Raw genomic sequence first — 243,793 nt, 5'->3', positions numbered from 1 at the left:
CATGAAAGCGCAGGTGATATACACTTGCGTTTTGTAGCAATCATTTTGAAGCTCGTGTGAAAGAGGCCCTAAACTGAGCAAGAAGATGCTCAGTGAGCTGAAACAGAATAAGTAGCGACAACTGAGTGACTTCTCTGACTGCCCTGTCCAGGTTCATGTATACACGGGTCAATAGTTGCCTGAAATGGCTTATTTCAGTGACTATTCAGGGGACTAGCTACTCGTGTAAAGGTACCACTAGCCGAGCAGTAAAGCCCCATACAGCGGTGCTCTGAAAACTGTAATTGGCCTAATTAGGATAATAGTGTCTCTTTGAATTGCCAATTTAGCCATGATACAGCATTGCACATTATACATTACCCGATAGCTAGGGAGAAATCCAACAATGATTATGACTCGATGCACCAACTAGAAGGCCAGGCATGCTTCTGCATTAAATAGAATGGTTGTCTCAATAAGTCTAAAACTAAAGGCTTTGGGAACACCTTTGTACTTAGTTTTTTATTCACTGTGTTCTTGGAAATTAGGATTTGTTTTGGAATTAGTTAAGAACTTCTGATTGATTTCTATGCTAGGGTTATTTCCCAGGCAGTGCTGACTGGGGGACTGCAACCTTAGCAAAGTCTGTCATTGGCTAACTGCACAAAGGGAAGTGGGATATTGGGCCGAGAACCTCAGGCCACTATCTCGCTTGGGAATGTTTTTTACCTGCAGATACGAGGGGATTTTCAGGCAAAAATGAGAGCCATGCAATGTATTTAATACAACTATGAGAGCGCTACATGTCAAATTAGTAGTCATCAGAGGAGATCTATCAAACATCACTGCTTATGCCAGGAATAGAGAATCAGTGCCGCTTATCTCTGTGTAACCATCGGATTGTGGCTTCAGATCAGAAAAATATTTGCAAAGAGGTTCATGTACATATTTTTTTTTATTGATGTGTAAACTATAAGGTCAGTGCAGAATCTAACAGAAGTCTATACAGCTGCATGCATAATAAAGCAGGCCTTTACAGCATCCACGAGGTCAGGCTTGGCTTAATACGGACACCATAGTGTGAATGTAAGAAGTAGTCCAGTAGACCAAGAAGAGATAATCCGATAAGAAGCCACAGGAAGCTTGCACTGATGTACATTGGTCTCAGCCTGGGGAGAGACAAGAGTAGAGGAATGATGCGTGGGAAACTGCTGCATCTCCAGCGTGAGCTCATATGAAACATTACAAAGTCTTCTTATTTATAGAAAGCTCTACAGGTCTCTTGCCCCAAGTCAATAATGGGGAATGAGTGTTCGATCACGCAATCATCGCTCTGAGTGAAGGTGCTGCTGATCCGGCGACAAACGGGCAAACACTTGTTTATCAGGTGGTCGGCTCCTTATTGCATCGCCAAAATTCACCGCTTTGTCAGCAGCGCATCACCAGTAAATCAGGACTGGCTGCCAACAGCAATAAAATGGTGCGCCCGAACGATCCTACTAACGATTGGTCAGGCACATGCAGTCGTGCTGATTGCTCCATGTAGTTAGAGCGGAGTGAGCCCCGATCAAACATCTGGTGGTGCCCATTCCTGACCTGTTACTTGCAAGTGTAATAAGCTGTTTATTTTAGTCTCTTGAAATCTCCGGAATTGGGGGTGAATAGACCTAGTCACCAGTATTCACTCTACATCAGTGTTTCCCAACTCCGGTCCCCCATGGGTCATGTTTTCTGGATATCCTATAGTAAGAACAGCTTTGGTAATGTCTGAGGCAGCGACAATAATTACATCACCTGTGCAATACTGAGAAGATCCAGAAAACACGACCCGTGGGGGGGTCTGTGAGGGGTGGGGGTGCTTAAAGTATAAGCCCTACCCCAAAAATAAGCCCTAGCTATACTACATTAAAAGGAAAAAAAAAAGCAATACATTACCTAGCGGGTGCCATCCGGGTCCCTCGGGATGGTCTCTGGAATTCCAGCACTCTTGCTTCATTCCCCAGCCGCGGACAGCTGATCGCTTGCTGGTAACAGGGTTGGTAATCCACACCTCCAGCAAGCAATGGCTCTGACTGGGTCTCGAGCGCCGCGGCTCAGCATATCAATGTAGCGCTCGATGAACCAAACCGATGGCTGTAATTAATCACCGCATTGTTTCTCCCTGTGTTATCTAATTTTAGCTCAGTATTAATAAATCTGCCCCATTTACTCTTTTTTTTTTTTTGCCATTATGGAAGGAAATGCATCTGATGGAACTGATAAGGATCTGCCCATGTAAAAAGCAGAGACAACCGAGTCTACACAATGTAGACTTTCCTTGCCAACGCAGCATGTATTGTGTGTAACACAAAATCTGTATGTATTACATGTGACTTTGTCCTGGTGCTTCCTGCGAGTGGAAGTGAGGAAAGACATGGTAAAAATTGGCAGCATAAAATGACATGCTACAAATTTCCAATCTGCACCACGGATCGCTGTACATTTCTTCTGCGGCATGTGGATGAGATTTTTTGCTTGCACTGTATTGCCCTTTTCCATCTAAAAATGTGCAGCATGTATATGGGTTCTATTTTATTTTATATACTCTTCTGTCCCACATATGTATACACTCACCTTCCCTGAGCAGATTCTGCATAACCTTGGAAATATTTGTAGCGGGCAAACAGATAGAGTAGACCACAGAACGCAGCAAATCCTGGAAAAGTGAGAACAGAAGTTGTTAAACACTAAGTACATGAGCTAGATACTCTCTCACTTCAAATACTTCACTATCTATAGAACATAACTGAGAAGTCTCCCAAACCCATCAATTTTGGCACAAGCAGCTGACTATCTTATGTGTATGTGAGCCGCCTCATCCTTTTGTCTTCAGGGGAGATAAGCTGTCACCAGTGGAATGTGGCCACACCTTATCCCCACCATTCAGAACACATGCACGCTCAGTCCAGTTGAGCATGCATGTGTATGGGGAGCTTGGCAGTCTGTGCGCACCTTAAGAACCCCCCCCCCCCCCCCCAAGTGTGTTTATTTTGAAGGTACAGTATCTATCTTCTGAAAGCAAAACCAGCTAGCCACCCACTCCTGCAAGAGATCCGATGCACAGGCTCATTTCAGCAAAGTGTGGTGATCACAGGATGAAAGTCCTTAGTCCAGCACATGGATGATGAAAATAATGAAAACTTTATTTCCAAACATATTGAAAAGCCAGGTAATCCCAAAACTGGAGAAAAAACACGCACACCCACTGACGCGCTTCAAACTTAACCTAAATCCTTTGTAGTAGCACATGCGTCTCTCCTGCAAATCAACATCTGGAATACAAGTATAACCAATGTGATTACTCCACACCAGAAATATTTGCATATTCATAAAACCACGTATTACTCGTTTATAATGCAAATAAATACAAATGCAATAACTTGTTGGAATTCAATGGGAATAAAAACATTACAAAAATTCTAAAACTAGTGGACACAATCAATACTGCAACATAATTTGTAACGTTTCTAGCGTTTGGAGATGCCTCTCTTAAATAATGTAGATCTCACATCCCCAGCTCATTTAGATTTCTTAACCCGTTCTATCCCCATTACTTTTAGCGACTGGGTGGGTCCACTATGTTCCATAATAAGATGTCAGGCTGTATAGCCTACCTAGGCTTGATTGCAATTCAAGAGACATAATCATATAAACTACAGGTTGCGTATTACAGCTTATATAGTCTTTAACTCGCAACACATTATTCCCTTGCTTATCCAAAAAAGTTTTATTGGGAAACAAAGAAACAAGTCCTGCAAACTCTATCTGCCTCCACATCTATAAAATCCCTTTTGTTTTAACCATGTAGTGTGCGGATGATTAGTACACAATGAACTCATCTATACCCTACCCTACATCTATTGGATAAGATATAATGCAAAATGTCATGTTTATATTGGAACGGTATATATTTATATGTACTTTCCCTAATCTGATGGAATTGAATGCTGCATTGTAATACTACAGGAAATTTATCATTTGTAGTGTCTTTCTGAAAATTACCGTATTTTTCGCTTTATAAGACGCACTTTTTCCGCCTCCAAAGCAGGGGGGAAAGTTCCTGCGTCTTATAAAGCAAATGTGGCGAAAATTTGTTCTGATTGCCATTTTTAGCACGATCGCGAATTTAATGCGCGGACGCGATTTATTTAGCGCGAATGCGCGTTAAATTCGCGATCGCATGAACAAATGTGCGATCAGTTAGAAGATTTCTCTCCTCCTGTCAAAAAAAAAAAAATTAGTACTCACCTCCCCCGGCGTTCTTGACTAACACACGCCGTCAGCCAATCACAGCCATTCAATGACATCATTGAATGGCTGTGATTGGCTAACACACGTGCGCCTTCAGCCAATCACAGTATTAGCTTTCCAGAAAGCAATGCTCTGCCGGGGACCAGGAGGGAGCGACAGTCTACAGCAGCGCCGCAGAACGCCGGGGGAGGTGAGTACTGATTTTTTTCCCCCTATTTTCCCGCTCTAAAACGGGGGTGCGTCTTATAGACCGGTGTGTCTTATAAGGTGAAAAATACGGTAGTTAATAAATTTACTTAAAGGGGTTGTCCCGTGCCGAAATGTTTTTTTTTTTTTTTTCAATAGCCCCCCTGTTCGGCGCGAGACAAACCCGATGCAGGGATAAAAAAAAAAAAACGGGTAGTACTTACCCGAATCCCCGCGCTCCGGTGACTTCTTACTTACCTTGTGAAGATGGCCGCCGGGATCACCCAGCAATGGACCGCAGGTCTTCTGTGCGGTCCATTGCCGATTCCAGCCTCCTGATTGGCTGGAATCGGCACACGTGACGGGGCGGAGCTACGAGGAGCCGCTCTCTGGCACGAGCGGCCCCATTCAGAAGGGAGAAGACCGGACTGCGCAAGCGCGTCTAATCGGGCGATTAGACGCTGAAGATTAGACGGCACCATGGAGACGGGGACGCCAGCAACGGAACAGGTAAGTGAATAACTTCTGTATGGCTCATAATTAATGCACAATGTACATTACAAAGTGCATTAATATGGCCATACAGAAGTGTATAACCCCACTTTGTTTCGCGGGACAACCCCTTTAAGACTTCCTAGAAACTGTACATTAGTTGTCTTCAACATCCATGTAGGGTGGCCATGGCATTTTAGTCTGTCACTAATATTCTTGACTTCATTTTTGAATCTTCAAGATTCATTGCAATTGAGTCTTGCCCTAATCATCTTTCCTGTAGGCATCACCTTAATGGTACACTTAGGATGAGCTTGCATCTTAATATTGTATTTCCAGCCGTATCCCTATGAAATGTAGATGTCCGTATAATTTCATCACAACCACCCTTTCAAATAGCAAACCTAAAAAAGGTATCCTAGACTGGATTCTTACTAATTATCTCTTGTTCCACTCCCCCTTCTTTCTTTTACCCATCATGTGATATGTGCCTGGTCAGATCACGATGATGTTCTTTTCTCCATATCCCATACTCCTGGAGACCTAATGAAGGCCTTCTCACAAACCCCACACATGTCGCTACTACTCCACGCAAACTAGATGAATACTTGCAGTGTAATGATTCTGCTTCTACATAAGCCGACATTCGTTGGCTGGCACATAAAGCTGTAATCTAAGGAACTATTATCCTCCTGGCTTCAAGGGCTAAGAAGGAAAGAACTCGTGCACACCTAGACCTAGAACTCAAAATTATCAGGCTTGAAATGGCCTACTCTCGACATTCTTCTTTATTCTTGCGTAAAGCCATTAAACATTCTAGATTGGAGCTCGATGCCCTCCTTACTCACAAAACAGAGAGCTTGAGCCTGGACACCAGCTACCTACTTCCATTACACAAACAAACCTGACCCAACTCTTTGCTCGCAAAGTTACAGCACAGCAAACTCTCGACTCGATCCATAAAATTCAGATTAGACCAGGCCACTACTGCACGAATAAAGATGAAATTTACAGCACACTATAATAATACTATCACAAGCTTTATACAGCTCCTCACTCGGATACCAAATCTTCGGAACTTGATTTCTTCTCATCAATTAATCTTCTGTGTATATTGAGTTCTACCTTAATAAACCTTAATTCAGATATAAACACACTAGATGTAGACTGGGCAATGAAACGTCTCAAAAGGGGCAAAGCCCGCCGGCCAGGATGGTCTGACGGGCATGTACTATAAAAAATTTGCCCCAACCTTGCAACCCTACTTAGTCAACCTATTTAACTATATCCTGCATAATGGATGTGTACATCATAACTTCCTACATACCCTTATCACAACTAAAATGTGGAAAAGACCACATCCTGCCCTATAATTACAGGCCAATCACTCTACTTAATGTTGACCTCAAACTCTTCACGGCTGCAATTGCTGTGAGTTAATAAACTATTGCCCTGACTGGTCGACTGTGACCAAGTAGGCTTCATTCCAGGTAGGCAAGCGCTGGACAATATACGAAAAATCCTAAATCTAATCCATGTTGCAAATGTCTCCAGGACACCGCTATCAGTTATTACCTTTGATATTGAGTAAGCATTTGACTCACTATCATGGTCTTATTTGCAATTGACACTTCAACAAATGGGGTTCAGTGGTCCCTTCATGAACATTTCAGCGCTTCATTCTAACCCTTTCGCATACCTTAAAATACTTTCTACTCAACAAACCGCAATACATATCCTAAGAGGCACCCGACAGGGATGCCATCTCTCACCAGCATTATTTGCACTCGCAGTGGAGCCATTGGCTATTGCCATCCGTGATAATCCCAATGTATTTGCCATCCCCATTGACAATAATAGTATCAAACTCAGCCTTTTTGTGGATGATCTTTTTTTAACCCTTACCAAACCTCATACATGTTCAAAAGCTTATTGAGATCAATTTCCATTTTAAGACCAACACCCATTATCTCCACTACCTAGGGATTAGATTTACTAACTCTATTGATACACTTTATAAATGGAACTACGAACCACTATTTCACTAGCTCAACCTGGAATAGGCAAGGTGGGAGTGCTCTTACCTTTCCTGGTTTGGTCAAATACACAGTATAAAAATGGCACTCCTACTGCGACTCCTCTATCTCTTTAGATCACTCCCCATTCCTGTTCCCACATCAGCTTTACAAATAATGCAAAAATGAGTCTTATCCTTTATTTGGTCCCATAAACACCCCTGGATAAATAACACACTAGAGATGAGCGAGCATACTCGGTAAGGCGATTTACTAGAGAGAGAGAGAGAGAGAGAGAGAGCATCGCCTTTTTCGAGTACCTGCTGGCTCGTCCCTGAAGATTCGGGGAGGCCGCGGGGGAATCGGGGAGGAGTGTGAGAGAGATCTCTCTCTCCCTCTCGATCCCCTTCACAACCACCCGCTCATCCCCGTGGCCCCCCCGAATCTTCAGGGACGAGCGAGCAGGTACTCGAAAAAGGCGATGCTCTGTCGAGTAAATCGCCTTACCGAGTATGCTCGCTCATTTCTATAACACAGTATATTTACATAAACAATTTGGAGGTCTCTCTATGCCTAATCTTTTTAAATATTATAGGGCACCACGTCTCACCCAGACCCCCCTCCTTCCTATATATGCGGGTTCTCAATCCCCCTTATGGGTCTCCATAAAAGACACCCAATTACATCCTCATACCTGGTCCTCCCGTCTTTGGACTAGAACGCCATTTCCAACAAATTTTCCAGCCACTGCCCCTTTCTCATTCTAATTTATACTACTATGGCGTCAAGTGCGATTCAAAATATTCCCTCGCTTAGGCCCATCTCCACTTATTCCCTTCCTTTCTAATCCAGCGTTTCCCCCAGGATTATATGCCCCCTAATTTGCATGGTGGCAAACACAAACAAACAAACTTACTACCCTATATGACTTTTTAATAAGGGGTAAACTAATATCAGTGTCCTATTTTAATAACCAATTTCAACCTCCTTTGGAGTAAAAACCCAAATCTTCCACTTTTAGTCATCCCTCATTTCACCCTCAACCAAAATAGAACTGGTTCCTCTCGAAGCCATATGTAAATATCCCCCATGTATCCTGGTATTCTTTCACAACTTTATTACATCTTGAATAGAACATTACAAATTAATGAATTACCATATATATTCCAATGGCAAAAAGACCCAAACTCCACTCTGATGCTGGAGAGATGGCATTATTGTTGTGAAACAGTAAGCAAGAATAGTTGGCAAGTTACCCTAACAGAATCTTGACTGAAAATATTGCATAGAGCATAACTTGTTCCAACCCGAGTCCATGCCATTCATCCTGAAGTCTCTAAGTTTCGGAAGCTGTGAAAGTGTTGGATCACAACTCCACATTTGGAGGTCCTACCCAGTGGCACAAAGATTCTGGGAAAAGGTAGCTTGCCTCATCGCTTTGGTAGTGGACACCTCCCAAGGACTAAACCCCTTTATCCTGTTACTGGGTAATAAAGCTACAGGTATTTACAATGCTCCTTTCAAACTCCTACAATATATCACCATGGCCGCCTGTATTTATATAGCACAGCAGTGGAAAAAAATTCCAACTCCCTTTTGAGCCACTCACTCAGTGAATGTATCAATAAGATACTTGACATGACAAAATGACGGCTATATGTCTTGACAAGCTGATCCAGTTAAAAAAATATGGGATCCATGGCTAATATGGGATCTGCATCTACCATAATGAACTATCTCATTGATCCAGAACCATACCTCAGCAACCAACTTCTGCGAAATCCTTGAGATCTAGTGGTATATAATACTCTCTACAATGTGACCTTTAGTGTTGTGTTCTTTTCAGTGTTTTATATTGCAATATACAAATGCCCTTTACTATGTCAATAACCATATGCTCCTGCGTGGGCTCTTTAAGGCAGTTTGTTGCCATAGTTTTCTATTTAAAATTCAATAAATATGTTGGAAACATAAAAAAATGTATTCTGTTCGGATACATGCAATGTGCAAATTTGAGATTAAACTAATTATTAATCATATAATCAAGAAATACTAGTATGGCAGATACAGTGCCCTCCAATATAAGTAGCAGGTCATCAATGTATCTGAGCAATATAGAAATCTTTATCCATTGTATTGGATGCTATTTTCTCCAGCAGGTTCTGAGGTATTCTGTAGCATGGAATGCGCACGCCTTGCAATAACCAGTCAGACACAAGCTATAGGTCTCGGGTCTAAAACTGGATCTGGGCGTACAATGCTCAGAGCCTCAGGTTTATTGAAACACATAATACCTGCCCTTTATGGGCGTATAACATATTACATCGATAACATATATAGGTTTTCATTTGTTGGGCCATATAAAATCCCCCGCCCCTCCCCACACCCCTCTCAGGTCCAGTGTACAAGTCAGCCTTTGTCTCCTTAACATGTGGTCAGGCAAAAACTAGCTTCTTTGTCTCAGAAGTTGAGGGTGGGGGAGGGCTGGGAAAATGCCCAAAGTGGATATAGTTCTTCAGTCTTACAGTATAGCAATGTGACTTCAACCCTTAAGAGGCTGCAAAGGAGCTTTACATTAGGCTAACGTTATAGCACACATCCTTCACCATGTCATTGTCCAGCAATTACCATAATGAAATTATGCGGCTATTAGCCTCTACAGAGTTAAATCACTACAGCTGAGTAATACATCTAGTTTATACAAATCAATAGACATTTTACGCTAATTAATCATCATGTCTACTACACCATAACCACTATGCTGCCACCTTTATTAGCCATTTTTACAACCAGATTGTCCATCTCTCTAAGCCTTGAGTGCCCTTATTTGTGTATTGTATGGAATCTATGGACAAATTCCAAGATCTAGTGGGAAAAGATTAAATATGCTTATTTGATGCCTCTAAATTGCGATCTACTGGAAATAAATATAATGTAAACAGCAAACATAGAGGGGCAGGGCAATCAAGGAGCTTAGAGAGATGGACAATCTAGTCATATAAAATGGCCATATAAGTCACATAGTGCTTAAATCTATGTGTCTGTCACTATAACTGCAGAGCCTATAGCCAGGACACCATTAGTCATCCGACAGGTTCCCTTTAAAATGCACATGGCAAAGTTGTGTGCATACAACTCCAGATGGAGCACACTGTTTGGATTTTAACAATACTTGTCACAAAATTATGAAATCAGAGGCAAATAAAGGTCCCCTTATACTTTTTTGGCCCTATTACAGTTCCATACAAAACAGAGCCGTAATATAACCCAAGGCTGCTCTCACACACACTTTCATAAAATGCAGCTCAAAATCACAGCATTTTACAGCAATTTCGTTTTTAACAACGCTTTTTAACACACCCAATGATTATGATGGCTGATGAAGTACATTAAAAAGACGCAGTAAAAGAGTTATATATAGCAGGTTAGGATCAGTACCACTTTGTACTTCCGCAGAGGCATAGCTGGTGGGGTATGTGTGCCAGGTTGGGCTCCAGGGTATTTAGATAAGGGCTAGAATATACATCTCAACCTCACCATTATTCCCATAATTGTCCTGCAGAACAGACCTCAAAGGGTGCAGGATGTATGCAAATGTGCCTCAAAATGGTTGTTTGTGGAAGATTTTGTGAGTATTTCTGGTCTGATCATAGGTGGGGCTTAGAGGGGGTTGTACCAGGATCACAAGTTATCCCCCATTCCACCACTGAGACCCCCACCAAACCTTGTTTCCCCACACTCCTCACTAAGGACGTATTGCACCCCCTATAGTGAAGAGCAGATTGAATGAAATGCTAATCACACTAGTGCACTGCTGCTCCATTCACTTTCAATGGGACTGCCGGAGATAGCCAAGTGCTATGGTGGCTAGAGAATAACTTGTGATCCTGGTAGAAACCCTTTAACATTGGGAAATATTCCATGTTCGCATTCTGAAACTTTCCCCCATTGAAGGCAACCTAGCCGTCACTCTTGCCTTCCCGTATATATGCGGTCCTGTTATGTAACACCGGGGACTATGGTGCAGGTTCTGGTTTTGATGTAACATTCTGTAGTAAATTTAAAAACTATTCAAATCAATATTAGCAGTCTATGCAATGTTCATAAAACGGAATTGGATTTACTTACCTTGGTGGAAAAATATTCCTGCTACCCATAGAGCAGAGAGGAACAGCGGGAAATATTCACTGCAGTTTAGCCTATAGAGAAAGCAAAGAAACCTTCAGGAAACACAAGCAGATTTACTAATATTAATGGTTAGACAGTGCAAATGGAAACTAAAGATTCAACAGATTTAGCATTAAGCAGAGTTTGGGAGCTTTTTTTTGGGAGCAGAGAGGGACCTGAGAACATCTGGTCATGCCCACTCCCATACAGTTTGGGAGCTTTTTCTGGGTGGTTAAGGTTTACACAGACCTTCCGAGGAGGACAAGGTAGGAGAAACGAGCACAACATTGAGCTCACCTGCCTGCACAGCTGCTCCAGCCCCCATCACAGCGGAACATGCAGAGCACAGCCCTGATAGGGAGCCGCCAGCAGCACCAGCAGAGAGACAGGGAGACTGACCCACAGCCCTGAGCTCCTCAGAAGCACTCCAACCCCCAGCCAGCATACAGGCACCAAAGAAAGGGGGGACTCAGGATACAGCAGCACAACCAAGAATACAGTTGTAATAGCCACAGGGAGAAACCGAAGCCCTCAGGGGGAGACAAGGTGGGAACCCCACACAGTGCCTCACAGTAGAAAACAAGAGGGCCCCATGGCCCATAACTCAGAGACCCCTGGGAAGATTCAGGCTCCCATCCCTCACCCAGAAACTGCATATGGGGAAAAGGCGAGAAATACCATACGGCCATCAGACCCCAGAATAACCCCGACGCCAGATGCAGGGTACACGGCAGAACCACTGCTAGATGACTCCCAAACCCTCCACGCGCTCTGGCTAATGGTCCGTGCATTACCCACCAAGAGGGACTTTGAAATGCAAATTCGGTGCATAGAGGAGAAGCATGAAAAAGAGATGGCTGCAGTTAGCCACTCAGTACAATCCTTGACAGAAAGAGTGACCACCCTAGAAGAAAGTACCGATGCCCCGTCTACGGACTTTCAACAATTAACCTCACTAATAGAGAAACAGCAGAAACAACTTCGAGATTTGACCCTGCATTTAGACGATATTGAGAACAGAGGGCGCCGCAACAACCTCAAACTGAGGGGAATTTCAGAAGAGGTCCCGCCGGAAGCCCTACATGACTACGTGACAGGTATCTTTAACAAACTACTACAACACCCAGAGGACAGGATAATAGAACTGGACAGAGTCCACCGCATGCTTGGCGGGAGGACACGAAATCAAAACTTCCCGAGGGATGTCATATGCCGTGTCCACTTCTATAGACAAAAAGAGGACATCCAAAGACTAGCGTGGGAACAAGGCCCAATCAACTATAAAGGCATGAACATTACAATACTACCCGATGTCTCCAGACTAACCCTCAACAACTGAAGGCTGATCCGCCCGCTACTAGACGCAGCGCGCAGAGCTGACGCAACCTATAAATGGGGACACCCCTTTCATCTAATTCTACGCAAAAGGGGACGTCTTTTCACGATCAGAACACCAGAGGACCTAGAAGGGGCGTTCTCATTCCTGGGCATCCCGGCGGTCCACGTCCCGGACTGGATGGCACCAATGGAAACTACCATCGCTAACATGTGATACCCATAGTACTTTCCGAAGACACGCCGATATGCTCCTCAACCCTCCCAGCAGACCTACGAAACCCGACTCTGGTGTTAACACCCTCTAGCCAAAACTCCTCCGCCATTTGACAGACGAGAAGATGAACAGAAATTTTTTCCCCGCCCTAGTTACAAGGTTCTCAACACCTCTTACTCTCCCCGACAATTCTTTCTTAACCAAAGGAATGTCCTCTGCACATGATGAACAATCCATTTGCGGCTAACGGTGCCCCGGAACGACATAGCTGGATCTTGAAGACAACGGACTACCAAAAGAAGATTTAAAACTCTCCGGTTCACACAGCTCCTTTGCTCCCCCAGTGTACGACGGTGTCCTCGCTCACCTAGTGCACTTCCATGTTTCCCCAAATAGGATATCAGAGGCCTTGGTACTACCCTCACTAGATAGGGGACCAGGCCCCCTGATTAACAGTTTGTAGCAGTAGTTGCTAACTCTTACGTTAAGCTAAGTTTCTAGCTCCCTCGGTCTACCCCCCCCCCTTAGTGTGCCTGTTACCCCGTGAGTGTGTCTATCCCCTTCTCTTCCATATTTTACCCCCCCCCCCCCTTTATTTATTTTTTAATTACCTCTTCTTCTCTCCCTCTTCTCCCTCTCTATCCCCTTCTCGTCTCTGCTCATTTCCTCCTCCTCTACCTCACAAGGTCGGTACACCACATCCATTATGCCAACTGTGTCGGCTAAGCTAACGATTGTCTCCATTAACGCGCAGGGTCTGAATATCCCTGAAAAAAGGTCCTCCATCCTCCATCTCCTCTGGAAAAAAAGAGCACAAGTAGCCTTCGTCCAGGAGACCCACTTCCACATGAACACCCATCCCAGATTCTCTAACGCCAGGTTCCCAACCGCATACCACAGCACGAACACTGAAAGCAAGTCCAAAGGTGTCTCAATACTAATCACCAACTCGATCCACTGGGAGCACGAAGAGACGCGCAGTGACCCGGGAGGTAGATATGTTTTCACAAAAGGTAAGCTGGCCAACACACCAGTCACACTTGCAGCAGTCTATTTCCCCAACTCCAACCAGGTGCCCTTTCTAGAAAGGACTCTGGAGGACCTGGAGGAATTTAAGGAAGGCACCCTGATACTGGGCGGGGATTTCAATATAACAATAGACCCAAATGTTGACACCTCCAAAGGAAATGATAGCTTATCACTTTCGGCACACCGTAGGATCAAGAAAAATCTCCATAACCATCAGTTAGTAGACGTATGGAGGGTCTTAAACCCCACTACCAAGGATTATACCTATTTTTCCCCATCACATAATACATACTCTAGAATTGATTACTTCTTACTGCATCACTCATCCTTACCCGCCTTGGTCACAGCAAAAATAGATAATATTACGTTCTCGGATCATGCGTTAATTACCCTAGAGTTAACATTACCCTCTCTACACAAAAAAGAATGGAACTGGTGACTCAATGAATCCCTTCTCCATGACCAAATAACTTCAGACGAAATTCAGAAAGCCCTAAATGAATATTTTGAACATAACAACACCCCGGATATGGACCCACTGATAATATTGGAAGCTCATAAATGTGTCATCAGGGGATTATGCATCAAAATAGGGTCCCGCATTAAAAAAGAACGTGGAGAATACCTCCGGGGGATACTCGAGAAAATACAGGCCCTGGAATTAACCCACAAATCAACCCAGGACAGCCAGGTGGGAGTACAGTTGAAACTGCTTAGGGAAAAGGTCCGTACGACCTGTTTAGGCCACGCAAAGGCGAACCTAGCAAAATGCAGACGCCACTTATACGAATTTGGGAACAAACCTAGCCGCACACTAGCAAGGGCACTCCGCTCAACCAAAGCTAAAGCATATGTCCCTCATATTAACACCCAAAATGGCCAATCTATGCATACTCCTCAACAGATAGCGGAAGCCTTTCGCGATTACTATCAGGCCCTGTATAACCTATCACCACCACAGTCAGAACAAGACAGAGAACGAAAGAGAACCGCCATCAAAGACTACCTTCAAAGATCAAACTTAAGCAGGCTCCCACAGGAAGCGATTGATGCAATGGAGGCCCCTATCACCCAGAATGAACTGACAGAAGCCATCTCAAAATCTCACACAGGGAAAGCCCCAGGCCCTGACAGGTTAACACTCATATATTACAAAAAATACGCAGGGACACTATCTCCACACTTCACGCGAGCATTCAACTCCATAACGAACGGGAACATAATACCCAGAGACACACTGAAAGCCCATATTGCGGTAATCCCAAAGGAGGGGAAGGACCCGGCCCAGTGTCAGAGTTACCGCCCCATCTCCCTATTGAATATAGACCTAAAACTGTTCTCAAAGATCTTAGCAGATAGGATCTCTCCCCTCCTACGATCCATAATCCATAAAGACCAGGTAGGCTTTGTACCGCTCAGAGAGGCTAAAGACAATACGACGAAGGCCATAAACCTAATTCATCACGCACAAAAACAATATTTGCCGGTCTGCCTACTCTCCGCAGACGCGGACAAAGCATTCGACAGGGTAGAGTGGGACTTTCTATTCACTATGATGACTCATATAGGAATAGGTCCTAACATGCTAAAATCGCTGTCAGGACTATACTCGAGCCCGACAGCCTCGGTAAGAGTGAACGGACAGCTCTCAACCCCTTTCCCCATAACAAACGGTACAAGGCAGTGCTGCCCGCTCTCACCCTTGATCTTTATATTATGCCTAGAACCATTACTGAGACACATCCGCTTGAACCCGAATATTCAAGGAATTCCACTTGGAGACACGGAACATAAGATTGCAGCATACGCAGACAACTTACCATTCTTTGTCTCCAACCCAAGAATCACCTTGCCGAATTTGCTGACATAAATAAAAACATACTCCATTTTATCTAACTTCCGGATTAATTACCACAAATCGGCAGCGCTCAATATCTCCATCCCTCAATCCACAGTAAATGAATTTAAAGATGCCTTTCCATTCTCCTGGGCAAGAGACCACATCAAGTACCTCGGTATTAACCTCACACCACACACCGAAAACCTATATTCGGCTAACTTCCCCACACTTCTAAATAAGATTAGACAGGACACAAACGCTTGGACCAAAGGCACTTTCGCATGGTTCGGCAGAGGGGCCATTATGAAAATGAACATACTGCCTAGAGTGCTATATATGTTCCAGGCCCTCCCCATTCAGGTCCCGAGGCAATTCTTTCAAAATCTACACTCGCTCATGATTAAATTTATATGGGCAGGCAAACCTTCTCGTATAGCGAGGAGCACCCTGTCCAAGCCCAAAAAAGAAGGAGGTATGGGACTACCAAACTTCCTGAGATATTACCAAGCGGCACATTTGGTACGAACAGTAGACTGGCACAGACACTCTGACCTTAAGCTATGGGTGGAAATTGAACAATCATTCGTACAAATGCCACTGACAGCCCTCACGTGGACACAGGGACAAGCATCAATGGATTACATGAAACACCCTACAATTGGCCCGACAATGAGCATAATAAACAAAATAAGCACCAACGCAGACATCTTCCCTAAACCATCCCCCATGTACCCAATCCTAGGCAACACGGCGTTTCCGCCAGGGAACGAGAACAAAGCCTTCTGAAACTGGATAGCAGGAGGTAGATCCCAAGCGGAACACTTCCTACAAGAGGGCCAATGGTTATCAGTAGACACGCTGAGAGGAATAACAGAACCAAACTCAATATCACTGTGGCAAACAATCCAACTAAGGCATTTTTTCCTATCACTCCCTAGACCCAACACATTCGCAAGACCAAAAACACAATTTGAAATAATATGTAGCGGAGAGGGCCCGTCTAGACACACCTTGTCCAGGGTTTATAACATACTTAATTCACAAAATGAAAACCAGTCGCTAGGATACATAGAAAGATGGGAAGAGGATCTCAAGGTGACACTGACACAGGAGGAAAAAGAAAAAATATTCACCATTACACACCACTCCTCCATATCAAGTAAAGTACAGGAATCGGGGTATAAAGTCCTCTCTAGATGGTACAGGGTGCCCTCCAAATTACACAAGATATTCCCTGCGGTCTCCCCATTGTGTTGGAGATGCGGAACAGAACAAGGGACCTTGCTGCATATTTTCTGGGAGTGTGTGGAGCTTACCAACTTTTGGTCAGAGGTGTGGCGGATCACTTCCAAGTTTACACACTACCCGCTGCCAAAAACACCAGCTTTCTTCCTCCTGCATCACGGCGATATTCCCCTGACCACATACAAAAAAATCGGTGGTATGCTTCATGGTGGGCGCGGCGAGAGCGTGCATCCCGAGGCTCTGGAGACAAACGACTTCACCCACAATAACAATGTGGCTCAACACAATTGACCAGATTATGGAGATGGAGGACCTTACAGCCTCACTAAAAGGTACACAAGAAAAGTTCCGGAAAACATGGTACCACTGGATACAGTTCCGTGACTCAGATGAATTCAAATCCTTGATTAATCCATAAAGCCTGAGGAATCTCATTGCCCTACGCTACCCCCCCTTTTTTTTTTGTTTGTTATTTCTTCTTCTTTTCTTCCTTTCTCTCTCTTTCTCCCCCGATCTACCCTCTCCTTGCCTCCATCATACCTTACAAGCAGACCAAACAGATGTACGTTTCCCTAATGTGTCTCGTTAGTTAGTAAGAAGAATATGTAGAATTCAGTTAGGACAATAGGTCCACCATGGACTAAAGGAGGGCAGTAGTGTTCTCTCCCCTCATGTCCTTAATTAGAACAGAAAGTTGAATGCTCATTTAAACGTTAATAGACAAGTTACAACAGGAAAATAAGAAAATTATCTCAATGTTATGTTGTTATACCTAATATCGTGTAAACAGTTTACTAAGAAGATAACTCACAAATGTATGATTAACTAAATTGAAGAATTAAAAAAAAATAAAATATCCCATCTCTCAAAAACAGAAAGCTGGGAACTAAATACCAAGTCTAAATCTCCAAAGAGGGAATAGACTTTTCCCACTCAGTTTTCTTATTCCACTGCTGTTTTGCCTCTCTGTTTTTTCCTTAGGCCTTTGGAACATGAATCCATCATGCGGGCAAACTTCCCATGTTCATTGAAAAGATTGTTGCTGTACCCACTATTCCTAAGTATGTGAGTCAATATGTCTCTTAAGTCATCATTAGTGTTTTACATATTTGTATTCTTGCCTTGATCTCAAGATCTCTGCTTCCCTTGCTCCGCGCTGACGCCCTCATGTCCTCCAGACACTTGGTGGCTTTGTAGGGCGATGGGCCACAGGATGGCTTGAAGGGTTTCTCCTTTCTCAAGAGCAGCCCTTTTATGTTTAGCCTGCACATATTATTTTAAGTTTCTAACACATTGCGCTGTTTTAAAGTTTGTGAACCACAGAGACGTTTAATGTGTCAAAGGTATGAAATGTGATTGTTCTCAGTAAGAGAAACCAAGAAATCTTGTAGATATGATACCTTTCAATGGCTAACAAAAATACATCATGTAATAGCGAGCTTTCGAACCTGTCAGGGTTCTTCCTCAGTCTTAATGGAACAAATCTACAGACGTATTCATATTAAAACATATACACGAAAGTAATTCTGATTATATGGGGCACGTTCACCTCCCCCCAACATACACAAGTACGTATATGAGATTTGCATGGTCCAAATCATTCATTCAGCACTTTTTAAATAACACATGCCTATACCACCTACTTAAGTGTTTTAACCATTCTTAATCTACCACACTTGCAGTGGTAAGCTATGTACATAGTTACTTCTTTCATAGGTCTGGTCATCATTATTCAGAAGTAACAATTCGAAGTTTCTCAAATAACAAAACTCCCATATCATCAATGCCATGGCTAACATTAAAGGCACACTTTTTAAAGTCTGGGGTAATACCCCTCAAAAACTAAATAAAATGTTCATCTCACTGAAAAAGCTTTGCTAATCTATATGACTCAAACCAGAATCAAGTAACATGGCTTCTCCACATTTTGAAAAAGTTCATGGATTTCACCGAAGGCCTAATCGTGGCTGGAGGAAACTTTAAATTTTGGTCCTACTTCACACACATCCTAAGTCCCTCAAAAACTTTTACGTAAACCTAAAATTGCCCAATCTGCCTCAGAGACTTCTGGAGAACTATAAATCCAAGAGGTTAGGGACTACACCCACTTTTCACAAGTACACTCCTCTGTACATATAATTAACTGATTATATCAGAGAAACATGTGCAGGCTATCACCGCTGTAGGCTTTTGCTCTACAACAACCGGAACATGGATGCTGTCTTGTTTCAGTAGCTAGTGGTATGTATCATCTATTTTTTAACATTTCTTTCTTATCATGGGTTGATTTTAATTGACTATGTACGTTTATTTATTTATGTTATATGTCTGGTTCTTTAGGCTTGAAAAAGACCTAATAAGGTCGAAACTTTGCCTATTTTAAAACAATAAAGATGTTCCTTTGAATTAAGAATAGGGTGTTGCACCTTTCATGCTGCCACTTCTTCTATGTCTCCAATGAATCGCAAGATGGGTACACATGTCCATGACCCTGAAGTTGGCTTTGCATACTCTAATGAATGAGAGCTTTTGAAAATTGATCTCCTTCCCCGAATGAGAGTAACAGGGGATTAAATGAGTGCTGTGGTGAAATTTTATTTTTCTAAGGGCTCTACAACAATCTAAATGGATGCTCTGGTGTCACTTTCATTTTCCGTTCAAAACCTTCCTGCTAGGGAGGGGAAATGGCGATTAAACAGTACACTGATAGAAGATGATAGACACTTCTCCTCACTTACAGAAAAACATAGAATTTTTCAATCTCAATGATACACCAGAAGTCTCTTGCCCAATGCTTTGGAAGTCCCACAAGGCCTATATTAGAGGGGAGTTAATAGCTTTAGGAGCCAGAGTTAAAAGACAGAGGAAACTGGAAATACATTTTCTCCTGGCTCATTCGGAAAATTTACATAAAAATGCATGAGCGACGACACCCTGGCAGATCTGAGATAAACTGAAAATATCCTGAATATAAAAGCGTCTAAAACTTTCTTCTCCTCCAAATGTAAAATATATACTCATGGAGACAGAAACTCTTAAGGCCACGTCCAAACTTATTAAGAAACAGAAAGAAAAAGCCTTCATTTATAAAATAAATTCTTCCCTTAGAGACACAGTCACATCTACAGTGGACATAGCCGCGGAATTTCAAACTTATTATAAAGGCCTCTACAACTAAACTGAAAATAAACCAATAGACCAGCAGATCACAGCCCCCTCTGCTACTTGCTCCTTTTTAGACTCCTTAATATTACCCAAATTAACTATTGATGAAAAAACTTAATTGCTTCAACCATTCACTAGTTCCAAGGTGGCCAAGACCCTCTCATCTATCCCCAATTGAAATAGCCCAGGCTCAGACAGACCACCCATCTGCTATTATAAAACGTTTTCTGAAATGCTCCTAGCATTTACTAAACTATGCAATTCTTTGTTAACAGAAGCGAAATTTCCCCAACAAACCTTGGAAGCTTTTATCAGCCTAATACCAAAAGAAGGTAAAAGATTCTGAAATATGCAATAACCAACACCCTATTTCTTTACTAATCTCAGACCTCAAAATATGGGCAAAACTCATTGCTAAAAGCATCTCTACCCTTCTAGCTAAATTCATCCACCCAGATCACGTAGGCTTTGTCTCGAATGGAGAAGGACAAATCCATGCAATCCACTATTCCCAAACCAACAAAACTCTGTTTAGTCCTTCTTGGCACGGATGCCGAGAAGGCCTTTTACAGAGTGGACTGGGAATGTATAAGAAACGTGTTAGCAAAATTTGGCTTTCCCCCTCAGTTCATCGCCACCATTTTTACTCTCTATTCACAACCTTCTGCTAGGATCCATATTAATGGAACACCCGCTAAACCCTTCTCAATTAAAAATTCCACTAGACGGGGTTGCCCACTCTTCCCCAACTTGTTTGTCCTAGTGATGGAGACCCTCCTACAAAAAAATGAGGCAATGTGCTGAACTTAAGATGAGCGCTACTACTCATACCACGACAGCATTTCCTTATACTAATGACAAATTTTTCAAAAAAGCCTTCACCTCAATTCTTGAAAACTTTGACCTCTTTGGAAAGTTATCATATTTTAAAATTGTTTATAACAAATATCAGGTCCGGATAGGGCAGTTTCCTCCTTTAACCCCTTAAGGACATGGCCTATTTTGGCGTTGAGGACCAAACGATTTTTGGTATTTTTTTATCTCCATTTTTCAAAAGCCATAACTTTTTTAATTTTTCCGTTGATGCGGCCGTATAAGGGCTTGTTTTTTGCGTGGCGAACTGTAGTTTTTATTGGTTGATATTGGTTTTATATTGGTTTTATTTGATTACATAGACTATATTGTAAAACTTTTATTATTTTTTTTAATGATCGTAAGGAGAGAAAACGCATCAATTCTGCCATAGATTTTTTTTTTAAAGCGTTAATTATGCAGCATAAATGACACACTTTACATTTTTTTCTGCGGGTCGGTACGGTTGCAACGATACCAAAATTCTTATATTTTTTTTTAGGTTTTTCCACTTTTCCACAATAAAAACCCTTTTTTCAGAAATGATCTACTTAGATTGCAGCAGGGAAGGGGTTAACAGCGAGGGGGCGCAGCAGGACGCCAGCTACTAGTGACAGCCGGCTCGCGCTGCAGGATAGCGCGAGATCTGCTATGATCTAGCGCTATCCCTATGACATAAGGGAAGTACCCCGCTCCCATGATGTACCCTTACGTCATAGGGCGGGAAGGGGTTAAACAACTCCCATTTGCATGCCACCCCCCCTCCTCTTCTCCCTCCGGCATTAATTATCCGGGAACCACATTGACTTCCGACCTTTCCTCTTTCTACAGAATTAACTTTGCCCCAAGCCAAACTCCCAGCATCTAAATATACACTATGGTTGGGTCAGAATAATCTGCTTTCTACATATGTTCTGCCTACTATTTTATATAGTCTGAAAACAGTTCCAATAGCTATACCGAAACATTCTTTCACCAAATGACAGCAACCTTTTGGTAAATTTATATGGAACAACCGTAAACCACGCGTAGTCCACCCTTACTTAATAAAAAATTTTTTAAAAACATGAGGCGGCTTTGGTTTACCAAACATTATGCACTACTATAAAGCAATCCACATTTCTAGATGGCTCTCACTGGTGGACCCTACCACAAGCTCCCTCACAATAAACCTTAAAAGATCACAAAATCACAGAAGGGGAGTATTCAAGCGGACAAAAAAGTAACAGAAAGCAGCCATATACTTACTGATAAACTGATGCAAGAGAGCAGGCGTATAAACCATGTAACCCCCAACATGGAGACAGCCAGAATGCTAAATGGAGGAGCAGCTCACACATGTGAAGGACACTGAGGAGGCAGCCACTTACAAGCCCTCCTTATACATAAGGGGGGTGGCTGATTAGTGTTGATTCCTGCACAGAAAAGTAGATACCAGGTGTCAGGCCTCATCGTACATGTAGGGCACCATGCAGGCCTACAACCTAATAATGAGGCCATATTTAAATCCAGTGTGATTTATCAGTTTATCAGTAAGTATATGTCCGCTTTCTGTGACTTTTTTGTCTGTTTGAATATTACCCTTCTGTGACTTTAAGTAATGTTAGAGTAGGGACCCACAATATCCGAGGACCCTTGAAGTGGGTTGTGGGCTCACATATTTTGGCCTAAATATCAGCTAATACCTTGTACTTATTAACATTTATCAACAGCATGCAGTGTGGTTTTGAATGCTAGTGGAGCCCAGGCTGCCAGTGCCAGTGTGGTTCACTTGTGGGGTGCAGGGCAACTCGCTAGATTTAAATATGGCGTCATAAACAGGTTGTAAGCCTGCATGGTGCAGTACATGTACCATGAAGCCTGACACCTGGTATATACTATTCTGCGCAGAAATCAACACTACTTAGCCACCCCCCTGAGTATAAGGAGGGATTGTAAGTGGCTGCCTCATCAGTGTCCAGGACAGGTGTAAGCTTCTACTCCATTTAGCATTCTGGCTGTCTGCAAGTTGATGGTTACATGGTTTATATGCCTGTCCTCTTGCATCAGTTTATCATAAAGTATAGAAGAAAACACTAAAAATATTGCAAATGTGGACAAAACTTAATAGCCTAACAGTTAGCAACATCCTCATGGGGACTAGAATTACTTACCCAGCACAAATCAAACATCTTCTCTTATATACCGCATTTAACTTTATAGACAAACAACAGAGCAGATAAACAAAATTTACTCCACCTCTCTCAATTTATCTCCCAAGGAGGTTCTCCTCTGGAAACCTTCAACTAGCTTCACACCCTTAAACAAAAATCTCCACACATTTCTAATCACTGTGGCAAAACTTCTCATCCCCCTCTTTGTGGCGCAGCACCACCCGCCTTCTTTAGCCCAATGGAGAGAGAGAGTCTGACAGATCTTTTGCTTTAAAGAGATAGCAGTTTAGAAAACAGGGCCGAAAACCACTTTTCTGGCAATATGGAAACCATGGATGGAACACTCAAAAGGACATCCTTGTTATGCATCCATCTCCAATTTAAGAGACCAAGATACCTGCGTAACATTAACTAGACGGCCACCATTGTTTTTCTACTCTGTTTTTCGTGGTTACAAGTTATTGAGTTATTGTGTTGCTACACTACAGTATCAGGGCATTGCAATATCGAACGGTTTTACTTGATAGTGGTTTTATTTAACTAGCAACCTACGAGATCTTCTCATTCATGAGATGAGAAACAGAGACCTGGGAGTCTCTTCTTTTCTGTTATACATTTCTTGTGATACTGTTTACATTATTTTTCGTATCTTGTAAGGCCGGTCTCACACGCACCTTTTTAAATTGCATATAACGCGCATATATATATATATATATATATATATATATATATATATATAAATAAAGACGAAAGCCCTCACTGACTCATTCACTGACTGACTCACTCGCTCACTCACTCACTGACTGACTCACTCACTGACTGACTCACTCACTCACTCACTGACTGACTGACTCACTGACTGACTGACTCACTCACTGACTGACTCACTCACTGACTCACTGACTCACTCACTGACTCACTCACTCACTGACTGACTCACTCACTCACTCACTGACTCACTCACTCACTCACTGACTCACTCACTGACTCGCCAAAAGTTCTCCAACTTCCCGATGTCGTAGAAACATGAAATTTGGTACAACCATAGATTATCTCCAAAATAGGAAAAGTAATTGGGTCCCAACTCGATTATTCAATTCTAGCGCAAAAGAATTGGCGTCGAAATTTAACGTACATAATCTAAATCTCTCACTTCCCAATGTCATAGAGACTTGAAATTTGGCATGCGCATTTATTGTCATAAATAGGAAAAGCTAATGGGTCCCAACTCGATTATTCAATTCTATGCGCAAAAGAATTAGCGTCCAAATTTTACGTACGGAATGTAATTTTCTCACTTTCCGGTGTCATAGAAACGTGAAATTTGGCACGAGCATTGATTATGTCATAAATAGGAAAAGCTAATTGGTCCCAACTCGATTATTCGAATCTATGCGCAAAAGAATTAGCGTCCAAATTTTAAGTACGGAATGCAATTTTCTCACTTTCCGGTGTCATAGAAACGTGAAATTTGGCACGAGCATTGATTGTCATAAATAGGAAAAGCTAATGGGTCCTTACTTAATTATTCAATTTTTTGCGCAAAAGAATTAGCGTCCAAATTTTACGTACGGAATCTAATTCTCTCACTTCCCGATGTCAGAGAAACTTGAAATTTGGCATGAGCATTGATTATGTCATAAATAGGAAAAGTTAATGGGTCCCAACTCGATTGTTCAATTCTAAGCGCAAAAGAATTAGCAGCCAAAATTTACGTACAGAATGTAATTCTCTCACTTCCTGTTGTCGTAGAAACATGAAATTTGCCATGTGCATTGATTATGTCATAAATAGGAAAAGCTAATGGGTCCTTACTTGATTATTCAATTTTTTGCGCAAAAGAATTAGCGTCCAAATTTTACGTACAGAATCTAATTCTCTCACTTCCCGATGTCAGAGAAACTTGAAAATTGGCATGAGCATTGATTATGTCATAAATAGGAAACGTTAATGGGTCCCAACTCGATTGTTCAATTCTAAGCGCAAAAGAATTAGCGCCCAAATTTTACGTACGGAATGTAATTCTCTCACTTCCTGTTGTCGTAGAAACATGAAATTTGCCATGTGCATTGATTATGTCATAAATAGGAAAGGTTAATGGGTCCCAACTCGATTATTAAATTCTAGCGCAAAAGAATCAGCGTCAAAATTTTACGTACATAATCTAAATCTCTCACTTCCCAATGTCATAGAAATATGAAATTTAACATAAGCATTGAATATGTCATAAATAGGAAAAGTTAATGGGTCCCAACTCGATTATTCAATTCTATGTGCAAAAGAATTCGCATCCAAATTTTACGTACGGAATCTAATTCTCTCACTTCCTGATGTCATTTTATATAAATGAAACGTCGCATGGTTACCTCCCGTGGTGTTTCCTGGGTAACGCAAAAAACTATGCAAAATGGTGAACATATGTTTTTTCTCGGTATCTCTAAAGTAACCACGACTTCATAAGATTTTCCGTGTGAACACCAGATAAACACCAGTACCAAATTAACTCGGGTGAAGCCGGGTATATCACCTAGTGTGTGTGTGTGTATATATATATATATATATATATATATATATATATATATATATATATAGACGAAGGCCCTCACTGACTGACTGACTCGCCACTAGTTCTCCAACTTCCCGATGTCGTAGAAACATGAAATTTGCCATGTCCATTGATTATGTCATAAATAGGAAAAGCTAATGGGTCCTTACTTGATTATTCAATTTTTTGCGCAAAAGAATTAGCGTCCAAATTTTACGTACGGAATCTAATTCTCTCACTTCCCAATGTCAGAGAAACTTGAAATTTGGCATGAGCATTAATTATGTCTTAAATAGGAAACGTTAATGGGTCCCAACTCGATTGTTCAATTCTAAGCGCAAAAGAATTAGCATCCAAATTTTACGTACGTAATCTAATTCTCTCACTTCCTGATGCCATAGAAACTTGAAATTTGGCACAAGCATTGATTATGTCATAAATAGGAAAAGTTAATAGGTCCCAACTCGATTATTCAATTCTAAGCGCCAAAGAATTAGCGTCCAAATTTTACATACGGAATCTAATTCTCTCACTTCCTGATGTCATTTTATATAAAGGAAATGTCGCATGGCTACCTTCACATGGTGTTTAGCGAACTCACTAAAGGAGTTTAGGTGGGGCCTGGCCACATTTTTTTATTGTAATATATATATATAATTATATTTATTTTATTTAACATAACCTTACCTCCTTTGTAATGAGGTGCATACACACAAAGGGTGTAGAGGAGGATGTTATAGAGCATGAGTATACGTAAAACAGGTCTTCAATTTCTTACAAGTACTTCATAATTTTTAATGTACATATTGTCCCAATTATTTTGTAACATATTATTCCAGCCCCCAACCCATGGTACTATAACCATAAGAAGATAGCATAGTCTAGCGGGTATTTGATTCTTTTGGATGGAGACTCGCATACAGTAGTTGGCATGCACCCAATTATCTTTTCCTTTCAATTTGGCAGCAGTGGCAGTCGTCAACTGGATCTGGTATGGTTTCATCAAATCTCAGCTCCGAACTTTTTCACATATGTCTTTTTGAGGACAAACCAGTCATCTGAAAACACAACTTTAAGTCTGGATGTGGAATCGAGGAAAACACGTTTATGAGTGACAGTTAACCCTTTTCATAAAGCACACACATGGGAAGTGAGATTCTCATGCCAGGACTTGGGAAAGTATTAGGCCTATTACAGGGGCCCTATCAAACAAAACTTCATAGGGACTCAACTCAGCATTTACTGTCAAAATATGTTTATTCAGAGTTTTTTGAACATACATACTGGCATATAAATAACATATACGTGAGGGTTAACTGAACCTGAAGTCTGGTTGGGATGTACTATAGGCCGGGTGCAAGTGGCAGTTGCGGCGGAGGTGTCTGGTGCCGCATCGAGAGGGTAGTTGAGTGATTAGCTATATCAGCGCGTCAGAGTCTCATAGGTCAATGCCACGTATTAAGATAATTCCAGACTTCAGGGATTAAATCCAACAGTAACTAATATCCAAGGAGAACCTCTTATAATTTGTTAAACCGTGTGTTTTGATTAAGCAAAATATAAACCTTGAAAAGTGTGTGAGAGTCGGGTCTTCTAAGGATGATCCTCGTCTCGATGTAAGTGTGGTGTGTTGGGATATAGAGAAATCGTGTATAGGAGAGCGGAATGTGAAAAGAAATAAGAAAGATAGTGGTTAGGTAGAACCTAGGTTCAACTCAGTATTTAGGCACAAATCTGAGAAAGTAGAGCACTAAGAAAATATGCATCTCTATTATTTTCCATGCCTGGTACACCGTGTGTGTGTATATAATACACACACACACACACACTATATATATATATATATATATATATATATATATATATATATATACACTACCGTTCAAAAGTTTGGGGTCACCCAAACAATTTTGTGTTTTCCATGAAAAGTCACACTTATTCACCACCATGCGTTGTGAAATGAATAGAAAATAGAGTCAAGACATTGACAAGGTTAGAAATAATGATTTGTATTTGAAATAACATTGTTTTTACATCAAACTTTGCTTTCGTCAAAGAATCCTCCTTTTGCAGCAATTACAGCATTGCACACCTTTGACATTCTAGCTGTTAGTTTGTTGAGGTAAGCTTGTGAAATTGCACCCCACGCTTCTAGAAGCATCTCCCACAAGTTGGATTGGTTGGATGGGCACTTCTGGCGTACCATACGGTCAAGCTGCTCCCACAACAGCTCAATGGGGTTCAGATCTGGTGACTGCGCTGGCCACTCCATTACCGATAGAATACCAGCTGCCTGCTTCTGCTGTAAATAGTTCTTGCACAATTTGGAGGTGTGTTTAGGGTCATTGTCCTGTTGTAGGATGAAATTGGTTCCAATCAAGCGCTGTCCACTGGGTATGGCATGGCGTTGCAAAATGGAGTGATAGCCTTCCTTATTCAGAATCCCTTTTACCCTGTACAAATCTCCCACCTTACCAGCACCAAAGCAACCCCAGACCATCACATTACCTCCACCATGCTTAACAGATGGCGTCAGGCATTCTTCCAGCATCTTTTCATTTGTTCTGCGTCTCACAAACGTTCTTCTTTGTGATCCAAACACCTCAAACTTGGATTCATCCGTCCACAACACTTTTTTCCAGTCTTCCTCTGTCCAATGTCTGTGTTCTTTTACCCATCTTAATCTTTTTCTTTTATTGGCCAGTCTCAGATATGGCTTTTTCTTTGCCACTCTGCCCTGAAGCCCAAAATCCCGCAGCCGCCTCTTCACTGTAGATGTTGACACTGGTGTTTTGCGGGTACTATTTAATGAAGATGCCAGTTGGGTACCTGTGAGGCGTCTGTTTCTCAAACTAGAGACTCTAATGTGCTTATCTTCTTGCTTAGTTGTGCAACGCGGCCTCCCACTTCTTTTTCTACTCTGGTTAGAGCCTGTTTGTGCTGTCCTCTGAAGGGAGTAGTGCACACCGTTGTAGGAAATCTTCAATTTCTTAGCAATTTCTCGCATGGAATAGCCTTCATTTCTAAGAACAAGAATAGACTGTCGAGTTTCAGATGAAAGTTCTCTTTTTCTGGCCATTTTGAGCGTTTAATTGACCCCACAAATGTGATGCTCCAGAAACTCAATCTGCTCACAGGAAGGTCAGTTTTGTAGCTTCTGTAACGAGCTAGACTGTTTTCAGATGTGTGAACATGATTGCACAAGGGTTTTCTAATCATCAATTAGCCTTCTGAGCCAATGAGCAAACACAGTGTACCATTAGAACACTGGAGTGATAGTTGCTGGAAATGGGCCTCTATACACCTTTGTAGATATTGCACAAAAAACCAGACATTTGCAGCTAGAATAGTCATTTACCACATTAGCAATGTATAGAGTGCATTTGTTTAAAGTTAGGACTAGTTTAAAGTTATCTTCATTGAAAAGTACAGTGCTTTTCCTTCAAAAATAAGGACATTTCAATGTGACCCCAAACTTTTGAACGGTAGTGTGTATATACACACACACACACACACACACATATACACACACACACACACTCATACTTCAATCTGTAAGCTATAGTTTTGGCGTTGGCATTATTTATTTTGTTTTATTCTACAAGCCAGAAGCCAGGCCTCTAGTTAGTTAAGAAGAGGTCTCTGCAAAAACGCCAAAATACCTACCTTTGGTAGCAGTATGCAGTCATCTGCAGTCTTTGAAGCGGATAGTTTGGCTCGCAGCGAGGAGGTACGTTGACCAATTGGTCTAGATTGTAACAGGCGCATACCATGCAGCCCAGTACAAACCGGGTCACAGCAGTGTTGATCGCCGGGGCAATTCAAACAGAAGACACTATACCACGCAGTACCTCCTTGGATTGATGGGTTAAGCTCATGCCCGGATGCGACATCATGGTGTAGAGCATGCAGGGATACACATTAGAGGATTCTTCCTTCTGACCTTGTCAGTGTGCAATTCACTCTTCTTACTTCTACCTGTCCTCCTTGTCTCACTCAGAGACCTGTTTCTGTAATTTAAGTAATAGAGAGATATCCACACCCAATCTGGGTGAAACCAAGTTAACAGCTGTACCTCAGTTAAGGAGAATCCTTCTACTGTGTCTACTCTCCAGTTCTATAAAGCCATGACAACTGCCTGTGTGGGAAGATCTAAAGGCTTGTACAACAAAGGCAAGGCTTCTGCGTTCTAGATTGGTTTACCCAATGATTCAACAAAAACAACAAAAATTTCCACTGCGCCACAGGGGTGTGAAATCGAATATGATTCCAAAATGTACCTCAAGTCGGTGCTTACCTTCAAGCCATTCCACACATTGCAGCGTGTGCCATCATCTCCAACCTCCTCGGATATGCTGCCTCTCATGCGGGACTCAGGTTGTGATCAAGGCAAGTGGGACCGGAGGCTTCCCAATTTCTGTTTTGATGGTTGCCCATAGCATTTTATGGGACCTGATTACCGGACCCCTTGGACACAAGGGGCCCAATGTTGGCCATTTCCAACAGAAGTGATCCAACACCTTTTAGCGAATATTGCTTACTGCTCCCTGCTGCCACATTCTCCTCACTTCCAGGCACTACTGCACACATTGTTGCACAAGCATCACATGTATGACCAGTGGTCCCGACGGTTAAGACGACCTGGGAGCAGAGTGTACCAAAGGGGGTTGTTTAGTTATAGGCTACTAATGACTCACCCTCAGGATAGGCCAACTGTAGCTGTTCACTGAGCCTCTTCACTCTGTTATTCTACCAGATTGCAATGGCCCATCTTGGGACTACAAGCCAAATTCTCATCAAAATGAAAATTATGCCATCTGGCTCATCAGTTCTTACTTGCGTCCCTACCATTGAGTAACATTATATTACTGGTGTCATTTGATTAAAATAGCTAGCTCTGCAGGGGCGGCACATGCGCAGGAACGGTGCACGGGGGATCGGCCATGACAGAGATGACAGCCGGCGGGCTACAGGGAGCAGGCAGTGGCCGGACTGGAGAAAACACGCCGCCACCGCCCGGCACTGAGGATTCATCTTCCGGTGTGCCGGCATCCATTTGAGATCAGCGTCGGCCGATCAAGCGGTGAGTCACATGTTCAGCGTCTTCATTACTTTTAGCTGGCCCTGCTTCTTAGGCTTACATTATGAGCTGTAAACTTGGAAGTTGTACAGCTCATAATCTAAGCACAAGTGGAAAAGGAACCCTCAGCCTAAGCCAGCAGGACCGGCCACAAGCAATGGAGACGCTGCTAGCACCTTCCAGCTTTAGCCCAAGCTAGGAGTGTGAGAGGGGCGTTCCTCCTGTCAAACCCCTAGCTTCTGGTGGCGTCAAGGTACACTAATACCAGCCATTTGTATGCTCTATCTCTGCGCACAATGTAGATATCTGAAGGCATAACTACAATGGTATTAATCAAGATGCGCATCACCCAATTACTTTGGGCTCTTATTCTTCTGGAATGATCTATACTTCTCTAAAATGAATATGATCTGTCATTCCAGAAATGTCCAATAATTCAGAACTTCGAGGCCCCACCCACAAACCTCCCAAAGCCTATGTAAGTGGATCACAACCTCCATAGGCACTACAATGCCTTCCATTAAACTTGTCACAAACTTCTATTACCCATGAGATCAAGACAACCTGGAAAAAATAGAATAGAATATTAGCAGATACTTTTGTAGATATTTTCTTTAATCATTTTATAGTTCCCTTGTCGCAGCCTCATATCTGCCCGCACTATCATCCTATATGGCCATACCCACTTCTAACAAGCAAATTAACTGTTCACCCACCTCAGAACTGAGGGTTACAATACTGTCAGATGAGAAGTGGAAAATCTGTAGCACATCTAGGAATTGCGTCAGAATCTTATGCGTGAGAGAGACAATTCTGCAACCGTAGTCGATATCTGCCTTAGGAATCGGAGTTTAAACAACAAAACTTTTCCAAAAATCCCTTCTAGTTTCACTGCCACTTATTCCAATTGCTCCTAAAATCTGTTGTGTGAACAAACTTATAGTCTGCAGGTAAATTGAAATCAAATTGGAACATTTGTTGCCTAGTATCAATAGATTATGGCTGGTTGCAGGGGCTCACAACCCGTGCTCTGTGGATCTTTCTAACTAAAAAAAAATTTTCCAATCCCAACTTTTAGTTATTATTAAAATTCTATTGTGTCTTTAAACCAAATGGTCTAAACTCATTTTTTCCTTTCCTGTCAGATTCCCCAAGATAATATAACTATACCCTAACCAACACCCTATTAGGGAGATACGGGTATAGAAGCAATGCTTCCAGGAGAGAGATACTGTCCCATATGAGTGCCTATGACTGTCAGGTGTGGAGTCACACAGCCGCAAGGGTTCATTGCTAAGCTTAATTAGCACACAGATCTATCTACCCCCCCCCCCCTTCCTTTCCAAATTTGTTTACATTTCTTCATTCTATCATTTTCAATTTTCCAAACAATAGCATAAAGAATACACTCTTAGTTTGCCATCACACCACATTTAGAATGACCATTCCCTTGCTTTCCTTGGTTTCTTCTTCCTTTTGCCCTGCTGCTTTGAGTAGCGGAGCAGCAAGATGTAAACCTTGTACTGTAAGGAACCAACCTGTAGCACAGAACTTGATTTCCGTTTGCATAGTGGCATCGAGATAAGACAATCTTAATATAACATCCTACTAAATAACATCAACGCTATTTCCTGTCACTCTGTTTTAAACCAATGGCACAAGAAAGGGAAAAAGGATAATAAAAATGCTCTGCGCTGCAAAGAGCTATCCTTGAAGCTGCACTTGATTTCAGAATCTCTCTGTGAATAACCTACACTCTTCTGCTAAGTGCTGTAAAACGTAACTATATAACTATTATCCATACATAGTATCGTATTGTATTCTCTATAAGGGTGGGTTCACACGAGCGTGCTTTGGTGCGTGCTTACGCACGCACAAAAACACGCTTGTATTTACAACAATGCATTCCCTATGATGTGTGCACATGTCTGTGTTTTACAGGTGCGTGCCTGCAAAGATAGGACATGCGTGCACCATAGGGAATGAACCATCCCCGAATGAATGACAGGTGAGAGCTGCCTGTGATTGGCTGAGCACCTCAGCCAATTACATTCAGCTCTTTTAGCAGCCGGGGATTTTAAATCCCCGGCTGCTGATAGATCAGCACCACAGTGCAGGGGACAGCAGGAGAAGATGCAGCTGTGCCCCAGCAGCTGAAGGGAGGGGAGTATCTATTTTTTTGTTTTTTTAAACCACTCTTACTTGATTTTCAGGGATGGGCTTATATTCAAAGCCCTTCCCTGAAATCAATTGCCGGCAGCAGAATTCTCTACCACAGCTGACATGTGACATGTCCCTCCTCTGCGGGGGACACAGCAGCGGCAGACAGGTAAGTAATTTTTTTTTTTTACACTACTTTTAATTGGCTTTTCAGGGAAGGGCTTATGAAGCCCTTCCCTGAAAAGCCATTGACAGCTGCTGGGGCTCAGCGTTGACTTCTGCCGCTGTCCCCGACTCTGTAGCACTGCTGAGCTATCAGCAGCCAGGGATTTAAATCCCTGCCTGCTGGTAGCTCTGATTGTGATTGGCTGAAGCACTTCAGCTAATCACAGTTAGAGCTATCAGCAGGCAGGAATTTTAAATCCCGGGCTGCTGAGAGCTACAGAGCCGGGAACAGCGGCAGAAGTCAACGCTGAGCCCCAGCAGGTGAGTATTTTTTTTTTTCTTACTATTTTAAAAGGATTTTCAGGGAAGGGCTTATGAAGCCCTTCCCTGAAAAGCCATTGACAGCTGCTGGGGCTCAGCGTTGACTTCTGCCGCTGTCCCCGACTCTGTAGCACTGCTGAGCTATCAGCAGCCAGGGATTTAAATCCCTGCCTGCTGGTAGCTCTGATTGTGGTTGGGCGAAGCACTTCAGCTAATCACAGTTAGAGCTATCAGCAGGCAGGAATTTTAAATCCCGGGCTGCTGAGAGCTACAGAGCCGGGAACAGCGGCAGAAGTCAACGCTGAGCCCCAGCAGGTGAGTATTTTTTTTTTCTTACTATTTTAAAAGGATTTTCAGGGAAGGGCTTATGAAGCCCTTCCCTGCAAAGCCACTGACAGCTGCCGGGGCTCAGCGGGGACTTCTGCCGCTGTCCCCGGCTCTGTAGCGCTGCTGAGCTATCAGCAGCTGGGGATTTAAAAATCCCCGCCTGCTGGTAGCTCTGATTGTGATTGGCTGAAGCACTTCAGCCAACCACAATCAAAGCTACCAGCAGGCAGGGATTTTAAATCCCCGGCTGCTGATAGCTCAGAACTAAAGAACCAGGGACAGCGCCAGAAGTCGCGGCTGAGCCCCGGCAGTTAAAGGGAGGCGAGTATTGTTTTTTTAAAATTTTTTGCACTATTTTAAATGGCTTTTCAGGGAAGGCCTTATGAAACCCTTCGCTGAAAAACCATAGACGGGATGCCAGCAGCAGGATTCTCTACTGCAGCTGTCATGTGTGACAGCTGCAGTGGAGATTTGAAGAATTCCCTTTGCTGCATTTTTTGCAGGATGTCCTGTAGTTTCCGATAGTATCAATTCGGAATACATACGACTTTTTGATTGCTTTTTATTGCGTTTTTATCTGGGAGACATGGTAACTAAAAAAGTGCATTTCTGGTGTTCTTTATTTTTTTTTGATGTTCACCGTGTGGGAAAAATAATGCACTACTTTGATAGATCAGACTTTTACGGACGCGGCGATACCAAATACATATTTTTTTTTCATGATTTAGATTTTTTAATAATAAATATGGGGACTACAATATGCGATGCTTTGATTGCTCCTGCAGTATGACGTAATGCTATAGGATTACGTCATACTTCTGTTTGACAGGCGGTCTATCCAGCCACCCCACGGCGTTGGCTTGATAGGCAGTCTGCTAAGACAGCCCTGGAGCCTTTCAGAAGGCCCCCGGCTGCCATGACACCTGCACGGCTACCCCGATCTCACCGCGGGGGGGCCGTACGGGACCCCCGAACATAGTTTGGGGGATTTAAATGCTGCTGTCAGAATGGACAGCGGCATTTAAAGGGTTAATAGCCACGAACGGCCGATAGCGGCTATTGCCCACGGGTGTCAGCTGTAATAAACAGCTGACACCCGCGCTGTATGAAAAGAGGTCACCACGTGACCTCTCTTCATACATACCCCGATGCTCCATGACGTACCCTTATGTCCTGGAGCGGGAAGGGGTTAACACTGCTTGTAACAGTCCCCACCCTTTTAACTGCATTTTTAACTTTTTTCTCCTTCACAATGGAGAGCATCTCATGAGTGGGGGCTCAACAGGTCCTTCTAATATGCCTCTCTATTCCACAATTGTAACAAATTAAAGTCCTACTGCAGTTTTCTCCTTTAGCCACATGTAACAATTGAGAGGGAGCTGCCATATGACATGTTGGATGACCCATGATAAGCTCCTCCCTCAATGGCTACCTAAACCCGTAAGCTGAAGGAAGCAGATGCTGACCTGAAAGATTATGTTGGTTATACCCTATTGGTAGTCTGGCAAAGAATTTCTCTTCTGTCTTGTCTTTCAGTCATGTCAGAATATGTGCCAGACATATACACTGATAAGGAGACTGAACAGTCCATAAATGATGCTTGCCTGTCCAGTATGGTGCATTGCTAAAAGGTTCTTTTTTTTTTTTTTTAATTATGTTTTATTGAGATTTTCCATAATAAGTAATACACAAAAGTCTCACATCACTAGTCATGAATATACAAAACAGAGTGGGGTATGCATCTGTTGGTAATAAGGCTGATGTATAGTATGAAATGGGGCCTCGAGTGGCTTAGGAGAGGCCCCCAAAAGGTAGTATGTTACATCAGGGCAGGCCCCAGATTTCTTGCGTGTGAGAGAAACATAATAGTGAACCTTAGTAATAAAGTAAGAGGGGGTATACGGGGGTAAAAGGGAGAGGTACGGAAAGGAAAGTGGGGTGGGGGTGGGGGGCGTAAGAATCAGGCAGAATGTCATAGGACATGGTTACCTGACTGCTCCTCCAGTAAGACGGTTCTGTCTCATGGGGTCTTTCTCTGGAGTATGTGTCCCGAGGGTCGTTTCGCCACTTTGATGATTGTAGTCCGAGCCGGGGTGGTCCTCCAACGGCCCGGGTCCGAGTCTCAGGGGTTTGAGTGAGGGGTTAGAGGATTAAGTTAGAGTGGTCAGAGTTGTGTTCCGTGTATGCCACTGAGATTGAGATTGAGATTGAGATTCAAGGGGGGTCTCTGCTGCCGACTCACCCCGTCGGTCAGATGGTGGATGAGATTTAGATGGAGTTGATTTGCCTCCAGGGGTGCCAAGTTTTTATAAATTCCTCGTGCTTTCCGGTATTCCAGCTATGTAGTTCCTCCATATTGTAGATGGAGTCTACTCTTAATTTCCAGGTTGCCAGAGTAGGGGGCACTCTTTAGAGCCAGAGGGAAGAGATTAGGGCTTTAGTGGTGTCAAGGAGAAAAGCCAACAATTTGTCTTTTAAAGGGTAGAAGTTCGCCGAGGGTCTCCAGAGGAACAGTGCTTCCGCTGTGATATGGAAATTGGGTTTAAGGAGGCGCATCACTTCTCCCAATTCTCTCCAGAAAGTGGTCAACTCCCTACACTCCCACCAGATATGACAATATGACCCTGTCTCCGCATTGCATTTCCAATATTTGTCATGGTCAGCTAACTTATGTGTATAGAGCCATTGTGGGGTCTTATACCATCTGACCATGATTTTATAATGACTTTCCTGGAGCAATATGCAGGGTGAAAGTCCAAAAGCAGTTTGCAGAATCAGTTTGATATCCGATGTAGTGAGGGAGATTTTGAGTTCTCTTTCCCAAGAAACTAGGAAGGCTGGTTTATAGAGTACCTCCGGGGTAATGATCCTGTTGTGGATAATAGAGATAGATTTATTTTTTGGATGGTCGCTAGGTAGTATTTTTTCGAATGGGGTTTCTGGTCTGGTAGACTTAGAGGATTTCTGGAACTCCTTGAAAGCTTGGAGTACATGCGCCCTTTGTAAGAAGGAGAGGGAGAGCTGCGGAGCTAAGGTGTTTAGGATCTAATTGCTAAAAGGTTCTGTCAGCATATAGTCAGGATTCTCTCTGTCACAGTTGTCATTAAAACTATATCTTGTCACCTCCTCTGACACCTTTTTCCTTTCCCCTACAATCTGCTTGGTGGTCTTCCAGCCCTGTTCCATGCTATTAGCATACCACTAATAGTGAACCTCAGGTTTCTCTCTCTCTTACAGCTCAGGTCTGGCTTGTCTCCACTCTACACACACAAGCCTTTACAAACCCTTACTTACCACAATTAGTGAAATCCCCTGGAGCTGGTTTCTTTCCACTGCTTACAGCACAGATTTCTATTATAGAAAAGACCCCTTTGCCCTCTCATAACAGTCTGCTGAGCTCACCGTAATTGGGAAAACAACTCAATGCGTGTGCCTTTATGCCGCTCTCTGTAGTAGCATATCACAAGGTACTTCTCTGGGTGGTATACTTAACCAACAAGCTGCTAGGCACTTCTATTGTCTTGCTCCAATGTCAGTCAATACAGAGGGACACACACTTGGGAGAGGAGAGAAAAAGAAAACCCAACACTTCCTCTAAAAGCCTATATGCCAAATTCAATTGATATCTATCATCTACAGTGTTAGATCGTAACAACTGTTTGTAAATTTACAATGTATCACTATATATTATCTAATTCACTGTCTTAGGGCTTATTCTGATGTGGGTTTTCACGCCCGGTCGATATATACTGTCTCTCTCTCCCATTGCAAACATCGGTGAGGGGTGGAGAGGGGGCGGGAGCTCAGTGTACTGCTCCCAGCCCGGCCCACCTCCTCCCCTGCAGAGAGGGACAGCGTATATCGGCTGGGTGTGAAAACCCGGTCGATATACACACGTCAGAATAAGCCCTTAGAGTCCTTCAAGAATGTCAGCCAGAAAGGGCAGAAGGGAGGGGGGGAAACATCAACAAGACCCATGCATTACAAAGAAACCAGGCTTCTTAACAAACTTTTCCTTTCAATCCTGTCCAACTTTTCTAATTATTCACTGTATTATTCACATACAGATTCCAAAATTGCCCCAAAACATACTGGTCTGTCAGGTTCTTAGACATGGATCAAAGCCTGACAGGTGCCCTCCTTGACCGGCGACAGGAGATAATCACAGTGTCAGGGGAAAACAGATTTGTAAGGAATAAAACTTCCTTAAACTTGTATAGCACACTTGTCTGTTTTTACCGGACAAGAGAAAACCACTGCATTCTTCACTGGGTTCTGGAATAGATTTGGCTGTGCCCCACGTTGGGTGTCAAAATGTTAGTGAAAACTTAAAGATTGCTTTCCAAAGTATGTCTTTGGGTTTCAAATTAGGTTGTTTTTAGTTGGGCCCAGAAATAACTTATCAAACCACATGCAACTGCATGTGATCAAAAGTTATCTATTTATTATAACTTTTTTAAGTGACAGGCATCAGTTTTTATAGCGGCACATGCCTCAATTACAATAATTCAAATTTATTATAATTAATTTATTAGCACTGGTTCATAAAACTAAACACAAATCTGAATATGCATCTAAATTGCTGTACAGATTTCTCACAGGCGCAGTAGGATCATATGAGATTAGCTTCTTGGAACACGGGTACAGGAATGTAGAACAATAAAATGTTTAGAATATTTAGAAACATGTGTGAACAGCAAGGAACAAGTCATCTTGACACGCCAGTCAGTCTGGATGCTTCATAGCCATTTTGAGCAACAATTATCAGTAATCAGTCTCATTTTAAAGGAGAAATGGATGTAAATGAGAGGCATACAAGATGGCTACCTGATACAAAATGGCTACGCGTCGGATAAAACATGACATTGTTCGTATTCATTTCACTAACATTCCCTTTAGCCATGTTAATCACAGCAGGCAAAGTGATTTTGTGACAAGAAGATCAGTCAGTCTGAAAGTCTGTGTGGGTCTGAAGCCCTTGTACTCAGCGTCTTCCTGCCGCCATGCTGAGGCCACATTCCCCTGGACACCTTTCTTGAGTGTTACAATAGTGCATGTTAGAGTCTCTAAGTACTCAGAAGGGTTGTTGATCCAGGGATTATTCCAGTTGCCAGCCTTGGAGTTGGGAAGGAATTTTTTCCCTTAAATGAGGAAAATTGGCTTCTACCTTATGTTTTGTTTTTTGCCTTCTTCTGGATCAATATTGGAAGGGAGAAGGGGAAGGGAGGGCAAATAGGCTGAACTAGAGGGGCATAATATGTTAGGATGAAAAAATACCTATGTTACTATGATCATTGTGGCTCTAGTTTCTCTAACCCCCAGTGTTCAGAGGTTATTGCCGGGAGGTGATGTGTCTGGCCAGTCATTTCCCCTGCATCAGCTGCTACAGTGCAAATGCAGTATTACATGGTCGCCATTAAAATGAATGGCTGACGATGTAATGCATGGATGCATCAGATTAGCAGGAGCCGCTGTTGCACACTACTGCAAAGTTAAATATTTGTTTTTCCCGCGAAGTTAAATATTTGTTTTTCCAACTCGACGATGACGCGGGTACCGAAGTCTATCTGCAATGTGAATTGTGGATGGGCTACGGGTTGGACGGCCTCAATAGACTTCAAAAGCAATACCTTTCAGTGCATGCTATTTGCCACAGATCCTCCTTGCAGACGCCGACTGCAATTCAAATCCGCCCATCTAAGACTGGCCTAATATTGATAACCTACTCTTAGATTAGGGCATGAAAATTTCCTTACTAATGGGGCCAACTTACAGCACCAGTGAGCATTGCAACCCTTTCATTGCTTACCAAGGCACAGCACTGCACATTTGGTGATGGCTGTGCAGCACAGACCCATTCACTTGAATCAGACTAAGTTGCAGTACTAGGAAAAGCCACTATCACATGTACTGCGCTGTGCACTGGCAAACAATAAAGGGGATGGGGCGTTTGTTGCGGAACCCTAGCCCTTTCATTCAGCTGCCCAGGGAGGGATCCTCACCAATTGGATAGGTCATCAATATTAAAGTATTAGGCTGCTCTCACACAGGCATCTGTTAAAACGCCACATTTTAAAGAGTTTTCAAACGCATTCAACAGCGTTGTTTTAATGCGCTCAATATTACAATGGGTCATGAGGTGCATTAAAAAGTGCTGAAACGCACTAAAATATAGCAGACAGCGTTAGAAAAAAATCGCAGCATTAGAAATGCTGTTTTCGAACTCTTGTCTGAGAAGCCCCATTTCAATCAATGGAGGAGCTTTACAGCGTTAGCGTGTGTTATCCTCATGACTTGTACTGTCAATGCTGCAGACCATGAGTATCATTTACACTGTTTGAATGTACCATAAAAGGCTTGTCTATATAACCATTCAGAGCATAGGCGCATCATGGGGGGGGGGGGGGCACAACCCCCTTTATCAGCTACAGGGGAAAGCCATTATGTAAGAGCACCTCCCACCCTGATGGCCTTGGCCATGTACTATTACTGGTGCCCATACATTTGAACATCTGGCATGTTAGACTGAATTTCCTTTATAGCTGATAAGACCCCGTTTACACGCAACGATTACCGCTCAAAATTCATTCAGTGTGAAACAAAAATATTGCTCACTTGTCGTTCTCAGTAGGCATCCCGTGTAAAAGGGCCTTAAGGCAGCTTCTTAAAGAAAGGGTTGCACTGACAAGACAACCCACTTTGGCCGGGCTTACACGGCCGTAAGAGTAAAACGCCGCAGGGCTCCCGAAGCATTTTTACAGCTGTGAACCCGGCTGTGACCCTGTGTATGGCGGCAAAATTGTACTGAGCATGACCGCGGACTTATGTAGGCGGTCATGCACAGTACACCTGATTAATTGATTTTTTTCGTTTATATTTCCCGCACCGCAGCTTAGCAATGGCGCTTATGGGCTGCAGGTATATACACGACAATAGAGAACGATGGGCTCTATCTCACGTATATAAGTGGCAAAATAGAACATGCTGCGTTCTATCTTGCACTCACAGATTGCGTAAAATCAGACACGCTAATGTGAGTGGAACTGCGTAAGATAATGTAATTGATTGCCTGTGAGCCACTATGTATCACATGTGCGTACAGAGCCCACGTAACACACAATTCTAATACAGTTGTGTGAGCCCAGCCTTAATGCGTGCGAGATTCTGGCAATTTGGTGAAGCTTTTAATATGTCTTAATTAATGTTTTTGAGGACACAAACAAGAGACATGGGGGACTGCAGTGCACAGAAGGTTATCTAGCTTGGAGAAGTTCATTAACATCATCTGCTAAACACCAGAAAACTGCTTTTAGGTCTTAATTAGGAATTTCTGGCTCCTTATACTTATACCATGCTGCAAACTAGTATCCAAATATCACTGTTCCTGTCAACTACTATCTGATATAACTTGGTAACACACTGGCTTTTTTGAGTCATAGGTACTATATATATATATATATATATATATATATATATATATATATACTGTATATACCGGCGTATAAGGCGACGGGGCGTATAAGACGACCCCCCAACTGTCACCTTATACGCCGGTATTCAGTGGAGAAAAAAAAAAAAATTTTATTACTCACCTCCCCCGGCGTCCTGTCGCGCTCCGGCAGGATGTCGCTCGCTCCGGCAGGCTGTCGCTCGCTCCTCGTCCCCGCCGCAGCATAGCTTTCTGAATGTGGGGCTTGAAATCCCCGCTTCCAGAAAGCTAATACACACGCCGGCAGCCATGACAGCATTGAATGGCTGTGATTGGCTAAAGCACACGTGGCTTCAGCCAATCACACTATTCAATGACATCATTGAATGGGTGTGATTGCTAACACGTGCGCCTTCAGCCAATCACAGCCATTCAATGATGTCATTGAATAGTGTGATTGGCTGAAGCCACGTGTGCTTTAGCCAATCACAGCCATTCAATGCTGTCATGGCTGCCGGCGTGTGTATTAGCTTTCTGGAAGCGGGGATTTCAAGCCCCGCATTCAGAAAGCTATGCTGCGGCGGGGACGAGGAGCGAGCGACAGCCTGCCGGAGCGAGCGACATCCTGCCGGAGCGCGACAGGACGCCGTGGGAGGTGAGTAATAAAATTTTTTTTTTTTACACTTTTTTTTTTTTGTATTACCGGCGCATAAGACGACCCCCGACTGCAGAGCAGATTTTTCGGGGTTCAAAAGTCGTCTTATACGCCGGTATATACGGTATATATATTTATATTCGAGTATAAGCCTAGTTTTTCAGCACATATTTTTGGCTGAAAAAGCCCCCCTCGGCTTATACTCGAATCAGGGAAGGGTTAATAAAAAAAAACAACTCAATACTCACCTCCCAGCCGGCGTCTGTGTCCCCGGCAGTGGTGCGGCACGCTGCTTGAATTCCTCTGTTCCCGGCAGTGATGTGGCAAGCTGCTTGAATTCTCCCGGCTGTCCATTAATGCTGTGATTGGAACAAGCGCCAGCCAATCACAGCCGGCGATCGATCATTCACAGCCAATGAGTGAATGACTGGCGCTTGATCCAATCACAGCGCTTACTTACATAGCGCTGATGGGGGGGATTTGAAAGCTGAGCAGGGAGATGACAACGGGGAGAATTCTAGAGCAGCTTGCCACACAGACGCTCAGTGGGAGGGGAGTATGGAGGGCTTTTTTTTACCCAGTATATACTCGAGTATAGCTCGGCTTATACTTGAGTCAATAGGTTTTACCAGTTTTTTGTAGTAAAACTCATTGTCTCTGCTTATACTCGGGTCGGCTAATACTCGAGTATATATGGTAATTCTATAGAAGAAAAAAAAAATCTGTCGCCAGTTATATTCAATGTGAGCTTTTGTGATAGATGTCAAATATTAGCATGGTTATACTTGGTAGTAATTTATAGTTTTAGTCTCTGAGGGAAACCGCCTCTTCCTTTTTAGATATTTTTGTATTAACCTTCACTCTTCTAGGTTAGAAGTTAGAGGAATTGATATAAAGGAGGTTAACCACTATAAAATATGGAAGCTATTTATGAAATACACAAATTGGCAACAACTCGACCCTAAATCCCCAGCAGCAATGATATGAAGGCCCTCGCCAACATCTCTTTATAACCTTCTGTAGTGACACTTGACTTGTGCCATAAAGAAGTAACTGGTCATAACTCCCAAAGGAGCCTACATGGGCTTATAAGTCTCCTCACTCACCTTCTAGGTGCTCTCCCTAAGGAGAGACAATACCCCTCCCGACTCTGGTCACACTGTATTCATGGCTCCAACAGACTTGGATAGGAGCTGTATAAAGTAATTCCACATCAGACACTATAGAAGTGAATGGTGGGAATGTAACTTCAGTGCTCCATATGAGCCAAGCACAATGTATCAGGTACATGTTGGTTAAGGTCTCTTTGCCTTTTATTATAGCTGGAGTGACGCTTTTTATTTATTTATTTTTTTAATGCATGGGGATTCTGCAGGAGGTCACGGTCCCATTAAGACTCCCTTTGTCCTATGACAGGCTTAGGCCCAGTGTCCATGGGCAGATTTGAATTGCGAAAGATCCGCAGTTCAAGCCGCCGCCCATAGGGAAGCATGGGGCGTCCGCACCATAATTAACACATGTGGATTTGATTTGCAGATGACCCATGCTGGACATAAATCGCAGCATGCTCCATTTCAGCGCGGACACCGTGTGGAGGGACTCCATTAATCTCTATGGAAGTGAGCGATCTGCAATTCAGTTGCGGATTTGTAGGCAGATACCCCTCTGGTTGCTTGGAGAACAACCAGGAAGGTGGGGAGGAGGCAGAAGGCAGTCACTTTAGGCTTGCGATTTTTTTTCCACGCGGACGATCCGCAGTGCATCCACGATTGCCGGCAAGCATTTGAAAGTAATTTCTGCACTGGAAATCCGCGTGTGCCGTGGATATGAGGCCTGAGAATGATTGCGCTAGCCTCAGTTACATCATTAACTTTATATTTTTACAAAGAAGAACCTCATTCCAGATGAAATTTCTAGCAGCTCGATATTATAGGGCAGTGATGGCGAACCTTTTAGAGACCGAGTGCCCAAATTGCAACTCAAAACCCACTAATTTATTGTAAAGTGCCAACATGTCAGGGGGCGGGGCTTATCACAACGTATGATTTTTACTTCCGTCGTTCTTAAAAGGACAAGGCTGTTTCAAAATAGACTGGGTACAGATTTTGACTTCTTTTGGATGCTGAAATGCTGTGGAATTTGCCATGGAAATTTCCGCTGAGGACATTCTGCAGCATTTCCACCTCGTGTAAACATATCCCAGCAGTGATATTGACCCCCCCAGAGCTGCCCCAGCAGTAAGAGTGACAACCCCAGAGAAGCCCCAGCGCCAATAGTGACTACCCCAGAGCGGCTTTTGTGGTTATAGTGACCCCGCACGGCGGCCCCATCGGTAATAGTGACAGCGCACCGTGGCCCCAGTTGTAATAGTGACATCCCACAGTGGCCCCCCAGTAGTAATAGTGACACCACACAGTAGTCTCGGTGGTAATAGTGACATCCCACAGTGGCCCCAGCGGTAATAGTGACACCCCACAGTGGTCCCCAGTAGTAATAGTGACACTTCACAGCGTCCCCGGTAGTAATAGTGACATCTCACAGTAGCCAGTAGTAATAGTGACATCCCACAGTGGCCCCCAGTAGTAATAGCGACATCCCACAGTGGCCCCTGTAGTAAGAGCCCCCCCCCCCCCCCCTCTGAGACCCAAATTCCACCCACCCACCTCCTCTGCTTGGCACTGTTGCTGCAACTGATCCCTGGAGCACACTGTGATGTGCTGCCAGACACCTCCTCCCTTCCCCTGCTCTCGCGGAACCAAGTAGGAGACGTCAGTGAAGGGGGGAGGAGGATCCCGGCTGCACACTGACATCACAGTGTGCGCCGGGATCAGCGCCTCTAGCAGCGCTGCTGAGTGAATACCAGCAGGGGAGCTGCGGCACCCCTGCTGGTATTTACTAATGTGGTGAGCAGCCGACGGCGGCGAGTGCCAGCTGGGAAGGCTCTGAGTGCCGCCTCTGGCACGCGTGCCATAGGTTCGCCACCACTGTTATAGGGCATTCCCACTTGTGACATTTGGGTCCTTATGTAGCAGACCTTTGTCAAACCCTGCAGATAATATGCTGCATGCATGTATGCAAATGACTGCTGCATGCCACAACACAAATACATACAGAATACACAAATCATACAGTCACACAACAGTGGTGCCTATTAGTTATATATGGTTTATCACATGCATACGGTCATCCATAATCGCAAGATGTTGCTTAGGAATACTAACACGAGTGCACACCTCACTTGTATAGGATTAGGCAGAACTGAAAGTTAGTGGAATTGATCCATAATGCATAGTCCACATAAAACAGACTAATAACACAGCATAGACCTAGAGGAATTTGGCGCAGTAAAGAAGGGGATGGGCAGCATATGTAACAAACAGCCAAGTGTATTATGAGCACAGAGTATTAACATAAAATAACTAGATTATATTATGGGGACATTAGCAGATGTAATAAGATGTAGAGGGTAATCCCATAATACTAGATGGTGGAATGGTCGAACCAATATTGGTCACAAGTAAACATGGGACGATATATAGCAACAGGACCCTTATCACATGTACTAGACAATATGGGACAATTCCACTAACTTCGTCCTGGTCAATCTTATATGAGTGAAAGGGGGTATGATGGTAGGACGCCTGAAGAGTACATTCTACATGTCTTCTTGCTAAGACTAGCGGTAGCCTATTCAGCTCGACAGATTAGTTATATTATGTTATTTGAAATAATGTGTCATTGATCCGCAACATACAAACTATCATGAAGCGTGCGCCCACTGGCAAATAAGTACCTCATATATAACCTGTATTAAACCCCTTAAGGACCAAGCATGGTAAATATACAGCGCTTGATCCCGGGCTGCTATCAGGCAGGATCAGGTCGGGTCTTCGGCTGTCAGACATTTAATGTAGATTTTGACTCGAAATCAGTTGTGGATCTGCAGCTAATGTCAGCCTGCCGCTGCTCCTACCTCGCAATTAGCAGCCCCTCACTGCAGCGCCCCTCACATCCCTCATCCAGCAACCACTACTAAGCAGCGTGGACCCCAGTCAGGTGATGCAGACGTGAACGCATCATCTGACTGGTGGTCGCAGTTGCTGGGTGAGGGTCTGCTGATTGTGAGGAGAGAGGAGCGGTGGGTCGAAATCAGCTGCGGATCCGCAATTGATTTTGAGTCAAAATCTGCCCCAATGGTTTTGACGCAGAGATGCTGTGGGTTTTGCTGCAAAATTTTCTGCTGTGGAAAACCTGCATCATTTCTGCCACCTATGAACGATCATAGGTAGGTATAAAACAAAAAGTGCAATGAATCAAAAAGCTAAAAATATCCCAATACATTTCTCTAGCAGTAAGGTTAATATGGGTGTTATATCCCAAATAAACACCAAAACTGTACCAAATATTGGCAACCACATGCACCTACCACAATGAATCAAAAACAGTTCATGTGCATTGATGAGCTAATACACTCACCACTATCAACCAAGCAGATGAACATACCTCCCAAACTTTGAGCAAGGAAAAGAGGAACTGTAGTGGAAATTTTTAAATATAGGCCACACCCCTTTTGACACTATGCCACACCCTCGGATATCCTCCTCACCAAATCTGGAACTGTCCTGCCAAATCTGCAATGGTTGGAACACATGGATAAGTAGTCTAGTGCAGTAAAATTGGATGATCGAATCTTCAAGTCCATTTGAAGGACAAGAACGAAAAGGTAAAGTTTAAATAAAGAAAAATGTGATTATGCAAATACAATTTTTTTGTCTTAAATAATGGCCCCCTTATTATGTCCCAGTGTTTACAAGGCCCTGTTATGCTTCCAGTCTCAATACCCCAACAAAAAAGATTTTACCTGTAGTGGCCCAGAGTTAACGGGGCCCCTCCATAAGTACGAGTGAGTTTGTCTTGTGCATTTGTGTAGTCAGTGTCTTCTATGTGAGTGAATTTGATGTGCATTGCACCTCTGCAGCACTGAATGGGTTACTCTCTGGGTTATGTCCAAAAAATGTATCTTCTTGTGTGTCACGTGATCATGTTTTATATATGTGTATGCTAGGATGCGAGGTGAGGAAAGTTAGTCAGTGGTTCTAGTTGCAAAGGTTAGTCTGCAAGTTGGCTGGAGTCTGAAGAACTGAAAGACTTCTAGTGAGCAAGAGAACTTATGCTTTGTCCTACGAGGAGTCCTAAAATGGAAGAGGCTGAGCGATTGCCTTGTGTGTGCCCTGGGCCCAATTCATCCAGGCCTTCCTGCTGTTGACCTAGAGGACTGAGAGACTGAGAGGAGCTGCCATGCAGCGCTGAGTACCCTACTTTAAACGTGAGTATTGACAGGTAGAGAGTTAGAGAGTGAGAGAAGGAGAGTGGCCAGGAACAGAACCCCACAGATAACTTGGACTGTGGACTCGTCTGTAATTCTGTGATTCCTCTCTGTCACACCACTGTGTTTGCACCAGTGTCCTGATGGCATGTGTATATCAAGTTGTTTGGACAGTTGAACATTAACACCAGTCAACGGTCTCAACCGACCGTTCCCGGTTCTGCTCAGAAAAAGTTACCCCTGTGTGTGGACTCTTTATTTGCAAAGTCAGACTTCACCTCAGAGGAAGGAACGGTGGCATCACGAGTGACAAAAGGACATTAAGGTAAACTACTATTTGGGTTACCCTGTGAAACTCCTCCAGCAGTAACTTGGACGGGTCCCGTTCTACCCCCAGGGGAGGAGATGATAGAGTCCTGTGACAAGGCCCTAATCTACCCCGCTGTCTGCTCAGCTGTGGGCCAGCTCACCTCACGCTTCCCTCTGTTTCGTGCAACTGCGGTCTCTCCTCAATTCCAGAATAACGCAGTCACATGATCAAAATACCAGCGGGAGGAGTGAGAGGTGAGTAAAATCTGTTAGCTGTTTTTTTTTTAATTTAATTTTATGTTCCTTCCGCTACATAGGTCTTGACTCCCATGTCCAGCGCTTGGGAATCCAGGGGCAATCGCCCAGTTTGCTCCCCTTTGCAGCTTTGTGTATAATTGAGAAGGTGGGGAGGCATGGATAAATGTTTCATATGCATTAATAAGTAATCCACTCAAAACAAACACAATCCATATAGGTAAAATATCGATTCACGTGGCGAGCAACTATACAGATAAACATGCAGAGATAAGCCGATAAACAATGTGCACCTAGAGACCAAAGTATCCAAAGTGGACAGATATGGCATCAATCAGTACACATCCACTTAGCTAAAAAGTTGCAGTAATTCTCCTAATCTGTCCATCAAATGACAACTTTTTATTTCAGTGTGTGCAGTATGCTAATCGCATCCCTGGAGTCACTGAGGTGGAGCTGAAGCCTTCTTGAGTCACGGAATCCCTGTTTGGGTGGCGCCCAGTCCTCCTTTACTGACAACCCCCGTGCTTGTGAGGTCAACAGTCGCCCATCCATGATCCCTTGGCTTCTACACTCTGGGCTGTACATTGGGCCTATTAAGCGGAGCTGGATATACCTCAGTTCTCTTTCCCCATGACCGGAGGGTACAAGTGAACAGACATAGAAGTAGTATGGAAGCAGGCTAGCGCTGACATCACAAGCACAAGGGGTTGTCAATCTAGGAGGACTGGGCTCTGCCTCAGTGACTCCAGGCATGTGATTAGCATACTATGCATGCTGCAATAAAAGTAAGTTGGCAAGCTGAACAGGACAGCGACAGTTATAACCAGGGCAGGTATAGAATGCACTTTAAAAGTACAATACCATCATCCCTCCTGTTATTGACTAGAACAACTAGTGACTAAACAAGAAAAATATTTTTGTTTTCTGACATGCAGTATCGATTTGGATGTGTGTCTTCTGTACATTACGATCTGTAGGGTTTGTCAAGGATCTTCTAAATAAGAACCGAAACATGACACGAGTCGTGATTGCCCTATCAAATATCAATAAATATGCAATGGTAGCAGCACTAGAACGTACCTCAGAATTTGAGGGGAGGCTTCATATATCAGGTGAATGATGCTGGCTCATAAAATGGATCTGGATCTGCGATCCACAAAACATGAAGAAAGCTATATCAGGGGTACGAAAAGCACAATACTCACACCTTGACTGGATAAAGACTGCGTGAAGCAGTCGAAACGTTGTCAGTAGAGATGAGCGAGTATACTCGCTAAGACACATTACTCAAGTGAGTAGTGCCTTAGCCGAGTATCTTCCCGCTCGTCTCTAAAGATTCGGGGGGCCGGCGGTGGAGAGCGGGGAGGAACGGAGGGGAGATCTCCCTCTCTCCCACCCGCTCCCCGCCGCAACTCACCTGTCACCTGCGCCGGCCCCAGAATCTTTAGAGACAAGCAGGGAGATACTCGGCTAAGGCACTACTTGCTTGAGTAATGTGCCTTAGCGAGTATACTCGCTCATCTCTAGTTGTCAGCTTATGCACACAATAAAGATGAAACACTTTTAACCCCTTTAGTGGCACGCCTGGAAAATCTCTGGGGCTTGCTGCACTGACCATGCAGTTAAACCCTGTATGATTTCCGTGGATAGCTCTAGTGCTGAAACATGCGGAGCACTGAGTGGGCTGTTATCTGAAATCTTCCGAGGTTTTTATTTTATTGTTGACTCATTTAACAAACCTGCCCTGTGAGGCATGACATGGTAATAAGGGGTTAAGCTGTGAATATTGTGCTTTTGGTACCCCTGATGCGGTTTTCTTCATGAAGTACTGTGCCTATCAAATATCAAGATGAATGAGAAATTTCCTCTGGAGTGCAGAGCTGTTCTTTGTAAAAGTGTTTAGATTGGGATCGCACACTTGCACCCACATTATACAGAGCGCTGTTGGTCTGTGCAAACAATTTTCCATTTCATTCCTGTATAAATGTGTAAAACCATACAAAAACTTACTGTGCGCGGAAAATCCTGTCGAACGTTGGATGCCCTGAAGTGTTTGGAGGCGAAACAGTGTATTTTCTACGTGCCCATATGACTTCCATGGAGAAATATGCTGTAAAAAGAAAAAAAAAATTGCTGATTTGTTTTCTAAGCTCAACTTTACCCAAGTCATTAACATTATACCGTATGTGACTACAAAAGTTTTTAGTGTGGAACCCACACTAAAAATATGCAGTAAATCTTCCCTGTGTGAACATGGCCCAAGTATCCATGTGTTTGGACAATTAGATTTAGTTAAATGAGCCCCCAACCATCCGCTGTAGTGGAATCTGGCAGCAAGTGTTAAATATTCCCGCAGAGAGAAAATGAGGCATTTCACAGCTTTCAACAAAATCAGTGGTGAGCTCTGAATAATAGGAGGGTCCTAATGAGGTGACCACCCAGAGCTGCACTACTTGACCTGTGCTTAGAGTCCCCTAGCAGCTGGGCCCCCTGCTGCAAGCATTCCAGCGTGCCGAAAATCAAAAGCACTGGTTCTCAGAGGTTCGGCGGGTCCAGTGAGAAGCAGCGAGACCCTCCTCTGTGCTCACTAATATGTTAAAACGGCGCTTTATTTCCTGGTATTTACAGAGCTTATCCCATCAAGCCATACAATAAGCATATTACATATACACACATACATAGTAAGCTGTTTGCAAGTAACTCCACTGGTTGGAGTTGGCCTTTCATCCAGATGGCTCAAACTGGGTGAAATGAAAAATCTGCATGTGGTTTTGCTCAGCAGACATAGGTCGTATTCATCGGTGCACTCCATGCATGCTCAGAGCATGGAAAGCATAGAAAGCAGAACTGGGGAGACGCTAACTAGAGCCAGCCAGGAGTGGAAGGGAGAGAGCAGACAAAAACCAGGACTGTAGAACTGGGCTGTGACTGCTACATTTTTCCACACTCCGAGCATGCTCAGAGTGCAATGATGAATATGCAGGACTAGTACTAGGCAGTGACTGCTGTCCACTCTCCCCCCACCCCTGGCTGGTTGTACTCGGCTTCTCCCCTCACATCACTACAACACTCTTCCCCAACCTCACCACCATTCTCAGTCATTTTATCATTCTTAGTCATGTTATCCTGAACATATTACTAAGCTGTCATTGTCCCTTGTACGACTACTAAGGAAGACAAACTGTCTTATGTGATGGCCCCCCAGACCATCACACCAGCAGGGGGCAGTGTGCCGCTCCACAGTAAAGGCAGGATTAAGGTGCTCACCCCTAGGTCTCCAGATGCGAATATGGTCGTCGCCGGCGCCCAAACTAAAGCTGGATTTGTCTCTGAAGACAACCCTGTTACAGTCCGTAGCGTCCAGTTTAATTGTTCATGACACCACTGCAAACAGCGGAAATGGTTATTGGTGGTAAAGGTAGTAAACAATGGACGACATGAGACCCAATGTCCTTCAGCCAAGCGCTTGGAAATGATTCGGACAACAAAACAGTTGGAAATGCTTGTGCTTGTCAGATGATCAAGTGATCTTCTCTACTGCTGGTCTGTCAAAGGCCTCCTGAGCCCGATCACCTTGTGTGCCCTCACACAATCACTGGTCCCAACACCTAACATTCTGGTTAGAACGGCCCAGGTGGCAGCAGTTCATCAGTGTAACCATCCAGATTTTCACATCCCAGTAGTGTGCCCCCTCTCAGACTCTGGTAACTGGGTGAAATCTCTTCTCTGCGTTGTAGAGGCGTCTAGTGGTCAACAAGCTCTACACAAGCGGAAGGAGAGGTTACTGCACACAAGGGGCCTCCGAGAGCCTCTTATAGGCCAAGGGGGGAAACACTTTTAGGGTCTCAGGTGGCAAGACCATTCATCTAATCACACAACTCTCATCATTTACAGATCTGCCTGAGATGGAACCGCATGCCGAGTTTTGCTGCAAAATTTCTTCTTCTGGGGGCTTATTGTTTTTATTAACAGTGAGCGTACATACGCAAACACTCTCCCGAATGCACCATTTGCATGTATTCTACCTAGTTGCAAAATATTCATTCTGTCCAAAAACAACTAGGACGGCCTTCAGGTGTTGTGTATTTTTATATAAATACCCATCACATATAAGCTGTATACTTATATAGTGGCTGAGCTTCTGCAGAAGCTCTTTATGTAGAAGGAATGGAAGTTTCATGCCATTACAAATTGACTGACCTGAAACTGCATCAGAAAAAGTTTTAAAGTACGTACAATCTGCATTTCGTAGTGACTTCATAATACGATATGAAGCTGCTGCAGAACCTCATAATGGGGTAATCCATGCTAATGATTAGCATGAAGTGCTGCCTCACTCTTAAAAATAGCAGCTTTGCATCTGCTGAAATGTTTATTACCAGAAAACATATTTAAAGATTCTAACGAGCTGCCTCGGCTGCCGTCCATTACTGAACTGTAATATTGTCGGACTGTACAATATATATACTCATAGTGTATACTCTGCCTCTTGTAGGGTATCTCAGTTCATCATATTCCAGTAGACCCAGATACAATGGAGCGCAGTCATACAATCTGCATTCCCCATACTGTAGAGCCATGTAACCACATAGATGACATAGGATTACCTTGTTCCAGGACGGCCACTATGGTCACAAAAGCTAGCTGAGCCACCTGTTCTCGCATGTTGTAGGCGCTGCCTGGATCCAAGGTACTCTGGTCGTTTTTGGAGGATTCGAGACACAGACTATTTTCAGACAAGCGGAACCCAGAAGAAAAACATGAAGATTGTTTGTCACAAGATCAAAGCTACGAGGAAAAATGGGCTGTTTGTCTATATGTAAAAATGGTTGATTACAATACAAATAGGTGACAGAGGACCAACTGCTTTACATGATTTACCCCATGCGACTTCCTCTTTTACAAGACTCTGATTAAAGTAAAATGTTCCATTACTAGACAGTGACACGAGCCTTTCATTATTGGTGGCACGGAGAACATAGTGAGCCCCTATGCCCCTGCACAGCTGGTATGTGAGGGGCATCTCTGCCACCACGAAAGCAATTTTCTGTCAGATGGCATGAACTGACCTAATGATAATGGTTCACAGTCACTAGGGGAGTTTAAGAGACATAAAGGGTCTGCTCTATGCTGAGCTATTCCAAAGCAAGGGGCACATATACTTATATAGCATATAGTCTTATATGGGGGTTCTCTGCACCCACCCTTGCCTGGAGTTAAGACCACTGTGATTATTGGTTAAACGAATTATTAAGAATAAATACTGATCTACGCTCAGGACCTCAATGACACAATGTAGAAGGTTCTTGCAAAACACATCACAGCGGTGATACAAGGATCTCATTACTGGCCCACTAATTATAAGCAGAAGGGAATTACAGATCTTCAGGCAAATAAAGTCGACCAAGCTTTTAATCTGTATTCCGAATGTAACACCCGAACCTCATGTACGGCACTATATCCGCAATTACTGTGGTGCTGTAAGTTTTATTCCCTTGATCTACAGGTAGGTCCTTGAGTTGCATTAGGCCACCTGCACACGGGCAGATTTGCATTGTGGAATTCAGATCAGGCGTCTGTGTCCGGATTCCGCAGCAAATACCACCCATAACATGCTATGGAAAAGCGATTCCTCATACAAAATTGTGGTATCCACTTGCGGATAAAAAAAACCACTGCACGCTCCATTTCTGTGCAGGCTCTGCATGGACGGCTTCTATTGAAGTCAGTGGAAGCTGTCCGAACCTGCAGCCTAATGTCAATTCTGGATTGGCCGCAGGTACCTGCATCATCGCCTATTGGCTTGGGAAATTCTGTATTACACATGTGCGACGGCTGGACGATCCACAGTTTAGAAAAAGAAAGATGACGACAGGTACGCGGGGTCACCGGCCACGGTCAGAGTTGGATTCCGCTGTCGGAATCCAGACCTGCCGTGTGCATTCGGCCTTAAGAGGTTTTTGATTCTGCTAAGTGGCAATATATCTGACAGATCCTACAACTTAATTTGGAATGTATGTAATAGAAGGAATTAATGGGGCTTCAAAAATAATACTTGGGTCTTATTAATGAAGAAGATGGTCAAGTTCTGTTTTAGTAAAGACAGCAGCTTTCAAGATGGTATCGGACTTCTAACCCCCTGCAACATGACAGAACGTGAACAGCTGTACTAGGAAGAATGTGACATATCCACTGTGCAAAGCCAGCAGAGACCTACCTACACAGTCACACCATAGCCCGGCCCTCTTACTCCCTTACTTGCCTTTTCGGAGCCAAAAAACGACCATTAATAAAGCCAAATAGCTGCTGTATTCCTCCTAATCGGTGGTAAAGTCTACAGTTTAGCTTATCCCTAATATACCTCGGTAGATAATAGACCTCAATACATTGAATAGAGACATTTGTGTGCTAAAAGGGAGAATAAAACAAATCTCTAACATTTCTGAAACCTCCATATACAAGCTTCAGCTTACAATGTTAATACTTCGTTGTGTCCATTGGGTAGACTCAGACAAGGCAGGAACATACACAGGATTTTGTACAGAGGGGGGTTGAATGGATCTATACTCGGGCATGCACTTTTTAGACGCAGTTGAGTTGCCTCATGATAGGCATAATGCAATGCAAAAATCTCACCACCAATGGAAGCTGTGCCGGTAGTACCAAGCCGGCTGCTGCAATATTGACAGCTCTATCTGCTTCTAGAGCTGCCTACACCAACAAGGGGCCCGGTGAAGAACTGATCAGCAGAAATCCAGAACCGCAGAGCCCTGCCGATCAACTATTGGAGATCCATCATAAGGATAGGTCATCAATAGTAAAACAGACAACCCTTAGGCCTCATGTCCATGGCATAAATTGTTTTTTTTAAATCCACGCGGGTCTCCGGTGCTCATTGGGAATCATTGGGCACCCGCAGGTAATTAAACACCTGCTGATCTAATAATCGCACGCGCGGGAAAACAACCGCAGCATGCTCCATTTTTATGCGGTTTTCCAGCAGAGACCGCTCCTACGGCTTCCATTCAAGCCAATGAAAGCAGTCTGAATCCGCAAAACACACCCTCAGCTTTCACTGCGTCCATGCCGTGGACAGGCAGGAGTTTAAAAACAAAAAAAAAAGAAGGCACGAGCGCATCCACCGTGCAGAAGAAAGAAGATCCGGCCTGTACATAGGAGAGCCCCGCAGCGTTCGGACAGGTGAGAATAATGGCTTTTTTGGCCTCACATCTGCGGGACGGGTGAAATCCGTTGCGGGATTCTGAACAGGAAAACCATGCGGGCGCTGGACATGAGGCCTTAATGCTGCCATATACTGTACACAAATAATGCTGCCAAACAATACATGCAAATGTTTCCATATACTGTACATAGAGATTATCACAGTATATATAAAATTCATCACATCGTACACTTAACTTTATGCCAATGCCACCATATGGGGCACACAAGCAATAGTGTCATATACTGTATGCAAATAGTAGCATATATTGTACCCACAAATAATGCTGCCATATGCAGTAAAGACATCCTGTACTTACTCTGCTCACTCCACGCTACTGTATACACAAATAAGTCTGTCAGACAAAACACATTCATACCACCACCATACTGTAGGGGCACCAAACTCATTTTCACCGAGGGCCACATCAGCCTTATTGCCTTCAATAGGCCGATTGTAAAATTGCACGGTAAAGGCTTATTCACATAAAGCATATCTGCGAACGCAATTCACAGTGAATAGAACCCATTGATTTCAATGGGTTCATTCACATGAGCATATTTTTTCATGCAATCACCTTTAAAAATATACGTGACATGAGCTATTTTGATGCGCATGGCGCACTGCAATAGGCTATTGAAGGGAAAATATGCAGTGAATACGGAGGAAACCTGCATATTTGCATAGCGTTCATGTGAACGAGCATTAATAGTGACCCCCATAGTGACCACAGTAGTAATTGTGCCCCCTCTGGGATGCTTCCCAGCTAGATGCCAGTAGCAACCCCCCTATTGGCCTCTGCCCGGGCATCATAACTACTGGCTTTACACGCGACCTGCGTGCAGCTGCAGTCCAGCGGCAGCCACTGCAGAGTCTGTGGTCGCGGACCTTTCATCTTAGCGCAGACATCCGTAGTCACAGACTCCGCCGGACCCAAACTGCAGGCAGGGGGGAGTAGAATTCCTTTAAAGTTTAGTGCATGGCTGGCGGGCCACATAAAATAAGGTGGCGGGCCTTGTGTTCGACATGTGTGCCATACGACAGGGATTAAAGCGCTGAAACAGAAGACCATGTACAATACAAAATGAAAAGGTTACAGATGTGACCAAGTCATAAATAGGTCGTTTTTACCTGATTTACAGTTACAGTATCCCTGAACCTCTGTAATGATGACGGTCTTTAACACTATTACACCACTTCCCCATCATTCAATAACCCCTAACAGGTAGGTATGGATCACTAGTGAGCAGAAGGTAGGAACAGGACAGCTTTGTCTGCCTGTCTTGACCTGCTCCTTCTTCTCTGGCTGTTGTATTGTACTTACCCCTAAGTTAACAGTAGCAAAACCTGCAAAGAAAGACCCATTCATTAAGCTACATTTTTCAGGCCGTGTGTCATCATGAAAAAAAAAAAAAGTTTCAAAATCACTACATGTTCTTGTGTCCAAAACGTACCTGACGCCTCAGTGTCTGATAGAACTCCAGAAAGTAGATCAATTCAAGCGAAAGTCGTCTTCAAAGCTCTTGAAGGAAATCTGTAAGCACGTTCGCCCTGTGCAGTACCGCATCAAGCTTCTACATGGGTTTAGATGGAACACCCTATAAGTCTGCTCTGGTCTAGATTGCTAGATAACATCCTGCAAGAGACCGACACCACAGAGATGGTGCAGACAAGGTTTTTGATAAAGGGAGAAAAAAAAGAAAAAGAGAAGTATTTACAGCCAAGAATAGGACTTGCAATGTGCAGATGGAGATCAGAGCGCTCATGGACTGCTGTCTGGGTGAGAGGAGAGCTTCAAACAAATCAATGAAAACAAAAATATCATCCAGAACAAACATTCCAATATCAAACAATAAGACCTTGTTTCATCTGACTGGGGCGATCGTCAGTCCACAGGGCACGGAGATCACCTGCAATCGGACCTGTAGGTTTAGGACTTCACCTTAGGCAGGCATGCAGCTCCTAGATCTGGGTGCAGAAGTAAGACTTCTATTAGGAAGGATCGATCACTGCAAGCCTGTCACTCGCTGAGTGTTTACTGTAGGAGTAGCTTCCCCTCCACAATGCTGTAGGTGTGCCTGCCCCAGGCTCACATCAGTGTACTTGGAGGGTTCTGCATCCAGGCTGAAAATATAAGAGGCGCTAAAACTCAGCAGCTCACTCCTGAAAAACACAGAACCTGCATGTTTTTGTGGTATTCTTGATACTATTGTTATCAATGACAAAAAGTAGAGCCATGGCAGCGATGATCTGTCAGTGCCGACTGCTGCTGGAAACTATAGATCCTGCCACCAGGTAAAAAAACGGTATCCTATGGCCTCATATGCACGGCACATGCGGATTTTTCATGCGGTTTTCAAAAGGAGATACACTGCAAGTCATCGTCAAATTGATTTTTTTTTTAATTGGTAGATTGCGGATAGTTTTTTTTTCCATGCCGATGCACTACAAAAAAAAAACAAAAAACCAGCAGCCCCACCTCCCATATTGATTTTAACCTTCAAATGCAGATCTTACAATAATCAGCAGGCTCTATTCTATTGCAGATTTCGTGCAAATTGCCACAGATGTCACCTACTGTTCAGTATATACAGTGGAGGGAAAAGGATTTAGTCAGATACCAATTGTACAAGTTCTCCCACTTAAAAAGATGAGAGGCCTGTAATTGACATCATAGATGGACCTCAACTATGAGAGACAACATGAGAAAACGCATCCAGAAAATCACATTGTCTGATTTTTAACGAATTTATTTGCAAATTATGGTGGAAAATAAAGTATTTGGTCAATAACAAAACTTCATCTCAATACTTTCTTATATATCCTTTATTGGCAATGACAGAGGTCAAACGTTTTCTGCAAGTCCTCACAAGGTTAGCACACACTGTGGCTGGTATTTTGGCCCATTCCTCCATGCAGATCTCCTCAAGAGCAGTGATGTTTTGGGGCTGTCGCTGGGCAACACGGCCTTTCAACTCCATCCAAAGGTTTTCTATAGGGTTGAGATCTGGAGACTGGCTAGGCCACTCCAGGACCTTGAAATGCTTTTTACGAAGCCACTCCTTTGTTGCCCTGGCAGTGTGCTTGGGATCATTGTCATGCTGAAAGACCCAGCCACGTCTCATCTTCCGTGCCCTTGCTGATGGAAGGAGGTTTGCACTCAAAATCTCACGATACATGGCCCCATTCCTTCTTTCATGTATACGGATCAGTCGTCCTGGTCCCTTTACAGAGAAACAGCCCCAAAGCATGATGTTGCCACCCCCATGCTTCGCAGTAGGTATGGTGCTCTTTGGATGCAACTCCGTATTCTTTCTCCTCCAAACACGACGAGTTGCGTTTCTGCCAAACAGTTCTACTTTGATTTCATCTGACCATATGACATTCTCCCAATACTCTTCTGGATCACCCAAATGCTTTCTAGCAAACTTCAGTCGGCCCGGACATGTATTGCCTTAAGCAGGGGGACATGTCTGGCACTGCAGGATCTAAGTCCCTGGCGGCGTAGTGTTACTGATGGTAGCCTTTGTTACATTGGTCCCAGATCTCTGCAGGTCATTCTCTAGGTTTCCCCGTGTGGTTCTGGGATTTTTGCTCACCGTTCTTGTGATCATTTTGACCCCACAGGATGGGATCTTGCGTGGAGCCCCAGATCGAGGGAGATTCAGTGGTCTTGTATCTCTTCCCTTTTCTAATTATTGCTCCCGCAGTTGATTTCTTCACACCAAGCTGCTTGCCTATTTCAGATTCAGTCTTCCCAGTCTGGTGCAGGACTACAATTTTGTTTCTGGTGTCCTTCGACAGCTCTTTGGTCTTCACCATAGTGGAGTTTGGAGTGTGACTGCTTGAGGTTGTGGACAGGTGTCTTTTATACTGATAACAGGTTCAAACAGGTGCCATTACTACAGGTAATGAGTGGAGGACAGAAGAGCCTCTTAATGAAGAACATACAGGTCTGTGAGACCCAGAAATCTTGCTTGTTTGTAGGTTACCAAATACTTATTTTCCACAATCATTTGCAAATAAATTCATTAAAAATCAGAGAATGTGATTTTCTGGATGTGTTTTCTCATGTTGTCTCATAGTTGAGGTCTACCTATGATGTCAATTACAGGCCTCTCATCTTTTTAAGTGGGAGAACTTGTACAATTGGTATCTGACTAAATACTTTTTCCCCCCACTGTAGGTGACATTCACATGAAATCCCCCATATATACAAAGAACATAAAAAAGGCGGCCAAAATAATACATATTAGTCACTGATTTGTAAGCCTAAAACTAATTAATGGCCAGTGCAAGAACATGATCAATATCCATATCCTGCACTACTTGCATTAAAAGGGACTTTCAGCTTTAAAAAATTTTTGATGCGCTACGCATAGCATAAGTCATCAATATCTGATCAGTGGGGTCCCCTGCCTGGGACCCCAGCAAATTATTCACCAATCCAACTGTCACACCATAGGTTTCTACAATGTATAGTGGCCCAGTGTGGTATTGCAGACAGAGCTACCATTGAAGTAAAGCGGAGTTGTGTCTGTAGTACTATTCTGCTTTCTTCTCTATATAGGCTGAAAGTTGGATCGGCAAACAGCTGATTGGTTTTGAGCTCAGGTAGTGAATCACTGCTAATCAGCTATTGATTACCAGTCCACAGGATTAATTCATTCAGACAGTAATTCAACCGTATAATGTTCTACGCAATGCAATCCTAAACATACAACTTCATGCAGGTATAGGTAACCCATCAGATTATTCATCTATTGTGACTCTAAGGTTAAGGCAATCACTTACCCCCCTTCTGGAAGTAGATCCAAGGTCTATATCCCAGTTGTGAAGAAGAAGAATAATGTTCAGGACTGGCATAATGTTGGATGACACAGTAGCCTGTTGATCCTTTTTACTCCCCAATATAGTGCACAGGTCATATGGTGTCAATTTCATGATTGGAGCTTCCCTGTATGGAAATTAGACCTGTGATCCTTGAGCTCATCATAAGATTAAAGGCTCATTTACACACAAAGAATCTTTCAAACGATCATTTTGTATAAAGTACTAATGAAGCACTAATGCCGTTAGCACTTTATCAGCTTCATTTGCATGTAAATGAGCCTCCAGCAGCAGTTTGCAAATCCCAGCATGCGGTCAGTGTTTTTGCATGGATTGTCAGCTAAATACAAATGTAATCAGCTGCTCCCGTGGAGAACACAGCGTGGGGTCCCTGCTATCTCTCCAGCTGAAGGACAGATTTTATGTTCATCTAAAAAAAATCATCGTTCAGCGGGAGTGAAAGATGGAAGAGTTTACACACAATGATTATCGCTCAAAAACCATTGTTTAAATGAATTTTGAGTGATGATCGTTGCGTGTAAATAGGGCTTAAGCAAGAAAGTTTTGCGTGGATCAGTTCCAGTATGAATCTACATTAGAATGGAAAAATTAAGTGATCTGAGTAAATATGAACAAGGACTGTTCAATCAGTGCTAGACTAGCCGGGGCCAGTATTGTATTGCCAACCTTGCGGTGTTTTCTTGCGCAATGGTTTGGAGTGTATACAGAGAATGGTGTGACTGAGGAAGACCACCAAAAGGAATGTTAACTTGTCAATGAAAAAGGACCAGAGGAGGATGTCAGGAATCGTTCTGATGAACAAGCAGTGCACAGCCAAGCAAATTGCAGGGGAACAACGTCGGTGACTCCAGTTGTGGAGTTTGAACACAAAACTGCGCCTTAACACGGACAACAGCAGATGACTAGTTCAAGTGGCATTGGTGTATAAAAGAAACAGAAAGGTAAGACTTCAGGAAGGCAATAAGAGTGCTAAAATTTGATCACTGAGTAGTGAAAAAAATCATTGTACGAAGCAGAGTATCTAACACCACCAGATGAACTACATAAAAGTGGCCTTGTGATGAGAGCATTGAGCCATGTGGGGCTTGACACAGCCAACTGAAGTGGAGTGTGTGTGTGTAGGGGGCGGGGAAATAGTAAAGGTAATTGGGGCATAATCTTTAATCAAAAAGAAATTATAAACTTATTTGATTCCTACTGAAAAATTCACATTGTCAAGGAGAAAGAGCAAAACATTTTTTAAAAAGCAAGTAAAGTCTAAAAGCTTTAAAAGGACCTTTTTTTAGTCTTTACAATCATAAAATGTAACCGTTATAAATTTGGCAGGAACAGTTTTTTCATAGCTCATTTTTATCTGCATTCTTCTTTCTATTCATTACATGAATAACTTTGCAGAATGGAGCAGAGCTTCAACAATTACATTTTTTTCAATTTTATCAAAGTTTTATTTTAAATACATTTAGTAATACAATATAGTTTTTTGTCCTTGTCAGAGATTTAAAGTGTAGAATGTTATATATTGTAGATCGTCCTAAATAAAACTAAAAATCTAAATAAAAGCACCTTGAGAGGTTCATCTCTACAAAAACTTTTGAAGTAGTAAGAATTGACTCAAACTGAACTTCCTCTGAAGCCAATAAGACACAAACACCACGGAAATACTCTAGCAAAATACTTTATTTTTTTGAATGCCAGAACATAAGTGGATTTTCTCTCTTCAGTAAGCCATGATATCTGTGGTACAAGAATAAAGTACTGTTTTAACACATTTTCAAAAGAGAAAAAAGGCCAATGTTCAGAAAGTCATCTCCATTTACAAGCAAGGGAGGGAAAAAAAAAAAAAAAAGTTACATACATTCCCCTAGACACAGGGAAAAATATATATAAAGAATTACAGTTTATTTTAAAATCTATTAAAAAAGTTAAAAAATATACAGTCAGGATCTAATTTTTTTTTATATTTTCATATAAAACTGTAAACGATTATTTACAGAGGAAGTGTATTCAGAGGAGAAACAGAAGTATTGTCGGCCACTAGGAAGCAGTTACCACTTGCTTACTAATCGGCAGGCAATTATTACCTGTGCGCCCGCAGTACTAGTAAGTGTTTTATGCTCCACAGTGATAACGATTCCCTACCCCATTCTGCTTTAGAACCATGCACAACCCCCCTTACAAACATCAGTTATTGCTAAATGTGTATTGGTGCATAAAATCGGGGGAAGAGGATTGAAATGAGTGGAGATACTGGCAGAAACATCGACAAGACAAAACATCAAAAGGTTGACCAACAAAACAAAAAAAATTAAGCTAGTTCAAAAATACTTTTAATTTCATACACAGTCTGTGTACTTCGCTTATTTTACAGACCTCTGAACAAGACCTCTCAGTGCATGAAAATGGCTATAAGTATTCCCACACTGGCAGCCTTGCATATGGGGTTTTGCCCATTTTTTTTTTGAAGCCCACACCAGTGCACCGACAACACATTTTTTAAGAAAACACTAAACTTTGGGACTTTGCCAAGTCATATTATGTCCTGATGCAGATCTACTAGTTAAGTCAGTAGGACGAAAGCAAAAGCCTAGGGAATATGGCCATGTCCTCATGAAACCTACCAGGATTGAGTTACTGTTAATAACTGTTGACCGTTCTTTAGGTTGTAAGCGCCTATGGGCATAGTCCTTTTTCCACCATGTTGGACCTACATGAAGGGTAATTATTGCTACTTGTACTCAAAATCAAAAATAGTCACCATGTTGCAGAACTGAGGGCCTTTTACATGGCAGTTAAAGGCTTTTGAGCCCTTCGCGGTTTTTGAAGGACACTCAACCCCGCCACCTTTAATCGCATATGTTCTTGTGATATTGACCATGACAACATTAAATCTTTGATTGCATAAGACTTTATTATACTATACTTTGCATTACGACTAGTGTCTTGTTCAATAGTGGAACACTTCTCTCCAAAACAAAGTAAACTGAATGATATCCTTCATGATGGGCGGGCAATACAGCTGTACCAGTGATTTACATATTCCCTGGCTATTCTAGAGATTTGGTTGTCTTCTGGACTTTCTGCACAACCAATAGAAACAGCCGTTTTACTATAAACCACCATTTATCACTTATTACTAATATCTCATTATTAAGCCAGTCGATTCACTAATGCCTCCCCATTCAAGCGTTAATGTCTAGTTGGCATATATTGGTACCACCTGGTTGTGAAGTCTCATACATTCCCAGCTGAAGGTGAAGAATTGCTAAATACTGGTGGATATGCATTGGGGTCCTTTTACGCGGGATGACTCGTCAGGTGCTACAGATGCCCAACAGTCACCAAAGCGCTAATCAATCCTGTGCTTTAACACGGGATCGCTCTGAATGGAGGTGGGGCGTACCGCGGATCGCACCGGTCTGCTGGCCTCCATTCACAGTAAAGAGGCAGGTGCTCATAGATGGTTTCCATGGGCCGATCATCGCTCAGTTTGTATGTATGCATAAACTGGATGAACAATTAGAAAATAAATTCTTGTTGGTTTTTGAATCGGTGCCGATCATTCAGATTCCTGATGGATAGCGGAAATCCTAACAATTATCGGCCGTTGTAAAAGGGCCTTTACAGGAATTCTTTTTTCCTATAGATGACAGCCAAAACAACAACAACTGTGGAAATCTACTCACAAGCTGAAATAAGAGTTATCTACAGGAAGAAGCACAGAGCAAAAGCGGAATTAATCCCTTTATCACAGCAGATCACAAAAAAAAAAAAAGTTGCTAAACATTGATGGTTTCGTCACTCCTTCCAGATAAGGCTCAAGAAAAGCCTTGTGTAACGTAGATACGAATACCGCCACGAATACCGCCACTTCTACAGTTTTCTGGCAGCCCAAAAAAAAGTCCTTTCTGACAACTATTTTGCAGTCATGATTCAAAAACATTCATCCCTCATTAGTGTACGTGGAATGGGGATCGGAGTCAACCTTAGTCTCGTTAATGTGGATTCGGATCCACAAAACAGTCTCATCATACGCTCCCCTTTTTAAATGTACATCTCAAAACCGGTTGAAGTTAGCAAGGGGTATGGGATGCTCACAATGGGGACATCAAACCACTCTTCTTGGCTAGAGGGTAAATGCAGTTTCGCTCAGATTATTAGGAATGTTGGAAATGGCCAAGTACTGGATGAATGGGAGGTCTCCAATTTTTAGTTTGGGTTGGCCTATCCTTTTCCACAGATGCCATTGATCTATATCCATCACTGTCTAAACAATGCAAGTGGTATATTAAAATCAGCTGTCACATATACCTTAAAGTTGGATTATTTGTGTAACCCTAAGGCCGCCTGCAGACGAGCGGGTCGGATCCGGCAGCGAGAAATCTCGCCGCGCGATCCGACCCCAGAGCCTGCAGGGGCGAGCGCGTACTCACCCGCGCCTGGCGGCCCCGGCTCTTTGATGTGCCGGCTGCCGCGCAGCCGGCGCATGCGCAGACCGGAGCCGGCGGCCAGGTGAGTGCGTGCTCCGCACAAAATTAGAACATGCCGCGGTTTGTTTGCCGCGCGAGATTTCGCGCGGCCAAACCGCGGCCGTCTGCATAGGAGTGCGTATTGTAATGCACTCCTATGCAGACTTTCAGCGGCGGAAATCCCGCGGGAAATCCCGCGGCGGGATTTCCGCTCGTCTGCAGGCGGCCTAAAAAGGGGATTTCACCGACAGCCATTTTTCTCATCAAGTAACATAAATCTGAGAGTTGGAAAGACGCCCAAACACACTAATCTGTAGTCGACTGCACTAGAATAAGTGAAATTAGCAGAGATTTGTCTAATGTATATGGACACCTTAAAGTCTACCTCCAATTATAACTTTCTACAAATCAATAGAAGCAAAGAAGCCTTGCAATACATCTTAATCCAGAAAACCCCATTTCTCCAGTTACTCATCTCCTCCTCCACTGATGGATTTTAATGGAAATCTGTACACAGGAGTTGCTATACAAGTCAGGTTATCGTTCCTGTCCATAGAAGTCTATGGAGAGTGGAGGAAAAGGGAGCAGCTGCAGAATGATATGCAGACACCGTTGCTTCTATTAAGTTTTCCATCTTAACCCAGTGCCGAATTCACAACTACACTGCTCAGTGATGCTTTATAATGCTGCTGCTTCTATGTGTGAGATATAGGGGGAGCAGCGTTCTGCACTGTGTATGGGAGACCTTACAATAGCTCATCTCCCATCTCAACGCCTCTCCATAGAATTCTGGGCAGCAGCTACATCGAGAGAGACTGAACAACCATCTCCTTTCTGCCTTCTGTGTACTGATCTGATCAGTGAATTGTACTGTTGATTTTTTTGGAAAGTTGCTTATAATTGTAGGAACACTTTAAGCTATCAAGAATCGGTTTACTTGCAAATACTCAGTGCAAAAAGTAAATGAAAATCTCGTATGGCCAGGCTCCAAGACTGTTACTATGGCTGATCTAACTTGCATAATCAATACAGATAATAGGGGGGGGGGAGCAAAAAAATGACTAAAGTAATTTAAAGGGGTTGTCCACTTCTGCAGTACTGATGACCTATGCTCAGAACAGATTATTAATAGTTGATCAGCAAGGTCTACTAATAGCTCACAGCCCCACATACTTGGCAGCTGCCTGGGTTGCTATTGCAGATGCTGTTCCCGCTGAATTCAACGGGAGTCATGCCTGCAATACCAGCCTGTGCAGCTGCAGTGTAAATGGAGCTTTCTGCTTCCAACCGCTGTACAAATGGACAGAACAGCCGATTGCTGGGGATTCCGAATTATTGATGACCCATCCTGATAAGCCCCTAGTTCAGGAGTGAACAACCGCTTTAAGCCCAAACATGAAATCCCCAACATGAAATCCCCATTGTTCATTAGAGGAAAAAAGTAAAAAATTGTGAACTGTAAAACTTTACACATACATTAGTACGAGTCCAGTGACTGAGATCAATATTTAAACAGCTTGTAATAAAGAATTTAAAGGGTCCCAACAAAAACGGTCTTAAAGGGGATATCTCTCCACTTAAAATTGCTTCTCAACTGATCTGCCCTTCCTAGCTGCCGACGAAGACATGCGACTTCTGCAACCAATAGCTGGCACCAGCAGTGACCTTCTACAGCCAATGATTGGCTGGAGCAATCACATGTCCTGGTCAGCTGCAACCAGTAAGGACAAGAATGGTTGTGTAGCAATTTCAAGTGGTGGATAAACCCTTTTAATATTGCATGGTAACCATGAGCTGTAACATTAGGAGTCTTCTTACACAGCTTCAAAAAGGCACAGTGGTGAAGAACCCTGGACTGGTGAGGGGTAAGCAAAATGTGCTGCCACTTAAAGTAAAATAGAAACCTCTGGTTTATTCTAAAGAAATAATAAGCAGGTTTATCTGTCTTCTCCTCCTAGTGTTATGGCATTAACAACTTAAGACAAAGTTCCAACAAGGAAACCAACCATTTGACATCCCCAAAGTAGTCGGGGTGGAGCATTGCCTCCATAATGAATTTTTGTATTAAATTAAATGTTGCCAGTTGAGAAAGCGCTAAACTTAGTAAGATGAGCTTCAGAGGAATAATAAAAAAAAAAAAATTTCATAGAACACTATACCCACTTGTCTCACACTTTTTACACTGACTGTTAAAGCAGTTGTCTCGCGAAAGCAAGTGGGGTTAAGCACTTCTGTATGGCCATATTAATGCACTTTGTAATATACATCGTGCATTAATTATGAGCCATACAGAAGTTATTCACTTACCTTCCCTGCGCTGGCGTCCCCGTCTCCATGACTCCGTCTAATCGCACGATTTGACGCGCTTGCGCAGAAGGGTCTTCTGCCTTCGGGTCTCTCTGGCAGCAGCAGCGTTCTGGCTCCGCCCCCTTCTACATGCCATCGCGTAGCTCCGCCCCGTCACGTGTGCCGATTCCAGCCTCCTGATTGGCTGGAATCGGCACACGTGACAGGGCTACGCTATGACACGTAGAAGGGGGCGGAGCCAGAACGCCACTCGTGCCAGACCGAGCCGAAGGCAGAAGACCCTTCTGCGCAAGCGCGTCAAATCGTGCAATTAGACGCTGAAGTTAGACGGAGCCATGGAGACGGGGACGCCAGCGCAGGGAAGGTAAGTGAATAACTTCTGTATGGCTCATATTTAATGCATGATGTACATTACAAAGTGCATTAATATGGCCATACAGAAGTGCTTAACCCCCCTTGCTTTCGCGAGACCACCCCTTTAACTTCATCTTTTCACTTTTGTTTTACTGCAAGCTCAGTAATTGGCGGGCCAGCACCTTGTTGCACTCAATACAATATGATAGGCTGGACATAATGTGGAAATCTGTTACATTGGATCTTTACAAAATGACGGACATATGAAAGTAGTAAACACTATTGTTGCATAGTTTTGTGTGTGTTTAAAGGGGATATCCAGGAACATTGTATTCTGTAAAACCTTGCTAGGCTTGCAGTAGTAAAATAACAGATTACACTCTCACCCTTCCGTGTTCCCCGCTGCTGCCGTCTCCCCGATCCCTGCTGAACTTCACTTCCGGGAGGGGGCTGATGAAGAACCAACAGTGGCTCATGTGAGCACCATAGCTATTCACCGGCTCAAGGGAGTCGGTGATTAGTTGCAGCGGTCACATGGCGCTTTTGTTGGGGACATCATTGCCGGTCCCTGCACCTGGAAGTGAAGATCAGCTGGGACCAGAGGGTCGGCAAGATGGCAGCAGAGTGCGGAAGAGTTAAGTATGTGGACTGTAATTTTACTACTGCACACTGAGTGAGGTTTTATAGATTATTATGTCCCCAGGCAACCCCTTTAAATGTAAGAAGTGAAAGCAAGATGCAGGTAACTGAGCCCTGGCAATGGATTGCGTGCCCAACTTAGTGCAGAACCCAAAGAGTTGCGCTGGTAATGGGCCAAATCCAATTAAATCACTGCAGTGCATGCAGTCAATAACGTTTTGGACAGACTTCTCCTTCACAATAAATCCCACAGGAGATATTGCCAAAATATTTATTGGGGCTTCTCCCTCATTACACGCACCCTCAGGGCTCCTCAGAAGAATTAGTTGATACATGATTTCTAGCACAACTCAACTTTTGGATTTTGCTCCCTAAAAAGAACCATAGAAAATGTACAATACACACAAATTCCTTCCCCAATGTCTTTCATTTGCAATATGAGAGGATGAGATCAATCAAAACTGTGAGAAGGACATCAAAACATTCAACATATATGTCCCAAATGTTATAAAATGCTCTCCCTGTAGGGCAACTGGCTACAGCCGGAGCCCTCCCCGCACCGCTACAGCCGGAGCCCTCCCCGCCACCGCTACAGCCGGAGCCCTCCCCGCCACCGCTACAGCTGGCCATCTATGAAAGGGATCCAGAGGAAAAAAATATGTCATACTCTGCAAGATTTCACAAAGTCTGAAACAATTGGGGAAGTTTTACTTATGTGTGATTTTTTACGATTCAGTTCCTTTAACTACATTTGGACAGTTGCTCCTTAGCAATAGACTTCAAAACTATCTTTGCAGCAGGTTTTGTTACAAAGAACTTAATAGTTTGCAATATGCAGCTAGGGAGCAACTATTTTAAATGCCATGTAGCAAATCTCAACTCAATCTTATTTTGCAGATGGACATGATGGGAGGGGCAGCAGGCGGCTCTCAGTTTTTGGATGTATTTTTTTTTTTTAAAAAAAAAGAACAATCCTAAACAAATTAATGTTTTTTCCGAGTACTCCCGGAAAGAAGGGGCACACAACTGGAACAACTTTTTGACATTCTGTAATATTATATGGTAAATTCTGCTTTCCCTTGAACGTTAAACATGGCGGAGCGGAGTCCTAACACTAGAACTAAAAGTCAAAGATCATATATTATACAAGACCTACAGCCAGGAGCTCGAGCCGCCCTTCTTCCCTAAAGCCTTCCTTTGCTGACAGTGATCGTTACTTAGGCTATTGCAAAACTAAAAAGGAAAAAAAAAAAAAAAGTCACAGATAAGGATTAAGAAAGACATGAAGCTTCTCTGCCACCCAGTAGAGCTACAGAGCACAACTCTGTGGGGCAATTTCACAGTGGGGGGCAAAGTAAAGCGAATAATGGGGTGCGGTGATGAAGTGGCCTCCGCGAGGGGTAAACACAGTGATGAGATTTAAGCTGTAGCTTACAAACAGCAAAATAGTAGCATTCAATTGGCTCACTGCTACTGAGGACCTACCACTCCCCACAGTGCTCAGGAAATAAGGCATTTGTAGAGATCGGAAGAGGGGCCCTGCCATCAATGACAGAGACAGGCAGTGGTGAGCAGACAGACCCACATATGCTCCAGGCATCTGTGGTCAACGGGGTAGGGAAGGAAGCAGCAGGCCATTTTATTTCCAGCCTCAGGGACAACAGTATCTCAATGGCACAGGTTTTTGGTCCAAAAGAAATTTACATTTTAGTTTTTCATATTTTTTGTTTTATAAAATACACTAAAATGTTCTCAAAACCATTATATATATATAAAATAAAAAAAAGAAAAACCGAGGCTCGGTATCAATGGCTCCCCAAAAACTCATCCAAGTCATTCATCCATTCTTCTGAAGTCCTGTCTTTGAGAAAGGAGTCGAACAAATCTGTTTCTCCCGACAAGTTCTGTAACCCGGCGTTGCCCGATTGCCCACCAAATCCAAATGGCAGGTCCTGACCCGTCGACCTCACCTGGTAGTTTTGATTACAATGGAGTCCGGCTCTGTTGGCCATTTGTTGACCTGGGTTCTGGCTGAATGCGGACATGTCTGGCACTGCTTGGTTCATCACAGGTAGGACCTGCTGATTAGGTGCTGGCTGTTGAGTGGCAGGATTTGTCCTTTGCTGGGAAGCCATATTTGGCATCATCTGACCAGGGACAGAACTGTTCAACGAGTTCATGGATCGACCAGCTCCTAGACCAACCTGCGGCAGGCCTTGGCCAAACGGTTGGTTGGATATCTTGTGGTGATTCTGCTGGAGATGAAACGCAGGGTTGGCAGCACTGAACGCACCCAAGCCGTTATTTCCTTGAGCCTGATTGTTAATGTTTTGCATTTGTTGATGCTGCCAACCTGGATTTTGTGACGCCAAGGTAGCAGGCATTCTTGGCATCTGAGTCTTAGACATAGCAGGGTTCATCCCTGCTTTATTATGCTGTGCTGCCAGAGCGGGATTTGCCATGGGGTTTGGTCCGTAACCAGCGGGAAGCGTGTTTCCTTGCCCCAGGTTTGGCTGCCTCTGTATCTGAGGCTGTCCATTGGGTATGTTACTCTGTGCAGCATGATTTGGAACCATCTGTGGGAGGCCGGATCCCATGTTGTACATTCCGCTGCGCTGCACATTCTGCATATTGGAGTATTGGGAAACTGCTCGCTCTTGAGAATTTGCAACAGAAGACAACGATGGAACCGCTGTGTGCCCCCCACCCATCTGTAGCATAGGCTGGGACTGGGGAAACATGCGTGGACTTCCTGAAGTCTGATGTGCCATACTGTTCACGCCAGGCATAACCGAAGATGAACCTATAATAGAAATAGAAGAATCATAGTAGGGGTTTGGTTTATTTACAGGCATGCTTACCTCCCTTCCACATAGATAGAAGCGACTTAAAGGGGTTCTGTCATAGAAAAAAAGATGAAAATCAATACTTACCTATTCCTCCCCAAGCAGTCTACTTACTGCACCTTCTTCTCGCTGATGACCTCCTCGCTCCTGCCGGCCCCCGGGGCACCTCACCTCCAGTCGTCTGATTATTCGTCTTCCGGTGACGAAGCGTCCATTAGCTGCAGTTTTTTTCCTGCAGGGCAATGTTTGCTATGTCACTAGTGACGTAGTGTTCACTGCCTGGCAGGAAGCGCCGGATGCTGTTCCGGGCTAATGCCGGGCTAATGCCGAGATTGCACATGCGCACTGTCTCGTCGCAAGAGTTCCTGTACTAACGCCGCGAGACAGCGCGCATGCGCAGTCCCGGCAATAGCCTGGCATAGCATCCGCTATCTCCTGCTAGACAGTGAAGAAGATAGCTGCAGCATAACTAAAGAAAGAGGATCCGGCCAGCATGAGGTGAGGTGACCCGGGGACTGCAGGAGCCAGGAGCAGATTGGTGAGTAGAAGATGCAGTAAATAGACTGCCTGGGGAGGAACAGGCAAGTATTGTTTGTTTTTAAATGACAAAACCCTTTAAAACATTTTGATGATGATCATGATAAGAAAAACATGGCTGCTTTCTTCCTAAAACCATGCCACACCTTTTCACAGGTTGTGTGTGGTATTGCAACTTAACCTTTTCCAATCCTATTTTGGATTCAGGGTTTCCTAAAAGGCTCTCTTTTTGCTGTTAAACAACAGTGCCATCTGCTGGCTAAAGCCAATGTGTGCGCGCCAGAGAGGCTCCGACAGCGGAGTGGCTGGCAATAGATGGTAAGAGTACCCTGTCAAACAGTCTTCTGACATTGGAGCTATACAAGAATGTAGGAAGACGTCAGACAGTGGATTGGAAAGGGTTGACCCCATTCAATGCAGCTGCGCTGTAATACCAAATACAACCCTTGGACAGGTGTGGCGCTGTCCTCCTGCATAACCCCTTTAACTCCAAGGGGATTGTTATTAGGCTACATGGTAACAGTGCTCGAGTAACACCTAGCTGCAGAATATAATTGGGGAGCCACATAATGTGGGCTTTGATTAGCGAAACATTTCCCTCACTCTCTGGTTTTCTGAGTAAAGTCTTACAGAAGATCGACACCAAATCAACTACATGGGATTCCTTCTGCGTTCCTCCACATTTTTGTAACGTATTATTCATTGAATATATCGATTTATTCTATTTTCTGTGTGTATCAGCTGTAAACATCGGCTCACAGATTTTCTTTACAACGGACAAGAAATCTCAGTTGGAAACTGACTTATTGACTTCTATGGGAGAGTGTAGTGGGCATGCTCTATGACCTATAGAGAGGGTCAAGGTGCAGAGAGGGGGGGAGGGGATCTGTGACCATCACCTTCTGTTAGTGGTGTGATCCTGTGTTATCTCAAATTTATGCTAACACCTTTAGGAGGCAATCGTGCCTTCTTTACTAAATTACCTTTTCCGCGGGATACTAGTTAAAAATCTTATTGATTGGGGTCTCACCCACCAATCCCATGCCTCTCTTCTTCGCTGTTGGCTTATCGCACCCCCCCCATAGTGGGGAGTAGATTGAATGCAGCAGCAGTGCCGCCACATTCATCTTTAATGGGACTGTCAGAGATAGAGCGTCTGTACCCCGCTATTGCCATCAGCCTCATTGAAATGAATGGAGTTGGACTGTGCAGGTTCCGCAGCCGCTCCATTCAATGTCCTCCTTACTACGGGCGATGCAGAGAGTCCAAGGTGAGGAAAGAGGGCAGGGGACTACTGTTCTCTGGATCGGTAGGGCTGTAGTGGAGAGACACCCCCCCCCCCCCAACCCCCATTGATATGAAAGTGCTTGGTGACCTCACCTGGAAAAGGCCCCACTGCCTGCTGTGGATATGTATTCTGCTGCTGGTCCTGGTACTGCGGGGGCGGTCTGGTAAGGTGCCGCTGTAGTTGCTCCTGTTGGTGTCTTTGCTTCTCCTTTCATGAAAAAAAAAAACAAAAATATAGAAAGTCACACAGTGCCAACACTTACTAGTGCCTGCAGCAGCAAATACCTCTCTTGTCAGAGCACACAAAAATATTTCACACAGAAAAAAAAAAAGGGAAAATATCCAAGCTCCCCCATTGCAGCTCCTGAAAGTGAATGCCCACCCTTGAATACCAAATACGTTTTTGCCTTATCTAAACAGGTTCAAAATTCTGCAAGGATTACATTTCTTACTGGGCCAGTTTTTGGTGTGTTTTGTGTTTTCCCAAGAATTAGGGCTCACTCATACGGGCGCATTGTCACTGCGCTGTGTGCATAATACATATTACTACACACACATTGTTTACGTTGGGCCAACAACATCTGTAGCATATTTAGATGAATATAGAAGTTAATATTAATAAAGCTGTGCTCTCCAACCACCAGCAGGCAGAAATGGTATAGCCCCCTGGCTAATTCTGTGCTGATTAGATACACTCGGAAAAGCACTACTCGCTCGATTAATTTGCTTTATCCGAGTATCGCTGTGCTCGTCCCTGAAGATTCGGGTGCCGGCAGGGAGCGGGGAGCTGCAGGGGAGATCGGGGAGGAACGGAGGGGAGATCTTTCTCTCCCTCTCTCCCGCCCGCTCTCCCCTGCTCCCCGCTGCGACTCACCTGTCAGCCGCAGCGGCACCCGAATCTTCAGGGACGAGCACAGCGATACTCGGATAAAGCAAATTACTCGAGTGAGTAGTGCTTTTCCGAGTACGCTCGCTCATCTCTAGTGGTGATGTATCATGGAATCCCCCCCCCCCCCCCACATACATTTTCATTTTTTCCTTTCCGCCCTTTAATTAAAAAAAAAAACCAAAACATAACAAAGTTATATTTGGACGAGTTATATTTTTCAGTGGTACTAGTTAACGCACTAAAAATTTTTTACAAACTTTTTTAAGTGGAGTGAAATGGGAAAAAACTAAATTCTGTCATCTTTGAGTAGGTTTTGTTTCTATGGCGCACAAACTGCAACAAAAATGGCCAGATGACTTTATTTATTATCTACCATTCACATGCAGTGTGGCTTTAAAACGCCAGTGGGAGTCCAGGGTGGCAGTACCAATGTGGTTCACTGTTTGAAGTGCAGGGCAACCCGCCGAACTATTATGGCGTCATTAATAGGTTGCTGGTCTGCATGGTGAACTACACGTATCAGAAGGTCTGCCACTTTGTATCCACTCTGTGTGGGAGTATACACCAAGCAGCCACCCCCTCTATATTAAGAGGCAGTGTGAGGAGCTGTCTCATTGGTGTCCCTCACAGGTGTAATTGGCTCCCTCATTTAGCAGTCAGCTACCTGCATGTTGAGAGGATGTAGCCATCTGCCATCCTTAGTCAGTACGTATATGGCCATTTTCTGTGATTGTTTTTATGTTTTATATTTTCCCTTCTGTGACGCATTTATTCTATGGGTCGGTACGATTACTAGGATACCATATTTTTGCATTACATCATACCGCGATATGACAGGCATGGCTTGACAGGAAGTCTGCAATGAGAGCCCTGGGGCCTTTTAAAAGGCCCCCGGCTGCCATGACACCCACACGGCAACCTGCTATCTTATCACGGGGCGCAGTGTGAGACTCCCGAACACCTGTCGGAACATTTAAAGACTTACAAGCTTCGATAAGCAGTACGGCTTGTCGGAGCTGTTGAGGGTGGGTGCTGGCTGTTAGAAACTGATGGCACCTGCACTGTATGGAGTGACACCCACCTGCGATCTCCCTTCATACATACCCCGAACCTGCAAGAACTAACTGTACGCCCTATAGCATTAAGGGGTTAACTTCTCTTTATAGCGATTAGATCTTTGTCTCATGCAGAACTCAAAAAGCCCTGAACTTAAAAAGGTAGTAACAGGCTGACTACCTGTCCTCAACACTGGAGGGCGCTTTCTTTCCATACCATTATATAAAATAGCCATCACTAGACGGAGCCTATAGATCACTGTGTCCATGCAGCGGGATAGAAAATAACCGAACCGCAATGAGATACATTAAGGCATAAATCTACGCAGAATGTTGAAACTACAAAAAAGTTGAGATTCACATTAAAAAATTTCTGCTTTCAGAATTTTCACACTCAAAAAGCACAAAATAAACCTCAATTAAAAAAAATAAAATAAAGATAGTATTGTATAAATCCTGAGCATCTTCATACAACTTGGCATCAAAGTATAAAGTTTTGTCAAGAGAAAAATATATATTATATATCTATATATAATCACACATTCCATTCATGTCTGCATCTACAGTCACGTATCCACAATTACCAGAACTAAATAAACGGATGAAAGGTCTCTGATCCAGATGGTATGAGCACCTGCCCTTCAGATGCGACATTAGGAGGATTGGGAAAAGGAGTGGCAACGTGAAGAAACCCCTGCAGCCCCCTCCTGTGACCACTAGAGGCAGTACAGAGGGAGAGAAGACTAGCAATTTTTTGTAAATTTAATGCGAGTTATGAGCGTTCCGCATCGGGAAAATGGTTTGTAATAATCCTGTAAACATCTGTATATTGATATCACATACATTTATATAATAAAACTCTTCATTTCTAGTTTCTCTAAAGACATCCCTCCCTGTAATACCGTGCAGAGGCATCCTCTGAATGCCTAGTGTCTATAGCAAGTTTCTAACCGTATACAGGACAGCACTCAGATGTGTGTTACGGTATACAGCTAGAAACAGTTGTTGGACCTCGCCCAACACTGGAGGTATGTCTATAGGGTCCGACACTGGATTGGAAAGTGTTAAGCCACAGGTAGGGCTTAATAGGGGGAAAAAAAATCATATGACACCCTGCTATCTTGTCACGGAGGGTAGCGGCTCAGGAGACAGAGGGAACCCTCTCTATCGGTCAAGAGATTTAAATGTTGCTGTTGGTATTGACTGTGGCATCTAAATGGTTAACAGCCCGGCGTCCGCTCTCAAGTACGCCCTTGAAAGTGAAATAGCAATTCATTAATCTAATACATTGAGCAAAAACATTCGAGTGTATTCCAATATACTGTTCCAAATGGGAGGAACAGAAATACTACAGATAAGTAGTATATAAAACATTATGAGCTGAGCGAGTGTGCGGGACTGTCTCCTAAAGTGTACGGTGTCCTAAGTGTGTGATTTGGGATTAGGGACCTTGGATTCAGGGATTCTGGAGGAGTCACTTGCAAAAATTCAAATAAACTAATATATGTATTAAATAAATACAGTCTAATCTATGCGTATGATCCCCATTTAGAATGTGCTCCATGATTGACAATGCCGTCCAGTGTACACCTTGTGTCCTGTATGTGGTCCCTCAACAGCCACTCAAGGGTGCATGCTGCTATACGAGATGTGAGCGTGTTACTCATTTGGAAGCCCAGATCCTGGATCTAAATGAGTGGCTGGCAACACCGAGATCCATTCACCACCAGGGGGATGTCTGTTCCAGTAAGAAGGGGGATCAGGAGTGCAGGGCAAGCTAGACAGGTCCTAGTAATGGGAGACTCAATTATTAAGAGGGCAGACAAGGCAATCTGCCACACAGACCGGGATCGTCAGATGGTGTGTAGTCTTCCCGGTGCTCGACTTCGACACATCGTGGAGTGGGTTGACAGATTACTGGGAGGGGCTGGTGAGGATCCAGCAGTCAAGGTACACATTGGCACTAATGACAAAGTTAGAGGTAGGTGGAAGGTCCTTAAAAACTATTTAAGGGAACAAGGATGTAAGCTTAGAGCGAGGACCTTCAAAGTAGTATTTGTTGAAACACTACCTGTACCACAGGCAGGAGAGTAGGCAGCTAAACAAGTGCAGGAAGGAGGTGTTTGGGTTCCCTCGAGATCTGGGCTTACTTTGCTGTTGGCTACAGGTTCTACCGTAGGGATGGGCTGCATCTGAATGGGGAGGGTGCAGCTGTGCGGGGGAAGAATATGGCTAGAACCTGGGTGACCTGGGACTAAAGCTCCATTCAGACGGGACGAATGTCGAGCAAACAATGGCAGACACTTGTCCCTGTGTGTCCTCGTTCCCGTGCTGTTGCACAGGAGCTAGGATCTCTGGTTTGCTCACAAAGCAGCCAGCATGGGGGCGGGGCGGCTGCAGGAGATTACTCTCCTCGCACTCCCCTGCCCTGCTCCACTGACTTAACATAGCTGCCGTTCAGTAATGAATGGCTGCTATTTACACTGCCCGATCAGCTCATTGTCCATCGTTTATGCTACATGGACGATGAGCAGACCCCTGATCACTCAGTGTAAATAGCAGCTGTTTAGTATTGAACAGCCGCTATGTTAAGGGAATGGAGAGGGGCGGGGGAGAAGAGAGAAATCTCCCGCAGCTGCCCCGCTGTGAGCTAGTGATACTCTCTCCTGTGCAGCACACAAGAGCGAGTATGTGCGGGGGCGAGTATTGGGCATAGTTTCCCCGACATTCGTCCCATCTAAAATGGAGCTTAAGTGGTGGGAGGGGTTAGTAAAGTTAACAGTTAAAAGGGGGGATACACTTAGGGGAGGGATAAAAAAAAATAACCAAAACCTTGTAAACTATTTGATGATTAATGCTGGAAGTCTGACCAATAAAGTAGAAGAACTAGAAGTAACAATGTCTGAGAAGAACTACGACATAGTGGGAACAACTGAGACCTGGTTTGATGAAAGCTGTGACTGGGCAGTTACAGTCTGTTCAGAAGGGATCGTAAAAAAAAGAAAGGGGGAGGGGTTTGTCTTTATGTAAAACGCTGTTTAAAGCCCATACTACGTGAAGATATATGGGATGGAGATGAATATGTGGAGTCTCTATGGGTAGAAATACATGGAGGGAAAAATAAAATCCTCAGATTCTCTGTAGATCAGGGGTCCCCAACTCCAGTCCTCAGGGACCACCAACAGGTCATGTTTTCAGGATATCCTATGGTAGGAACACCTGTGGCAATGTCTGAGGCACTGATGATAATTTCCTCACCTGTGCAACACTGAGGAAATCCTGAAAACATGACCTGTTGGCGGTCCCTGAGGACTGGAGTTGGGGGAACACTGCTATAGATCACCAAATCTAACAGAAGCCACTGAAAATCCAACATAGAGACAAATGGATGAAGCAGCAAATCGCAAGGAGGTCATTATTATGGGAGATTTTAATTATCCAGATTATAAACTGAGAAGCCGAAACCTGCGGCTCTCATAAAAGGTAACAAGTTTCTGGCAATAACTAAATATAATTACCTTACCCAATTTGTGCAGGACCCAACTAGAGGGATAGCCATTTTGGACATAATATGAATAGACCTGACAAAATAACAGGGGTGCAGGTGGGGGGGGGGGGGGTGCAGGTGGGAGCAGCTGGGAAATAGTGACCATAATATAATAAAATTTCCACTTCAAAAAGGTAGTTTTATAGGGAAGCTGCGAACATAGGAAAAACTTTAGGAAGGTAAAGTTTAGTCAGCTTAAAGATGCCCTTACCGACTGGGACAATGTCCTCAAAAATAAGAGTGCGGACAGTACATAGGAAAGGTTTAAATACTTTATGTGAGCGGTTCATACCTTACAGGAAAAAAAGGGTTAGGAAAAGAAGAAAAGCAATGTGGCTAAATAATGATGTAAAGGGGGCAACAAGAGCAGAAAAAAGTATTAAAACTACTATAGCAAGAAGACTGTGAAGCTAAAAACCTATAACCTATAGCCACTTCCACGCAGGCAACACGATATGGACTCGAGAAAATGGCAGTGATATTGTGACAGTGGTCTGTGCGATATCGCTGCATTGTCTCGCAGAGATAACAGAATTTTGTGAAGCAACTTTGTTTTTTGGGGCTACTTGAAATATAAGCCCTACCTCGAAAATAAACCCTAGCTGCATAAAACAAACAAAACACACACACACAAGACAAAAACGCATACATCACCTAGAAAGCGCGGTCGGCTCCGGCGCTTCCTCTCCCCAGTCCCTGGCTGTTGTCTTCAGGCATTTCTCCCTGGTCAGGGATTTATAAATCACTGCCTCCAGGAAGAGCTTGATGGACCAATCAGAGGCAGTGCTCCCTGGAGACAGGGATTTACAAATCCATGACCAGTCAGAAGTGTTTGAAGACCACATCCGGGGACCAGAAAGAAGACCTGCCAGAGCTGACAGCGCTTCTTAGGTGATGTATGTATTTATTCTTTTTTTTTTTTTTAAAGGGGAGAAGGGGGCGGGGGGGGGGGGGGTGTTTGATGCAGCTAGGGTTTATTTTAGCGCTTATACAGTAGGATTTTCTACTGCATCGCAAAGCAACACATAGCACGGCTCCATAGGGAAACATGGGCTATAAAAAAAACCCAAAAAAACAAAATCACAGCTGTATAGGGCATGTCACGATTTTGTAGTCTCTCAATAGCACAGGCTGCAAAAGATCGATTGTGTGGAAGAACCCATAGGAAAGCATGGGCTCTACATGTATGCAAATTGTAGCACTGTGGGGTCAGTATTGGGCCCTATTCCTAATATTTTTTATTAATGACCCGGTACAATGATTGCAGAGTAAAATCAATATTTGCAGAGGATACAAATCTATGTAAAGTAATTAACATAATATGGCAGAATACGGTTGTAAATGAATCTGGATAAGTTGGGGCAGAAAAGTGGAAAATAAGGTTTAACATTGAGAAAAGTAAGTTTATGCATATTGGCAGAGGAGATATACATCACCATTACACAATAAGTGGAAACCACTGGAAAAGGACTTGGGGATTTTATTTAACTCGTACAACGAATGCCAGGCAGCTGCTGCCAAGGCAGATCGGATCATGGGGTGCATCAATAGAGGTCTAGGGGCCCATGACGAGAACATCGTTTTTCCTCCTTACAAGTCACTGGTCAGACCACACATGGAATATTGGGGACAGTTTTGGGAATCAGTACTCAAGAAGGACATATCAGACATACCTTTCTTTAGCGATACAACATTATATGTTATAGTCCGTGATGATTTCAGAAGGCTCGGTGATTCGGGGAATATTTCTGATTGGAGTCAGGAAGGAATTTTTCTCTTAAAATAGGTAAAATTGGCATCGACCTCCCTGTTTTTTGTTGCCTGTCTCTGGATGAACTTTACTTTCAAAAACATTTTGACGTTCTAGGGGTATGCCGCTCGTTCTGATTGGTGTGGTGCCTGGGTGTCAAGAACCCCGCCGATCGTTAGAGGGAAGCGGCTGAAGGGCTCAGCTGAACACTGTCTGCTCACTACCTAAAGACCTGCTGATGAGGAAGTCCAAGTCCGTCTTCAGGCAGCGAGCAGACTGTTCATCCGAGTGCTTCCGCTGCTTTGTTCTAGCGATCGGTGGTAGTTTTGTCACCCAAACCCTCACCAATCGTAACTTGTGACTGCACGCCATCTCCTAAAGGATACAAGCCATTGAGTGTGTACTGCGTAATGTGGATTCATGTACGACAAGGACGTACCTGCTCTGCCAGGAGCTGCTGCTGTTGCTGCTGCCGCTGCCCCAGGAGGTACTGCTGCTTCTGCTGCTCCAGAAGTAGCTGCTGCTTCTGCTGTTTCTGCTGCTCCAGGAGAAGCTGCTGCTGCTGCTTGATCAGGGCCTGCTGCTGACTATTCAGGTAAGGTGCATTGCCGTGGTTCCCAGCCATGGACACTGCGGGGGGCTGCGACACCACGCCAGGTCCTCCCACCGACACAGGGACACGAGGCACATTAGGCTGTGGATTCTGGTCCTGAAAAAAGTTTCCAGAAAGTAGTAAGAAAATACATTATAAACGATAAACAGTTCATTATAATCAGGTTTTGAAGGCGAAGCCTTGCGCTAAAAAGTGTTACGATTTCTTCCTGCCGCTGGAATGTAAACATTCTCCTTTATATCCTGAGGCTAAAATTCCCCCACAGTCCTAATGCCCCATTTAGACGGAATGAGAGTTGTCTAAACCAGTGTTCCCCAACTCCAGTCCTCAGGGACCACCAACAGGTCATGTTTTCAGGATTTCCTCAGTGTTGCACAGGTGATGTAATTATTGTAGATGCCTCACACATTGCCACAGGTGTTCTTACCAAAGGATATCCAGAAAACATGACCTGTTGGTGGTCCCTGAGGACTGGAGTTGGGGACCCCTGGTCTAAACGACTGCATCGCTACGGTCATTAGCGCTTGTGCAGAGCATTTAGACAAGCAGACTTCACCGCCGGATCGCGGGCTTATTGCTCAGCACTGCACTTTCTATGTGGAGCGGGAGAATTTACACTCAGCGTGAATCCCGCGATAACAAGAAGTGAGCAAATAGAAAACGATTTTTTTGCATTTACACGGGCCGATTATCGCTCGATTGTTTGGTTGTAAACAGCCCTTAAAAGCAAAAGCACATCAGCCTAGAACCCTGGCATCACAATGGAAATACATTAATACAATGTGGCGAACTCTCAGACAGAAGGCGTGTTAGAATGACAAAGGATTACTTAGTAAGCAGAAGGTAATACACAGATCATACACAATAGATGAACCACAGTGATTGGTCGGATCAGCCAATTATCTAAAGCTGGACGTCTATCGGTCAAAGCCGTCTATTTCCGTGGGAGCGACTAAATAAACTAGTGTGTATGGGGGCCTCCAGATACTCTCGATGCAGATGTCAGGGGAGTGAGGATCTGGCAGTTGGATTTGGCCAAGCCAAACGGGCATGCGGTTGGGAGAGATCGACGCTCGATACCCAGCCGAGCAGCCATAAGTTTCAACTAGAAATGAGCCGCTGCCAGACAACTCAAACAGCAGCTTCTCTCTTGCGAAAACATAGATGTTCAAATGGTTGCCTAGGAAATAAAGCATATTTGGTCGCCGTTCATTTAATGTGTATGGCCGGCTTAAAAGGGGGTTTATCAAGATTTTAAAAGGATTCCCTAGCCACAGAACAGAGAATAACTTGCCAATCGGGAAGGGGGGGGGGGTCTTGGATGACCAGAGCTCCATTTAGTCTTCTCCTCACTGAGGGTGTTGTAGTAACCCTGCACAGTGAGGACGAAGAGGGAACATGGGGCCCCCATTCTCAAGATCGGCATAGTTCTCTGTGTTGTGACCCCCACCGATCAGCAAGTTATCCCCAATCCTTGAAACCTTGGTAAACCCCTTTCAGCCGGCCAAATATGCTACCAGTTGACCATGTAAGTGTTCTAGAGAAGAGAAGCTGCGGCCAGAGTTGATAGGGAATAACTTTAAATCTTGGTACATCCCCTTTAATGACAGATGTCAGGGACAATGAGGATTTGCCCGAAGATAAGTCCCTGAGAGAAACCAGTTGGCTGGACAAGAGTTGGCAGCATTGTACTAGGTCTGCACTGCAGGAAGGTTATTTAATATCTATAGGCAGTTTCCCTTTTATCTGTTATTCGTGTAACACATTTAGACAGAGCAGAAAAACATTTCACGGTACGGACACTTACCTGCCCATGTGATACTACTAATGGCCTATAAGGGATCCCAGCCTTCTGCTTCATTATAAACATTCGGTTCTGTTCCTCAGTCATCGGAGGCAATTGCTGCGACGATTGCTGCTGCCGCAGATATGAGATCATTACATTCTTGTTCTGATTTTGGTTCACAACCCCCGGACCGCAGTCCGCCTCGTAATGTGAGAGGGGGATGGTGTTGCCATAGTCCAGCATGGCATTGGGACCTGCAGACTGGTTGGGGTTTAAATTGTTTGAAGGTTTATGAATGATTATGTTGACGTGGTTGGGCTGCAGGTAGGCGCCTCCGGCACGGGGGGAGTTTTTGTTCATGTTGGGCATCATAAGTTTCTGGTTATTAAACTCTTGCTGGTAAACAGAAGGGCTGGTGGGCTTATCCATGCTATACGGAACACCTAGAGGACTTTGAGAAGATCTTGACTGTGGCCAGTTGGCCATTTGATTGGATTGATGGACCTGCTGAGCTGGTTGCTGGTTTTGCAGCAACTGGTCCCTCTTTTGCTTGGCTGCGATCTGCTGGAGTTGGTGTGCCGAGGACATCTCTTTGGTAGTGCCAGCACCTTGCCCACTCATTAATACATTGGGTAAAGTTCTCTGCACATTTTGCGATTGGCTTGAAGGTTGCATTGTTGTCTGGTTGGATGACTCGGTCACAGCCTGAGAAGACTGCTGGAACACAGTCTGCGGGCCACCTACCACTGGAGATGAACGGCTAGTAGGCACTGAAGGAGCTCCACCAAAAGACCCGCAAGACGACGATCTAACTTGTGGGGATCCAAGGGAATCCTGCTCAAAAGTTGCAGGAGAAAACTCAGTTTTGATATGAATGTCTTGTGTTGATGGGGTTTGTGTAGCAGAATTTGAGGCATCATTGTCCTTTTTGTCCTCAAAGGCTTCGCTGAAGAGATCCTTCATGTCCTCATCGGGAACAGATTTGTTGAGTTCCTCGATGAGTTCTTTCCATTCCTGTTCATTCAGGTTTAGGTCTGAAATCAAGTTACTCTGAGATATGGACCCACCAACTCCAGAGAGCATACATGGCAAGTCATCCATGGGCTCCTGCTTCATTTCTTTACCAATGCAAAGAGAAAAGTCGTCGGCATCCCCGTTACCGTTCATCTGCAGACCGGCATCTGGAAGACACTTCTTATTGACGCCATCGAGTCCAATCGAATGGCCACCGTTTATCTGCAAAGAATCTCCAGTGGGAGGTTTACTGTCCAGCTGATGCAACGGAGAAACCGGAGGCATGCCATTGGACGATCCAATTACCCCGGTCAGTCCGTCGTCATGCCGGTGCTTCTTGGACACCGAGAAGAGGTCTCCATATCCATTTGGTTGATCCCCATTTTGAGGCGAAGCGGCGCTATCCAGTTTTCTTTTAACCGTTTCATGAAGCTGCTGGAAGAAAAGGGAAAAAGAATCAGTCATAGTCAACTCCATGAACAAGAAACAGATTGCTAAAAAGGTTTTGGTTTAGTTTTTTTTCTCTACACACTTGCAAAACTGCTTGCAGTCAGTGAATATCTGGTAGCAGTCAGGGAACCTTCTGGTTTACACTGATAGCCTATGTATAGACTGCATACTTCTCACAGTGGAGGGTTCGCTACTATGTATGCGTTCTAACCAATCCTCTATAGCAAACTGGAAGATTTGCTGCACTTCGCTGACAATGTATCAGGCAGCTGGCTCACAACTACCGTACATGCAAAATGGCAACAAACGTACATTGCTTCACTATGGCTGTGGCTAGTGGAGGCCATAATATACACACCATGGCAACTTCTGATGTGGACAAACCCATCAGATTTCGGACAACAAGCACATCCTGCGTAGCCTATAACATTTGTATCCAAATAAAAGCTGCAATAAAGTCTAGAAAAACCAAATCTTGGTATAAAGAGAACAGTCATCCTTGACCCAGACCGGCTCTGGTTTCAGGCCAAATAGGCCACAAATCCTGTGTTGCTGTAATGATCACAACCATACACCAGGGGGCAGTAAACGTGAAGGTTTCCCCAACTCCAGGCCATAGACTCACAAAACAGAAGCTGCACTCAAAGTGTCAGCCAAATAAATTCCTCTGTGGTTATGGTGACCTTTTCGGATAAACGTGCCGTCCCAGCCGAGCATTCCTCCTGCGAGGGACTTATTAAAACAACTTACTTTGACAACTTCTCTCATACATTTCACAGATTCATCGGCCTTCGTCTCCAGCTGGGTGTTAATAATGCAAATACTTGCAGATTACCGTTCTCTGCCTTTACTACCGGCTCTATACGTCTAGGTATACAGGGATATATTGTTGGCACCTACAGTCATTGTTAAAGGGGCCGTCACAGCTCAAGGGAACGCTAGAAAACTTTATAGAAAATCCTTGATTCAGAGGGCGAACCACCCAGCAGACCCCATCTCACCGCAAGTGTGAGCAGGACCCCAGGGCATTTAATGCTCCCCGCACCGATACACTGTTGCAAACTACCAGCACCAGAGATCTGTGTTGCTGAAGCATTTGGATACTATGTAGAAAACCATCAGTTATTAGAAGTGTTAGGCTGCGCTCACGAACGCATTCGCCGATGTGCTGCGCACCAGATGCGACCAGTACGCAACAACATGCGTACTTGCTGCCAATCCCCATACACTATCTTGGCGTGTGTAATGCGTACCAAGATGGTTCATGCCGCGATTTTTTACGCACACGTATTTCGTTTAGCTTAAGTGAGCGGCAACATAAAAGTCTATGGGATTTTGCACCTGCGTATTAGGCACACAAAAACTGCATGGGTGCAACGCAGCGAGCATACGGGCGTGAGCCCGGCCTCAGGTGTGTTGCCCGAATCACTCCTCCGGAGGGCTGCAGAACTTCTCTGAATTGACCCTCCGATGCAGAGGAGAACCAGCACTCAGCTTTGAAAAGAGGAGGTCTTCAGGACAACCCCTTAAAGTGACCCTACGGTTCTGGAAAAACAGACGGCCACACCGCTTCTCCGACTACCTGATGCACACAGTGTATTGACGTCTGCACCCAAAATCCACTAGATGGATTTGCATTGCGGAATCCGCGATTGGCGTCCGCATCCCGGATCCACAGCAAATACCGTTCGGAACAGGTTAGGCAAAAATCGCTTTGTCAGCACACTTGTGGAAACGAATTGCAATGGAGGGGGAAAAAAATTACAGCATGCTCTATTTTCATGCAGATTCCGCACGGACAGCTTGGAAGCCGTCCGACCCGCAGCCCATCCACAATTGACGTTGTGTATAGGTCATGGATAGCCACGTCACCGCCTAGCGACGGCGCAGGAAAAATACAGATTTAAAAGAAAAAAAATCTGTACTGCCGATGTCTGACGGCGAGCCACCGCGTCCATTCGTGATACAGATGAAGAGGATGAAAGTAGGCAAGTACGCATGAACGCCGTCAGAGCCAGATTCCGCTGCAAGCTCCCCATCCATCTATGGAGACTATTGACAAGGTTGCTTTCCTTTTCCCCTTAGATGCATTGGAAGCACTGGGATAAAAAGAATAGTCAAAACCGATATTTCCATCACTACAGATGCGCCAATGATCCTACAGACCGCCACCATCAGGCATGAGCCGTAAACCAGAACCCTATTCAGAATGTGGTGCAGATGTCCAGCAGATGAGTGACACTAGTAATGTCAGACCGAGAGGTGGCCTTACAAACACAAGGGTGCTGCTGCAGCCGAGGCCTCCAGAATCAGGGGCACGAGGCGAGTCCTGCAGCGGAGGTAGAGGATGTGTCACGCTGCCTCCTGGGTTTGTCCGATCGTCCCTACAATCAGCGCACAACACCCACCCATTATAAGTAATGTGCGCCGGTATCACCTCTATCTGCCTGGGAGAGACGAAGGAGGAGTCGGGTGAGTAAGACTCGCACCCACACGAAACCTGCAGCCGGCGTCTCATATAAAAGTGACTCCCGCTCTCAAGGATGAAGGAGAAAGAGCATTTTCAACCAAAAAACACTAAGAGATCACATACACTGGTTATAAATGCTATCCAAGCATGCCATCATTTCCTGGGAAAGAGGGGTGACAGTGATGGACACCAGACTACCACTGGCCGGCAGGTTCCTCGCTCCCCATTACACCAGACTGCCGGCAGGTTCCTCGCTCCCCATTACACCAGACTGCCGGCAGGTTCCTCGCTCCCCATTACACCAGACTGCCGGCAGGTTCCTCGCTCCCCATTACACCAGACTACCTCTGGCCGGCAAGTTCCTCGCTCCCCTTTACACCAGACTACCTCTGGCCGGCAGGTTCCTCGCTCCCCTTTACACCAGACTACCTCTGGCCGGCAGGTTCCTCGCTCCCCTTTACACCAGACTACCTCTGGCCGGCAGGTTCCTCGCTCCCCTTTACACCAGACTGCCGGCAGGTTCCTCGCTCCCCTTTACACCAGACTGCCGGCAGGTTCCTCGCTCCCCATTACACCAGACTGCCGGCAGGTTCCTCGCTCCCCATTACACCAGACTGCCGGCAGGTTCCTCGCTCCCCATTACACCAGACTGCCGGCAGGTTCCTCGCTCCCCATTACACCAGACTGCCGGCAGGTTCCTCGCTCCCCATTACACCAGACTGCCGGCAGGTTCCTCGCTCCCCATTACACCAGACTGCCGGCAGGTTCCTCGCTCCCCATTACACCAGACTGCCGGCAGGTTCCTCGCTCCCCATTACACCAGACTGCCGGCAGGTTCCTCGCTCCCCATTACACCAGACTGCCGGCAGGTTCCTCGCTCCCCATTACACCAGACTGCCGGCAGGTTCCTCGCTCTCCATTACACCAGACTGCCGGCAGGTTCCTCGCTCCCCATTACACCAGACTGCCGGCAGGTTTCTCGCTCCCCATTACACCAGACTGCCGGCAGGTTCCTCGCTCCCCATTACACCAGACTGCCGGCAGGTTCCTCGCTCCCCATTACACCAGACTGCCGGCAGGTTCCTCGCTCCCCATTACACCAGACTGCCGGCAGGTTCCTCGCTCCCCATTACACCAGACTGCCGGCAGGTTCCTCGCTCCCCATTACACCAGACTGCCGGCAGGTTCCTCGCTCCCCATTACACCAGACTGCCGGCAGGTTCCTCGCTCCCCATTACACCAGACTGCCGGCAGGTTCCTCACTCCCCATTACACCAGACTACCTCTGGCCAGCAAGTTACTCGCACCCCATAACAGACTATTCCTAGCCGGCAGGTTCCTCGCACCCCTTTACACCAGACTACCTCTGGCCAGCAGGTTCCTCGCACCCCATTACACCGGACTACTACTGGCCAGCAGGTTCCTCGCTCCCCATTACTTTGCACCAACTAAGCAAGTCTGCAATTCCCGGCTGTAGGAAAGCCGGGCGACAACCATTGTGGACACTAACAGTCCAGTAGAAATCTCTCGAAACTTTGCAGAAGAGGAGTCTTAATTTGCAGATTATGATTTAAAAGGCAATGTTAATATGGCTGCCGAACTATTCAGGGCACCAGAATGCATCACCGACCAGGCAACGTCCTACTGTTTCGGTCATGGTCACAACTGAGGGGACCAAGCAAGAATTGCTCTCCCTTGTGATAATGGTGTTTGCACTACAGGTGTGAAGCCCAAGTCTATTAATACGCAATATCAATTCTTTTAAAAGGCGAACAAAGAAAAATGTTTTTCAAGCACGATGGCCTTACATTGAAGAATGGGATATTGTGCAAGCATAAAACAGGACAGCCACCATCCTTCCTGTGATGTTACACTGCAAGGTTTCTTACAAATCAAGTTTTACATGCAGTACATGTGTAAGAACCAAACCTGAAAATCCACTGCAGTGCGCAAGAGAACTGCAACTCCCGTAACTATTTGTTTCCCGAGGACAATTACAAGCAAAGCCAAATGCCGTACCGGAATGGTGTAAACGCAGCGGAGATCTGCATGAAGTCCTAAATGTCTCCATGCAGAACCAGCCGTGTGGTCAGCCGTCTCTAGAAGTCCCGATCACTGGATACAGCGACACTGCTGGACACAGGCGACAAGGAAACCCCATCTTCTGTGTGACACAGATCGGCATCGGTTCAGTTTCTCCTTATGGAGACCGCCAAAGAGAAGAGACCTGTAGGCCATGCGGTGCTCCTCTGGGAAATTTGGTATGCAAATGAAAGAATACTATCTCTCTGCTTAACGGAAAGCAGTTTCCCTAAAATGTTCAAACTTTTATCAGGCCTTGCAACATGACTGGGAACATAAGCAGAACCCAGAGGAGAACCATGACTGCTCCAGGGATTTAGTACAATGGGTTTCTGGCTGGAAGGCCTATGATGGGGGTTGGGAGGGGTAGTGTTTCTCTGTTGAATACCACCAAGGGGGTGTGAGGAGGCTTACAGGCCGTGTCCTGTGCACACCGCATCTACTGTACTTCCAATGTCATATGGAGCCCTAATGAGTGGAAGAAGGTAGCAGGGTGGGCAACCGGATACAGCAGTGACAGATTACTACAGAATTGGTTTATAGCTAATGCTGCGTTTGCATCAGAGCGATTATTGATAAGAAATAAATGTAAAAAAAAAAAAAAAAAAAAAAAATTGGGAAAAAAATTATAATATATATCAAATGAGCTAAAGTGAATTATAATCGTTTACTCTAACTGCGAGCCAACGATTGAACGATGAACCACAGTCGTTCACTTCTCTTGTTCAGTACCTCTAATGCGCTATACAGGGCCCGAGTGATTCTTGTTTGAGCGAGGCAACAATGCATTCACCTGTCTAAACCGGCTGCACAAGTCCGCGCGTACCTCTCGTCTTCTTTATCTGTACTGCGGATGGCTGCGGTGAGCCGCCTGTGAACATGCGCAGTAGTTCCCCCCCCCAAAGGCGATGACATGGGTACCTGTAACCTATCGGCAATGCCAATTACGGAAGTGCCGCTGTTCTGATAGCCTCCACTGACTTCAATGGAAGCCGTCCGTTTGGAATCCGCACTAAAATAGAACATACTGCGATTTTTCCTCCACTCGCAGAAGTTGGTTTCCGTTCATGAGCAGGAAGAAGTGCTTTTACTTAGTGTGTTACAAACCGTATTTCTGCGGTGTGGACACAGACCATGGATTCCGCAATTCAAATCCGTTCGTGTGCAGCCGGCCTTAGCGGCAAGGACGCGCGCTCGTTCAAACAAGAATCAGCTCATCTAAAGGGGAAATAAACTTTTTCCTCCTCAGGTCGTCAGAAGCCACAAAGACAATAGAAGCAAAAGTTGTAAAGACTGATCAGTGGAAGACCCGGCGACATAAGATGGTGTCTAGTAAACAGTGACCATGTATAATCGCGCAGAAGACGGAGCGGGAGGGGCCGGGTACGTCTCCCTCAGGCATGTGGAGACTAGTGTCTCATACAAGACAATCCAGCTATTCTGTTACAGCCAATGTTCTCCAATTACAGAGCAAACACAACACAGGCAGCGAAGACTGAAAGCCAGCAGCGGTGGGCAGTCCAGATAGCTGCCGCTAAGTGTCATGGCGACTGATATGCTATAGAGAGCAGATATAGGGATATCTAGTGTGCGGAAGAGTTTCTCAATGCAGACACCAACCAAGGGGCGGACAGCGGGATTTCTTGGAGACATACCCATATTACGCTATTCTGTCCAAAAAAAAACTAGACAAAAACAAAAAAAAGTTTCCTGGGGGGGAGGGGGGAGTTGTGGATACATTTAATGGTCCTATCAGAGACAGCTGTCAAATCACTAATAAGACCGCCCGCTGGACTCACGAATAGAAAAAGCAGGGATTTCAATTAATAAAATACAAGTTTAACTGAATCTTTTCCTGTAAAACCATATACCCCCCTGTTTCCCTCAAAATAACACAGGGTCTTATATTAATTTTTGCTTTTTCTCATGTATATAGCTGCCTGGACACTATTTAAAGTGAATTTTTTAGTTAATGCTTGTTTTTGGAGTAGGGCTTATATTTTGAGCATCCTCAAAAATCCAGAAAAGTCATGCTGGGGCTTATATTCAGGGTAGGTCTTATTTTCAGGTAAAATGGTATCAATCTGTTTACTTCCACCTACACTAAACCAGAGTGCTCACAGATAAGGCTGCATGTACGAGACAGATTCCAACACTGTAGTAAGAGACATTTCACTTGGTAGTAACTTTAGGGTTGTCCTGGACTTGTCCTAACCTGATGATAGGTCATCAACAGTTTAATGTGGGGGTCCACCACTCAGCAGGGACGGCGCTTTTGGTACTGCAACAGCCCAGTTCGATACTGTAGTCAAAGCTCCCAATGAGTTTAATGGGAGCTGCAGTACAAGACTGGGCTGCTGCATTGTTGGGATCTGTTCTGTCTGCACCCACAGCGGGCCTGGCTCCCACCGATCAACCACTGATGACCTATCCTCAGGATGGCTCATCAATAGTAAAAGCCCAGGACAACCCCTTTACTAGAAGTAATAAATAAATATATTCTTCGCCACATATAAAAAGTGCTAAAAAGAAAAAAAAAAAAGAACATTTTTTTCATGACAGTCTAAACTAGGGAGGAAGTCAGGAGGAGCTAAAATCAAAAATAGCAACAATGTATATAGATGTGGCGCACCCCCCAACCCATCATCCATGCCTATACACATCCCTCAGTCTGCCACACTCCGCAAACATGGAAAGGTTTACTTTACATATAGATCTGCCCAGTTTATGGCTGACAAGTACAATATGTGAGGATCGCTGAAAACTCGACCATTCCTGGGGGGAAAAGATAAAACGAAACGTCTGTCCCCGGGGAGCTCTGTCCTGACAGATGTTTGAGTGGTTTTCATTGATGCAATCCCAGCGGACGGCAGCGCGGCCGCAACTGGAAGCCCCTCCGCAAGTACAATATTATACACTTTCTGGCTGCACAACAGGAAGGATCACGCGGGGCGCAGGAGGTTCCCGCTTATGACATACTAAAGCCATTGCCAGCAGCGCCCCATGGCTGAGGCCAAGTGAAGTGCCCATTACACGCACAGAACCGTGTTACTTGCATGCCAATGGTTCAGTTGTGTCTGACACAAGTAGTAAATACTCCGGTTTAATGTCTTATTGGTGAAAAATAAGCCCAATAAAGTCCACGGAAAGTGATACAAATACGTTGGTGCCCGTATACCATCTACAACACGGACCTGTTTGCCAGCAGATACGAGCAGGGAAAGTAAGTGCAGGCCACACATTGATAGAATGCAGATGCCACACACTTGTATTAGGCCTCACCAGGCACACGGGCGGATTTATGCATCTGCCCCCGGATTCCACAGCAATAACCCTCCATAGCATGCCATGGCAAGGCATGCCCATGAGCGGAAATCAACTGCGATTTCTGCTTGCGGAGGAAAAACCGCAGTATGCTCTATTTTGGTGTGGGACCGATGGTTTCCATTGAAGCTGCCATCTGCAGCACATCTACAGAAGTAGTGATACAGGACTGGCCGCGGGGTGGAGTGGACGCAGAATTTCCGTACAGACTTCTGCGATTTTTGTCCCGGGATAAAGCAGCAAAGTAGATGAGATTTGCAAAAATCTCGTCCGCATGCTGTGGTGAAACCATTGCGGCGAAGCCGCGATAAAACTGACATGCCGCCCAGAATTCAAAGCCGCAGCACGTTAATTTTATCACAATCTCCGCAGCGGCCTCTCTATGGGTAGAGATGGCCGCAGCAGAATGCAGGCACCAAAGCAGCTTCAAAACCCATGCTGAACGGCGCGCGTTTTGAAGCTGCATTTCTGCTGTGGAAATCTTGCCATGTGGTCATTCCACGAGATTTATGCGCAACCTTAGGCATCCATAGGCGCGTTACGATACACCCGTGTGATCGCTATAACATGACAAGGTGTCCAGATACAACCTCCTCCGTGTCCGGGAGGGGGCGCGGCACATTAGTGGTGCTGTGAGAAGCCGGCCATTCCTACGTCACGCTGCGCGGCCTACATACATAAATGGCTCCTTCAGACTTCATATAATGAGATTACAACAGGAAGAGAACCTGCAAAATCCTACTGCAATCTGTAAATCGGACAGCTGCCGCAAACAAAATCTGTTGCCCGTAGCAACCAATCACAGCGTAGCTTTCATTTTTTGTACTGCTGAGGTAAAATGAAAGCTGCGCTGTGATTGGTTGCCATGTCTCAGTGCAGCTTTCATTTTACCTCAGCAGTATGTGATTGGTTGCTATGGGCAACAGATTTTCTTTTAGACGCAGCCGACCCTGTCCAATGAATTCCCCATTAACAGAAGAAAACAGAAAAAACAAAAAGCATTCAGTGAAAGTCTCCACCCCCCCCCCCCCCCCCCCCCACAGCGCCTATATTACAGATGCATAGGTGCAGCCATAATAATGTCACCAATGTTCACACAATTTGGGCCAATTCCTCCCTTAATCCAGACAAAATTTACAGTAATTTCTCCGATGTAGTGTTTATGGAATTTTCTAAAATAACGTTACGTTGTGTATAAAATGGGTATATTCCAATTTTTGCTTTTAGGCCTCTCTCACGCCGCTTTTTACTGGGGTTAGCCGGTAAAAAGCCACCATTGATTTCAATGGGGCCTCGCAGACATGCGCTTGAACGCAGCATTTCTAACGCCATGATTTTCAAGTATTGTCCTATTTTTGCGTGTTAAAATGTGCTAAAGCGCATCTCCTCACCCATCACAATGATGGGGTGCGTTAAAAAGCAACGTCAAAAGCGGTGAAGTGCGTTTAGGAACACCGCTCGAAAAGGCGGTAAAAATGCTACAATTTCGAGCGGCGTTTACTGAACACGTGGGACAGTGGCCTCGACTTTTCATAGACCGTGAATACGCTTTACGTACAAGAGCCTATAACAATTGTGACTGCATCCTCTTCCCACATGGTAACGTGTCCAAGGTGGTCTACATGTCCCCATTAGGAGAGACCCCAGCTCATCTAGCTTTCCCCCCACCCCCCATTAACATGATGCGTGACGTAGCCTAAAGCTGGCTCCTCGGAGGCCCCAAGATCTAGCAGACAAGTCACGATGAAAGAGGGGAATGGGGGCATGGAGGGAGGAGTTCCAGTAACAATGGCTGCCGTTATAGCTCAGAGTACCCACACAGACGGGCAGCCATTGACGGGAGCTACGAGCAGGCAGTCCTGTCAGTCGCTGCTATACAGGCTCACCCCAAGAAACCCAATCTTGTCTGCAAACCAGAAGAACTTGTTTCCCCGGTGGGTGAGAAGAACAGATCTGGGATTGGCTCAAGACAGAAATCAGTTAAAGCTGCAATTCACTAGACAGCTGCTTAGAACAATAAGCTTTACGACATCCAATTGTCCACTTCTTGGAAGTCGATGGAAGGGCTTTCTTGTCTTCTAGAACACACCGCCATTTGTGACTTCCTCCCCTTGGGGACATTCAGAGTCATTGGTCAGCCATGGTCTTAGCTAACCAGATGTACAAACCAACGTGATGCGCTTCAAGGTTTGAGAGAGACCAAGGACATTTACCCCTAGAAGGGGTGGGAAGTGCTGTATCTGGGAGGCTGCACGGCAGCGGGGAGTAACCCACCCGGATAAATGTGAGAACGAGCAGGACGGTGGGACACGCCGACGTCACCTGAAGGTTAATACTTTCCAACGGTAACAGCTATGTGCAGAAGGATCACTCCGAAGGGGAAAAAGGCACAGAGCTAACGGGAGCGGCGGCCAATATTACAGGTCAGAAGAGTAAGGCTCTGTTCACACCATCAGAGGTTCAGGTGTCTGCAAGATTAGTATAGTACCCCATCACCAAGATTTGACAAGCCAACACTGAAGCAAGCATTTGGCCTACTCACTGCACTGTATTAGGGCTTGTTCACACTGGTGTCAGTTAATCATTTCCGTTTCTCCTTTCTGTTAGAGGAGTACAGAAATTAAAATAAAAATGGAATTAAACGGTTTCGTTTTGCTCCCCATTCATTTTAAAGGGTTTTCATTAAAAACTGAAATATTGCCATTTCATTCCATCCCATCTCAATTTTTCAAAATGCAACAAATAGCTTAGTCAACTATAAACACATCTGCTTGGCTTCGTATGCACCAAACTACTAGAGACCACATGTATGTATGTATGTATGTATGTATGTATGTATGTATGCGCACGCTTCTCATGCTCCCCCCTGGTGACATCATTGCAGGTCCTACAACATATATAAAACACAGAGCCTTACCGACAGAAGAACAACACAGATAGGGCTCTTGGAAGGGAAGGACAAAAAAAAAAATGAATACAATTACCCTGCTATTATCTCAGACACAACTCAGCGGTCCTAACAGAAGACACTGACCTACCAACACCACAGAGATCCGGTGGGCTGAAGGACCTGCAGCGACGTCATTGCTGTGGCGTTAGTAATCAGGATGCATGAAGTAGAGCTGTGTGTGATGTGTAGAGATCATAATGCATGTACCCCAGCTATGTGGCACATTGCACCACCAGAAACACTGGTACTATAATTTCCTAATTACCAGTCAAAATACTAATCACGACCTGTCTGTCCATGCGTGAGTGAGTTTGTGAGTGACTTACATGCTCCGCCCCATATCACATGACAGTGACATCACCACAGGTCCCAAAGCATAAAACATGCACCATAATTTTCTAATAATTACTAGTATTTCTATGCAGAGAAAGAATACAACTTAGCATGGTGACTGATCCGGCATTCCCACATCATACGCTGTAGAGTCAGGTGGCTTTAGATCAATGGCTGCTCCTACCAAAAAATCCAGGTCCAAAATATTGGTCAGACTTACAATAACCAATCAGGAACAACCATGTATTTAGGGCCAAGAATTGGAAACACCACGGAGTATGTTCTCCTCCCCGTGGTCACAGCGAACTACTTGGAGGAAACCAAGTCTTATAATTAGACTATGAGAATCCCTGGCTATAGGCAACTTATTCCAAAACTAAATGAACGCATTAATGCAATCTGGTCAAAACAAAAGTTCCCTCAATGACATTCAGGGACCCCTCAAGCACTCAATCCGACTGCCACCATCCACAGAGCAGCAGTTACTGTAACGGAGTTGGAACGGGCTCGCCACACCAGGTCACCCCGACAGCCACATTTTGCTTCAGTTAGGTAGTCAAAATGAGCCTGTACTGCCCCCGAAGGAGAAACCTTGCTGAAGTAAGCCATCAGCTAGCCAAAAACTGAAAAGGAACACTGCCGTTGGACAATTATTTCCAAATAAGTGAGATGGAACAATGCCTCTGCAGCGCCACCTATTGGATGGCAGCATTCCTTCAAAGCAATGCTTGACCCTTTGCACAGGTCTGTAGACTAATGAGTGGGAATTCCCAATCATTGCTCTATAGACCTTTATAAAAGGGTCAAGCATTAATTTGCAGGAATGCTGCCATCCAACAGGTGGCGCTGCAGAGGCATTGTTCCATTTCCCTAATTTGCATATTACCCAGAGGAGCATGGGTGGCCTTCTCACTGCTCTCCCTAAGGAGTGATGTTACCTCTCCAGACACCCTGCATTCACATGAAATGGACAGTTGGAAACATTTCTGCAACAAACCCGTCACATGGACCACCGGAGATCCTGGATACATGTCCTCTCACACATTAAGTAAAATGCCCGCTATAACGGTGCGGGCATCAGGTGGTACCAGCGGCACATGTGTACTTGTGCCCACTTTTCCAGCCACTTGGACACAAATACCGAGATGCATGTTGTTTTGTTTCGGTATCAGTGGAAACAGGCAGGAAAACACAGGCGGGCTGCTGCTACATGCTATTTGTTCCAACATGAATGACACTAAGCCTTAATACTCTCTTTTGTCTGTGGGGCTCTGAAGAATGCTGAGCTGTTGCTTTAGCAACGGAGGCCCACATTAACCCCTCCACCGCTGGCACAGACCAGCTGGTCATTCTAGTGGTAAAAGAGGTCAGAGCAGAAATGTGCGCTTACACTGGGGGGGAAGGAAGGGGGAGTGAACATCTGCAGAGGCAGCAGCGCTCACCCCCCTCCACCTCCACACACAGCTTGTCCTTGCAAACTATGTCAGAGTCTAGGAACAGGCTGCTGGGGAACCTTGAGCCACTTCCTACATTAGAACATTTTCATGTGTAATTACTGCAAGATGTTATATTAGCAAAGTGCAAGATATTTATTCTTTACTTCTTCCCAAAGCAAGACTGAATACCAGAAAGCTTACGTAAAACTGCATTACATTCACTAAATAAAACCTTTTTTTGGGACCTGCACGCAACCTAAAAGGAAGAAAATATGGCGCCACTAGAAGGTGGTGGTTGAGGATCTACAGAGGATGTGATCACTAGAAGACTGCCCCTAAAGTGCCCATACCTGCCAGCTGGACTGGTCACTACTGCCCCCTACACATGGAGTTAAGCATGCGTGGTTTTCCGTGGGCCCAGCGGAGTAATCCGCCGCTTGTATCCAGGGAGAACAAAAATAAAAAAAAATTTAAAAAATTACCCACTTTAGGACCAGAGATTTTTTTTTTTAATTTGCGTTTTCGCCCCCACCTTTCAAGAGTCGTAACTTTTTAGGCAGGGTTCACACAGGGCGGATTCCCGTCGGAAATCTCACGGATTGGCCACAGCAAAAACCGTGAGATTTCCGCCGGGAGAACCGCCGCGGTTTAAGTCGCGGCGGCTTTGAAGCGGCCCGGCCGCTTGCTTTTCCGTTGCGGCCGGCGCTCCCATAGAGGAGAGCGCGGCCGCAACGTAAATAAACAAAAAAACGAAAGTAAACAGACATGCTGCTGCTTTTGAAGCTGCGGCTGCCGCAGCCGCGGTTTCAGCCTGACTTACCGCAGCGGATTAGCCATCCCATGTGGACGAGGTTTCTGAGAAACCTCATCCACATGGCTGGCTAATCCCGAGATTAGCGGCCGCGGGTGGTTTTGCTGCGGGCGGATCTGCTGCGGCAGAACCGCGGCAAATCTGCTGCGGCAGAACCGCGGCAAATCCGCCCTGTGTGAATCCAGCCTTAATTTCTTCATTGACATGAAGGCCTGTACGAGGGCTTGTTTTACACGGGACAAGTTGTATTTAATGGTATTACTTAACTTAGCATATACTGTATTGAAAAATACTTAAAACTGAGGCCTAATGAGGCCTAATACTGTGGCAGCAAGTTCAAATCCCCAAAGGGGGCCTAGGGGGAAAAAATGCAGACAAGTAAAAAAAAAAAAAAAGTTTTAAGCCACCTCCCCCTCCTTCCTTCCCCATATGAAATAAATTTTAAAAAAGCATATTTAGCATCCCCGCATTTGTGAAAGTACAAATCAAAAGTAACATTACTTCCCCCCACATGGTCAACTTCACTTTTTTCTTGGAGACACTGCCAAAAATGCACAATTTTTTTGAGATCAAAAAGTTACATGAGCCACCACACAACTTCAAAAGCAACAGCACTTAGTCGTGGGTTTTGGAGTGGCTCGGGCGCACGCTTTTCCGTTGCGGCTGGCGCTCCCATAGAGGAGAGCGTAGCTGCAGCGGGGCAAAAAAAAAAAAAAAAAGAATGAACATACTGCGGCCGGCAAATCCACACTGCAACGCCGGCTTCTGCTGGCATTGCCGCGATGAATTCGCCATCCCATGTGGACGAGTCTTCTGAGAGATCCCGCCCACATGGCTGGCTAATCCTGGGATTAGTGGAAGTGGCAAATCCACCCTGTGTGAACCCAGCCTAAAGCTGCCTGTCCACGGCCATGACCAAATATCGCAAGTGATATTCGCAGCAGAGGGGGGGCTCCCAGCGGAGATTATCGGCAAATTAGCAGCACGCCACGATTTTAATCCCACGAGCGGAGAATTGCTGTAATTCTTGCTCATGGATTTTTGTCTGCGCTTTTTACATAATTAGCCTACGGAAAGCCTTTCATAGCATTATCCACGGGCAATTTATAGCCACGTATTACGCTATGACTATCGCCCGTGGACAGGCAGCCTAAAAATAATACCATTGAAAAAGACAACACAAAAAAACAAGCCCCCAAGTAGCTATATAAAGAAAAATTAATACATTTTTAAAAAGTTATGGTTTTTTGAAAGCAAGGAAGAAAAATGGTGGGGGTGGGGGAAAGGCGGTTAAGGACAAAGAATTAAAAACACTTAAAATCATGACAAAACAAAACCCTGCGTCACTCAGGAGAACAGCCGAACCGATAAATCAGGTCAGTGCAAAAATATAGAAGGAGGAATCAATATATTGTACAATGCGCAGACGCAAGAACAATATTGGCCAAAAAAAAACAAAAAACCAATAACGCGTTACCCAGCGATTACATAATCGTCCATCAAAAGATTCCAAAATCAAAGTAGTAACCAGGTCCGGTTTTACATCGGCGTTGGATCCTGCGGCCGGAAGCTCCGTCAGAGATCATGGAAGGACAAGAGTTGCACGCAGCGTTTTTACTTCCACCCAAAAGCCTGGTGGAAAGCAGATGGACCCCATTCTAGTAAAGGGGGGGGGGGGGGGTTCCATCAGGCGCGGTTTGGTTACATCCACAGATAGAGCTGTGGGGATTCCCCTTTCCTGCTCCCCGAACGCAGATGTAACGCCCTCCTTACAGCGCCAAACCACAGAGTTACAGGGATTCATATCGGAGGGATACTTGAAATCATCTGTCAGGGAAGAGGAGAGGCCTCATATACAGGGGTGCGGGGGAGGGGAAATAAAAAGGACAAGAAGTAGAGCTGCTTTCTTTCCACATGAAGTGACGTACAATGGCCAGAATGACATGAAAGGTGACAGAGGTCTTCCAGCTTACAGATGTTGATGCGGGTGCAGTCGGTGGCACGGCAGATGTCCTGTTGGTATTCTATATCCTCGGTTATCTCCACGGTCGTCTAGCGTCACCAACAGCGCCACATCCAACGTCCGGGAGGAGCTTTACAAACTGGAAGAGTTTTCACATTCTCTTTGAACAAATCAGCTTTACTTTTCCCCTATTTGAGATCAACCTTTCCATGCAGAATAACTTTGCCCAGCAAGGTATATATGTGCCCACACGGTATATTACACAGTGCCCCCTTTATGCCTGTACAACCACCAATCTGCCTGTTCCTGGGGCTGCGCTGTAGTGCGCCAACATGGCCATGCTGTTTCTTAGACTACCCAATGCATACTGCAAGTCCGGAAATTAGAGGGGTTGTCTGGTTATAATCGCTTGATTGCCGATCCTCAGGATAATAGTACATCTATACGCACGGACAGGTGACGACACCGCTAATCTAAGGTTTAGAAAGGGACATCGCTGAGAATCGCTCACTTCTCGCTCAGCGCTTCACCTTCCTATGTAAAACACTGCGCGGGGAGCGGTTACACGCAGCGACAAGTCAGCAAACCAATAATAATTTATCCTGGTTGATACGGAGCAAGAAACGAGAAAGTAAAGGAATAGAGCCCAATAGCTTTGCATTTACACATAACGATTATCGCGCATTTTCATTCATTTGAACGAATTTTGTATGACAAATAATTACGTATAAATGGCCGTTAAGTCAATAATTGATAGGTGGGGGTCCGATGGCTGGAGCGTTGCACCAGGCTAACACACATGTACTGGACAGCTCCGTTCTTACTCTAGTGGCCGGAGACGGTATATCTCATCTTACAAGGGAGCGTGCTAGATGGTACTGCTGTGTCTCAAGCATCGATCTGCACGAGTCCTCCAACGTGTAACTGTACGGGCCAGAAAGCCAACGGCATCTCTTCACCCATCTTTTATAAATACTTCTGCTATATACTGTCCATGTCATCCACAGCCGTGAGTCAGGTAATAGGAGTAGCGCAAGGTTTCATGCAACGGCCCTTTTACACGGGCCAACAGTCGGGTAAACGACTGCATAAGTGCTGAGGTCACCGCTAAGGTCATCACCTTTACACTGAAGGACATCGCTGGCTTCTTGCTCACGCTTCCCCTTTTAAGTAGCGCTGAACGGGGAGAGTTTACATGAAATAAGAAGCCAGCGATTCAGCCATAGTTTTTCGCCAACTCAGGCTGCATCCGCACGGGCTACAAAACATCGCTCATATGAAAGAACCCACTGGAAGCCATGGGCTTCACATTGTAGGTTTTGTAACGAGATGTTGTAGCCCGTGCGGATGAAGCCTGACGCCCGTGGTTTCTAATGGGGTTCTTTCACATAAGAAGTTTTGTAGCCTGAAAAGAACCTATACATGCGTTTTGTAGCAATTATTTTGTAGTCCGTGTGAAAAAGAGGCCTAAAAAAAAATTTAAAAAAAAAAATTTTTTTTAAAAATCAGCAACCACAAACTATTAGTGAGCAATTTGCTTCGCATTTACACTGAACAAATTTTGGGCGGTTATAGTTACGTGTAAATGAGCCATAAAAGGTGGCTGAGAAGATCTGTCTGAGCTGAGAATTGGGCCAACACAGACTCGAGAGGTTTCGGCTTGAACTTGCACAGCTGACGCCTTGTCTTTATCAAACCTGAAGATAGATGGCAAGAGATCTGACCAGCACAGCCGCTATGACTAAACAATGCCATGTGGAAAGCAGTTCTTAAATCTATTCTAGGTACAAAAAGGTCAAAGAAAAAGGAAAGGTTAAAAAAAAAAAATTAAAAAAAAATTACTCCACTCATGAAATCATTAAAACTTGTCTGTTTAACTAAAGGCCCTTTTACACGCAACGATTATAGTTAGAGTTGAGTAAACATACACTGCAGAGCTTGATGCTCGTTCGAGTATTAGCGTACTCGATGGTGCTCGTCACTCGAACGAGCATCAAGCAGTGTTCGACCCCGCACCAGTTTTTGGCTCCTCCCCGCTGTGACGTGCCGCAGTGCGAGAGAGGGAGAGATGGCGTCGCACATACAAAAATGCTCGAGTCTCCCATTGTACTTCACCTAAAATCCATTGTTCAGCTGCTGAAAAACTGAGGAAATATGTTCCATTTGAATGTATTTCGCTCATCTTTCAATAGACTGCAGGATGTTCTCTCCATGGCGTGTTTATACTAGCCGGAGAACAATGTAATCTGCCAGCAGCTGAGAGGTGAACAATGCAATCTGCCAACAGCTGTTTACACAGCTGGACTTATGTTTAAACACACACTGAGCTCTGCAAACAACCCCTGGAGGCCCTTTTACATGCAAATAGAGATGATAAAGTGTTAATGGCCATTAAAACTTTATGCAAATAGATCGCTAAAGCTTTCAATCTTATTCCTTTAAAAAGATCTTTGCATGTAAAAGGACCTTTACCTTGTACCGATTTCGATACACAATATTTTTCCCTATATGTAAAAAGATACATTCCAAATTCTGCTGCTTCCTCGTTAGCGGGGAGCATTGCAATGTAGAAGCTCAGGTGACAATTACACAGCGAGACTTACGTTCTTAGGTGGTCAAAGCTGCACTGGCGTCCGATTCTGAGGGGAATCAGCAGAACTCGATAACTATTATATATGTATATATTATATGCATACATGCACTAAAGCTCCTGAAAAGGGCCTTACAGGGGGTGATCATCATGCCTAATAACTGAAATATCAAATCGCTATCATTGAGTAGTGTAAACACGTCAAGCAAGAAATTATCTGCTAGCCACTGGGTGGGGGTCCGACCACTGGGGTCCCGCCAGTTCTTGCACATCGCAGCTCCATTAATTTCAATGACTGCGTCAGAAATTACCACGTCCGAGCACTGAAAGGACAGACAGACTGCAGCTCATTTACATACCGCCAGCATACAGACTATAACCAGATAGCTTCACTGTCAGGGAAAGGCGAGATACGATCCTGCATATCAGCATACGGGCTCTCACACATGAGCATTTACCAGCACTTACCGCGCACATATCTCCCGCGCAGCAGTGCGCAACACATTACATACCGCTGCATGCTGACAAATCCCCATACACTATATCTTGGAGTGTATGTACGCGTAATATGCGCCAAAATAGCGCATGCTGCACTGAAAGTAATGTAAAGTTTGTTACTGGGTATTTACACGCAATACCTGCAGTAAAACCGCTCGTGCGAGTGTCGTAAAACACCTGCAGACTTCAATCCACCTCTCCAGACCGTGCGGGCCCTAAAGGAAATAAGGGAGATGGAATAAATCCTCCAAAGTGCCACCTACTGAAAGGCAGCATTCCTTCGAGTCAAAGTGGGACTTTTTATACAAGTCTTGTTACAATGACTGGGAATCAAAAGCAAAGCCAGACTCCATGTACATACAGCTGTTTCCGGGTTATTGCCCATCATCAGTGTACAGTAGGAGTCTGGCTTTTGCTAGTGAGAGGCCTGGGACAGGGGTCAGAAACGCTCTTTTCTCCTTAGGGAGAGCAACTATATACTATAAATAAGTGAGGAGACTCAAATGGCCACGCACGCTCCTCTGGGTAATATGCAAATAAGGGAGATGGAATAAATCCTCCACAGTGCCATCTCCCTTATTTGCATATTACCCAGAGGAGCGTGCGTGGCCATTTGAGTCTCCTCACTTATTTATAGTATATAGTTGCTCTCCCTAAGGAGAAAAGAGCGTTTCTGACCCCGGCCCTAAAGGAGCCGCGGCACGGCAGCAGATTGCTCTGATGGGAAGACCACCGTTACATGGAATGCCCACTTTAACAACGGGCTTCCGTGTGATCAAGGTTGGAGAAAGAACAAGCAGCATGGCGAGTGCTAGCGACCCATAAAAACGCAGAAAGACGAGTGTAAGAAATCAAACGATCACGGCGGTTTTACAAGAATTGTGAAGTCACTTGTGAACATGACAAGCGGTCCGACGCCGCCGCTGCAGCAGATTCCCACCACGGATGTTGGAGGTAATCTGTGCGCAGAAGTAACTGTATCCAACTATCTTGGATCTGCCTCCAACACAGAATGTGCTTTTTAGGCAGCACTGGGGAGGGGTGCACAGAAGTGCCAGTTAACCCCTTACCGCCCGCTGTATTAGGTAGGCGGGCCTGCAGCCCAGCAGGATGGTTCACTCTTCAAACAAATTGTTCTGCTCAGTGAAATCTGCTTCTCCCCCACCCACGCAAATACAAAACAATGCATTCCTGCAGCCACACATTAACTTACAGCGCAAGCTTCGGCTCCTCGCTGCTCCCAACTGACCGCCGGCCCTGAAAGCACAAGACTCTACAAAAGAGGGTTTTTTTTTACCTTGAATCAGAAAATAAAGAGAAAAAAAAAATTATATATCCATCTACAGCCAAAACACCTTAAAGTAACTTGAATGGTTTACCAAGTCTCTGAGACCGCTTCTTCCACAAACCCAATAGTGACATCACCGCCAAGAGATACCGGCATGTGGCAACACGAACAGGACCTCATCTGCCTGCTGCTGGAAATACAAGAGGTGGGCTCTGGATATCTGCCACATCCTTTATTGGGTAATATGCTTGGGAGATTCATGACGGGGTTAGCACAGCTCCCCTGCAGAACTAGGGTGCTGGATTCAAAGTCAAATGGGGCAACATCTGCATGAAGTTCGCAGGTTCTGTTCTTGGTGCTTCGGGCAAAGAATGCCACTAAAGACAAAGAAAAAAAGGACCCGGGCATGAGCGTTCCTGAACATAACACCCCACCATGGCGTATACCGTAAAAGGTTTATAAAGACACTGCTGTATAAAAAGAGGTTATAAAATATTATGTGCTGTATGCCAAGTTACCCTGGATGAGGCACGGGGCGGCAGACCTATTATGAAGAGTCAGGCAGTCCAGTTTCCAAACAGACCCCCTGGGTGCTTTACATGACTACCAGCCTCCACCAAAGAGGACGTCCGCTCCATCGCCTTGAGCATGCCCAGTAAGGCAGGTGGTAGCAGCAAGCACTGCACCCAGAAGCAGCGCAGGCGCACGCAGCTTTACCGCTGCAGTTTTTAGTGCAGCAATGGCCCCATCAAAATGCACTTTCTGCAACAACTCCTCATTGCGTTCAAGATCTCCGTTTGCAGTCATTAATAGAAACCTTCTTTGTAACCATCCAGTTGATAGAAATCCGGCCCAGCCATGTGATGGACAAAGAGGCAGGATTCGTTACAGTAGAGTTCTAAAAGTTGCATCTTCTAATGAGCCGTACGCCCGTCACATGGCAAACTTTTATTCACTAGACTGTGGATATTTTCTATTGATATGATCAAATATTGCATGATACGGGCCCCGATGCTTCGTGACCGGCTGCAGCAAAACATTCCATTTTTATAGCCGCCTTGTAGGACAGGCCCAAGGAATAGAGATAAACTACAGAGGAAGATACATTCACATTATATAGTTCAAACGCATATACATAGTTTATATAGATGCCCGATACAGGACAACCTTACAACTCAGCGCTATATATATATTATATATATATATATATATATATATATATATATATATATATATATATATATATATTCCCCACCTTTCTATTTTTCAGTCGGCATAGGTATTATGAGGCTGTTCTTTCATTGAAGGACAAGTTGTAGGTTTTAATAGTAATGCTCCTTTTACACCCAATGAGAATCGCCATCGTTCTTTGGGTTTTCCTTTCATGATGCTCATGGAGTTAAAGGACTTAGTAAATACATATTCTGTGGCAAGCTGTACTTTCCATTGATGTAATTATGGGAGATCTATGCTACTTTGATAATTCTCCCCCCCCCCCCAAAAAAAAAAATTATGGATGTGTCGGTACCCTCTTTTTTTTTTGTTTAGATTTTTGCCATAAAATGAGGAAAAAAGGGTTTCTAACATTTTAGGCTGGTGACACATCAATTTATTTTGGCTGTGATTTTGCTCCCATAATACAGACCTGGGTCCCGGCCTGACCGCGAGGGTTCCCTGACCTGAACTCCAAAAATCATAGGAATGCTTGGAGCTCGGACCAGGAGACCCATGATCAGGCTGACACACAAAAGCCTATCCGAAACACGGTGGGGTGTCACCAGCCTTCATAAAACAAACAAAACTAAAAAGTTATGCTTACAGGTCTCTAAAGGCCCTTTTACACGTAACGATTACCGTTCAAAAAGTCGTTAAACGAGTAAAAAAGAACGAACCGTTCAGTGTAAAGGCAGCCAACGATCAAACGATGAACGATAAATTGTTCGCAGTTCGTTGATTTTATGCAGGCAGAAGAATAATCGTTGGCTCGCTCACTAAAAACAGGCTGCCCGAGTGAACAAGCAAACAAATCGGCAGGTCTTTAAAAAAAAACAAAAAAAAACCCGGACCCCAAGTCTCAGTAGTTGACTTCAAATTTGCAATCCCTTGATCACTTGTAGACTATACTGCAATACTTCAGAGTCTGAAATCAAACCATTTATATCCGGGGCACACAGAGGTAAGTTCCATAATGCCATCATGTTCATGATGCTACACATACATATGAACTCCATACATGTAATTGGGGCACTTTTCACAATCTGTCATTAGTAGTTTGATTGCTTATCACTTCACCCATCACATGCTGTGAAACACAATTCACTGCTAACCAAATTCTTCCAGACTCAGCATTAACGGCGCATTTAGACGAAACAATTAGCGTTCACAAAAACAAATAAAGAATCGCGATTTAAAAAAAAAAAAAGGTTTTCCTGATGTAATTCCTATTGCATGATGCGGTGAAGAGTTATCAGGGATACCCGATAAATTAATGGCCGAGATCATGGATTTGATGTAGAAGTTGACATTATCTTGCTGTATGTGAAGTGAGCCCCTAAACAAATATACACCCCTTACCTAACAGCAGGGGGTGCAGCAAGTGAGGAGAGGGCTGGAGCAGGGGCCATGTTTGCACACCGCTCCTCCATTTATTCTTCAGTTGGGCTGCCGAAGATAGTTGAATACTTCTATTCTGCCATTTCCATCACCTTCCTGAAAAGAATGGAGTGGCAACTCGCACATAAACCTGCCACCTTAATCTCCATGCCACCGCAGGTGGGTGCAGCAAGTTCACACGAGTGTCACGGGACCCCCATTATTGGGTTGGGTGGGGGTTTCAGTGGCAAGGCACCCACCGACCAGACTTATCACCTATCTTATGGATAGGGGAGAGAAATCTAATTTTGGATAACCCCTTTAAACTTGAGGGATATCAATCTGTCCAGCTAGGAAGCTTAGGAGATTGTGAATCCGTTTCACCTGCTTTGGTTCAAAATGAAAGTGACAGTAGGTGTGCTGAGAGGCGACAGCTAGACTACCTCCAAAAAGGGAATTGGTTTGCCAGTGGTGGCCGCAGACAATCCCCTTCCCAATTCTTCTCTAACTCTGTGTTTTTTTTCTAGTGTCCTTGTCACAACTGATAACATAAGGGGGTTACCTGCAGCCAATCAGCGTGCACAGGTAGTAGTTCTCCTCCAGGATGACCTACACTGTACATACATACCATCACAAGACGTTTTGCTGTGCTTCTCAGCAGTCTCAAGGGTGTGGAGCATATACCAGAACACAGGGCCTTAAAAGAAGAGCTCAACAGGGTCGTAAGAGGACATAAACCCAGCATGAGGACCAGTTTATGTTCCTTTGTGCAAGGAGGAAGAGGAGGAGCACTGCCAGAGCCTTACAAAATGACCTCTGGTGGGCTACGGGTCGGGAAGTTTCTGACCAAACCGTCAAACAGATCCCACGAGTGTTGACGTCCTGTAGCTCGATTAGCAGACGCCAGAATTGGCAGGTCCACCATTGGTGCCCCAAGATTATCTTCGCAGGTGAAAGCAGGTTCACATTGAGCACATCTTTGGTTTTTACAATCTGGTGTGTGTTTTAAGAGTTCCTTAACTTTTTTGAGCAGCGCATACATATATAGATACAATTAGCAGCACTCCGTCTCTCGATTCTACCTAAACAACCATTTTCAGCCTCGTCTTCACGTTAATCAAGGTGATGCTCATTGGCGTGATCGCATCCACTCCTACGTTTCCTCCAAGACGTGAGGGATTTCTTAAGCCACCCTGGAAGCAGCGTCCAGCAGCGACGCTCCTCTCCTCCCAGTGACGTCGGGCTTCGCACACAGCCTGGTCACGCACTGCCGACGAGTCTGGAACACAGCTGAATTGAAGATCTGTCTCCAGGCATGCTCTAAGAGGGCGTAGCTACTGATAAACCGCTGCCAGCTTTCTTCACCTTGAACCTTATAGCTCAGAGGTTTAAGTACAGAAAAAAAAAAAAACCAGAATGTCAACAAAGCTAAAAAAAAAAATGTAAGTAAAAACATCCGCATAAAATGTGAAAAACTGAAATCTAAAACTATATACCTGGCACAAATGTGATTACAAACCATTTCTGGGCACAATCTTAAAGTCGAGTCCGGAAGGTATTCTTTGGCAGTCATTTACAGCCCCAAGTAATGGAGTACATAGGGCCCTAAGGTCCGGACATCTGTAGCTCTGGATACACCCCGTGTAGCTCAGACGGTACCATCTGGCAGAGGAGCTGGTGCCACTGTGATCACAGATGACGACCAGCGCCAACTATGTATTTACCAGCACCTCGAAAGCCGTACGGTGAACCCCAGACACACAGCGAAGCCCGAGGGGCCTTCAGACAGAGGCTTTTCTCCAGTTCTTCAATAATAAAAACGGTAACTAGCTACTTATACAGTAATTCTGGATGGCTGCCACAGACAAAAGTGCCAGCATTGTATGCTCCAGTCTGCCGGGTGACTTGAATTTCAATATACAAGTGCTCCCTCTTAACCGCTCGACTCAAACAAAGGCCAAACCTGCCACCGCGGCCGAGACAATGTGCGAAAGTGTGACACGGATCAAACACAGAGCTTTTATGTTAAAAGACCCCTAAAAGTGGGAAAGCAAGAATAAAATAAAGTATTGTGTGCGGCTAGAGGAGCGGGTACATAGTAGCTGGGAAGCGGGCGCGCCACCACCAAGACACAAGATGGTATATCTGCAGAAGAAGGATATACGATGGACTGTGATTTATCACACGGGCCTGATGCTAATGAAACTATTAATGAAGTGCTAATCACCCCGAGGGTTGTGTTATGGCATTCTTGGATTAATAAGAGGGTGGGTGGGAGGTTGGGGGGTCCTCGTTTGCACCAGATAACTAGATTTACGGTAGTCCTGCACCCGCTGTACATGTCATATGCTGCCTACAAGTTATCAGTATAAATGGATTTGATAGGTCACCTAATTAACGGCTATAATTAGTGCACACGTCCCGATGTTGGAATACGCATGATGGTGTAGGCGGTCTTCACACGTACGGCAGTGGACAGATGTTACATTGTTCCCCCACCCATATCCTTCATGTAATGGGGTGAACACTGGTAATATGGAGAAATAGATTTTTCAAATGAAATACTGCAACATGGTTACCCCATAGGGCGGCTGCGGGCGTATTTCGCACAGTGTATGATCGGCAGTATAGGAGCCTATGAGAGACGCGGAGTACGCTGTATCAATACGTTCGTGTGAAGGAGCTTATGGACGAAGTTCTAAAGGAACTGATCCTAAACGGTCGTGCCTACACCTAGGAGCCCTATTAGACAGCTTTATATGGGCAGATGCCAAGCACCAGTAGGCACTCATTTTACCGGGCCTTCACATGGGCCAATTAGGACTGTAGAGGGAACGAATGATCCTTCATCCCCGATACATTTACATAATCGTCGCCCTCGCTTGCACGGGGAGATGCGGCCGACCGCGAGGGTTTTTCTGGCAGTACAAAAGATCCAATCAGCCAATAAATGAGCATTTGCCTGTCTGCTGATTGACTGCTGCCCTGTTTACCCAGGGCAATAACTGGGGAGACGCAAGTTCAATCCCCATCACTGGCCTTTACAGAGTATGTAAGGATGCATATGAATCCGCCTTTCTAGTACTGCATGTGCAGCCATACGATGCCTCCCCTAAGGCCCCCTATACATTTGGGTTTAGTTATTCCAACCTGCTGATAAACTGGGAATGTTGACTTTGAACACCCAATCCTTTTATTCCTGGGAGATAAGCCGGTGTTCGAGCTGTCTGGCTGCGTCTTACCTCCCTAAATTACACAAAAACTCTCAGCCAAGCTGAGAAATAGATGTTGGATGAACTATTGCTGTCTGACAGTCGTTGGAGCTATATGGGTACCTTTACTGCACGCTTTTAGGCCACGTGCACACGGGGGGGGGGGGGGGGTCGGATTCAGAATAAGGGAGCCTGCAGCAGAATCCAACCCCGTGTCAAGCTGGCATCTGTGCTTTCTTCTCTGCACCGCGGATGGTCCACACAGCTCGCTGTCGGATATGCGTAGTACAGTTTAAGTCCTGCTTTTCCCATGGATTTTGTGGCCCATCCACAAGTTGACAATTGCGGGCAAGCAGTGGGTCGGACGGCTTCTATTGACTTCTATGGAGTATGCTGCGATTTTTCATCCACGAGTAGAAACTGCAATTGGCTTCCGCTCGTGTGCATGAAGAATCCCTTTTGCACTGTATGCCATGTGCGGTATTTGCTGCGGAGTCCGGTGGCAGTCGCTCACTCCGAATGCCGTAATTCAAATCCGCCCGTGTGCAGGCGGCCTACGGAGATCAACAAACTGCTAGAAATGGCAAGGCAGCCTTATCAGACATACAATAGTAGCAAAAATAAGGTTAAAAGGTTGATTAAAACTAAAAAAATCTGAATTGATTGGGACTGGAGAGAGAAGCCCCTGTTGTAATATAGGGGGTCATCAATACCATATACCATAGTAATAACGTCTGTTCAGTGCAGAGGATGGTCAGGCAATAATACATCATCGTTTGCAAAAGGAGATGTAATAAAATATATATAACCTGTGACCTGGTACCAGGCACATGGAGACGGGCACTAGGGTGGGTTGTATCCTGCCTGGCACCTGCTGATTCACAATAACCCAACCTCGCTCTATGCACATGGGGAATCTCGGAGAACATGAGAAACTGTTTATGTAATGACTCACGGACATTCCTTAAAGTCGTAAACACATTTAAAGGGGTGGCGCCGAGTGCTGACCTGGTGCAAAATTCTAAGCCTTGACCTTAATTATTTCTGTGACCATAAATTAGCAGCCACCCTTTCGCCACAGAACTGTCGCTACGCCTCTAACTTCTACCAGGCTGGCTTCCTGCCGGTGGGCATGCCCGGTATGACCTAATAAATACAAGACAAGCATTACCACCCAATGAGTCAAATCCTTAGCGGTGCGGGGATATCGAACAGTCGTGGTTGGAGGGCTAGAACAGGTTACAGCAGGGCTATATTTATGGCAAAAGAGACTTTCCGGCACCTGACCAGAAGTAAGAAGTTAGTAGACATCCTCTAAGTAAGCGGACAAATAGTGTTATTAAATAGTCTCAGCAAATACAGCGCTGGTATAAAAGGGACACGAGTCGCACGGAGCTCCGAGTATACCTGGCGGCAGGTGGATCTGTAAAAGCCAACCCAAGGCCCATGGTCACAGTGTGGAGTTACTGCAGGAAGTCTGTCTAAAGTTTGCTGTAGATCTGCAGCTGCAAAAAAAATAAAATAAAACTTTTCCCAGTGCAAACACCTGCACCGTCTGTACAGACTTTGATGCGGATCTGCAACAGATTGTACCTTTTCAATTGAAGCGGGTGAAATCTGCTGCAGATCCGTGTCAAAATTTGCACCGATGGGGTCGATTTTGATGCAGAATTTGACACATTTTGCTGCTGCAGAAAATTTGCATCAAGTCTGCTACATTTTAATGCAGAGTTAATATTCTTCATTTATGAAGTATACGCCTCTTGTCTGTAGAGAGTCTTGCCTGCTGTAAGTTATAGGTTTTAGCTTTCTTATGCCTGGTTCTACTCCATTAGTAGTGTCCAGCTACTGCATGAAAATACTGGCCAGGTGCAACCAATGCCACTTTGGCGTGGCGCCCATACCTGGACAGGGACATGCGCAGCAGAAATAGAGACATCAGAATAGATACACCGGATACCCTGAACTGTCCAATAGAAAACTATGGGATCAGTTCGGTTATCAGCTTTCGGCCCCCTGTTCACGGCCGTGACGGAATATCTCTAGCGATTTTCTGCGCGTGAGAGAGCTGTCAGGTCTCCACACTGAGCCTATCTAACAGATAGGCTCACCGCAGAGAATCACGGCATGCCGCAATTTGAATCCCGTGGGCAGAGAATCGCTATAATTCTCCATTTGTGAACGTCGGGGATGCGCTTTCCGTCCCAGCTCCCAGGCCCGTTCTAAAGTCAGGAGGACAGCCAACAAAAGAGTTGGAGAAGGACGAAAGTTACACAAAGACGGCAGTGGTGGATGTCAATGGTTGAGTTCTCAGCTCTTGAGTAGGGAGCTTCCTTAAAGGGGTTTTCCCAAGATATAAACTTCTCCTCATCTACAAAATGGGGCAGGGGGTCAGCCACTGGGTCCCCCATCAGTCACAGAGGTCCCATGCCAATGACGTAGAGGGTGAGCATGCACACTTTGAGGGTCTCCAAGATGAATGGAGCAAGGGTCTACAGCAGGGGAAATGCACATGCTGAGCACCATATGGAGAGACATAGATCCCATCCTAGTAGTCGGTGGAGATCCCAGCGGTCAGACCCTCACCGATCATACACTTCTCCCGTTTCTACAAACTGGGAGAGAAGTTTAAAAGGACTTGCCCGAGTTGTAGCTTCCATGCAATAACGTAACAAATGGACACATACTTCGCCCTCCTGTGTCCTATGCCACTTGCTTACGGGACATCGCCGACGTTGCAGCCAATAACAGACCTCAGCATTCGAGCACTGAGCTCTATCATTGGTTGCAGCACCTGTCACGTCATGTAAACGGGCTAGGAGGAAAGACCCGAAGTGAGGAGAGGCGAGTATATACCCATGGGTTACATTACTGCATGTAGAAGATGTTTTAACGTGGATGCTACAACTCAGGACAACCCCTGTAAGTCTTGGGATGACCCCTCTAAGGGTAAGCTCAGACTCAGAAGTTTCTACAACCGATCCGGAAGGGATGGTTTCTGCAAGGCGAAAGGCGCAGAAGATCCTGCAACCAATGTGCTGTGTGAATATAATTAGTCGTCCCAACGCCAGCACAGCCCAAAGCCTGCTTATACAATGTGCAGATAACCTGTAGTAACCCAACTAACAAAGGCGCCATTGTTTACCACACATTAACATTTGCTAACAGTAAATTGTTCTGTAGAGAGTGCGTCCGCGGCCAGATTCCTCTAATCCGGTATCAGCAGAACGCAACGACTGATTTTACAAGAAGATTTTATTCCATGGGGGAACACAAGCAACAAAAAAAAAAAAAAAGATTAAAAAAAAGGCAAAAAAGTTTTGCAGGGATTTTTTTTTTTGTGTCGAACAAAGTTCCAAAAAGTTCCAGGAAACGTTCCTAGAGAATTGTATGTTCTGTAAAACCCAAATAATGCAAGCTGGACAGTTTTTCTATAAGGTATATATTATATATAGCTTTAGATCAGTCGTCTCCGGCGGCCCCTGCAGCTGTGCAACTAAAACTCCCAGCATGCCAGCCTGCAAACCAATTAAACCCTCTCATATCTGCAGCGCATGGGGAGGCAGTCAAAGGGTTAACGCGAACACACTCCTCCTGGCAGTAACCTTTACAAAGCTGGACACAAAGCAGCCGTGCTGGTGTTAGAGGATTAGAAGGCTTTGAAGCACAGTGACTCAGAACAATTGCTTATATTGGAGGAGAGGAAGGGTAGAACATGCTGAACCCTCCAGCAGGTAAAACAACCCTGTAGTAAACTACTACTTGCATAATGACCAGCAATTTAAAGGGGCCACGTCGGACCTGAGTTATCAGAGCTAGAAATCGGCACAAGCGCTGCCATGTGTGCTCATAACCACAAAGTGACCGACCGCCGGCACTGTCGTCACGAGTATATACCAATAGGTTCAATGCAACTGTACTCCCCATGGTCAACGCAGAGCATCAACATGTACGTGGATGGACAAAAGGGCAAACGGCAAAGGTTAAAAAGTTCCGTCCTGGCTATTAGGAGGGGGCCGCAGCAGGGTCTCCTCTCAGTTTTACTTCGACCCTCCTTTTTAACAATGTTACCAGGTGTTCAGGAAGCTAAAAGGCCCCCATTAGGGGAAAAAAAAAATCGTTTGAACCAATTTCAGAGAGACCATATGTGCACAAGTTGCCCCAACTTTCCCTGGCAGATGATGCAGAGGAAACAGATGATGGGGCACTTAGAATTTCAACACTCAAGTCTTTTGTTCTTCTGGGAAATAAGTGCCACCAAAGGGGTGCAGCAACTTACTCCCATGGAGAACACCAACTCGGGGGTGAACATGCCATGCACGAGTATGGGGGAGTCTGCAGAAACAGAGGTTGGCCAATCAGGCATTGGGCTGCGGGCTATTGACGCTATATAGTTGTGTGGGAGCCTAAAGGGATCGACTGCCTCTACAGAAAGGATGACCATGATGTAATTCAATAATAAAAAAAGTTATTACGGACCACTTTGTACTTCCAGGTAAGGGCTCCTGTTCACAGGTGTATGCATAAAACATTGCAGGTCTACCCGCAGCGGTTCACCAATTTTTTAAGCATCGTATAGATGCGAGAGCACAGCGAACAGCCGCATATTGCACGCACTTAGACATGCGGTGATGTGTATGAAACCACCACCCACATGTAATGTATTGTGTAGGTCAGGAGGGGTGTTGTGCCTCCTTAAGGAGAGCACCCAAAAAGTATGTGGAGACACCTAGGGGGTGAGTGGCCTTCAGGGATGGAAGAGTCTCTCCCCAAGGAGAGCACCCAGAAGGGATGTGGGGACACTTAGAAGGTGAGTGAGGAGACTTATAAAGGCCATGCACTCTCCTCTGGGTAATTCATGCAAATAAGAAAGATGGAAAATGGAAAAATCTCTCTGCAGCGCCACCTATTGCATATGGACAGCGTTTCATACGCAGCCTGTACAAGTGTACAGGCTCAAGCTGCGTGGTACACACATAAATACAGCATATAGTGCCTACACACGTGCATGGTTCAAGGAAACCCCATTGACCTTCGTAGACTCCGTTCACCGCGCATCACATGGCTGTACATCGCACACGGTGCGCCAAAAAGCTTCTGACTGTTGGTTCCAGCAACCAGTTGAGTTTCAACGACGCGGACATGGCCAATGTTTTTGGAAACAGCTACATTTAAACACCTCTGGGCAATGAAAAAGCCCTACTGGATGCTAAGAAAATAAACCTATTTCCAGCCTTTGACAAGCCGTAACATACTCCGCCATCTCCGGGAAGTCCTATAGATACATGAAGCGAAGCACATCAAGAACCCCACTCCAATCATACTGGGGGGCTGATGACATAGAAGAGCTGTAAGAAGCATGGCTGGGTCAGTCTGGTTTAGGGCCTCCGGCACACCACCCCCTTATAGCCTGCGGGGCCGTGCAGATTGAGGCTTATCCACATGGACCCTTTCCTTATTGTTCTAGATACAATCCTATCGCATGTTCTATTCCGGTCCATTTTATTGCTGAGAACTGCTAATGCTCGTCAATGTGTTGTGTCCGTGTAAATAAGAGTATGCGCACGGGTGTCTATGCGCCGTATAGTAGGAACTGCGCCCAAACCCCTTGAGCGCAACTCTGACAGGAAGCGTGTACCTGGCCTTACAATGGACGGTGGGTTTCCCAGCGATCAGTCACTGTGTCTACAAAAAAAAAAAGGCTTTTCGTGTCTCCGTTCCGTTTTTGGAATTTTAAGTTTCCATTTTCTTTCCCCATTGCTTTCAATATGGATTGCAGCGCCATTTGTTTAAAAAAAACAAAAAACGAAAGCAAACGCCTTTTGAAATACAAAAAAAATTTGGGGTGGGGAGGAAAAACAGAACAGGGCCATGGAAAGCCCTGATACAAAGTCTTGACAGACATTAAGAAATGGTGAAGTTGAAATCCGTTGGTCAGATTCGCTGCGCCCGCTCTTCTGGTGACACATCCAGGCTTCCCCTCCGCTCTATTGTTCATCTTCACCAACTTCCTTTTTCTTATTTTTAACTACACAACAAGACAGGAAAGTCGCTAAACGGCTGCTGTCAATGGTGTCCGAACGGCAAGGAACCCTACGTAAAGGCAGCAATCTGTCTGTTAGAGAAATTCATGCAAATGCAGAATTTTCCAAAAACAGGAGAAAAAAAAGTTGCTTATGGAGGACAAGTAATAAGAAGGGCATTTATGGGGCACGGGTAGTCTACAACTCTTAAAGGGACACAAGCCATAAAAAGCCATCTTTTCTTGTTTGCTGTTCAGTCGAATGTTATTGTTGAGAATAGAAAAAGGCCAACTCCAGTGATGGTTAATAGGATTACATAACAGGATGTCCAGAAAAAATTTCCAGTGCAGAGATGGATTTTGGGATCCTTTCCTGCACTTCTCGTCCACATCTAGACGAAGCGGTGGAAGCAACGGCGCAGACAAGTCCCATCTACAACAGACAGGAAGTGTTCGCCTGAGATAAGGAATGCAGTCCCTCCTGATGACATCCACAAATGGGAATGCAGGGCAGACCGGGACCAGTCTGGGAATGCAGGCGAGAGAAGAGGCGGCCATGCCTTCTACCCCCTGCTCTGCGGGAGGGGGCTGACGGGCGCCTGCGGCTCACATCCCACCAGCAAGGGGAAGCTCAACCAGAAGAGCACAGAAAACCTCAGGCTGGGGATTGCGGCAAATACGAATGCAGATTTTCAGGCGTAACGGAAAAAATGTGGGCAAGATAGGAAGTGGTCTGTGCTGAAAGCAAAAAGTTCTCTCTTTGCTCAGTGATTGCACCGAAGGGGATTATTACTTTTATACCTGAAGAGTCCCTTAAGTATCTATAAAAAAGTACCTGCCAGAATGTGGTGCGTAGAAAACCTACAACATACATCACAGGAGTCCATAGCTCTGGGAGGAGACCGATCCGCTGATGGGGAAAAGGGGATGAGGGGGGGTGGGGGGGTTCCCCATCTCTAATTAGAAGTTTAAATGAAAAAAAATCCATGATCAGATTTTAGCTCCTGGCCACCAGTTTTACTCAGTTTGCCAGGACTCAAGGCGCCGGGTCAGCGGCCGTCCATAAAAGAACTGCTAAGTCGACAAAAGAAGTCTAGTGATTCCCGCTGCCAACGTTCGGCTTTGTCCCTGTATACCTGAGGAAGCGGGAGAGGACAGAGGTTCTACTAAACCCAAGTTAGAGAGGTATTCTGGGACTTTAAAGAGACTGTCAGCTACTTTTAGCCCCATAAGCCAAGCTTAAAATAGGAGTCACTGAGTCCAGGGATGTAAGTGTTATACTTACCTCCCCTGTGGTTCCCCAATGCGAGTGCTGAAAGCCACCAATAAAGTGCATTGAGTGGCGCTTCCAAGTAGTCCGCCCATTATAAAATGAGAACAGGCGGACTATTTAGTAGCTCCGGTCAAAGCATCGGGCGGAGTCTTTCAGCAGCAACACCGGGGGAACAACGGGGAAGGCAAGCACACCACTTAAATCCCCGGACTCGGCGGGTCACCAACTTTCGGCCCATTAGCTTGGCTTATAGGACCACAAGTAGGTGACAGATCCCATTTAACTACTGATTGCCCATCGTCTGTATAGGCCATCACCAAAAGTTAAGCGACAGGGGGCTGCCGCTTGGGATCCCCACCAATTACCTTTTAGCGCAGCAGGCCGGACACGGTCATTGCTGGTCTGCAACGGAAGTGTAATAGCTGGCTTCACTCCCACTGTAATCAACGACAGTGCAGTCAGCTATTACACTTCCTCCCCGGACCACCTACGATAGAGACTGGGACAACCCGCTGCACTGACAGCAGAGGTCAGGTGACTGCTGCTTGCCAATCAGAAGCCACAGCATCACTGTACGGAACTCCTGGCAGCATGGAGCTCATGATGCGAGCGGTGGTGCCAGTACAGGTGGCGATACAGCGGCCTCTGATTGGCAGGCAGCAGTCACCTGACTTCCGCTGTTAACAGAGACCAGGACAACCACAGGAGAGCTATGCTGGGGGCCGAGGATGAGCATGTACTGCTGTATGTTATTTTCACATATGTGCACCTGCCATTAAATTTTCAAAAGTTGAATGGACAACCCCTTAAAAAAAAAAAAAATTCTCGAAATACTCCTTTTAAAAAGTTACCTTAGATGGGTAACTATCCTCAGAAAGGGCGGGGTGTACGAACACTTGTTTCCTTTTACACAGAGCAATGCTTGTTCGTTAGAGGTTTACAAAGATATTAGTCATAGACGGGATCTCTACGCAACTTTGTTCAAAAGTAGTCAAGTCGGTCGTTTATATTTGAATTACTTGCGATCAAGCAGCGACTGTTTTGGCAAGATTTAATGGAACAACTAAAGACTTACCGTATCCCCGACCGCCCTGTTGGGGGCCATGTTTACACTGATTGACTATCGTTTCACTTCACACGGCCTCTATGATGTCACTGCCGATGGCAAACCACCCCGCAAAAAAAAAAACAGTCTGCCAAGAAAACCTCACAATGTGACGTCACCCGAGGAGTCAGTCATGACTCAGTGCTTGCACCGGGGAACTTCGCCGATATATGTCACCAGCCCAGAGTCCACCCCCAGGCACAGGGGAGAAGGACCTTTCAGCCATTTACGCATTCTTCTATAAAACAAAAAAGTTCAGTGTGATCGCCCGATTTTGGTCGATCAAACTAATTGACTTAGGCCGGCTGGACACGGGCGAGACGGGCTCCGCCGCGGAATATTCCGCGGCGAAGCCCGTCACGGCGCCCCCCAGAGACCCCATACTTACCAGCGTTCTCGCTCCCGCATGACGCTTCCCCGCCCACCGCGTCATGTGACACGCCCACCGCGTCACATGACGCTGCCGGCCGTGTCATGTGACGCGCCGGCGGTAGGCGGGAAAGCGTTTTCACGCTATCTTCCGCTGTGTTACAGCGGGAGATAGCGTGAACGGACGGCTTCCATTGACTGCAATGGAAGCCGTCAGCGCGTACACCCGTGGCAAATAGAGCATGCTGCGGGTGAGGATGGGAGATTTCACGGTGCGAAATTCCGCACCGTGAGCATTGAGCTATTAGGTTCAATAGAACCTAATAGCAGGGGGCAACACAGCGGATTTTTGCCGCGAATTACGCGGCGGAAATCCGTTCGTGGGAAGGGGGCCTTAAGTTGAGTTGGTGAGATCAAAGATGGCGGACTAGGCCTTTTCCTGGGTGTTGAAATTACACCCACACCTGCTGCTGAAGCGGCCATGTTTTTACTACCGCTATGAATGCTGGGAAGATCACCTAACTACAGTAAACAAATCACTGCTACATTTTGTCCAGGTAGAAGCAGATCAAGTGAACTTGGGTTTTGCTAAACTTCAATCAAAAGGTGTTGATGTAACACTTTCATTAAACCGAGCTCAACAGCAGGTGGATGCAAGCAGCCCTAAAAGGGGTCATAGCCATTCCCTTTAAGTAGGGGCCTCCATGCAGGAAGAGCTGTGCTGACTGTAGACAGAGCAGCATGTGCCACCTCTCCTTACCCACCGCTGGAATGGCATACACATGTGCCACCTCTCCTTACCCACCGCTGGAATGGCATACACAAAGTAGAATTACTAGGAAGTCTCTCTGCATGACCCCGTTCTACATGGCACATTCCCATCTGCAATCGGGCTTCCATCGTGCCGTCTGCCATTTTCTGAGATGAAATAGCGCAGCATGTTTTTTTGCCCGGTTTACGTTCAGTATTTTACCAAACGGACCCCGTTATATCCAGCGGGGTCCATTCAGTTCTGTCATAAAATGGACGCATTCGGCCAGGGGATTTCCCTCTCCTGTTCCCACAGCAGAGCAGGAAAACCATGAGCATAGCCCTACAGCTGAAGACTGTAGTAACACCTGCTGCCAGAGAGGGTGCTAGAGGCAGACATGATCACAAGGCTGGATCGGCACTAGCACCCAACGGTAACAGATTGCAGCATGTTACATACGGACTAGCGGCTGCCACTAGTGCATAGAATGTAACGCTAATATTCCCGGCTGCACACGAGCCTGCATGCTCAGCCCTGCGATCAGTGCCAGCGCTGCCACTGGCAGATGGACAACGGCATCTTTAGGCCGCCTGCACACCGTCTGGAGATGCGGCTGCAGAAATTCTGCAGCATTTACAGTACAAGCCAAGTGGAGGGCATTTAAAACCATCTTCTTGGCATGGAGAACTCTTCAGGAACCGATCCGCAGTGATTCCACATCCCCAACAAGGCTATTTATGCCGCAGAGGTAAATTCCACAGCTGATGCGCAATTTAATAGGTGGTCCAATCCGCACGATCGCCCATTGTTTTCAGTGGGACAGGAAAACACATTGCATGGCGTGCGATGTGAGGTCTACCATTGGAAACACCTGCTGATCCTCCGGATCTTTTCTTTACCTGAAGTGATGGGAGGCATTTTTAAAGAAAAAAGCCTGGCAGCCGCGGTACCTCGCACATTCCTGAGTGCAATATCGGGCAGAGTTTCACAGTCCAATATCGTGCTCAGACACGTGTAGGAAGTCTTAGGGGCATCATTAGTGCTCATGTAATAGTGCCAATTGCCGAGCTGCAGCCTGGCAATTGGCAAGAAAGTGCCAGTAGTACCCCGTTTCCCCCGAAAATAAAGATCTACCTCAAAAATAAGCCCTAGTCCAATTTTCAGGGAGGCTTGAAATATAAGCAGTAGTTACACTAAATTAAAAAAATAAATGACATTACACACATTACCCAAGCAGACTTGGTCCAGGTCCCTCCTGCTGCTCTCTAGAGGTTCGGCCCGGTTCCCACAGTCCTCAAAAGCGAAAAATGATGCTGCATGGAGGAACCATACTGACCTTACCAATGGAGAGAGCCACTGAGCAAGGTCTAAAAGATATGCGCGGCATTGTGAGAGGGTGCCACCCATAGTGGAGACCAACGAGTGCCCAGCTGCCAACGCAAAAAGTAATATCAGAAAACACTAAGTCCATACAATAATTCTTCATGTATTTTAGATACGACCTGAGAGAGCGGAAGATGGAAGAGCACAAGTGTGAACGGGACTCACTATAGTAAACACGGACGCGGGCGGAACTACAACATGTATGAGCATTGCCTTAGGAGCGTTCAGAGGCCGATGCCAGCTTCATGAGCCCCACTAGTGCAGAGCTGGGAGCGATCCGACCCACTTGTGGACATGAGGCCTAATGGTCTGTTCACACCTGAAGTGCCCGGTTTGGGGCCTCTAGAGCAAATCAGTCCTGCATCACTGAAATTACCACGGGGGGGCCGGGCAGAAGCCGGACAAACCCCATTACAGACAGGGAGGCACTCCCCCACACGGCGCCGGGGAACCACTGCCATCTTTACTGGAGTTTTCGAACATCGGTTACTGCGTTGGACAGCGTTTAACGCACCCCATCATTCTGATGGGTAATGAAGTGCGTTAAAAAGCGTGAAAATACGACAAAGATGGAGCAGACCGCGCTTTAAAAATCACAGCGTTAAAGAAAAAAAAAAAAAAAAAACACACACAAACGCAGGTCTGCGGAACCCATTGAAATCTATGGGAACATTGTAACGTGATTAGCATGGTGTTCAAAACGCTGTGGTAAAAGGAGCTTGTGTGGGAGGGGCCTGAGGTCCGCCTGGTGCCGTTCAGTTCCAGCTTTGTTCCTATGACGAAACAGAAGAACAAAAGTACAGCGAAAGTGTGAACAGAGCCCGCTGATTCACAGGGGTCTCCCTACCCGGACCCCTCCAATCACTGCATTCTCATTTGTCTAGCAGTACTGCGAACGCCGTGGGTCATCCATGTAACACGTGAAAGAGGAGGAGCCACTAGTCGTAACGTCATGAGTTCACTCACACCAGTGCTAAAAACCCATTAGTTCACATGGGCACATTCAGAGTTGCATTTTACATCCCCCCCCCCCATTACATCTATATACTTTTATAGGGAACGTGTCAGGTCGGGTGCACGGCCTCATCTGCCACCCTTGGGACTGCGAGAAAATCGTGGCAAAGTTGTCTTTGTCGCCACTTTTTTCTGAGAATAATCTCACATCACACCGCTGCCGCCTGCGGTTTTATCATGCGAGTCAGTTGGAGTTTTTAATGTTAAAAACACGTCACATGAAAATCGTGTTGCGACGCGATAAAAAAGGAGCCTCCCTAGGGAAACATGGGAGATTTAAAAAAAAAAGGAAAAAACAGAAAGATGGTCCAAAAAACCCTTGTGTGCATACACCGATTCCGTAGTGGGTGTCCGCCTCCGGGCTCGGCAGCAATAACCCTCCATAGAATCCTATGGAAATATGATTCTTCACGCACACGAGCGGAAACCAAATCCGCTTCCCGTTCTGAGATGAAAAATCCCAGCATCCATTTTCCTGCGGCTCCCACAAGCGCGACTTCCATTGAAGTCAATGGAAGCAGTCCGACCCGCGGCCCGCCCACAATTGGCATTCAAACAAGCCGCAGATTCCGTGGGAAAAGGGAGTAAACCCCCCCAAAAAATCTGCGCTGCGCATGTCCAACGGCGAGCTGTGCGGACCATCCGCATTACAGAGAAGCTGGAAGACGACTGGTCAGTGCAGACCCCTGGCAAAGAACACGTCAGGTAGTCACCCGCCACGGTCAGGGCTGGATTCCACAGCCAGCATCTGGGCCTGCCGTTTGCACGAGGCCTTGACCCAATTGACACTGCGCACAGGCTGCGGGCGGCCCATCGCCATGTAGTATCTTGGGGAGCATGTGCACCAAGATAGAACATGCTGCAATTTTTCTTATGCGCATAACATCTGCAATTTGCGCGAGTGGCAACTTGGCCGCCTACGCGATATTGGTATAGCGTATACGAGAAAAATACGGAGAATCAGATCCCAGAGGTTAATAGCCACTGGTAGCCGCCTCTGGCAACTTCAAAGGGCGCAGTTCTGAAACAGCGGCACCAGATCCACTATGTACAGTGCCAATACGACCGGCAGACGACTCCAGCTCCCATGACGTGTAGCTGTACCTTTAACAGCGGAGCGCAGCACTGGAGAACGGAGGATTCCGTAGAGCTGTGGAATGTGGACTGGGTTTGTGCCTAGCGCACGGAGGGGTTGATATAAGGACAGCAGGCAACCTTAGAAGCCCATCCTTTATCCCAAGCAGGACACCAGGGAGAAGGAGCTGCAGACACCAGCAAGCAGAGAGTTAAGAGCGGCCGCCGCAGCAGATGCCGGAGCCTTGGTGTTTGTCAGATCCTATTAAATGGTGAATTCCTGAAACATAGGAGGGTTACTGTATGCACCAGCCTGCTAATTACAAACCCATGCAAAGGGCCCCTAATTATCATGACCCATATTTTCTAGAAAGACAAAATGAGAATAAGTTGCAGATCCCCCGTTCCCGTAAGATCGGCGTGACCTGAATATCCAACAACATTGTGGAGGGGATCCGTTACATAAAGAGGGAAGATCCAGTAAAGTAGGTCATGGAGAGCGGACGCGCACGTCTGTATACCTGCACATATAGGCATTTTCCCGGGGGTCCGACCACACGGGGGGGCAGATAATCAAAGCCTTTGACAGAAGCAGCAAATGGGACAAAATCTGAACAAATCTCATCTATTTAGATTTTCCCCTTTGCAACATACAAGGCGAATTCTACGGCAAAATCCGTGACCGATCCGCCTACAACACGTGCGTTGTGCCCTAGAAGTGTGCGTTCATACGTGGCGCAGATCCACAATGGAAAAGCCGCATCGAACTCCAGTTTGGTGTAGATTTGGACGTTGATCCTTGATATACTTCACCCCTTCAATTGAACTAAACACACCCTGCATGCGCAAAACGTACAGTCTAAAGCGCCGATACACATGGGGAAAAACTAGTTCATAGTGGAAGCATGTTGAGCGCATGCATTTTCGTGCACGCCTGGCGAACGGGATTCGTATTTGTGTGTCTTGCAACGCACAAATCTTGCATGATTTTCACGTCAGTGTGCAGGCGGCCTAAGGCTGAACCCGAGGACATAAAAGCCAAAGCCGGCCCACCAAGATTCGCGGTCGCCATCCACGGCAGAACCACGATGTGGATTTCAATTCTGAATACGAGAATATTCACATGGTATAGCTTCGGCGCACGTTCCCACTGAAGGGCATGGGACATGAATTTGTTGCAGAATCCACGACAATCTCTATGAAGCATGGACTAAGGGGGCTGTTAATGCAGCCAAGTGCTGCGCTACTATGTGCTACTATGACCCGCAGTCCCAACTGTGAGCTACTGCGTAAGCGATATGTAGCACAAACCCCTGCGGATACTACATATGGACCCTGTGGATCAGCACCGATAGAGACGTGCAGTGAAGACCGTGTACCGACATGAAATAATCCTCCTATCATTGCAGCAGCAGCGCCAGGATGTATCCTCATGCCGCCTCGCCACAGACGGAACCCACAGGCATCATTCACAAGACATCAAACGATATTAGACCCAAAAGGAACAGAGCGTTCCTCAGAATCCGGACGGTGCCAGACCTCATCCCATGAAGATCCCACTGTGTGATGGAGTAGAATTTCAATGCTTGCAAATAAAGTAGGCCAGGACCCCAAACGAAAGGCTTCTTGTGAGCGCAGGTGGCAGGAGCGAGACAGAATCCGAAGGGATTTATTTTGGAGACGGTCAACAAGAAGTGCCGGTAATAAACCGATAAACCGAGTATACGCCACATAAGCAGCGCTGTTATACTGCATGCATGATACAGAGACCCCATACCAGCAGCAGCTCAGCAGAAAGACATCAACGCCTCCAAGGTACACTCAAAAAAAACAGTCCCTCCACCCCAGTTGTGATTTTGTTGCAAAACTCGGCATGCAGTTCCATCTCAGGCGGATATACAAATTATGAGAGTTGTGGCGATTGGTTGAACAGTCTTGCCACCTGCGGCCCTAAAAATGCTTCCCCCTCTTGGCCTATAAGAGGCTCTCGGAGGCTCCTTGTGTGTAGTGACCTCTTCTTCTGCTTGTGTAGAGCTTGTTGGCCACTAGACGCCTCTACGATGCAATCAAAGATTTCACCCTGGTAACAGTTTGAGAGGGGTTATTGGACTGCAAGAGGCTGAATGGTCGTAACGGCCAATTGTCCCCCACCGGGCTGCTCTGACCAGACTGTTAGAAGGTGTTGGGACCAGTGGATGGGGGCACACAAGGTGACCGGGCTCAGGATGCCCCTTACAGACCACCAGTAGAGAAGAGCATCCAATCGTCCAACAAGTACCAGCAGGTCCAACTGTTTCCTCGTCAGTCATCCACAGACCGGTCCGTCTCTAACCGCTTGGCTGAAGGACATTTGACACTCACCGTCTCCTGTTTGCAGTGGTGTTGTGATAAAACTGGACGCTACAGAGGGGAACCGGGTTGTCTTAAGAGATGAATCCAGGTTTAGTTTAGGCGCCGACGATGGCTGTGTTCGTGTCTGGAGACCTGCCTTTGCTGTGGAGCAGTACACTGCCCCCACTGGTGGTGTGATGGTCTGGGGTTGGGGGGTTAGAAAGACACATCGTATATGACGTCAGTCACCCCTTGTAGTGGAACGAGGGACAATGACAGCAGCAAGGGAGTCACAGGAGCCTCCACCACATTGTCACACTTCCATGGCTGCCTGGTCACCAGACTTTTCGCCAATATAACATGTATGGGACCATCTGGGACGCCAACTTCCACGGCCCATAAGATTGCAGGCGGCTAAGTTACAGCTAAGGTGCACCGACAGGTTGCAGGATACCGTATTGAGCCTGTATGCCTTTTAGTCTCACCTGTGTGAGAGTGGCCCAAGAGCCCATTTATACAGGTGTACGCGAATTGCATTCGAGTCTCAGACACAACTCAGAGGACATGAACAAACAGTGGTGTGCAGCTGATAGCTGTTGTCAGCGGACATTGCATGTCCGATTCTTGTGCCTCATACGGATCATACTAGGACACGCTGCGATTTTTTCCCCCGCATGGGCCATCAGTGTGTTAATAGCCCAATAGGCTATAATGTGTCCGTGGGCTGTTGGCCGGCGAACAGATGGGAAATACGGCCCTGTAAGCGGGTCCTATAGGTGGCCAGGAGGCAGCAGAAAGCCTTCCACAGATGGAGATCTCTTGCGGACACCCGAGTGAAGCAGCCGTGGAGTTACCGCCCATCAGTGACCCGTTTCATGTTCATCGTCTATCACAACCTCATGGGTGAACACTGCGGAGATACATCTCGTCGTCGCAGTAGGGCTCATGGCCACGACCGTGTTTTCACAGCGTCACACACATGATACACGCTAATGGAGGCAATGAAAGTCAATGGACTGTCATTCTTCCATGCACACCGGCGTACACCCTGCGTATCCATACACAGGGGAAATATATCGCAGCTACTCCACTGCTCTGCGTATCGGTCGCAGCTCTGTTATGGGATGCATATGATACGCATCCCCGTTGGACATAGCGGGGAACTTAAAAAAATAAATCCCACTGCGCACATCCGTATTGTTTAATTCACAGGCATGTGCAGTGCCATACTCAGACCATACACGGTCTCTGGGCTGTGATGTGTAAAACACTGCCGGAGACCCTAAAGGCTACCAAATACTCTAGGAAAAAGGTTCAGGTGAATAATGATTCCAACGGGAGCAGCAGACTACCGAACACGTATGGGGGTCCCCTACCGTACACGTATGGGGGTCCCCTGGCTTCCCACCCCCAACAGATAAGGCGTGGAAAGAAGGATGGGACATCTTGAATTTCATTGCCCAACCTTTTTGTTCCCCCTGAAAATAAGTTGCCCCCAGAGCTGTCTGACAACAGCGGTCTCCACTTGCTGATATTTATGCATCTGTGCAGTTGTTTGGGAGAAACTTGCATTTTATTAATGTGCTTCCCAGAAAATAAGCCCTACCCTGATTTTTCACGATTTTTGGGGAGGCTTGAAATAGAATAGGCCATCTGTAGTAGATCGGAAAGAGTCTGTCACTCACCAGGCCCTTGTGCTCAAGCACTGCGGGGATTTCTGCAGGAAGCAGACAGCTCTGTTCTCACTACAGTGGCCAGTCTTGGTATTACAGTCAAAGATCCCACTGAAGGGAATTGGAAGTAAACTTGTAATTTGAAGCCTGGATGCTATAGTATAGAGCTGTCTGCATCCTGTGGAAATCACCACAGTGCATGAACGCAGTGGCCTGGCAAACTGCCTATCAGCAGGGGTCTCGGGTGGGGGACCCCTGCTGATCTATTATTGATGCCCTACCCCAAGACAGGTCAGCAACAGTTTACAACTCTTAAACTAGTCAATCTGATGTATTTTCCTTCGCCATCGATATTCTAGTGCATGTATGAAATACAATGTATTGAAAACCTTAAAGAAAACTACATTTTTTAGAGTCGCACTGAGAATAATAATAATTGTGCAAAATAGAAAAAAAAAATCCAAAAATCTACCCCCAATATTTACCTCCCGGGATTTGTCCTGCCACCAGACGCATCCATATGCAGACACATTCTGCCGGCCATTGTGCCCATTCAGGGACTTAAACAGAGAAAGAATAAGTTAGCCATTAAGTTTCAAGTTTTTGAAAGTTTTCTAGAACCTCAAACATAATGACTTCCAAAAAGCCTCCTGCATATTAGCTGGAAGAGGCGGCAGGGAAACCATGACAGTAATAGCTCTGACCACACAGACTCTCCGTGACTCAAATGGGAGTTTCCATGCTGAGCCATCCGATCTGCCAAGTATTAAAGCAAGAGGCAACCGATTCCACCAAGGAGCCAGGCAGGAAATGGTTAACCCTGCAGCTTTCCGGATGTAGATTGTCAAATAGGGGGCATTGGTGGTTTGCAGACGGCACTTTCTATTCATTCACATGGGGGCGCGCTATGTTATATAGTACTTGCCAATATGCAATGTTCCCAGGCGATGCGAAGTTTTCCCTCTCGCGTGAATATCGTTCGTGTGAACGGGCACCAAGTGTAAGACAAGGGTACAAACTTGTAGAACTGCAAGTTCTACTAAACAACACGTTGTCATCTGAGTGAACGGAATGCAAGAATGACAGTGAAGACTGCTACACAGTAAGAAGGAGGCCAGCTGAGTGGCGCGCTGCAGGCACAGCCATCGCTGCTTACTGATGAGCGCTTCTTAAGCATTCAGGAAATAAAGAGAAGTCGGAAGCCGCCAAACTGAACTTTGCATTTCCTTGTAGACGATTATTTAGGCTTGCCCAATCCTGGGCCGTAGCAGTCAGACGGGCACCGCTGAAGAGCATGTAAGAACAGGAAGACAAAGAGGGGAGGGTGGCATGTCCAACACTATCCAGCGGGCAGCAGCCCTGCCAGCATCTCAAGACTCTTGTCAAGTTTGCAGGAGATAGTTGAGATGAGTTACATGTCCGGCGCTGCTAACGATGCCCAGCAGACAGACCTCTGGCTCCGCTGCCAAACCTCTTCTGTGCCAACCCAATGCAAACAAACCGGACAGCTTTACAGCTGCCAGACACTCCATAAAAGCCGTCTACCCAGGTGCGATGGGAGCCGGCCGCCCGGCGGCATGAAGGACCCCTCGCCCGGGGCATGTGACTTTGAGGGACTGCCAGGTGGCAGCGGGTTTATACAGCGGTCGTCCTTGTCACAGCTAGTATTGTAGTTCTAACCCCCCAAGGCCGCTTGAACGCGGTGTTTCTAGCACCACGATTTCTGAGCGCTGTCTGCTCCATTTTTGGCGTTTCAGCGTTTTTAAACGCGATGCATCGCCCATTAAAATCAATGGGAAGCGTTTTCAATGCTGTAAAAAACGTGGTAGAACCCCGCGTAAAGCGTTTTACTACATTTATGAACGCAGCATTTCATGTCATCAGAAGGTAAGGTGGTGGTCATCGGCTGGCTGTGCCTGCGCTGAAAGTGGCCAAACGCCGCACAAAGCAGCTCTGCCCTAGTAAAGGCGCCTGTGAGAGAGTGGCTTCAGCGAATTTTTGCGATGGGTGTTGCGTTTTTGCACGTATTTTACTGTTTTGTTTTTTTTATGCGCATATCCTGCGTATTTGCATGCGCAAAAAAAAAACACAAGCATGCTCTCACTGATTTTAATGTAACGTGCGCCATTTTCGTGCATATGAAGATAGGACATACAGCGGTTTATTTGCCCGACCGAAGTGCGCACGCAAAAAAAAAAAAACACGTATGTGACCAAACCCATTGAAGTGAATGGGTTCTATACACTGCGTATTGCATGCGCAAATTTTGCACAAATGCGTTTGTGTGAATAAGCTTTAGTAATCAAAAAACGTAGTCAAAAGTACGAACTTCTGAACTGCCTCTAACCAATTGTAGCCTGCGGGCACAAATATGGGGGAAATTTATAAAACTGTCTAAAAATGAACTTTGTGGCCAATCACAGAGTAGCTCTTATTTTCCAAAAGCAGAGTATAAAATGAAAGCTGAACTGTGATTGGTTGCTATGGGCAACAAAAAGTTTATTTTAGAAAGTTTTATAAATCTCCCCCCCCCATGTTTTTTTTTTTTTTTTTACCAAGATAATAGCTGTGGGGTAAAAGGAAGTTATGGAAGGCCCTACAAAAGGTTTTCTGTAGTTTGTTCTTTAAATGCCATGAAACCAAAAAGAATTAAAAAAAACAAACAAAAAAAAACACTATTCTCCCCCCCCCTTACACATGAGCGCTCTGCCGAATGTCTTGAGTGTGAACATTCAGTAAGCTGCTGCTGACACCTCCGATTTACCCCAAGAATAAAAAGAATGACCATGTTAAAAAAAAAAAAAAAAGGCAAAATATACAGTCAACCAGTCTTGCCAACCAAAATTAGTGGGTTGGGCCAGCATTAAGGGGCTATTCCCATCTCAGCATTTAGGGGCTATTCCCATCTCAGACTTCATGGCATATCTATGTGAGCTGCCATAGAGGTCCGATGCAGATCCAAGCTCTGGGACCCAACACCTCGCTCAAGACCTACCCTCCCCGGCTGTCCGGGGTGCTTGGGATTACAGGGACAGGCGAGTGACCCACAGAAGTGGATGGGAGTCGTGGCAGAGCACCGCCCACTCCGAGGTTTCTGCGACTCCTGGCCGCCACAAGCAGAGGGGTATTTTCTTTTTCTGCCGAGATAGAAAAACCCCTTTAATCTCATGTATATGTCCATCTTCAGGCCCGTCCCCCTCTGCGTGGGCGTCACCTGATAGGGCTCTCCGTCTTCCTGGTGGGACAGGCATGTGTTATACACAGCAGGCAATCAGAGGAGGTAGAGCACCAACTTCAACCAATGATGAGACAGGAGAGGAGTCTCCCCCAACCAATGATAAGGCAGGGGGTGTGTCTCAGACTACAGCAGATTCCCTGTAGATGCAGATCTATCCTAATGAAGCCGAGCTTAAGAAAAAAAGAAAGAGCCAACAGGGAGAACAAGTAGTAGCGGGTAACCTCAGCCCTCCTGTACCCACAGACCTCATTGAGCTCCTGACTGGACAGTCCCTTACAGACACAAGTCATTGTGGTCATCGGGCAGCTTAAACAAGAGACAGTTGCTAAAACAAGCGACGATTTAAGCAATTTTGACTTGCAATTATGGTTACAATAATTGCGTGCCGTTTTCTTGCCGACGGTCACTTCTCTCTCCTTGACTCATGCAGTTTCCATTACAAAAGACAGAGGCCGTTAACGCGAGCGGATGTACTACGACTAATTAGCGTTTGTACTGGCACCCTCGCGCGGTTGTACATATCTATCATTGGGGAGAACACGCGCCATTTACTGATATTTGGCAAGCAGCACCTAGAGCTGCCATTGTTTACAGTTGCAAGTCAGGGTGAAGCCTGGCAATTAACCGTAAGCTGCCGAGTCACCTATGGCAGCGCAACTGCGCCCCAAAAGCTGCGATGAACGACAGGGCAAATTGTTGATGCAACGGCTTGGAACGCTCATTCTGGTGTTTAATCGCCCCATGCAAAGAGCCGTTATAGGTACACAATTAGTTTCTCTAATGATTAAATTGAGCCGGTCAGAATATTTTCACTATTAAAGGGGTTCTCCCACTTATAGCCGTTTTCAGACAGCTCCGTACATTGTGCAGTGGCCCAGGTTGGTACTGCAGGCTGAGTCCCATTTACTTCAATAGAATTCAGACTGCAGTACCAACCTGGGCCACTGCACAACGTACAGAGCTGTCTGAAGACAACTAGAAGTGCGAGAACCCCTTTAAAGCTGCCACCATAGCGCTATTATGTTTTACGCAGTACACGCCTGTGCCCATATCAACCCCAAATCTTACTTTTAACACCCTGTATGTAAATTCAGGGTCTCATGTCAATGGAGGCGTCAAGTGCTCCCCAAGTCGCTGCGTCATACCGGTCTCTACTCCACCTCTAGGGCTTATAGCACCGAAACCCCAAGCATGCACCATACACATTGGCACAGAGGAGGCCGATGCACCAGAAGAGACTGTACACTGCATGCACAGGATTGCGGCGCTACAAGCGCTGGGGAAGGCGTCAATTGAGAGGCGAGGGGTAGAGACTGGCATGAAACAATGACTCGGGAAGCTTGGCACCACCCCATTGACTCGAGACCCGGAATTCACATACAGGATGCCAAAGGTTACCAGTAAGTTTTTGAGCACTATGGCGGCAACTTAAAGGCTGGGGTCACACAGGGCAGATGTGCGGAATTTCGCCGTGGCAAATCCGCCTGCAGCCGCTGATCCTGGGATTGGCCAGCCATGTGGACGAGACTTGTCAAAAACCTCGTCCACAAGGGACAGCCAATCAATCGCAGCAAAGCCAGCGCTGCAGCGCGGATTCCCCGGCCGCATGTTTTTTTTTTTGTTGCGGCCGCGCTCCTCTCTATGGGAGAGTCAGCCGCAACGGAAAAGCATGTGGCCAAGTCGCTCCAAAACCCGCGGCTAAGTGCTGCAGGTTTTGAAGCCGTTCTTTAGCGGCGAAAATCTCACGGTTTTTCGCTGCGGCAATACCACAAGATCGCCAGCGGTATCCCGACCCGTGTGACCCCAGGGTAAGAGTGAAAACACTGCTGAAAGGGTCCCTTTAATGACCTCCTATCTCACTGACATGTTAAGATTGCCATCGGCATTACCCCAGAGCTGCACAGACCCCGGCAGCTACAACAGTGGCGCCTGTGACAGCTCTGACTACTGGGCCACTACAATGTCAGCCCGGTGGCCGCCCCCATGAACTGCAGCGAGTAAACCCGGCCTCCTCCCGCCAGCTGCACTCGCCTGCCCGTGGTGCAACTTCCTACAGTAGGTGAATCATTCACAGCGCTGCCGGCTGACACACCATGACTGGTTTAACCCTTCCAGGGCTTGGCACTCCATTACTGTAAAGCTTCACTCATTTCCTCGCAAGGAGCAACAAAAGGACTGACTCAAGACAAGACTGCTGTTAACCCTTCCACGCCTGCAAGAAAGCAAAGTCATCGCCTGGTAATTAAAATAACCGGCACTTAACAAATAGTACGGAAGTAAAAAAAAAACAAAAAAAAAACTTTACACTACTTTCTGGGGTCAGTGCCCCCCCTAGGCAATTACTGGAGAGGGGCCATAAAACCAAGACACCTTCAAGACGTCCTAATGGAGAATCTCCGCTACTTTACAATGATTAGATGTAGATGACAACGACCAGTGCCAAGGGGGGCCGCAAGTGTACAGCGGTGGGGGCACTAGTAGACCGTCGGCCTCGCACCACACGGCGCTACAGTCCCAGCGGCCGCCATCACCACGGAACCAAATATTTAGCATCACCGTAGAAACCGGACGAATTTAGCGAAGTGCTGATGGGAGTGAAGTACCCACCGCCGCGCGGGAGTGAAGTACCCACCGCCGCGCAGCGAGATAGCCCGGCGGCCCCTCCCCAGCGGTACGCGATAGCCCGGCGGCACGAGATAGCCCGACGCTGCCATCTACACCCAACCATGTGGAGGACCAACACAAGGGATGACACCCAACTTCCCCCAAAAGCAGAGTGAGGCAGGAGATGGCCCCGCAGTCTTGTTCCAGGGTGTACGAGCAAGGAGATACTTCCGACACCAAACTATCGGCTCGTACGGTAGGTTCTCCATGCAGTACTAAAAACGTATCGATCCGTCACATTAGGTGACTCCACCGCCATAACGCCCTCTTCCCTGAAAACTATTTCCGCTCAAAGAGTTGAGTGGCAGCGAGCGATAACCGTTCAGCGTGAGCGCAGCCGATGACGGAACGATCATTCGTCTTTCATTCATTTTGCGCAGGAATATAAAATAAAAAATTTGCCGTCGGCTCGATCCAAAAAACGGACGCTAATACAATACGACACTAAGCCCTGACCATGCTGGGATCTGTAGTCCCTGTCCGCTCCAGAACGCGACAGCTAGAGGTTGGCAACGCAGTCCGATGAGAATCGGCGCGGTGGGCATCGCCAGGTGTGCCCCAGGAGGCTTCCGCACCACATTCCCATTCATTGCGATCAAGAAGTTTGGCCAATAATGTCGCCATGGCGAAGGGCTGCCGCCGCCGCGCCAACATGTAGCGAGCACCAAAGGGGCGCAGAGGACCATCTGGGGGAGCTGCACCCCTGCTGGAAACTTTCCTGCCCCCCTAGAAGTGCAGCAACAAGTGCGCGGCGGCGGCAGCAGGGGGCGCCCCCTCCCCGAGAAGCTCTTACCGCGATCAGGGTGCTGTTCCGGCACTGCTCCCCGTTGCTGCCCCCGTCTCCTGGCTCCAGGGCGCCGCCGCCGGCCTGAGCGCTCCGTGCAGGGTCCGTGCTTGCAGCCGGCGGCTGGCGGTGCTTGCCGGCTCGCTTGGCCTTGGCCTGCAGGCAGCGCTGGTGCAGCTGGAAGGTGTGCTGCCGCTCGAGCTCCAGCCTCTCCCCGGACACCGCGTCGTAGCGGGACTCACAGTTGCCGTGGTGCCGCCGGCACAGCTCTATCCGCCGGCGGAGGCGCTCCATCACCGCGCTGTGCCGGGGAACCACAAAATCCGCCATTGGCTCCGTGCTGCGCACAAGCTGCTCCCCACGACCAGCCCTCCCCTCCCGCTCAGCGTCCCCCGGACCCTCTTCGCCCTCTCGCCATTGTTATCTGCGCAGCCGCCATCTTGGAACTGCTTTTCTCGCTTTTTTTTTTCCTTTTTCTTTTTTTTTTCCTCTTAGTACATGGGCGTGACGTCACGGCAAGGCTGCACCAATAGTGCGCGGGGTGGGCGGGGCCAGGCGATGACGTCGTGTTTTGTAAACGGAGTTGTTTGTCTACGGGGGAGGCAAAAAGGCGGAGACAGCAAGGAATTTGCGTTTGGTCCTATCAGGAGCGTTCTACGGAGTGGGCGGGGCTTGCGGCGGTTGATTGGCAGCGCTAGCTCCTCCCAGAAGTTGTTGAAGTTTTCCTTTAGCTCCAAACAAAGTGGTTTATTTGTTCAACTTTTTTTTTTCTTTTTGGAACAAAGTTCAGATTCTGCCGAGATTCTATAAATAGAAGGAAGGGCAGCACCTCCTGATTAACACGGAGCCGCTATTTATAGCCGCATATCAGGCTGCTCCATGACAATCTCATTCCGTGGAGCTCCTGTTTGGGGCGCGTTCAGATCTGTACTTGTGGATTCTCAGGACTCTTATAGAGCTGGGGGCACCGGGGAAGTATTTAGCAATCCTATAACCAATAGTCTTCCTATTACATAAGTTACATCTAACATACTGTGTGTTATGGGATACAGAACGTGGTGTACAGATCTGGATCCCAGCCTGGATCCAGCAGCTCACAGAATACAACAGGATAACATCACACCATGGCATATTGATTGCAAATCAGTAAAGCACAAATTGTTACTCCTCTTGCTTGTATTTAAAGGGATATTCTGGGACTTTTATTTAGTTTTCTCTATTGATGACCGATAGTAGTTGCTAGGTGGGGACCTAATTGAATTTAACTGTAGTACCAACCCAGACCACTGCGCTATGAATCAGCACTCTCTGCTTCCTGTGCTGATCGCAGTGACAGCGGCCTCGGGAATCAGTTGATCACGAGGATCCGAGGTTAATGATAATAATTATCGATACAAAAAAATGTAAGAAGTCCCGGAATATCCCTCCAAATACACGCAGAGAAGTGACATTTTGTGCTTCATCTGGGGTTTAGTGATTTGCAACGACCTGGTGGGGCATTGGGCAAACCAATACGCCATAGCTTGATGTTGTCCTGTTGTATTCTGTGAACCAGTGAATCCAGGGCTGCGTCTTCTGTTAACCACGTTCTGTATCCCAGGGACATAAACTACATATAACACGTAACATACTGTGAATAATGTAATAACCAGAATATTGGCTATTGCTATATGATTGCTAAATAGTTACCCCATAACATTTCCCAGTGCCCCAGTTCTAGAATAATCCTGAGAATCTGTCATATAAGTAGAGTTACAAATGTAACCAATAAGGGATTACCAGTTGAGGCTGGATTCACACAAACGTATATCGGCTTGGTTTTCACGCCAAGCCGATATACGTCGTCTCTCTCTGCAGAGGGGGAGCCTGGAAGAGCCAGGAGCAGTGCTCTGAGCTCCCGCTCCCTCTCTGTCTCCTCTCCGCCCCTCTGCACTATTTGCAATAGGGAGAGGCGGGGTGGGGCTAATTCGCAAAACTTAGCCCCGCCCCCGTCCCACCTTTCATTGCAAATAGTGGACAGGGGGCGGGAGCTCAGTTCCTGCTCCTGGCTCTTCCATCCTCCCCCCCCCCTGCAGATGAGGACGCCGTATATTGTCTCGACGTGAAAACCGAGCCAATATACGTTCGCGTGAATCCACCCTTAAAGCGTAACTGCACTTTTGACAAGTCATAACAACAAGTCAAGGGTTTTTATCAATGGAAGTTCAGGTGCTGAGACCCCCGCTGATCGCTGAAATGAAGAGCCTGCAGCATTCACCTGAGCGCTGTGCCCCTTCGCCTGTAATCGTTGCCCGTTGGCTCCTCTCTGCAGGTGAAGACAGACACATAGACTTCTATAGACATCTAGGAGTCTGCCTTCAGCTGCCGAATGGAGCCAATAAGCTGCCATGACTGCCAGAGGGGCACAGCTCTCAGGTGAGCGTTGCAGCCATGAACGTAAATACAGGGGGTGCAGAGGGCCACGAGCCCTAGGGGGGGGGCCATAAAGTCTCTCTTCCCCGTATTGCAAACCAATACTATCAATGAAGCTTTATAGTTGGGGGCCCAGTTCTAGATTTTGCACTGGGGCCCAGCAGCATCAAGTTACGTCTCTGGCTGCAGCCTCTTCATTTCAGCAATGGGGAGGGGGGAGTCAGCACCCAGATTCTCATTGATCAAAACTTTTGACATGCTGCTCTGATATTTCAAAAGTTTTTCCAAAGTATGGGCTCCTGCACACTGGCGATGAAATCGTGCGATTTTCCAGCGCTGCAAGAAATCGCAAAATTATGAAGCCAATGGCTTCCAGTGGCTCACTTCACATGCGCGATGTTTTAACGCTTGCGATGAAAATAAAATCGCACCATGTCCATTATTTTCGCTATCTCACCCATTGTTTCCAATAGGGCCGGCGGCAGCAGCCCCGGCCTCATTGAAAGCAATGAGAGAAGATTGCGATCCTCTCCTGCAGCTGTGACAGCAGGGGCAGGGGATTCCTTCATCCCCACAGGGAGTCCCCTCATCACTGAACACCTTGCCGCTGCTGTCACAGTGTTCAGTGATGATGGGACTTCCCACGGGGATGAAGGAATCCTCTGCCGCTGCTGTCACAGTGTTCAGTGATGAGGGGACTTCCCATGGGGATGAAGGAATCCTCTGCCGCTACTGTCACAGTGTTCAGTGATGAGGGGACTTCTCATGGGGATGAAGGAATTCCCTGTCGCTGCTGTTACAGCAGCAGCAGGAAATTGCGATGTTCTCACTATGTTTTCAGCAGGGCTGGCGCTGCTGCTGCTACTGGCCCCATTAAGAACGAAGTTAAACCCCTGGATGTGACAGCATCCAGGGGTTTCATATCAAAGGAATCCCCTGCTGCAGCTGTCATATCAAAACGCCTCGCATCTAGGCCTTTAGAAGGTTTGCGAGAGCGATATCGGGCTGTGAATATTGCCAGTGTGCAGGAGCCCTTAAGGCTAATTTTACATGGGCAAGTGCGATATCGGGCCATGAAACTCAGCCCTATATTGCGCTCATGTAATGTCCCCGCAGATGTGAGGCGTTTTTGTGTTAAAACTGCCTTGCATCACTTTGGGAAAACCATATGTTCAATGGGTGCACCTCGCAGGCCGTGCGATGCTGTTTCGGCCCCATTGAAAACAATGGGCGATGCAAGTCGTTTCAAGGGAACGCCCAAACATAGGACATGCCACGATTTTTTTCCCACATCGCATCGCTCATGTGTATGACTCTATTCAAAAGAGTGGGGTTCTTATTCGTGCGAGATTTGTACATATCGCAACGCACAAATCTTGCACGATTTTCTCATCTGTGTAAAGATGGCCTAAAGATGACCTGACAAGCCTGTTTTAGTATATGTTTGCATCTTCCATTAAAGGGGATGATGAGAAAAAAATTAAAGGGGATTCCCATCTTGGCCCTTTAGGACATTATCACAGGATATGCCATAAAAGTCCAGTGGATACAACTCCCAGATCTGGAACTCATCATACCTATTTCGAGTCCCCACTCCATCCCGCCTGTATGTGACCAATGTAGTCAAGATGACAGAAACAGACAAGTAGGCTTTACTCCCTGTTTCCTTAAAGGGGTTGTCCCGCGCTGAAACGGTTTTTTTTTTTTTTTTTTTAAACCCCCCCGCCCCGTTCGGCGCGAGACAACCCCGATGCAGGGGTTAAAAAAACAAACCGCACAGCGCTTACCTGAATCCCGGCGGTCCGGCGTCTTCATACTCACCTGCTGAAGATGGCCGCCGGGGTCTGCTTCCTCCGTGGACCGCAGCTCTTCTGTGCGGTCCATTGCCGATTCCAGCCTCCTGATTGGCTGGAATCGGCACGTGACGGGGCGGAGCTACACGGAGCCGGCATTCTGCACGAGCGGCCCCATTGAAGACAGCAGAAGACCCGGACTGCGCAAGCGCGGCTAATTTGGCCATCGGAGGCCGAAAATTAGTCCACACCATGGGAACGAGGACGCCAGCAACGGAGCAGGTAAGTGAAAAACTTTTGATAACTTCTGTATGGCTCATAATTAATGCACGATGTACATTACAAAGTGCATTAATATGGCCATACAGAAGTGTATAACCCCACTTGCTGCCGCGGGACAACCCCTTTAACTCTCATAGAAGTCAATGAGAGATATGCTAGTAACATAGCCCTGCCACACTCGGCTGTTTCCAAGCTCCGATTGTGAACATGTCATGTGACCGATGTAGCCAATTACTGGCTGTATGTAACTCAGGATGAGCCTGTAATTGGCTGCAGTGGTCACATGACCCTGTGATGGCACATCATCACTGGAGTTAGAAGAAGAGTGCAGTGGGGATCTAGGAACCATCGGAACAACAGCTGCAGCTGCGGGTGGTTGTTAAAGGAATATTGCCACCTTGGATATTTATGGCATATTTGTAGCATATGCCATAAATGCCTGATGTTGAGTGTCGGTCTCACTTATAGGTTCCTCACAGATTAGGAGCATAGGGATTCACTGACTCCCTCGTTGCCAATTTCTGCGGCTGCATTCTCCATACACTTCAATGAAAAAGTGGTTATGCTTGTGTGAGGCCAAGTCTCCGCTGGAAGGGAACCTGTTACCATTTTTCCCACACTAATGTGACCACACCGTCTAAGCAACGATGAACGTGCATTCCTAGAGTATCTTTTTTGTCCGCCTTTAAAATTGAACACTTTAATTGTTCTCAAGCTGTATGCAAATATGGATTGATGGGTCTGGTGGGCGGGCCGGACCATTCGTGGTGGGCTGCCTGGACCATCTCTGCAGCCCTTTGTAATACCCCTCTCTCAGCAAGTGACATGGAGACGTTCTCCACGTCATCACAGCAGCAAAGTCTTGCGCATGCGTCATGACACCTCAGACTGGCGCATGCGCAGTACATCGGAGCAGATACACCCATTGCTGCTGTGCATGTGCCGGTCTCGGATGTCATGGAGTATGCACAACTTCAACTGCTGCTGTGATGACATGGAGAACGTCTCTACATCACTTCGTGAGAGAGGGGTGGTGTTGGGGGCATTACAAAGGACTCTAGAGGCAATCTGGGTAGCTCACCATAAACTGTGCGGCCTGTCCACCGGACTGATCGATCCATATTTGCATACGACTTGAGAGCAATGAAAGTATTCATTTTTTTGAAAGTATGCACAGCTCACGGAGGACAAGAACGTTACTCTAGGAATTGCACATTTCATCTTAGTTTAGACGGTGTGGTCATATTAGTGTGGGGAAAAAGTGGTGACAGGTTCCCTTGAAGCAGATGGACACTGCAGCAGGCAAGAATTGGTGAAAGGGAGTCGGTGAACCACCGTTTTGCTGATAGATGAGGGTCCTGTAGGTAGTATTTATGGCATAGACTGTGAATGGGAATACACCTTTAGGGCGCCTACCCACTGGCGATTTTTTTTCCTGCGATGCTAAATTGCGTTTTGCGTTTTTTCTGAAGAGCAATTAGTATAGAATGTGTTCTTGTCCATTGGGGGTTTTTTTTCCGGTCCGTTGCAATTTTTAACATAGGAACTGTCAGTTGCATATGTCTCCTTATTTTTCTCTTAATGCACCCATGATTGTCAATGGAAATTAACGAAAAAGCCGCGAAAAACGCGCGGAAAATGCTGCGTTTTTCACGCACGAAAATCGGCAACGCCAGTGGGTAGGCGCCCTTACTCTGTGGGGAAAACAACCATATTTTTTTTAAATTGTACTCTATTTACCAAGTTCTGTGGAGTGGATCTGGAGGGGACAAACTTTATCAGAAGCCTCTTTTCTGGCTGGCCCTTGCAGGCTTATTTCTATGACTAATGGTTACACTGCAACTTTGGCCATTAGACAAGTCAAACAGAGATTACAGTGTGGCCTGCAACATTGCAAAGTAATGGAAGTCAATGTGATTATGCTGTGGCTCACAAGTTGCCAAACTTGCTGGATTTCTTTTTATCATCAGGTTATGGTAACTTGCGACAGCATGGACTCCCATTACTTTGCAATCTTGCAGGCTACTTCAATCTTTGGCTGCAAGACTAAGGCTGCCTGTCCACGGGCTTTTTTGCATTGCATTCCCCGTGGCGATAGTCCAGCCACGGGGAACGCAATGCACGCTTTCCATAGCGTTGCTTTGGAAAGCGCAGCCCCCCAGTCCATGAGCGGAGAATCATAGCAATTCTCTGCTTGCGGCCGGCAAATCACAGCATGCTGTGAATTGCCACGATTCTCCGCAGTGAGCCTATGTGTCAGATAGGCTCACCTCGGAGATCCGTCTGCAGGCTCCTGCTCCCGGGCGGCCAGACTGCAGTTAGGTACATTAAAGGGGAGGGGTGCACCTAGCCTTTATGCTGCCTTAGGCAAAAAGCAAATTGGTTCTTCCAAAACAAGCAAACAAAAATAAAACCAAAAGACACTACTGCTACAGCAAAAAGAAAAAATATATATACATATTTTTTTTATACATACACACAGACTTACAGAGGAGTCCCTGATGCTTCTTCTGCCGGAGCAATTTTCTTTACCTCTTGCCAGCTTCTTGCTAAAGACTTTGTGCACAAAGAAGTAAGGGCGGAGGGTGGAACTGCACGCTTAGAACAATGTCCGGTCAGCGCTTGGTATCCTACATTCTAGCCAAACAATGTGGCTTGGCATCTGAGGCACAAACTTTGGATCTGATATATGGTGCTGCCTGTTAAAGTTGTTGTCTGGTAGTTCAAAAAAGTAGCAACAAATGTCCTAAGGTAGAAGAAAATAAAAAGCCCTCCTCCCTGCTGCATGGCGACAACACATCATTGCTGGCAGGCCATGAGCAAAGGACGACAGACGGCCAGCAGAGCATCTGCGCTAGAGCTGAGGGTGATTGAAGAAGCATGTAGAGTTTCAAGTTTATTTTAAATCCTGGACCAATTTTCTATTGTCTCAAAATATTTTATTGAATTTTGCAATAAAACAAAAGGTATTGCTTTAATGAATTCCCCACGCAGGGGGCATCTGGAGATCAGAAACAATATAGGAAGTAAAATGCACAGAAATATGACTAAGAGTCCACACTGTTTGATGAGATCCAACGGGTTTGCCGATTTACTCACAGTCCTCCTCTTCTCCTCCTCCCTCCCCACCTTCACTTACATGCGGTATGTGGTGCCCCTATCGTCCCTCTCCTCTTTTACTTCTGTAATCCCCAACAACCCCCATCCTCCGCCCACGACCCTCCCAGAACCGCTGTATCAGTATATAGTCAGATCTTCTGCTTTTCCCCCTTCTCTAAGGTGTCGGGGTTGGCCGACCCCCAATCCCGGACCGAAGCCTCATGAGCTAAGGGGGCCTAGCTAAGCCTGGTATATCTAGAAAATCTGCCCAGGGTTTCCAAGTCCTAAGGAACAGGTCCATACTGTCTTCCCTCATGGCTGACAATTTTTCATAAAGCATCATCCTCGATACTCTTGTGGTGATTGGTTCTAGAGAGAGAGTAGGTGACAATATAGATTTTAGTCGCCATGCATATCTGTTGAGAAAGCTTATGTTGTTGGTTGTTGAAACTTAGGGGTTTGTTGGCCAGGAGGCAAACAGATGGGGAGAGGGGCAATGTTCTACCCAGTGCTCTAGAGATAAGACTGGTCACCTGTCTCCAAAGCGTAGTAACCAGTGGGCAGGTCCACCATGTGTGAACTATCGAGCCCAGACTGTCGCAGCCCCTAAAACAGTTCAGGGATTTGGATGGGGAGTGTTTGTGGATCGTTGCTGGGACTAGATAGGACCTATGTAGGATTTTTACAGATGATTCGGCAAGAGTTACTTAGTGACTACCTTTTGAAATGAAGGTACAGCAATGTTGCCATCGAGGTAGAGAAAGGGAAATGCCGAAGTCCGACTCCCAGCGCTGCATAAAAGGGAGTTTGGTTTCTGAGAGGGGTTTGTTCATGTTGGCATATAGTGAAGTTATCATGCTGATTGGAGTAGAGACCAAATGTAGGCTCCTTCGAAGGCCGTAGAGATGACAGAGGGGCCAGTGGCGCTTAGCAAGGAGCGAAGGAAACTGCATATTTGCCTCATTTCAAACCATAGGCACTCTGGGACTAAGTATTTGTTGTTCAGCTGTTGCGAGGTAAGAAGTTTGCCAAATTGCATGAAGTGATAAAGGCGTGTAATGTGTCTAATTTGCCACCATTGATAACTTTCCTCCTGTAAACTCAGGGGGAATGCTTGATTGGGCATAACCGGTAGCACCGGAGAAATAGGCGACCTCATGGTGTACTTAAATCTATTTTTCCTCCAAATCCAAATCTGGTGGTAGGTTAACGGAGCTACGTGTTGGATATTTATGAGTTTCCAATCCCTGTCCCAGAAGATTACCCCAAGGTCCATCGGGGCCAAGAGAGAGGCCTCCAGATCCGCTCACAAAGGTCTCCCTGTGCCTGCAAACATAAGGGGGATTTGCGACAGTTGGGTTGCTAAATAATATTTTTTCAAGTTAGGTACTGACAGACCCCTGACCCTTTTATGGTAGTGCATCACCTTTTGTTTAATTTTGGGTCTTTTATTTCTCCGGATAAATTGGAAAATGGATTTCTGCATTTCTTGCAAATCTTTTGAAGAAACATGTATAGGGAGGCATAGATAGACCAATTTTCTTTTAAGGGAGGCATATCACGGTTTTCAGAAACACTGAAAGGTAGCAAAATGGTTAATTGCCATATTCCCGGTAGTCTAAGACAGGGATTAATAGCCAAAATGCTGGTGGTCTAGAACAGGGAAAGGGCTAATGGGCATATTCAGGTTGAATCTAGGTCAGTGAGGGGTTAATGGCTATATGCTTGGTGTTCTAGGGCGGGAAAATCCTATCTTTTTTATTAACATAGAATATGTCTATAGTTTCGAAATCGTACTTGGGCCGGTGAGCGTTACAAAAACATGAGGAGTTCCGCACTACTGGATCTCCAGCCGAACACATCTAGTGACCCAATAGTGTGGTCGGAGTTGGAAAATCATTTGGAACTCATGAATGTGGATACTAATATCTCCCTGTTGAAAATGAAGAAACTATGCTACAGTTATTACAAATATACAAGAAAGTGGCCATTATAGTAGGTGTGGTATAATGATATTGGTAAAGTGTCACCCAACTGTCCATATCAACTTGCCATTCTGGGCTATGGGAAGTTGGGTGGAACAACTCAATGTTTAATGCCACCTTCCTCCCTCACATCAGCCGAGGTCTCTGATATGCATTTGGCCTCAGGAAGTCTTTGATCATGATGACAATAAAGTTAGCCAGTGACAGGGGATATTAACTGCCTCCCTGCCAGCAAGGTTTGACACCTCTGATATTTCTCACAGACACGGTGGCTCCAAGATTCAAATCAGAAGAACATCTAATAAGGATTATTGGTTGTGCAAGGGTCCTAGCCCCATATGAATTATATTTTTGGAATCGGATGGGCCAGCTGATAAAAAGGAATCTACATACATTGAGGTGCAGGCCCCAGAACACCTCCAAAGGGCATATTCGCATACTTGGGTATAATTTTTGGGTCATTTGGTATAGCTGAGTAGATAAAATCATGACTAGAAATATGCCAGGCATATATTCCCGATTGGAGAGATATGGCCGAAATGGGGAATTATGGTTTTTTCACAGGTATCTATGCCTCAATTCCCACCCCTCCCTAAATGACCTCAGAGAGGGTGGGGGGAGGTGTGTTATGGGAAACCTTTAAGAACCAGGGGGTCATAGGGACCCAGTGTCAGACCTCCAGAGGCGCGCTTCTGCGTATGGACTTTCCCGTTTGCTTCCTTTGACTTCGCACAAAAATAATCTTGGGCTGAACATCCCAAATCTGGTATCTTTCTGTTATTCTTTCCTTGTTTATTTTAAGTACTGACTGTTGTGTATGTTTGCAAACCTTATTTCCACTGTACATCCTTTTCTGTATAATTTTGTACATATATAGATATTTATATTCAATTCATTTTTATTGATTTTACAAACCGTTAACACCGTATACAGTTTTCAATCCTTAACCACATCAATGACCAGTTTCAATGGCAACACACTGCTGACAAAATAGCTTTTGCTGGATAATATTATAGGCCCGACACCTGGGCTACGTATATAGATATACAGTATAATATAACACACCTCTGCCATACTTAACTATACACAATGACCACAAACATGGCGAGACAGGGAAATCAGGGAAGACACAAGAAGGATGGGGGGGGGGGGGGGGGTGGATCCAGGTGTGTCCCTCTGATTGTCCATCTCTGTGTGGTGCTTAACCCCACTACTCACATGTGCCATCTAGTGAAAATAGGGGTATTCCGGATATCTGACCACACTGCCCACGTACGGTAGAAACCCTCGACACCTGCCTCAAAGACCTCCGATCTGAGCCCTTCTAGGTGTTTGATCTCTTCTATCGCCTCCACCCATGCACTCCTGGGAACTTCTGTAGCCTGCTTCCAAAATCTAGGTATCACCCGTCTCGTGGCCATGATGAAGAATCTCCACAGGCCCATTTTGAGTGATGGGGCAGTGCCAGGGGAGATCGACAACATTGCCAATTGTGGCTTCAGGACCACCGATTCTTGACTCACCCTCCTGAATAGACGCGTCTTGTCCCTCCATAAGGATGCCACCATGGGACAATCCCACCATATATGAAGCAGGAGCCTACCTCACCCCGGCACCACCAGCAGACGTCTGGGGTTGAAGGAAAAAATCTATGCAACCTCTCCGGGTGAAACTATTTTAAAATTTAGTTACTGGAGCTTACTGGACGCAGACATTTTGTGTGTTAACTGGAAGGCCCTGCCCCAGAGCTCCCTAGAAAAAGACCTACCCAAAGCCTCCTCCCAAGCCCCCTTCGGAAGGTGACTATCCAGGCGCTCCTCTTGTAGTTTGTTATAGATCAACGAGACTGTATATCTGGGTATCTCCAAAGCACAACACAGCCTCTCGAACGGGGTGTGCCCCATGTTGCAGCCCTATTCAGGTTTTATTTTCCTTAGATAGCTGCGTATCTGAAGGTACTGCATCAAGAGCCCGGGGGTAACTCACCTGATCCACGCAAGTCACTTAGAGGTTGTAAGCCCTCCGCGCCTACCAGCTCTCCCACCCTGGCTTCCGTTTCCTCTGGCAAAAACCCCAAGCCACATAGACCTAATGTAGATGGTAGTTGTGGGTTCCCAACTAAAGGGGTGAGACGTCCCTGAACCACCATTCCGCATCCCCCCCTCCAGGCCCTGAGCAAAGTGGTCATCATAAACAAGACTTCCATCCTTTTCCAATTGACCCTCCCCGGGATCCAAAAAGCCCCTCGAGTCTCAAATGGGTTGCTTTCCCGCTCTATTGTCACCCATAGTTTGTCAGACCCATGGTGGAACAAGTCCAATATGCATGTTCCCACCGCAGCCTTATGATACAATCTGAGGTCAGAGAGGCCTATCCCACCTTTGTCTTTCTGCTTGGTCAGGCTCTTATAGCTAAGCCTCTTGGATCCCCCTTTCCACATAAATTTGAGTACTACACCCCGCAATCTGTCAAAGAAAGACCTTGGTGGGCAACACGGTGCGGTCTGGAAGACATAGAGCAGTCTCGGAAGTACATCCATCTTGATAGCACTAATCCTTCCAAACCACAACATAGGAACCCCTGCCCAACACTCTATATCCCTCACAAGAGAGGACAGCAGCGGTTTGTAATTTAGGTCATATATCTGAGATGGATCCGCCGGGATCTGAACCCCTAGGTATTTTATAGCCTTATGGTCCCAGAGGAATGGGAAAGCTGTTTCTAGATCTATTGCCTCTCTCTGAGGGATCCAGACGTTCAGTATCACCGTTTTGTGTGCGTTCACCTTATAGTTGCTGAGCTCTCCAAACATTGTGAATTCTTGCATGATACTGGGCAAACCCACTCGAGGGTCTGTGATGTAAACCAAAAGGTCGCCCGCGAAAAGCGAGACCTTGTGCTCTGCAGCCCCAACCCGCACCCCCCGTATGGAAGGGTTATTTCTGATGGTGTTAGTCAAGGCCTCCATCACCAATATATATAAAGTTGGTGACAAGGGGCACCCCTGTCGCGTGCCATTCTTAAAGGGGGCAGACAATCTTCTATTGACCCCAACCTGTGCAGAGGCACCACAATATAAAGCCCTAATCCAGGATAAAGCCCTAGACCCAAGACCCATCTTCACAAGCGTCACCTCAAGGAATCTCCAGCTGATCCTGTCAAACACTTTCTCTGGGTCGACAGATAGCATACAGAGGGGAGCTTTCTCTCTGCGTGCCCTTGCTATCTGGGACAGGGTCTTGAGGGTATTATCCCGTGCCTCCCTGCCTGGTATGAAACCAACCTGGTCCACCCGTACAAGACAGGGCACCAGAAGATTCAGTCTGTTTGCCAGCATTTTTGAAAATAGCTTGAGGTCACAGTTGATGAGTGAAATCGGATGGTAATTGCCACACGACAGGAGATCCCTGCCCGGCTTAGGTATCAGAACAATGTGAGCTTGGAGGACCTGAGTGGGGAAAAGGACAACCCCGTGAGACTGCGTTGAAGGCTTGTAGGAGCAAGTCCGAAATGAGTTTCCCAAACTGCTTATAAAATCTAGGAGAGTACCCATCCGGGCCTGAACTCTTCCACACCTTGATCCCTTGTAATAGCTGCGTTAGCTCCTCTGTTTCCAAATCCTGGTCCAGGGCCAGAGCCTCCTCCGAGGAAATAAGCCCTGTGGCGTTACGATCTAGGTATTCTACAATGGCTTGTTGACTCTTACTCCCCTGTGAATCCGAGGGGGCTCGGGTTATTGTAAAGTTTAGAGTAGAATGAACGGAACTCTCCCAGGATCTACTGTGTGGAGTGGGCCTGCCTCCACCCCACGGTGTTTATGTAGTGTATATGCGGCTGAGCTATCCTCGGGTAAAGCGCCCTGGCCAACCCCCTGACGCTCTTGTCACCGTACTCATAGTAACCGGCTCTACATTTGTCCCTCCGACAAAGAGCCTTTTGATCTAAGATTTCAAGAATTTTGAGTTCTGAAATTTCGGTTTGGAGCGCGGCAGCTGGGTGGGATTTATTTGCTGTTTCTTTATCCCCAAGTTCCCATATCAATTGGGTGAGACGTTGTGTGTGTTCTTTTTTTAAGCCTGGCCCCATTTGAAATGAAAACTCCCTGCAAAACGCATTTTAGGGCCTCCCATTTCAACGGGGCAGGCTTGGGGTACGAACCATGGTCCACTTTGAAATTTTCTGTGGCTTTAGTTACATCGCTTGCACATGCAGCATCTTTAAGTAGATTGTCATTTAGACGCCCTACCCCTCACTTCCCCCGAACCCAGGGATGCAAACACCAGGGAGTGGTCTGACCATAAAAATACATCCAGGTAACATTGGGGGGCCTCGTCGAGTAAGCCGTGAGAAACAAAAATATAGTCGATTCTGCTATAAGAGTTGTGCACCATGGAGTAAAAACTGTAGTCACGCTTACCTGGATGGAGAATTCACGATAAATCAATCAAGTCCATACTCACTAGCATCTTTTGGACCTTACGGATAGCCATCCTCGGAAGTGCGGAGCGTCCCGCTGAGGAGTGTAAACATGGATCCATACACATATTGAAATCACCGCCCAAGATGACAGGTGACCCCTCAGCGAATTCTGTCAGTTCCCGGAGAGCTCTGGAGGCAAAGCACATCTGGCCCTGGTTTGGGAAATATATGTTAGCCACCACATCAATCTTATTAGCGATAGAGAATTTTAAAAAGATATATCTTCCATCTTCATCTTTCTCATGCGCCAAAATTGTGGGGGTCACTGACCTATGGAATGCTATAGAGACCCCACAAGTTTTTTTTCCCGGATGGGTGGAGTGAAACCACTTAGAATAAAACTTGTTCTTCCCACAATCCGGATATCCGATACGTGGAAAGTGTGTCTCTAGCATTAAAGGAACAGATAGTGCGGGAACCCGAGATATAGAACAGCGGCCGCTAGGGCCCACGGCACAGAAACAGGAGTAAACAAGAGGCTTGCTTATTGAGGTATAGAATGTCCCCCCCTCGAGGTTGAGCTCTCGATCAGGAGCTAGGGGACCCAAGTACCCCCGATGACTATGTCCCCCTCCTTTCGAGGTACAGGGATGGGAAAGTTCCATCTCGGCTCTCTTGGTAGCATCCTCCTCACTTCACGATCCTGTCACTTCTCTCAGCTCGCCTGCGATCCGCACTGACGGTCTGCCACTGCCCCCTTGGCGGGAGAGGTGTCGGTGCCGGTGCCCTTGGCCTCTGCCAATCTGGGGAGGGGGCATTTGCAGACGCAGAGCGGCAAGAAACCTTGATACGTCCCCTAGGGACTTGAAGATCGCCATTGTCTCTCCACTTCCGGCTACCAGTTGGAATGGGTACCCCCAATGGTAGGGTATGCCCTGCTCTTTCAGGACTGACAATAGAGGGTGCAGCGTTCTGCGTTGCTATAGGGTCTTCCTGGAAAGGTCCGGTAGTACCAGTAAGTCTCTACCACGATATTTGATAGGACCCTTGGTTCTGATTTGACGTAATATCTCCTCCTTCTCTTTATAGAAGTGGATCCTGCAGATCACATCTCTTGGCCGCTCTGGGTCTGCAGACTTGGCGCATAGAAACCTGTGGATCCTATCTATCTCGATCAGGTCATCTGGAGATTTCTTGAGTAGTGCTCCAAAGCAAGTCTGTGCCCATGCCTCCAGGTGTTTACCCTCCACCTTTTCTCTCAAGCCCCGTATTCTTAGGTTGTTTCGCCTGTGGCGGTTTTCAATATCATCCAAGTGGGTGGAAAGCTCTGCGATCTGATTGGCATGGTCACATAGAATGTCCCTGTGGTCATTGATATGTTGGAACACCAGCTCTTAGGTCTCCTCTGCCTCCACAAGGCGATGTCCCAAATGTTGGATTTCTTTCTGTAGGGATTCCAATGCAGATTTCTGCGATGAGGCAAACTGAGCAAAAAAATTATCTAGATCTCTTTTGGTGGGAATGGCTCTGAGGTGTTCCTTCCAATCCCAATTTGCCCCGTCGGGTTCATTAGCAGTAGTAGGCATTCGCTCTGTTCCCTGTGCCTGTGTCCTAATTGTCTTATTGATCTCTACCTGCTCAGAGCTCTGGGCTTGTGATGCTGCAGACCTGTAAGAGCGGGCTTGGCTTGTGTCCAGCCAGCATCAATAGACATGTTACATTTAATAATGCAATATGATTGTGCAGGAATGTACATATATGTATAAAATCCCTTGATTTCTATTGGTCAGAAACAAACAATTTTACCAACATACGCATTAACAATTTGTAAAATTGAGCAGAATTGCCCCCAGTAGTCTTTATAGCTTTGGCGATTTACTATAGTTTGATTTCTTCACTTGAAATCTTTTGATAACCTCAAAACACTTAACAAAAACTTGAAATAAAAAAATCATTCTGGACAAAAGCTCTGTCACCTCACATAACCTCGCAGTGGCCTATCTGAGGGTTTCTGAGGTCAGCACGCTGCGCCATCAGAGGCAGGCTCTTTGCAAAATAAAAATAATATCTGTACACATTGTCAGATTAAAAAGTAGACAAGATCTTAAGAGCAGCCCAGCTAAAAGCATGCACAGAGCAGCCTTTATGGAGTGGAGTATTAAACATTTGCAGTGGTGAGCGTCTGACCAGAAAATGCATTTAATCTCTTCTCTACTTGGATGTTGGCGCATGCATTAAAAATCACTTACCATTGAGCTAGATTAGTGCTTGGATAGAGAGATGCTTAAATATAATTATAACTTTATCTGTATAGAAACCTAAACATTTCTGGTGTCTTATAGGAGGTTTCGATCATGTGGATCCTGGATCTTTACATTACAGTAATTAAAAACGCCTCAATTTAGAATCTCTAAGTACTGAAAGTCTGAATGGAGAGGACCACTTTGGCTTATCTGATGAAAAAGGATTAATATTGTGTTTCCCCCAAAATAGGACCCTGTCTTATAATAATTGTTTCCCTAATTGAGGCACTAGTCCTTATTTTCAGGGGATGTCTTATTATACTTACCTAGCAGGCTCAGTCCGGGTCCTTCCGCTGCTCTACGGAGCTCCGACATGCTTTTTGCAGTCCTAGGCTGCCCACAGAAAATCACTTCCTGGTTACGAGATTCATAAATCCCGCCTCTAGGTAGTGATGGGTCTAATTGGTTCCCTAGCGCTGCTCAGGCAATCAATGCAGCGCTCGATGAACTAATGCAATGGCTGTGTTTCTTTGATTGAGCGCTGCATTGATTGGCTGAGCAGTGGCTGAAGAACCAATCACAGCCATTATGTTGCGAAGGCAGGATTTATGAATTGGCTGAGCTGCGGCATTTATTGGCCAATTCATAAATCCCGCCTCCACAGTGTAGTGGCTATGATTGGTTCTTTGACCACTGCTCAGCCAATCCATGCGGCGTCAAAAACCAATCAGAGCCATCACTTCCTGGTGGTGGTATTTATCAATCCTGTAATCAGCAAGTAATCTTCTGTGGGTGGCCAAGGATTAGGCCAAGAGGCATGTCTGGGCTTCGGAGAGCAGCAGGAGGGACCTGGACTGAGCCTGCTAGGTAATGTATTTTTTTAAATGTAATGTAGCTAGGGCTTATTTTCAGGGTAGGGCTAATATTTCAAGCCTCTTCAAAAAAATCAGGGTAGGGCTTATTTTCAGGAAAACAGGTTAGAAACAACTCTGGGAACCCAACTCTTTTTCTTGATTATTCTCCTCTTTTCAACTCCACTTCCAAATCTATCCATACCCTATATTAGGCCACTCACACTGAATGCAACATTCTTAACCACTTTGTGCCTGCATCACACAACTATACATTCATGTGATCACCAAACTGCTCTGTTCAGTCGCATCTGACCTTCGGTCACTCTGTGGATCAATGTCCTCCACACATTCCTTTCACCGCTTCTTTCAGTTCGGTGATTGATATGTTCGTGGAAGTCTTAATTGTATCTAGCCCTCTTGTTGTTTGTCGTCCTGATCTTCTCTTTCCACTGACCTTGCCAAGCATCAGTACTGTTTCCAGTGAGTTAGCGACCATCACGTGTCCAAAAAAAGGAGATCCGCTGTTTGATGATTTTGCCCTCTAGTGATATTTTCGGTTTACAATCTAACACTACATTGTTCATTGTGGTTAGGATATAAAAGTAAATGCGCTCCTAGAGAGGAGAAGGACAGAGATATGGGTACTCACTTCGTGGGGTAAGGAGGTATCCCTATGTGGATGGATCACTTAGGGAGGAAAACCTCCTTCCCCTGGTATCCAGGATCGCTTCCAAAGTATCTGTAGTAAGGTTTAAGGTTTCCCTTAAAGATTCTTTTATTACATAAGTGCTGGTCATATAAAAAAAAGTTCATACAAGGTATGTATAGAGTAAAAACCTCTGTTGATGAGGTTCCTCCTCCTTTGCTGCTGCTGAGCGTTTTGGCCAACTCTGTGGCCCTTTTCAAGCATAGCTTGATATGCCTGGTGTCTTTTCCTGTATTGTGGATGACCGCGGATGCTCGCTGTCGGTCATGCGCAGTACAGTTTTTTTTTTAATATTTGTTTTTCCCGCACCCTTTCTAGGTGATGACTGCGGGTACCCGCGGCCCATCTGCAATGTTGCGGATGGGCTGCGGGTCGGATGGCTTCCACTGACTGAAATGGAAGCCATCCGTACGGAGCCTGCAGCAAAATAGAACTTGCTGCAATTCTTTCTCCGCTCGTGGAAATCGAAATTCGCTTCCGTGAGTGTGGAGGAAACATTAATTTTTTTCCATAGCATGTTTTGAACGGTATTTGCTGCAGATCCTCCATGCGGATGACAACCCCGGATTCCACAACAAATATCTGTTTATGTGCAGCCGATCTTTCTCAAGACAGATAAAAAAATATATAAACATGTTGATGTTTAATATTGATTGTCAGAAACAACAGCTAAGTATATTGTACTGGCCCAGAGTTAACGGGGCCCCTCCATCAGTATGAATGTGTTTGTCTTGTGTAACTGTATTGTCAGTGTCTTCTATGTGTGTGTATTTGATGTGTATTGCACCTCTGCAGCACAGAATGGGTTAACATCTGGGTTATGTCTGAGAAATATATCATGTTGTGCGTCATGTGACCATGTTTCATATATGTGTTGGCAAGGTGTATGCAAGTTAGTCGAAGGGAGAGTGCAGAGTGAGTTAGCATGCAACAAGCAGAGAAAAACCTTTAGTGAGTCGTAAACTGTGCCGTGTCAGTGAGAGTCCAAGATGGAAGAAGCTGAGCGATGGCCGACAACTTGCCCTGGGACCACTTCACCCAGAAAGCCTCAGTATAACTAGAACGTGCTGAGAGAGAAGCCGCCACAACACGCTGAGTGCCACTTCCAAATGTGAGTGTGTACTGACAGAGAGCTGGAGAGAGTGAGTGAAGAGAGTAGTCTGAAGCCGAATCCCGCAGATAACTGGGACTGTGGATTTGTCTGCCATCCACAGGAAGGAGTATCGCTGGCTCAGGCACAGAGCAGCCAGCAGGGGGCCGGGCGGTTAAAGGAGATTTCACTCCTCGCCCTTTTCCATTCACTTAACAGTTTATTCTGTTAATTTTGGTGGCCCATAGAAAACTCCTATCAGAACTTTATTAGTCTTCTCTCCCAGGATTTCTACCCATAGAGATTCCACGTTTTTCTTCTCCTACACTTCTTGTAGTCTTGGCGTTAAGTAGGATTTAATATTCAGAAATATCTCTTTCCCTTTTCACTGTCCTTTCTGAATAGGTTAGAACACTGTAAATAGACAGTTCAGTCGCATATCATCAAGCTATGTTTCCGTTATTCCTTACTAGATCATAGTTTTCTTCAGACATTCTCACTTTAAGCTCACTCACTTTACTGATTAGACTTCTTGCCTTCACTCCCATACAGTTTATACAGCTGTGGTTATTTCTATTCATTATACTACTTACGGGCCTTATAGCTGCTCTGCTAGTTCTAACTGTGCAAACTCACCCCCACTTCCATTTCTTAATCCCAGAACTCTATCTACACCATCTTCCCCCTATGTCTCTTGTTGCCCTCCCTAGTCTAAACACTTCTCCAGCCTTCTAGCCATCTTCTCCTCCAGCACAGCTGCACCCTCCCCATTGAGATTCAGCCTGTTCCTACGGTAGAACCTGTAGCCAACACTAAAGGCAGTCCATTTCTCCAGGAACCAAAACCACTCTTGCTTACACCCCACTCTGGAGCCACTTGTTTACCTCCCTAATCTCCCTCTGCCTTTCTCGTGTGGCTCGTCGTACAGGTAGTATTTCAGAGAAAACTACCTTGGAGGACCTTGCCCTGAGCTTAGATCATAGATCCCCGAAATAATTTTTAAGGCTCCTCCATCGACCTCTGATTTTGTCATTGGTCCCAAAGTGCACCATGACCGCTGGATCCGCACCAGCGCCTCACAGTAATCTGTCAACCCAATCCAAGATGTGTCAAATTTAAGTGCCAGGAAGGCAACTCACCATTTGACGAACCCGGCCTTTGTGGCAGATTGTCCTGTCCCCTTAATAATTAAGTCTCCCACCACCAGGATCTGTCTAGCCTGCCCTGCGCTCCACTTCTTCTTACTGGAACAGACATTCCCCCTGGTGCTCAGAGGTCATGTTGTGCTGCAGCAGTGCTGACCCTGTAATGGCATCCCCCTCATCTGCCAACTTTGCAAACTTGTTGGGGTGTGCCAGTTCAGGACTAGCCTCTCTAGTTCTCTGCCCTCTACACCTTCCAACTGGCACCCAGTTAGCTGCCTGCTCATCCTTTCCATATTGACAATGGATCTTGGTGTTGCAAGTCGCTCATTTAGATTCAGGATCTGGGCTTCCACATGCGGAACGTATTCACATCTCATATGCAGTATGCATCCACCAATGGCTGTCCAAGGACTGCATACATACAGCAAGAAATGAAAAACAACTAGATCACACTCCTCACGTGCCAACGACCTTTTTTTTGCTTTGCACAGTTCTGTATCGCAAGTGAACGGACACTCCACCGTTAGCCATTCTCTGTCACACTGTCCATGTGCATGGGATACGCAGCCATACGCTGTCTCTGCCGGATAATAAGGAGTTACACCAAAGCTGCAGTGGACACTAACATGATGAGGGATGTGCAAATTTAACAGTGGTAAAGCCCCAAATTCAGCGAAGTTAAGGCTGTTTGCAGGGCCAGAGAACCTATACTATGTCCAAAGGCCTATTATGGCATAGGGATATTAGTGAACTAATACAGTAGCTGTAGGTGTTGGTACAGCTACTTTTAATCCCTCCCAGCTTGTGTAGAAGAGAGCTGCTAGAAACTGTTGTGCTTGCTCTGATAGCCCTGGATGAGCACCATGTAATACTAAGCCATATCCTACACAAGCTCTATAATATTCTACCGATTGTGGAACAATCACCAATTCAAAGAAGCTATTTTTTAAAAAGTGTTTTTTGGGTTTTTTTTTTCAATCAATATACACTGCTGGTCTATTCTATACTCCTTAGGCCCCCTTTAACCCCTTATTGACCAACCTTGTTTACTCCTTAAGGACCATTGCAAATTTTGGAAATCTGGCAGCCTTGACTTTTACCCTTTAGTAACCAAACCTGTTTGCACTTTAATGACCAGGCCGAATTTTGGTAGTCTGACACCGTTTCTTTAACACACAATAACTCTGTAAAGGTTTTGCATATCCAAGTAATTCTGCCATTGGTTTTTTTTTGCCACTTATTGTACTTTGTTTATGTAGTAAAAATAAACAGAGAATTTGTGTATATTTATTAAAAGTGCTAAAATTGGGAACATTTTGAAAAAAATTGACATTTTTTCATATTTTCAACTGCAATATGTCAAATATGTGCACGCATACTGTACAAAGTTTGATGATATATATTTCCATCTGTTTACTTTATTCTGGAAGCACATTGGAAAAACTTTAGTTTTTTTAACCATTTAGGAAACATACAAATTTAACATTATTAAAAGTTTAAGGAACATTTTGGTTTCCTACACCAAACCAAGATTGCAAAGGCTCATAGGTGTCAGAATGAGAGATACCCCCATAAATGGCTCCATTTAAAAATATATACCTCTTAATATATTCACTGAGGGGTGTCAGGAGTACTTTTCCCCTATTTTTTTCTTTTCAGGAGTTAATGCAACTTAGGGGAGAAAAATTAAAATGTCATATTTTTATAAATATGTCATTTAAAAAAAATAAAGTTTTTTTTTCTTTAGTGCACGTGAAAATTAGGATTTGCTAGCCAAAATGGATACCCCTGTTTGTCCTGTGTTCAGAAACGCATTGTAGCCCTAATCTTATGTCTGTAGGCACAACGGGGGCCAAGACAAAAAGACCAGCAGGTGGCTTTCAGAACAGAAATTTTGCTTGAAGGTGTTCTAGGCCCCATCGCACACTTGTAGAGTTCTTGAGTAGCCAAACCGATGAAGAACCCCCACAAATGACCCCATTTTGAAAACTAGACCCTTTAACAAATTCGTTCAAGGGTGTACTGTGAGTTTTAACCCCACAGTTTTTGAATGAATCAAAGCCAAAGCAGTAGGGAGAAAAAAATTACGATTTTCATTTTTTTGGCAATTATGTCATTTAACCCCTTAGTGACGGAGCTTTTTTGCTTTTTTCCATTTTTGTTTTTTCCTACTCCCTTTTAAAAAATCGTAGCTCCTTAATTTATCCATCGACGTCGCTGTAGTGGGCTTGTTTTTTGCGGGATGAGTTGTATTTTTCAATGGCACTATTTATTGTACCATATAATTTACTGAAAAACTTTTAAAAAATTCTTAGTGGAGAGAAATGGAAAAAAAACGACATTCCACCATCTTTCGGTGCGTCCTGTTTCTACAGCACACAAATTGCAACAAAAACGACCTGATATTTTTATTCTATGGGTCAGTACGATTGCTACGATACCAAACTTATATAGTATTTTTTTTGCTGTAGTACTTACATTTTTTTTTTAACATATTTAATTTTTTTCAATTATTTTCTGCGGTCATTTTGTGCGCGCAATACCTTTTTTAATTTTTTGTCGACGTAGTTGAGCAAGAACTCATTTTTTGCGGGATGTCCTGAAGTTTCCGATAGTATCAATTTGGAATACATACAACTTTTTGATCGCTTTTTATTGCGTTTTTTCTGGGAGACAGGGTAACTAAAAAAGTGTATTTCTGGCGTTCATTTTTTTTTTTTTTCAGATGACGTTCACCGTGCGGGAAAAATAATGCACTACTTTGATAGATCTGACTTTTACGGACGCGACGATATCAAATACATATTTTTATTTTATGATTTTGATTTTTTAATAATGGATATGGCAAAAGGAGGGTGATTTAAACTTTTATAACTTTTTTTTTTTAACAATTAAAAAAACTTTATTGATTATTTTTTTTACATTACTTTGAAGTCCCCCTGGGGGACTTTAACATGTGATGCTTTAAATCGCTCCTGCAGTATGACGTAGTTTTACGATAGGGCTGTCACTAAGGGGTTAAATAAAAAGGTTTTTTTTGTACAGCACACATATGAATGAGGACTTTCGCAACAAAGTAGATACCCCCGTTTGTCCCGTGTTCAGAAACATACCCACTGTAGCCCCAATCTGCTTACTGGACACATGGCTAGGCCTGTAATGGAGTGAACACCCTTTGGCCTTCAGCAGACAACTGAATAAATTCCAGGCCCTCACTTGTAGAGCCATCAAGCTGCCAAAACGATAGAACGCTACCCCCAAGTGACCCTATTTTTAAATATAGACCCCTTAGCCCATTTAGGTGTGTACTGAGCATTCTGAGCCCACAGTTTTTTGCAAAAAATATTATAAAGTAGGTGAAAAAATAAATAACGTTTCATTACTTTCACAAATGTGGCACTTTCATGAGTTTTCTGTTTTAAACAGGGAAAACTAGGGAGACTAGATCTTCTGTGTTCAGCAATACTCCTATTGTAGCCCCATTCTGCTTACGCGATACATGGCTAGGCCTGTAACGGAGGGAACACCCTTTGGGTGTGAGTAAATTCCCAGCCCAATTGCTCACTTCTGCAGTAAAAAAAAAAATGATTTCCTAAAAAGAATCTCCCCCTCCCCTTGGAATTCCCTAAATCTTAGATAAAATAATAATGTAAACTGTGTATGTCTCAAAACAGGGGTAATTGAAAAGGCCTGGTTGGGATGGTCACATGAGACAATAAGACCAGGTATCCCTCCTCCCATGCTTGCTGCAGACCCAACACTTTTTTAGGGGCATTTCTTGACCTCAGTGGCAGGGATGGGGTGTAGAAATTGGCACTCTAAGCTTTTGAACCTCCTCAGACTCATAAGCTTACTGAGGTGCAGAAGTCTTAAACAGAAGGCGCTCAACAAGCTGTTCTTGGAATTGCAGGAAAGTGAGGGTTTCCAAGAACTTCTTGTAAATTATGTAGGCATTAATGGTAGAGATCTGTATGAGGTAGATCACTACCTTTTTATATGATTGGATAATGGTGATCATGTAACCAGGGACAGCACACCGGGGCCTCCATTCATTGCTCCAGGCTTTCGGCTATCTTAGCTGGGAGCAAGGAAATTTTAAATTTCCCAGGCCCTGTCCGGCTTCTGCGCACACATTGGCTATATTGCGAGCGTATATGCAGAAGGCAGTGAAGGTCCGTGGAGGAGGATCGTGTTAGGGGACAAATCTGGATGCCTCTGGTGAGACATTTTATCTCCTCACCCCGATCAAAGCGGTGAGGAAATAAAACTTGAAAGAGATTTTCTGGGGATAATAGGATAGGTCATCAATAGTTGATCAGCCGGGGTCCATCGATTGGGACCCCGACTGACCAGCTGATTGCCTGCTGACAGTGGTGTAATTACTTTGCTTCGACCTTCGTGTAGTGGTCAGCGGTTGTAACTGCAAATGCGGCTCTCATTGAAATCAACACGAGGCATGCCAATTACAAGAGCCGGCCACTACACGTAGATCCGAGCAGAAATTAAATTTTTTTTAAAACGTTTCTGTGGGCTAAACTTTATTAATTACCCCATTTAGGCCACATGTCCACAGGCAAGTCGGATGCCGTGTGGGGAAACCCGCATGGAATCCACCCATACCAGCAGCTGGTGAGGCCTGCGTACCTGTGTCTTGCAGGCTGCAGCAATTCCGGGTTTACCGTACTGTGCATGATCCTCACGCCTCACCGTCAGACATGCGCAGTACCGCGGCCCATCCGCAGTATCAGCTATGGACAGGACATGGATCGGACGGCTTCCATTGATTTGAAGCCTTCTTTAACTGTATTCTTCCGTGCCCTTCTTACCAAAGGTAGTGTCATTCCACATCAATGAGGACATTGTGCTGCAATCCTTCTGCCCTGCAGACTCGCATCTGAGGGCACACTCTAGATTTAGTTTGTGCTCCGAGAATCTATTTAGCTCAAAATTCCACTTTCAGGTGCACTGACTCCCTTTTTCGTGATTCCCGACTATCTTAGAAAAAGCTTTGGGGCTTCCAAGGTGATCATTTCACGCTTGATCAGGTCAGCTGTGGTAGAAGCATCCCATGCACAGTGCAGAGATCTTTCCTTCTGTGTTACTGCACATTCGACTCGGGTTATGGACACCTCTTGGGCAGCTTGTAATGGAGCTTCTGCCCTTCATATCTGCAAAACAGCCACGTGGACCTGTTCTAGAATGGCCCGCAGTCCAAGCTGCGTCCCCCAATGACAAGGATGAGAAAATGAGATTTTTGTATTTGCCTAAAATCTTTTTCTTGCCTTGTTCATTGGGGGACAACACAACAACCCAGTTTTTTTCTATTTTGAGACTTGTTTGATATCCCTCTTTGTTAGAGATTAACCGCCACACCGTTAGATGAAGTGTTGCTAAAGTTGGATGGAAGAGTGGTGCAAGTGATAGTCTCAAAAAGCATTAAGGCACCACAAAGAGTAGGTCAACTAAGTCTGCATCCCATGTGCGTCAAGGTCAGCCCAGAGCCATAAATACCACTGGAAGACCTTCCTGTTTGATCTTCTTGACGAGAAGCGGAATGAGCGGGAATGGGGGAAATATGTACAAGAACTTGAAGTCTACTCACTAAATTACAAAAGCGTCCACTGCATGCACTTGGGGATCTTTTGACCCAGATACGAAGGTTGGAATCTTGCAATTGATTCTGGACTTAATGTTGACATCTCGGATACCCGATCTGTGGTATGGGTTTTGAAAGATAGTGGGGCGGATTTCCCATTGTCCTGGGTTGACTGTTTAGTCTACTATCCAGTTGCCTAGTATGTGGAATGCGGAGATTGCTGGAAGGTGTATTTCCATCCATACTAGGATTTTTTTTCACTTTTCCATGACTGCTGAGCTGCGAGTTCCACCTTGATGATTTATGTGACAGCCATCATGTTGTCTGTTTGTATACAGACTAGAAACCCCAACAGTTGTGGAGCAAAGTGACAGAGCAACAGTACTGTGGCCTGAAGTTCTCAAATTTGATAGGAGCGATGACTCCTGTACTGTCCACTTTCCATGCTCTGAGGTTGTGTAATTTCCCTCCCCATCTGGGCAGACTGGCATTCATGTTCAGCACCAACCACTGTAGTATCAAGAAGGATCACCCTTTGTGAACTAGAGGAGATTCCAGCTACCTGTTAAGAGATTGATGAAGCGTCCTGGGAAAATCAGATTCTCTAATCGAGCAGGTGGCCAAATTTGTCCCTTCGAGAGAGGATTGTCCACTGGAGAGGTCTGGCATGGAATTGGCTGAATGGAATCACCTTGAACGAAGAGACTTAACCACAGGAATCTCGCAATGTCAAATGGGGATCGAAGTCTGAATTTGCAAGGATGGTAGCATAACATGGGAACTTATCTTGTCAAAGGCCAGGCCCCAAAATTCTAGACGCTGAGAAGGGAAGAGAGGTCTTTGGGGTTGATTATAAACTACCTCAGGTGGATGATATGGAAACTCTCTAGAGCGGCTGAGTGAGAAGTTAATAGGATGTTAAAATAGGGAATAGTGGCAATCCCCCTGGATTGTAGTAAGCCATCACTGCTTCCAGGTTTTTTTGGGAACACTCACGGAGCCGTGGCCAACCTAAATGGGTAAGCCACAAACTGGTAGTATTCCAATCACTGTGAAGCACAGAAAACATGGAGGCAATCTGCAGATGGGCACATGGAGTTAAGCATCCTTAATGTTGATGGATGCCAAGAATTCACCCTGTTCCATGAATCCGATCACCAACTTTAGAGAGCCCATCCGGAAATGCCAGACTTTCACATATAGTTTATAGTAGCATAGTTTGTAAGGCCGAATGAAGACAATGTCCATCTAGTTCAGCCTATTTATCCTCCTGTGTTGTTGATCCAGAGGAAGGCAAAAAAAAACCCAAGAGCAGCAGCCAATTAGCCCTTTTGGGGAAAAAAATTCCTTCCCGACTCCCTAATGGGAATCAGACTATTCCCTGGATCAACCTTCCTACCTGCCTGTATACCCGGATTAACAATTAGCCTAAGATTTATATCCTGTAATATCCTTCCGCTGCAGAAAGACATCAAGTCCCCTTTTAAACTCCTCTATGGATTTTGCCATCCCCACATCCTCAGGCAGAGAGTTCCAGTGTCTAACTGCTCTTACAGTAAAGAACCCCTTTCTATGTTGGTGATGAAACCTGCTTTCCTCTAAATGCAGCGGATGCCCTCTCGTTACCGTCGCAGTTTGTTTCTTAAAGTCTAGAATAGGGTAGACACTCATCCTTTTAGGGAACCAAACAAAAAAAAAAAGTATAAAAACCTGTGAAATGCTACACAAATGGAACTGGGATGATTATAGCTTGGCCGAGGAGCTGGCATATCGCTTGATTGAAAGTCTGGAGCTGAAGAAACGGTCCTGAGGGCAGTTCACAAACTATGGCATACCCTAAAGAAATGACCTTCTGGACAAAAGCATCAGAGACGTGGGAAAACCAGATGTCTCGACAGTGGGCAAATCATCCTCCACCCTGAGTCACTGAGGTGGGCGTGGGCTGCCCTTAATGTGGAGAATTTGGTGGCGAAGGGCTTGGGAGCCTGTGTGCAGGGATACCAGGAGGGTTGGGGGCTGAAGAAAAGTTTCTTCCGGCGATCCCGAGTGGTTTTCTTGGTACCCGCGGTACGGGGACTGGAGCGGCAAAAGGAACGAAATTGAGGTCTTCTCAGAAAAGGCACCCTCTTTCAGCTAGACCTGTTCTGAGGTAGGTGGGAGCTTTTACCATGTGCAGCTTCCAAAATAATTTAGTCTAGCTGAGCGTCAAGGAGGTGAGAACCTGCAAAAGCGAAGTCCAGTTGAGGACCTTTTAGACGCTGCAGCAGCATCCCAGCCACAAGGTCCTTCATGTTGCTATGGAGGCCGTAGAAGCCCAAGCCACTAGTCTGGCCGCATCCAGGGAGGCTTCGTAAAAGGTATTTGCCTGCATGGATGATTTGTTACACAATATCTATGAGTCCTTCCGGGGAAGATTTGGAGAGAATGCTGTGGCACAAAATTGCTTCACCCTTTCAGCAGTAGCCCTGCTGACCCAAGCAGAAGCAAACAGGTCGCAGGGCTGAACTTACCACCTCAAAAGAGGTTTTGGCCAGTGATTCTAGCTCATCGCAGATATCTGCCATAGACAGAGGGTCTACAGATAGGCACAATACCCATTTCTTTATGGACTTCCCTGGAAAAAAAGAGTACATAAATATCTGAGTGCTCCGTTTTAGTGAAACTCTTGGCAGGGACACTTCATTCCCTGGTCACGAGGTCTTCAAATTCCCTGTGGAAAGGAAAGATCTTAGGGGACAGTCTTGGATGTCTGAAAGACTTCCCCTGCAGATGCATCTAGGTCTGGATCTTTCGTCTGCAGGGTACCCTTCACTGCAGTTATCAAAACTATAAACTACAGATAGGTTGGACGATAGTTCCTCATCCAGATCTAAATTAAAAGGGAGACTGAAGACACTTCACTTTCCAAGCAGCAAGTGTCGTCCATGGGTGGGGGGTGAGGTGGGGGCGGGGAGAAAGCTCAGAGCGTGTCCATGTATAGGGCTGGCGACTCAGGTTTGTCGTAAGCGACATTGTTTAGACAGCTTCCAGGGTCTTCCATGGTAGGGGCCACGGTGTTAGGAGTCTCAGCCAGACGCGGTTGCAAACGGAAACACCTATCCACTATGTCAATGATGGTCTTTGATGCTTTCGTGAGGTCCCGAACTGCATGAGAACACACCCATTTTTGGTTCAGCAGCTGCCGGGGCTGTAGTTGCGAGTGGGCCAGTAGGCAGTTTGCTTTGAGCATCTCTCAATGGGAGGCAAACAGTACACCGCAGTTTAAACTGCCTGCATGAATATTTGGTATGACAGTGAGAGCATGCAAAATGCATCAGTCTGTGCCTGCAGCCTGTTTGGAGCATTTTGCCCTTGAGTCAGACATTGCGTCCGGGTCTAATTTGCCTTCTACTATGGGTGCTGCAGAAAGGGCACAAGTAGTTAGCCAGCACGCAGGGTCTACCCTATCCTATACCTGCTGTGAGAAAAGCCACTAGAGGTACCACAGGGTCTCAGCTGAGGAGAGGATGCCAAAACCAGAGAGAAGTAGGAAAATGACCTGAGAGCAGACTTAGCCCTGGGAAGCATGGTAACCGACAAGCGCACAGGAACTAGTGGGAACGTAAGCAAAAAGGGCACACCGCAATGATTGAAGGATTCTCCAGGAAGTACTTATTCCCTGAAGGGGCACCAACAGGCTAAATAGAGCCTATGCGTCCACCTCTGTAAGTGTAGCCACCAATTGGGTGATTAAAGTAGTATCATACCCCCTAAGATCTTAGCAATATCATGGAGAAAGGGGATAAAGAAGCATCGGTGGGGAAAACTGGCTCATTGATGGAAAAAAAAAATTTGAAATAAGCACTGGCGCACCAGGAAGGGAGCACTGTAGAGGAGCTAAACTATGGTGAAGAGCCTCGAGAAGTATGATGGGGGTTGTAGTAGGGGTCTTCGTGGGAGAGGTGGGGCTCCCATCCAGTGGGTGAGAGGTTAGGAGTGACAAAGGGTGGAATACTTACCTCATGGTGAAGACAACATGGTGGTTGGCTCTATGCTGTTAGCGCTCCTCAGTGGGGTACCAGAGAGTCCTAGTGCCTGCACTGTATTCCTGAAGGTAGTCGTGGAAAAAGGACAGAAGACAGTTAACAGGAGGTCTGCCTCCTACGAACACTAGGCTAAAACAGATTACTTGGTGCCTGCAGGAGGGGTATAGCTAGTAGGAGGCGCTAACACTTTTTTTTTTTTAGTGTCCACCTCCTAGTGACAGTAACTATACCCACGGTCCACACTGCATCCCCCAGTGTCATGGACAAGAAATGCTGTGCATTAAAAAAAATATCATAATAAGACTGCATGTTGAAATAGCTACATAGAAGATGGACTTAAGACAAACCTTGTTTGAATGGTTTTTTTTTTAGGGCATATGGACATCATATGGGGGGGGGGGGGGGGGAGATGAGGGTTTGCTTTATTGTCCAGCATCCCCCTTCAATGTTTACACAGGCACAGTAATGTTACTATGGGCGGCATTTGGCCCATTTAAGCTTCACAAATCATTCTTGCATTCTATACAATGAATTCAAATTTAACAAAAAAAAAAAACCCACAAAGCCCAAACTATTTTGCATATATTGCATAAATTTAACAGGAGAAAAGCCATAATAAAACCATTTAGGTATTTTTTTTTTTATAAAAGCTTTATTTTGTGTTCAGTCTCTGAATCCCTACATCAACAATATAATTTATGATGCAACTGCAACAAGAGCAAAATGAGGAACAAAAGTAACATAACCAAAACACAAAACACATAACTTCACGTTTACAGCGAGTCTGACTGCGAGCAAGGTCTATCCTAAATATCTGCTATGTCACACAGCAAGGTTAACGACTTCTCCCTGCTGCTGTACCACTACTGCAGCTAGTGACGATATTCATGGGTGTAAATCAATGTCAATCTCAAGGTTTTTAGATCACAAGATGAAAGAAAAAAAACTAAAAACTACTGGCTTTTTTTTTTTTGCAAAGACCATTGTACAGTTGGGGGTGCCAAAAACAACGTCATGCTACCTAAACAGTATCAAGTGTCAATGCCACTAATTTTGTAATCTGTGTTTTGCATACAGTATGAGAAGAGATGGCAGAAACTAAGTTTACTTGAATACTTGTATGCAGATATTTAGGCTAGAACCCCAAAATTGAAGCATTACAGTGTACTCGTGGCAGTGGAAGTAGACTGGAATGAACCGGCATTCACCAAAATGCTGACTTCTAAAGTTAATTCCTGGTTGGCTGAATAAGGGTTCATCCCAATTGATGGTCACCTCCACCATGTATAGGTCGCTGGCAGGTAACAGACTAACAGTATAACGGTCTAACACTGGAAGCAAGTCTGTGTTGCTTTAACTCAATTTGGGCTCGTATCTCTTTAAATAAATTCAAGTAACAAGTAAAATGGATGATTAAAGTGTAGGTTCATTTTTTGCTAAAAGGTTACATAAAACAGCTGATTAGCCTAAAAATATATTAATATTTAGTTTTGGTTTAATCGAAAAGATTCTGCATAAAAGAAGAGTAACAGATAACTGCTGGAAAGCACACTGGCACTACAGTCTGGACCACCCTTAATTGCCTTATAAGACTGTTGACTTACCTGATGAAGAGGCCATGCAGCCTGAAACGTATTGCTTTCCTGTCTCCATGCTAATGAAGAATTCTACTTATCTGACTGTGGTGTGTGCCATTTTATCTTGCGTCTTCTATCTAGTTGGGCCCCACCGAGTGCAGCAAGCAGTGCTAGCCCATTGCGTGGCGTGCATTCATAGCAGACCCACTAATTGGTTGAATTGTTGCAATAGGGTTTCACAAGCAGCGCCAGTCTTTGCTTTTGTTTTGCGTTATAAGGCATTAAGGGAGACTGTACTGTGCAGCAACCACTTTCCCACTTTTAGAAGATGTTGTTGCAAGAATCAAAACTCAAAAGCCAAGTATACAATAAACGTCTATTTTTAGGTTTAAAAGGGGACTTTTGCATTACCATAAAGGCTCAAGTCTTCTTCATTGGAGAGGTGGGTGAAGAGGACCATGGTATGCACTGCTACCATTAGGAGGTGTAACACTAAGAAAAAAAAGTTGGCTTCTCCTATGCAGGCTATAGCCAGCCTACAAGCACGAAGTGAAATCTGTTTATACATCCGCAGTAGGAAGAGGTCATGCTGAAAAAAAACATCAGAACACCAAAAGAAAAACTGCAAAACAATAAAAAAATTGGCATTGTAACGTCAAAAAAAAAATAAAATAATTGGTGGGACCCAGATCCCCCAATAAAGACTAGGATAACTGGTTTATGGTATGACAAAAATCCTTTTTTTCCCCCTGTCATTTCATTGGAAGACACAGGATGCCCTAAAGTAGTCTCTTGTGTTGGGAAGGGAAATAAACTTTAGGTGGAATGCTGAGCCACTGCTGCCTGCATCTGCTGATGCAAAGGTGTACCTTGTAGAATCTGGGAAAAGTACGGATGGAGGACCAAGTAGTGGTCTTGCAAAGTCATAGAGCCAAGGCCTGATTGTGCACTACCCAGCATGTGCCCTAACCCTGAAAGGAGGGGTTCATGGCAATACAGGGGAGCTCAGGGACCAGAAAGGAGGACTGGGTTGAGGGAAAGAGAAGGTTATTACTTATCAGTTTTGTAGAGAACAGAGCCCTCACTTTAGGAAGTTTTCCTTGAGGCCTTAATGCAACGCACCACACCCGATAGGCAGGCAGTAACCATCTAGAGAAACTGGTGCCTATGGGCAGGCCATTAGCAGGTCCGGGGAAACGGACTTCTCAGTACTGTTCTCTTGTCTTGCAGTGGGGAAAGATAGAGTCCCTACCTTTAAAAAATAAAGGTCAGAAAATTGGAACTACCTATGGCCCATTTACACGCAGCGATTGTGGCTCAAAATTTGAACGAAAGTGCGTGGTAATCGTTGCGTCTAAACACGAAGCCATTGCGCATTTTTTGTTTGGCGCTCAGTTTCAGCCTACATAAAAATAATCGCTGTTTGCTCACTTCTTGTTATGTCTAAACAACCCCCGCTTAGTGTTTCATATAGGAATGTGAAGTACCGAGCAAGTAGTGAGTGATTCTCAGCGAATTTTGCACAAGTGCGAACTAGCGCTGACGTCACTTGCTCATTTAAACGAGAATCATCCCATGTAAAAAAAGAGCATAACACTTAAATAGAAGAGGATCTGGGGAAACCATAGCAGCGTCTGCCTCCTACTGACACCAAGCTAAAACCAGTTAGCTCAGTAACTGTAGGCTGGGTATAGCCCGAGTAGGAGGAGCCACAGTCTCCTTAGTTTCACACCTCCTAGTGGCAGCAGCCTATATCATGTTCTTTGTCATTCATTGAAACAGCCGAGATATATATATTTTTAAGTGAACCTATACTTTAAGACGTTAAAGTAAATTCACTACAAAGAGGAAGCAATGAAAGTACTAAACGATGGACAACTGTAAGTGAACTAAGAAATCACACAAAGCAAATGATATACTGTATGTATATATTTATATTTACATATGCGCACACACAGAAGAGGGACAAGATCTTGAACCTGCTTAAAGACAACTTCACGGGTTTGTGGGTTATTTTTTTCTCTCCTTGATTTGGTCCGTAAGGCCAACTTTTATCAGACAGTGCAAGCGGCTTAACAAAACCCAAAAAGGCAGCATGCATGGAATCAGGGTAGAAACATGCCTTCTAGAGCCCAATTAGCATGTACTGCATGTTTAGAGGGTACTCTTGGTAAAGATAAGAGGAGCAAGTAAACCTAACAAAAAAAAACAATTTAAAGGGAACACGTTATAGTGGATAGAGGACCAAACAAGTTCTTCAAAGGAAAGAACCTCTGCTTTTAATGGCTAACAGTTTCCTAATGTTCTCCATTTCTTTCTAGGATTAATACATTTTATTACACTGACGTTTGGAAGAGTTTTGGCAATACTATATTGTTCTTTTAAAAAGATCTTTAAAATCAAACAGTACAGTTAGTTTATCATACACTGCATATCCCCACAGAGAGGTCAACTAAGGTTAAACATAGAAATCAGGGACTTGTTTTGCCACAGTGGTATACACGCTGAATTCCCGGCGACTGGATCTTGTGGCTTTAGTATACTGAGAACCAGGGTGGTCATTTTTTTTTCGTTGCAACTCTGTAGAAACTGCAAGCTTTTTATATTAAACTTGCCAAATATTTCAAGTTCGTTGGTGGATTTGATCCCAATATATTTTTTAATCCCTTCTAGGTTTTCGATTTCTTGGGGATCTTCTCATATCGTCGTCCTGAAAAAATAAATACAACACTTAAGACCAAAAAAACTTTTCATTTAGCATTAAAGGAAAAACAAAACGCAACTGATACTAATTGATGAACGAGTTCCATGGGCTGTTTTAAATACATGGAAAGCCATATAATTAGAGATGAGCGAGCATACTCTATAAGGCAAACTACTTGAGTAGTGACTTATTAGAGTACCTGCCCGCTCGTCTCTAAAGATTTGGGGGCCGGCGGGGGAGAACGGGGAGATCTTCCCCCCCCCCCCCCCCCCCCTCACTGCCGCAACTCATCTGTCACCCGTGCCAGCAGCCGAATCTTTAGAGACGAGCGGGCAGGTACTCGAATAAGGCACTACTCGCTTGAGTAGTTTGCCTCATCTCTACATATAATGCACACAGCGACGTTCATGTGCTCGTAGTTAAAAGGTTACTTTGTTCTCCAACATTAGGACAAATGGGAAACATTGTTACATTACTGCATGACATACGACCCCCTATTTGTTGTCACTGTCTTGTTTACGCCAGTTTGCAGACATACATATTAAATGGACGCATGGTCTATTCTGCACAACCAATTGCGATTACATAAACGAGGGATATAGGTAGATATACAAGCCAATGGTTCAGCAATGCTGCCACCTACAGCTGTAGAACTTGACAAGACAATTACTAGCCGTGTAAATAAAGGACAAACGTGCTTGCATGGCCAAGAGAAATCCACGTTTGTCGCTTCAGCGGTGTACAGCGGTCTGCAAGCTTCGGCTCTCCAGTTGTGAGATGGCAGGTCCCAGCTGCTATGACTGTTGGGACTGCTAGTTTTCCTATAATCTGTTTTAATGTTTTTATATAGAAGACCTGTGAGGCATGTGGAGTTTTCTATGAGCGGTCATCGGTTTTTGCAGTATCTGCGCACAACACAATGTCGATGCACCCTAAAGGACCCTTAAGAACCAGTTTCACTCTGCAAGGGGGTGTCACAAGTTAGGGTTCGTCTCACCAAGACTACCTCCCTTCAACATAAAGCAGGTAGAGTCTTAAGACGAAGTTAAACGCAGTTAAAAGGTGACAAAAAAAAAAAGCCCATTGAATGAAGGAATAGAAAAGGGGGGGGGGGGGGGAAACCATAAAGATTTGCTTAAGGCTGCTCACACACGGGTCTATTAACCCCTTAACGACCAGCCCATAGTGTTTTTACGTCCTCCCGAAGTGGGCTCTATTCTCTGAGGACGTAAAAACATGCTTCCTGCAGAGAATAGTGCCCCTCGGGCTGTGGACGTGACAGCTCCATGCTGTCGGTGTCCGCAGGTAGCTGACAGCATGGAGCTGTCATCCCGGGCTGTTCGGAGCCCCCCCCGGCATTGCGATCGGCGCTATGCAATGGATAGCGCCGATCGCAAAAAAAGTAAATAAATGTACATAAAAGTTAAAGATTCAGCTGCTCCGATGGATCGGATCCATCGGAGCAGCTGAAATTACTCACCGAGGTCTGGCACGCTGCTCCCCGCTCTCCTGCCGCTCCGGGGCCCGAAGCCGGTCTTCTGCGCATGCGCGCCAGGCGGCATTACGTCAGCCGCATGCGCAGAAGGCTCGGCGGCGCGGGAGATTTAAAATCTCCTGGCTCCCGGCTCCTGTAGGTAGCCGGGAGGCAGGAGATGTCAGCGGGGACTGCGGTGAGCGGTCCCCGGTACCGCGATCGCCGTTATCCAATGGTTAGCGGCGATCGCGAAAAAGTTAAAAAAAAGTTTAAAAAAAGTCAGTTTCACCTCCCCTCATGGATCGGATCCATGAGGGGAGGTGAAAATACTCACCCCCAGTCCTCAGCGGTGTCCCGATGTCCCGGGACCCGAATCCCCGTCTGCGCATGCGCGCCCGATGATTGACATCGGGCGCGTGCACAGACGGGCTCGAGCCCCGGGGAATTTAAAATCCCTCTGCTTCTGGCTGCCATGTGTAGCTAGGAGCAGAGAGATTATACCGGGGACATGATCACTGTCATCCAATGGATGACAGTGATCATGTAAAGTGAAAATAAAGTGTAAAAAAGTAAAAAAAAAAAAAAGTTAAAAAAAGTTAAAAAGTTTAAAAAGCGTACGTTTCATCTCCCCTCATGGATCATATCCGTGAGGGAGGATGAAAGTACGTACCTAAGGCCCCCAGATTTATCCGCGGACCTTACCACAGCTTCTGCACACGCGCCCGTCGCCAAAATGGCGGGCGCATGCGCAAAAGCTGTGGATTGCCAGGATAATTTAAATTCTCCCTGCTCCTGGCTACAAAACGTAGCCAAGAGTATGGAGATTTAATGGGGGTCCGCGGTGAGCGGTTCCTGGTCACGTGTTCGCCATTATCCAATAATGGCGATCACGTAAAAGTAAAAAAAAAAATTTGAAGTTTCATCTCCCCTCACTGATGCGATCGGTGAGAGGAGATGAATCTTTTTACCGGAGGCCTGCGTATTTGAATCCCGACGCAATCTTCCTCCGTGGACCTTCCAGGATTCTGCACATGCGATTGCCGGCAAAAAGCCGGACACATGCGCAGGAGTCAGGGAGCCCAGGAAACTTAAAATCTCCTTGCTCCCAGCGACCAACGGTCACAGAGAGCCTGGAGCAGTGACCAGGGGCCTCGTTGAGCGTTCCCCGGTCACGTGATAAAAAGGTAGCGATCTACCTTAGGCCGGTCTCACATGACCGGATAGGAATGACGGATTCCGCATGCGTCTGATCCGTGGTAATACGCAGATCAATCGCATTGGATTACACAATTCCGCTCACATTAGCGGGTCAGAATTGCGTTATCCACTCGCAGAAAAGAGAACGCAGCAGGTTCTATTTTACTGCGGATATCGGCAACATAGAGCCCATTGTGCTCCATGGTTGCGAATATACCCGCAGTCCATACGCAACTACATTGTATACGGGCTGCGGGTACCCGCATCATCGCTAAGCGATGGTGCGGGAAATACAAAGAAAGGTGTACTGTGCATGACCGCCTGTGTGAGTAGGCAGTTATGCGCAGTACATTACGCAGCCGTACGCAGGGTCACAGCCGGGCTCACAGATGGGATCCGCTGTGGGCCTCCGCAAGCGGATTCCGCCTGCACCCGCGTGAGCCCGGCGTTATTCAGACCGCTACCTGTGATACGTATTTTACAAGAAGCCCCGGGAACGCTCGCTTTCCTGCAGTTCCAGGAGCACCTTGTTGAGCGCCTTCTGTGTGAGACCGCCGCACCTCATCAAGCTTACGGAGACTCACGGAACGCCACTTTTTACACCCCATCCCCGCCGCTGAGGTCATGAAATACCCCCAAAAAGCATGAGAGGAGGGGGGGGGGGGGGGGGGGATACCCGGTTTTATTGCCCCATGGGCCCATTCCAACCAGCCTCCGTAATTACCCCTGTCTTCGGAAATACTACACAGTTCACATTTTTACTTTTATCTAAGATTTGCGAACGCCAAAAAGGGCGTGGAGGGGGAGGGGGGGAATTTTTAGGGAGTCAATCTTTATTCTGTACAAATAAGCAATGGGGCCTGGAATTTATTCAGTTGTGCCCTAAAATCCAACAGGTGTTCCGTCCTTTATAGGCCTTGCCATGCGTCCTGTAAGTAGATTAGGGCCACAATGGGTATGTTTCTGAACTCGGGACAAACGGGGGTATCCATTTTGGGGTGAACGTCTTCATTCCTATGTACACTGTACAAAAAAACTGTTTTTAAATTGAAAAAATTGTCAAAAAAATTGAAAATCGTAACTTTTTCCTTCTGCTTTGCTTAGATTCATTCAAATACTGTGGGGTCAAAATACGCAGTACACCCCTAGATGAATTCGTTAAGGGGTCTAGTTTTCAAAATGGGGTCATTTGAGGGGGTTCTTTATAGTTTTGGCCGCTCAATGCCTCTATAAGTGGGCAATGGGGCCTGAAATTTATTCAGTGGTACCCTGAAATCCAACGGGTATTCCTTTCATTGTAGGCCTAGCCATGGGTCCTGTAAGTCTATTAGGGCCACAATGGGTATGTTTCTGAACACGGGACAAACAGGGGTATCCATTTTGGGGTGAAAGCCTTCATTTATATGTGTGCTGTACAAAAAAAACTGTTTTTAAATTGACACAATAGCCCAAAAAATGAAAATCCTATTTTTTTCCTTCTGCTTTGCTTGAATTTATTCAAAAACTGTGGGGTCAAAATATGCAGTACATCCCTAGATAAATTCGTTAAGGGGTCTAGTTTTCAAAATGGGGTCATTTGTGGGGGTTCTATATGGTTTTGGGCGCTCAAGAACTCTACAAGTGGGCAATGGGGCCTAAAAGGACTTCAAGCAAAATCTATGTTCTGAAAGCCACCGATTACTCCTTTTATTTTGGGCCCCGTTGTGCATGCGGACATAAGATTAGGGCCACAATGGGTATATTTCTGAAAACAGCACAAACAGGGGTATCCATTTTGGGGTGTAAGTCTTCCTTCATATGTGTGCTGTACAAAAAAAGCTGTTTTTAAAATGACAGAATTGCCAAAAAAACAAAAATCCAAATTTTTTCCTTTTGCTTTGCTTGAATTTATTCAAAAACTGTGGGGTCAAAATGCGCAGTACACCACTAGATAAATTCGTTAAGGAGTCTAGTTTTCAAAATGGGGTCATTTGTGGGGGTTCTCTATGGTTTTGGGCGCTCAAGAACTCTACAAGTGGGCAATGGGGCCTAAAAGGACTTCAAGCAAAATTTGTGTTCCGAAAGCCACCGGTCGCTCCTTTCATTTTGGGCTCCGTTGTGTATCCAGACATAAGATTAGGGCCACAATGGGTATGTCTCTGAACACGGGACAAACAGGGGTATCCATTTTTGGGTGCAAGTCTTCCTTCATATGTGTGCTGTACAAAAAAAGCTGTTTTTAAAATGACAGAATTGCCGAAAAAACGAAAATCACAATTTTTTCCTTTTGCTTGGTTTGAATTCATTCAAAAACTGTGGGGTCAAAATATGCAGTACACCCCTAGATAAATTCCTTAAGGGATCTAGTTTTCAAAATGGGGTCATTTGTGGGGGGTTTCTATGGTTTTGGTCGCTCAAGAACTCTACATGTGTGCTATGGGGCCTAAAAGGACTTCAAGCAAAATTTCTGTTTTGAAAGACACTGACTACTCCTTTCATTTTGGGCCCCGTTGTGGACTCAGATATAACAATAGGGCCACAATGGGTATATTTCTGAACACGGGAGAAATAGGGGTATCCATTTTGGGGTGTAAATCCTGATTTTCATGTAAACTATAGGAAAAAAATATGTCTTTAAAATGACAGATTTGCAAAAATATGAAATTTTACTTTTTCTCCTCTAAATTGAATTAATTCCTGAAAAAAAACTGTGGGGTCAAAATACTCATGACACCCCTCAGTGAATACATTAAGGGGTGTAGTTTTTAAAATGAGGTCATTTGGGGGGGTATCTATTATTCTGACACTCATGAGCCTTTCCAATCTCGGCTTGGTATAGGAAAACAAAGTGTTCCTCAAAATGCTAAAAAGTAATGTTAAATTTGTACGTCTCCTAAATAGTTAAAAAAAAACGAAAGTTTTTCCAATGTGCGCCCAAAATAAAGTAAACGGGTGGAAATATAAATCTTAGCAAAAATTTCTATATTATGTTTGCACATATTTAAGATATTGCAGTTGGAAATGTGAAAAAATGACGATTTTTTCAAAATTTTCCCAATTTTGGCGCTTTTAATAAATAAACACAATTTCTATCGGTCTATTTTTTTCGCCTAAATGAAGCACAACATGTGGCGAAAAAACAATGTCAGAATCGCTTGGATATGCAAAACCTTTCTGGTGTTTTTCCATGTTAAAGTGACACATGTCAGATTTGCAAAATTTGGCCTGGTCATTAAGGCGCAAACAGGCTTGGTCACTAAGGGGTTAAAACACCACGTTTTAAATGTTTGAGTGGTCTAACATACCCCGCCATTACAATGTGTGATGAGGTGCGTTAAAAAGCACCGAAACGCACAAAATAGAGCAGAGTTCAAAAATCGAGGCATCAGAAACGCTGAGTTTGAACGCTCATCTGAGAAGCCCCATTGAAATCAATGGAGGCGTTTTACAGTGTTTAGTGTCCCTTTTTGAAAGGCCGCGCTAAATGCTGAAAAAAATAAATTGTGGCATATTTTTGTGGTTTTTTTTATACCTATTTGGGAATGTCAGTATAAAACAATTCTGTTCATTATAAAGCTAAATACCCTGTTTGTTAATATTCGAATCATGTAACTGCCGACAAATGTTTATATAGTAGTACGGATTGCGGTGGTTTACCTGAGATTTGCTATCCTTCTCTTGATCTTCCTCGTCTTCTTCGTTACTTACATGCCCTGCGTCTCCCTTCCCTTCTTCAGGTACTAAAAAGAGAGCAGCAAAAATCAAAGAACGGGATCAGAAACAAGTCAGGACCCAAAGCTATATTCTAAGCCATAGCCATACTTCATTTAATGTCAAACCTGTATCAGAAACCTGCCAAATAAATATGCAATTGCTGGGGTCTACCTGATGGACTTCCAGGTATCATAGGAATGGAGCATCTCAAGTCTCCATTGTGAGTCCAATTCTATCTGAGTGAGGGAGTTGTCCATCTCCGTAGTCCGCGAGCGGAGAGGTGGTCGTGCACTGCAGCTACATTCACTAAGGGTTCTGGGTGCCGTTCTTGTGAGGTCAGTGATAAGTGTAATCTTGGAACAAATGTAGTGCATCAGAACGGTGGACATCCGGCATTGCATATCTAACTGCAAAATGGCATTGCAGCTCTGCATTATTGTTGCTCAAGAATAAAAATAAAATGTAAACTCGCATGTAAATTTAGGGGAGGGTTCTCACACAAACTGATTTTAATTTCCAAAACGCAGGCGTTGAGGCATGTAGTTTTGATTTTTCCGTCGCACTTGCGCATACCGATTGTGTGTTGTGCGTGCTGAAGAAATATCGCAACATGCCCCATTTTGCCACAGAATCCTCTCGGAAGGCCTCCGATGAAGTCAATGGAGGGGTCCGGCCCGACGCACAGCCTATATGCAATTAACATTGCGGTAAATAGAGAAAGAAATAACACCTGTACTGCACGTGACTACCTGCGAGCCTACGTGGCCATACGCAATACAGGTTAGTGCTGTATGCAGGGACACTGGCCAGGCTCACAGCCGCAATCCTCTACAAGCCTCCCGCAAGAGGAATCCAATTTGGTCGAGTGCGCCCAGCCATGCTGTCAAGTTCAGTGTTTGCGAACTTTTTTTTTATATATCTAAATATAGGAAATAAAACAAATAGTACAGATTGCCAAAATAAAAGGCCAAAAGTAACAAATGGATGGAATCTCTGACTTTAGCTATATTAAAAAGGGACTATTCCAAAAACATTGTCCTTGGCCATTATTGGGGGACACAGCTGAAGACCCTGGGTATAGCTACTACCTCTAGGAAGCTACTACCTCTAGGAGGTGGACACAAAGCAGAAAAGTGTTAGCTCCTCCTACCAGCAGGATACCCCCTCCTGCAGGCACCAAGCCAACTAGTTTTAAGTTAGTGCCTGTAGGAAGCACACCTGGATATCACTGGTCGTCAAGAACCTTTTGGCATAACAGGAGTCCTGAATCCATTGATGAGGGCAAACAGCACAGAGTTAACTGTTCTGTTGCCTGTCCTAATCTCAGAAGAAAAGAAAAGTATGTTCCAGCATTAATTTGAACGTGACCTGCAAGCTATAGTGTACCCCCGTTTTACCGGAGCTGCTCAGCCCCCCCCCCCCCCCCCCCCACATTCTTTTTTGTCAGAATACTTTGCCAGGACCTGCAGTTCCACGGCAAAGATACAGCACTTTTCTTTATCCACACCAAAGATCAGTGGGTTCTTTGATCCTTAACTCTGCTCCAGACCAGGTAAGCTCTGCCTTGGCGGCTAGCTTTCCTGCAGCACATCTTGCAGTAGGATTACATTGTAAAATTTTGTTACATCTGCCAGTGGATGTTTTAGTGCTATGTCCAACTCCACATCAGAAAACTCCAGACGGGCTAGCCGATGCCACCTACTATGCGTGCTGTCGCTACAATACAAAATTTACATGCAGCCAGTTGGAGCCGTTGTGTTCTAACTGCATTCTATTGCGACAGGCGGCTGTATAACAGACTACTGGCACATCTCCTGTCCAGTCCCTACCAGACGCTGAACAGAATTGGGCATGTTCCCCGTCACAGGCAGTCGATTACTTTACCGGAGCCTCTACCACAATTCTAGGTGACTGGCAGAACAGTCCAGTCTTTTCCAAAACGTGTCTGAAGGGGACGATTTTCTCCATACACTGCTCTTCCCCTGGTAGTCCATGGAAGAGAACTAGACTTTCCCACCCAAGGCGATCTAGATCCCCTGCATAGCCATCCCGTTCAAAGCACGATCACAATCTCCCTCCTAAGACATTAGTCGATCAGAGGGAGAACTATCCAAGTCCCCCTCCAATTCTGACATAAATGAACAGGCTTCAAAAATCTCCACTACGGTGGATCACCTGATGGTCACTATAAGGGATACCTTTCAAGTAGCAGATTAAACTTCGGCTACATCAGCAGCAGCTTTTCCATTAAAACGCTTAAAGCGTTCTAAAGCATTTCCTCCTTATGAATAGTTCGATGAGGTATCGAACAGGGAATGGAGCCTGCCTGACAAACACTTCACTAAACCAAAGTCTACAAATCATGAAACCTTTTCCAGATGGCTTAGTTAAAAAGTGGTTGTCTTTACCAGCAGTAGATCCACCAGTGTCCTGTTTGGCGAAACACAACTCCCTATGGCTGACGGTTCTGCGCTCCCTGCTTTGGTTGATAGCGTCCCAGATGGATCCAAGGAGAGTCTCTTTTCTCACCCTCTGCAATGGCAAGTACTCACCACGGATACAAGACTCTCCGGCTTTAGGGTATGGGGCGCCGCTGGAAAAAATCATTCAGAGCAAGGCACTTGGACTGAAAAGGTGACCACCCTAACAATGTGTTGGAACTTCAGGCGATTCTACTGTCCCTTCATCACTTCGCACCACAGCTGACGGGGCTACCAGTACGGATACAAACCAACACGATGGCTGTTGCGTACATAAATGATCAAGGTGGGACCCACAGCACCAGTGTCATGGAGGAAAATGCAAAGCTTTGTACTTGGGCTAAAGAGCATCTTCCGGCATGCTCGGCAGCTCACATACCAGGAGTAAACAACTGGATAACAGTGTTTCTCAGTAGAGCGACAGTTGACCAGCGAGAATGGGAACTTCATCCAAAAGTCTTGCAAGCACTTTGTTGAACGTGGGGCCAGCTGGATGTTGACTTCATGGTGTCCAGAACCAATCACAAGCTGCCAGTCTGTGTACAGGTCTCAGGACCCCCAAGCTCAAGCAGTGAACACACTAGTAATTCCATGGACAGAATTCCGGTTCCAGTAAGGTTTTCCTCCCTTCCCATCAATCCCATGACTTCAAGATACTCAAGATGGAAGACCTTCTCCGTGATCCCCATTGCCCCAGATTAGCTTCGCAGCGCGTGGTTCGCGGTATGTCATCGATCTGCAGGTCGACTCTACGTGGTGCCTTCCTCTTCGAGGGGATCTTCTCTTAGGGACCCCTCTTCCAGCCAAAATTTATCCATGCTTCGTTTAACCACATGGCGGTTGAAACCGTGGCCTTGAGGGCAAGTAGATTTGCAGTACCAGTCATTCAAACAACCATGATGAAAGCTGGAAACCCTCATTCTCAAGTTTATCAGAGTGTTTGGAAAAATGTATTTTGCAAGTGCGAACAAGGCAACTCCTATCCTGTGCGTTTCTCTTTAATTTGCCTCTTGTCCTTTCTACAGAAGGGTCTGGATATGGGTGGAATCTTAGTTCATAAACGAGTCAGGTAGCTGCACTATCCAGACTAACATCCGTTGGCCTCAAAGTCAGCCCTTTTCTACAGAGGGCCACTCCCTAAACCACCATACCATTCTCTGGTCCCTCCTTGGGCCCTAAATTTTTTTTGTACTGGATGCACTCCAGTCTCATCCCTTCAAGCCACTAAGTGAAGTTCCTTCTCGAATGTTGACCTGGAAGGTGGCCTTCTTGGTAACGGTCACCTCTACCCACCGGGTTTCAGAGCTCACAGCTCTGTCAGCCAAGCCGATGTTCAGTTTTTATCAGGACAAAGACGTCCTGCGAATTGATCTCTCCTCCCTACGTAATGTGGTGGCGGCATTCCACGTCAAAGGAATCATTCTGCCGTCATTTTATCCATCTGAAAAAACACGCTCTTCACAAACTGGGTCTAGTTAGAGCTTTGCAGACGTACCTCTCTCAAATGGCATCTTTTAGACATGGTCACTGTTTGCGATTCCTGATGGCACAAGACGTGGCCTTGCGGCTTCCAAGGTGGTCATGTCACTGGATCAAATCAGCAGTGAAAGCGGCATACCGTGCCAAGGGCAAACCCAGCCCCCCTCCCTCTCCTCATTCCGTGTTAAGGAGCAATCTACTCGTGGGTGCCTTGTGGGTGGTTTTCAACAGGGATTTCGCTGTTCAGGCATGCAAGATCGCTACATGGAGCTCTTTGCACACCTTCTTAAAGTTTCGCAGGGTGCATACTTTTGCATCCGTGGAGGTCTCTCTCAGTTGAAGAGTTTTTACAGACGGCTATCAACTGGCTGCATGCATCCTTAGGCTTTCTACACCCTCGAAGGACTGCTCTGGAACGTTCCACAGTCATCTGCTGTGTGCTTTTTGATACTTTGTCGTCATGTTATATTAACTTATTTTTCATAGCCTATTTAGCTGCTCCTTCTGCTTGCATACAAGCTAGTTAGCTTGGTGTCTGCAAAAGGATGATAGCTAGTAGGCGGACCCAATACTTTCCTGCTTTGTGTCCACCACCTAGTGGCAGTAGCTATATCCTAGGTCTTCAGCTGTGTCCACCAATGAAGACAAAAAAGGTTTTACGGTAAGTTCACAAACCACCTGTCAACAGGATAGTCAAAAAGGGGTCCAACCAGTGGGACCCTACCGATTGGGAGAACAGGTCACTTGAGCCCTCAAAGTGAATGGAAAGTTGGTGTTAATGCATGACTAACAATCCATTCACCGTCTATGGAAATAGGCAAGCAATACACCCAGCTGTCTTTTTCCGTTTCATAAGACTATGAATGGAGCCGTTACCCCCTGCCATATCCACAGAATAGGTGCTAAGTGTGCATAACCCCTTCAACACGCAACTTATCTCTTACCCTGCTCTTCAACCTGCTCCTCCTCAGCCTGCTCTTCCGCAGCCTCATCATCTTCACCTTCACCTTCCTTGTTTGCTTCTTTTTCCTCTTCCTCTTCTTCCTCCTCCTCCTTTACATCAGGCTGTGGGGCATCAGTCTTCTTGTGGCTTGCTTCAGCTGTCGGCTTCTGTAAACAAATCAGTAAGCATCTGTCAGCTGACGTTACCAAGTTATAGTAGCATTAGAGATGAGCGAACGTACTCGTTTCGAGTAATTACTCGATCGAGCACCGCGATTTTCGAGTACTTCCGTACTCGGGTGAAAAGATTCGGGGGGGCGGGGGGGGGAGGCGTGGCGGAGCGGGGGGTAGCAGCGGGGAACAGGGGGGAGCCCTCTCCCCCCCCCTCCCCCCACTCTCCGCTGCAACCCCCCCACTCACCCACGGCACCCCCCGAATCTTTTCGCCCGAGTACGGAAGTACTCGAAAATCGCGGCGCTCGGGCGAAAAAGGGGCATGGCCGAGTAGGTTCGCTCATCTCTAAGTAGCATACAGCCCAAGTTGGGCAAAAAACAACTTCCTACATATTTGCATAACATACATCAAAATCTTACCACCACAAAACAAAATATATCAAGTCACAAATACTTTGACCCAGGTATTCGTTAATTGCTGTCTGATAATGCTGTACAGAATGAGGACTTAACTGGAAACAAGGCTGGTTAATGGGAATGAGAACAGAATGAGAATCTCAATTCCAGTTTACCCGAGCGATGAGCTACTGCTCGTTAACAATCGTGCAGTACGCGTTCACTTATCATTCAGTGAACAAGAGGTGACCGATAGGTGTTTAAACCAGCCACAAGTTAACGAGCTGGTGCTGATTTTTACGAATGCTGAAACTGAATACCGAACGAGAACCTCCCGTTGGCTCGTGTTTAAACTAAACGATTATCGTTCACTTTCACGATTTTGTGAACGATAATCGTTCCGTGTGAATGCACAATAATACGACCTGCCGAGTAAACAGTATACCGTGAAAGCCTTTTAAAAATTAACCCCTAAAACTGCATTAAACTCTAGTTGTGTGGTCCTCAAGACAGCCAGTATGTGTAATATAAAGTGAAAATGAAAATCTGACACTGGAAAACTTGTCTGGATACAGGGGTGATCTTTGGGAGAGGCTTCACTGTATATAAAAAGTGAAAGAAGGCGATTTCTTTATAGCCCTTTAACATACCTTGCTGGAGCAGCAGAACAGAATGACCAGGAAGACTGGCAGCGCCACAGTCAGAATGTAGACTATCCAAAGCCATGGCCTTTCCTCAGCTGCAGCCATCATTTGTCCAACAACACTGGGCTAAAAATAAAAGGAAATAACGCAAGTCAGAGTTTGTTAGCAGCCTCACACATTGTTTGTATCATCATTTTGACTGCTTCATTAAAGGGGTGTCCAAGCTTTAAACTATTGATGATCTATCATCAGAATAGGTCACTAATAGATTGGCAGGGGTTAATGCCGCACAGCCCGTTTAACTAAAGCTCCATGCTGGTTGCACCATTTAGCTAGTCCTGCTCAGCAGCGGATACAATGTAGGCAATGCTGTGGATTCCAGACTGATACACTGCAGCAAGCTAAGATTTGCGCAGCAGCTGTTGATCTACTTAGCTCACAGAGCATTGCCTAGACCGGATACAAATATAGTCCCTTCTCGTCTGAGCAGATTTGCAGTCTCTGAATGTAAACACCACGTGTTCTCATCCAGCAAAGCAAAACCTTAAAAATGGTGAAAAATTGAAGCACAAAGTATATTAGCCAGTTGTACAAATCCAAAGCCATTTGCAGATTTCCTTAAAATACAAGCCTACTGCATCCAGAAGATCAAAACGTCACGCTGGATTTATTGACAGACTATCGGCAAGTAACCCTTTGCAATAGAATGCTATAATGTACTATTTGCTGCAGGCAGTAGCGACTTACCTCAGCAGCGCCATCCGCTGCCTTCTTCAGGCCCCATCCATCATTTCCCCATTGTTCAGCCACAGCTCTATCTGAGCAGATGATGAAGTTGTCAAAGAAAATATCAGAAGTCATGGACCACAATTCCAGACCCATGGCAAAGAATGGAGTCATCTTGAATGGTTCCAGGTCCTCAAAGAAATCTGGATTAGAGATTTTGCGAGGTTTCCAGACTCCCTGCAAAGAAAAGTGACAATGCTGATGTCTCTGAAGACTTTCCGCAGCTTCCACACTGAAGTCTACAAGATGATTAGAGCAGAGGGTATTTGGTAGACACATGGTGATAAAGGCACCTCGCAGTGGTTAGTACAGGGTAATAGTCAAATCATAAGGTGTGCCAACTGACAATCGCCAAAATTCATCACTTTACAGTTAACACAACTGACTTGCAGCTTTAGGACCCTAGATCCAAACCCAATCATGGTAGCCATCACATGGAATTGGTAGGATTTCCCCACACTTTTATGTGTTTAAGGGCAAGCACTAATTTTAAACTCCATTTAACCCCTTAATGACATGGCCTATTTTGGGGTTGAGGACCAAGCGATTTTTTGGTATTTTTCCATCTCCATTTTTCAAAAGCCATAACTTTTTTATTTTTCCGTGGACGCGGCCGTATAAGGGCTTGTTTTTTGCGTGGCAATCTGTAGTTTTTATCGGTGCCACTTTTGGGTACATAAAAAAAAATAAAAATTTGATGATATTGTCTATGATAACCGGGAGAGAAAACGCATCAATTCTGCCATAGATTTCCTTTTTTTTTACAGCGTTAATCATGCAGCATAAATGACACACTAAATTTTTTCTGCGGGTCGGTACGGTAACAACGATACCAAAATTGTTATTTTTTTTAGGTTTTTACACTTTTTTGCAATAAAACCCCTTTTTGGAATTTTTTTTTCTCTATAGCTGCATTCAAGTCCTGTAACTTTTATTTTTCTATGCACGGAGCTCTATAAGGGCTTATTTTTTGCGAGACGAGCTGTAGTTTTTATTGGTACCATTTTGGGAAATGTATGGCTTTTTTGATCACTTTTATTGCATTTTTTGTGGGGCAAAATGCTAAAAATTAGCATTTTGCCTCTGTTTTTTAGCGTTTTTTTTCGTACAAAATAAAAAGCATGTTCAACTTTTGTACACGTCGTTACGGACGCGTCAATACCCAATATGTGGGGTTTTAATTTTTTTTTATGCTAATATTAGAAAAAGCATTAAAAAATGTTTTACATTTTTTTTAACATTTTTCTTTTTTTTTACACTATTTGAGTCCCTCTGAGGGACTTGCAGCACTATGCCTATGATCGCTGTCATAAGGCATGGCAGAGCTACTGCTCTGCCATGCCTTATCGCTTGTACAGCGATTATAGGCACAGGCAATACAGGACGCCAGTGTCTGGCGTCCTGTTGCCATGGTGACAGGCTGGGCTCTCGCGATAACATCGCGAGAGCCGGCCGGAGACACGGAGGGAGCGCGATCCCTCTGTGAACTCTTTCCCTGCCGCGATCTACTTATGCCCCTGCCTCTTTCCCTGCCAACATATCTACTTATGTTGCAGCGGGACGCCGGCTGTGACTGACAGCCGGCTGCGGGATAGCGCGGGATCATATGTGATCTCACGCTATCCCCAGGACGTACCGCTACGTCCTGTTGCGGGAAGGGGTTAACAGCAAACCAATGAGCAAACTTTGCAGAAAGCAGATGTCCCGACTTACAGGAAGATACAGTAGGTTTTGATTTGAGGCCCAGTCAGCGACTACAATGTGTGTACAGCCATGCAGAATGTGAGGGCTTTATTTGCATATCAGGAAATAACCTTAGAAATTGTAAACCGCCTATATACAAAAATATCAAACCTGGTAATTGGGATTATCAATCATTGGTGCCTTCCATTTTCCTTTGAAGTTAGGGTTGTCAATTGTTGGCCTCTGCCAGACTCCACAGCCTGGTGCAGATGCACATTTGGGGTTTGCTACCTGCGGCGCTTCCCATTCTCCATCCATATCTTCATCCCTATTAAAGGAAGTGTGAAATATTGAAAATAAACGCAGACAACGACAATAGGTATGTGACAAGATACCACAGAAACACACCAGTCTTCAGGCTTCTCAGCATCAGGGTCAGCGATGTACTCCGGCTCATCATCCAGCCAGCCTTCAGGTTTGACTGCGCTTTCATCTGGGATCTTTGCAGGAGCGTCTTCATCCCTAGACCAATGAATAGAGCAGTGAGAAACGCATTTCCATTTAAACACACTGAATTGGACTGAAGTGATCCAGATCTTTACCCCACTGGTTACAGACAAGATGCAGATGCCTGAGTATCCATTGTCTTATTGACAGGAGGTGGAAAGGGGTTGATTGTTCCTATAATTTATAGATACACTCCGGATACAGAGTGGCAATGATGCAGCCAAAAACTTAGCTGATAAGATATCACAAGGTGGTGTGGTTTTCAAAAAAGTCGGTCAATAGCAGCATGAATTTCAAGTTTTACCCACAAAGCTATGTGACCATTAACACTTTGAAAACTTTGGAAAACTGCATGTTGGTGGACTTTTCTGCAGCTCTTAAAGCAGCAGAAACACTAAAATGCCCCCGGGGTGATTTTCCATACTAGCAGCACACTGGGCACATAAGCATTTTGCTTCATTCCATCCAACTTTAGGCCAGGCTCACAGATGCATTTGGATTGCGGAATCCACTATTTGTGTCTGCATGATCCGTAGTAAAATGTGGGCATTGAAAGGCATGTATATTTTGTTTTCTCCTTCACATTCGCCAATAGGCATTGCGTATCTCGCAAGCGGAAGAAAATTTGCAGCATGCTCTATTTTGCTGTGGATGCCTATGTCATCAATGGAGGCTGTCCGACCCACAGCCCATACGCTAAGCGATGACGCAGGAAATACAAGCAAAAAGAAATTACTGCGCATGCCTGCCGTTGAGCCGCCGCAGTCTTTCACAATACAGTAATAGCAGGTACGCAGGGTGACCGGCCAGGCTCACAGCTGGAATCCGCTGCCACCCTCCCGCATGCAGAATTCGATCCGCCCGTGAGAGCCCGGCGTTAGTGTCCGGGTCTCTCCATGAGGAAACTCTACCAGAGGTCCGTGTTCATGCACAGTGGGAAAGATATGTCATAAAACACTGAAGTGTTGTGCGTCTGACTGCGGAGAACTCTATTCCAAACAATGGATTGGTTTTACTCCTGTTCACAAAGCGGTCAAGTCTGCAATCTCTTCCTATCCATACAAAGTACAAGTGACAGAAAATGCTGTGTAAAAACTGTCCTGTCATCTGCACATTCACTGCCTCTAAATTGCAAACGGGCCAGAAGCCGAATCCATGTCCTTGATGAAGATTTCTTTACGTAAAAATGGAAGGCACTAAAATAGACATTAACCCTTTCCAATCCAATTTGTATCCTGGTTTTCCTAGGGGGGCTTACTCTTTTTCTGCTGTTATACAACAGCGCTATCTGCTGGCTAAAGCCAGTACTGCATGAGGTGACACGTTGGATAGGCTCCGACAGCAGAGAGGCTGGCAAGATACAGTAAGAGAACCCCGACGGACGTCTTCCAACATCGGAGCTGTACAGCCTTAAATCATAATGTCTTCAGACGTCAGACAGTGGATTGGAAAGGGTTAAATTAGTCCCATCCGAGCACTGCAGTCACTAACCAGTCATCAGGCTTCACAGCATCAGGATCAGGTATTTTAGGTCTCTCATCCCAATCTTCAGGTTTCTTATCGTCAGGATCTTCAATTTCGCTGGGTGGGTTGACCGGGGGATTCACATCATTAAGCAGGCTGCCAGTGTTTACAACAGTTTGGTCAACCAGGATTTCATAAGTATTGTCTGGATTCAAAACTGAAAAGAAAAAATAAGGATACAGTTCAGTTTCTACACTGCAAAAAGTGTTACGCATTACCGCATTACATGGGCACTTACAAAAAATAAAAAAAAGGTGGCCCCTTTAGAGATTACTTGCCAGACTTTTACATCACAAGCCGTTGAAACAAGCGGTTTTACAAAAACCTTGCATGAAGAGAAATCCTCCTCCTTTCCTCCATCTTTGGCTACAGACCAGCAGTGTGCACCAGCCTGATATCGCTGCTCAGACAGGAAGCCCGGGAAAGGGGTGGGGCTTAGTCTCCATTGGCTATGGTGGAGTCCAAGTTGGGCAATGCTAAATGATCTGAAGCAAGGAATCGGAACAACCCAAGAATTACACGTAGAATAAGGCCTCATGTCCATGGGCGGATTTGATTTGCAGAATCCACGTGGATGATCCCCAATTCAAGCCACCCATAGGGAGACATGGGCGCCCGCAGCTTAATTAAAGCATGCAGATTTGTTTTGCGGACCTCTTGCCCCAGAAAACAAATCGCAGCATGCTCCATTTTGCTGCGGTTCCCGCAGACTGCTTCCATTAAAGTCAATGGAAGCAGTCAATGGATTCCCCCTGGTACACTTCATTAGTAGTCTTCAGTAAAGCCTTACCAGGTTTATTGCCCAACTTTTCCAAGACCCTGAAAGGCAAAGCACCTAGCTATGCTACAGTATAGAGGATTTACGACAGTTTAGGCAAATGTTTGAAGCTTCACATGGATTCTTGCCCAACTCTTCCATGTCCCCGAATATAAAATCTGACTGGTTGTCATAAGATATGAACTGGGGACTTATGAGTACACAACTGGAGTCTGGAAAAGCTGGGTAACAACCAGAAGTGTTATGATGGAGAGCATACGGATATAAAATACAAAGCACGCTCTGATACTATGACGGATACCCACAGTGTATCAGGCATTCACGGTCTGTGGTCACCACTGCAGATATAACAAGGTGTGAAATGACAATCGCTTACTTAAGGTGTAAAGATGCGTCTTCTTGTCAGTGAAGAAGGACTTTAGATCTGCATCCGGTCTCTTGGCATGCTTCTCCTCATACTCTCCAGTCTTGGGGTTCTTGTGACGGAAGATGAAGTGCAGTTTGTAATCCTCACCACACTTGTCAGGACCAAACATGATGGTGTAAGGAGTCTTATCATGGAAGTGATCCTGCAGAAAATAAAGATCACTTAGTTTAAGTGGCTTCAAACAAAAGATGAAACAACTTTAAGTCCTTGTCAGCGTGCCCCACATTAGACTTACCAGGTTTTGATCGGAGGTCTTGGACAGCAGCTTCACATACGCGCCTCCACATTCTATTCCACTCTGGAAATTCACTTCATACCTTAAAACATGAAACAATTCTACTATAACACATAGACCATAATAGGCTGATGCACAAATGGTACATGGTTCCTACCAGCACATGCCTTTACCTTCATTGCCACTGGCTAATTAGCAAAACAAAGACTTAAAGGCCCTTTTACACACAAAGATGGATCGCTCAAAAGATGGCTTTTGAGCAATCATTTTGCATTAACTAATTGGTACTAATGCCAATTAGTAGCTTATGAATGCGTTTGAGCCGCTGGGAGCTGTATTCAGAGAACAGCAGGTGGTCTGTTCTCTGAATACATTCCCTTTGTTCTGTCACAGGGCTGACAGCTGAGACAATGTTATCAGCGTTCCCTGTGGTGAACACAGTGTGAAGTCCCTGCCATCAGCTCTTCTGCCGTAACAATGGATTTTATGCTGAACATAAAATCATCGTTCGTCACAAAAGGTATGCGCGCTCAGTGCAGGGATAGACTTCAGACTCCCACAATAATTCCAACTGTATTCAGAATGATGAGCAGCATATGGGGTGCATACAGAAAAATGTAAAAAAACTTCACATAATCAAAGCTGTCTTTATTGGGTCCACAGCATACAGCCATCTTTTCGACCACTGCTGTTTTTCTTAAGCATGCGTGACAAAGACAACAGCAGTGGTCGAAAACGTTGCCTGTATGCTGTGGACCCAAGACTGCTTTAATAGTGCACGAGTGTCCATAACAGCAACCCTTATAATGGTAGAAAGGGGCACCTCATCCCATATGGCACTTCACAAAGATGTGAGAGGTGTTCATCTACGCATGCGGCTCTATCCATTGTAGTTTATGAGAGTTATAAATGCTCAGCTGTTATCACAACACCCATAGTCTAAAACTGAGAGCTACGTACAAGTATTCTCTACTGTCAAGTTCTGATGAGGAAGAACCCCATTCTCCCAACAGGAAGGAGTTTGAGAAGTGGAACCTGCACCTATTATACATTTATGGTATATGAGGTTTTGTGAATAAATCATATTCCAGAAGATTTCACTGGTTTGCTCCAGATTGGATATAATTGGAAGCTTCATGCAGGAATATATGTATTTGAACTCATGTTATCCGTCAGCCCCCTCTGGTTTATTCAAAGGAAGTACAATACAGATATACTGAATATGACGCACCAATTACATGCATGGCCCTCCCATCATAACAACTCATGATTGGCCTAGTATGTAATGACGGTGATGATTGACCTATGTTTACGCCCCAGGTGTATGTTGCTATGTGAACACGTAATTCCTATATACCCAAGTAGCATAGACTTTACTAATATTCCAACCTGGACAAAAAGTATGCAGTCAGAGACAAGTTCCTCCCCTTGCTAGCGAGCTATGAGAACCGTACGTGGAAGCTTCAACTTCTACATACCAACCTATAATATTGAGCGAGTTAACCATTTAACTGCTAGCTATTTCCTATGAAGGTGGATATAGATATATATTTGCCTAGGCTGATATAAGAAACACATTTATATTATTAGTACAATACTCTTGCATAAGTGCCTCAAATGTTACCCTCTAAGTGATACTGCAGACCTTCGGACTAGATGAACAATGTCCTCCTCGGACCAGAAAAGCTTCTGCATATCTGCTATAGGCTAGCTGTTATATAGCTTTACATGCAAAGCAGATATAACCGATACCATTGTATCAAAATGTTTCCGACAGACTTCTCTTCTCTCCCTCATAGGAGCAGAATCTCGATTGCAGGTTGTGAGACCATCGGACCGGGACTGACTGATTAAGGCTGCCTGTCCACGGGCGTTGCGGTATCCCGCGGTGGATTTTCACAGTCAGCATACTGCGAATTGCCGGCTGCGAGTGGAGAATCGCAATGATTCTCCGCTCTTGGACAGGGAGGGCTGCGCTTTCCATAGCAACGCTATGGAAAGCGTGCATTGCGTTACCCCGCGGCCGGATTACCACCGCGGGGAACGCAATTCAAAAACGCCTGTGGACAGGCAGCCTAAGAATAGAGTGACAGAAAGGTCCTCAAATGAATGGTACAGTATTAGTTTTAATGGGACTGCTAAGACTAGGTCAGCGCTTGAAATCTCCTTTCTCCAGCATTTCCATTAAGATAAACAGAGTGGTACTGCTCATTTGGGGACCCCGGTCTCGTAATGGATGTAAATTTCAGTATTTTGAACCCTATTGTTTTTATATAGCTATCCCATAGCCGATCGATAACTTATTTTTGTGAAAGAACCTCCTTAAAAAGTTAGGCTGGGATGCCATGACAATGTAAAGGGGTTGTCTAGGGTTAGAAAATCATGGCTGCTTTCTTCCACAGCGCCACCCTTGTCCATAGGGTTGTGTGTGGTATTGCAGCTCAGCTCCATTGAAGTGAATGGGAGTGGTGTCAGCTAACTCTGGACAACTCATTTAATTCATCACTGCAAGGTGAAAATGTACATCATGGGAGAGAAAGGATTCCTGTGACAAAGATATTTTGGTTTGGCTTAGAGTACATAGTAATGTAGTATTTTAAGCTGAACAAAAAAAACAACTTGTGTCCATCCAGTTCAGCCCATATTCCTGCAATGTTGATGCAGAGGAAGGCAAAAAACTCCAATGAGTCATGTTGGAAGGTCTGTTAAAAGGTCAGATACTGACTCATAGGGTAGCTACCACTTCAAAAGGTGGTGCTGTGGAGGACCATTTCATCATTCATTTCCACTGCTTTTTCCCCCAGAGACCACCACATGGCCTATATAAGACCCCCACCCCGAACCCATTTGAACACACAAAAGCATAAGTCACACCAATAATGAGTAATGATCGTCAGGATACAAATCACCACTATACAATGACTTTAGAGATCAAAACTGCAACCTGTAAGCTCCCTCCATTCTTCCAATAAGAGCAGCTGAGATGAGGCCGGACATAAAACAGACCTTCCAAGATGTTAACTAGGCAATCTCCAGGACGGAAGTCATGGTTAAACCTGAAGCTGAGCCTTCTGAACACTCATGGCTCTCAGAGGACAGCGCTGCACTTACTGCACAACTAAAGGCTTCTTATCAAAGACGAACGGCTTCTTAAGCTTGATGGCAATTGCATGATGTTTGGCGCGTGACACCAGCACGAGTCCTTTGTCCCCGGGGAGTTTAGTTTCTCTCATCTCAGCCACTTCCCATTTGCCTAAAGGAAAATAGAGACAGCAGATATCAGCTTCTTGTACACTACAATAAAGGCTCATTACTACGACGATCGTTAAACGAACTTGTCAGCTCATCTACATCGCCCTACGTGAGGGCGGCACAGAGGAACGAGCCGAGAACAGAACGGCATATATGATTAGGAGAGCCAGCGAGTCGTGTTTTCCTCACCCACACAGGCTTATATGTAGACCTGCGGCTCCAGGGAAAGCCGTCAGCCTGTGTGGGCGAGGGGATCAAGACTAGCTGTCTCTACGAAGAGTTATGTCAGGGTTAAGGGCATCGGGCTATTCTGTAACAACGCCCTTCCATTTATTACTTTTGTTTCAAATGGATCCATGAACGCAGTGTTTCCCCAACTTCAGTGTTTGGGGGCAGCCCAGCAGGTCATGTTTTAAGGATTTCCTCAGTATGGCACAGGTGATGTAATTATTATCGGTCCCTCAGACATTGCCGCAGGTGTTCTTACTATAGTAGATCCCAAAAACATGATCTGTTGGTGGTCCCTGAGGACTGAGTTGGGGACCCCTGCGTTAACGGATCTACATTATTCCAATGGGGAGCCCGTCATGTTTATGTGCTCTTATGTTAAGTTTCAGAAGCCAGTTCTCAGTTTTGCTTTTTATTTTGGCCTGGACCTGTGATGGAGGAGTCACAAAGATGTGAACAGACATACAGGCTACAGACACTGTTGGGGGCAAATATTTTTCACTTACGTGTAAAGGCATGTATTTTGGGTAGACGATAATAGTGTTTAAAACTAGTTGTCAGTACAGCCTCCCTGACTGATCCATCAATACTTTGGGCAAGCTCACATAAGCGATTTTGCACAGCATATTACGAGCAAAATTTTTGTATACGTAACACACAGTGAATAGAATCCACTGATTTCAATGGCTTAGTTCACAACCTTTTTTTTTTTTTTTAAACACAATGTGCGACCGAGTGAAAAAATAAACAGCATGTCTTATCTTGGTGCATATTTCGCATTGCATTAGCCCTTTAAATTCAATGGGCGCGCATAAATCCATGCAAAATATGCAGAAAGCCATTGTATTTGCTGCATATATAAGCACAAAATCAATGCGATTGTGTGGGTTTTTGTGTGTGCAAATACAGAGCAGGCATAATAAGTGCTCTCTATTATGTTCACAGTGTTTTTTGGCAAAATCCGCAGATTCAATATCAAATCCATAGTGAAAACCGTATCAAAGGGGTTTAATTAGTTTTAACTGAAATCCAAGCCACAGTAAGCTCAGTGTGGATTTTTTTCTGAACACGGACCACAACTCTGTGTGCCGAAAAAGCAGCAACATAGTTTAACACGCAATCCACATCGGAAAATTGAAATGCGGATTTTGCCACCCGACTGGACGAAATCTGCTTCTGGATCCATAACTCAAAAATATAAGTCCTGAGCAACCTCGCAGATTTTCATTGAAGCCCACAATAAACAAAAAAAAAAAACAGATGTGGATTTAGCTCCTGTGAAAATAGCCTAATATGTTTATAAAGTCTCAATATTTTCCCAATAGCAGCAATAAAATGTAACTGTGCTTTTGAAAAAAATTTACCTATCGTTAGGGACAAGTCAAAAGCTTTGGTCGCTGGAGCTCCGGCTGTTGAGCCCTCCCCCCCCCCCCCTAGGAAAGAAGCAGCCGCAGCACCCGTCCAGGCATAGTTTGTTACTGCTGGCTAAAGACGGGCCCATAGACCTTCTATTGAGTTAGTCTTCAGCACTGCAGATGCGTTTTTTTAGCTCCTTGTAGGAGTATCAGCACACAGACCAATTCTTTTACTCAACACTATTGACATGTCAAAAGCCGTTACAGTTTGAGTATTTCAAACATTACATAACTGGCCAGACCAAAGACACCCGAACAGTATCCAGTGATTGTGAGGTCAGCTTTAACCCTTTCCAATCCAATTTGTATCCTGGTTTTCCTAGGGGGCTTACTCTTTCTGCCGTTATACAACAGCGCTATATGCTGGCTAAAGCCAGTACTACATGAGGTGACACGTTGGATAGGCTCCAAAAGCAGAGATGCTGGCAATATACAGTAAGAGAACCCGACGGACGTCTTCCAACATCGGAGCTGTAGAGCCTTAAATACTAATGTCTTCAGATGTCAGACAGTGGATTGGAAAGAGTTATAGGTCACCAATTTCCACGTAAATAAGCTTGGCAGAACTATGTAAAGCAGACAAGAAAACCCAGTTAAAGCATTAGGCTGCCTGTCCACGGGCGAATTTTCATTGCGTTCCCCGCGGCGATAATTCGGCCGGAGGGAACGCAGTGATCGCTTTCCATAGCGTTGCTACGGAAAGCGCAGCCCCCCCCCTGTCCAGGAGCGGAGAATCATAGCGATTCTCCGCGTTGAGCCCATCAGTCACATAGGCTCATTGCAGAGAACCGTCAGCCGTCTCCTGCTCCCCGGCGGTGGCCCGTCGCATGATATCGCTATGCCCGTGGACAGGCAGCAAAACTCAACAAGGGTTTTCAGAATGAAGAATAAGGCCAATGTAAATAATTGGTTTAAAGGGGCAATACATAAACTTCCACAGGCCCACCAGTTTTCAAAATGAATTTGCTGCCACCGGTTTTCATGTAGCACCAGCCATCAGATGTTAATGGTTTTTCAATTTAGGACATATAAGAAGTTCCTACCATCATATTTGGCGATCTCGTCATCGGTGTCATCCTTTTTGGCCTTAGAAAGAACCCACCTATAAAGAGACAAGACATTCGTTATAGGTGGAACACATAACCCAACAAAAGGTGTTGTCCAGAGTGGGGGATAACTGGCTGAATTGTCTCTATGTTGTACACACTGCAGCAAAAAATGACAACTTTAGGCTGTGGGTCAGTACCATTACTAGGATACTAAATATAAAAAAATATATATATATAAAAAAATATAAATACATATAGTTTTTTTTGCTGTACTACATTACCAATTTAAAAGGTCTTTGGAGAAAAATAATTTTCTGCCTCCATAACTATTTTTCCATTAACATAGCTGTTCGAGGCCTCATTTTTGGCAGGATGTACTGTAGTTTTTTATTGGTACCATTTTGGAGTACATGACTTTTTGATAGCTTTTTATACATTTTTTTTAAAGTTTAAACTTGGTGGCCGTATGGGGTAAATAACACGTTACTTTGCTAGAGCAGTCATATGGATGCAGTGATGGTTAATGTGGTTTTAGGCTTTATTTAGATTTTTTATTAAAGATATGGCAAACGTTTTTTGAGGTCTTTTCTTTTTAATTAAAAACACTTTTATTAAACAGATTTTTACCTTTTTTTTAGTCCCGGTAGGGCACAAGAACTTGCAATGGTTTGATCGCTCCTGCAGTATGATGTAATACCATTACATTACACCACAATTTGACAGGCCATTTATCAAGGCACACAACAGGGGTGCAGTCCGGGTGTCATGGCAGCCTTAGGCCTTCTGAAGACTCCCAGGGCTGGCATGACTGCTTGCCTATTAACTCATGGTATGGTACGTCTTTAATATGAAGCCTGTTAAAGTATAATACAATACTATAGTATTTTGTTATACTGTAAAGATGAACAATTGTAAGAGCAAGTCCCCTTTGCGGTCTAAAAAAGTAAAGTAAAAAAGACTCATGTCATTGCATGGCTGTGATTGGCTAACGCAGCGCCGGCTTTCATTGGCTAACTCAGCATGGCGTCAGCCAATCAGAGCATTAGCTTTCTGGACCTCAATGGAAGCCAGCTGTGCATAGCCTGCACAGGATCACAGCATGCTGCGATTTCTCACCCGCGAGCGGAAAATTGCAATCGATTTCCGCTCGTGGGCAGGAAATCACAGATTGTCATTGCATGCTAATGGCTGGAATTGCTGCGGAATCCGAAGGTGGAATCGTGCTCCGGATTAAGCAATGCAAATCTGCCCGAGTGCAGGAGGCCTTAGTTTAATTTTTTTACAGTGTGAATATCATAACCAAAGAATGTGACTTGGACACAGGAGCATTAATAACCCACGAAAGGGTTAACTTTTGACTAACATTCACTTGATCGTTTGTACAATATATCAGTAATGCAGTATATTGTACATGTCAATGCTAATCTATTAAGTCCTTCACCACACCCCAGGCTGTCATAGAAACCCATCAGCATCACCCCAACCCCTTGCAGGGATGAAAGGAATGATAAGGCAAAGGAGGGGTCCCCGCTATCATCTTAGATGCTGCAGTCCTTATCGACCAGAGCATCCAAGTGGTTAAATGTTGAGGGTAGGTGTCAGCTACTTCATATAGCTGGCACCCACTGGGTATGGAAGGTTTGCTCCAGGGCCCACACCATATCAAACCCTCATGGGATTGACAAGGCAACTGTTAAATGGATACACAACTGGCTGTTTGATCATACTCCGTGGTCATAAATGGCTGCACAGCCAACTGAAAGAATGTGTACCACAAGGTTCTGTCCTATGCCCAGTGTTGTTCAACATTTTTATAAACTGGAGGAGGCAATTGAGGGGAACCTGAACAAGTTTGCTGATGACACAAAGCTAGGAGGAACAGCCAACACCAGAGAAGAGAGATTATTCAAAAAGATCTAGCAAGCCTTGTACAGTGGGCGGCAACTAACTGAATGGTATTTAACAAGGAGAAATGCAAAGTCCTACATCTGGGCAACAAATATGAAAAAAGCACATACAGAATGGGAGGAATTAGGCTAAGCAGCAGCACATATGAAAGACTTGGGTATACTAATAGATCATAGACTGAACCTGAGTCAACAATGTGATGCAGCAGCCAAAAAGGCAAGAAGAGACAAACTGGTGCAAGTTCAGAGAAGAGTTACCAAGATGGTGAGCGGTCTGCAAATCATGTCCTATGAAGAACGGTTAAAGGATCTGGAAATGTTTAGCTTGTAAAAAAGAAGGCTGAGAGAAGACTTAATAGCTGTCTACAAATATCTGAAGGGCTGTCACAGTGCAGAGGGATCAGCCCTATTCTCATTTGTACAAGGAAAGACTAGAAACAATGGGATGAAACTGAAAGGGAGGAGACACAGATTAGATATGAGAAAAAAAAAAACAACTTTCTGACAGTGAGGGTGATCAATGAGTCGAACAGGTTACCACGGGAGGTGGTGAGTTCTCCTTCAATGGAAGTCTTCAAAACAGAATCTGGACAGACATCTGGGATGACAGTGAATCCTGCACTGAGCAGGGGGTTGGACCAGATCACCCTGGAGGTCCCTTCCAACTCTACCGTTCTAGGATTCTCTCCTCTAACATACGTGTAAGTCACAAAGACTAAGGTGTTGATGAAAAGTACAGAAAACACCAGAAGACTCATTCCTTACCCATCCAATGTTCCCTTGTCAAATGACTCTGCAACATAGACGTCACCAGCTGGGAGTGGTGCTTTGTAAGTAACCTAAGAGAAATGAAAAATTTGGAGGCTTCAACAAAATACATATACTGGCTAGTCAATAAGTACAATAAATAGTTAAATCACACTCAAAAGGTTTGAATCCATTTATAGTAAATGACATGATTGAAAAAGCTTTGTCTTCCTCTGTCTCAATTAGCAAGATGAGGAAAAAGGCAAAAAAGGCAGGCTTTCTAAAAAGACAACAGTCATAAAAATTAGAGCTACTACCGTAGATCTGGCCCTCCGTGACCCTTCAGGAGACAAGTTGGGGTCTGTCACTGGCCACATTAGGATGAATTTACACACAGAAGTTTGTTTTTTCATAGAAACGGTTGCGACTGTCACATTCATGTGAATGGAGCTTGCAAAGATCCATGTGCTTGCCTTCAAAATAGAACGGAAGTCTGCTGCCTGTTAACTCCCCCTTCGCGGACGGCCTTATTTAAGATTCACGCAGCGCATCCTGGTGTATCTCCACATGAGTCTGTGGCCAATATGTAGACTATCAGATGCTACAACATGGGGTGAATACAGATCAGCAGCACAAAGCTTACAGAATGGGACCGGTGACCCAGGAGGAGAAAGGCTTTAGTGCACATCTGTGGGAGTCATTTAAATAGCCTGCAAAGTTTTCTGGGATAGCTCTTGCAGCTCCTATGTAATGGAACAATATTCGGTTTAAATGGGCATTCCACAGGATAGCGGACAACTAGCAGAATGATCCAACCACTGAGACCCCCTACTGCTCCCAAGAATGGGGGTCCGGATCAGTCCCCAAATTAATGGAGTATAGATTACTCAGGCACACTGCCCATCGCTTGAACTCTGGTGCTGTCATTGAAATGAATGGAACGGCGGCATGCCTGTGTAACCTTGCCTCTATTCATCTGCGGACCGACCAGACGCCTGTTCTCAGGATCGGTGTGGGTCCTAGCCGTCAGACCTCCAGCAATTAGCTAATTATCCCCCAACCCATGGACAGCAGATATCTTCTTCCAACCGGAATAAGCCTTTAATCTTAGGCAATATACGCACCTTAGGAGCAGGAGGTGGAGTGCTGGTTTCTGGTTTTGTTTCTTCGGCATCATCCATGATATCATCTAGGTCATCTTCTATATCTAATCCATCATCATGGTCGTGGTCGTGGTCATGGTCATGATGGTGCCCATGGTGATGCCCATCGTGGGCGTTTACCACCACAACACCCAGAAGCAGAAAGGTCAGGCAAAAGAGCTGCTTCAGATCCATGATCTAAAAGAAAAAGGAAAAAAAACACAAACGTCAGCTCCGACATGAAAAACCATCTAATTCATATTAATCCTGAAATAGAAGCTCTCAATGTACAAAGTGTATCCAACCGTGTAACCACAAGGCCATGAGAAAGGACGGACATGTAAGGCAACATGAAAACAAAGGTCTTATACAAAACTACACTTCCACAAGTAACCCAGGAAAACTGAAATATAAAACAAAGAAACATTTCACAAGTCTACTAAAACAAAAATGGGACTTCTTCAGCGTATTAAGTCAGGTCGTAAACTTTTAGCCTGAAACACCCATCAGTAATGGCAGCTCTGACTACTTCCTGGCTACATCTCGGAGAACCTGTTTCCAGGTAAGACATCTCCCACCTGCCAGCTATGGCTGCTTCCCAAGACATGATCCCTGCAGGACCGGCCCCTTCTGCAAACAGCAGTGATGCGCAAGTGAAGTCAAGGAACAGAACACTTACCACTGTGGCCATAGAGTCCGACTGTAGCGGACGGGGAGTCAAAGCTTTACGCCAAAAATTCTAAAAGTTTACGCCAAGTTTTCCAGTACTTTCTGCCTCCCTCGCAGTTTTGTAAAAGGTGGTCTGGGATTAGCAGGAGAGGCTGGAGCCCCCCGTGGGCAATCACATGCACTATAATTTACGCTAGAAGGGGTGTATATTATAGCAGAAGTCTATTTCAGGAGGTGGCGCATGGGCATCATAGATGCAACAAGTATATTAAGAGTTAATACATCCAATGCATCTTACTCTAGACTGGCATACAAAAACACCAAATAAACGTGCCCCACGTACGGTGAAACTGACAGGGTCAGCCGTCAATCTAATGGGTACAGGGTCTTAAGACACCAGTTCATACAAGATGTAAGTGTTGCAAGGAGTGCCTGGCATCAGCTTACCCCCTTCTGGGAAAAAAAACATGGCACGCTATGCCAGCCTGAGTGTCCGTTCATGGGGATTAAAAGGGGAATAAAGCCAGCAATCATCTTGGGCTCTGTTGACAGCACTGCTCTGTACATGTATGGCATTATACCTATGGAGTATACAGCACGTTTATGTATTTTTTTACAATAGGAGCCTATGGGTGATGCTGCAGCCTTCCCACAGATATATGTTGGGAAACCCTCTGCCGAGATGTGAACAGAATGTAAATGCCCTTTAACAAGGGGGTAAGGATTGAACAAGTATGTGTGTAGACCGGGCAGTGATCAGCTGACAAACATTTGTTGAGCGATTATGTTTTGGGCTACAGCAAAAATCATTGTTGGCAGCTTATCTCCCCGTGTAAAGGGGCAGGAAAGTCTGCCAGGGAGAAGGCCATTTAGAAGGTGTTGATCTTATGGTTCGGCGCTCGCCATCTGGCTCAGCTTGAAGCATGTGACATGTCCGCCCTTCACAGACATCACCGGGAGCCTCCGCCATGCTCCAGAAATCATCATTCAGCGACAACCATTTGGCAGACTTACCACTAAGAGGAGATACTTTAATGGGTTCTTAAGTTAATATTTAACCATCTGGGGAATACAGTGAACTCATTCTGCTTTCAGCCATTGTTGAGGCACTTAGATCAGGTCTGTCATTCAGCAAGACACAATCAAGCACATAGTGGAAATCTTACCGTCCACATGACCAAAATATAAGAGATTTCTTCTGAGGAACGGCTCCGTCTGCAGCCACTCCTGGTTAAAGAGAACCACTTGGCTCTTCTGACAGGTGCTTTTTAGTACCATCCCGGGTGCCGGCTGTTTATTACAGCCGACAGCAATAGCACTGATGAGCCGCGGGTCATAGGAGCCATTAACCTATTAAATGCCGCTGCCAATTCTGACAGCGGCATTTAAATCCCCCGAACGATGTTCATAGGTCCTGTACAGCCCCTCACAATGAAAGCGCGGAGAGCCGTGCGGGTGTCAAGGCAGCTGGGGGCCTTATAAAAGGCCCCAGGACCGTCATGGCAGAATGCCTATCAAGCCATCCCTGTGCGGTGGCTTGATAGACTGCCTGCCCAATCACAGTATGATGTAATACTATGGCATTACATCGTACTGCAGGAGTGATCAAAGCGTCGCAAGTTGTTGTCCCCTCTGGGGACTAAAAAAAAAAAAAAAAAAAAATATCAAGAAAGTTTTACCAAGTTGAAAAAACCCTTTTGCCATATTTGTAATAAAAGAATATATACATATTTGTTATTGCTGCGTCCGTAAAAGTCCAATCAAAGTAACATTTACCCTGCGTGATCAACGTCGTCAGAAGAAAAAATAAATAAACACCAGAAATGCACTTTTTTGGGAACACCAGAAATGCACTTTTTTGGGAACACCAGAAATGCACTTTTTTGGGAACACCAGAAATGCACTTTTTTGGGAACACTGCCTCCAGGAAAAAAATGCAGTAAAAAGCGATCAAAAAGTCGTATGTATGCCAAAATGCTACCAACGCAAACTACAGGACGTCCCACAAAACATGAGCCCTCGCACAACTATGATGGCGGCAAACATCTCACCGTAAAGAACAAGACTGAGCTACAAAAGCCACCCTCAGCAAAGAGACAAGCAGCGTTTCTGGGGAACCCCTTCATACAAGCCCGGTAAGGTGACACTCACGTGCGGGACAAGCCGCAGACTTCTGTCGTGGCTAGCAGCCTTTTAATTCACCCTTTTCAATGTGCCAATTTCCCAATGTACAATCCGGGTGAAGCGAGAAATCACTTTTATTCAGGCCGTGGATTGAAACTCTAAATGTAGAAAAAAATTATACATGGGACTTCAATCATTACCCCTCACTAAAAATAAAGGGACACCTAGGCTGGGTTCACACAGGGTGTAAATCCTGCAGAATGACCGCTCGGAAATACGGCGAAATTCCGGGGGCAGAAATGCAGCTTCAAAACTCGCACCGTTCGGCACGGGCTTAGAAGCGGCTCTACCGCCTGCATTCTGCTGCGGCTGTCTCTCCCCACAGAGAGAAGAGATGGCCGCTGTGGAGACGGCTTTGAATTCTGCGCAGCATGTCCGTTTCATCGCGGCTTCTCCGCAGCGTGTGGACGAAATTTGGGGCAGAATTTTTCAAGTCAATTCCATCTCAAACGTGTCAAAAATCTGTGGTTTTCCGCTACAGTTTTTGGCGCCGATCCAAAAGGAAAATTGTGTGGCAGTTCCGCCGTGTGAACATACACCACGATGAGGACTGGCTAGGTCGGCCATGGAGAACTACGGTTTTTATATCTCCTCACTGCATCTAGTTTACTACAACTCAATGATATTGTTACCAGATCGCTGGCATATAACCGCTGTGAACCTGGTGGAACATGCTTGATGCTAAATGACCAATCATGGCCTGTCTAGTTAGGGCTACAGAACGCACCCCAGTGGTGGCCTACCAATGACTGCAAGCAGGTGTAGTAACAATACTGGACCATTTTACCATACAACCAATTGCTGGGGCACATCCTTCACAACTCTTTAAACTCCTGTCTAGTAGTGATGAGCCCGACTCTGGAGCCAAAGCGGATAGACAGCGGATCTCAACCTGACACTAGATCCACGCATGAATTAGGGTTTGTTCCCCTCCGCGTCGCAGGTTCTGTTCAAGCAGCACTATTTAGTCATGTAAAATTCCAGCTAGATGGCAGACTGCTGGCCGGAAATCAAATAGACCCCATTTTAGTCAATACGGGGCCGCAGTGGACGGCCATGGGGCCGAAGCGGACGGCCATAAGTTTTCCTGCTCCTCGAACAGAATTGCCCAATGCTGATGGGAACAAGCCCTGACAAGGAAGGTCAAAGTGGGATTAGTCGATGACTAAACTTTCCCTGACAATTACGTGTGTGCCGAAGGTCTAAGCCAACCACTGCAGCACAAATGTATAATTCCACCTGTGATTTCAGGACGGCATTTAGCAGATATAAATTATGGCTTTAGGAGTTTTTTTCCTAAATGACGAAGCAAAGCAGACGGTGGTGCAACAGATCTGACTTGTCACCGCTTCTATAAAGTTGCATCATCTATGAAAAATTACATAAATCACCAAATGAGTCAGTCAAACCGGTATCACTGTAGAGACAACCACCCCAGCCCACACCTTATCAATCCAGGCACGAAAAACGACTGGTCTTACCCTCCCTGAATGGAGGGAATCTGTGTGGATCAATGGCACGCAAACCACTAATCTGCAGGAGAAATCCACAGATCAGCCTCCGATTCCTGCCTCTTCTGTAAGTCTGAGTGGGATTTCCTTTAGTCTGCCATTGAAATAACTGGAGTGACCGTACGTGTGCCTGCCATTCATGCGGGGACCTTCGGGTCCCCCGATTCCAGCGGTTGGCCCCCACAGTGATCAGAAAGGAATTGATCACCTATCCTGTGCTATCTTGCACTTACTATGCCAGGTGAGAAGTATGCCCACCACGGGGGTACCTCACAAGACTGTTGCCACTACCAATGAACTTTCTGCCCGTCTACAGCCACACCAATAGCAAGTTCGGGCATGGTGGCATTAGTGCACATAATGCACCAAAATCCACAATTAGAATAGTTTTCAGCACCCCATCCATATGTGGCATTCTGCAGCATGGCCAATTAGTTACAGATTTTCCAAGCAGGTTTCACCTCTTGCAATGCAAAGGGTACAATCCACAACAAAGTTTGTGTGGCACAGCTGGCATACTGCCATCCCTTTACTGTATGGCTGCCAGAGAGGTTTTCAAGCACAACTCTTCTAGTGTCAGTAACACCTCAGCAATTGGCAAGGGTGCCTTTACATGGGCCGATCTGTTGGGCAACATATGCCCACAGTCCGTCCCAGCGAATCGTTCATACGGCTGCCCGTTTACACAGAAAGATACATCATTCAGTTCTCTACTGATGGAAGGACGGGTGAACGCCTTTTCCTTCATTGTTCAGTCGCTGCATGCATTTGTACTGGATCCCAGGAATCCAAACAATCATCCCGTGTAAAAGCACCGAAAGAATGACTTTTCCAGAGCAGATTCGAAAATGAAAGCTGCAATCTAATTGGCTGTGAGGGAAGGGATGTACAATAGATTAGCATGGAGTAAAAAGTAGCGATCTCGTTTTGGCCGACCAGCCAAGAGATTAGTTTTGCAAGCAGTGATATATATTGGTCCTGCAACTAGGAAATGGTGTGGCCCGTTCAGTGGATGCTATTAAAGAGACCCTCCTGTCCTGTGACCAGAGGGGAAATACCATTACCTGGAACCCCTCTTCTGTGGCTCCACTGCTGAAGATCTTCCCATTTCTGGGGCCCTTCTGCAGTGTTCCCATAGGGCCTCCATGCTCCTCTTCCCACCCCATGCACACTGTGCACCATTAGGCACTTCACGCTGCTTTTGGATTGGCCAGAACTGCTCATGTGAGCAGCACTAGCCAATTAGAACAGTTTCCTGTGTGACTATTGATGCACTACCAATGGGCAGTATGCATCAGCTAGCCAAAGACGCACGCAGCCATCTTGGAAGACTGAAGAGGTGCCCCCAGGACTCTGCAATGATTTAGTGAATCCTGCACTGAGCAGGGGGTCGGACCAGATGACCCTGGAGGTCCCTTCCAACTCTACCAGTCTAGGATTCTAGATCGGCAGCAGTAAGGGCAAATAGGGGTGCAGCCGGCAATATGATTCCTTGCCCCTCTAGTCCCAGGACAAACTGGAGGGTCACTATGATGTCAGCAAACAATGATTCTTCATTGCAGAACACAAATGATACAAGTTACCAATATCCTCTGCATACCATTCAATGGTAATATGCTTTACATCCAGTGGGTACAAATCAGCCCCATTCATGTGACCATATACAAGTGTACAGAATTCATACCCATATGCCCAATGCACACGGGTGTACTTGCATCGCAGAATCTGGAGCGGGCGTCCACCTCTGGATTCCGCAGCAAGTACTTCCCATGAACATGCTATGAAAAATAGCTTTCCCATGTCCACGGGCGGAATGCAATTGCGATTCTCCACCCGCGGAGGGAAAATCGCAGCATGTCCTATCCAAGCGCAGATTCCTTCTATTGAAGTCAATGGAAGCCATCCAACCCACGGCCTTTCTACAATCACTGCGGAAAGGTCGTGGTATCTGTGCCATGGCGCAGCATAATCTGTACTGCGCATGTCCACCGGCCACATATCCGCAACACAGATCCAGACAGATACGCAGGGGTCACCGGCTAGCACATGGTCAGATACCGATGCGGGTTCTGTGCATTTGGCCCTATATGCTGCGACCATAAAACTCGTGTAAGAGGAAGCGCGTACAGGACCAGAAACATTTTGTTGGAAAGGTTCCGTATAAGGGCTTATTCACAAGTGCGGTTTTCACATGTCTGTGCTGCCCATGTATGCAAATGACTGCAAATTAACCCTTTACAGTCAATAGGACTATGCAGACATGTGGGAAAGGCCGTAGTTTTTTTTTCCCGGTACATGCGACTTTTTTCAACAATATTTTCATTATTCGGGTTAGCACTGTGATATTATGGTTTCTAGTTACACTTTTTTTTTTTTAAAACAGTGATTCTTAGTCCCTCAAGGTGAGATGCGACAGTACGTTCTCTAGAATACTACACTGCATTACAGTAGTAATGCAGTGAACTATGCATGACATCAGCCTATTGGACTATGCTGAGTTACATGGCAGAGGCCTTTAACCCCCCCCCTCCTTAAAAAATAAATAAATAAAAAAAAAAAAAAAAATCACAAGTCCTTCATTTATCCACCGACGTCGCTGTATGACGGCTTGTTTTTTGCGGGACAAGTTGTATTTTTCAATGGTACCATTTAATGTACTGAAAAAAAATGTAAATGTAAATGTAAAATTCTAAGTGGAGTAAAAAGAAATTCAGACAGGACTCCCAAACATTGTTCGATGATTTAAATGAGCTGTCAGAAATGACAGCTGCATTTAAAGGGTTATTATCACCGATCAGCCGCGCAGCTGTAGCCGGCAGGTGTCAGCTGTAATAAACAGCTGGCGTCCGAGCGGCATGAAGAAAGGCTGCTCCGTGATCTTTGTTCATACATACCCCAAACCCGCAGGACCTAACTGTACGCCCTATAGCGAAAAGCGGTTAATAAACCTACAACTGTCACGGGAACCCAACGGCACCTTGTGATCACATTATAGGGTGCCGATGGCTCCCTTCCCCTGCCACTTGCTTACATTTTGCGATTGTTCTTGATTGTGGCATGGAAAGGGTTAAACAGTTGGGATCAGAGGTTTCTATGCTGTCAGACCAGGCGGCTTAAACTTGCACTGCCACAAGTGTATATGCAGGTTTAAGGCCCCTCTTAGCCAAGCTGCCCAATATTGCGGCTCTACTGCATCTTCTCTCCGGTTCCCGGCACTGGTCTTCAGGTAAGTCTTCTGGCCGAGGGATTGGAAAATCCCCGCCTCCAGGAAGCACTGCCTCTGATTGGCTAGGCGCCGTGACACTCAGCCAATCAGAGCCATCGCTCGATTAACCAATCACAGCCATTTTGTACATTTTATTAAATGTCTGCAGCTACTAAGTGTATGAGCATCTGCAAGATTGGGTGCACCGCTGCTGTTGCGTGGGTTGGGACAGCAGGGGGTGGAGACCAAATTCCTATAGTTAATGATTTCATTTTTTAATTTTTTTAATTGCCTCAAAACCCTTCTGGCCATAAATCTAGGAGGACAGGGGGCTGAGAAATCATTGGGTCCAGTCTGCGCCATCTGCCGTTCATCTCACTAAGGCCTGTTTCACACGGGCGACGCGATATTGCAACATCAGACCGGTGATCGTGCGATAGTGCTGTATTTTTCCGTGACGCTACAAAGTCACACGACTTTGTAGCACCATCTGCAAGGATGTTGGGGTGGGCTTCAAATATAAGCCCTGCCTGCAGGAAAAAAAACCCCAAAAACACTAAACACATCCATCACCTATAAGGGCTGTCCGACTGCTGCATCTTCTCCCTGGTACTGGTCTTCAGGCAGGTCTTCTGGCTGGGGAGTGGAAAATCCCCGCCTCCAGGAAGCACTGCCTATGATTGGCTGAGTGCCGTGGCACTAAGCCAATCAGAGCCAGTGCTTGATGAACCAATCACAGCCATTCTAAATCAGCCGAGCTGAACAGTGCTTCTTGGGTGATTATGGATTTTTTCCCCTGCAGCTAGGGCTTAGTTTAGGGCTTTTACAGTAGGATTTCACGTTTTCATGCAATGCAACAGAGAGGAAGGCTCCATAGGGAAACATGGGCTACAAAACCTCACAAATGTGAAGGAACCCATAGGAAACGATGGGCCTCACATACATGTGATCTGTAGCACCGTCCTAAAGTGAGATAAATCGCAAAACTGTCGCCTGTGTGAAACAGGCCTTAGGCCAATTCACGCGAGCGAGCGTGAAACTTGGCCCGACACTGCGCGTTTTTCACGCTACTGGAAGGCATTTTTCATTCAAAAACGCATTGCTTCTGTGCAATCACATTCCTCAGGTGCGTGTTTCAAGCGTGTCCCATTGACTTCAATGGAAAACACCACATCGCATTCACATGACAGCGTGCGACTGCCATGCGATGTCTTTTAAGTTCCCATTGAAAATAGGTGAGGTGTTTGAAGGCGCGCCAAAAGACAGAACGTGCTGCGAATCTTTTGCTCGCGGCATCGCTGGGAGAAATAAAAGGAGAAAAGTTGCTCATGTGAATAAGTGCATTCAAAATGATGGCGTTCAATATTTGTGCGCCTCGCAACGCACACAAGATTATCGCCGCGTGAACGTAGCCTAAAGCAAGGGAAGATGAATGGCTGCAGACATACCTGACTGCGTGCGATGTGATGGAGGCCTAAGGCCCTGTTCACACCGTGGCATTTAAGCATCTATGTCAGAATCCACCCCATTTTAGCAGGTCATTGAGTGATCCGGATTTTGAAATCAATGTAAAAAAAAAAAAAGATTGTCATGTACATCCATGATGCGGTTCCATACTGGGCAGCAGCACCCAATGTGCGCCATTGTCTGGGGCAAACCTTGGATTTTTTTGCTACCTGCAACTCGCTGTCATGGTAGCCTGCAGCTCACAATGTGACCCTACTGACTGATGTGAGGCCAAGGTTGCAGGGCTGTGCAGCGATCTGTGGTCAGTCGCCATGTAGTGCTGGCTACAGAAAATGGATGTAGATCCGACAGGGAATGTAGAGCGCCTCACGCTGAAAACCCCCATGCCCTACAGGCAGCTCTGGATACGATGTCACACTTTGCAGCTATTTCATGGCAAATCCACATTAGCAGGCAAACAATGCAGATGTTTGTGGAGTAAAATGATGCCCTGCTTAAGGTGCCCCAATAATAGTCACACAGCGTATTCTGTGCCAAAATATGCCGACAAGTGTCTCGATCTGAAATGGAAATCAGTGTCCGTCTTAACGCTTCAATGGGAAAAGTAGTGATGTCATCTTCATTTTAGGTGTTGGAATTGGACTTTGCATAGATATGGAACTTCACAATCTGCATCCCCAGGTTTGGAAGCACATTTTGATGTGGATTTTCTTTCGCCCCATCACATGAACATACCCCCTTAGGCCTCCCTCACACAGGGCGTTTTGTACAGCATTTAGCGCTGCCTTTTCCGCCCAGCGCTAAACGCTGTACAACACTCCCATTCATTTCAATGGGGCTGCTCACACAGGGCTGAAAACGCAGCGCCTCCCAACGCTGCAAGTTCTATTTTGGGGCGTTTTCAGCCCTGCGTCACCCATTAAAATGAATGGGCAGCGGTTTCAGCACTGCTGAAAACACAGCAACACTTGGTGCCATGTTTTTGGCAGCATTAACCGCTCGCCGATTTTCGTGGTGAGGGCTTGCAATATAAGCCCTACCCCGAAAATCAGTCCCAGCTAGGTAGAGAAAAAAAAAAAGCAATACTCACCTAGCCGCTGCAGTCCGGGTCACGGCCGCTGGTCTCTGCCACTGATCCGGGCTTCCTCTGCACTCACAAGTCTATTGCCGTAGGCCAGGTTTGAGAACCCCGCCTCCAGCAATAGAGTGCTGTGATTGGTTATCGGCGCGCTCAATGTCCAATCACAGCCCTTCGTTGACTGTCTCAGCCAATCAGCGCCGGCAAGCTCTTTTTTTTCTTTTTTTTTTTCTTTTCAGCATCCTTGGCTGCGTTTTCAGCCGAGCTGAAAACGCAGCCAAAACACTGGCATAAAGCATGCCAGCGCTGCTGAAACGGGGCGGAATCTGCAGTAAACGCCCTGTGTGAGGGAGGCCTTAGGCCTCGTGTCCACGGGTGGCTTGGATTCCACATGCAGGAACCTGCAGCAGAATCTGACCCCGCCTGCAACCGAGGTCACTGTTACCTGTCTGGATCCTCTACTTCTGGGTCTGCGGATGTGCCGGCCGGCGCAGTACATCTTTTTTTGAACTCTTGCCTGTGAAGTCTGCAGCCCGTCCGGCCACAGAATCGGACGGCTTTGATTGCCTTTAATGGAAGCCGTCCGTGCAGGATCCGCAAATCAAATCCGCATGCTTTATTTCGTTTGCGGACGCCCATGTCTCCCTATGGGTGGCTTGATTTGCGCCTCTTTCATAAGCCACACCCACCAGTGGACATTGGGCCTTAGGCTTAGTATGTGCCAGCTCTCCTGTATAAACTGGCTGCCATGCCAGTCACACGCTGGTAAGTGGAGACTTGCTGGATGGATAGAAGGTGCGGAGTATGTACGGTACGCCGCCACACAGACATCCCTCATTGGACGGTTCTGGATGCCCCTACATTTTGCTGTATGGAAACCGTTCCGCCGCGATAGTTTTGTGGTGGTGAAATAAGCAGCCGACAGGAGGCGCTCCTGGACCGTTTACAATCAGTCTCAGCCGGCATCAGTTGACCGCGGACGCTCGACGGCGCTCGTGCGCAGGAGAGATTCCGAAAAGAATATATTTGTGTTGCTAAAAGCCGCGGCAGAAAGTCTGCAGTGATGGGAGGCGTTCTTAACACAACGGCCTCACATCTGCGGGGAGACTGCAGGGTGGCAAACGCCATCCCGGGCCAAGTTTAGCATTTCGATATCGCACGCGCCCGTGTGACGCTACCCTTAGATACTGCAGACGATGGGGCACGCGCTGCCACCCCGTATACCGGCACAGAGCTGTACACTGTAGTAGCAGTGCCCGGTATGGCAGCCATTAATAGGGGTTTACAGGACTTCTGTCCCATTTACACAGAACGATTGTCACACAATGTAACTGGATCTGCTGTCTGATGGAGTCGGCGACCGGGAAGAGGAAACAAGCTACAAAGTAACAGCGGAGGTGCCGACCACGCTGCAGTTAGCAGGACCGCCCACGGAGGGCTACACCACGCGGGTCACGCTGGCATATATGAACCTTGACAGCAGGAATGAGTCAGCGGGGTGTGATAACCAGCGGGGGGCGCCATGTGTGGGGAGAGAAGCTGGAGACGGTTCTCTATCCCAGCCATGGACACTATGTATCGACTGCAGGGCGATACAATGTATCCAGGATGTAACTATCTGCACCTGTCATATTACATACAGCCACAGATATTATATGGTGGAGGCAATGTATCACCCTGCAGGGTATATACACACACACTACAGCATTGGTATCAGCACCTACTAGTGGGGGTCTCCGGCCTGCAGCCCCCCCATACGTACATCGCTCAGGATGTCATTGCAGGACGCGGCTCTGAAATAACGCACCCCCATATATTGTATTACAGGAGATCCACGAACACCCCGGCCCAGGAGGCGGCAGAGCAGTACAGGGACAAGGGTCCCCAATATCGGCCATTTAGTCCTTATTCCTGCCAGCTACTAGTATTATGGAGCAGTGGGCGTGGCCACGCGGTGACAGAGCGCAGCCTGCAGTAAAGCGAGCCCCAGGTACTATCCCAGCCCACTGTGCCTCACGACAAGGGTCATGGCGGACACTGACAGAGGATGCGGCTCCTCCGCTGTCAGCAGGATGAATGAGCAGCACGGTGCGGCCTAGTGAGCCAGTGTATCCCTGAGCCGGCCGGCCAGCCCCACAGTGCGGCGACCGCCATTATGCCCCCTCCCTCAGGACTCACTCACCGCCGGCACTCGGTTCTCCCTCCGCCTCGCACACCACCAGCTGCCGCCGCTGCAAACAGCCGTTCCGTCACGTGTCCTGCCGGGAGTGAAGCAGAAGGGGAGGAGCCACGCGCTAAAAGCTAGCGCAGCCTCTTCGAGCCCCACACTGGCCACGCCCGGTACGCCTGACGCTACTGGCTGCCAAACGCGTCGAGGGCGGGGCTAAGGAGAGAGAGCGTTGGGTCATTGGCTAGAGTTCCCGCTCATCACCCGCTGGGTGGAGACCTTCCAGGACCTTCTCTTCGTGGATCACTAGGATTGGTTGATAGGGTTGTAGAGGGAGGACGCTGATTGGCTGCGGCCAGCGCTGAAGAAAGAGGAAGTGAAATAGTAGAGTTCTAATAATAATCCATTCATTCCTGCTCACGTGAGCGGGTGGAACGGAGCTGCCATGTAATGTTCGGGGGGAGCGGCTGTAAATTTAGGGATTGGTTACATTTTAATAAATGTCATTGCAAGCCCTCCGTGCGGAATCTGCATAGGAAAATCACAATTGGTTTTCATTCGCGGGCAGGATAAACCGCTTTTCCATAGCATGCTATGGGCGGTATCTGCTGCGCAATCTGGAGGTGGACGCCCTCTCCGGATTCCGCAATGTAAATCCATCCGTGTGCAGACGGCCTTAGGCCGGTTGCACACGGGCGTGACGGGCTCCGCGGCGAAGCCCGTCACGGCGCCCCCCAGAGACCCCATACTTACCAGCGGATCCGGTGTCCTGGGTCTCGCATGACGCTTCGGCGTGACGCGCCGCAGCATCATGTCACACGCCGGCCACGTCACAAGACACGCCCACAGCGTCACATGACGCGGCGGCGGTGGGCGGAGAGGCGATTTCACGCTATCTTCCGCTGTGCTACAGCGGAAGATAGCGTGAACGGACGGCTTCCATTGACTGCAATGGAAGCCGTCAGCACGTACACCCACTGAGGACGGGAGATTTCACGGTGCGGAATTCCGCGATGGAGTGAGCATTGAGCTATTAGGTTCAATAGAACCTAATAGCTGCGGGCAACGCGGCGGAAATCCGTTCGTGAGAAGGAGGCCTTAGGGAATTTTTTTTGTACGTCTTTTCCCCCGCAGACTTTACTTGCAGAATTACATCTGGGCGGATATTTGGGCGGAATCCACAGTCAGCATCAGCACTGCGAATCCGCTACAAATACTACCCATTACTTCCTACGGAGATCCGCTGCTTCTTACACATGAGCAGAAATTAATTGCGATTTCACTTGCAGGACCCCGTATGTTATATATCTGCAGCCATTCCACAAGGCGTCCTTGAGGCGATGTCCGCGCGGGCCGGATACGCTGCAAATATCCGCTGTGGAATTCCTGCAGGGCAGTTGTTAAACCGTCCTGAAATCCTCAAGACATAAAGTGCAGATTTTAGTGCAATTTTGATTTCCTTCGTTTACTCCTCTGGAGAAACAATGCAAATTACGCTAAAATCCATAATGCGACCAACCGTCATGGAGACACGGAGGACTTGGCTTTTAAATCCTCTATGATAAATTCTGCTGCGGAAATGTGCAGATAACGGCGCTAGTGCGCTGCTTTTCCGCAACATTAAAATCCGCTCTACACAGCGAAAAATTTCCACGCTGTATAGACGGAAAATCATTAAGGCCTCCTTCACGCTGCGACAAAGTCGCACGATTTTGTCATGTAGCTACAAGGCGGATGTATGTGAAGCTCATGCTTTCCTGTAGGTTCCTTCACATTTGTGATGTTTTGTTGCCCGCGACTTTGCGAGTCACAAACCTCCCAGGCTTCGTCATATGCACGCAACTTGTGAGGTCTTGTGGCCAATGTTTCACCATGGAGCCTTCCTCTCTGTTGCATCACATCGTACGAAAATGCAGTTTTTTTGCGGTGCGATGTAACTTTAACAGTAGGAAATCGTACTGTCAAAGCCCTAAACTAAGCCCTAGCTGCAGAAAAACCCGGATAGTGTCTCTTGTGACATTCCAAGCTGCCTCTGGTTCATCTCGGAAAATTGCCCAGAACGTGAAACCGGTTTTCGATTGTGATGTTATACTGATGTGAAGCGGCAAAAACTGTTCTTAGATACCGGCGTCCCCGTAGGCAGCCCTGGCTAAAGGACGACACTATGCAGGTCCCTGAAGCAAAGGTGAAAGCCCAACTCAAGTTTGATCAAGCGGAATGTTCTGGGCAAAGGCCGAAAAAGACAGGGAGCGGTACTATAATGCTCTGGCTGATGAAGCTGAGGAGGGTCTGAAGTCAAATAATCTAAAAGCAGCATACAAAGCAGTCGCCAGAATCCGAGGGTCCTCAGGAACCAACCGGCATACGCCAATCCATAAATCCGATGGTAGCCCTTGTACTAACCATGACGAGACACTCCAACGCTGGCGTGAACATTTCTCATCCGCCCTAAACCATCCACCGGCTAATCCATGCCACGACCTCAACGACCTCGCATCCATTGCTGTGGGTGACTATTCTGTGCCTACGGATGCTCTGTAACGGGAAGAGGTCCTTTCTGCCATTCAGAAACGTAGACACGGACGCGCTGCTGGCTCAGATGGCATTCCACCCGAACTGCTGGAATACACAGTTGAGCCGATAAGCACTGGTTTGCATCAACTATTCCTGTGCGTCTGATCCTGTGGGAAAGTCCCCGTCGAATGGAAGGAGGGCATCATCCTCGCCTTGTACATAGGGGAAGGGCCCAAAAACTGCATGCACTAGCTACAGGCCGATAATATGCATTAGAGAAGAGAAAAAACTCACTTCAAGCGCTCCATCAAACAATGGCAGAATGTGGAAATCTTACTTGTTGAGGGGTGCCTGGACTCCTGGCACCCCCAATATCCCAAGAGGCAAAAAGGTTTCAACGGTGCAGGAGTAATCTTCATAAAACGATTTATTATATAAAGGAACAGGTGGATAGGTGTTGCAACGCGTTTCGGCTTTTATCAAGCCTTTATCAAGCATAGGGAACAATTGGTAGATGGTCTCTATTTATAGCAAAACATACACAGAAATGAAAAGGGAAGGGGAGGAGCAGGAAGGGGCCGATAATGCTCCTTTCGGTTCCCGGTAAGGTCTTGGGGCACGTACTACTCTCAAGGGTACAACCACTTCTGAACTCCAAGCGGAAACTCCAGGAATCAGGCTTCACGGCAGGCCGCTCCACCATAGATGCCATACTTGCTCCTAGGCTCCTCTCAGAGATACACAGAGTGTTTAACAGACCTCTCCTCGTTGCGTATGCCGATCTCAAGGCAGCATTCGACTTAGTCAAGAGAGAAGCACTCTGGAAGGCCTTGCGTGGCTTGGCGTCCCCACATCCCTTCTAAACCTACTAAAAGAGTCCATATCAACAGTTCAACCTCTGCTAGTTTTGATACCTCGTCTGGTGTTCAACAGAGGTTGCATTTTGGCTCCTGCACTCTTCAGCAGGGCCATGGATTGGATCCTTCAGCGTACTGTCCAATGTAATGGGGTCACTCTTCCAGTGTACCACTTCACCGACCTGGACTATGCCGACGATGTTGCACTCTTGGATGTCGCATCTAATAATCTGAGACACTCATTGGAACAGTATGATTCTTAGATGTCCTGTCTTGGGCTCCACATGTCCTGGCAAAAATTCAAGCTGCAGAATTTAGGAGCTGGCACAATCACTGAGTCCAGACCTAGAAGTAAACGGCCAGAGAGTTGACGCTGTCAGTGAGTTTGTGTACCTCTGAAGCATTCAGCACACAGATGGGAGGGCGCTTCCACACATCCTGTGGGGAAAACCACTGGCAGCCTCGGCAATGAGGACCCTGGATAAACTCTGGCGGAGGCAGAACATAACACTAAGGACCAAGATTCGATTCTACCAGACCTGCTTATTGCCAATATTATTGTATGGCTCACAGACTTGGACCTTGCTGTTGCAAACCACTAAGCGTCTGGAGTCCTTTCACATGCAATGGCAACGCCAGATTCTCCGTGTCCGTTGGTTCGACTTCATCAGAAAGAGCGAGAAACAGGCTCGCACAGGGCTTGAGTCAATCACAGAAACAATAACAAGGAGACGACTCGCACTTTTTGGTCATGTTGCACGCTTGTCTGAAGCTGCCCCGCCCACGGTGCTCTAACCGCAGCAATTGCTAGGATTATCGAGAGAAAACCCCCTGCCCGGTGGCAGAGGCCTCCTGGTCGTCCGCGGCACTTGTGGGTGCAACAGATAGGCAACGGTACCTCCTCCGACATCTACACTGAATGGAACAATGCTCTATGGACCCTCGTCATCCAAGCGAGATAACTGAACTAGGGTCCTGGGTTCCAAACTGACCAAGGGCAACTTTTGCAGGCCATTTGTAGTTTCTCCCCGTGTTTGCTTGGGTTTCCTCCTTCTCATAACCCAAAAACATAATGGTAGGTTGATTGGCTTTCTATCAAATTGGCTTTAGTGTACCGTATGTGGGTTTGACATAGGCAAGGTAGTTTGTGTTGGGGCCCTTATGTGAATGATGGCAATCTGTACGACATTACTGAATACATTAATGCTATATATGCAACAAGAAATAAATTAAGACAGGTAGTTCTTCTCATGTAAAAACCAATGCATTCTCAGGTGAACATGCACAATCTTGTTTATGGTGGATTGATTTGCCTCACTACATCCCAATATGTCAAGGTAACAGTACGGCTTGTTTGGGACCTCTGCTGCAGATCCAGCCTAATATCCTGGATGACATAGCGCTGCATGCTGTGCTGTTTTGTTTGGGAAAATCCTAGAAGCCCAATAGACCACCATTATGGTCTATCGAGTCTGTCCAGTGCCATTTGGTTCCATCATAGGACAGATCCTGCTTTCTGTTCCCATGATGGAATAAAAGAAGGAAAAGCAAACCAGCAGTGTGACTGAGCCCTAAAAGGTGATGCCGACTGTGGACAACCACCATTCTAGATCATTCGAGGTCCTGTTGTTGAAAGCGTACTGAAGTTGTCACATCACATTCTCCTGCGGAAATGTTGCGCTACATCACACTCCTATAATACAGCATAGGGAGGGCTTCTCTTTGCAGTAGTTAGCTGCTGTAATTGATTGGGTGGAGTCTTGAATGTGGAACACATTTACGGTGGTTTTACTAATGTGTGCTTTTTGTTTGTTTTTTTTAATCAAAAACACAGCGGACAGGTGTTTACTGAATGTCAATGGAGAAATATGGTGTTTTCATAGGGACAGTCTGGTCCTAGAAGAAGGATGCTAATTCCGCGTTTAGACAGGGGTTCCCCATCTTCCTGAGCAGTAAGGACAAGTTACTTCCATTTCCTATGGTCTGGTATGGTGTAGTCTTTCCCAGCATAATACTGTGAGTGGTTTTGTGGTTCTGTGAGGACATCGCCCTGCGTCCATGCTGGGCGTGGTGCTCTAGCACCCGCGGATGTGACATGATAAACAGCCTTACATTTCCTTTGTAGATTTTGTTATTGCCTTGGGTTTCCATGGATCCCATTGAGGTGTTGTCTAACCAGCTGCAACCAGGAGGTTGCAGAGGTAAAACAACAACGTCTGGGCGGAATGGGTTTTGTGAAGGAGCCTAAGCTGGACTTGCCAGATTGGTTGTCTTGTAAAAGGCAGGAGTTTGTTGCTTTTAAAGAATCCTGCAAGTTGTACTTTAAACTGCACCCCATGTCCTCAGGTGATGAGTCTCAGGGAGTGGGGATGCTGGTTTCTAGGTTGCAGGGAGAACCTCAGGCTTGGGCTTTTTCCTTGCCATCTGTGGAGAGTTTTTTTCTGCTTTGGGGTTGATCTATGATGACCCAGATAAGGTAACTCTGGCTAAGACTAAAATTAGAGGTCTATGTCAGGGGAAGATTTTTGCGCTGAGTTTCGCCGATGGATGACCGAGATCCAGTGGAATGACCTTGCATTGCGGAGCCAATTTTGATTCACGCTATGTGATAAATAAATTAAACACCTAATGGTTTCATATCTTGCAGCTGGAAATCTAGATGAAGCCATGTCATTACCCATACAGTTTGGTTGGCAAATTAGAGAGTTGGCAAGTGAGCAATCTTTGGCCACATCCGTAGAATCCGTTAAACATGAAGAACCCATGCAAGTGGGCTCATTGTCTGGTGGAGCTGAGAGAATGGTGGAAGCAAAGGGGCAGAAGTCACAGCTTTTTCAGCGGCCATACCAGTCACTATAAATTAGATCTTTGGACTGTCCAATACCTATATCAACCATTGATTCTGCTCCCCTGCTCTTAAAAGTGCTTAATTTCTTTTTATTTCTCATGCTTATTTAAAAATTGGATTATTTTATACTGAGAAAATAAGTTTGTTTGTCATGGAGTCTCTCCCTACACTGGTGGTGTTGGGATTGCCCTAGTTGAGGTTACACAACCCAGTGGTGGATTGGGAATTGGGGAAGTGGAACCCTTCCTGTAGACATAATTGCATGGCAGTAGATATTTCCGCTGTACAAACTGAAGAATTGCCTGAATTTATCAAAGAGTTTGCTGATGTTGTTTCTAAAGAAGGAGCAGATAAGTTACCATCTCATAGAGGGGGGGATTGTACTATTGATCTCATTCCGAATTGTAAGTTACCTAAGAGTCGCATGTATAACTCGTCTGGTCTGGAGAGACAGTCGCTCAAGGATTATATTGCCGACAGTCTGAGGAAGGGACATATACGTCCTTCCAATTCACCGGTAGGCACCAGTTTCTTCTTTGTAAAGAAGAAGGATCGGGGTCTTCAACCATGTTTGGATTTTAGAGAATGTAATAAGATCACTAAGCACAACCCTTTTCCGTTACCATGAAGAAGAAAGGTCCCTTTTCTTCTAAATGGTCTCTGAAAGCATTACATGCATTTGAGGCTTTATCAAGGTGTTTTGCAACTGCTCCTATTCTTGTACAGCCAGATTCAACCAGGTCATTTGTTGTGGAGGTGGATGCTTCGGAAGTCGGGGTGGGGGTAGTTCTGTCTCAAGGCACTAGTGAATTGAAGAATCTTCATCCATCTGCCTTCTTTTCACGGAAGTTTACCTTGACCGAACAAAATCATGACCAGTAGATCGGTGGGGTGGCAAAGAACAAGAACTGCAGATAATATACCCCCTGCCTTGTTCCGGAACAGAATTTTGTTCCAAAACTGAGGATCTCTAAAATAAATATAAACATACACTTGTAAAAAATTGAATAAAAAAATGTAATTCAGGGTTTTTTGTTTACAAGCCCCCAAAAAGCCACTAAAACCTATGTGTGAAGGAAGCCTTAATATGCTGATGCCAAGTACAAAAGTTGCTTGCAGTAGTATATCATTGTGTTATCCTGTATGGCGTTGCTATGCGATATAAAAGTTAAGTATTGTGCAATTATTAATGTTATTACCTCTATACGAGGAGCTTTTAGATCCCCCGGCATATAGTGACGGGTGAGACTAACCCCTCCGCACCCCCTATGGCTATACCACTGTGCACCACCATTTCTGACCCTTCAGCAGATACTTTCTAAAGCTGCTCTGTGAAGCATATCTAAAAATCACAGGCTTTTAGTCAGATGTAATAACCAGCTCTTAGTTGTAATAATGTGATTTGTAGTAGACTGGCCTCAGGGGATCGAGGCAGATGGTGACCCAACACCAAAGTACTCTATGAGTCTCAATCATTCAAGACCTAAAAACAATCTAAGACTTCATCCCTTCAGGGTAAGTCACATGTTATATCCACAGTATGTGAGCCCGGCGAGCAGCTTGTGACCGTGAGGGCCTCTGCAGTATGAGCACAACATGTCACATGCCGGATATTAATTGGCAAAAATGCTTCACCAGTCTTAGAATAAATGACGCTTGTCTTTGGACTCTGCTCAGATCTGGCTGGTCACATAATGACTTCCTTCAGTTACACAATAACATGCTTGCTAAGATGTAGTATGAAGCAACCATTGCAGGCACGTAAAGCGGAGTGAGATGCCAGAGGTTGTTTAGACATCTCTGGCATTAATGTGTTGGTTATGCATAAAAATGTGTGCAAAATAAGACCGGGCTCACAGAAGCGGGTCAGATTCTGCCTGCGGATATCTGCAGCGGAAGACCTGCGAATGATCACGGAAACTAATTGCATATGCGTGCAGTTTTCCTTGCGGATGTACACGTATGGACAGAGCATCGTCCGCACAAAAGAAAGATAGCAAGCAGGAAATTACATCAGGAAGTAGACCAACCCCCTGGAAATACCCTGCTATCGCTCAGGCGACATTCTCTTGTGCTGTCATGGTGAGATGTTCTGAGAGCCTTCGGCACACAAATTCCTGCATCATGTGTACGAATACACGGCCATACGCAATGCTAATTGCGTATGCACTGCGGATCGAACGCATCCATAGATATCAATGGAGCCCATATGTGTGGAATCTTCTGTAAAATAGAGCATGCTGCGATTTGTCTTCTGCCCACGGCATCCCTGCAAGTGTGAGTGAAATGGCGAAGGTCCATGCATTTCAATGCCCTCGTATTACCACGTATCGTCCACACAGACGGCGATCACGGAATCCGCTATTTAAATCCACTGGGGTGAGACCCCCCCCCCCCCCCCCCCTAACATTGATGGCTTCTAATGGTAATCTTTTGCTTTGTCAAGTCTTAAAGGGGTTGTCCAGTTAATGTATGAAATTATAGGTTTGCATCCAATGGATGGGTTAAAGCTGATAGATCATGGGGATCTGACTCCTGGGACTCACCCAATCCTGAGAACGGCACACCCGTTTCCCTCTATTTCTTGCAGGATTACTTATTACAATTTTCCTAATGCTGAAGAGAATGAGCAACTGGTTTCACATGAGTGGCAGCGGCTCTATTTATATGTATGGCACAGGTGTGGCTATGTCTGTCTGCCCTATTGAAATAAATGGACCTGCAGGGCACATGCACAGCGATGGCCCCATTTATTTCAATGGGGCAGACTTATAGCCAAGCATAGTGCTTGGATATCTGTCTGCGCCATTGAGATAAATGGAGCCGCTGCTGCACGTGTGACCAGCGGCCAATTCCCTTCAGCATTACCATAGGAATACTGGAATAAGTGATCTTGCATTAAGAAATAGGGGGTCCCCTGTTCTCGGGATGAATGGGAGTCCCAGTGGTTGCATTCTCACCGATTTATAATTTTTCACCCATCCAGTAGAATATCCAGTGGAGAAATTTCATACACTAACCGGAATACCCTTTTAATGCTGAATGATGTACTTTTAATATACTAGTACCGGTGTTTCTGGTGGCGCAATGCACCACTTGGTAGTATAATATAGTGAAAGCGATTGGACTTGGTCACAAGTCCTAAACCAGCAGAGCCAGACAGTAGCCGTGTGCTTACAGGATCTGTGATGATGTCATCATCATGTAATCAGTCACTGGGCTCTGAGCTCTGCCCCTGATCACATGACAGTGACATCATCACAGATCCTGTAAGCACACAGCTGTTGTCAGGCTCTGCATGTTTTAGGACCTTTGATGATGTCACCGTCGTGTGATTAGGGGTGGAGCTCAGACTCCTCCCGGTGACTGATCACATGACGGTGACATCATCACATGTAACTCACACAGTCATTCAGTCACTCACAGACAGGTGGTCCTTAATATTTTGATGATGTTACGCCTACAATGTGATGTGCTGTCTGATAAATGTAAGAGAATCATTTATTAAAGGGGTTAGAAATACACTTTTAAAATTTATAACCATTTCTCTTAAAACAATAAAACAGGCGCTTGCAGTCCTCAGGCCCAGGAATCCAGTGCAGCAGTCCTGTGATTCACCCACTCTGTGTTGACAGTGGAAGTTAAGTGACCATTACCTGCCAATCAAAGGCCACAGGTTGAGTATCCAAAAGCTTAATTGTTTGAAGTGATGTAGCTATACATTTTAATAACCTCTTTAAACATATCATACAAGAATAAATAGAATTGCATTCGTCACTTGAATAGAAATGAGGCACAATACTGGACACAGCCAAAGAACATACGTGTTTATTAAAAAAAAGAGAATTATTTTTTTTATCTTCCTGGACAGCCCTAGGCTAATTTTGACTTTAACCCTATGTTAGCCTGTATTTAACTCAACTGATTATCGTTCAGTTTCGCATGATTCGATTACCCGAATGATAATTGTTCTGTGTAGGGACTAGTCTCAACAGGAGATCCCTCAGTGTGCTGAACTGAAGGTTGGTTTTCAGTCCTTATCTCTTCTCTCCTGCAGGCTGTTATCAGCTAATTTATACCCACAACAAAGTTTATGCTTATTGTAGTCAAACTTAATCTTTGTTGTGTTCATAAATTAGTTGATAAAAATGCAGGAGAGAAGAGATAAGGGTTCTTCAGTCCTGCACATTTAGTCTGCAGTTTCTATATACAGAGATGTGTAGAAGCTGCAGAAGACAAAATGTGCAACATTTTTAAATAAACCCTACTACAAAAAAACCCAAAAACCTTCCCAGAGCTGTCTGTATCTTTTAACCCCCTCCCGCTATAGTGGCGTACATTTACGTCCTGCGGGGTCAGGGTATGTATGAAGGGAGATTGCGGTGCGACCTCCCTTCATACAGCGCGGGTGCTGGCTGTTTATTACAGCTGACACCCAGCGGCAACAGCCCTGCTCAACTGTGCGGCTGAGCAGAGATATTAATCTTTTAAATGTCACTGTCAATTCGTTTGATATTGTAGTAACCGTACTGACTAGAGATGAGCGAGTATACTCGCTAAGGCACATTACTCGAGCGAGTAGTGCCTTAGCCGAGTATCTCCCCGCTCGTCTCTAAAGATTCGGGGGCCGGCGGGGAGCGGCGGGGGAGAGCGGGGAGGAACGGAGGGGAGATATCTCTCTCCCTCTTCCCCCACCGCTCCCGCCTGCTCCCCGCCGCAACTCACCTGTCACCGGCGCCGGCCCCCGAATCTTTAGAGACGAGTGGGGAGATACTCGGCTAAGGCACTACTCGCTCGAGCAATGTGCCTTAGCGAGTATACTCGCTCATCTCTAGTACTGACCCATAGAATAAACTTATCAGGTCATTTTTGTTGCAGTTTGTGCGCCGTAGAAACAAGACGTGCCGAAAGATGGCGGAAGTTCCTTTATTTTCATTTCATTTTCATGCCCACAGGCGGGTTTGAATTCTGGGATTTGCGTGGGGCACCTGCACGGATGATCCATAGTTCAAGCTGCAGATAGACAGTCATGGGCGCTCCAGCTTAATTAAAGCATGTGGGTTTGTTTTTCGGAAAACAAAGCATGCTACTTTTTGCCGCAGATCCCACAGGGACAGCTTACAGAACCCGACCTGCCCTTGGACATGAGGCCTTACTCCGCTTAGAATTTTTTCAGTACATTATATGGTACATTTTTTGGAGTGATTGCTTATATGTGTATGGCTGGAGGTCTCTTGTGTTTCGCTAAGTCCAGCCTTGAATGTTTGCAGCCAGCTCCAGCCTGTCTCAGGGGGCGGAGCCTTTCATTCGCCTCTTCACAAGTCACTGACAATGGTATTGACCTAAGCTACTGACTGCTCCGCTGATAATTTTTGCTCTTTTCCTGCCAGTCACCCTTTCATATTTTTGTGTATGGTAGCAGTGTGTTTCTCTTCACAGTAAGAAACAGTGACGATCATTCCACTGATCTTACATCACTAGCCTTTGGAGCAAAGTTATGTACGAAGCTCCATAACAATACTAGTGCTTTTGGATTCTGTCCAGCCTGGTAGATTTTTCTCTAATGTACTTGCAAGTCACAGTCCTTTACACGCTGCCATAAATAAAAAGCCATGCATACAAATTACTTTTCTTTTAGTCACTGTACACTGGGAGTGGGTACATCCTAGCATATCGGTGACCAGGGGTAGGAGTTGTGTTTACAGGTCTCGCCTTGCACACTCCGTGACTGAGCAGTGTGTTCTGAAAGGGGATGAAAGTATTACACTTAAGATGGCCCGACTCCGGATATATACACTCTACTTTGGAGGCGACGGGGATGGCTTATTTTTAAGTAGGGGGGAACTGTAGTGTCCCAGAACATCATCCTGGTCCCCTCCATAAATGTCATACATGTTTGTCTCCTGTGGATACACTGTGCAAAGCCTGTCTTGTTATTTCCAGTGCGTGTGTTGCACAGCTGTGGCGCTTGAGATTTTAACTCTAATAAAATCAGTGCCTGTATGTAAATGTATCAGTTTGTCATATCATGTGGTTTGAGTGAAGGTATAAGTAGGAGTGCATGAGAGCAAGAAAGGAGATCCATCTTCACTGAGAGCTTCCATCTTGTCTTCTAACACAGAGCTACATGGAAGCATCTTCAGCTTCCTTGTGGTGAAGATGGAGGAAGAGGAGAGATATCCCATAGCGACTGCATTTGGAATGTGAGTGGAGTAAGCCCCAAGCCTAAGAGAGGCCTTTGTAAGTAATCACTTTTTCTGAAAAGACCCAGTGCAGGGGTACTAATTCAAACCCACAAGTTTTTCCTATGCGGCTATCCAAAGTCAGGATCACCGTGTAGAAATACTCTCCTAAGTCACACCCACGCGTCTCCAGCGTGGGGTGCAAATTCTAAAAGTAAATTCTACTACCAGAGTGTCTGTGGAGGGACCCCTACCCCCTTTCTTCCTCCGGAGTCCTCCCAGTCCAGGAGTAGTACCTGACAGATAACGCAGACTGTAGGACCGGTTTCATCCTGTGTATCCTCTCTGATCTCTGAGCTTCCTTTCTTACCTGCACTGTGAAGAATTGTACCTGAATTGCTGTGTAATAATTGTCTTGCCAAAGTTATTCCAAGTAAAGTTTTACTGGGCCCTAACCATTCCTGGGGACCCGAAGTACTAGAAATCAGTATCTGTGTTTATTATCTGCCGTGTGATATATACTGGTGTGAAGGAACCCTGGTGTCACCTGTGACAACTACTACCCCCATCATCCTGTTTATTGACATTCCCTATCCTAGGGGTGTCAACGGTGGCTTGCAATCCTGCACTGGCCTTGGCTGCGTGTGATCCCTCTGGGAAAGGAGTCTGGTAAGTGCCGCCGTGACAAGCCAACACTTAACCCTCCCAGCTCCCCACGTAAGTCAAGTGCCTGGGGTGTCCTCCAGGGGTGTTGCAAGATGATTAGCTTTGCAGATATGCGATTCTGTGGGTTATGGCGGTCACACAGTAGCGGGAGGGAATGCACTTAATCTATGGTACACTCATGATTCCGAAAATGTAACTGCTGTTGAGCTGAGACCTTCAGATGACCCATAATCCCCATTATTAAAGGGGTTGTCCCGCAGCAGCAAGTGGGTCTATACACTTCTGTATGGCCATATTAATGCACTTTGTAATGTACATTGTGCATTAATTATGAGCCATACAGAAGTTATAAAAAGTTTTTTACTTACCTGCTCCGTTGCTAGCGTCCTCGTCTCCATGGTGCCGACTAATTTTCGCCCTCCGATGGCCAAATTAGCCGCGCTTGCGCAGTCCAGGTCTTCTCCTGTTCTCTATGGGGCTCCGTGTAGCTCCGTGTAGCTCCGCCCCGTCACGTGCCGATTCCAGCCAATCAGGAGGCTGGAATCGGCAATGGACCGCACAGAAGAGCTGCGGTCCACGGAGGCAGAGGATCCCGGCGGCCATCTTCACAGGTAAGTATAGAAGTCACCGGAGCGCGGGGATTAAGGTAAGCGCTCCGGTGAGCTTTCTGTACGTCCCTGCATCGGGGTTGTCTCGCGCCGAACGGGGGGGGGGGGGGGGGGGGTTGAAAAAAAAAAAACCCCGTTTCGGCGCGGGACAACCCCTTTAATTACTCATTTGATTAATAACAGTATTAGTTTTTTATGCAAGGTCTGGGTTTGTGTATATAAACAATTGACATACCCTTGTCAAGCCCCATTTACAAGGGACGAGCCTTCAGGCAAACAATTCCCGACAACGCGTTCCAGTGAAGCTCGCTCCTGTGCTGTCAAACAGGAGTGAGTATGGCTGGCATCGCTCAGAGTGCGGCCAGCATGGAGGTGGGGCGGCTAGAGCACTCTCCACCCTGCCCGTCTCCAATCACTGTAAGAAGATAGTCGTTCAGAACTAAACGACTGCTGTTTACACTGAATGACAAGTTATTCAGTTTTCTGTATGCAGAAACTGAACAACTGAACAACTCTGAATGATAATCGTCCCATGTAAACAGGCCTTAACTTAGTAACTTTGTTATGACCACACCAAAGGCTTCTTTACTAATCCCCAAAAAAGCAAAGGACATCAGAGACCCCTCCAGTATAGGTTTGAAAGGCATTGGAATGAATATTGATATATATTGACAGGAAATACACTTAACCATTTGCCTAGGTCTGCTCAACTTTCCCCAGACTAGAAATGAGGTAGATTTACACGGAGAGATGGGTGACGATCTACCAGTATCATTTCATTACACCTATATTTTTTTCTTGGTCTGAGAGGCGGCCCATTCCCGGGTTGGATCTGCCATAACAGGTTTAGAGCTCAGCTTATTATGAAGGGGGACTGGATAACTGACTATCTTTTGACAAACATAACATAGCCCTGCGCCCTTACGACATGGCAAATTTCTAGCTGTGTCAATTCCTGTCCTCACTGCCTTCCGTGGCAGGTTATAACCATGCATGGACAGGCTTTGAACGTTTCTGCTCGACACGCTTTTTTGAGTCTATACGGGCTGTTCATGTCGGTCTCGTCTAAGACAAAGGGGTTGCTTTTATCTATAACACAGGTCTGCGATGAAAAAATTGTAGCATATTTAATTAGTGGGTTTAACAGTATTTTTTGTGCTGATTACGGTAAAAATAGTGAAAAAATTCCATCACCCCTAGATAAGTCACAAATTTCACCTGAAATTTTCTTATTTTCAGGGGTTTTCAGGTTCGGTACGCGTATGACAACGAATCTAAACTGTCTGCTAGGCGTGACCTTGACTGCAGTCAGTGACTCAGTGTGGAGCCAGCCACTGTGGTGTACGCATCAAACAGTTTTGTGATACGGTATTTAGAAGAAATGGCTACTAGAAGATGTGTCAACTCTCCTAACTGTTTCTGTTATATTTGTGGGTCTTATACCGTCAAGAAGCAACAAAGGAACATTTCTAATTTTGTTCAGAAGGTGTATTTTGCATACTTTGGTATGAAATTAGGGGACCAAGATAAATCTTGGGCTCCCCATATAGTGTGTTCTGTGTGTGTTGAAGAACTGAGACAATGGTTTCAAGGTAAGAAGAAATCATTTCGTTTTGGGGTACCCATGGTTTGGAGAGAGCCTAAAAATCACAGTGATGACTGTTATTTTTGTTCTTGTTCAGTGCAAGGTTTCAATTTAAAAAACAAGAAGGACATTTCATACCCAACCAACATACGTTCGGCTATTCGCCCTGTTCCTCATGGACCTGACTTGCCTATTCCTTCACCTCCGGATACCCTGGACAATATTTTAGACGATTTAGACCAAATGTCACATAGTAGCAGCAATAATGATGACAGCTATGATCCAGGTACCAATGACCCTGAACTTTTCTCTCAATCAGACTTGAACGATTTAGTACGAGATCTGGGCCTACCAAAGGATTCAGTGGAAGAGGGAGTCTTTGTTGGGCCTGACATAAGAAAACTTTTAAAAGATGAAATCTTTGTCACTAAAATGGAAATGGAAGAAAAAAATGCTTGGAATTCATTTAAACTTGTTGTAACAGGCTTTCTTGGAAATAAAAAAGACCCAAACTACAAAACTTTGGTTACTGAATTGTTACAAAACTACAAAATTGGGAGAGGGATCTGGGGATGACATTCTCTGCTGATCAGAAAATTCAACTTTACACAATGCAACATAAGACCTCTGTAGTGACCCAGACTTGTCATTACATATAGATTGTATATAGTTCATTTAAATGTATGTATGTCATGTTAATTTACACTTGTTCTAAATCGGATTTGGTGATTGGAGGGCCAACAATTCCCCATTAGAAGATAGACTAGGCCTCTGTCTAGTCCTTGAACTCTATGCTCATGAGAGGACCTAGAATCTCTATATAACTCCACCCAAGTTCCAGAACAGTTAGTCAAAGACTAGTTTTCAGTCTAGTAGTAGTTGTTAATGAGAAGAAGAGAGAGCAGAATCAAGTACAGAGTTAGATAGATTAGTTACTAGTGCAGTGAGAAGGAAAGGCGTAGTTAAGTCTAGAGAAGAGTAGAATAAAGAAAGATAGAGAAATAAGATTCTAAACGATAGGAAAGAAGATCTAAAGGAAAGCTGGAAAACAGGACAGATTGAGACAGAACCATTCACTGAGTCTGAGAGAAGGTGCTAGATACAACGCAAGTATAGAGAGCGGTATCTCAAGTGATAGATACAACGTATTGTTCCGAGGGCGGTATCTCCAGTTACGAAACTCCAGATTGGTGTGGATGGGAATTGGACCTGTATTGGAAGTTGTATTTTCCTGAATCTACAAAGAAAAGTGAGTTTCACCTGTTTCACCCCGACTCCTGGAGCTCCTTCTGACTAGGAACACCTGTACTAAACCATGTACTACACGACCCTCCAGGGGAAGCGACTACAGCCCACAGCAACCAAAAACTTTGTTCGTGGTATGACTGAGTGGGAGTGCAACTACTCGGCTGCTCCTCACTCCGGCCTGCTACTGGCATCACAAACTGCCCACACCATCATCCCAATTCCGCCTATTCTTCTCCCTTTTCACTTGTAGCAGAGCGGTTGGGAGTCAGACTATTGATAGTCACCATGAACCCTACCTGATCCCTAACATCCTACTTGCTGCACCTTTATCACCATTAGAGTGCAAGACGCAGGATAAAAGATTATTTCTTCTTGGTACAGAGACCCTACTAGGCTATATGTTTTGATGCCCTCAGTCTCTCCCATATGATGGAGATGTGGGCAAGTGGAAGTCACATTATTACATATATTTTGGGAATGTCCACTGTTGACTGGCTCCTGGGCAGAGCTCTGGTGTATATCCTCCAAATTTACTGATTTTGCCTTGCCAAAGTCTCCAGCTTTCTTCTTGCTTCATCTCTGCGACATACAGATGCTCTGTGGTTTGTCATTTGATTAATGCCACCTTGGCTTGTATCCCAGAACTCAGGAGACAGCCCCCCCCCCCCACTTACAGTAGCTCAGTGGCTTAACAGAGTACAGAAGACTATGGAGAACCTCACAGCCTTTCTTAAGGAAACTCATGATACATTTCTGAAAACATGTCATTGTTGGATTTATTTCCAGAAGTCAGAGATGTCATTGTGAGTGGCTTGGTGCAGTAAATTGTGGGTGACACTTAGCTCTCTTCTGTCTCATCCCCCTTTTTTCTCCCCTTCTCCCCCCCTACGCTTTATCCCTCTGCCCCGAAGGGATTTTTCCTCTTTCTACTCCTTTGTTTCTATGTCCTTTCTCATGATGGTTCTTATAGGCCTATGGATATATAAGATAGCTAGGATTATTTTGCTATGTTTCTATATGACTTTTTTGGAATATTATCTTTCGGTGATCCTATGGCCTGCAAGCCATGGCATTGTTTCTGTACTCATTTTGAAAAATGTTCAATAAAAATTTTAAAAAAATATATATTGTGAGTTCTAAGTATTAAGATCTTCCAGTTGAGGCATGGACCCCACAAGTCTTCTGAACATGTTCTATTGTATCTGACAGCAAGACTTTAGCTGCTGGTCTTGTAAGTCCTGTAAATTGTGAGGTTTGGCCATGATTGACTGGACTTGTTTTTCCAGCACATCCCACAGACGCACAATCAGATTGATATCTGAGAAATTTGGAGGTCAAAACAACACCTTGAACCCCAGTGTGCATTATCCTGCTGAAAGAGGCCGCTACAATTAGGGAATACTCCTGCCATAAAGGTGTGCACTTAAAGGGGTTTTCCATGGAAATACTGTTGATGACCTATCATCAGGAAAGGTCATCAATAGTTGTTCGGCCAAGGTCGCGGCGCATTGAGAGTGACACAGTCTGCAGTTGGGGATACAAGTCCTGCAGCAAAGCAGCCCTGTGATAGTCGACTTAGTAAACAAAGATTGACTAGGGAATATCTAGACAATGCTTTCTTCCTCTTGTACTCTACGGACTGTAAGTGAGGTCGACCTCCACAGGGACAGTAGGTATGTACACTCATAAGGACTGAGTCAGTGTAACAGGCCTGTTATTTAAATTTATACAGGAACGCTACAGACATCTCTAAAAGGGCCATTGCTTGCAGGTCACGGACAAAGGCTAACGCGGCATATCAAAATGAGCTATAGTAGGAAGGTTTATTATACTGTGATTAGTGAGTGGAATCTTTTCTCAGGAGTACTGTGACTCATAACCTGTCCACTATACATGTTATAGAACACATCTTTGTCACCGCCATTTTCTTATTGCTGTGGAAATTTTAGTATTAGAACTGAGTTGGTGCAGACGGCATTAGGCGGCTATCAAGTGAAATCAAATTACTTGTTTATGCTCATTCTGAAACTTATCTCAATTCTGTCTTCAAAAATAAACGTTATATTTAATTTTGGTACTCCGTGGTCTGCATCGTATTCCTGTAACCTGAGTCGCATTTTCCAGTGTCATAACCAGGATACGATGCTAGGCACAGCAGCATATAGCTCAAATACTGACATGGCAGTGACAGGCCCCTCGGTTAGTTATGGGACTCCTGCAAGGCTCTTACTAGTTGGCGCCATTCTAAGCCATCTGACTAAATTTGATGAGCACAAGATTATGCTCAAGGACTGGATAGCTTGGCTCCGAAGTGTTATCCGTTTGAATATTGTGATCCCAGGGGTTGCAGGTAGTGTAACGGACCCAAAGAACTTACTGTAGCATGTATAACCGGAGGCCTAGTTTTGTCATGGTGACGCCAACACTCCGAATGGGCCCTCAGGGTGGTATGCTGAAAAAATAACAGAGTCGAGTCCAGCAATAGTTTAGAAATCTGGGAGTGTACAGATTTACTAACTTCGATATTTGCAATACAAATGGAAATTACAATTCTCCGGAAAAAGTATTTGAAACAGATACACGAAGATGCAGTATTAAGCAGGCAATTGAACCCGATGCAAGATACAGTGATATTGACTTGATTAGGACCTGACTTCAATGCTTTCTCTTCCTATCCTGTGAATCTATTTGGAAGACAATTTCCCCACTAGCTGCTTTGGATGAAGGATTTATTGGAATTTAGTGAAAGGTTTATGAAGCAGAGGGACAAGTGGCTGAACGGCTAATCCTGGCTTTGAATTCACCTGGTAGCTATGACTCACTGTTTGAAGAAGATGGACCTCAGAAATGTTATTCTTTCCTCTGCTGCGGGGTGCCAAGGGAGCAGGTTTTTACGCCTCGCTCGACCTTGGAAGAAAAGCGTGCTGTACTGCAGGTTTGCTCTAGTGCGGATATCTCCTCCTCTCCGACACGACTGAACTGCAACCTCTCCTCTCTTCCTCTCTTTTACACCTGGCTGAGTCTGCCTAACTGCTCATTCTCCCTCCCTTTTATTACCTCTCTTTCTTTCCCTCACTTTCTGGACTCCTCCCACTCCTGCATAGGGACCCGTGTGGTGGCATTCCCGCCCTTTGGACTCTGCATCAGTAAAATCAAACCTGACTGTCAACCAGTGAGAGACCAGCTGACATCAGTATCAAGCTCCAGGCCTAGAGAAGAAGGGGAGACACAGGGTCTCTCCCTCAGATGTCACCCTCTACATACATGGACAGCATATAGACAGCTGTGACAGGACAAATATGCCGGTGAGTGTTCTGTAGGACCTGCTGGGTCACTACAGTAGCCCTGAATATATTGGAAGAGGATGCATGAAACACTGTAGCCCTGTGACCCAAAGCTGAAACGGTGGACGCTATTGTTAAGCTGCTTAACCCCTCAAGGACCACCGATACACCTTTTGGTGTATCCTCCATCATCACGGCTGATGGCTGTTTCTTACAGCCGACACCCGCCCGCAACAGCTCTCATAAACCGCACAGCTCATCAGAGCTGTTAACTCTTTAAAAGCTGCCATCAATTTTGACAGCAGAATTAAAATCCCCTGAAAGATGTTCGTGGGTCCCGTACAGCTCCCTGCGATGAGATCGCAGGGAGCCGTGTGGGTGTCATGGCAGCCTTTTGAAAGGCCCCAGGGCTGTCATGGCAGAATGCCTATCAAGCCATGCCCGTGAGGTGGCTTGATAGACTGCCTGCCCGATAGCAGTATGATGTCATGCTTTGGCATCACATCATACAGCGGGAGTGATCAAAGCATCGCAGGATATTGTCCCCTCTGGGGACAAAAAAAAGAGCAAAAATAAGATCAGTAAAATTATACTAATTATTAAAAAAAAAGTTTGAAAATCCCCCCTTTTGTCATATTTATAATAAAAGAATCTAAATGATAAAACAAAAATACATATTTGGCATCACTGCATCCATAAAGCTCTGATCTATCAAAATAACGTATTATTTACCACGCATGATGAATGTCGTCAGAAAAAAAAGAAAATGCTTTTTTTGGTCACCATGTCTCCAAGGAAAAATGCAATAAAAAGCGAAAATGGTGGCAGAAAATAATTTAAAAAAATTAATTATCTTTGAAAAAAATACAAGTATCGTAGTGATCGTACTGAACCAAAGAATAAAATTATCATGTCATTTTTGTTACAGTTTGTGCGCCGTAGAAACAAGACACACCCAAAGATGGCAGAATTTCTTTTTTTTTTCCATTCATCTCCACTTCAAATTTTTTAAAAGTTTTTCAGTACATTATATGGTACATTAAATGGTACCATTGAAAAATACTTGTCCGACAAAAAACAAGCCCTCAGACAGCATCGGCGATGGATAAATAAGAGTTAAGATTTTTTAAAAAGGAAGGAGGAGAAAATGGAAATGGAAAAACGAAAAAAAAGCTTGGTCACTAAGGGATTAAGGACGTCTATGCTGATGTGGCGAGTGTTGGAAACTTGAAAGCTCAATTCTTTACAACAGTCCAGAAAGAGAAAGAGAGCATACTGCAATATGCCAATGCTGTCCAAAAGGTCCTGGCCAGTATTCAAAAGAGAGACCTCTCCGGACTGAACATGGCCCAATGGACCAGATCCTAAGAGACCAGTTTGTCCTTGGCTTATGCAGTGTCCTGTAGGGTCAAGTACTACACAAATGAGTCCTATTCAATCCTTCATTAAAATCCTTCAAAGCCAAGAAGAAAGTTATCACTCATATGCCGTCAGACCCCAGAGTGCTAAGAACTCCAGTGCAACCAGAAAGAAAACCTTCAAGAAAGTAGTTTGAGAGTTACAAAAGACCCTGCGATCTGTCAAATATGAGTTGACTCAGTTGAATACTAGAATGAGGCCACCCTTGGTGGATCAGCCACCATTTGGAGGATTCTGATACCTGCCTCAATGGGCCCCTGTGAGTAGAAGCTGAGATGGTCCACCGAATTAGAGTTAAAGAGGACGCCATGATAGAAGGAAATTCCAGTGTCGGCAGTGTGTGAAGAGAGGCCATTTTTCCAGGTATTGCCGAATTGAGGCGGGATGCCAACTGAAAGAGTCGTCAACCTGCCATCCTGCAGTATTGGGGAATACAGTGGGGGAAGTAAGGAGAGAGCCCAAGACCCACTACTCCGAACATCAAGTCACTGAGTGCCCAATGATACGGGTAGAGGTAGAATGGAAAGCAGTCAATTACCTCGTGGACACCAGTTTGCAGGTTATGACCATGTCAGAAGCTTTCTTCAACTGTCATTTCCAGGCTCTAATTACACCAGAAAAGAAAACAGTAATCAAGCTGACCGCTGCTAACTATATGCCGATTTCCGTGACTGGATGTAGGTACCAATATGTGAGCAGAACATTAGCAAGAGAGGCATCATTATTATCGAAAAACCTTCCAGAGGCGATGGCCCTGTGATCCTGGGCATAAATATAATGAGAGAGCAGAATCAGCTGATACTGCCAAAAGAAAACAAGTACCAAAAACAGGCAGCTTCTCATAGGGCGCCTTGCTAGAAAGAGTTGCACAATTTGACTGGAGTCAAAGGCCAAACCCGTAAACACTGAAGTTCCAGCAAGAGTGACGTGTGGCACCCCCGTGGGAGATATATGACCCTACTAAGTCTAAACCATGTCCCTTGCCTTTGGCAGCACAGACAACCGAGGGGGCTGGACTCCTGAAGGCGTTAATATGAAGGACTTAAAAGAATGGAGCAGAATGATGACACAGAACTATTGCAAGTGAAAGACTGGGTAAGCCAGCAGAAGTAACCGGAAAAATAGGAAGGGGTTCGCTTCAGCAAAGAGGTCTTATCAGTGCTAAGCCCGTGGGACTATTTTCACATACAAAACAATGTCTTCTACAATTTTTCTATGGAGATGACTGTACAGTGACTGTTTGAGCGTGCTGCTGGGATCTGTTGTTCTACATGGTTTCCCAGCAGCTCAGCTCCACAGGTAGGGTTGATTGAGCTGGCTGGGTGTGGATTACTCCAGTGAGCCAATCCCCTGGCTCTCCTGTTCATATATACCAGCTCCTCTGCTGTGGCTGCCGGTCTTTCCTCTGTTTGTTCAGTATGAACAGTGTTATGTTCCTGTGTGTCTGTGCAGCTTTCAGTGTGATCAGTGTCATGTTCCTGCGTGCCTATGCAGTTTTTCTTTTGTGTAGTGTGAACTGTGTCCTGCCGTGGGTCCTTTATCATCTAGGACAATGTAGGTCCCTAGGTTCTAGCACGAGGTCGTCCCTGTTGGGACGATCGTCCCACATGCAGGTAGTTTTCCTGTGGTTAGTTATCTCGTTAGTGTAGGGAACCTCGAGACAATGAGGACCCGTGAAGTGGGCTTGCGGGCTTAAGTATCTTGGCTAAAATACGAACGAATACCTCCTAAATTCTATAGTTATTCCGTCTGGCTATTTGTGCAGGTATGCAGGTGAGTGTTTTGTGCGCTTGGCAGTCTTTAATTTATGCCTGTCCGCGAGTATGTAGTCTGTCTCACAGTCCTGCGGTTCTGTCTTAGTTCTCCTGAGTTCACCTGTCGGCGAGTATTAAAGTCTGTTTCACTATTTCAGTGTTCTGTCTTGGTTCATCGTTTGGCGAGTGTGAAATCTGTTTCTCAATGTCCATATTCTGTCTGAGTTCATGTCGTCTGTGTTCTGTCAGTTCCATCTGATTCCGAGTTTTGTCAGTTCCGTCTGATTCGAGGTTCTGTCTGATTCCGAGTTCAGTCCTGCTGCCTGATTTCTGTCCTGCATTCTGAGTTCTGTTTGAATTCCTGAGTGCCCGTTTGGAAGACGTAACAGGGCAAACAGTGATCCTTGGACAGGTGGTGAAGAAAATCTCTCAAGGGGCCCATGAGCAGATAACAGATGCGGGAGCTGCTGAGACAGCTAACATATTAGCCACAGTTGGACCAAGACATTGAAGAAGGATGTGCAAGCTATCACAAGTGTGATGCAAGTAGAAACCAAGAGCAACAGACCTGATGGACTATTAAGGCAGTAATGAGGAAAGCAAGACTGAGTAGAAGGCATCTCAGTTGGCGGGAACTAAAGCTCAGCAGAATAGTGCCAGAGGCTCCTGTGAGTCCCAGGAAAAAATAAATTTCTTTGCCAGATGTCTCTGCACTGAAAATACAACTGCTGGTGCTTATGTCCAAAAAGTATGTCAAGAGGACACATTTTTGCATCTGCTGGGTAGATGGGGCTCTATAGATTTCCTGGCCCATACACTGAACTTACATTGCAGACACAATGTGAACAGAGCCTAATCAAGTGAGCAAGGATAGGGGAAGTGTTTTGTAATAGCTAGTGTGTAAATATCTATAATCCTGTGCTGCCCTCTAGTGTAAAAATAATGTGTGACAGTTTCTGTGTTCTTAATAACAGCATAGATTTTCAAATAGTGACCACTAGAGGGTGCATACTGAACATGTAAGCAGAACAGCCCTTTGGAAAAACAGGAATTGTTTTGTTACAAATTAAAAGTCAGACATTAATATGCAAATATGAACTTGTAAAGGGTCTATTAACTATTGATTCTCTGAAGCATTGACTATTCTGGTTGCAAATCTGGAAACTGTCTATTGCACATATTTGGTAGTTATATATATAGCATGCACAGGATATTTACTATCAATGTTGTGAGAACTCATCATAAACTAATAATAACATGCCATAATTAGAGATGAGCGAGTATACTCGCTAAGGCACTTTACTCGAGCGAGTAGTGCCTTAGCCGAGTATCTCCCCACTCGTCTCTAAAGATTCGGGGGCCGGCGGGGGGCGGGGAGCGGCGGGGGAGAGCGGGGAGGAATGGAGGGGAGATCTCTCTCATCCCTCTCTCCCCCCCGCTCCCCCCTGCTCCCCGCCGCAACTCACCTGTCACCGGCCCCCGAATCTTTAGAGACGAGCGGGGAGATACTTGGCTAAGGCACTACTCGCTCGAGTAAAGTGCCTCAGCGAGTATACTCGCTCATCTCTAGCCATAATACATTGTACATTGCTCTCCAAAGGATTGTGTGCTTTGGGAATGCACTACAATTTGGACAGACTATTGCAGTCTGGAGATGAGGAATTGTTCTGCAGGTTATTTTATGAATGATTCTGTAGGGGAGTCATTCCAGTTATAATTTTCAGTTGTATTAGGGAGTTGACATTTATGCAATTCTCTACTGTATTATTAAAATGACTCCAAAATAGGGGATGTGTAAGTATAAGCATTGGATGGCATATTGTCAGGAAATGCAATCCAATCAATGTTTGGTCAGTGGGGATCTGGGCACTGTGACCCCTGTGTTTTCTAGCACAGAGCAATTAGCAGGCAATTTCATCCATTGTTTCACCAGCCTTTCCCCGGAGGCCGTATACTTGGCCATTGACTATATCAATGACTGTGATGGGTTGACAAAACTGCAGCCAGAGCCTTCAGGAAATAAGGAGGCCCATCATTCTCTTAGCACTGCACCTGTTACATTCTAGCAGTTAGTGGGTGATCGCACCCCTACAGAGTGGGCATTGACATATCCCATAGATATTCCATGAATGTCTGTACTATGAAAACCCCTTTCAGTCTATTTTATATGTTACCATATTTTTTGTGTATTTTTATGTTTGTGTCCTCTTTATTCTAATGATGTTGCTATATTTCGTGCACAGCTGCATATATCATTATGTTTAAGACTTCACACTTGATATCATGTTAGTGCTGGCCACCATGTCGAAGTGATAATATACTGTGTGTTTATTTGCTGTTACATACAGTATAAAAATACTCTCTTTTATGTTCAGAACATCTTTGCTTATGTTACTGGTATTTCCTGTCTGGATGAGGATTGGAATATATATGATATTGCTTTGCCAAATGTCCCAATAATAATGGAGTGTTTTAATTCCCTGGCACCATGTTATAGGTAATTGGACCATGTCAATATAATAGTACACTTACGCTGTTAATGTTATAAATTGCCAGAGTTGACAGCAGCTGATAACTTGGCAAATGGAACAGAGAATTAAAGGAACCTGTCACATTGAGCGTGATGAATGATCTGCTGGCATCTGGTTATAGAGCAGAAATAGATGTCAATTACTGATAGGAACACCCATTGGACTCCTGATGCCAGAATGTGCAGAGATGTTATTGAAAAAGTTGCACGTATACTAAATGTTTTCCGATAAATCTATATATGTATTTGCTCAGCTCCTTCTGCTCTATGGCACGTTGCCCATAGATTGGATAGCATTTCCATTATGATGAGTACCATAGAACAGTGACACCAAAGGTTCCTAGAATAAAGGCTGCTGAGGCCAATGATTTTTATGGAGCCCCTGATGCAAATGTAAAGACAGCCTTACATATACGGGGATGAAGAACACATTTGCCCCAAGCAGAAGATGTTTCCGTCATCCCCGCTAGTAAAAAGAATTCTCTGCTGCTGCACCTGCCAAATTTGTGAAAGATGCAGCAGAGGAATTCTTCAATTCCCTACCGCAGCTGTCACACATGACAGCTGTGGTAGAGGATCCTGCTGTCAGCACCCCGTAATTGGTTTTTCAGGGAAGGGCTTTAGATATAAGCCCTTTCCTGAAAAACAATAATTTTAATGTAAAAATTAAAAAAAAAAATTACCTGTCCGCCACTGCCATGTCCCCGCAGGCACCACATGTGGCAGATGTTTCTATCATCCCCGCCAGGAAAAAGAATTCCCTGTTGCACCTGCCACATCTGTGACAGATGCAGCAAAGGAATTCTTCATCCCTGCGGTGAATAAAGAATTCCCTACCGCAGCTGTCACAGATGACAGCTGCGGTAGAGGATCCTGCTCCCGGCACCCGGTAATTGTTTTTCAGGGAAGGGCTTTAAACTTAAGCCCTTCCCTGAAGAACAATTTTAGTGTAAAAAAAAAACAACTTACCTCTCTGCCGCTACCGTGTCCCCACGGGGATGAAGAACACATCTGCCGCATGTGTAACAGATACAGCAAAGGAATTCTTTATCCCTGCGGGGAATAAAGAATTCCCTACCACAGCTGTCGCAGATGAATTCATGAATGGGTGAGTGCTGCCTCTGATTGGCTGAGCGCAGGGACCAATTAGAGGCAGCGGCGGAGGACACACAAGGGTCACGGCTGCGGTAGAGAGGTAAGTGTTTTTTTTTAACTCTAAAATGATTGTTTTTCAGGGAAGGGCTTATGTTTAAAGCCCTTCCATGAAAAACAATTCAGGGGTGGCCACAGACCACTGTTTTCGATGGTGCATTGAAAACATGTTGGGAGGAGAGGGTGAAATGCAGAGCATGGGTCACCTTGAAAAATGCTCGAGTCTCCCATTGACTTCAATGGGGTTTGTTACTCGAAACGAGCTCTCGAGCATTACAAAAAGCTTGGCTCGAGTAACGAGCACCCAAGCATTTTGGTGCTTGCTCATCTCTATTCAATACTAAATGCAAAAGTAAGTGTACCCCTATGTAATGTACCTAATCAAATGCTCTAACTTCCCGATGTCGTACAAATGTGAATTTTGGTAGGAGCATTCTTTAGGTCCTAAATAGGAAAAGTAAAGGGGTCACAACTAAATCATTCAATGCTAAGTGCAAAAGTAAGTGCACCCCTATGTTATGTAACTTCCCAGTGTTGTCCAAACTTGAAATTTGGCATGACCATTCTTTAGGTTCTGCATAGGAAAAGTAAAGGGGTCACAACTCGATTATTCAATGCTAAGTGCAAAAGTAAGTGCACCCCTATATAATGTAACTTCCTGATGTCGTACAAGCGTGAAATATGGCACAAGCATTCTTTACATCCTAATAGAAAAAGTAAAGGGGTCACAACTCCAATATTCAATTCTAAGCGTGAAAAACTGAAAATCCGCAATACATGACATTGTTCTTTTTTCAGTAACCATAAGGCCTAGGGAAATGATTTGTATACTGAGGAGAATGTACCTCACCTCTTTACGTATATACTGAGGAGAATCTACCTCACCTCTTTATGTATATACTGAGGAGAATCTCCCTCACCTCTATGTGTATATACTGAGGAGAATGTACCTCACCTCTATGTGTATATACTGAGGAGAATCTACCTCACCTCTGTGTATATACTGAGGAGAATCTACCTCACCTCTATGTGTATATACTGAGGAGAATTTACCTCACAACTCTATGTATATATACTGAGGAGAATTTACCTCACAACTGTATGTGTATTGTGACAGTACAATAGCAAGAGTAGCATGTAGAGGGTCTCTGAGCACAGTCACTGTGTTTGATTTAGTTAACTTGCACCTGCAAGGGTGTGGCTACACAGTTTAAATTTCCCCTCCCTCAGAAACTCAGGGTCCTTGAAGCCTGTGGAGTTTAGGTCCATTGAGGCCTGTGGGGGCCTGAGGTCTATGTAGACCTGGTGCTGAGCTGTGAAGGACCCAGAAGCACTGAGCGGACAAGGGGTAGTCGGCCCCTCGCTCATCACCTGTTGGGGCGAAGTCACCTTCCTGGAAGGTCCGCTGAAGGAAGCGGTTTGCGTTGCTGTGTGCACTGTGACAGACAACAGTGTGAAGTTGTGTATGTATGCTGAAAACACTGCTATGCTTAAATAAATGCTGGAGGAACCAGCATTTAGACTTTACCTTGTGTTTCTGTACATCATTGCAGTGCTGCTACCTCATGGGCAGGGGGAAAGTAAGCTGGAGATCCCAGGCAAGTAACCCCAACTTGCCCCAGTATATACTGAGGAGAATCTACCTCACCTCTATATGTATATACTGAGGAGAATCTACCACACCCTATGTGTACTGTAGTGCTGCATTACACAGAATGCCCTGCAGAGGGTGCTAGTCAGGCATTCTGGTACTTGCAAAAGGGAAAGAGGGTTAACACCCTGAGTGTAGCAAAAATTTGCTACAAAAGAGGCAATTTCTACCAGAAGCAAGAGTGACAGCTCAATGGAGCTGGAAGGGTTGCTAGTCCAGGGTCCAGTGCAGACCAGGAAAAGCGGAAGTTTGACAGGGATGATGGCCCTAAACTCAACATCCAAGTGGGGTGCTTATATAGACTTTATGATTTGCTAAAGAATGTTATGGACTATGTTTACGTTGATGCTGTGAATAAATGCTGGCAGGCGTCAGGTTATAAAAGAGAATCCACGTCTCTGGAGCAGTTCTGCATGGCTGGTGACCATTCCGGTATCGAAGGTGGGTGATCCAGTGGCAAGCGGACCCCAGCTTGTCACATATGGTGGAGGATGCGCTGGCACAAATGGAATGGTGCACAAAGCTGCAGAGAGCAACGCATGTACAGAGGATGTCAGCAGTGAGCAGTGTTGCTGGAGGTGTCTAGAGAGCCAGGAGGCTGAAAAACTCTGGTTGCTGTGTGGAGCAATGAAAGTCTGCTAGCTGCGGTTAAAGGGCCAGGAGGCTGAAGTTTGCAGATGCCATGGGCAACAGGCGTCGACAGCGGGAGTCTGTTACCAGGAGACAGATGGACTGTGTCTGGAGGTGTGACAACAGAGTCCAGTGGCCAGGAGGCCAGTTCCAGTAAAGTTGGAGGTGAGAACCTGCCAGCTGATAGTGGGTGGGATCCCACTGTTAGTGGACATGGATCCGCAGCAGGACAAGTCTACTGTGATGCAAGACGTTTTGCCATTTCTCTGTTGCGGTCCAGAGACTGATAAGGGGGTGAGTTTAACCTTTTGAGACTCCATAGGATACGGTGACATGGGTCCTGACAAAATGCAAGAGACTGCCGGTAGAATTTGTGTTGGGCACGGACTTTCCCCATTTTTTTCTAACTGGGGGAGGGAAAGGATCCGCTGCAGGCACACACAAAAACTGCAAGTGGGAACTGTATTCAAGGACTTTCATCTGGGGGTCCAGAAAACTGGCGGCAATGCCACCTATCAAGTCGGAGGAGTGGGGAGAGCACTCCAAGGACTGAGGAAATGATGCAATATGGACTGGAATACTCTGATAATGCAAAGCCAGACAAAATGCATAACGTCTTTTTTGCAGGTCGATGCAGGAGAATCTGCACAATGTGAACTGACATCCATTAACCCTGAAATGTGTGTGGGGGTTTGTGGGATGTTTTCTGGGTATGATGTGGATAGAAATGTTCCCCACCTAAAGCCACCATGTGAACAGGTTGCTAGAGGGAGTGCAGCCAATGCCCATGTGGGAACTATGTTTTGGCCGGAATACGTCCATCCGCTGCACGGGCTCCTATGGGAACCCATGGCAGCGGCCGTAGGTCGGAGGGAGTTTAGCAGCGTGGCTGCTAAACTCCCTCCCTCTGTTCTCCCAACCCATGCAGGCTCATCTGTTTTTCTCCCCTCTCATTCTGTGCAATGAGAGGGGGCGGAGCTAAGTGCCACTCCGCCCAGCCTCCTTCCATTGATGCTATGGACAGGGGGCGGGACGGAGGTGGAGGTAAGTGCCCGCCCTCTCTCCGCCCCTTGTCCATAGCCATCAATGGGAGGGGGCGGGGTGGACCGACACTTAGCTCTGCCCTGTCCCGCCCCTTCCCATTGCACAGAACGAGGAAGAGAGGTGATCCTTCGACGGGGAGGAAGAGAGGTGATCCTGCAAAGGGGAGGGAGGGGAAGTGGGCGATGGCCTGGTAAGCTCGTCGCATTGGGCCAGCCTCACCAGGCCATATGAAAGGGCGCACAAACGTTTGGTTTGTGCGCCTGTTCACCATATCTTTCACTAACAACGTAGCGTATATCGGCCGGCTGTGAAAACGGACGGCCGATATGTGCTCGTGTGAAAGAAGCCTAACATATATAAAGGTTCCCATCATGTCCTGCTTTTCCTTCTTTCCTCTGGGCTATACAAATTAAGTTCTTTTAGTCTTTCCTGATGAGTTTTGTTATTGAGCCCTTCCAATATTTTTGTAGCCCATCTTTGGAGTATTTGTTCTATTTGATCTTTCTGTATATAAAGCTGGAGGAAAATACTGAAAATCATGAACTGTGAAGAATGCTTTGTAGTTCGGTGGAACCAAACTCCTCTCAAGCCTTGCACTTTTCACAGACGATTCTGAAGAAGGGACTGCGCCCCCACTACAGGTTAGTATTTGCTGTTTTCAATTAATTATTTACTAAAGAAGAACCATGTTAATCATTAATTGCAACACACTCTATTGATTATAAGAGTTGCGCCTCTAATTTCTCGATTTTTCAGTATTTTCCTCTAGCCTAATTACCACGCCCTGTTCCACATGGTTGGCAATTACTAGACAGGCAGCACCTTATCCTGTCTCTATACGGAAGATTAATTCCTCTGTCCACAGTGTCAATAGAAGTTGCTCCACTCTCCTCTCTCTTTTTCTGTAGATGAGGTCTCCAGAACTGAACACAATATTCCAGTTGTGGTATCACCAGAGCTCTATAGAGCGGATCACAGTTTCCCTCTTTCTACTGGTAATATCTCTAGTTATGCTTTCCTTGCTGCTTGACCGCACTGTGGACTTATTTGAGGCTGTCAGAAATCAGAAACTCTGGAAATCATTTGTAACTCGACCCTGTTGAGAATACAGACTGTTAACACCAAACTGTGAATCCACTGGACTACTAAATGATTAAAGGGGTTGTCTCGTGAAATCAAGTGGGTCTATACACTTCTGTATGGCCATATTAATGCACTTTGTAATGTACATCGTGCATTAATTATGAGCCATACAGAAGTTATTCACTTACCTACTCCGTTGCTAGCGTCCCCGTCGCCATGGATCCGTCTAAATTCGCTGTCTTCTGGCGTTTTTAGACGCACTTGCGCAGTCCGGTCTTCTCCCTGGTGAATGGGGCCGCTCGTGCCGGAGAGCTGGTCCTCGTAGCTCCGCCCCGTCACGTGTGCCGATTCCAGCCAATCAGGAGGCTGGAATCGGCAATGGACCGCACAGAGCCCACGGTGCACCATGGGAGAAGACCCGCTGTGCATCGTGGGTGAGGATCCCGGCGGCCATCTTGGTAAAGGAAGAAAGAAGTCTCCGCAGCGCAGGGATTCGGGTAAGTAATAAACTTTTTTTTTTTTTAACCCATCCCTTGGGTTTGTCTCGCGCCGAACGGGGGGCCTATTGAATAAAAAAAAACCAGTTTCGGCGTGAGACAACCCCTTTAAGTCTAATTTCCAATAAATTATCTGTAAGCTCTTTATGTGGAATTGTATCAAAGGCTTTACTGAAATCCAGATAGTTCATATCCACAGGATACATCTACATTATACCTATTAAACAAATTGAATGTACCTTACATGATAAATTTGTTTAATCATGCAGGTTTCAGTGGGTACGATTTCTCCTTATGGAGACCATCGAGCAGGCATAGCGAACATTATAGGCCAAGCAATGCTCGTTGGGAAAAAAGTACGCAAATTAGGTCTTCAGAAGGAAGGAAAACTATTTTTCTAGTGCCACCTATTTGAGGTAGCTACCGTATAAGTTATTGTCTGAGACTAGCAACATGGCTAAGGATATTAACCAAATTAGAAAAAGAAAAAGACGCCCATCCACAGACAACTTTTTGGGGGTTCCTGCCCCTTGCAGTGCGAAGCAGAGTATTGGTTAGCTGGGTGAGAAACCTTTGAATTAGGTCCCAGGGCAGAGGTGTAGGTAGATATTGGGGTAAGTGTGGTAAATATTCAGTTTGCTGCTCTAGCCCTGTACATAAACACCTTGGTTGATACCTTCACTACGTGGGGCATATGCTCCACCAGACCACTAAGTACACCCCTGTCTCAGGAGGTAGTGGTTTTCGTTACAGAATAGAATCTGCAATCGGTGGTTCTACAAAAACAGTTTTCCGTCCTCCTGGAGGAGAGCTAATTTGCCTTTAGTCACAATTCATATTCTCTTCTTTTTGGGTTCTACTCAGAACCGTGTCACATACAGTATAGCAAGTGAATTTGACTTTCACCCTTTCAGTGGAGGAAATGGTTGCTGAAATTATAAACCTGAAGACTTTTCAAATCATCAATGATGTATGGGAAACACATTCATACATATACAGTGGGTTAAATGTTTTAAATGATGACAAGGGCGCATTCACACAAGCGTGTGACGTACATAGGTGTGCACAAAACTGCGCACCTACAGACGTACACAAACACGCGTAAAAGCAACGGGCTGCCGGCAACCCCTGCAGTGATGTGATTGGCTGAGTGCTGTGACCAATCACAGGCAGCACTCAGCTGTCATTCAATGAATGGTTGAGAGCTGTCTGTGATTGGCTGAGCTCTCAGCCAATCAAATATAGCCCTTTCAGCAGGCAGGGATTTTAAATCCCCGCCTGCTGAAAGAGCTTCAGAGCAGTGCAGGGAGAAGACAGGCTAGAAGCGCCTGAGCCCCGGCAGCTGAGCAGAGGTGAGTATAATTTTTTTTAAAATTTTTAACACATTCTAGGGATAATTTTCAGAGAAGGGCTTATATTTAAAGTCCTTAGCCAAAAATCCCTGCAGGGCTTGCCAGCAGTCCATTGCTTTCAATGGGACTGCAGAAGTGCCAGTCCCAGTGAAAGCAATGAGAGAACATTGCGATCCTCTGCCACAGCTGTGGCAGGGGATTCTTTACTCCCCGCGGGTAGTCCCCTTGTCACTGAAGACTGACAGTGCTGTCACAGTGTTCAGTGACATGGGGGATTCCCCGCTGGGGAATATTGATGAGCACCAGGGACCTATGGTGCAAGCATGTCCTATGTTTTGCAGGTGCGTGCGTTTGCACATCTGTATGTGATAGACATGATGATTATTTTGGTATAAAATGTCTATTAGAGATGAGCGAACGTGTTCTTAACGAGTACTTACGCACCCGGACACCGGCTTTTCCGAGGACTTCAGTGTTCGCGCGTAAAGGTTCGGGGGGCGCCGGGGGGCGGGGAGAGGCGCGGTGGCGCGGGCGGCAGCAGCGGGGAACAGGGGGGAGCCCTCTCTCTCTCCCTCTCCCCCCCACTCCCCGCCGCACCCCCCCGCGCTGCCACGGCGACCCCCGAACTTTTTTCGCCCGAGCACAGAATTCCTCGCAAAGTTCGGTGTTCGGGCGAAAAGGGGCGGGGCCGAACACGTTCGCTCATCTCTAATGTCTATCGATTTGTATAACGTAAATGTATTTTGCTGTTGTAATGACTTTTAGCTCAGGAGTTAAAAGGACACACACAATCTAATCATGGTATTTGCTAGACAATGGATGTCTGATCTAATGTTAGCTAAATACATAGGAAGTACATAGGGATTGCACAAGAGACCTCTAAGAGTTAAGGGCTATAGTGTTATGTGTATATCCTGTGTTCAATACTGAGTGTTTACCTAGCCCCCTTCCACTCCCATCCTGAAGCTATTTAAACAATGATTCATCACTACACGGAGCTGACTTCAGCTAGGACAAAAGTCCATACTACTTCAGCACTTGGAAGGGGGTGGGCAGAGAGGTGGGGGATTCTATATGATCCGACAAATGAGAATCTTATATGTTACTGATGTAATCTGTTGCACGCCCATTGAAGGGCGGTTGTCATGTGTTATAATAAAAAGCCTGAGCCTCTACACATTGTAGAGACTCTCCCGGTTTTAGACCAGCATTTGTGTCTGATTCTGGTCGACGATGTGTGCACACGATATAATTCGGAAGCGACAAAATACCCCAAAGCCTGCTGGAGAAATCATAATCCAGATCATGTAAAACACGGACATGTGAACACACCATAGGGAACCAATGGTTCTAATAGGCACGTTTTTTTGCACACAATTGTATGCACATAAATACGCCCGTGTGAATCCACCCTAAGGGGCATGCGTGAGATTTAGGAAAAGTAATGCTTTACTTATCACTACCAAAAGTTAAACTGAAGACAAAGAAGTCCATACATCTGAAGGCATATGATCATTTATATCATATGCCTTCACGAGAAATGGTATTTATTAAATAGTTCATCCCATTTTATAAAGTGGTGCCATTTCATTAGGATAAGACAACACTTTATCATCGGTGGGAGTTTGACATCTGGCATCCCAAAGGACCATAGCACTGCCACCAAATTATTGTATTCTGCAGCACAGCATCATTGTCATCTAGTGGAGAAAATGCTGTGAATTGGATCATTTTTAAAGTGTGTATGTAAGTAATAATGGTGGCTAACATGAGCCATATACACTCTATCTGAGAGCGACATAATAATGGGAAATGACAAGAAGACAGATCATTGAATGTTAAACAAGATTTAATAAATATAATCTCTGCCTCTATCTAAAGCTGTTGAACCAGAAGAAGGCAAAAAAACTGAATATTTTAAGCCAATTTTTGTCGCAGGAAAATAAATTCCTTCTTGATTCAGAAAAAAGATGACCAGTTGTACAGCCTTGGACCAAGGTCTTAATAAAACTCAGGGGCATAGCCAGGGAGGAACAGGTGGGGCATGTGCCCCAGGCATAACAATAAGGGAAGGCTGGGGGAGGAGGGTGTTGGCTGCTTTGCATAATCATATACTGCAGTGGACATGATCCTAACATAGGAGAGCCCCATTGCTGCTTTGCAAATTCTCTATCCCACACACTAAAACAGCTACTTCCCGGATCAGCAATTCAGCACTGGGGGGGCTCATGATGTACAGAACTATGTAGTGCAGGAAATACAGTGCTGTTTCAGGATATTACGGTGGGGTCTACTGATGTATATATTGCTAATTGCCTGCAGCTTAGTACTCCTGACAAGCAGCCTGATACTCTGGAGCCTAACTGTGAGAACACCGCTGTCAGTAAAGAAAACATCAATTTACTTCAGTGACAGAGGTGCTATCACACTGTCAAGCTCCAGTGTATCAGGCTGCTTGTCAGAAGTACTGAGGTGAAGGCAATCAGCAATATATACATCAATGGGCTCCACCATAATATTCTGAAATAGCACTGTATGTTCTGCACCACAAGGGGTTCCCCAGTGCTCATGTTAGAGTAGAAGAAGAGGTTATGCCCACTAGCCCATCCATTATCATAGCTTTCTGCTATGCCAGGAGTGCTGTCGAGACAGAGAAAAAGAAGTAGGTCAGGAACATGGTCCAGAGGCTCATTCCTGTTCTGAATAAGGGACCTTTACTGCTGTCCAGGACTGCAGAGATGCTATGTGTAATGTGTATGTCATTGCAGAAAAAAAAGTTCAAGTACCAAGAAGGAGTTGTCGTTTTGATGCAAGATGCAGCATGCAGTTACATCTTAGGCAGATATACAAATGATGAGAGTTGTGTATTGGGTCTTTGACTTCGTCACATCAGTATTGAATTTACATATAAGGTCTGCAGCATTCTAGTTTGATGTACTAGACCTCTCAGCATGTCTTATCTCTGAGGCCTTGTGTGGCGCAGAGTGCGAGGGCAGCAAGGACCACGCCCATGACCTGAAGGTTGCAGGTTCAATCCCCACCTGGTTCAGGTAGACAGCTCATGGTCGACTCAGCCTTCTATCACTCTGAGGTCGTTAAAATGAGTACCCAGCTTGGTGGTGGGGTAATAAATAAATTACTTGAAAACGCTGCAGAATAAGTTGGTGCTATACTAATAACAAGATTTATTTATTTTTTATTTTACCTATGTTAAGGTCACACTGGGAGCTGTAGTTTCACATGATAAAATCTTCTATGGCTCATGATGGATTGCCAATAATTCTTTGGTGTGCTATGTGTACCAAAGTATTACTGGCAACCCAAGCATACAACAGGACTTGACTGCATTGTCTGCCATTCTCTCTCATGATAACTGTCCCTCTTTTGTGTTCTCTCCCCTTCTCACTTTCTCGCCCTCTGTTAGCCACACCCTTAAATGTCTACTCCCATCCCCCTGTGAAACGCTGTCTCAGGTTGACGTCTCTGCAACATGTGTATGTAAGAAAAACTGTACGAGTACGTTCACATGAAGCATAAATGCTGCTGGCTTTTAGTGCAAAATGTATAAGCATAAAACCCATAGCATTTATAGTAGCAGCAAAGTTTTAACCCCTTAATGACCACCCAAATACATTTTACAGCAGTCGTTAAGGGCCCCATTTTCATGCATGTGCCTCAACACAGCGCTGCACACAAGCCTGGTATGGGTCTGCCATGACAGGGAGAGCAGGTGTTCAGCTGTCAGATGACAGCCCAGTGCAACGGCTGAGTGGAGCTCGCCAAAGTGGGGGAGACCACGAGAATTGCAAGATGGTTGTCACAGGTGGCTCTGTAAACCCTCCCATTAGTGGCGATAACAGGGCTCTGCTCAGCTGTCGCGCAGTGGCACAAATAACGTATGAGAATATGTTTGAAATAGTTAGATGTTTTGTCACGGGTGACGCCAGTACTCCAGCCTGAACTCCTAAGTGTAATTATGGTGGAATAACTTGAGACAAGTCCAGTAGATTGAATTAGTAAAGTGAGAGCACACAGTTTTACTGAAGTTTCATTGTAATACCAGGTGGATAGGCAGCGTTACACAGGCACAGGAGAGTCCAATCTCTAACTCCTCCTCCACTTCATCTCTCTTTCCCG

At 45.5% G+C, this 243,793-nt stretch overlaps 3 protein-coding genes and 1 long non-coding RNA gene across 10 annotated transcripts; all 4 read right to left on the bottom strand.

Annotated features, from left to right (window-relative positions):
* Positions 1 to 925: 925 nt before the first annotated feature.
* On the bottom strand, positions 926 to 57,144 carry LOC136611232 (leukotriene C4 synthase-like). Of its 6 annotated transcripts, XM_066590577.1 has the most exons (8): positions 56,622 to 57,143; positions 56,217 to 56,398; positions 56,087 to 56,109; positions 52,148 to 52,266; positions 49,551 to 49,650; positions 11,091 to 11,161; positions 2,593 to 2,674; positions 926 to 1,148 (listed from the first exon to the last, which is right to left on the bottom strand). In XM_066590577.1, the coding sequence occupies exons 4-8, from the start codon at positions 52,203 to 52,205 to the stop codon at positions 1,013 to 1,015; spliced, it is 447 nt and encodes a 148-aa protein (XP_066446674.1). In that variant the 5' UTR covers positions 52,206 to 52,266; positions 56,087 to 56,109; positions 56,217 to 56,398; positions 56,622 to 57,143; the 3' UTR covers positions 926 to 1,012. The 6 variants fall into 6 exon arrangements, with proteins under 6 accessions (XP_066446674.1, XP_066446672.1, XP_066446676.1 ...); XM_066590575.1 differs by lacking the exon at positions 56,087 to 56,109 and having other exon boundaries at positions 56,622 to 57,142; XM_066590579.1 differs by lacking the exon at positions 56,087 to 56,109 and having other exon boundaries at positions 56,673 to 57,142.
* A 4,128-nt stretch (positions 57,145 to 61,272) lies between these two features.
* LOC136611231 (uncharacterized) lies at positions 61,273 to 66,305 on the bottom strand. The gene is made up of 2 exons (XR_010790238.1): positions 64,307 to 66,305; positions 61,273 to 63,947 (listed from the first exon to the last, which is right to left on the bottom strand). It is a non-coding gene; the product is annotated as an uncharacterized lncRNA (long non-coding RNA).
* Positions 66,306 to 66,843: 538 nt separating this feature from the next.
* Positions 66,844 to 132,842, bottom strand: MAML1 (mastermind like transcriptional coactivator 1). 2 transcript variants are annotated; one of them, XM_066590573.1, is made up of 5 exons: positions 132,393 to 132,842; positions 81,711 to 83,138; positions 79,730 to 79,999; positions 72,143 to 72,257; positions 66,844 to 70,182 (listed from the first exon to the last, which is right to left on the bottom strand). In XM_066590573.1, exons 1-5 carry the CDS (start codon positions 132,711 to 132,713, stop codon positions 69,185 to 69,187), a joined length of 3,132 nt encoding a protein of 1,043 aa, XP_066446670.1. In that variant the 5' UTR covers positions 132,714 to 132,842; the 3' UTR covers positions 66,844 to 69,184. The 2 variants fall into 2 exon arrangements, with proteins under 2 accessions (XP_066446670.1, XP_066446671.1); XM_066590574.1 differs by having other exon boundaries at positions 81,711 to 83,135.
* A 32,683-nt stretch (positions 132,843 to 165,525) lies between these two features.
* CANX (calnexin) lies at positions 165,526 to 206,906 on the bottom strand. The gene is made up of 15 exons (XM_066590572.1): positions 206,768 to 206,906; positions 194,454 to 194,669; positions 193,348 to 193,421; positions 190,670 to 190,728; positions 187,843 to 187,984; positions 184,732 to 184,813; positions 184,446 to 184,638; positions 183,259 to 183,448; positions 181,669 to 181,782; positions 181,432 to 181,588; positions 179,539 to 179,754; positions 178,798 to 178,917; positions 177,581 to 177,746; positions 172,621 to 172,703; positions 165,526 to 166,319 (listed from the first exon to the last, which is right to left on the bottom strand). Exons 2-15 carry the CDS (start codon positions 194,664 to 194,666, stop codon positions 166,269 to 166,271), a joined length of 1,860 nt encoding a protein of 619 aa, XP_066446669.1. The 5' UTR covers positions 194,667 to 194,669; positions 206,768 to 206,906; the 3' UTR covers positions 165,526 to 166,268.
* Positions 206,907 to 243,793: the final 36,887 nt, after the last annotated feature.

This window comes from Eleutherodactylus coqui, chromosome 2 (genome assembly GCF_035609145.1).
Source record: "Eleutherodactylus coqui strain aEleCoq1 chromosome 2, aEleCoq1.hap1, whole genome shotgun sequence".
NCBI classification, from domain to species: Eukaryota; Metazoa; Chordata; class Amphibia; order Anura; family Eleutherodactylidae; genus Eleutherodactylus; species Eleutherodactylus coqui.
The sequence above is the reverse complement of the archived record's forward strand: the minus strand, read 5'-3'. Positions and strand labels throughout refer to the sequence as shown.

What these genes read in the sequence shown, in the direction of transcription:
- LOC136611232 (XM_066590577.1), bottom strand. Translation starts at nt 52,205, where the DNA reads ATGCGAGAACAGGTGGCTCAGCTAGCTTTTGTGACCATAGTGGCCGTC. An exon ending in AGTGGCCGTCCTGGAACAAG is followed by an intron (nt 49,651 to 52,147) that starts GTAATCCTATGT and finishes TTCTTTTTACAG; the next exon opens with CATATTTCTCCATGGAAGTC. An exon ending in GCAGAATCTGCTCAGGGAAG is followed by an intron (nt 1,149 to 2,592) that starts GTGAGTGTATAC and finishes GTCTCTCCCCAG; the next exon opens with GCTGAGACCAATGTACATCA.
- MAML1 (XM_066590573.1), bottom strand. Translation starts at nt 132,713, where the DNA reads ATGGCGGATTTTGTGGTTCCCCGGCACAGCGCGGTGATGGAGCGCCTC. An exon ending in GGAACAGCACCCTGATCGCG is followed by an intron (nt 83,139 to 132,392) that starts GTAAGAGCTTCT and finishes CTTTTCTTCCAG; the next exon opens with CAGCTTCATGAAACGGTTAA. An exon ending in GGCAGTGGGGCCTTTTCCAG is followed by an intron (nt 70,183 to 72,142) that starts GTGAGGTCACCA and finishes TTTCTATTATAG; the next exon opens with GTTCATCTTCGGTTATGCCT.
- CANX (XM_066590572.1), bottom strand. Translation starts at nt 194,666, where the DNA reads ATGGATCTGAAGCAGCTCTTTTGCCTGACCTTTCTGCTTCTGGGTGTT. An exon ending in AGACCTCCGATCAAAACCTG is followed by an intron (nt 184,639 to 184,731) that starts GTAAGTCTAATG and finishes TATTTTCTGCAG; the next exon opens with GATCACTTCCATGATAAGAC. An exon ending in CAGCGGATGGCGCTGCTGAG is followed by an intron (nt 178,918 to 179,538) that starts GTAAGTCGCTAC and finishes TTTTATTTTTAG; the next exon opens with CCCAGTGTTGTTGGACAAAT.